General features: G+C 41.0%; 13 protein-coding genes and 1 pseudogene across 22 annotated transcripts; 12 read left to right on the top strand and 2 right to left on the bottom strand.

The window, feature by feature from the left end:
• The first annotated feature begins 30,663 nt into the window (after nucleotides 1–30,663).
• LOC137602982 (ras-GEF domain-containing family member 1C-like) lies at nucleotides 30,664–49,511 on the top strand. 3 transcript variants are annotated; one of them, XM_068326132.1, is made up of 14 exons: nucleotides 30,664–30,981; nucleotides 41,167–41,382; nucleotides 41,562–41,684; nucleotides 41,849–41,986; nucleotides 44,263–44,484; nucleotides 45,606–45,680; nucleotides 45,958–46,059; nucleotides 46,584–46,686; nucleotides 46,774–46,853; nucleotides 46,948–47,043; nucleotides 47,145–47,240; nucleotides 47,367–47,490; nucleotides 47,592–47,664; nucleotides 47,743–49,511. In XM_068326132.1, the coding sequence occupies exons 2-14, from the start codon at nucleotides 41,173–41,175 to the stop codon at nucleotides 47,765–47,767; spliced, it is 1,467 nt and encodes a 488-aa protein (XP_068182233.1). In that variant the 5' UTR covers nucleotides 30,664–30,981; nucleotides 41,167–41,172; the 3' UTR covers nucleotides 47,768–49,511. The 3 variants fall into 3 exon arrangements, with proteins under 3 accessions (XP_068182233.1, XP_068182234.1, XP_068182235.1); XM_068326133.1 differs by having other exon boundaries at nucleotides 41,171–41,382; XM_068326134.1 differs by lacking the exon at nucleotides 30,664–30,981 and adding an exon at nucleotides 39,434–40,370.
• Nucleotides 49,512–49,931: 420 nt separating this feature from the next.
• Nucleotides 49,932–50,874, bottom strand: tmem126a (transmembrane protein 126A). Its single transcript, XM_068326136.1, has one exon. It carries the CDS (start codon nucleotides 50,665–50,667, stop codon nucleotides 50,053–50,055), a length of 615 nt encoding a protein of 204 aa, XP_068182237.1. The 5' UTR covers nucleotides 50,668–50,874; the 3' UTR covers nucleotides 49,932–50,052.
• A 149-nt stretch (nucleotides 50,875–51,023) lies between these two features.
• On the top strand, nucleotides 51,024–51,130 carry LOC137603270 (U4 spliceosomal RNA; annotated as a pseudogene).
• A 599-nt stretch (nucleotides 51,131–51,729) lies between these two features.
• Nucleotides 51,730–57,475, top strand: LOC137602443 (dual specificity protein kinase CLK4-like). 2 transcript variants are annotated; one of them, XM_068325158.1, is made up of 13 exons: nucleotides 51,730–51,870; nucleotides 52,599–52,756; nucleotides 53,903–54,146; nucleotides 54,771–54,873; nucleotides 55,183–55,249; nucleotides 55,345–55,461; nucleotides 55,552–55,718; nucleotides 55,801–55,895; nucleotides 55,979–56,108; nucleotides 56,192–56,274; nucleotides 56,366–56,445; nucleotides 56,584–56,674; nucleotides 56,774–57,475. In XM_068325158.1, the coding sequence occupies exons 2-13, from the start codon at nucleotides 52,599–52,601 to the stop codon at nucleotides 56,957–56,959; spliced, it is 1,521 nt and encodes a 506-aa protein (XP_068181259.1). In that variant the 5' UTR covers nucleotides 51,730–51,870; the 3' UTR covers nucleotides 56,960–57,475. The 2 variants fall into 2 exon arrangements, with proteins under 2 accessions (XP_068181259.1, XP_068181260.1); XM_068325159.1 differs by having other exon boundaries at nucleotides 52,599–52,747.
• Nucleotides 57,476–58,164: 689 nt separating this feature from the next.
• Nucleotides 58,165–168,517, top strand: LOC137602950 (collagen alpha-1(XXIII) chain). Its single transcript, XM_068326086.1, is given in 31 exon segments — nucleotides 58,165–58,796; nucleotides 59,211–59,280; nucleotides 138,697–138,761; nucleotides 142,530–142,556; nucleotides 148,965–148,991; nucleotides 149,091–149,117; nucleotides 151,457–151,483; nucleotides 152,307–152,333; nucleotides 155,215–155,289; nucleotides 156,580–156,696; nucleotides 158,772–158,798; nucleotides 158,925–158,951; nucleotides 159,104–159,157; nucleotides 159,262–159,321; nucleotides 159,443–159,487; nucleotides 159,892–159,969; nucleotides 160,147–160,170; nucleotides 161,782–161,826; nucleotides 161,944–161,988; nucleotides 162,136–162,216; nucleotides 162,300–162,353; nucleotides 162,743–162,817; nucleotides 162,911–162,937; nucleotides 163,014–163,073; nucleotides 163,156–163,227; nucleotides 163,334–163,360; nucleotides 164,215–164,268; nucleotides 164,424–164,510; nucleotides 164,766–164,858; nucleotides 165,199–165,237; nucleotides 165,989–168,517. Coding segments are annotated over 31 exon segments (1,881 nt in total). The 5' UTR covers nucleotides 58,165–58,502; the 3' UTR covers nucleotides 166,040–168,517.
• Nucleotides 168,518–172,543: 4,026 nt separating this feature from the next.
• rack1 (receptor for activated C kinase 1) lies at nucleotides 172,544–175,972 on the top strand. Its single transcript, XM_068325210.1, has 8 exons — nucleotides 172,544–172,758; nucleotides 173,217–173,388; nucleotides 174,073–174,220; nucleotides 174,501–174,596; nucleotides 174,775–174,885; nucleotides 175,192–175,332; nucleotides 175,543–175,653; nucleotides 175,857–175,972. Exons 1-8 carry the CDS (start codon nucleotides 172,650–172,652, stop codon nucleotides 175,920–175,922), a joined length of 954 nt encoding a protein of 317 aa, XP_068181311.1. The 5' UTR covers nucleotides 172,544–172,649; the 3' UTR covers nucleotides 175,923–175,972.
• Nucleotides 175,973–178,010: 2,038 nt separating this feature from the next.
• On the top strand, nucleotides 178,011–180,263 carry nme5 (NME/NM23 family member 5). Its single transcript, XM_068326185.1, has 5 exons — nucleotides 178,011–178,136; nucleotides 178,434–178,639; nucleotides 178,795–178,895; nucleotides 179,331–179,440; nucleotides 179,573–180,263. The coding sequence occupies exons 1-5, from the start codon at nucleotides 178,011–178,013 to the stop codon at nucleotides 179,651–179,653; spliced, it is 624 nt and encodes a 207-aa protein (XP_068182286.1). The 3' UTR covers nucleotides 179,654–180,263.
• A 472-nt stretch (nucleotides 180,264–180,735) lies between these two features.
• hnrnpaba (heterogeneous nuclear ribonucleoprotein A/Ba) lies at nucleotides 180,736–184,302 on the top strand. Its single transcript, XM_068325696.1, has 9 exons — nucleotides 180,736–180,865; nucleotides 181,296–181,526; nucleotides 181,892–182,060; nucleotides 182,153–182,311; nucleotides 182,410–182,541; nucleotides 182,630–182,720; nucleotides 182,823–182,978; nucleotides 183,093–183,178; nucleotides 183,599–184,302. The coding sequence occupies exons 2-8, from the start codon at nucleotides 181,312–181,314 to the stop codon at nucleotides 183,161–183,163; spliced, it is 993 nt and encodes a 330-aa protein (XP_068181797.1). The 5' UTR covers nucleotides 180,736–180,865; nucleotides 181,296–181,311; the 3' UTR covers nucleotides 183,164–183,178; nucleotides 183,599–184,302.
• Nucleotides 184,303–184,439: 137 nt separating this feature from the next.
• Nucleotides 184,440–189,355, bottom strand: phykpl (5-phosphohydroxy-L-lysine phospho-lyase). 2 transcript variants are annotated; one of them, XM_068325693.1, is made up of 14 exons: nucleotides 189,318–189,355; nucleotides 189,088–189,160; nucleotides 188,878–188,996; nucleotides 188,019–188,178; nucleotides 187,848–187,922; nucleotides 187,674–187,761; nucleotides 187,472–187,588; nucleotides 187,246–187,328; nucleotides 186,944–187,169; nucleotides 186,531–186,685; nucleotides 185,366–185,455; nucleotides 185,130–185,260; nucleotides 184,981–185,025; nucleotides 184,440–184,846 (listed from the first exon to the last, which is right to left on the bottom strand). In XM_068325693.1, exons 2-13 carry the CDS (start codon nucleotides 189,144–189,146, stop codon nucleotides 185,003–185,005), a joined length of 1,326 nt encoding a protein of 441 aa, XP_068181794.1. In that variant the 5' UTR covers nucleotides 189,147–189,160; nucleotides 189,318–189,355; the 3' UTR covers nucleotides 184,440–184,846; nucleotides 184,981–185,002. The 2 variants fall into 2 exon arrangements, with proteins under 2 accessions (XP_068181794.1, XP_068181796.1); XM_068325695.1 differs by lacking the exons at nucleotides 189,088–189,160; nucleotides 189,318–189,355 and having other exon boundaries at nucleotides 188,873–188,993.
• Nucleotides 189,356–189,728: 373 nt separating this feature from the next.
• Nucleotides 189,729–193,874, top strand: LOC137602954 (protein FAM53C-like). The gene is made up of 5 exons (XM_068326092.1): nucleotides 189,729–189,759; nucleotides 191,333–191,566; nucleotides 191,675–191,735; nucleotides 191,816–192,582; nucleotides 193,041–193,874. The coding sequence occupies exons 2-5, from the start codon at nucleotides 191,483–191,485 to the stop codon at nucleotides 193,290–193,292; spliced, it is 1,164 nt and encodes a 387-aa protein (XP_068182193.1). The 5' UTR covers nucleotides 189,729–189,759; nucleotides 191,333–191,482; the 3' UTR covers nucleotides 193,293–193,874.
• Nucleotides 193,875–194,303: 429 nt separating this feature from the next.
• ctbp1 (C-terminal binding protein 1) lies at nucleotides 194,304–207,816 on the top strand. 3 transcript variants are annotated; one of them, XM_068326084.1, is made up of 12 exons: nucleotides 194,602–195,016; nucleotides 195,158–195,271; nucleotides 195,456–195,506; nucleotides 195,735–195,813; nucleotides 201,834–201,988; nucleotides 202,076–202,220; nucleotides 202,328–202,534; nucleotides 202,784–202,998; nucleotides 203,163–203,293; nucleotides 203,367–203,494; nucleotides 203,929–204,046; nucleotides 204,153–207,816. In XM_068326084.1, the coding sequence occupies exons 4-12, from the start codon at nucleotides 195,753–195,755 to the stop codon at nucleotides 204,325–204,327; spliced, it is 1,335 nt and encodes a 444-aa protein (XP_068182185.1). In that variant the 5' UTR covers nucleotides 194,602–195,016; nucleotides 195,158–195,271; nucleotides 195,456–195,506; nucleotides 195,735–195,752; the 3' UTR covers nucleotides 204,328–207,816. The 3 variants fall into 3 exon arrangements, with proteins under 3 accessions (XP_068182184.1, XP_068182185.1, XP_068182186.1); XM_068326083.1 differs by lacking the exons at nucleotides 194,602–195,016; nucleotides 195,158–195,271 and adding an exon at nucleotides 194,304–194,382; XM_068326085.1 differs by lacking the exons at nucleotides 194,602–195,016; nucleotides 195,158–195,271; nucleotides 195,456–195,506; nucleotides 195,735–195,813 and adding an exon at nucleotides 197,342–197,440.
• Nucleotides 207,817–212,511: 4,695 nt separating this feature from the next.
• On the top strand, nucleotides 212,512–224,201 carry spon2a (spondin 2a, extracellular matrix protein). The gene is made up of 6 exons (XM_068326353.1): nucleotides 212,512–212,694; nucleotides 216,422–216,650; nucleotides 219,164–219,384; nucleotides 222,364–222,555; nucleotides 222,896–223,067; nucleotides 223,284–224,201. The coding sequence occupies exons 2-6, from the start codon at nucleotides 216,422–216,424 to the stop codon at nucleotides 223,469–223,471; spliced, it is 1,002 nt and encodes a 333-aa protein (XP_068182454.1). The 5' UTR covers nucleotides 212,512–212,694; the 3' UTR covers nucleotides 223,472–224,201.
• Nucleotides 224,202–228,709: 4,508 nt separating this feature from the next.
• kdm3b (lysine (K)-specific demethylase 3B) lies at nucleotides 228,710–247,125 on the top strand. 4 transcript variants are annotated; one of them, XM_068325627.1, is made up of 25 exons: nucleotides 228,710–229,210; nucleotides 232,720–232,884; nucleotides 234,892–235,005; nucleotides 235,340–235,445; nucleotides 235,698–235,822; nucleotides 236,394–236,453; nucleotides 236,581–237,279; nucleotides 237,389–238,577; nucleotides 238,649–238,865; nucleotides 238,981–239,195; nucleotides 239,366–239,518; nucleotides 239,681–239,788; nucleotides 239,877–240,004; nucleotides 240,083–240,383; nucleotides 240,485–240,738; nucleotides 241,202–241,474; nucleotides 241,603–241,774; nucleotides 241,891–241,981; nucleotides 242,107–242,237; nucleotides 242,376–242,495; nucleotides 242,950–242,973; nucleotides 243,840–243,979; nucleotides 245,213–245,389; nucleotides 245,489–245,623; nucleotides 245,990–247,125. In XM_068325627.1, the coding sequence occupies exons 1-25, from the start codon at nucleotides 229,004–229,006 to the stop codon at nucleotides 246,068–246,070; spliced, it is 5,385 nt and encodes a 1,794-aa protein (XP_068181728.1). In that variant the 5' UTR covers nucleotides 228,710–229,003; the 3' UTR covers nucleotides 246,071–247,125. The 4 variants fall into 4 exon arrangements, with proteins under 4 accessions (XP_068181728.1, XP_068181729.1, XP_068181730.1 ...); XM_068325628.1 differs by having other exon boundaries at nucleotides 240,086–240,383; XM_068325629.1 differs by lacking the exon at nucleotides 242,950–242,973.
• A 3,559-nt stretch (nucleotides 247,126–250,684) lies between these two features.
• Nucleotides 250,685–262,067, top strand: reep2 (receptor accessory protein 2). The gene is made up of 8 exons (XM_068325747.1): nucleotides 250,685–250,857; nucleotides 255,196–255,268; nucleotides 256,701–256,777; nucleotides 257,318–257,438; nucleotides 257,565–257,678; nucleotides 258,401–258,581; nucleotides 260,440–260,606; nucleotides 260,784–262,067. The coding sequence occupies exons 1-8, from the start codon at nucleotides 250,826–250,828 to the stop codon at nucleotides 260,853–260,855; spliced, it is 837 nt and encodes a 278-aa protein (XP_068181848.1). The 5' UTR covers nucleotides 250,685–250,825; the 3' UTR covers nucleotides 260,856–262,067.
• Nucleotides 262,068–266,127: the final 4,060 nt, after the last annotated feature.

Raw genomic sequence — 266,127 nt, forward strand, 5'->3', positions numbered from 1 at the left:
CATGCCTTTTCCCAGTGGTTTCAGGACAGACGTTACACACATGCAGTTGTTGACAAAAAAAGCCCTATACATTTTATTCATTAGCTAAACTATGGGAATTTAGTTCATATAGAAAACATGTTTCAACATATTAATAGTGACATAAAGAGAGATAGCATTACAGTCTCTGTTTAGCACAGCTATCTGAGCCATTGATCAATCCACGGTGAGGCTCGGCTGGCTGGTGCCTCACCGCAGGTCTCTGCTCAGTATTTCAGCGGCAAATGTGAAAATTCAGCAATTTTGAGTAAAAATAATCTAAAATTGGTGGCGTTAAACGGAAAATAACTTTATAATACACATCACTGGATAAATATAACCATTTTCCTTTTTTTTTCTTTCATGATGGCCTGACCGCATGTCACTGCACTCAATGCATACATTCCTACTTCAGCTCAAATAATCCCATGTAGAATTATCCATAGATATGCAATGTTGGTATCCGTGCGTGGGTTATGCTGCTGCCATGCTGAATTTGATTATGCTGCTTTTTTTAAAACCATATCTTGCCATTTTCAATTAAAACAGTTGGCACTGTTTAGTTCCTGTCACTATTCCACTCCTCCACAGTGTCTACAGGCTCCACAGTCTCATTATAGCTCATATCATTAACAGTTTGATAGCTCGTTATATTTTATCTTCAGGCAGCTGAAAGATGTGATTATCCATCCTTTGATATGATACACACTTGTTTGCAGGATGTCCGTATTGTCGTGGAGCGTCACACACTTTGAAAGTGAAGAACTGACCTGGCAGAGTTACCATGGGAACGATTTCTTTTAGAGAAGATAGGAGCGACAGGTGAAACAATTAAACTGTCTCCGTGATTGACTGCAGCCCGCAGCAACTCATGCATGTGCAATATGTACATATGCAACCACCATTTTGCATCATACAACTGCCATCCCATAATAAGGTGAGGCAGATGTTGCACACTCAAGCTGAAAATGAATCCTTTTTGAGCCAAATGTCTTCATGTACTACTGTCAAGAGTCCTGGGGGAGCAGGGGAGGGGGGTGTAAAGTAAAACCTATTGTTACAGATATTTTGGATGGCTGCAGAGACAGAGAGAAGAGAAGTAAAATAGAAACAAAGCAAAGAGAATAAAAGTTAGACATGGAGCATCTGACACACAAAAACAGAGGATTTTTTTCACCTTCTAGGATGGGGAAGGTAAAAAAGGAAAACGGTACAGATTTGACGGCTTACTCAGCCGTTCTCCAGAGAGCATTCCTCTCTGACGGGATGTGTTTGAAGTGTCTGTGATAGTCTGTCTGTCAGCGGAACAGAGGGAGGCGAAACAGACAGAAATACAGAAACAGGGCGTCGGGAGGTGAGGTAGCGGGGGACGAGGCAGAGAGGAGGTGCTGTAAATAGGATGGGGTGTGAGGGAAGAAGACAACATCTGTGCTCTCTTCTGTCAGGTACAGACCTCAGATCAGAACATGAGAACAGGTGACTAATGAACTGAAAGCAATTCCTCATTCTTGATGAGGGCAGAAAAGAAAAGCTTTAAAAACACAGGAGAGGAAGGAGGACATCTCTCCCAGTGTGTGAGTGTGTCTGAGCACATATCTGAAACAAGTACACTTTACACAAAGGCTCATTGGCCAGCCTCCTGGTCACCATGGGAGACGGTGCTGGGATGTCTGATTGGGCCTGAGAATGCAAACAATGAGGATGATGGGAATAATGAATGCAGGGTTCAAAGGTCAGTCGGGTATCATGCATATCTTCCTCAGTGTACCCTGATATTTACACACACACACATCACACACACACACAGCAGAATGTACATGTTTGCGCTCAGAGTTAGACTTCCTTCAGACAGAGATGGATTTTTTCTAGTTTTAAAGGGTTCTCGTACCTGTGTGTGCGTGTTGGTGATCACGTTCTATATTCACCTGGGGTTTAAACACACACTCCACAGGTGATGGTTGTATTGTATTTGCGCTGCTGTGTGTCGGGTCTGGACCCGTCCCCCTGAGGACACTGCACTCAGGTTCTCACTCCTTTGTTGTGACAGACTCACAGCCACTGCAGGCCAGACTCACACATGGGCACACAGTCCATGTGAGATACAGTACAGGCAAACCTGGTTTATTTGTTGTGAGAAAATAACTGTAGTTAAACTTGATGTCTTCCTTTGTTTGATCATTATTGTGTCCGTCCTCACAATGAATGAATGCCACAAGGAGGACCAGGAAGATGTAGTAGTAGTAGTAGTAGTAGTAGTAGTAGTAGTAGTAGTAGTAGCAGCAGTAGTAGTAGTTTGACTTGATCATCTAGTCATCTATAAACAGGTGACAGATCCCTCTGTACAGTCAACTTTCTCTTTATTTTTTAAAATGTGTTATTTGTGTTACCCAGACACGATGGTAATGCCACCACACAAACACACACACACACACACACACACACACAGCAGGTGTAACCGCTGTGACATGACGTGCACACCTTCCATACAAATGCGACATTCTTTGCTCACTGAAGTGAGCAGCATATTTGAAAGCTAGGATGAGCCAAAAGCTTTGCACTGTTCCTTTATTCCCCAGCCCCATCTTCCTCAGTGGGAGGGCTGATGATCATCTTCTCGACTGTCTATTTCCATGTGAGACTCTGCACACCTACCACTCCTGCAGGCGCAGACATTTGCTCGCTATAGAAATACAGTTTGCTCTTTAATTCAGACTCAGTGGGCACTTTTGCTCCAGATGACAGTAATAAAAGACTTACTGGGCTCACATTTCTCTCAATAACTATCCACATTCTTGTGAGGCAGGTATTTTTCAAAGCACAATAAGAAGATCAATATTCCATCTGCCATGCGTATTTTCAGCCACTCCAAATTTCCAGGCCTAAATAGAGCCTTATCTGCTCAAAGATGTGTGCATGTGTGTGTGTTTGTACCATGATGACAGGATCTAATAGGCAGAGATTGTTCTTTTAATGTACCTGCTGCTGCTGAGGCACGCCTTAACCAGATACTTGTTGGGTAGAACCCCATTCAAGCTTGCAATATAAAATCTAATCATCAAACATAATTCTGTCCTCCATTTCCTGCTTTAGTCCATCATTTTGTTGCGTACAGCGCTTTCTCCTCCCTACTTCCTGTGAGGGTCTGTGGAAACGTTTGAGATCTGGCTCACGTCAAGAAACCTGATGAGCTGAACATATTTGTTATATTTTCGCATGAGAAAACAAAGATGGTTAGGATTAGAGTCAACAAATACAGGTGAACCTGTTTTTAATTTAAATGCAAGAATGAGGAGAGCAGACCCAGAAAGCGAGACATGCTTTACATTAAAATGAAAAAAAAAAAAAAAAAGCTACACATTTAATATACTGTAATGCTTAAATTTGAGCAATGACAGTGTAAAAATGAAATGGCGAATACGATATCCAGACCATGAAACTGAATTATCTAAATAGAGGTTAAAGGTTTCTGAAATGTTTCTGAAAGAAGTTAATTATTACTGACTTTATGTACTATTTATGTAACAGTTTTGGGGGGTTTTTTGTATCTAAACTGTTTTATTCCTTCACATTTATTTTAATGCAGCTGCATGTGGGTTGAGACATTTGAATCAGAATGGACGTTAACATCATAGTACAGGTTTAAAATTTGCAGCATTTTGTTTTCTCTTACAAATAGTTTGTCTCTTGGAAGTGAATGGTCATCATGAAAGACACAGGTGCTTTTAGTACCAAATGCTCAGGTTAAGTGGGGTTTCACAGAAATTCTTTTTGTCATGGCCAGACAGAGATGTGTTGCTCCCCGGGCGATGTGAATCCCTCACATTTATTTGTCCTCTAGCATCACAGACTGGAGAGTCTACTTGATCACTACTAGAAAAATTATTTCTAATCTGATTTTCATCTTCAGATCTTCACTCTTCAAAAAAAGTTCAAGGGGGTTGTTGTCTTTGCTCCCATGCTCTGTTCGTACTAAATGCGCCTTAAATACTGAACTATGAACAATTATTATTAATCACACATCACACTGAATGTTTGAGCCTTTTTCTGGTTCATCTAAATATTTGAGAGGATTATAAATTATTTGGAAACAGGAGCGTCTCATTATAGATGTTTCTTTATTTGTTACTGTTTTCACCATCATTGTTTCATGTCTGCTGTCTGTCTTAAAATGTTTTTAACCGTGTTTAATCAAATAAATAGTAGTGTTACTATTACTACTACTGAAATAATACTTTTTATTAGTATAGCATCATAACAGTCTGTTCATAAGAAGAACCTAAGCATTATTTTGTGTGTTGAATGCCTTATTCTTTCTTTCATAATACATTCCAGGCCTGTTTCATCACTATAGTGGTGAGGTGTACTCTTACCTTGGCTTGTGTAATTGCTCCCTCTGTTTCTTAACAGGCCTCATTAAAGGAAATACAACTCCCATCCTTATACAGTCGTAATGATGAGTTCCCTGAATCTTATTAAGCCTCATATTCAAGAAATCAATTAGGATCGTGAGGAAGATTACAGACTTCTGAGCCTGATCAGGCGGCGGTTACAGATGAAATGCGTAGTCATTATTTGCCCATTAAATCCCCTTTGAGGCAGGCAAGGAGTGGAAGACTCAACAAGCCGAAGCAGAGTAATGATGAGACCAGACAGGAAAGAGGGAGAAAGAGTACAGAGGCTTGTGCAGGAGAGAAACATTTCAATTGGTCATCTGAAGGGAGCTGAGATGATGCAGAGGAGGGGAGATGAGGAAGGACAGACTGGTAATGGAGTATGAGTCCCTCTGAAGGTGCATCTCATTTGAATGAGCTGTCATTCTAGACTGTTTGACTTCTAAAACCAAGATTCATAGCTTTCATTTCCAAGAAACCAAACTCAATAGAGCACATCTTAGTGTGTGTGTGTGTGTGTGTGTGTGTGTGTGTGTGTGTGTGTGTGTGTGCGTGCGTGCGTGTGTGCGTGCGTGCGTGTGTGTGTGTGTGTGTGTGCAGTATGCAAAATGTGTCCCAAGTTTCTCTAAAGGGCTGCGATGTGATTTGGCCCTGTCTCCCATCCATAGTATTTCACAGACAAAAGAGAAGCCCATATCAGCACTCCTCCTTCTTCCTCGACCCCCATCCTCCCTCCATCCCACCTCTGCTGGTAGTCATTTCTCAACTATCCATTAACTGTACCAAATAGATGCCTGGAGGAGGAGAGGGAAGGCCCACACTCTGTTAAAGGGATTTACTGAGATAGGGAAGGACATGAAAAGAGGCAGCGGGGGAGAGTGGGGGTAACAATGAATTGGTAGTGGTGTGGGAGGGAGAGACAGGGGGGAGGTAGAAACTGCTTTAAAAGTGGTAGATTGAGAGAAACATGTGGAGAAGACAAGGTAGAAAATATCCTGACCTACTTTACAACATGTCAGTCACTGCGTTCCTCGTGGCCGTTTCTCTGTCGCTGGCCATTCATTAACTCTGCAGCCTCCTGTTCAGCGTGCATGAGATGGAGAGATCGGCTTGAGCGAGATGTGATGCCGTTCCTCTACAACACACCATAATAGCGATATTATACTGGCCTCTGTGCCAGCAGCTTCATTCAATCCAAGATTTAAGAAGAGATATTCTTTAATTAGTCTTTTAAAAAGCTAGAACATTAAACCGGGGCATCTGCCCAAAAATTCAAGCTACATGGCTATCAGCTACTGTCCTGGAAATTAAATTCAGATGAATCATTTTAACTAAGATAAAGTAACAATTCTCTCCTTGGCATTCAACAACTGCACTTTGGATGAGGCTTGGCTCACACGTGTACAATTAAGGCCTCACACTCACACTGTTTACCAAATCACTTTCTGTCTTAGCTAGGTCGCCTCATAAGCTGATCAGAAAATTACTGGACACTTTAATTAATATATTTGCAGAATCATCAGTAATATTTTCATGAAAAAAAGATATTACTTCAACAGACAACCAAGACAGGAAGCTCCTAAAAGGACATATGAGGGTCAGCTGCTTATTCTTAGAGGTAATGTTCCAAATATTTCCTTGTAAATAAATTTCAACATCCAACTTTATACAGAGTTGAAATTAAGGTAAAGTAGCTTGTGTTAATACAGTATAGAAAGACGTCAGCATATATATGTCACGCTGTATGAATTTCTGTTCCATGGCTCGTTTTGCTGTCTCACCCTGTTAGAAGGTTGTCACGAGACAAAGCTGACATCTTATCTTTCTCTCTGTCACACAGTCACACACACACAAACACACACACACACACACACACACACACACACACACACACACACACAAACACAAAAAAAAAACCTAAAATAAGAAACCTTCCCTGAAGCACAGAGTGAATTTGTAGATCACTCATGCATCAGAAACTGGGCCGTCTGCACTCTACATCAGACCGTACAGCTCTGTGGGTAATCTTTTACAGCTCAGTCTGCTGTCACCCCTGGGTGGGCTTCAGCATCTAACACTGTTTAATAGGACACACACACACATGAATGTGTACGTGCAAAGGAGGTCAGGATTGAAACGATCACACTGTGCACCACCAGATTCCAATCACCACAACACAAAGTCTCAGTTTGATACTGTGGAATTAGAATGTCAGACTGATAATTAACCAGGAGGCCACTGCCTGCAGCATCTGAGTAGGACGGTAGGCCTTCTTGTTGGTGGACTGCCAGAGTCAAACGCTGGGAATAACCTGAATCTAGATGTAGAACTGGGTTCAGACCCCAGACACAGTCCGTCTGCCCCACGGTGATCACAGCCTCCTTGAAGTTCTCAGATTGAGGTAATGGACAAACTAAACTTATTTGTTAGATTTTAAAATAGTCTATACATCTATTTTTTGTTTTGGGGGGGTACAGGTGGGCTTCATAAATCACCATGTGCTGAGGAAAGAAGACCAACCTTAATCATAAGAAGGGCATGTGCAAGAAAGCAATACACCTGAAAATAAATCACCATGTGGTTATTTTCATATTCATAGCTGGTGAATTTCCATGATTATATTTTGTTGCCTTGTGTGCACACATGGTGGTATGACAGCCTAAATGTGTGCAGCTGTGTCTTTGTGTGCAACATGTATCCCACACATTGTTGAAATGTAATAAACATGAGGCCAAAGCTGAACAATATCGACCTGCACTGTAACAGGACCTTCCTGGCATAGACAAACATCTGTCCATCCTTCCTCTCCCTTCCCTCTGACACTAATTATTACACACCTCACCCTTTTTGACTTCCATATGCACACATTTGATTGAATTCCCATCTTTTCTACAGCTCGGCCTTCTCCATCAAACATCCTCCCAGCTACAGCAACCTTACAAATAGCTTTCCAGATGATGGAAAGCTATTTGTAATACCTTTAAATTGAACCTCGGGCTTCTCATCTATAAGAAAATAAATTTTTTATGGAAAATTATGCTTCATTTTTTTAAATTTATTGAATCCACAGGTAAAAGCAGTGTGATAAAGAAAGGGACTCATAACAATAGTTGAAATATTACAGGGCAAAGTGTACCTTTAGTTGATTAAATCAGGACGAACATTAAATGGTGAGGCAGGGATGCACTTGGCTTAATTTCAACATCGAAGTCAAACTGTAACAAAGTACAATAATAACACTGAAGGACACGCAATCAAGTATGACAAACTCATTTCAAGAAATGACATGCTACAGTTCTTCCTGTTTCTGTTTTTCTGTTAGACATCTGAAAACGTCCATAGTTTTTTCTTTATGATGATGATTTTTGATGATGATTTATGATGATGATTTTTCCTTTTCGCTTTTGAGGATCTTAATTCTCAAAGTTGATGAAACAAATAAAAACAATCATAACCTACAAGTTATTTGTAATATTTATTAAGAAATGTTTTTTATTCCAAACATGTCTCCACCTGTTCTCTCTTTCAGTTTCATATCTAAGCTGGTGCAGAGACCATATTTAATCAATTTAAAATGATTAAAATATCCTTTTTGTATGTGGATAGGAATAACCCTTCATATTTGTTGGGACATTTTTTGTATTTTATCAGGGAAAGCGATTTGGTTTCCACGATTTTTTTCAATATTCTATCATTCATTCATGCAGCTTCCGAACCGCTTAACCGCGTAGCAGGTCACGGGGAGCCTATCCCAGCTGGTGAGGTGGGGCAATATTTCAATATTGATAATAATATTTTACTTTCTTTTGTGTATGGCATCATTACATGTCCTTACAATGTATTTAAATTGATTTTATTGAAGTTTATTTTATTTTTAAACTTACGGGGTTCATGGAAAGTTTACTACTATAACACAACATTTAGAACTCAACATCATCAAATAGTAACTGAAGTTTTCTGATTCAGGCAGCTGGGAAATTTGATATATCTCAACACAAAAAAATACCATCAGCAAGGCATTTTTTTCTCTAATAACAATCAAAACGATGTTGATTTCAGAATGATTTCTGATGCTTGGGGTAGTTTTTCATAAGTCATGTATGAGTATCAATCTGTCAGTGGATTATTTATTATTGGTGACAGAGAGAAACTGACAGAATCTAATTGAGGTTTAAAATCTCCAAGTTCTGTGTTTAATTTTATGGCTACACTAAGGGCTGCAAATTATTAAACAAATGTATGGATGCTAGCAATTAAAGGCCTGCAACTTAATATTTATCATTCCTGTTGTTTCTTTCCAATTTGTTGCATTCCGTGATCTGCATGCTGTGTAACACACAGTCTTATTAGTAACAGCAGCTGTATTCTAAGTGTTGTATAATAAACATTGGTTGTGAATCATAAAAAGATTTTTAAGTAGTGCCACCTGACTGGAGTTCAGAACAACGTAAAAACATTCTCTCTCTGCTGAGGAGAGGACAGGAGGAGTAAACACTGTGGTTTGCATTATACAAGCCTCACAGGCATAATTTTGTAATTCAGCTTAAGCTCTTCTGCTCTTCTCTTCCTCCTCTTGTCTTCATTTCATATTCATTACAGTTTGTCAGGCATCCGGCTCCTGTATGAGTTGAAGATGATGGTTTTACTGTTAGAAAATCTAGTCAGTATTTAGACTGTTTATGAAATGCCCTGCAACGAAGGCTTAATATCTTGGGGCTATTTACAGCATTAGCTTGTGTGCTAATTCATCAAATGTCCCACTGGTGCTTCCATTGATTGCCCCGCGGTGATTAGCTATTATTATGCTGCTGTTAGATTGAGCTTTAATTGACATTTTATTTTAGTCTGCTCAAGCATCCCTATAATAATGTCGTAACAGAGAGATTATATTGCTGTGGCAGCTCAACTGAAAAGCTAAAACAGCATTGATGGAGGATAAATGGGGCGGATCCAAACTGCTTCTCATTTATGATAAGATGAAGACATCTCTCCCTGCAGGCAAAGCAGTTTTCACATCTCACTCTGCAGAAGGCTCCCTCACAAAAATACGCAGTGTGAAAAACACATTAGGCAAATTCAGAGAGAATGCAAAAATGTGTTGTACCTGTTTATCACCCTGACCATGTATTTTTGTTTGCACCTGTTTCTGACAAGCAATAACAATCCATAAATTAAAATATATTTCTAAGGGAACACTCTTTCTCTTTATTTGATCAAGTCATTGCATAAGACTGTAAGTGGGAGAGATGGGAGAGATTTAAAGATGACTATAATATAATCAGCAGATATTGAGATGTTTGGCTTATAAAATGGATTCTAACTTGCGGTGTGTAGATGTAAGTTTTCTGCTAATCTTTTTTAAATCTACCAGCCTCAGCTGACATAGCTTATATGTAATTGTGAAATTATGACATGTCATTAAATAACATTTGAAAACTACCCCAGAACTACAATGAAAGTGTACAGCTGTAACATATATTGCCTATGACAATTAAAATGACCTTAATGTGTAAAGGCCACCATCTTAACTGAATGTTAACACAGAGAAGCCTCACATAACATGGAAAACATTTCTACTGTAAGTGAAAATCCCTCTATCTTTATGGATCTAATTGTATAAATGTTCCTGACAGAAACAACAGAATAGCATAAGATAAATATTATATAAAGGAAGTCAATTATAATCAAGTCTAACAATGCTACAGATAGAAAAATAAAATAATTGATATAATTTGCTCAATTTCTTTTCATTCCACTGCAACGGTTATCATACTCATGATGGTATAATTTTTATGAGTGATTCTTGAGCCACAAGATTAGAGATTGTAGAATGTTTTATGCTTGAAAGATTCCTTACAAGCACAATAATATGTGTGATTGAGACCACATACCGGAAACATTAACATAATGAACTGCAGTGTAATGATGACAAACTGGATTGTAAAAACACACCCCTGTGCAAAATGAGATTACTGAAGGAGAGGTGATGTCAGTCCAGCAGATCACGAGGAAGTCATTATGTTATAATGATATAGATATGAAACATAATTCAAACTGATTCAGGTAAAATAGAATATAAACTTTTATTTAAAAAACGTTGTCACTTCATTTGTTTGTAGCTACAATTCTAAACTGTTCACCTCAAATACAACAACACACATACAGTATGTCTATATTGTCATTTGTAATGTTTGGTAAATGTTTCTTCTACAAATTTAAGCTGTAAACAGTCCCAGTCATAAAATATCAAAGTCTTCAGTCACTGCTTTGCAACATGCTTTAGGCAGATTAGTTCATATTGTGTGCAGAAGAAGTGAGGACAAAAGTTGTTGTTTTTCTCTTCCTTTCTCTTCAGCCATGATTTTCTTTCACTATTTTTACTCACTGACTCTCTGCACCCTGACTTATCTTTCTTTACCTGCCATGAGTAACACAAACCATGAATCTCTTCCTATCCCAAACACACACACATACACCTACACATAGTTGTTTTTGTATAGAGCAGTGGCAGCATGGAGGCTTTTTTCAAGTGTGTGAACAGCAAGTGTAGCTCCTGCTAAACATCGAGTAGAATCCCAGAGAACATCATGAACAGCCAACTGTTCTCACACTAAGTATGAAAGAGATCTGTGTGTATGCATTTTATGATTTGCGACTTTGCCTTTGCGTTTCTAAAATGAATCTCTTATTTCTGCATAAGATTGGAGTCTCTCTTTCCCTCTTTCCATAAATAATTGTACATGTATGCAAAGCCCATTTATGGGAATGGGTTCGTGATTGAGGGGGAGAGGGGCCGTTTAAAACCACTTGCTAACATGAGATGTCATGCAGGGAACAGCATGTGGTGATGCAGAGTGTTTACCAAGCCCCTGCAATAAAGACACAATATGACATGATGATGTTCAGTGGCTATGATCACTAACAGTAGGAATTAATTGCTAGTGTAAAAGTGAAAAATGAGTGATGAGCACAGTTTAAGCTCTTGTGTTGTCTCCTCTCAAGCAGAGACAGGAAGATGGAGTTAGAAAGTCATCATAGTCGGACTCAAATCTGAATGGAGCTTCACACAGAATATTTTAGGTAGGGCAAGCCAAAGTTACTGGCCCCTCACCCATGGGGTCTGGCCGAAACAGGGACATGGGTACCTCTTCCCATGGGCCCACCACCTACTGGAGGAGGTGCAGGGATTCTGGAGTCCTTGGGACAGTTACTGGAAAACGCCCCTTTAGGGGACTCCATTCTTCTGCTGGGGGAGTTCAATGCTCATGTGGGCAATGATAGCATAACCTGGAGGGGTGTGATTGGGAGGAACACTAGACCAACTCTATAATATACACAAGGGTGCTGGAGGGAGTTTGCCCAATCAGTTCAAATGTGCTTTCTGGACATGGAGAAGGCTTACGACTGTGTCCCCCAAGGCATCCTCTGGGGACTGCTTCAGGAGGATAAGTTGGATGGCTCATGGTTCAGAGTCTCCAGTCAGAGTCAGTCTGGTTCGCATTGCCGGCAGTAAGTCAGACTCGCTGCAAGTTGTCTGGATGCCTTCTTAGGGAGGTGTTCCAGGCATGTCCAACTGGGAGGAGACCTAAAGGCAGACTGACAACTTGCCGGATAGATTATAACTCTCAGATTTTATCTCTCAGTTGCCCTGAGGATGTCGTGGGATCGCCTCAGAGGAATTGGTGGAAGTGACTGTGGAAAGGAGTGTCTGGGCTTCCCTGCTAAAGCTGCTGTTACCGCGACACAGATAAGAGCTCAATACAAACAAACATAAAAAACACCATTATATCATAATAATTAGCTACATTTCCACATCGAATATTTTAAATCTTGTACCGAACACTTGAGTGCATAAATAATATTGAGGCATTCGTGGTTTGTTCTTCGACGATCAAGTCTAAAGTTAGACTAAACTGTAAGTACTGAATTGTATTAACAATTTGTGTTTTTAGGGGTGCCAGCAACATGGTTCCCAAATTATTCCTCTAAATAGATTTTCATAATTTTCTGACTGACATGCATGATGCTGAGAGTTAAGCTTATTGATGCCGTGACTTTGGCAACAGCAGCTATGCCGCTTCTTAATTTGATTGATTTGTATTTCATCATTCCTGGAGGGTGAGTCCTTTTAGCGATTCCCTGACTTTTCCTCAGTGTCACCAACAGGCTGACATTTTATTTAAGAGTGTACTGCTATGCTGTTTTCATGTTGACTACATTATGAATTGCAAAAACCATTTTTATTTTTTTGCATGGAAAACATCAAAAAATTGCTGCAGACCTTTCGCCTTGGTTTTTTTCCCCCCAGATTGAATTTAGCACAAGCTAATGTCAAACAATCATCATAATCCACAGTCTATATTAACAGCTGTAGCAAAGCATGAAATGTTAACCTTCTTAATATTTTCAGTCAACACACAACACAAACCAAATAGGATGGATTGGATTGCGTGGTTACTTTGGGGATGACATGATTCATGCTCACTGCTTCACACTCTGAAGAACTTTATAACTTATATCAGTCTGTCGCTTTGCATAGTAATCCAACTTTTAAATGAAATGTAATGTACATTGAGGAATCATAATGAGTCTGTGGCAGCACTCTAAGCTCTTTCATATAAGCAGCCTGAGGCCTTGGCAAAGATTCTCGTGGGCCATCTGGGTGCTTATGGAGTGCAGCTGATGCCATACTACCAGTCTCACTCTCTCATTAACAAAAATTCAATAACTGATTAGGTGTCAATAGGAATTCAAATAAGTTTAGTTAACATAACTGGTTCACAATGGCAAAATATAAGATAAGAACAGATGTGGTGAGAGATTAGCAGCTCATTGCTGGTCTCTTACTCACCCAAGGTAAAGTGACGGAACAGGAGGTTGGCAGTTATGCAATAAATGAATATGACTTTCTAAATCCCTCTCTGCTCTTTGCACCTGAGGGGCATTTCTGAAGCTGCGATCTGTTGACTCTGCATGCAAGCATGAGAATACTGCTAAATACACCCTCATGCAAGCAGCAACATATGCATGAGCATAGATGCATTTTCCAGAGAATAATCCAACAGAACTCTCTTTCCCAGCCTCAAATCAAATCGAGCAGCTGCCACAATGAACACCACAAAACAATTTGGCTCCCAGTTAGCTAGTGGAATCGGTTAAGCAATCATCAGATAACTGTGGCTAGAACATTTGTGGAGAATCTGACACCTCACTTCAATGCAAGCTCTCTGCTCTGGGAATAAACACTGAGAGATGAACTGCAGACAAAAAAACAACAACATGGGATAGAAACAACAGAAGCACTGACACACAGACAGAGATGTTTGCACACAAACACATTCACCGGTGCACAATTCTGCAGCAGCTTAAAAACACATGTACAGATAAACACAAAGATACAAATGCAGGGGATATTGCAAATACGCTGCTGAACATGCACAGAAAATGAATACCGTCTTATCACTCCATCACACAATAACACAGCTGATACATGCCAGCATGAGTGGATTTGAATAATATTTGGAAAAGCTGGCCTGACTGACTGGTGAGCGTTTGTGTGGAGGTTGTGCGTGCAGCATCTTCAAAGGCTCATTGTTAGCGACGGGGTAGGCATGAACACAAATCCCTCAGACGAGGAGTAGAGCCCTTTGTGCTCCATCCACAAGCATATAGGCTTTCTATAGAGCTATGACAGCTCTGCTGTTATATAACTAGCTGTGTATTGAAGGTGTCGGAGTCTTTAGCTAGCAGAAGACTCTCTATACATAGAAACCTCTGTCTGTTCCTTGGGCACCAGGCCTACACACTCTGACTCACCAAGGACCCCGCACTGGCTCTTCAAGAGCATGTCTCTTAAAAAACAGTGTCAGTTTTGAAAGTATGTTTAAAGAAAGTCAACTAGTGAGTGTTCTTGGCACAGTAATGAACTTGGCAAACACTGTTTCCAATCTCTTCACTATAGTAACTAATGTGGTCTCCACAGGAAGGCGGATCACAGCAAGAGAATGAGTGACCTCGCCACAAACATGTATTGAACTGGTAAAGAATTAAACATCCCTGTATGGACGTCCTTCCTCCTGCGTCTCCTGAGCCTGGATATGGTCTGAACATGTGAACTCCTCACAAACACAGAAGGTGAATCCTGATAATGAGCTACTGCAGCGTCTTTAGGGTCTCTTGGTGTTTAAATGGGAGTTCGATCAGGTTTGCATTGCACAGTGTGTTTGTTTTTTAGTGTATTTGTAGGGATGATTGATGCTTTACATCTGTGAGGGTTGTTCATTATGCTAACTTGTTTCTGTACATTCATTAGCTATGTTTTCCTCTGTTTATACCCTCGTGCACTGAATGCCCTTTGATTAGATGCTGTTAGCTGTGCAATTTGACTCCTGAAAAGGTGTTGGGTAGTCAGTAATTGCTTGTTGGTTGCATGTCTCATCTTTTTTCTTCAGTCTTGAACCTGTCTATACACCCCTGCCAAGATTTGGTTTCGACTTATCTATGATAGATGGTCTGTTCATGATTCGTTTTTTTTCCATTAGTACAGAGGCACACATGCACAAAGACGTCATCACTGATGGACTGAACTGTTTCAACGTTTTTACACACCTATTTTTGTGCAACATCATTTGAGATGAAAGATCTAAAGATCTAGACTCTGTATTTGGATCCTGTGAATTTTTTCTTCAACACCAGATAGCCTTGTGTCTGGATACCCTCACCCAATCATTGCCACAACCACAGATCCGGTCATGGATATTTTGTGTTATTTCTTTTTCTTGGTCTGTTTTCATGTGCATGTCAAGTTAGAGTATCCCAGAGTAGCCACCACACCTCTACCAAGGCCCAACAATCTGAATTTACGGCTAATCCAGTCATTAAATCCAGTCAACAAATTAAACCTTCAAGCCCTGTAAGCGTTATTATAAGGCCAATGGACGATTTTTAAATCAATATCTACGAATTATTCTTCGAGATTTCTGAACAAAAAGTCCAAGAAACCCAAATAAAACACCTCACAGGTTATCCAGACCTGTGTTATAATTGTTATCCACAATTAGCAAACAAACACTTAGCAACACACACACTTACGGACAATTACAGACTGGTAAGTGATCAGTTTGTGACGTGGCAGATCTACTCACTGCACCACCATGCTACCCATGACAAAACCCATGTGACAATATATATATAGCATATTCTATTGCAAATGAAGCAGTCAACATGTAATTAAAGTGAAATGAATACGGACTCTTTCTAAGTGATGTTCATTTTTTGTCCTTATTGTGTACGTGTATTCCAAAGAGCATCTTTTGCTGTACAACTTGTTCCAGAGTGCTCAACACTTCCACCCACGCAACACCGTGTGGGGTACATGCGTATGAACACAAATACATCCAATATGTACACACAGAAAAAGACATACATCCAAGCCAATCTCTCAAATTTAGAAATTTCCATTTCTTCATGGGAAGTCTTTGCACTTGGTAAAATATCATCATTTTTCATCTTCCTCGGCTCAAAGTGATTTCCTTTCGACCTCTGCCTCCTCTGCTTCAAATCCATCCTTCCTGCTCAGCTTATATCTCTCTTCTTCAGTTCAGACCCATGCTTCATAAACATAGCATGACAAGCCATATTAAGTATATGTACATAGCTTCTTGTGTTGCCACTATATTAAACATATGTGCACTTGGTTTAGGCACTGGCCATCATTAGACAATTATTATTGCACAACAACAGAATGCTTCTCATCCTTTTCTAATTAAAAATTCATGAAGTGTTATTACACTGTCAAAGGGTGCCATACATCAATTTCTTCATCTCAGATGTGTTTTAATTGGCTTAGTTAAATGACATATAGTATCACACCTGTAGCTCTACTTAGTAAACATCCAAGTTACCCCTAACCCCTAAAGAAGAAAATGCTACGTCATTTTTGTTGTATTCTATATATTAAAGTCCATTTTTCTTCCAGTTGAGAAAAAAGGTAAAAATTTACAATGAAAAGACAGCTTCTGTGTTTCATTTGTGTGTTGAATAAAGTCTGTTTGAAGATGTTTCATCAGTCATTCAAGAAGCAAACGTCTTCAATCTTTTCCTGTGAGTCCAGCTGACTGTATTCAAAGTGGAGATATGTCTTGACATGAATGACTGAGACTCTCCACACTCAACTCAGGGCTTTATGTTCACTTCCAAGCTGTAATAAACAATACAGCTTTATATCTTTATATATTCCTTCAGACTGTCAAACTTAAGTCACAAGCAAATACATACATACAATCAAATTCTTTTTATTAATTCTCCTGCATTGTGTGTTTTTAGATTGGAGGAAGCGCCCCTGTTGAAGTGGGGAGGACATGCGGTCTGAAAGTCTTCCGATGTGAAGTTGAACCTGATATGACAGGACTATACACCAGCTATGTCACCTAAGTCTGTGTAATAAAAAAAAAAAGAAGGAGCTGAAATACTGTAATGACCCCCACAGCCGTAAAATGGGGGTGGGTGCAGAGTAGATGGCTCATGGACGACCTCTTAGATAGCTGAAGACTGGTTGGGGGGGGGGGACTTCCATTAAAGTAATTAGTACTATTTGTGCCAGCCCTCACACAGACCTGTTGCTAGGAAACCCAACAGAGGGCCGAAGGAAAGACTATCAAGCACAAACCAGCCTTGTGCCTGATGAATTCCCTACACCACAGAACGACATGTAGTAGTGTGCTTGGAATGTATGCTTTTTTTTTTTTAAAGCTGCAAAAGGAAATTAAATGAAATATTCCTTTTGTATATGTGGAATTTTTTTAAAAATTGGAAAGGTTTTTATTTTGCACTTAAAGATGCTTCTGACAGTCACTTTACATCAGAATGGGATTGGACAGATGACTGAAGCTTCATTGTCATTGTGTGTGTGTGTGTGTGTGTGTGTGTGTGTGTGTGTGTGTGTGTGTGTGTGTGTGTGTGTGTGTGTGTGTGTGTGTGTGTGTGTGTGTTTGCATGTGTGTGTGTGCGTGTGTGTATATACGTACAGTATATATATATATATATATATATATATATATATATATATATATATATATATATATATATATATATGCTATATGCTATATGTTATATGTTAATGCTATGTTCTCTGAGTGAGTCCATCTCAATAATGATGGAGCAGGGCAAGACATGATATTTCTGCACCTTTTTTTCAGTCTCTCTCTCTCTCTCTCTCTCTCTCTCTCTCTCTCTCTCTTTCTCTCTCCCTCTCTCTCTCTTGCAATCTGACCATGTGCCTCCCTCTTGATCTACTGTCTCCCTCAGTTATTCACACTTATTACACTTGGTGTCTTTTCCAAATTGCTGAGCCCAATGTCTTATTGAATCCCTTCCAGTGAAGTGAAGTGAGATGTCCTGGAGGCCTGGATGATGATTTACTGTATTTTGAATGGAAGTGTGGAGCATGCAGGGGTAGATGGAGCACAGGAGGTGTGGCACCATGAGGGTGTGATAAAGTGAAGGCAGTCTCCCAGAAAAAAATGCAGAAATTGGTGTTTCCACCAGAGTAGGATTCAGTCAATCTGTGACAACACCAATGTTACTGCACATGAGGCCAAAACTGAGCTATGTTTAAGGTTGTGTGAAGTTTGTGTAAGATTGTTTAAAAAAAATGTCTTGGTGAATCACACGAGTCTCCATAGTTATAACAACTTTAAGGGTCTCAGCATGTGTTCCAGCTTGGCAAAGGTGACACATTGAAGACATTGACAAAGTAACCCTAAATCAGACTGCACCGTCCGTGAATCACAGCACTGCAGCGCTGTCAGCGCTCGTCTCTTTGCATAATGTATCACTCTTGCAGGATCATAGTGGCACACCCACTCGGTGCCCCTGAGGAGTCATCTGCAGCTGTTCATGACTTGGAGAGCTGCTGCAGTGATCCTCATGCTGCAGCACACACTTTAATCCATGGATCCTCAGCTAATGTAAAGCCTGACACGCTAACAGGCTTTACCAATGCATCATGTTGATTAAGTAATGACTTTTATGGACGGTCTTTTGCATGTGTGGACAGATAAAGTGACTCACTATAAATCAAAGTTGCATTTAGACTTCCACAGTCAGGCTGAATAAATTTTTCCCTCTGCAAACCTGCCTATGTATATGTATATAGGTGGAGCCTGGGTGGATCAGTCTGATCTTGTGGAACTGAGTCATTTCCTGTGCAGGGAGGACATTTTTTCCATTTTTTTCTTTCTCTAGCTGATGGGTGCTGACAAAATTGATGACACGTAGGTCTACACACACTACTGACTGACAACTACTGGTACAGTCACCAGGCTGTGCACAGCTATGACCCTGCTTTATTGGATGAATTGCATGTCACCCGCAGTCCCTCACCCTTCATACTGTGTTGTTACCTCATTATCACTCTAAAGCTGACAAACTGGTGTGTCAGAGTATTGTCACTTTTTTCTACATTTTAATTGCTATATTTTATTTTGTAAATTTCAACTAGTAGATGTAAGAGTATATTTTCTGTCTATATTTTGTGTGATCATTTTGAAGTTCCCACTAATAATGGTGAGAATTCAACACCTGGAATCAAAATCCCTCAACAAAGTCCTGTTGTGTATGTCATACAGCATGTGAACAGCTCATTTCTATTCCTGATAGCTGAGAAGCAATATGTATGCATATGTGGTGTGTGTGTGTGTGTGTGTGTGTGTGTGTGTGTGTGTGTGTGTGTGTGTGTGTGTGTGTGTGTGTGTGTGTGTGTGTGTGTGTGTGTGTGTGTGTGTGTGTGTGTGTGTGTGTGTGTGTGTGTGTGTGTGTGTGTGTCTGTTGTGTGTGCGTGTGTGTCCCTCTACGTGGGTCTTGTGGATCATAGGGTGTGTGTCGGGTGTAACCAGTGTAGCATCCTCCTCATGCTGTCACACCATTCATAATGTTTGAGCATCTGAAACGATGGTCATCATCCCCCTTAATTAAACATGTCACATACTTGGGAGAACTGCTGTCAAATATTCATCTGTGTGTGTGTGTGTGCGTGCGTGTGTGCGTGCGTGTGTGTGTGTGGTGGGGTATTGTTTTGTGTGCACTGCATTGAGCCCCTCATGACTAATCCAACAGTCACACTTGTCCACCTGCTTCTTCCCTCATTATCACGGCAGACGGCTCAGCGTCTCATCTTGTTCCCTCATTTGCTTCTTCTCTCACTTGTCTGGCTTCCAACAGGATGGTAATATACCCCCCCCCATTACCAACACACTGCAAGTATGACATGAAGAAAATTTTGGGGCAATGGACAAGAAATCATTGAGGGGTATAATAAGATCGTCTAGAAAACAATGAGGAAAAGAAGAAGAAGATTTTATACATTTGAAATGAAAAATTCAACATTTAAAGAAATATAAGAAGGTTAAATTAAAGCATCAGGGATATAAAGGGTCATAGAGGACACGACACATGTACCTACAATCCAGTTGACAGCATCCATTCTTCACAGCATCAGCGTCAGATAAGCTCCTTGGACAGTATAGTTATAACCACTTTGTTCAGCGGTGTCTCAGTGACCAATGAAACTGTTAAACATTCAGACAAGAAACTCTTATGTTATTTAATCAACAATTGTCTATACCAATTCTAGGCCTGCGTGTGTAGTAAGATTAATAAATGTGTAAAATAATCTTCAAGCAAGTACTGAGATTTTTGATTGTGTGGAGAAGTGACTGTGAACTCGTTCCGAATGCAAATGAATAGCTAAGAGCACTAGTTGAACTTATCTTTCCACCAACATACAACAATGTGTACTTTATTGTACTTTCTGTACACATGCAGGACCACTGGGTGATTAAAATGGCTCTTCACCCACTTTGATTACATTTTACTATGATTTTGTGTATTTGTGTTTGTGTGAACTCTAACGTAATGATGTCACTCTAATCTAACAGAAGAGAGCAGTGAGTGTCCATGTTTACATGTGTGTGAGTGGTCTCCAATGGTAACCAATCAAATTGAACCTGCAGCCAAGATCAAGTCATATCTTTCTGTGAAGGTCCCCGTCACATTAGGGAGGCTCCACTGTCTGCCTGTCATTTTCTATGAGAGACAACTCAAGCTTTGACTAATTCTGCCGCAGGTTACATGAGAAAAAACTTAGTCCACTGAGAGATGGGTTAGCACACATTAGTGTGCAACTGGATAGGAAGGGACAAAATAGGCTAAACTAGGCTAGGCTAGGCTAGACTAGACCAGGCCGGGCAGAGACAGTATGGGATTGGAGAGTATGGGACAGGATTGAACAGGAAAGGACAGCATAGGATAGGATAGGATAGGATAGGATAGGATAGGATAGGATAGGATAGGATAGGATAGGATAGGATTTATGTGATTCTTATGGCCCCCACCATGAGGCAAGTGAGGGAATATATGGGTACTGTATAAATTTTAATGTTTTACATTTTTTTTCTCAGATATGTATCTAAATTTGGTTCTATTTTCCTTTCTAAATTTTTTTTTTCAGTGTTAGGGGTGAGTGGGGTTGTTTCATCCTCTTGCTGCATCCTAGAGGAAATTTAATTTCCTTGCAGCCATGTGCGCAGGTCAGACATGCACTTATGACAACAAACACCAGCAATTAAATATCACTTCATAGGATCGGATTGGATTGGATTGGATCAAAAAGAATTTGCTATGGAGGATAGCAGGTGTGATTCCTGTATTACATACATTCACACATGTATGTGGTCCTTTGAATTTTTTCAAGTGGCACATGGATGAGGTATGAGTCATTCTCACACCTGGTTGAGAATGATAAATATATCAATTCTTTCAGGAGCAAACCAGGGGCTGTAATCATTGTGGTGAGGACACTAAAGCAGATTATTAGTCACCAGTAACTCCAATAATCGACTCAAAGATGATGTCAGTGCCTCCACAGGGAACCCGGCTGAGGGATGATGTCATGGGATCAATGCTAATCATGTCCAAGACTCCATATTGGTGTCTGGGAGCCTGATTGTGTTGGCCACAAGCAAAATAGATGATGTCACCCATCTCACTTGGCACCGACCCAGCCCTGCAATAGGCATTTCTTGTGTAAATGATGAACTGTGATAATAGCAATAATGTGAGCTGATGCTTCATGGCAGAGAAACAGTTGGACAGAAGAGCGGAAGCACAGAGCTCTAAATATTCACTTTCGCTAGAGAAGAAGACACCTCCGGGCTATTTTTCTACCTGTTCTAGTCAGTTGTGAGTCAAAGGCTCCTACCTTTCACAGCGCAGCAACTGGAATACTGCACTTATGAATATTATGAGAGTGAATCACAGGCACTCGCTCATAGGCGCTGGCCTGAAGAGTGTGCAGGACTGGTTTAGAGCAGTGTGATAGACAATGAGACAGTATCAAGCACTCTCTGTAAACTTTTCCTGTATTGCTGCCATTTGTCATGTGAAGTGTTGGACTGATGGAGTCTGAACTATCCCTTGTCTCTCCCGCTCACTCACCAATGTGAGGCGACAGAGTTGAGACGGAGTGCTTCAGCAGAGAAAACTCATTTGTCACCTTGGAAACGAGAAAGGTGGGAGGGATATTATCCTGCGGAGACACAGCGCAATCATGCTGCCTCCTGAAGCACATGTTTGGTCAGCGGGAGGATGGAGGGAGATCAATAATGAGGACAGACTGGGAAAGAAGTGTGAAGGGAAGAAATACGAACAAAAAATTGATGTGAAATTTTTTCTGATACATAGATGAAATTTTAGCCAGTGAATGAAAGTTTTGTTGTTGTTTTGTTGTTGTGTTGCATACATATTGTAGCATCTCTTTTCTCATGGCATCTATTAAACATCTGTCCGTTTTCAAAGAGGAATCCCTTCTGTGAGGCTCTTTCTGGTGTTTCTTCCTTTTTTCCCCGTCTTGGTTTGTTGAAGTTTTTCCCCACTTGAACGAAGCAAAGAGAGGATGGCCTATGTGCACAGGGCTATACAAATAGAAATTCATCATTTCACTCTGAGCAGTGTTCAGGGAAACTGAAGATAATTTCTTATATGGTACCTCATAGGAAAGCTGGCATGTCCAGAGAACAGTAAATTTTAAACATCCAGTTTTATAAGATTTGGTGGCAAAAATTACATATAGAACCAACAGAAATCAAATAGACTCAGTGTGAAATGAAATGAAATGAGTTTTATTGAAATACTTAAACTTTACTTGTGTGATTGTTTTCTGCAAGCAATATACACACACACAATTTAAATTTGGCAATTTAATTATATATTATTAATCGCAATATAAACAAATATACAGCATATACGTATATATAAACACAAGCACACACACACACACGAACAAAAGAGATTGTGTGTGTTACTGTCACTGTTACTAACATTTTCTTCTGCAGGTGCAGCGTCACCCTTCCACAACCTCAAACATAACTCCAAATCAAAAAAATTCAAAAACAACATGAACTTTCTAACTTTCCTTGAAAGTATTGTTTTCCATCTGAGCATCTGTCCCAGAAGGCCCTTCAATGTCAGCGATACTTGTACAAAGCAGCACATTGCTAATTATTCCCTTTAATTATGTTCTTCCTGTTTTGTTTTTTTATTTATTCTCATCTGTGGTGTTGTTTGTACATTTGGTGGGTGTGAGCAATGGGACTGTATATTATAATCAGTTAAATCCATCATTGTGTTCATTGTTATTTTGAGCATCTTCAACTAAATGAATTCTTCCTGCAATATATATATATATATATATATATATATATATATATATATATATATATATATATATATATATATATATATATATATATATATATATATATATATATATATATATATATATATAACAATAGCAATATATATATATATATATATATATATATATATATTGCTATCTCTTGCTAAAAGAATATTGTTTATGAATATTGTTTATGCCTTAAGCAATTATAATGCTAATAATATAATAGCAAAGAAAACAACTGTGACAGATGTATTGTTATAAAAAGCGGAGGCTTCTGCTGAGGAAAACTAGGAGAAGGAAAAACCTAGATTATCACCAGGTCTGTGATGAATAACTGGTTTATTCTCTATGCAAAGGTGATTTGGAGTTTAATATTTTAAGGGTTCAGAGATGGATGGTCATTTTTTACCCTTAGGACAAGTGGAGGACAGAATGTAGGTTGAATTTGAATGTATGATTCATGCAAAATTTGGCATCATTTGAAAACTGTGATTATTCTGCTCCCATAGCTCTTAAAACATTAAACTTGTGCAACATAAAAACAAAAACAGCTTATTTCCTGTGTTGTGAAATCTGAGGCAGCCTATAAGGCATCATGCACTATGTGTTATATTCTACATGAACCAGCATCACTTCAGTGAGTATGTAGCCTACAGTGTATGCTCTGACACCTCAGGAGATACATTATGTCATCATGGAGCTTAACAGTAACCTTCAATGAACCAATCAGCCCCATACTCTGTCTCAGTGTCAGTATTAGACAAGGCATTTGTCAAACCGTCAAGCGCAACCATGTCATTGCATTGCACAAAAAACCCACGTGTGCCTCGAAAACATTGTGTTCACAAGCAAGCACCAGAAAAAAGCCAGCTTGATAAACAAAGAGACACATTGTCCCTCATTACTGCTGTTAAATGTTACAGTTTACATTTATTTGGATCTTAAGGTTGAATACATTCATTCATTCATCTTCTAACCCGCTTAATCCGCTAACGCAGGTCACGGGGAGCCGGTGCCTATTCCGGCAGTCTCAGGGCGTGAGGCGGGGGACACTCCGGGCACGACGCCAGTGTACCGCGGAGCCACATAGAAACAAACAATCATTCACACACACTTACTCCAATACATTATTTCGGTTATCAGAATTTTGCTACTATAATCTGAGATATTTCAATCATGAGATCTGAAGCCTTTGCCCTCTAACAGTGTACATTCCCCTCTGTGTGTGCATGTAATCCTCGGCACCCTGACACTTCCTGGATCACAAAGAGGCATGTGGCCCATCACAGAAGCTCTATCTTGGGCACACTAAACAAGAACAGATACCTTCACCCCGGGAGTCCTGCAGCAAACATGAGAGGGATTATGACCCTTGTTTGAAAACTCAGTCTGGGATTGACATCCAGGCCTGCAGTGTGCAAGACAATAATGGCACTAATCACATCTTGTTTTCAGATGGGATAGCACTGCTGTTACTTGTGTTAATAGATGCTTGTCATCCCTCTCTCTTCAGGTTTCAGTGTGTGTAGGTGTAGAAGGAAAACTCAAGACATTACAGCTTTGTACAAGCCCATCAAACGAAAAACACATGTCTGCATTTATCAGAGGTAGAAAGACCTTCAATTGCATTGCAATTGTTGTGTTACAAACTGCATTGCCCTTTGTATGACAAACACTATCGATCTTTTGCATGGATACGATATAAGACACATCAGTTAATTATTAAATTATATCCCAAAAAAAAACATTGATAAAAAGTAATGTGGGGAAAAACATTTATTCCCAGACACCAAATATAACAAAAATTTGTAACATATTATCCAGTTTTGGTATGTCAAGTTTTACAGATTAAAACAACTGATTTTCTGAACCATCCTTCTCTGTCTGGTAGCTCATACCATCAGATAACAAGCTTGTGAACCGAACGCCTTCCAGCATCTCACTGAGCTAATGATTAGCTGGATAGCTAACTACTACTTCTAACATGGCTCATTGTTTCAAGACATTTGATAAATCTTCCACCCTTATTGCTGTAAACTGTGTCCTACGGGTATAATAACAGCAGCTACTAGAGGTGATTTTATTTTTCTTTCATCATCTTCCATCACTACATTCATAGTAAAATGTCCATATGGTGCTATGTTGGTATAAAGACCCATCTGCTTTTTCTCTGAGTACAAAGTATTGAACAGACAAAACTGCCTCCTCATTGCTTTTGTAACTCCACCTCATATTGTCCTAAACTTCATAAACCAAGGATGCAGTATTCTGACTTGTCTGTTGTCTGTAAATCCACTTTTCATATTTGCATTTCATACCATTTCCCCTTTCCTGCCCCTCCACCACAACAGAGTGCTATCATTTTATTACCTCTTTCTGGTCATGCCTCTTCTTCTGAGGGGGGGGGGGGGGCATTATTCACCCGAGGACACAGAGAGGTGCCTGGGGAAATGAGGCCTGAATGGTGAGACTTGGATCTGGCACCAACAACAGCTTGGACTCTTCACAAGTCTCAGTGGACCAACAAAAAACAGACAGAAAAGATCTTTCAACTCTTGAAATGACAAGCACAGCAAAGCTTTCAAGAATCCATCAATGAAGAAGAAAGCTCCCTTTTTTACGCTTAAATATTGCTATCTCTCACATGAATGGCTCTCCTATTTCTTCCTAGTCACTCACTGACAAGTTTCCTCTTTGTCTTGTTGTGCACTGGGGAAGTTTAGAAAAGCAACCTTTACCGGAACATCCACATGTTACATCATTTGTCCTGTTTCTTAAATGTCACTATAATTTCTTTTTTCTGTGTGTAGGAGTTTAACAGCGTCTAAACACGCAGTTCAACGTGTTTCAACCTGTAGACTAAAACCCATTTTTTATGAGAACATATACCCTAATTGAAAGTCATTAATATTTATGACAGCTGCAAAAGCAATTTCATGTTATTTTGGTACATTTTCAGCAATATAAATAATGTGTGCGCACCTGGAAAGGCAAGTTGGGCCATATAAGAGAGCTAATAGACAGAATTATTAGAAAAAAGACAAAGAAAAATTCAGCACTAGTCAGAAATGTAGCAGAGAACAAAGAGTCAAAATATCCCAACAGAAAATAACTTTTTACTTTTTGGAGATGGCATCGCAGGTGTTAGGGTCACTTAGTACCGATCCTGGAGATGTTGGTATTTAACAGCATCTTTATCGTGTGGCAGTTTTTGTGAAGACTGTAGTTGTGAACACGATATTCTCACCTTTATTGGCTGTTAGGGTTTGATTGGATCTGCAATTGTCAAGTTTATTAACAGCACTTCTCTGGGATGACGCTCCATGACACCAGGACCAAGCAACAGCTTTTGGTGAAGCTGCAATGAGGGTGTTATTCATTGTATGCATATAATTTTGCAAACAATCTTTGAGTTTGAAGGAGAAGCCCAGTAACCAGAATGAAAAGTTGTCTTTGCATGTTTCTGCAGAGTAATCATATTGTTTCTATGTTTGAATTGTATAATTCCAACATGACAATACATGAGCAGTCTTTCTCCTATGAGAGAAAATCAATCACATCAATTATTCGAGATATAATGCTTTTCTAATTCTGACCTAGACCTCACTAGACTGTAATCATCGTGTAATCAAAGTAAACTAAACAGCAGAGCAAAGGTTTGTTAGTTTAATCATAATATGAGTTTATGACCATTAAAGCCTAACCAAGAAGTTGGAAGAATGTTATCATTTCAGTTTAATTTTTAAAAAAAAAGATATTTCACTAATGTCAGTTTTCCTCAGGGTCTACACTCACAATCTAATCACAATTCATTTTCAGTTTGCCACCCGCCTCACATTGGTATTATTTTTGTCTTCTCACTGTACATGCTTTTCTGTGAGCAGATCTGGATAACTTTGGTGTGCAGTAGATATTATGAGGATGTTAGTCTGTATTTTTTGACAACACATTGTAACATTTTTCATGAAGAAGCAAAAATGTTATAATTGCCCCTGTGCCATACTGATAAAGATTCCAAAGATGATTGGCATCATAATCTGATATATCGTTCCTTAGGTTATATCCTACCTTTCTAGAGAATTTCATTAAAATTTGCTCATTTGCTTCTAGAAATCCTCTTAAAGGAGAAACATTTGTCTGTAAAAACAGGCTCTAGACAAATGTTAAAAATGAAAAATGAAACATCACGACATGTTAAGGTTTATACATGTGATGCCAATATTTATACTCCTCTGTTGCTGGCATGCCAGAGGCGAGTAGAGAGCAGAGTTGTGAAACATGTCTGCTTCCTCTGCTGTTCAAGAGAAGAATTTTGAAAACTACTATACTGAGCCCTTCTTACATGTGGAGGAACTATACATCACTCTGTTGTGTAATCATTCGCTGAGGCTTCAAAGGGCAACACAAACACACAAAACGAACTGAATCAAGAGACAGACACTAAGGGAGTAGAGTAAGTGAGAGAACAAAAGACTGTAATACAATCTTACAACCAAACTAACCTCAGCAGCTCAAGCAGATTCCACACGCTTCCTAATACAAAGGCTTAGTCACTATGTTTGTATATGTGTGTTATCGTGTGTACTTGTGTTATTTGTAGCTGTTCACACAGTCACACTGCTGAGGACTCATCCTTCCCTGTAGGGGAAAAACACTTGATCACTAGAATCACCAACGCTTTCAGCATTTGGTGAATTGTGAGAGTTAAACATCTAGCAAGTAGAGGGTTATAATTCTCTTCTTGTTGTCCGTTAGTCTTTTTTTTTTAATGCTTATTTACTGAACATCGAATTTCAGGAGTGCTCCCAGTTTATAACCTGACTTATCTCAGTTGTCTATTTGTCTGGATGGAGAAGGCCATGGTGAGGTGTTGGTATAGTTAGGTGACTGTTTAAGGTTAGGATGGCTAAGGACAAAAAAAATGGTCAACATAAGAGACGGCTTGATTAAACTTTGCAGTTTGGTGATCTTTTATTAGAGAATGGCAATTTGGGAACTGAAGCCACAGACTTTGGAAAACTTTCTGTAGGAAATTCTCTAAAATGCCTCTGTATCTCTGGCTGAAAACAGAGACAATACTGACTTCCTGTCGGTTACAGCTCCTGCCTTCTTCATGGACGCAGACAACAAACACCAACCATGTCCACAGCAGCATCAATAACACAATGTCAGACTGACTGTTTTGGTTCTACTACCGACTCCACCAAGTTTATTAAAGCTCCTCTAATGTGGATTTGCTAAAGCACCACTCTTTTTCCATTGACTTTGAAAGCTTCTGACTTTTCACATATATTACTGCGTTATCTGTGTTCTCTGTGGATCCATGTGTACAGAAATCATTTCAGCAACAAAGGTTCTGAAAGCACCAAGAAAAATTTCTCCATTTTCAGCAAAAACATTATTGTGCAAACAGACAGTTGTAAGCCATTGGCTCATTTTGCTTTGCGTATTGAGATGTTAATGTTGGATTTAACAGGTGAGAAGTTAAATTGTTCAGCAAGATGATGATACCAACTATGAAGATCTCGTGTGTGTGTGTGTGTGTGTGTGTGTGTGTGTGTGTGTGTGTGTGTGTGTGTGTGTGTGTGTGTGTGTGTGTGTGTGTGTGTGTGTGTGTGTGTGTGTGTGTGTTTTATCCCTGTTCTGTGCTGCAGTGTCAGACCTATCGTGTCCAGCAGCAGGCATCAAAGCTCCAGGGACAGTTCCTCACACAGAGATCCTTCAGTCCGGTAAGGACCTGTGCATCTCATCTACTTCATTATCCCTCTCTCCTTCTCGCTTCCCCTCTTTCCCTTCTCTTCATATTAATTACTCCCTCCCCTCCCCCCAACCGCCTGGGTAATATGAAACCACACCAAGCTCCAAGAGCCAATCTGTTCACCTTCTCATCCTGACTCAGCAGGGAGATGTTGGACATTTCTTCATCATCGTTTTTAAATTATCCATCCATCCATTTTCAACCACTTCATCCGCTGTGGCTGGTCGCGGGGCGCTGGAGCCTATCCCAGCTGGCTCAGGGTGTTAGGCGGGGGAAACTCCGTGCGTGACCCCAGTGCACCTCGGGTTTTTAAATTATGTTCATGTTAATAATCAATCAAGTGTTATAATGGAAACACATTATGGATCTGAATATCATATTCTCATTTAGATATTCAGAGATTGCCATTTCAATAAGAGGTCCCAGTTAGCAAGTGTCACTCCGAATAGAGGAGTTACAATTTAAAATTGTCCTTTATTCCCTGTTATCTACGAATGACAAGATGACCTTGTAAATCTGATGCTATGAAAGTGGAATGACATGTCAGCCAACCAAATAATAAGGTTGAATAATACATTCATATTTATTCTTTGCCTTCTGTACTGACTTTACCTTTATGTTGGGTCACAGACCCACTGATGAATATATCGACTGTATTTCCTCAAACCATGTATGTATATCCTATCATATACAGCCTATACGAGCAATATTTATAGTCTTACTTATAGCAGTACTTTAATAGTACACATAAATAACTTTTCATTGACTTGAAGGGTTTACCAGGTGAAACCAAGCCCACAGGAGAAGCGTGTCACTACCACTATTTTGAAGGAGCAGAATTATCTGTAGTGTTTGGGCAAACTAGTTTGCAGCTGAAGTCATATAAATAATGATTTTATTTAAAAATTACTTCCAAATATCTCCAACATCACCACTTCTGAAATGATATAATGAAATCTAGTTGTCTAACAGAGAACTCACTGACAAATATCACTGGCAAAGTTGTTCTTTTGAATATCAACTACCAGAAGAAGTGAGAGCGGCTCAGTGCTGACAGCAGCACGTCCGCAAGAATGGAGGATTCAGAAGCTTGACTTCCTTTCCTGCACTGCACAGAACACACAATGTCACTACATGACATTTAGGTGTCATGATATCATCGACATTAAGAGTTTTTTTTAATCACATTTTGTTGAATATATGCAATTGAGTAAAAAATAATTAAAATGAATACACACACACACACACACACACCAAAATAGATTTTGTGGTGGGACACACGACCTAACACCGTCCGACTTCAGCTGCAAGTGAAGAAACCGGAAATTAGTATTCACTTCAAAAGCACAGACACGATTTTGTGTGTCAAACCGAATGTCACTGAAATCACGACGAGTTAAAAGTCAGTTTGGATGAAACGCATGTATTCATTATACATAAAGCGTGGACAGCGGATCCGCGGGGAACTCAAGTTAATTGTATTAAACGGTAATTTGTTTGACCGACAAACGCAAAAAAAAAAAAAATCTGAATATTGTCTATCAAGTGTAGTTTTATAATTGAAAGCCGAGCGTCATAGAACGTCCTCTTGCTGTTTACGCGCAAAATTGATGTTAGTTAAATATTCTACCATCGCGGTTAATTATTATAATGAAGTGTCTTGTTTTGAAATTCAAAAGCGGAAGTTGAATTATGCCGACTTGATCGCTGCGTTAGTAGTTCCCTGTCCTCTCCTCCGTGTAATCACTTGCTCAGTGGACGTGTGGATGTTCATCCAGCACGGCGGTGTCTCCGTGGCGCAGGACGCTCGCCACGCCTTCAGACGCGCACCTCGTCACGGCGCACCGTGTCCGGCAGCCCCCGCTGGAAAACCCACGCAGAACGAGAGATTTTGACAAGTTGGCGTTCGGTCCACGGGTAACCTGTCAGGCTGCGCGTCCGGAGGAGCCCGGCTCTACTTTTGCAGCTGATACCAGTTGAACGGGCTGCTTAATCTGGGAATAACCGGAGCGACAGTTCTATTGATTTCACATCGAATCCACATCGAGACAAAAGATGGGGATTAAAGTGTAGTTTGGGTGAGTAGCTCATAAAACACACACTGCTGCCGTATTTGCGTGTTTGAGATTGCGCTCACGCCCGAGGAGCGCGCAACGAGTGCATTGCGAGCGCGTTTATAACGCTCCATCAACCTTCACCCACCTCATCTTCACTGTATCTCGAAACAGCGTGTCGTCACAGGTGGAACTTCATTAGCAACAGTGATGACATCATAATTCCTTCCAGCGTCTACATAACGCGGTGCCGCCCCGTATCAGCGGAGCGCCACGGTGCGTGGAGTGAGTCAGCTGCGCGCAGGTCTGGTTTAAAGGGCGTGTGAGGGGACTCACTGCGTCGTCTTTCCTCTGACCCATTCACGGGATATGTCACGGGATATTCTAGTGGATATGTCAGCGGATGACGTGGGAGCAGCCGATTGATTGATTGATTGATTGATTGATTGATTGATTGATTGATTGATTGATGGATTGAGGATAGGAGCCGCTGATAACTCGCATGAACGCGTCATGTTGTTGCTCTGTTGTTGTCAGGCGTTGGTCCTCCGGCTTCTTGTTTTGAAGCTTTTTGTGTGTGTGTGTGTGTGTGTGTGTGTGTGTGTGTGTGTGTGTGTGTGTGTGTGTGTGTGTGTGTGTGTGTGTGTGTGTGTAATTATGAACGTGTGTTAACGTGCGAGTAAATATTCCGTGGATGGATTTTCTCCAGTGTTCCCAGCTGTGTGTCCATCCTGCTCCTGCAACGAGTGAAAACAGAATCTTTTTTTTTTTTTTAAAAAGGACATGTTTTCTTCAGGCACAGAAGGAACAGGCGTGGCACCCTCATGACGTTTTACTGTATATTCATGGGATTGAAGGATATCTGCATAAATCAACACAGCAGCCTAAGGCTTGGTGAACCCAGCCTTCCACCTGAGGCAGTGCAACCTTAGCAGCGTGCACATCTTACAATTTTGCATACGCCTGATGCACTGAGCGTGACAGTAAGACCGGCTTTGTCAGAAACCAGTTGGGTGGGGAGACGTTCTGACCGGAGTTGTTGATATTACCAGTTAAGCCACTTCTAAAGCAACGCCAACCCTGAGCCGTGGGGCTGGAGCATCACATTACATGATCTTGCCCTCTCAGCACGGAGCTCCTCGGCAGCAGCGTCATCTCCCTCCTGTCTTCAAATGTGTCCTGCCTCATCAGTATTCAGCCCTGGGAAATAAGTATCTGCTCTCTTCAGCAGAGGGGTGACAAACAAATGAAAGGCTTGGCGAATAAAAGCTCCTCCTAAAATGGCGAAATGCATCCAAACAATTTGAAGGTAATCTCCAATTATATGTCTTGCATGGAATAATCCTGAAGGATGCAGATTATTTGCTGTTTGGTTTGCAGCCATCGACTTTCTCCTCCGGTGATACACATCCAGTGAAGCTCTTCGTACCAGTTTTCCAGCTGTGCCGTGCTTGTGTTCCTTTCCTCGCTGCCTTTGATGATAGAATTTAAAGGACAGCTTGCTACCAGTGCAGTAGGTGTGCTGTACAAGCGTGAGTCATGACGGGTCTGTCAGAAGTCACCGGTGAGAAGTCTGCAGGTACAGACAGACTAGAGCTCCAGTTCAGGCCGGGGCTGCAGGGCATAACAGGTGTGCTCTTAATGAAGGCATCAGTCAGACGTGAGATGGAGAGAAGTTGAGTTCCTGGAGCGAGGCGCTTTCGTTTCATGTGGATGTGCGTATTTTTGGAAAGAGAGGGAAGGCGGGATCTGTGGCTGGATGACAGGGAGGTAAACACAGTGGCTGTTAGTCTGGTAGCAATAACAGCTTTACCACCACCCCAAGGTTTATTGGTGTGTGTGTGTGTGTGGGGGGGGGGGGGTTTCAGACCACATACTTTTCTGCGCTACAGACATGACTGAATTCTATGACTGAATTCCAGTTTATTGCAAAGAAACTAATATACAGACTCAAAAAAATCTTACAGCAGAGAATAAAATTCTTTTTTTTGGGGGGGGGGGTATGATCCACAATTTAATGGTTTTTTTTATTTGTATTTGCCCAAACCACCCACCAAATTTCAGGAAACCATCTTGTGTGTTTCAGAATGTCAAAAAGAAATAATGTCAGGTTTCTTTTTGCACCACTTCGGTGTTCCCTCTAAATAAGAACATTCCTGAAATTGTGTTCTGTACATTTTCACCAGGGCCACCGGATTGTCAAGTACTGTAAGTTTGAATGTTCTCACGCCTCACACACAGCCCTTCTGCCTGGGGGGGGGGATGTGATTGAAAAGCTAGACAGAACATCGTGTTGATCTGTACTTGACAGGCTTTCAGATGTTCTTTGCCTACTAGGCAGCTTTACCACTCACAGGGCGATGGGAGGGGTCAGAGTAGTCAAAATGCACACGTGAAGTCACCCTGTCGTGAGCGTGGGATGGATGGGACGGTGTTTGGGATGGGGTTGATGAAATAAAAGAGACAAGAAGGCAGTAGTTGGAACTCAACAGGCATCTAATTATCCCCCAACAGGAGGTTTGACTCCATAGAAATGCCTTCTCTCCTGAGCTGTTCCTGTCTGCCACCTGCATGATGTGTGATGGGCAGCTATTGACGAGCCATGATTATGAACCGACCAAGTCAGAGAAAGTCATTGGGATATGATTGGATCCCTGCTGGTGTTCAATAAAAACAGTTTTATAAGCATAAAGATACATCAGTAAAATGTCACAGGGAATAAGAACGTTGTTTTCTCCTTCTTTTCTGAATGAATTTTGACCCTCGAGATTTAAGGTGTTGTCAAAATAGTCAAGCAGGCTTATGTTAGTTTAGTAACTACGTCATATGAGATGCTTTTGCTTCTAGGGTTTCATTCAGCTGCCTGTGGTGACATTTTTTCACAGACTTTGGGAAAATCTGAAGGATTTTCAGTTCAGTTTTACAGATGTACCTGAGATGAGGTTAACGTTTGACTAGCTGAGAATCTCTGAGTGTTATTCTGACCTCTATCTGTCACAGTATCCCAGCCGGCATGGCCGCTGCCTGTGGGTATAATGAGCCGGTAGGTGTGCTTTAACAGGAATGGGGGAGGCCATGATGAAATTTGAAATATCACGTTATTAGATTTGCATCTCTTCCTGCCATGGTCATTAGCCTGCAGCGGGTGTGTTTCAGGTTTGACTTGAAGTAATACAAAGCCCAGTGGGTGGATAGTTGAAATCTAACTTTAAGGGATTATCGAGCCTGCTGCACGTATGCATCGTTTCATTCAGCCTTCCTCTCCGGATGCTTTTAATCACTCCGCTCTGGCTTCCCTTCCCGTATTCTTGTGCTCACTTGGCGAGCTGGTAATACCTCCTGAGTGGCACTCGAAACAAAATTACAAAATTACACCTATTTAGAGACAAAATCACTTGTGTCCAATTCGCCTCCAGGGAGCATTGGCTGTTAATTGGAATATTATGAATAATACATGACTTTCAGAGCATTATGGCCATTCTGATTGACGGATTTAGGCCACTCAAGGTTCAGACACACGCTTCATTTCCCACTAAGAGTCAATCTGTGCTGAGGTCCAGTTATCTCAGAGCGATGTGATCGACAGCTCACACCCATCATCACACATCACAGGCATTCAGTTTATTTATTTCAACACTCAGAACCGGACAAACAGACTCATGTTTGAGAGACAAGTCAGTTAATAATAATAACGGATAATTCACATTCAAGTCAGAACCAAAAGCATCAATTTATCTCCAGCCAGTGACTTTATAATATGCTGATTCCAATTCCATCTAAGTATAAATGATCAATTCAGTTTGAGACGTTTAGCAATTCAAATTGTGAAATTTGTTCCTTTCAACAAAATTTATATCGTGTTTTTTTGGTTCAAAATGTGATAAAACAACTAGAGCCACTCCTTTTGGAGACCTTCAGGACAGATGGTTGCGTTCACAGCAAAGGGCTGACTTCATTTGGACTTAGATACATTTGTTCATCCAATTTTGCACGCATGCAAATGGAAACACATGCATGCACACAAGTGTGTCCAAACCCACTCCAACATCATGATGTCTGCAGGGCGTGTTCGTGAGCTTTCCCTCCAGGCTGCTGGAGCCGCTGGATGTGGAACAGGTGTCAGGAAGTTGTTGTGACCCCTCCCTCTAGAGACTGCAGGGGGGATTCCAACAACACATATTTGGGAAGTGTGTCTCTCTTGATCCCACAGTGTGATTCCCAACCTTTGTCAGGCACATGCCACAGGGAGCGACTGAAGAATGGGAGGGGAGCTGGAATGCCTGAACAGAAACTCAATCCTGTGTTTTACTACTGCGTGGGTGCAAGTGTGCATGCTCAAGACATAATCAGCTCATGTGTTTGCAGCTACGCTCCTCCCCAAACACACACACACGCCATTAATCGACGGTAGTGTGCTGCTTTGATTTTGGTTCAACGTGTGTGCTGAGACATATGTGTGGTATTTTGCGCTCTCTCTGTTGTCAAGCAGTGCCAGGAAATCACCATGCAGCTCAGGGGCCAGATTGGTTGGGCCTCTGAACCTCGGCATTCAGTGCTAATGCCAGTAGTCTTTTGGGCCTCCTGTTGAGACTTGGGATGACGGTGGGGCAGAAGGCCAAGAAGCCTCCCATGCCAGCAGCTCCCACTGGGAGAGCAGGCTGCTCAGGGCCATCTGTACAGGCGTCTTGACGGGGATCACCGCAAAGTAGAGCATAGAAATGGAGATGAAGGAGGAGGGGAAGGATGAAGAGGGGACATGTGGAAGGGAAAAGGAGCGACAGACTGGAGGACAATGAGGTGTTTACTTCTTTTAAACCGTTATTACGTCTTTGGTGGCATCGCTTCAGCTTTCAAAGAATCTGTTGAATATTTAAAGGCAGACCTTCAAGTGTGTGAAGAACACAAAATTATGTCACACCAAAAATACACGTGTCCCAAAATAGATGAAGCCGTAACGTGTTAAAGGAGCTTACACGTGAATCTTAAATTGGAAAAAGAAGTGTTGGGGTATGTAAATTAATCAGTGAGGAGTGAGCAGAGTCAAATGATGGAGTCTGAGGAGGAAAAGAGGAGTCTGGCAAATGTAATATTCAGAGCCGAGACTGTCTGCACATTACCCTGGGGGGATATGTTATCCTCTTCCTCCCCCTCCGCCATCCAGCTATATCACCTATCTTTGCCATCTTTTCCCCTCACCTCTCATTTTTCAGAGTAAGGAGTGGATGAAGCTTTTACCCGAGTTTCTTCAGCAGCAGCACTTTACTGCAGTGAAGACCGTTCTCTACACCTCCTGTTTCATTTGCATTGGAGAAATCCACAGTGCCACAATGCCACCCCAGTGCCTGATGTTAAAGAGCTTGGCAGGATTCTGAATGCAAAAGAAACATGACTGTTAACACATCGCCGATGCCATCCGGCACGACCTGTTTTATCTTCCCTGTCGTACGGTGGTTGGTCTCTGGAGATCCCGCCTAGTTTTGTCTCCCAAACAAAACACTTTCAGTTCATTTTCTGCCAACTGCTAACAGCTACTAGCTGTGTTTAAGCCTCCCATTGTTTGTCTTAAATGCCACACCCACGTTCAGTCCTGCCTCCTTTCCAGTTTGATGCTTCTCACACAGCTAAGAGGCGGAGCCACAGCGATCCTCCGCTCTACCTCCATTGCTGTTTAAACAACAGCAAACATGAACAGCTGCTCATCAAGATATGAACAGTACGAACCTTGCATCAGCGGAAGATCCTTTGGTTTAGGAACAGATCTGGCAAAAAGACTTGAAATGAACAACTACACTGTTAATGCGACTTCAAAGGGCCTGACCTGGCGTGGAGCCTCAAGGCTTCCCCTCCGACCCCAGAGGTCAGTCACTGCCTCTTCAGTCTTAATGGAGGGCTTGTCTCCCGTGGTGCTCACACTCATCCATTAACCTCTGACCGAAAGAACTGATTTGTCAGCAGTGTTATCACTGATCTCCTCAACAAACGCACACACGTACAAACACACAGGTAGGTAAATAGGTAGGTTAGTCGGTGGAATAATACTATTAGTGTGGACAAACTTGTTTTACAAGAGTTGAAAGTAGGTAGGAGTTAGCAGGTGTCAGGAAAATGTCGTTGTTTCATTCATCGATCATGATTGACTAAAAAAGGCCATTCCCTTAATGACAAAGGTAACAGCCTGATAGAATGAAGACTACACACACACACACACACACACACACACACACACACACACACACACACACACACACACACACACACACACACACACACACACACACACACACACACACACACACACACACAGTAAGAACCTGAACAGTGACACTACCCAGGCTGTCTAGACAAAGCACAGGGCTGCTGTTGGCTAGTAGCTGGAGCTCTCAGGAGGATTAGAGCACACAGTTCTACTCTCTTCTATTCTTAGCTGCTTGTTTCTCACTGAGTTTTTAATGCAGCGCTGATGAAGTGTGTCAGGGACGGGGTGATCAGGGTGTATCATGAGGTATGGAAACAACTCGTACATAGAGTACAGCTGTGAATGACTCCTGCTAACATTATAGCAAAGACCAGAGTTTAAGTGAGGTAATCATAAGTTGATGTGCAAATCTAGGAAATATAGGAATCCAAACATTCTTGGAAGCAGCTATTCTTTTCAGTTTTTAGTCATCATGTAATCATGAGACTCACTGGGTTGGTCATGAACAGTCTTGAGGATGCAAGAAATACTGAAAAACAACTGAAGGTAAAGTCATCAGTTCCAGCGTCTGGTGTTTGATTCCAAACTCACAGCAGTTCCACTGGTGATTCCTGAAGTCGTCCTTATAGCAGGAGCTTCTAGTTTACTACATAAAACAACAGCAGGAAAAGGTGGTAGCCAACATATGGCTTTCACCAAAGTTACACACACAGACAATAAAACTTACGCCCTGTGGATAAGATAAGAGGTTACAAAAAATTAATTAGTAAACCTTACATACAAAACAACAGGGAGCATAAAAGCTAATGTCTCGGTATCGCTCCAGTTCAGCCCTTCAGTTCAGTCCTTATCTTTTGTTTCTGTTCTTCAAATAACTGTTGCTACCACACATTTAAATCTGGGGCATGTTACACACCTGAAAACGGTTCTATGATGCCATGGTCGCTCTGACATACCGGCACACTCCGCTTGGTGCTGTTCTTTTTCTGCAGTTACGACATTGTGTTCAAACAGAATGGCGGGCAGAATAAAGGTCTGAGTGGGGTTTTATGAAAATGTTCACAAATTTGGTTCTCAAGTTCTTGGTACAGTTTGTTACCACATCTTCTGTATTTGAGCTAATGTGGTGTTGTGTTTTACTGACGTAGAATAGCTGCGTCAGGGTAACGACTTCTTGTTTAAGCATCCTTATGCTAGTAGCCACTAATGGAAGTGATGCACATATGAAGACTGGACTATAAAGATCTGGCGGGCTGACTCCCTTCTGCTTCCATGTGCCAACAGTTACTTTTCATCTCATAATTTGTAGCGTTCATCCCCAACTATTGCTGAGTCAAGGGATATCTGTTCAGTTTTTTTGGCAGGACAAGGCAAACTGCGTCATCCAGAGACATCGATGACTGGTCTATGATTAGATGCTCATGTCTGTAGAGGAGCTACCTGGCTGGAATCTGCTCACATGCTATAGACCACAGATATTTAAAGGTGATGAATCACAACCCAGGGAATGCTGAAGGGAGGAGGGCAGAGTGCCGAGGAGGAAGAAGTTGGTAGAAAAAAAAGGAGCGAAGATTAACCCTTAAGAAAGAGGAAGGTTTTAGTGATGTGGTCTTGCAGAATAACACTGTCAGTCACTCCCATAATGAATAACAACACACCTACAAAGGAGCATGTGTGTGTCTATGTGTGTGTGTGTGTGTGTCTGTCTGCACGAGATGACTCAGAGATTAACTCTACGTAGTCAAAGCACTCTTAGAGCTGAAGAGACTTTGTCTTCCTGTTGGTTCCACCGCAGAGGAAGTTCCTCAGTCTCCATTATTCTTCATCGCCGCTGTGTTGTCGTCGTCATAGAGGCTCCCTGGATTTGTCGGTTTTCTTTTTTGCTGCATGTTGTAATCCAATCTATATAAGGTCACTACAAGGACAACCCAGACATCCCTGACCAGGACCAGACAGCGACAATCACTTTAATAGTAGAAAAGAGCTGTGATCAGCATTTTAGATGCATCCTGTACTATCAAGCGGTTCTGTGCTACACATTCTAAATACACTGTTCCATAGCCTTACAATACCGGTAAACGAATCTCTTAATCCCATATTCACTGTTTGATGCTGTAATTATAACTCTTAGCAGCAGACAAACCAGACATCATGTGATGTGTCAGAAGGAAGGTTGTAAATGTGCCTCTCAGAAAGACTCCACATTCCCCATCTTTTGACCGGCTGTTTCCATGTGTTTGTCTGTAGGTGTGTACAAATGCACAAACAAGTGCTCACGAGTAATAGAAGAGGGAGGACAAAGGAAAGCCAAAGCCACCACACAGGAAATTTGAGACACGAGCTGCACCTTTGCATGCTAGAGTGGGCTTGACCTTTTACCCCAATGACCCGGGGGCACTGGGGACAGTCAGTGGAGATTGCTGATTGGAAAGAAAGGGGGTTGGGAACCTGAAGGTCAGCAGAGGGTGAAATGATCACAGTAAACCAGGACTTTTCCTTGTTTTTTTCCATTTAGATAGATAGATAATCAGGGGTTGCTAAACCATGCTACATGTTTAATCTGATTTTATTAGGAGTCTTTCTACTCTGGAAATGTATTATATATTTCATTCCACCTATTTATCTCCTCTAAGGAGTCTACGTTTCTGTGGGGTTTGTTGGTGTGACAGTCAGCAAGATTGCACAATAATTACTCAATGGATTTTCATGAAATGTGGTTGAGGGTTGAGCACATGGAGGAAGTTATTTGCATTTGGCCTCTTCAATTCATTCTCTAACACTGATGGGACTTTTTAAAACCATTTTACCATTTCACCTTTGGGGTGAAACAGGACGCTTTACCTTTTCCTGCTGTATTTCTGTCAGAATCTGTGTGTGTATTTGTGATCAGGCTTGTGCAGTAACTCGTATAATATACCGTGTCTAAATCAGAAATAACGTCCTGCATGTGTTAGCAGGTTCACTGTCTTTCTCGTGACTCTTGCAGGAAGAGAGGATTTGTGTTCCTGAAGGTGCCTTAAGGCATCCAAGCGCTGCCAACGTCTTTAGTGACAATGAGTGATTTGGAGACAGTCAAAGCAGATTAAAAATCTATGTACGCACTACTATGAGCAACATTTGATTGTGAATCATAGAATAATGGTGCAAAACACATTAGAATTGGTTCCCCATAACCCATCTTCTCTTCAATTTCGTCAACCTCCCAGGAAAAAATGAGGTGAATATCTTATACATCTGTCTTCATGTCTCCATTGTAGAGCAGATACATTCTCTGAATCAGGTTTATTTCCTGTTGATTGTAGAATTTGAGATTGAACCATATGCCAGCTGAGATAGGCTCCAGCTCCCTGTGACCCGCCACAGCGGATTCAGCAGCAGAAAATGAATGAATGAATGAATGAATGAATGAATGAATGAATGAACTTTATTCATCCCCAGTGGTGAAATTCTTTTTGCACTCGATTGTATAAACGCACATAAAGGAAGGAGCACATACACACACATACGCATGCATGGACTGAGCTACTACCAGTGGTGATACTTTGAGGACCCAAAGAAAGCAACCGTTTTGCCATATTATATCTACTTTAGCATGTTTGTCCTCTGAGGGAAGGAACATGTTAAATTTTTTAAACATGTAACCCAAAGCTTTCTTAATGACAAAGACTTTCAGGTCAGAGTAGCACCATTCTCCATTACAGCAGAGTGACCCACATGTCTTTTGGTTGTGGGTGACGTCAGGGTGTCCTCGGACTTCAGTAAGGTCATCTTCAATATCAGGCTGAATATAAAGCTTCACAGGGTAGAATGGACCAGTGGGGATAACAAACATGACCAGAAATATACTTGAAGAACCCAAACCTCGTCCCTCATTGTGTGTGTGTGTGTGTGTGTGTGTGTGTGTGTGTGTGTGTGTGTGTGTGTGTGTGTGTGTGTGTGTGTGTGTGTGTGTGTGTGTGTGTGTGTGTGTGTGTGTGTGTGTGTGTGTGTGTGTGTGTGTGTGTGTGTGTTAGACAGGAATGCCCCAGACTGTGTGCTCAGGCACCATGTTCACCACTCCCAGCGGCTTCAGCCCCCATCTGGCTGGCGCTGAGCCTGGGGAGGAGGAGGAGGCCCCACAGGAGGGCCCGGGGCCCGGAGCTTGCCTGAGCGAGGGGCCTCCAATCACCTCTGCCTCCCTCGACACCCTCATCCAGAACCTGGTGCCCACTGCCGACTACTACCCCGAGGTACGTGGATGTGTTCTACAGACTTCGTCCGTCATAAAGTCCGTTTCATTTAATGTTGGCAGTGATTTTGATGAGATGATTAAGTGCTTTCCTCCTTCCTTTACTTACATGAAGTCATTTTGTTTTCCATCGATGTAATGGTGGTAACTTAGCGAACATCTCCTTCTGTCCTTTGGCAGAAAGCCTACGTGTTTACCTTCTTGCTGAGCGCTCGTCTGTTCATCTCTCCTCCGGAGCTTTTGGCCAGGGTGTGTGAGCTGTGCATCAAACAACAGCAGCTGGACCAGAGCCCACTTGATACGGTCAGCACTGCACCACAAAAAAATACACAACTCCTCTGTTAGCATGCGTGAGCGAATGAACACGGGAGAAGAAGGAGTGGCTCTCGATTAGTGATTTCATGAGTGTTTAGGTTTTTTTTAATAACAAATGTAGGCTTAAACCTTTTTTGCTCCTACAACTTCAGGCTAAAGTGCGTAAATTTGGTCCGAAGATTCTGCAGCTGCTGACTGAGTGGACAGAGACGTTCCCGACTGACTTCAAGGATGAGAAGATGATTGGACGCCTTAAAGACTTCATCCACAGGATAGCTTCATGTGATGAGGTACATCAGTAACACTAGCCTTCGCCTAAAATGCTTTTCCATACTGTATGTAGACAAATGTAAGATCACTTTGAAAAAAAAACACAATATAAAGAGCCAGTCTTAAAATGAACAGTTTCTATAGAATTAAAATCTGAGCCAAGACTCCTGCTTCTGATCCATGGTGTAGATGTTGCAATTATTGCCATTATAAGCTACAGTGAGAAATATTCTGATGGGGAACGAAATTCAATTGAAGCTACTACCATTGTTCTCGGGTTATGGATGGAGTCAGAGTGTCAGTGCAGGGTAAGTAGCCACAGTTACTTACGTACAATTTCGCATTACAGGAAGCTAAAGCAGAGAAGGGAGGAAGGAGGGATATCATAGGAGTGGCTCTATCTGCAGCCTCGAGGGAAACCGAGGGAGGAAGATGGATATAAAAAAATGGGGGATGGGGTACAGGGGCATGGAGAGGATGGAGCTGATGGAGTCCGACTGGAAGGCTAGAAGAAATGGATGTAGGTAAAGAGGACAGAAAGAGGGGACGAGCAGGTGGTGATGGATTTGTTGCTATTTCCAGCTTGCTGTCTCCACGGCGGGGGGTTGTACATCCATGTGGGAGCTGTGACTGTAGGTCGTTTACGAGAAAGACTGACCGAGAAGCCTCTGTGACCGGTCATGAGGAGGGAGGGGCAGAGGAACACACATCATACACACAATCAACAGTAAAAAAAGATCTCTTTTGTTTAAACCTTGATGTTAAAGACTTACAGCTAACAGAAACAAACCACACAGGCCAAAACAACAACCACTTTATGCATATTTGTTTCTGCATATGTGGGAATTTCTTTTTTCATTATTTATAAATCAACAAGGAGAGCAAATCTAAGATAACTCCACAGATGCAATACATTTTACAAAATGAGGTGCATAAGTACTGCCAGACTTGAAGGGTAAATGTCCTCATTATGCAAAAGGATCCAATTCAGTGTTATTTTATTACTTAAAATCAAATTATTAGATCATTACAGATTCCTCGAGGTGTACGCAGCACACAGCTCATTTGAATATCCTATTCTAGAAAGCAGTTTATAAAATCCAAATCACACAATAACAATTGGAAATGTTCAATGCTGTCTTTTTTCCCCACATTCAGCACAAAAGACTACTTTAACGACTACAGCAGCCTCAGAATTGTTCAGCTACCTGAATAGCACGTTCATAACAGCACATATTTGTATTACAATATTTTTCTGAGCCAAAACTCCAAGCTGTTCACTGCTGCTGACATAAAAGCAGAAGGACTCTAGGCTGGAGTAGCTCAATGCCATCTAGAGAAGGCTCCAGGGATTGGGGGCTGGTCTTCTCTGACGCGAAGAAATAATACTATAACTTTTTTTGGTACAATGGACCAGCAGTTAGTCAAGGTGGAAGTGTATTCTGAAATTAACATCCTGTCTGCAGTGAAGCATAGCAGCATCTCAGTAATGCTGGTGCTGCTTTGCTTCCTCGGGCACTGGAAACCTGCAGGGTGTCAGCGGTGAGATTATTTTATTCTATATCAGGAAATGATGCAAGGAAACATCTCCATCTATGAGGTAACTGAAGTTTGGGGTGTCCGGGTGTTCCAAATGGACGATGATCCCCAGCTGACCTTACAGTCCTCCAAGGATTGCTGTCAGAAGAAGTCCTGGATCCTGAATGGGAAGGCAGCATGTAAACCTAGTGCTAAAGGGTGTTATTCATGAAGAACGGGAGATTCCTTAGGAACACTGGCAGAAGCTGGTGTTGGTCTACACGTGTCTGCTGTGTCTGAAGGACACAACATACTAGAGCTGATTTTCCTCGAGAGGTTGAATCATGTTGAAACAGCCGTCAGTAAACAGAACAGTTTGAGTTGTAAATCTGTTTTATTAAGCTGTTGCAGTATTTAGTGATTGCAAACAGTTGATCAGTAACATACTTTATCAATATATATAATCAACTATGGGGATTGAAAAATTTATGTCTCGTGTAAAATGTATAAAATCATCCTTTGAGCTGTAGCTCTGTGAAAGAAACTCCACATTAAATTATTAAGTATGTATGGATATATAATAAGACCATGGAGCAATAACTGTTTAATTATAACTGATATTAATAACTCTTAATGACTTATACGTTAAATTGATCACAACTCTAATCACAACCCAAAACCCGTAAGATCCTATGATTTATGTTTCAATGACTGATATATAAAGCGTTGATTAATTATTTATTCATGTATTTATTGACAGCTCTCCTCTCCCCCTCAGGCTTACTGGAAAACCCTGAACCAGGTGCTGCAGAAGCTCAGCCAGAAGCTGGCCCTGATGACCCAGGGGGAAGAGAGCATCGTCAAGGTCTCTATCACTGCCTCTTCCATCTCTGACAAGCTGATGGCCTTCAAAACCAAGCCTCCACCCATCCAGAAGGACATGCTCTCCATCTGCAACGACCCATACACACTGGCACAGCAGCTCACCCACGTAGAGCTGGTGAGGAGAGGGGAGGACGGGGGAGGGAAGAGTGAGGGTTAGTCAGAGGTCAGGGTAAGAGATGATATCAAGGATGGATGAGGATGGGGTTTGTGTGTGTTATATGGAGACAAGAGCTTCGGCCAATGAAGCATGGGTGGACGGCATGAATTATATAAGACCCAAATAAGGATATGAAACGGATGAAGAGATGTGATGGTGGTAGAAAATAACTGAAATAACAAAGGGGAAGCAGCTGGAGCGTAAAACTGCAAATTCATTTTTGTATTTTGAATTTTTTTCTGTAGTTTAACCTTGAACATTGCTGGCCAGCTCTCCCAGCTGAATGGTGTTGCCCAGAGTAATTAAAAAGATGATCATGCAATGAAACATACATGAACAGACATCCCTCACCTCACATTGTATGCCTGGTGTCTTCAGTCTATCCATGAGTGTCTTGTGTGTGTGTGTGTGTGTGTGTGTGTGTGTGTGTGTGTGTGTGTGTACGTGTGTGTGCGCGCGCGCAAGCGTAGGCATGCTTGTACCCTTGCCTGAATGGTGACATCACCCCAGAAGTCAGAGATTTGCTTGGGGCCTCGAACAAAAGGGATGAAACTGCTTTAGATAAATGTGACCTGACAGCTTCATACTCTGACATACACACATGCACACACCCATACCCAAAAGGATATGGAAAGAAAAGGACAGACAAACAAGCATGCACACATAAAGGGATTTATTTATTATATAATTTAACAAGGTTCTTATAGTCATTAAAAATAGATGCCGTTGAGCTTTCAGTCACTCTGTGTGTGTGTGTGTGTGTGTGTGTGTGTGTGTGTGTGTGTGTGTGTGTGTGTGTGTGTGTGCACATGTGCATGAGCAGCGCTGTCATCATGTGGGATATATCACTGAGTTGCTTTTAGCAGAGATGAATCATTGTGATTTGCACCTCACGATGGCACAGTTGTATTTTAATAGAGGTAAATATGGATGCTAATCTCACTTTAAAGAAATATGACTCTGATGATTCACACCAGTGAGTCATTACTTCTCTTTATTGATTGTCTACTGTCACTAAAATGAAAGAATTATAAATAGGACTTCCCCATCGGTGTGACTGTATGTGTTTTCTTTTCCAGGAACATCTGAGACAGATCGGACCGGAGGAGTTTGTCCAAGCCTTTGTTCAGAAAGACCCGCTGGACGGAACCCAGGTAAGGTTATATTTACTGTTCTGTGGAATTGTTACCCCATGTCAAACCTTATAATTCTTTCTCTTTTAAAAAGCTCTTATGTTTTTAAAAAAAACTCTCAAATCTGATCAAGGGTCATACAAAGGTCAACCAAAGTGCCTTGTCAGTTCTCTATATGTAACTATTATACATTTTACTTCTTCATCATCACTCATTCATTTACTCTCACTCACATCTGTCTTCTATGATTTTCCATTGTGCTCTTCATTTATTGCACTTCTTCTGTGTGTGTTATTAGGAGCCATGCTTCAGTGATCAGAAGAAGAAAACCTCCAACCTGGAAGCCTACGTCAGGTGGTTCAACAGACTGTGTTACCTGGTGGCTACTGAGATCTGCATGGTGAGTTCAATGCTCATACTAGAGGGACTGAAGAAGCAAAAATCAGACTCTAGGTATTTTATCATTGTATAAGATAACAACTAGAGTTATAATACAGAGTTACATAGAGTTATAATGTAGTAATTATATTACTGTATATATATTATTACGTTATGTTATATACCGTTGGTCTGTTAATAGTTATTTCGAAAGCATTGTGGTAAAATTTCAGCACCATCATTTTAATCAGTATTTTAGAATGTGTATATGTCTGGTCATTTATTAATTTTATTTATTATAATTCTATTTTCATTTTGTTTTTTACGTTTTCTACTTATTAACATGGCAGCCGTATTTCATTCCTTAACACAAATTCAGCAGAGTATTTAAGTGTTACAGTCGGACACTGCCTCCTCATGGTATATTAACGATATTACACACTCCATTGCAAGGACAATTAAACGTCTTGCAACTCAAGACAGAACACCATCAGTTTGAAAAATAAAATGAACATTAAACTGAAAATTTCTTTTCTTTGTTTTCAGCCAGCAAAGAAGAAGCAGAGGGCTCAGGTGATAGAGTTCTTCATCGATGTTGCAAGGGAGTGTTTCAACATTGGCAACTTCAACTCCCTTATGGCGATCATTTGTGAGTCTCATCTTGTGATGTCTGTGAATACGATTGCCGAGACTCTCCTGATTTGTATTAATGCCTAAAATCAATTACCTCCTGTAGCTGGCATGAACATGAGTCCTGTGTCACGACTGAAGAAAACTTGGGGCAAAGCCAAGACTGCAAAGTTCTTCATTCTGGAGGTAAATACAGTCCAACAAATCAGCCCCTGAGGAGTTCAGGAAGGTAATAACTGGAAGCTGATGGTTTGTGGCTTTTTGCCATTTGCTTTGACAGCATCAGATGGATCCTACGGGGAACTTTTACAACTACAGGACTGCCCTCAGGGGGGCAGCCCATCGCTCTCAGACCGCCAACAGCAACAGAGAAAGGGTGAGTCTTCAAGACAGATCAGTGCCTTTACTCTGAAAGAGTTCTGGCCTGGATTTATTTTTATATCATCTAATTCCTTTCTGTATGTTTTGTCTCCTCAGATTGTGATTCCCTTCTTCAGTTTACTGATCAAAGACATTTACTTCCTGAATGAAGGATGTGCAAACCGGCTGCCCAATGGTCATGTCAACTTTGAGGCGAGCCAGTCTATTTCTCTCATGGCCTTCCCTCTTTTCACCATCCTAAAGCATCTGAAAAGAAAATAAACTAAATAAATGAAATAAATAAAAATAAATTTTCTACTCATGTGTTTGGTTTCTTAGAAATTTATGGAGCTGGCACGGCAGGTTGGGGAGTTTATGACATGGAAACAGGTGGAGTGCCCATTTGAAGAGGATCGAACCATTCTACACTACCTCCAGACTGCCCCTATCTTCAGCGAGGACGGTTAGTTGATCTAATTCAAACTTTACTGCTCAGGTATTTGTGATCTTATGTTCTTCAATCCTCCTCAGTTGCCTCCAACTATTTCTTTCATTCTTGTCCAGGACTCTACCTTGCATCCTATGAGAGTGAGAGCCCAGAGAACCAGGTAGAGAAGGACAGATGGAAAGCACTCAGGTAAGGGCGATGACTTGTCAAATGAGAGATGCTATTTTGGGTAATTACCATAAAATAAACATATATTTTATTCTTCAGGTCCAACATTCTGGGAAAGACATGAGGCCCTCCCACCAGTGACCGAGCATTCATTCCCATTGCACTAAAATGAACTGTGAAGGAGCCTAGCTGGTACTTAGGTGTTTTTATATATTGAGCTGATTTAAATAATGACCACGATGAACAGGATTCATCAAGATGTGTGAACAAATAAAACATCAGTTTAAGCTAAGGAAGGTGGAGAACAGCTATCAGTGATGAGGTACAGTATGTCGGGAGGAGGGAGGGCCACAGCCTCTCCTGCCCCCTCCCTTAATGTGTTTACTCTGTGAAGACATGTTTACTACCATAGAAAGTACAGTTACAGGGAAAACCATTTTCTAGAATGAAATTCCTACCAATGCTATTGTCGTTTTTGTATTGCTCCGTTCCTCTTTTTTCTCCAGTCATTCAGTCCAAACTATTGTTGGTGTATTTAATTTCACTTTATTCCTTTACTCTTAACGTAATGTAATGAAACCTACAATAATGAAAAGGGCGCTGGCTAGCCCATATCAGCTGTCACATTTTATAGGTCACCTGAAGGAGTGGAAACTATATCTGAGAAGACAAGAGGACATGCCTTGAGCATTTTAACAGTACATCTCATTCCCTTTCTGTGCGTTTGAGAGTCCGATCCATTCTCGTCTGTTCTGATTGTCATCGTCTTGTTTTGCACAAGAACAACTGGATGAACCTGTTTATTGTTCATCTCTTGTATATTTATTTATTCTATTTAATTTAGGGAACTTATAAGATTGCAGTTATGAGCTGTTTCAAGAGTGTAAACTTCTTTTGAATTTATTGTGCCATCAACACAAGACAAGTATAGGTCAAGTCATGAGGCCAGGTGTAGATTGTGTACAGGTTATGTTTACCCTATCATCTTTCTGCTATCCAGGAAGTTTTCTCTGACTGATGTTCAGTTGTCTCTTATATTTAGGGAGATTTCTGTGCTGACAGATGCATAGTTTTTATTATTCCCTTCTTTAATGAATATGAAGTCCAACAGCATGCTATGACAGGTATTTTCAAAGGGGCATTAAGCGTATCCACCTTGTAAAAATTATTCCCACAACACAAACTTTTATTGTCACCAATTTTTGCTTATTTTGGAAGGATAATAACAAATCAGATGATTTTCTAAACAGAGGAGGAAACTTGTGCCATAAGAATCACTGCTTGTCAAGACAGTTCTGGTTCCTCTGACTTGAAATGTGTTGTTAATTGTTTTGTGGGAGTCATTGAGCTTTTGTTATTTTTGACCATTTTGTCGTGATTTGGGAGCCATTTCTGAAGGCTGGTGATGGGAAGAGAGGAGAGATATTGGGGAAATATTTAATCATAAGATTTTAGAAAAAAAACATTCATATTCTGTTTTCGAGTGATGTCAGTGTTTTTAAAAAGCAGCTTTTCTTCCAATAGACTAACTTTCTTTATCCCTCCCATGTGTCATCATTAAACGTGCTTTCCTGTAACACATTCCCCTGATGATTTAAGAGTATATAGCAGAGACTTGAAGTCAAACCTGTCCAAATTGGAGACATGTTTAATAAAGATATTGCCTGTGTTGAAAGTGTGTTTTCCATGGCAACCACGTACATAACATCAGTTCTCTTTTTAATGATGTCATCGCCCATCTTTAAAGTTTTGCTACAACAGCTGCTTAAAGGATGGAAATGCATTCAGTGTTTTTCATGGTTATCGAGGCTGAGCGGACACACATATTAGCTTAAACATCACTGCAAAAATGTGTGACTGGTTGTTGAAAGGCCTTTTAATAAAAGTTAACCATGCTCAATTGATCAGTTGCTGTTACTTTTTTTGCTGTGCACCACTGAATTCACAGTTTTCAAAATAGTGAACCATCTGTGACATTTCATTGATGTACAATCACTTTCTCTTGAATGTCAACAATTTCATTGGAGAGTTCACAAAAATGCCTTAAAGTCACTAATGATTTATTCATTGAGCTATGAAAAGACCAAGCCAACTAACATTTTATTTGGAGGATAAACTCCTTAAAATGAAGCTATATACTAAACTTAGAAGTAAAGAATTAACACTGAATAGTTATCCAACTGCATCTGACTGAGTTAGTTCTGTTCATTGTATTTTAGCAGCTGTTACAGACCCTTTATTAATATAGCTTAATTTCTTGAAAAACTTTTTTTTTGGGGGGGGGGGGGTATAAAAATCTTAGACAAGCACTCACTTTATTCTCCAAGAAATTCTTAGGCATTTAATAACAGTTAATATGATTAACATGTGACAACAGGTCTATGAACAGAAGTTTTAATTCAGAACATTTCAGTCATTGAGTTCTTCCCTGTCCGGGGCAAATGTGATATGGACCAGTTTTGTGTACGACTCAAAATTCATGTAGCCCAGGTAGGTGCCGAACAGAACCTGCATTAAAATAATTCCGCGCATTTTCTTCACGATCGGCATGGAGATGTCCACGCAGAACCGGAACGTGTTGCCCTTCTCCAGCTTTAATATGTTGTCGTACCTGAAGGCGAGGGCAAGATTCACAGGTAAGGCCAAGAGGATCGGGTACATCGCGCCGCTCGTCAAGCCAACAAGCGCCCCTCGCAGCAGGACGCAGGTCGGACAGTTGAGGTCGCCATGCAGGAGTGGGCCTGACACCACTCCAGTGTACAGAGTAGCTGTGGTCATGAAGGGCAACATCGCCATCGGCAGGCTGGAGGTGATGGCCGCCTGTGTGACGTTCAGGGCCCTGCGGTACAAGCTGTTAGCAATCAAACCCGCCAAACCGGCGGTTCCCCCCAGAAGAAAAGGTCCATACTGAAAGTGTTTCTGGTCTAAGTCAGGAAGTCTCTGAAGATTTTTCAACAACATTTCACCAATCATTTGTCTCGTCACACTTCCAGCGACCGTGCCCTGCGTCCTGTCCGACATCATGAGCGGGTTACCGAACTACCTCCACTGTTCACGGCGCCAGAATCGTCTTCTGTCCAGTTCAATGTATGGTGGACTCCTAGGTGAGGACAGGGCGCGGGCATGTTTTACCCACAATTCAATGCAATGAAGATGGGTGTTTTCACCCCGAGTAAGTTCTATCAGGCAATTCTGCCTTACGCCCCTAACGCGATTGAGTCTGTACATTAAAAAAAAAAAATTCTCCGCTGTCACACTTCTTTCTCGTTTGAGTTTCATTCATGTATTTTTCCCAGAGCGCACAATGTTTTTACGTCATCCGAAATACGAGAATATATTGAAGAAAAGTGCATTAAGAGAGAAACTTTACACAAGTTGGCTGCCTCAGTGGCAGTATCGTAGCCTATGAGGTTTATCCGAGGCGCGATTATTGCTAGTTGCTAGTTGAAACTTCACATACACAACAAATTAAATTCATTGATTAATGCATTGAGGGTGGCGCAGTGGGCAGTGCTGTCACCGCAGCAAGGCGGGTACGGGTTCGAGTCCCGTCTCTGTGCGCAGCATAGACTTGTGCGCTGAGACTGACAGCAGAGCGCAGTTGCGCAGGCGCGCAGTTTAGAGGGAACGCTGATAGGCGGTATTTCACAATCTAAAGGTTAGTAACGAACTCAATGTCCATTAAGCTATTCATCCAGGTCATGGTATCTTTCTGTGCTCAGTAAAGTCTAGTGGAGTTGTTGGAAAAGTAAACCATCCTGTCAAAGGGTTCTGGTTTTGACAGGATAGTCGTGAGTTCCTAGTGCAGTCTCTGTAGTTCTTAATTCACACTTTATAACATGTTTATTAAGGGAAATAACATTGCATCTGACGTAAAACTACTATCAACAATACAACATTTAGCCAATTCATCTTACCTTAGATGTGAGTGGCTAACTGGAACCATAAACCAGTTTAAGCGTCGCACTGTTTGGCAGCGTAGATCTGGATCGTGAACGGTGGTTCCTGACAGACTAACCCCGGGGCACAAGTACCCATTCAAACGAGTGGGCGTTGTTATTGTGTGCCTGGCTGTCGAATCTGTTTGAACAAGTCCACCCACTTCTCAGGAAGTTCGCCATCTTTGACGATTACTAGTCGACGGTATTTTCTGAGTTTATTGTTTACAAACGTCATCATACGCGTTAAAATTTTGTCGAAGGTCATAATTATATTGACACAAGACAGGTAAGACCAATTATTTCATATTTATTCTTTGTTTCCTATTGCTATTCGTGTTGTAGCGGCTAGCCATCGTTAGCAATTAGCTTTTCTGAGATTCGACGTCTCACCAACATGGCAAGTCTTTATCCGGTTTAGTAGCGTCGAATAGCCACGAAAAGGAATAAGCAATAATGGAAGACACATTTTCTTTGTCACATCACAACGCCGACCATGAATGTGCTACATAATGTTAACATATATATTTATATCGTACATATCGTCAGTATGGCTCATGTTAGTATACAGTAATTAGCTCACCAGATGCTAAACGGGCCTATAACGGGGCAAGGCCAGACTCATCTCAGGTACATTTAGGTTTTACTAAATTACTCAAGAACGGAGATGTTAATCTGTTTTTGTTTTGTTAACATTCAGTATGTTCAGATGTTCTTCAGTTCATTACTCTGCGTCTTAATGGCTTATCAAGGACGACCATAATGATCGTATCGAGTCTGTAGAGAAGAGCTTTGTAGTCACAGTGATCTCCAGGCCAAAATAAAGCTACTTGTGCACATAAATGTAGTTTTGCATTTGGGTACCCTTATGTCCGCATAAGTCTATTGCCTGTGAGGACAAAACATTTCAAAGATAAATAATAGTGTAATCTGATCACATTCTACTCTATATTTTAAAAAGGACTTGAAAGCTCTTTGTCATTGTTTTTATTTTTGTTGTTGTTGTTTTGATCTCAGATGCGCCAGTTAAAAAGAATCCACTCCCCAGGCATTTGGCTCGACGAGTACATCTGGGAGGAGAGAATGGAGTGTCGTAAGCGAAAGAGAGATTCTCACAGCAGTGAACGAGAGAATAAGTCCAGGAGAACTCATCGTCATCACAGAACGTATGAGGGGTAAAAATCTATTGCTTTCTGTTGTGTTTAGTACTTAGCCACATTCTGAGGCTTTTTCTAGTGTTTTCTTTCCAAGAAATGCATTTTAATCAGTCAGATATTTTATGACCGGCTAGATTATGTCATGAGAGGAACCACGGTTTGGCCCTTCCAGTAAGATTTCATTGTATTTGACTCACATCATGTAGAAAGCAGTTAATAAGCCAACCTGAAAATCAGGTTTAAAGTTAGTCCTTTCCAAATGAGCTAAGCCAAAGATGCTGATATCAGAAACGCCACTGGGGGGGGCTTCAGTAATTCTCACAATTATTCTTCTTTGAAGAATTGTGAGTCTACATGTTGTTAATCTGTATTGAAGTTAATTTGCATTATAGAACAGACCTCGTACATATTTTTGTGAGATTTTTTTTAACCGAGCAACGTGTTGTATTTCTAATTAATGAATCCACCTGTCCACAAAGTTTCAGTGTCACATGCTCGTGTTTGTGAGCATCTGTGATGGCCCCTGGGGTTACATTTGATGTTTCCAATTCAACTCTAATTTTAATTCTGTGGAGAGGAGGGATTCTTCCTGGAGGAAAACGGATATCACTCGGGTGCTATGGCCCTAGGGGTTTACTGGTTTTTTTTTAATTCTCAGGTACTAGCTTTGCCTTCTGGGTGGCTGTTCCAGATGTAATTCTCAACATTCTTTCAAAGTTTTGTGGGTATAGAATTGAGCCCCTTCGAATTGTACTTAAAAGCTTGTTATACATTTTAGTGGTTCACACCAAAAGCGTGTGGTCACATCAGGCTGTTTGTTGAAATTTTGATTTGGGTTGTCATGACAGCTGCTTCAGTGTTAAAATTGGCCCAAGGTTTTGCATTACATGTTGGTACAGTCTTTTAATAAAATGTCTCTGGATTGCAGCCTTCCAGTATTTGGGATCCTGGGTGTCTTGTAGATTTGAATCAGCGTGTTGCTAATTACAAATATTATATAAAAGGCTCGGGGATCGAGTTAGTAGCAAGAGGTGGACTATTAGCACCATCATGTACAGTCTTCATTTTATTTTAGAGTTTTGACAAGGAACTTTGGTGTTTCTGACCTAGCCTGTGTGCTCTGATCTGTTATTAATTTGTGTATCAACTTTTATTTTTTTGCAGGCAGTACCTGGAAACCCGCAATTTGAACCAAAGGCTGGAATCTCGGGAAAGACAGAGTTTGGACCAGTCCTGTGAGGCGGATAATCGTGATGGTACCTGCAAGGACAGAGACCGGGACCGGGACTGGCACCACTACAGCAAGTCTTCTGGGCGTAGTGGCCGGAGCGGACGCAGCAGGCGAAGCAGCCGCAGAAATAGAGACAGAAGGCGCAGGCGTAGCCATTCTCGACACAGGTCCTCCTCGGTACGAAAACATCCTTCTCCCCTCCACCCCCTGTCTTGTCTAAATCACCAAATCGAATGGTCCATTATCACTGGGGTTTAGTCATTGCTTAACACTTTTTATCTTTCTCTGTATCTTTCTATGTTCTCTGTTCCTGACTATTAAGCATGATTTTTAGTAATGAGTAGTAATAGGGGCGTAGGAGCTAAGGAAGTAAGTGATTGTGAGTGTGGACAGTATTTTTGCTGAAATCTTATTGGACAGTAATGGAACATAACAGTAAATAATGAAGTTTTATAGGTAGATTTAAAAAACATGTAGAAAGACTGTCATCAATCAAGTTCAGTTTTTTATGTACTACTCTGAGAAAGTCTCTCATCTGAAAATCTTGTTGCCATGTTTTTCTTCTGTAACACACACTATGTGGTGGCTGGCGCCCAATTTCTCTGACGGGGCTGAATTTGAATTTGCTGCTCCGTCCATTCGCCTGGCGGCGTAACTGAACGGCCTGAATCTATCCATCCCTACACCTCCCCCCCTTGGCCTGGTTGAATGAATGACGATGTCGCATTGTGATGGCCTGGTGCTGGCTGGCTGGCTGATGGGTTATTGATGTGATGGCGGATTGCGGCGGGTCCGGTGCAGAGGAGGAGCCATCGCCGCAGGAGCAGGAAAAGATCCAGGAGTGTTGAGGATGATGGCGAGGGTCACCTCATCTATCACAGTGGAGACATGCTGAGAGCGAGATGTATAGAATATATACTTTTTTTTTTCCTACTGTTGACACTTTGTCTCTCTCACTCTCTGTTGTCTGGTTTTTATTTCCAAACATTGAATAGAAACAGAAGCATTTGGGCCAATAAGCTTAACTTTTTTAGGTTAGATATTGCTTGTCTTTGTCACATAAATAGCATTGAGTTGTATTCAGTTTATTCATAAGTCAGTTCTATAGTACTGTTAAATAGAACAACATAACATCAGGCAGTGTACCATCCCAAGGACAATGTTTCACCTCGCCAGTGCTGTGATTCTAACTTCTTTTTTCTATTTCCTGTAGATGAGATTGTGTGTACTCTAGGAGAGGGTGCCTTTGGGAAGGTTGTCGAATGCATTGATCACAATAAGTATGAAACCAAACATATTCCATATAGCGCAGTATTTGTAATGATATGTCTTTCAGCCTCCTACGATGTCCAAAACTGCTGTTTTGTTTTTCCAGTGATGGAGCACGGGTAGCTCTGAAGATCATTAAAAATATCGACCGCTACCGTGAGGCAGCTATGTCTGAGGTAGAGGTGCTTGAACAATTGAAGTCCCTCGACTCTGAGCGGAAATTGTAAGTCTGTTTGTTGTAACTTTATGCCAGACAGTCGTTGCAGGGCAGTAAGTTCAGAATTTGCAACTTAACGGACTTTCTCCCCCTTAGTGCTTGTGTGCAGATGCTGGACTGGTTTGACTACCACGGCCACATTTGTATCTCTTTTGAGCTTCTTGGCCTCAGCACCTATGATTTCCTCAAGGAAAACAACTTCCAGCCTTTTCCTATTGACCACATAAGGCACATGGCTTATCAGATCATACAAGCTGTGCGATGTGAGTAATGGACTCGTACATGGACAGAAAATACAGTGTTTTAAACAAGTGCTGGGTTTGAAGTGTATGTGGTTTCTTTCAGTCCTGCATAACAACAAGCTGACACACACAGATTTGAAGCCTGAGAACATTCTCTTCATTGATTCAGACTACGATATGGTGTACAACCCTGAAATGGTAAATGTGTTAGTGAACAAAATCACATTGAATTCCCAATTTTGATGTTCATACCAGGAGTTACATGATTGATTAATCCCCAGAAACGAGATGAGCGCACACTGAGGAACCCGAATGTGAAAATTGTGGACTTTGGTAACGCAACATATGACCATGAGCACCACACGTCTGTGGTATCCACACGTCACTATCGTGCCCCTGAGGTCATTTTAGGTACGTTGCTTCTTTTCAGCGTTGGAATTTTGGAGGGATCATTTTGAGTTGACTTGTTATTTAGGAAACATTGTCTCTGTCAGATCTGGGCTGGGACCATTCGTGTGACGTCTGGAGTGTGGGTTGTATCCTTATTGAGTACTACCTTGGATCTACTCTCTTCCAGGTGAGTGACCTCAATCAACAGATTGAAGTGTTTCTACTCTTGATATATTTACAGTTGTAAGCAGGATGACTTACATTGTTTACTCCTTCAGACACATGATAGTAAAGAGCACCTTGCTATGATGGAGAGAGTCCTGGGTCCCATACCCACAAACCTCTTGCAGAAAACCAAGTAAGATGACCTTTAACACATCTGATGGCATTTCTGTTCATGATAACAAAAACATTGTAAATGAATGCAATATTTTTCAATCCTCAAAGACATGAAACCCATGTAGAGTTTAATAAAATATCATCGTGTGTTGTACAGGAAACGGCGGTTTGTTCACCGGTGCAAGCTTGACTGGGATGTACACAGTACTTTGGGAAGATATGTCAGGAAACACTGCAAACCCCTCAAAGTAAGGAATAATAATCTGAATAGTCCATTTTCAGGACTTGCTTAGAAAACTTTGTGTTCTTTTATATTAACAAAAATTGTTTTGTCTTTTTTTTGTCAGCATTACATGGTATCTAAGCATGAAGACCACCGGCAGTTGTTTGACCTGATCCAGAAGTTGATGGAGTACGACCCAAGTAAACGCCTTAGTCTGGAGCAGGCGCTGCAGCACCCCTTCTTCTCCTGCTTCTCTACGAACAGCAGTAGCAGAAGTGACAGAAGAAGCAGTAGCAGTAAAAAAGACTGACCTCCTGAGCCTGTAAACCTCTGAACTGTAACATTGGTTGACATTGATCACAGCGCTTAGTGCCAGCCTCTACTTCCTGACTCTCCAGGAGAGGTATACCTTATGACTGTATCAGTCCACTGCCCCATTCTGCTGTCCTTCTCAAATCTAGTGTTGTCTTACTCCAACTCAGTTAAGTTATTCAGCTTTATTGTTTCCATGCAATTAATTCTCAAAATGATTTGTATTTATTTGCTATTGTAATTTAATGTGTATCTTCTTAGAACAGGAAATGTTATTTTTTTGTTTTTTGTAAGTAGCCCTATTATGTCCATTTTCACTGAAAGATTTATCCTGGAATGAAGACCTGCATCTGGTAGCCTTGATTATTCAACAATGATTAATAAAAAAAATAAAGTGCTATTTTTCGGGCATTAGTCATTAAAAGTCATTAAAGTGATTTATTTTTCCCCATTTACTGATTATGTAACTTTACAGTTATGTGCATTTTGTCAATAAATGTGAATATACTACAAACCTGGAGTGACGTGAATGCGTGGATGAGACGTTCAGTCACGTGTAGTAGCAGCTTTTATCCACGGGGTGGCAGCAAACACTGCACAGTGCAGTTAAGGAACATCATTGAAGTTCTAAGAAATCGGACTTTATGGCCCCATGAATATGATATTGATTCATTCTGATCAGTAATATATATTTCAATGGAAGATTTTAGTGGGTGATTTTTAAAGTAAAATGAAAAATCTGCACCAGGGTTAAACGAATTAAAATGCATCCCGGTGAGACACGAACACGAGGAACAAAGTTTCTCTGGCTGTTTTTTTTCTCCTTTTTTTTTGACAATATGGTCATTATTGAGCAATATGTGTTTTCTGTTACAGTATTCCGTTTAGTTCATTAAGTTACGCAGTCTTTTTAAAGTGAGGTTCTGTTAGTAGTTATAACCTGAAATTGCCCGTCTCTAGATTTTTGACAACTTTTTATATTGATTCCGGACATTGTGGTAAATTCCAGTCATTCTGAAGAATTTCAATTTAGTAAATTGCTTTAGAATATTAAAATATATTTGGGACTACATCGCATTAACGGGGTCTAAAACGAAACCAGCGAACAACAGTCCTCACAGCTGTCAGTCGCCCACCTCTCACGTGGTGAGCAGGGCGGTCGCATCTCAACTAGTTGAACACATAATGAAAGGAGGAAAACAATTGGATCTGTCGGCAGTAGAAATTACACATCCACGCAGGATACACCCCGACATGAAACAAAGACCTACGAGTGAGTGAGCGCCTTTTTTTTTCTGATTGGCATCAGATCGCTCCCATCTGCGCCTGGCGCAAACCCGGTGCGCACTGCTGCCTCTTCTTGTTCCACTACTAAATAAAGACAACGCGTTGAACGGCGAGCCCAGTGGACCGGACCTGGCGTTTTGAATTTGTTACGTGGGCCACTATTTCGTCCACAGAACCTGCTCACGTTTTGTTTTGAGAGCAACACCAACATCAGTTATTTGCTTTTCATTGACAAGCTACTGAAGGAATTCAGCATGGATACAGCCAAGGACTCTGTCGGGGAAAGCAAGCCGGCGTGTCAGTGCGCACCCAAGTCTGTGGTCCAGCAGTGGCTCCCGGGCTCCGTCATCGCTCTGTGCCTGCTGATGTCGCTGAGCTCCCTCACCGTGTGTCTCCTGATGAGCTTCAGGACCCACCAGCTGGAGAACCGACTGCAGGTGGAGCTGACCAAAGCGGCCGTCTTTGACCCGCCGCACAGGGCTTTACTAAACGAGGATGGAAACCTGAGTCCAGAGTTGACCACCCCAATAGGGAGCCTCGTGGAAGAGGTATTTGGTGTAGAATGTGGACTTATTTAATCTGTCATTGATTAACTGTCTGTGAACTGCTGATAGTCGCACTGCTCGTTTGTGCGTAAAGTGTGCGTAAAAACAGGAAACATGTGTAGTTAGGGTGACAAACTCACACGCTTGTCAGTTTTTGAAAATTGCAGTCCAGTTACTATCCCTACATCCTTTTTAATGCGTGACTTTATGGATCAGCGATGCATGCAGCTGGTGAATTATCTGTTGAAGCTCTTTACAGGATGTCATAACCACCGATGATAGACATAAACTTAACAAGTCCTTTCATTCTACATCTATGTACTTTGACATTATTGATTATAACTTAGCTTGTTCCACTCGGAATTTTCACACGTGGGACTTTTTAATCTCACACTGGAATTATCTGTGTGTCTGCAGAAAATGATGGTACTGATGCCAAAACTGCGAACAGCGAGAGATGTTGGCCATGAGTGTGCCTGTCCTCCAGGTATCAGTCCCCGTTCTTTGTAGCGTTAGTTCCACATACACCATGCAAAGAAACACACACACACACACACACACACACACACACACACACACACACACACACACACACACACACACACACACACACACACACACACACACACACACACACACTCACACTCACACACACACACACACACACACACAAAAACCTGTATGGAGTGTTTTTGACAACACCTCCTGAATGTATGTGTGTGTGTGTGTTGTATTTTTTTCCTGTGTGGAGGAATGATGCTCCTAAGCCTCAGTAGGATCCAGACTGTGAAAACAGGGCTCAACACTCAACAGATCAGTGGAAGTTTGGGCCGTCCACCCGAAGCCCTGATGCCTCATGTCAGTAGAGATGCTCACTTTAATACATGGAGAAGCTGAGTGCCAAGATTGGCCACGCCTGGCCTCTGGGTTTCATTACAGGGCTTGTGATAGTTGCACAGGTGGGGGAACAGTGTGTGATCCACATCATGTTACACACAGACTCCCCTGTTATGCCTGGAAATTAAAGAAAGATTGTATTTCATTTCTGAGGTATGCGATCAGTTTGTACTCATGGTGTTGAAGCATGAACGACACTGGGTTTGATCACCCGATATTGGTTTTTAATGGTTCACAGCGGCTCTGTCAGCTCACTGGTGAAAAACTCTGTTGAGCATCATTGCCAGAGAAATTATGTGTCTGCAGCAAAAGAATTAATGTGTATTGCTTAAGCTGACATTTTATGATATTGCAGATTTGTGAGAATTTCCCATGAAATCTCACTATCAACACTCACGAAAGAAATTAGTGTCAGTTCAAATAGATATGGTTCAGGATTTTTAGTGTCCATGTTTCAGAGACTTCTTTCCCCTGCTTTTCTTTATTCTTCTTTCTTTGCTGTGGGTGTGAATAGCTCCGCAACAACAAGAACATGTGAAACCATTCACAAGTGGAATTTATGAGCCTTTGTCATCACATTATGTTTTTCAGTCTGCTGTGCCAGGATGGATCCTGGCTCAGGGGGCTGATCAGTGACATTTGTGCAAGCGTTTGTTGAATGCAGAGCCAAGTTGATCCAAGTTGTATTTTGTTGTTATAATACCTATTTTAACATAGTACTAAGTGTCACTCAGAAGAATCATAAGCAGAGCTGCATGCCCCTTGTAAATACTTTCTGGGTTAGAACCATCCTGTACTAAACTGTCAGCACAATGATTTTAACATATTTGCTCCTTTATCAAATCATTTCACCAGATACTTCATACCGTTTTTGTGTAATTCATGCAGATGTGCTGATTTTAAAACTGAAAAACAGTCCTATACTGCCACCAGAAATTTATTTAAAGGTCTGTCTTTCCAATTTCTGGTTTTTAAGTATAGTCTTTTGTTTTTCGGCGAAACAAAGGCTTGTTTTGTTTATTGGGGTTTCGGTGCAACACATGCCCGTGGACATGTACGTTGTCACGTTAAAACAAGTGGATTGCTCAATACAGGGTTGTTAACATTTCTCCATAAACTGTGTTTATTTCGATTGGGGTTTCTCCGCTGATAAACTTGGATTTGCAGACTTTGTTCAGGTGCTTTATGTTCAAGTACTCGCATGAGGATCTATCAGGGGGCTGAAAGTTTTTATGCCACATCCTTTACATGTGACTCATGTCCATAGATTTTTGTATACTTCTATCTGAGCTGTTTTGCATGTGCATAGGTGCATCCCATCTCTGTCTGTCACACATGTCTGCCATGTGGCCGTGTGTGTGTGATGTATGAGTCTAGTTTCTGTCCCTGAGCCTTTGAGGGGCCGACAGAGGCACCTCTCTCAACACGACACTGTAAGAAGAGACCCTCCTCTCCCTTTAGCACCAGTTCTACCCAACTGAAACTTGAATCTCTCACCACCAAGATCACAGGCCAAAGTATTTCTGCCTGTATGTGTGTGAGAAACACACTCCCACAGAGCATGATCGGCATTTCTACCACTGAAGCTGTGGCCCCCCTCCTCTGGGTGAGCACCTTTGCGCCTGCATGAAGATGGGTGCCCAACAGGGGGCAGCACTTCCAAGGCAGTGCTTATTAAGAGTTTGCCATTAACACTTCCTGAATTTTTTTCTCAAACATTATTGTATTTGGAAGGAAAAGGTCCTCTGGTTCCGTGGCAGACAGAGACTAGAAATAGTTTTTGACCCAGGCTTCGACCCGAGGGACATTTCCTGTTCTGTGTCAGCAGAAAAAGCCATATGACACTTTCATACCCACAGATTGGACGGATCCAGCAGTCATTAGGACTCAGACGGACTGTGTCACAGGGTTTAAGTCTGCTCACTTCAGGTGTTTGCAATTAACAGCCGCCTGTTCACTCAGACACACGCAACATATTCTCTTACACGCAAATGTAGACAAACTTTCATTACCTTCGCATAAACACAACACTTTTGGCTTGGCTAATTTGAACCATGTGAGGCCTTGTACACGTCTTCTCGTAAGGGGGAGTGTATTGTCATCTCCGCAATTTGCATTTTAAAGCGGTTTAACACGTCTGCAGCCAGCAAGTGGCCACAAAGTCTGCAAACACTTGGACCAAGACCCAAAATTAAACCCCAGCCTGAGATGCTGTTGACTCTCACTGAGCGACCGGTGGCTGCAGGCTGAGCTTCTGGGGGGGGGACGCTAAATTTATTGCCTCTATTGAAGGAGAGATTTTTATATTTGAACAAATTGAAGGCTTATACATTGGTCAGTACTGCAGTGTAGTAAGTTATGAGTCAGTTTTTAAAAATAAAATAATTTAAAAACTTTTTGATTGGCCTCCTTTTATTAAATATCCAAAATGTTAACCACAGATTCTCATCTGTCACATATTTGTTTTTCTATTCCTGATGCTTTCCAGCCTGAGAAACTGGATGATTGGGTCATAGGTGTTATATACTGTACTGTATCGGGGTTATTAAGTAGCAGTCATCCAACATTACCAACCATTTGTAAATAAACTCTTTCTTTCTTAAAAATACTATTGCATGACCTCAAGTGTAGATGTGTATCTTGAGTCATAATTTGGACTCGACTCCTTTGGTTGGTGTCGAGCATCCAAGTATTTTGTGTTAGTGTATACGAGGGCGAGAGGTCAGACCCCTGACTGCGTGGTGAGATCGATTTCCATCAGATAAGAGCTCATTAACACGCCGGGCAGGAACACACAACCTCATGAACATGTGTTCATGTGTATTTATATAATGGAGAAAGCCTGCTCTCAGCACGTCTCCTCGATGCATTTGACCTTCATACAAATAAATAAATATTTATTTCCTCTTGTAAATTCTTCTGTTCATTCTGTAAAAGCTGCTACTTGGGCAGATTACCATCCTTCAGTTGTCTGCAGCGGTGTGACGTCCAACAGAAAATACATTACCTGATCCTGTTTACCAACCCGTTGCTCTCTGGAGGAGACGGGGGAAAGTATGGTTTTAGGGACATGGACACCCCCCCATTCCCACACCCCCCAGGATTCATTTTATTTAAAATGTTTTTAAGCCATAATACATCAGACAGGAAGCTTGCAGCCACCTATACAATATATACCCTTGGGAAGAATACCACAGTCCCACATAAGCAGCATTAACAACGGCTCCCCAAAAAATTAAATGCAGGAAATTTGTTTCATTAGTAGTTTTTTATGTATTTTATGATTCATCTTTGAGCTGAAGACATTTCTCTAAGTATTAAAATGCATGTAAGTGTGTCCTTTGTGTGTGCGTGTGTGTGTTTGTGTGTGTGTGTGTTTATGGATATTTGTGTACTTATTCATTCATTTTGTACTTGTCTTGGTGTCTGCTTGCTTTGCTGCTGCTGCAAAAGTCAAATGTGTGTGCACAACGACAAGCACTCAAATGTTCTGCCAAGGTGATCTGAAGGATGTTTTTTTCTACTTCTTCACTCCTCTTCTGACCCGTTGCTCTAGACCTGCTTTACATGTATTTATCTCTATTTGACAGCAGATCTCCGTGACACAGCTCTAAAATCCCAGCATCCTCGGTTTGCTTCTAGCCTTTGGTTCATGTGCGTGTTATTCACTCCGGTCACCGTAAGATTAAAATAAAAAACTGACTCTTCCTGATGTGTTGTTCTCATTTGGAGGATGGTCTTGGAAGGCTCAAGTGTGCTCAGTTTATTTGTAGAAAGGAAGAGGAATACTCCCTCCAGGATTGTTGGAAATATTTAGTTTGGAGGTGGTTGTGCCTGAGGACATGGTGGTGCACTTGTTAGAACTGTAGCCTCACAGTAAGAAGGTTTGTTGTTGTTCTCCCCATGTCTGTGTGGGCTTCCTCTCACTGTCCAAAAACCAGTTAGGTCAACTGGTTGCCTGAATGTGTGTAAGTGTGAGCATGGGTACTTGTTTTCCTCTGGCCAGTAGGGTGTACCTGGATATTATATGTGCTCTCATCAGGTGTAATTGGCTACTCATCTCTCATTTATTTCAAATTATGGAAGATAATTTAACATTGAACTCTAGACTGAATCCTGCTGCATATTAGATTGCCTCAGGTGAGGTCACTCGAGCCACCGTGACTGTAGTTGAAGACTAGGATTTTAAAAAAGAACAGTGGAGGCGTAAAGTTAGAATGAAGTGATCTTCTCTAACCTTTTTAGTTCCTTCTTCATCTAGTGGAGTCTACGCTAAAGAGTTCATGAGCAGGACAAACACCTCACAATTTCAGGCTGAAATTGCAACAATCGAGTTGCATTATGGGTAATCTAGGCTGCCAAGTTTAACAGAATAACAGTGATAAAAACTACTGAGATTTTATTACATCTGCTTTGATTTGACACTGATTTTTAAACCGTTCATCTTGAGAATAACGACTTTATAGAAATGTAATGACTTGTATGTGTGAAGTGTTCATCTGAAACACGTGGAGCTGTTGGAGAGTTGTTTCTGAAACTTTTAGGAGGCCAAATGATTTGTTGCATTTACTGTTACATCTTTTTAAATGGGGAGTGCTTTGTGTTATTTATATAACTAAATGTAGAGAATTTTGTGTTAAAGGGTCATCAGGATTAATGCTATCAAATAAATGAATGAATGGGTGAATGAATGAATGAATGCATGAATAGGAAATGTTCCCCCTGGTGTATTCACTATTATAGTACTTTTATGTATTAAATTTACATGTGGTTATTTGTGTGGAACTTTATTTAAATAATTCTCATGTGCATGTGAACATTTAGATTGTGTTTCTTGGCCATCGGTTATGATACACACACACACACACACACACATACACACACACACACACACACACACACACACACAAACACACACACACACACACACACACACACCATACCCCTGCCCTATCCGTCTCTCATCAGCCTCCTTATTAAAGTTATTTTTCTGGAACCACAGTGTCGGACAGCAAAGCCAACATTCTTCCTTCAGAATAAAATAATAAAACAAATAAACAGCTGGATGCAGGATGGCCAGTTGGCAGCGGATAGACTCCCACAAGGACCTCAGGAACGCGCAGATGCCAGGCAGCGGGGGTCATGATGTGCCAAGAGGAAGTCCCCGAACAAACACATCCAGTAATAGGACACAGATTATCTGAAAACTCTAATAAATGATCCATCAACTAAATATCATCTTAGCTGTGAGATGATTAGAAGCAGAGCGTATTGAGGAGGAAACACTGAGTATAACCAATTTAAATAATTTTCCATCCATCCATGTGTTCATATTTAAACATCAGAATGTAGGTTGCCACTTCTTGATTAGCAGTGGACATTAAAAAAAAGTTTGCGATTGAGCAACAAGTTATGTAAGGGTCTGTTAATAATTGTATCAGTGTTTTGTTCCAGGCTAGTCACAGAAGTGAAGTGGAGCTGTTTATGAGGCCGAGGTTTCACTTTTTCTCTCCTGGCTCCATGTAACGCTGCAAGAAAAAAAAAAACATGAAGGCTTTTCACCTGCATAGGAAATATTAAATACATAAAACATTAGTGGGCAGAAATAAAATATAATGCCGGGTTTTTTAATATAAACTGCAGTTTGTTTGAAGTGTCAAGCTTCAGTTTTGCTGTTATGATAGCATGTCCACAATAATGTCAGCTTCACAATAATGTTAGACAACAGGTTAGTTAAAGGTTTTCCAGCAGGCCAGTGTGCATCTGAAGCAGCCAGCCGTGTGTAAAACCACACGAGCATCATTCATATCTTCACCCATGAACAGCTCACGTCTCTGGAACACAATCTGAATCTGTGATTACTCCTTGGTATATAGTTTTTGAAAGGCCAGGGATTATTACAGACAAGCAAACAAATATGATCATAAACTCTACTCTTTCTCTGAGGAACAATCCCTCTTTCTTCATGATGATCCAGATCATTATTTGATTGCTTCAAGTATTGCTTGAGCTTTCAGGGTCAGATGATTTTGTAACGAAGGGAGTCAGAGTAACATAAATAGAACTTAGTTCCTTTTACTTGAACATTAATACAATCAATGGATTCCCAGTGATGATGTTGGGAGTTTGGCAGTGAGAACAAGAACTCCAGTGATTCCTCATGACTTTACATCATCCAGTTATATCTTTAGTTTCCATTGTTACAATTAGAAGACTCTTGAAGCTTGAAATTACCCAATGTGTTTATAAGAAACAGGAATACAAACATATTTAACATCAATTACGCAACTCTGAAAAGTATATATAATAGTCTGAACATTCCCACATGTTTGAGACGTGTAAAATTAGTACCATCACATCAATTACAGGTTAATTAATTGCAGATTTGCTGCAAGTTTAATACGGAACACAACAAATGCTCGTAATGATGACGTATTTTTACTATTTTTAAAGCTTTCTTATTTTTTTTATTTCAACCATAACGACTCTTACATCAGGCATGATGAGACAATGGCTCTCCTATTTGTCTGGATCCGACTGAATTTAAATGTCCTAAGAAAACTTCCAACAGGATGCCATCTTAGCAACTGAGTCTGTATAAGAGTCTGAACAGACCTGGTTCCAAATGTGGAAACTATTCTAATGTTTTCTTTAATTACGGCAAGTGGTAGGTGACACGGTGAACAGTTCTCTGATGGAGGAGCAGAAAGAAAAATCTTTTACACCACCACATAGTCTCTGGCTGGCTGGAAACACTGGAGTCAAATGAGCCCTCTCTGTCCCTCTGCACACACCCAGATCTGGTCATCTCTTTGGGTTCATGTGAAACATGAAAGCGCTGATGGTGAACTCACTAAAACTGTGTGTCGGAAAACGAAATAATGGTGATTGTAAAATATATATGCAAATATATACACACACTTTTATTCCCAATCTCATTCTCTGTAAAGATTGGACTATGAGCCGCGGAAGTATTTTTCCAATATCAGCCTTTTCCTCCATATTTACATCCCAGCTAATGCATCAGGAATGCAGGAAGGCTGAATCCAGCTGTGCAGGATGGGAGTCACGCGAGCACACCTGGATTTATTGGACAGATAACATCTCTGGACGTGAACTCAGACAAACAGGGAGGCAGACGCGGAGCAGAGGTTATCGTTTATACGTTCCAGACACGGAGTGGAATGAGCAATCAAGGTATCCCCGTATGGGAGCCATGGGGGGGAGGGGTGGTGGTGGGATTGAGGTGTGGAGCGGGGGCATCAGTGATCCAGATGGTCTCGCTGGGTGGAACATGCTCCTGCTCAGTGTAAAGGTCCCCCGACAGGCTCGTCACTCTGCTGCCACTTCTTTAATGAGAGCGGTTCTTGTAAAAGAGGTCCTGAAACCTTTGAACGAGCCTTCTGCATCGCTGCTCCACGTTATTCTGTCATAACAGGGAGGTGAGGATCATTCTGGGCTGGAACGCAGAATGGCTTTCAACAACTTAACACCCCCTGCAATGGAAGGTTTTATTTATGTGCACAAGGCATGCTTTTTCTCTCAGTTCGACCAGTGCAAATGTGTCTCTGTCTTTTTCTTCAAACTTTTCTGTGCTTTACAAATGATACACTTCGTTTCCTTTATTTCCTCTTCCATTTCTGTCTGTATTTACAAAATGAGGAGTGTCTATTCAATGCAAGCTCTGGGACCTGGAGGCAGCTGCATCTCCACAGTAGGTCAGTGTGTTCACCCTATACATGAACCTGAAGGTCAGCCGGGACTGAGGAGGGAGGATGTAGAAAGCCATCACACTGAGCGTAAACAGAGGGACGTTATAGGGTCCTCTCTCAGGTGTGTCCATCCCACAAGCTCATTTCCTTAATATACAGAAGTCTGTGTGTCACAGAAAAGACACTAACATACCACAGATCCCTTAAATATAGCTTATTAAACACGAAGCAGTAACAAGCAGATAATCATGAATATATAGATAATCAAACAATCTATATCAGTTTTGACGGCATGAAAATGAAGCAGACACCTGAAACGATGGGTGTGAATGAATCAAGTCAAGCTGCGCCCTTACAAAGCTGAACAATAAACGTTCTTCTAAAAATGTTTTGATCCGATCATCACCGAAGCCCCACTTTGGGAAGAAATGTGTAAAAGAATAAATTCATGTTCATGTTCAGTCTGTCAGCAGTGATTTGTGTTTACCAGCTGGTATGTAGCTGATGGTGCTGTAATGAGAGCTAATGGCTGCTAAATAAGTGTTAATGAGCACACAGCGGTGGACACACACAGTGATTCTGTCACCACTGCTCGCCGCCTCTCCTGATGGAGAACGCAGCATCGAGAGAGAAGGAGATGGAGAACATGGGATATTCACCACATGTTGGAACTGTTTCATCACTGTTCCATCTGTTTTTAGCATACGGAGAAAATCTTGGGATGCATCTGCATTCGTGTTGCAGCATGTGTGTGTGTGTGTGTGTGTGTGTGTGTGTGTGTGTGTGTGTGTGGGCCTGCGTGATAGCTCACCTGGCATGCACATTATAACGCTCATATGTGAGCGTGTGTTTTTACGTTTCTGCATCAGCATCCATCTCTTCTGTCAGACTCTACTGGGATGGCTTATCGTCATATTTGCTGTACTAGTCAAAAATCATAATAAAATGAGCCCTGGGTGTATTTTTGGAGCCAGGAGAGTATATCATATATGTCCACTCAGCTCTGGTTACACGTGGAATATCTGTGTTGAACATGTGGACAAACTATCAGGTCCACCATCTCTCTTTCCTCTCAGTGTCACACTTTCTCTCTTGCCGCATTCCAGTTCGTTTGCTCCACTTTTTTCCCCCCTTACTTTCTTTCCTTATCTTTCCTCACACATCTGATCTCTCCAGACGATCAGCGAACAAATACAGTAATTTTTGCACACATTTAGGGTTTAGATGAGTTGACATCAGATGTTTATGTGTTCTTGAATCTGCTACAAGATAATCATCACGGTTCAGGAACATCATACTTGATGCAAATCAGGAATAACAGGGGCGGATCTGGTTTAACAAGACACCAGGGAAAACGACTGTTTTCACGCACGCACAAACAAACAGGCAAACACACACACGCACACACACTCACACAGCTGTTTGCATTTAAATGAATTGACCTAAATGTTCTTTTTTTTCAGGCCTTAAACAACACAAACAACCATTGGGAGAAGGATGGCTGATAATGTTTGAAACGGTTTTGTCATAATTTAAAGCAACCAGTGATTGAATGAACAAGAACTCAATTTAGTCAATTATTAAATTCAAGTACAATTTGGAGGTAAATATTACTCTTTTTACTCCACCACACTTACTTTAATTCCTGGTGACGTTGCAGATTCAGATTATTCAGTGTTTAGGGACTATTACTAAATTACAGCATATCCCAAAACCAGGGATGCACTTACTGAACAGAGCAGGTCCTTTTTTGGACTTGTTCATTTACTTGGAGTGTTTTCCCACATCCATGCTGTTTTGATTGTGTGGTTTGTAACAAACGGATGACTAGGGTGTGTAGAGATAGGAGGAAGAGTCAGATAGAGACAGACGAGGCAGATTTTTTAAGAATCGAAATGGAAATTGCCAACCAATAAAATCTAATATGATAATTCAATCAATGCTATATTGAACTGTGCTGCACAAGTCATGTCTGTGCATTCTATTATAGCTGCTCCATCTGCTTCCCTTTAAGTTCTAATCAGTGTTAAGCCAAAAATGTATGTAAACACATCCAATAAGGAACTCTGCTGCAGCACACAACAGACTAATAAGGAAACTTGACACAGTTTTAGCTGCTCATCAGACATGTGGAGCAAACAGCCCGTCCACTTGTTTGAAGCGCTTTCCTAATGTGGTTGTAAGTGAGAGAATTGGCTCCGGCTTAGAAGCCGACACCGCGGCCAAAGTGAGAAACATACTACTGATTAAATTTGTGAGCGTTTTGCTTTGCCAGAGGTGTCAGAGGAGTGTGAGGTCAGATTTCTGCCAAAGGGATTAACGTTTGTCAGGATCTGTCTATTTTATGGAAGCCTTCAATAACAGATCATATAGATTTATTAGTTTATTACACGTGTTTAATATGAATGTAATGAATGATCCAAGCTCAACCGCTGCTGACTGACAGGTTGGGCTCTGCATTGATGTGCCTTATACACTGTTCAGCCTCGGCATAATATTTTATTTTAACTTGACTCATTGATCTGTGATTTAACTGTGAGCAAACTGTCACTGCAGAGTCCTGGTTGTTCTATCCTGATTTATTATGTCTCACTGGTAGAAAAAATTGCAAGAAACATGTTTTTAATTATTTAATCATTATTTTTTATGGGAAAACGGCATCAATAAAGTCCCTCATCTACATCATGGACTTGTCCTCTGAAGAGGCGGACGGCTTAAGTCACATCTAATTCTTCATAACATGCTCCTGTTTTAGTTTTTCAGCTGTGCAGACCTGAACTTCTAGGGGGCATTTAGCTCCTTAGGAAAGGGTAATCCTTCTGAGCCGTTTTTAACCAGCAGATGTCTAGACAGATGTGACAATTTGTCTGTCTGGCTCACCAATTAATGTGCTCAGCACAGATCAGCTAAATTTATTTGGTCTAATTATATATGAACTTTTAAACTCCATGCTTTAACATAAGCTCTATGTGTCCCTGTTTCTTCCTCCACTGGGAAGACAGACAAAAGTAAATGGGGTGTAAACACCCAGATGTTTATCTTTCCTGTCCAGGACTTTTGGTTTCTGCTGAGAATGAGAATCCATGACTGTGTTTGTAGCTAACAAATAAAACAGAAGCTTTACATTGACTCCTTTGCTTGTTGAAGGTATAGTGGGGTGACTGCAGCAGAACCGGGGGGCTACGAGGGGTGTGGTCACGTTGTACGAACCCCAAAGCAAGTCAGATAAGATCAGAGTGGATGGAACACGACTAGAAGCCTTCCTGAACTTATCCCCGTCTCTGCCTGTTGCATTCCTGCTCTCCTTCTCCTTGTTCTCTCTGCATCTTCTTCCAGCGTTTCCTCCAGACTTCTATTTTCTGCCTCATCTCATCCTTTGTGCTCCCTATGCACCATCCCAAGTCTGTTGTTGAATCCATTCATCCTCGTTTCTTCAACAGTATTCTAATGTTTGGGTTTTTTCCTTACTTCGTCATTTTTTTGACTGGACTTCCATTTCTGCATCCCCCCTCTCCTCTTCCTCCTCCTCCTCCTCCCACAGCTCTCAGCAGGACCTCTGTAAAGTGGGGTCAACCGTTAGAATGTAGTTCTGTGTCATTCCTCTGTTTCTGCCTTGCTCTTTGACCACCTTCATTAATACTAGCCTCTCTAAACTGACCGATTGCCTTTCATGTTTCCCCCTGGGTCATGTTCCAGACTTGACAGTAGACCTAACAATTCAGGGTAGGGTCTCTCCTCTGGGTCATCTATGCTGTTTGCATGAATTTATATTTGTGTGTCTCGCAGTTTAATAGGTTCAAGACAAAGCAAAATTACTACAAGCAGGTGTGTTTGTTTTCTTCTGTTACCTAATTTAATGCTGTGGAAGCTTTTACTGATCATGGACTTTTTTAGGTGCGACTAGGTCACAAAGACCTCTAAATAAGAACATTTAAAGCATAGGAGGGGAAGAAAAGCAAGGAATGTGATAGAAATTTAATATCCTTGCAGTCTGCCATGTCTTGGAATGATTGTCATATATATTTAGCTCTCTGAATGGTCAAACAAAGACAGCTGTTGTTGCCAGCTCATTTTCATTTTAGCCCAGCGTTGGTTCCTCCTGTTGCTTTAACCAGACTCTTATCTGTAAATAGTCTGTTCCAGTGACAGACTGTTGAGACGTGATGCAGAGCTGAGATTTTATCTTCAGATATTTGTACAACCTGGGGATTTAAACTCCAACAACACATTTTAAGTGATCTCAATTTCAGGTTCACTGTTAGGTGTTTACAGCCGGCCACACAAACATCACTGGAGCTGTTTGTTCAGCCTCTTGTGTCCCGTAACAATCCTCAGCCCGTAACCTCACAACCTCTTGACCTCTGAGCAATAATGGATGCTCATAGTCTCTCCTTCAGTAAGCTGTAAACTCTAAATATATCCTATTTAATGTGTCCCACACAGAACCCACTAAATAGGACACACAGCTCCCACCTCCAGCCACACACAGCCTCAGATTCCTCCCCTCTTTGCTCTGGGGACTGGAACTCCATCAGCACCCTGGCACCGCTCTCACACCAGGAGGGGAGGGGGGAGTGGAGGATGGATGGGGTGCAGGGACACCTTAATAAGCACAGGAAAGCACATCTGAGACAAGTTAGAAAAGTTTAAAGTATTTCAAAAATATATACAGTACATATATATATGAAAATATCATCAGGAAGTGCATTGAAAATGTTGTCTTACAGAGCTTTAAAATTTAAAATCTGCTTTCTTAGCGTGATTTAAACATCTTTTGTTGACAGTTTGCCCAGTGGGAATCAGTACCAAACTACCAAAATACTGTGTGGTATTTCAGCCCCATTTGTTCGTAACTTTTTATCTCGAGGACAGTTGGAGTCAAAAGTCCTCCACGTTAGTGTTTATCCTGTGTAGGGGTTATATTGTAAGAGAAGGACAAAAACCAATCAACACAAGCACAGTAGTGTTTTTAAGGAGGAGCAGAGAGAGCAGCAGGAGAACTGGAGGCTGGGGGTGTTGGTGGGGTGTTGAGGGTTCTACCACAGGCCTGATCCGTTTGCTCAAGGGGTCAAATGGCCTTTCACCAGAAAAAGGATTGAATTACTTAGCTTTAATGGTTCCAAAGTTGTCCATCTGTCTACTTGTCAGTCTTTAAATCTGTTGGTCTGTTTACAGGCCTGCCAACCGTCAATCATCAGTTACTTAGTCTCTCACATGTTAACGCACACACACTTTGCCCCGAACCAGCATTTGACCTTAGGCGCTGATACCGGACTCGACTGTGGTGATGTTGAAGTTGGAGACGGAGCTGAATCGAGTTAAACTCTGCTTGACTCCGTGGAGCAAGAAACTAAAAGAACCCGAGTCGGACATCTAACCTGGTTACAGACAGGAAACAGATACTGTACGTTTGGAAACGACAGTGAGTTTAAACAGGTTTATGAATATGTATACAGATGCAAACCTCGCATGTCAAAAATACATGCGAGGTTTGCACACACACCATGAATGTGACAGAAACACATTATAGTGCAGCTCAACACACCTGTCAGGACACTGAATGTAGACCAGGTTGTCCAGCCAGTAGAGAACAACAGGAACAAAAAGACAAATGCTGCATCTTTCAATAATCAATTTTACTCTTCATCTCTAGAGGACACATATTGACCTTATTGTTGAATGCCTTCATTGTTTCAGCCACCATTTGTCCTTCTTGTCTTCATTCTACACATCCGTGATCAATGTCGAGTGAATAAAAGACGTCCTTCCTGGAACTTCAGACCCAACGCTCGATCTCTCCTGCTGGTTGTGATTGTGCATGTGAGCTCTTTTGTCCTGCGTAATGTGGGTTGATTCGTATTTTATGTGGTGCGGTTGGAACACTGAGGGGGAGGATCATGGATATTCTAAGTATGAGTCCTTTCTGAAATGAATAGAAAGTCTTCAGTGTGAGCGTAGCCCTGGTTTTCATTCAACCGCCTTTGAGACTCTCATAACATCTAACATGAGGATCCTGTGACCAGTTAGATGTTTTCATGTGTGCATGTGAGTGTGATCCTGCTGATTTTCTGATCTAACATTCTGTTTAGTCACATTAATCAACATAATTACATAGAACTTCTTGAAACAATGACTAATGTCCTTTTTGTCCTGCTGTTCTTCATATTCATAAAAGTCTATTCATTTAGAAGCTTTGCACAGATTTCAGTTTGTTTGCATTATTCGTTTTATTTTACTTCTTTGTTTCTTTAGTTTCTGGGTTCTTAAGTCTTTTGTGTGGCTGTGGTAGGCGGAGCTGGACTCAGAAACACACCCCAGTGATTTCTCTCTCCCAATCAAGATGTTTCCATTGTGGAAAGGCGTAATGTTATATCATCATCATGACACTGCCACATTATTTGACACACACCTGTAAACCAGTCAGATGGCTGCGATTCTCATTAGTGGGATGAGAGGTCTGTCGTTCTACGTTTTCACTTCCAATCAACCCTCTCTTGGGTTACGTATCTTCTCTGAGTCAGAGTACAGATGTCAAAGTCATTTGTTGACAGATTAAATGGGAACAGTAAAAATCTGAGACTACTGTGGTGACTGGAGCGAACATGATCCTCAATGTGTGTCCAACAACCACCTTTTCCTACTTATCTCATGGTCTCTCTTCCATCTGTTTTCATCTGAATTAAACATTTTCTTTCGTTTTTGATGCTAAAATACCTTTCAGCATCTTCGTTTTGTGTTGTTTGTTACAGTACAGAATAAGACAGCTTTTTTTCTTTTGCAGAACAAACACACCGACTAAATTAAAACCAAATGCTAAGCTTCACAGAATGCTTGCACACTCACTTACTCATCTCTCAACCTGTGCTGGTCTTAACATCTTTTTTCGAAACATTTTCTCCACGGATCTGATTATGTTTTTTTTTTTCCAGAGACACGTGTTTGTCTATTAGCACACTAAGTAGCACCAGCCAAATTCCCCTGATAGTTTTTAATGAATCCACATGCTGAGGGGATCAGAGCATCAGTGGTAAATTTAGGCTTTCATTAACCTCTTCACGTCTCAGGTTGCTGCTATTGTCAGACAACAGGCACAAGTGTGGAAAATGGTCAAGCCATCAAGGATGTGTGTGTGTGTCTGTGTGTGTGTCTGTGTGTGTGTGTGTGTGTGTGTGTGTGCGTGCGTGCGCGTGCGTGCATGCGTGTGTGTGTGGATGCAAACACAGGGTCCTGATGATCCAGAGCAGAGATGAGCAGGAGGATCATCACCTCCACTGACTGACAGTCAACAACAGATGCATCAATTGATAGTGCAGCGGGATTTATAGATAGTTGGGAGGTGTGAAATGACAACTCCCGGTCTAGCGAGTGAGGAGGTCCAGCCCTGGGAGGGATCACAGGGTCACGACCTCTGACAAGTGTGGAGGCTTGATTCCATTGCAGCAACATCCAAGAGGAACAGATGAAGACGGCAGCGGCTCACAACAAGAGGGAGGGAGCTGCAGGAGCAGATTTCTGCTCAACACTTCATTGGTCCTGCCTCCTGTGTGTTTGTGTTTGTGTGTGTGTGTGCGTGCGTGCGTGCGTGTGCGTGCGTGTGTGTGTGTGTGCGTGTGTGTGTGTGTGTGTGTGTGTACACGCTTACACACAAAAGTTCTATAGGTACCAACTTTTTAAAAAGAGCCTCTTTCAATTCAATTTGGAGGAAGATTTTTTGCAGAAATCCAACACATCGGTAATGAATATAACATATCCAGTGTTTGCCATGTCCATATACAATGTAATTGATTATAAACCGGAGGAGAATAAATATAGTCAGTCTCACAATGAGTCTAACAGGCTCTTGTTTTGAGCTGAATTAAATTGACGCTGGCATTTTTACTTCTACAAGGTCTTACTCAAAAAAAATATCCAGTGTTTGGGAAACAAGACTACAGCCAAACTCGAATAAAAGTGATTAGTTATTTAACAAGTGGAAATAAAACACATTCCCTGGTCGCAGCTTTTCAATTTTACACAGATGTTCTTGTTCATTGTTAAAAGAGAAACTGACAAAATTAGCAATTGGACTTTATTTAATTTATAAACCAATTTTATAGTTGAATTAAGTCATCTAAATAATAGTAATGAATCTAAAGAAGGGAAAAAGTGCAAGATGTAATACACACACACACACACACATCATAGAGGCCGGAGTAACATGAGTCATAATTTTGTTTTTAGTCATGATGAATTAAATGTTTTTGTAATGTCCTCACAAGTGATGGAAACAAGGATGTGTGTAAGTGTGTGTATGAAAGAGAGATAAGTGAGAGACGTAAAGGAGTGAGCAGTGGCCTTGAAGAGTTTGCAAGGTCATGTAAACACAGAGACCCTTCAGCGATTCTCTGTATCTACAAACATCTGAACTAAATACACTAATGCGTTTTCCATGTCTGCCATTGAAAATAGTCTCCCGTTATATGGAGCTTGTTTCATTTTAAAAGCACGTAACCTCCCGGATTTAGAATTTTACCCATAGCTATTTTCAGTTTTCATTAAAATTCTCACTGTAGTGGACTGTTTTGTCTGTGAACTGCTTAATTAAAAAATACCTCAGGAAATCAAAATCAGCTTTGGACACTAAATGTTCAGCATGGAGAGGAGAGCAGATGTTTTGTGGCTAATTAAACCCAAAATTTATTCCACTGACCTTGTTCACGTCTGTTCTGGTGTTTTGCAAACCTTTAAGATTTTAAATCAAACTCTAAACCAGTCAGATGAAGCTGTCTTGTTGAAAATGGGATCTCTGTGCTTTTTCAGTGTTGTTGTCCTTTTCATTCTTTTCATATCTGTTATTTATGGTCTTTTGCACAGGGAATCCAACCTTGTGTTTAGCATCCGTCACGCTCTTATCAGAACTGTTGGGGGGGTTGAGGCTTCCTGATCGATAGGTTGCCCCCGCTAAGTGGGTGCCCCCAATTTGTTAAACAGACAAGCCCAAAAAAAAAACCTTCAAACCAAAGAGAAGAACACAAAGGAGTAAATGTTTGCCGTGACATCACTTTTAGAAACACTAACGTTGAGGAGTGTCTTGCACCAGAGGAGTGAAGGCCATGTTTGGAGGGGAGTGGAATGGTTTGGCCCGTTGTCGTCCCTCTGGTCCAGTGATGGTGGTGTCAGGTTTACTGTGATCCCAAGTTACTTACATTCCCATCTTCCCCTCCCTAAAAACACCAACCGGTCCAGTACTGGAGCTGGATCAACCCAGCAGCAATTATTGTCTCACGTACTTCTTGTTTGTCACAACGAGAGAGGCATGCTAATCCCTCTGTCCACGGAAACACATCAAATGACAGAGGGGTAACACAGGAAGGACACAGTCACCTTGTCCAAATGGGACCTGGCATTTCCAAACAAATGGAATAACAGTCAGGCCGACAGCCAGACAGCCAGAAATTGTAATGAGTTACAGCCAAGACCCTTAAAAAGCAAGGCTGAATGAGTTTCATACATTTAACATTTACTGACACACTTATGCAGAAGCATTTTGAGAGACCAATGCTTTACACAGTCATGCATATACATACAGTATATATATATATATATATATATATATATATATATATATATATATATATATATATATATATATATATATATATATATATATATATATATATATATGTGAGCATTTACACACAGGCTATTCTTGTCTAACCAGTCATCTGAAGAAATGCCAAGCTGGTTATGTTACATTTGGGAGTGCCATAGAGGAATCAGACGAGGATTTTCAAGCTGGATAAACGCTTCTGGACTTTAATGTCACTGTTTATAGCTCTGTGCTCCTGACTGCACACCTCCTAATAAAGGAATCTCACTCGTTATGGGAATAATTGTTCTTGTTTGGTGAAATTTGGACTGAGTCTGTGTGTGGCCAGACATCACATCCCTGCAATGTGGCAATGTCTAAATGCTTAGCTTCCCTCGGGGGCGTTTGCTGCCATGCTTCACTTTGCTTGTACACACACACAAATACACACACACACACACACACACACACACACACACACACACACACACACACACACACACACACACACACACACACACACACACACACACACACCCACACACACACACACAGACCCCTGAGGCCACTTGCTCAATGCCAGAGATTCAATTTCAATGACTTATCAAATTGCTGAGAAGAAAAATAATGAACAGTAATGCAGAGTGTATAGAATCATTTTCAAATTTAAGTTAACAGCTGAAACACACACACACACACACACACACACACACACACACACACTCACGCACACACATACAAATCACCATCTTGCTGAAAGGTCTGTGTCCACTCTTATTATTCAGGCACACAGCCAGTGGAAAAACCATTGAATTACCAGCCAGTGTGGTTTGTACTCCTAACGCTATAAAGTCCTATGTCAACACATCTCCCTTCCCAAATTCCACTCAAAAGCCCCAGGAATCCTCCCCACCGTATTGCCTTTTGCCTGTGACAGAGGCGTCAGGCCCATGAAGCCTAGAGCTTTCTGCAGAGGGCAAATGTGGTTCATGATATACAGGGACTGGATGGAAATGAAGCTTGTCTTTTATGTTATGTTATCTAAAGATTGTATTGCTTTTGGAGGTGGAAAAAGAAAATATATTCTTTTGTTGCAATGGCTAACTTTAATGATGTGTTGATATAAGAAAATTTTGACAGACCAACACCAACATGTATTGCTTCTCATGACAGTATTATCTGTAAAGCTTCAATGTTTATCTCTTTGGCCTATGCTGCCTTCAGGACTCGTTGGAAAACTGGACAGTCAAAATATTCAGAAACTCATTTGGAAATTCCCCGACTAAGCAAATTTGACATCCTAATCATGGCATTTTTCACAATGAATGCTTATAAAAATAATAATACAAAGTTATTTAATTTTTGGATTGTAATGTCTACATTCTTAATATATCACTAGGGTTATAGTGTTTGCAAAGATTCTGGAATAATTGACATTAGCCTTTATTTGATCCAAACTTCATTAGTAAGAATATAAATTACTATTGATGTGACCAAAATCTTAAATTACTGAGAGGTAATTCTTCATTACAGATGAAAATAGTCTCCTCTCGATGCATCATTGCTAATTGTTTTCTGACCAGTTATCAATGAACCATAAAACTAACGAACCTTTTTTTGAAACTCTTTTGATTCTAAATTTTCAGTAGGAATAAAGTGACTTTATCAGTTCTGCATACAGACAAACAAATTAAGAAATATTTGAGATACAAATAGTGTGTTCTATCACAGAAAATATAGACTATCAGGCCAGCCATTTAATCAATATCTTTTTGCTTGACTTTAACAAAATGACTTGCAGGGTGCTGATTTATAGACTGCAGCATAAATTCTAAGTCTTTTCTCAAACCATTATCACAGTTTGACCTGGCATGTTGCAGTAAATTGTGTAGACGATGTTTGGCTTGCAGTCTCTCTCTGATGCCTCTCACTGCGATTAGAAGTATCATTAGTTCCAGCAAAGCCTGAAAAAGCATGTTTGTCTGTAGACACACGACATTTGAGTACACATTCAGACAGACGGACAGGGAAACGTCGGACTCTGTATTTGTTGTTCTGTGTGTGTGTGTGTGTGTGTGTGTGTGTGTGTGTGTGTGTGTGTGTGTGTGTTACCATGTGTTTATAATTAATGATGATATCATACAACACATTGATTTAAGGAGGTCACAACTCTCCATGATTTGCCATAGAAAACACAGTTTACATTTGTCTTTATTAATGTACATATCATGTATATATACAGTATAAGTACTTGGCTCTGGGTGTGGAATCGTTGCCAGGTTTAATATGTGTACCTTTCATGGGATAAACAGATGTTTGTGTGTAAACACTCCCTCATCTCCAGATGGGCCATCAAATGGACATCGCAATAACCGAAGAAGAAAATGTGTCCTTGAGTGGCTTTTAATAGATGATTATGGATGCAGACTATATGACATCTTTCCTGGCTCAGAGGATCTTCCCACACTTTGTGACCATCCTCTTACATCAGTGTATCTATATTCAGGCCTTAAATGGATTATTATTGACATCCCATTTAATTGTCTCAAACTGGTTCATACACTATTTATCTCAGACTTGGTTTGGAGTAGATTCCTTTTTGACCCGTCAGAGGATATTCTTGTACTGTTTGCATCAGCCTCTGTAAACTCAGAACGTAATGTCTCTGCATTTCAAAGAATGTGTTTGAAGAGTTGGTAGGAGTACGCCGCCCTCTGTTCCTCTCACTGCTTCACACCGTCTGAAGTATATGCCCCTCCTGTTCTGGACCTCCTTTCATCCCCTCTTCTCCCCGCTCTCTCAATCTTTACCCCATTCTCTCCTATAGTGCATCCTTTTTTTAATCATCCCAGTCCTCTCAGCCTCCCCTAAGACCCTGTTTGTCTTCCATCAGCCCTCGTTCACGTTCTCAATGAGATGGCCTAGTTTTGTTCGGGCTTCTTGGATTTAAACTCTCACCTATCCTTTGCACATAATTCGGTGCCTGAAGCTGAAGTAGAGAATGTGTTCATGAGGAGAGATCCACTCTGTGAGCAACGGTTAAACAAACATGCATACCTCTCAGTGTGAAGGAAACAGCAATATTATGGTGTGAGGACAGATGCCTGCCAGTTCTCATCAGCTTCTCAAAAACTTGACCTCACATCAGGCCCGGTGGAGCCGCTACAGAGCAAGGTGAATGAATGCAAGAGGTGAGCATGTGAGTGCAGACAAAATCGTCATCCACATGTCTGCATTTGTGGCCATGTGTTGAGCTATAATTGGTCCGTGATGTTGATCTGGTAGAACTTGGATGACCTTTGTGCTCGGGCCCTGCGAGAAAGTTCAATACCAGGAATGGAAATGTTACCCTTCTGCTGCACCACACAAACAGCCCCATAGAAAAACATGGAAAAGCAGCCACACCAAATCAAAACAACAAAGAACATAAGACTTTGGTTCATTGAATAGTTTGAGACAAGGAGGCAGAAGAAGCTATAAGATGTCAACGGAGATAGAATTTTAAAGACATCTTTTAATAGTTTTCGATAGAGTAAGATGTTCCCCCTCATCTTGCCAGATGTCGCCCTTGTGATAAAGTCTATAGAAGAGCGTGACAGTAGTTATGAGCATCATCCAAGATGAAGTCAAATGTACATGTTTTTTATTACTCTATCATAAGCAAATGAGAAGGAGCTCATGTGTAAGCAGCTCACACCACAAGTACAGCTTTGCTTTACTTATTCAGAAGAAAAAAACCTTTTAGTCAGTTCTTCTGGCGAGATGAACCATGGCTCAATGTTCAAATTTACAAACTTTGGCTTTGCTCCTAGCAGACAGCAAGACGAGAAACCCCTAGCGCTGATGGATCAATCTCATACTGAGTGGAACTTTTGATATCTTCCTCTTCTTCTTCAACCCTTCAATCATCATTTTCCCCAGAGAGAGAAGCCAGAGCAGGCCGGGCAAAAGCTGCTGGGTGTCACACAATCAGGGCTTCCTGGCGGGTGATAAGTGATGGAGCGGGGCCTGCATGGGTAGAGTCTGCAGGGGACAACCCCGGAGAGGTCTAGATGGGTCAGAGGGCATTTCAGAGGTCATGTGTGAGGAAGATGAAGAGAGACTGGATGTAGCTTCTTGTGGTGCCACAACACAGATGGTGATGAGGGGTAATGGGAGAGCGACCTGGTGATGCGGTGCAGGCCAAGGCATGGGAACCTCTCCTACTGTGATGTTCTGAGTGTAAGTGACACCGTTTAACTAACCCTCCCTCTAATAAATGACTCTATGGGCTCAAACACCTCATTCAAACATAATAATCAAAGGGTAAAGCTGTCTGACTGGGGCAATTAAGAGGTTTGTTTTCTGAATGCCTGTTTGAAGCAACTGACAAGCTGCCCATTAATCTTTCATGGAGCTCAAGGCAGAAAATCCAAACGGTGTTACAAATAGGTGCACATATTTGGGCAGACTATTTATTTACCATGAAATTCAAACTACAAGGTCTTTAGCTCATGTTATAATTTGTGTCATACATGTTTGTCTGTTATGCATTAAGAGTCCATCAGTTCTGGGCTGCAGCATAAGGTAGCATGGCTAATTAGGATGTGTAGATATCCCTGTAAAGAGAGAGCGATGTCTTGATGCGTGTTAGTGTTCATGACTGATTGTGCAGGGCTTTTAGTGTGTGTGTGTGTGTGTGTGTGTGTGTGTGTGTGTGTGTGTGTGTGTGTGTGTGTGTGTGTGTGTGTGTGTGTGTGTTTGCAGAAGATCACAGGCACAGACCTGGTGAGATCCCCCCCCAGCTGACATCCTGCAGGCCCTCAGACGCCAACTGCCAAAGTGGGTGCCTGCTCCCTCAGTGGGTGTTCTGTCTTAAAGTTCCCTGTTAGCTCACACTAACTCTGTTGGGTGCAATAATGTCAAAGGGTGTTATAGAAGCGTGATTTTAAATACATTAAATGTTTGAATTAAAGTCAAGAAGGAGCACAAAATAAGGAGCAATAAATGTCTTTCAGTCTCTCACTTTTCAGCACGTCTGACTAACATCCTAATGTCCTGTCTGAATTGTCTGTGCAATAAAAATCAAATCTCTCAGACAAGCATTTCCTGTTTGGAAGGAAACAGGCTTTAGAGATAAGACCTATTTGTATAGAGATGGAAGAGAGATGAGCAAAATGTGTGATTATTTCCCGGGAGAAGAAGGGTCGGGTCAGCAAGTCGTTGTCTGGATAGGAGATTGATAATTGTTGCATTCAGTTGATGTTCACAGATGTTGGCCTGAGAACTGTTCCGATCTACTTGGCATTGCATGGGAGTTGTTATTCTGTCCAAATGTGCAGATTTATTGGGTCGCTATCATGCATGTAATGCCTGGTTTTTAAATGCTATAGACAGAAAATTGACCACAACAAGCAGAGTGTTAGGGACAATGATTCTAGTGTGCTACAGATTTGACAAATAGTTGGCAGTCCGACTGGAAGTCTTGGCAAATGTACTTAGAAAACAGTTATGCTGGTTTTGGTCAAACATAATATATACATATGCCTACTGCCACATCTTTGAGTACTGTTTTCCCTTGAGTCTGGGATTCATTCAAGCCTAAGCCAACTGACTGTCTGCTTATTTATTGCACAAGCATTGGAAGGGTTATATCAAGCCTCTAGGCTAGAACATTAATAAACATATTTTCCAATTCTTTCAGTAAAGAAATATAGGCAATTTGATTCGGTTGGATGGAGTGCCTTCTCATGACCCCATGATCTTTTTGAGTTGTTTCTTAGTCATAGAGATAAGTGTGTTTGATAGGTTTTAGTCGTAACACGCCACTTACGGTACGAGGAGCTGAAATGTAGTGCTGCCTTCTCATCCAGTGAGAAAGAAGATGAGAAAACCATCAACATTGGGGAGCCAGAGCAGAGAGCCTTAGCATGTTGAGAGCAGATCATTCACCTCATGAGAATGTTAGGATTTCATTCAGAATTTGTCTTTTAAACTGAGCTTCATATCCAGACAGGCTGCAGGCTCCGGTGAGAGTGGGTGAACTGTTGGGGGAGGGTCGATATATTGACGTTACAGTTGATCTCATTTGTCCAGGGTTAGCACTGATGATGAATCTATTGGCCTCAAAATTCACCACTTCTGTTTGACCAACCAAAGAAGCACACTCTTGTAACTGCAGGCTCAGAAGTGATGTGATTGGCTGAGAGAAGCTTTTTGGCAATGCTTCTTCTTCTGTGGTGTTCTTAACTTGTACTGTTGTTGTGAGAATGGTGCTGGGAGTGGAGTGATGTCTTTAAACTGTGTACAGATCCTGTTCGTCCTAATTCAAACAGAGTGGATGTTATAAATGTTTGTGTCTCCTCTGTTTTTAGTGGCAGATTTGCATTATACAGTCTGGCTTAACACACACACATTTTATTTCCTACAGGCACTGTTGCACAAACATATACAAACAGTCAGTGGTCTTTCTGGAGAACATGGCATGACTCAGTCTTTTTTCCTGTCATTGCGTGGGTGTGTACTCCTCACAGTTTATGGAAATGCAGTGCAGGTGAGGACATAGAAGAAGGTTTTCCTGTTTGTGGCGGCTGGCCTGTTGAACATGTCAAGAGTAATCCAGAGCTTTGATTCATAAAACAGAAATAAAACAAGATTACTGAAACTGCAAATCACATTTGAGTATTCTGTGAAGGCACACCATTCATTTTAAACAGTGTGCTTAAATCAATAACTTCACTGGAGGTAATCTATCACAGGGGTCACTTCATTGCCTCTGTTTCATTGACAAAGCATCATTGTCATCATGAGGAAATCTGGCTTCTCAAAAAGAGACTTTTTTAAAGGACATAGCCTAGACAGCAGAAAATCTCAAATTTGATTTGCTTTGATCACTCACTAACAGCTGTATAAGTTCTGTGTGATTTGATGGTCTAATACACACAAAGCCACAAAAAGTGCCTTTCGCGGCACGTGGGCTCGTTACTTCCGCCACTGGGTAGTTCCCCCACTGCAGCTGGGACAAACTATCTTGCTCAAGACCAATGATGTAGAAGCTACTGAGTGTGGGCAGAACACTTTGATCAACCTTAGTAATTATGAGGTAAACAGTTGTATTTTAATTTGGCAAAGAGATAACCAGGTCTTTTGAGCTGAACCAGACTTCACAGATGGGACGAGTGAATAGTCCACCTGAACCTCAAATCCCGTTCTAATCGCCTTTATTGAGCTCTTCTAATGTTGAGTGCTCATCTTCCTATGTCATTTTTTTTTGTCATCCTATCTCCATCTCTTTTTTGCCTATTTGGGTGTTAATTTGCAAGATGTACAGAATTTATGGACACTGGCCAATGCCTAGCTGTTTAAACTTAAGCAGAAATTTGACCTGTCTCTTTGTGTGATGATCTTGGGAGGCCCTTGAGCCCTTGACTGTAAAACATGCTGAACAGTGCTGCAGCCGTTGGTGCTGTAAACCTGACGTCTGTACCAAGGTATGTTTGGTGATCTGACAGGTGTGGATCCATCAAAACTGTACCTCAAGTTCTCTTTATGACCCCGAATATCAACTTCTGATAACATGTTTCATTGTTTTCTTTCTCTTTGGTTGCACAAAGAGCATAGGAATGTCCACACATGCCATACATGTATATTTGTTTCCTCAACACATGGGGTTCGGACTCGTTCTTGTGAGACTGAAGCTAAAATAAGACATAACTTTGTGAATACTACACAGCCAAACAGCTGCCAGTGACTCTGCCTTTTAATTCTTGGATTGCCATGCTGATCCTCTTTCCACTCCTCTCACCGTGACTTTCACACTTGCACTTGTGACCCACATTCTGTTTGTTGCAGTTATCAGTGTTGGCTTAACATAACATTTTGAAAAAGACAGGATGCTTGACTTTAAAGCTGCTATTTCTTTTTTTGGCAATACATCACATTTTTTCCTCCAAAGAAATTCCTATACAGCAGAACACACTTGTTTCTCAGTTCTTTCTGGTACATGAGGGACCCAAATGTTGTTTTTACATCTGATTCTTCTGAAATGCATATTTTTGTAAAAATACTATGAAAAATATTAGGATGGGAAACACATTACGTTGGGCCAGAATCCAGAAAGAAGAGTGCATAAAGTAAACATGGCAGAAAAAACTGAAGTAAAGGTTAAAGCTGAAAACAGCATCAGAAATAATCAGGTGTGCAGATTTCACCTGCAGAAGTGAACATATCGTTGTAGAAGGCTCTGATAACTGCTGATGAGGCCCTATGGAGATGACCATGACTTCATTACAATAAGTCAGGGTGAGCCAGAGGGGCTTATGGGTGTCTGAGGGATCTTGGGGGGTTAAGCTGTACTTTGGAGGGACATTCACTTGTCTGAAAACCAGAGTCTTACAGTCTTCCTGCCCCATGTGGTCTCATTCCTGTGCTGTCGATCTGAAGCCATGTGTCGTACAAGCACAAGCACAGACGATGTTCACTCACACTTTCTAGCTGAATGACTATGAACCTGGGCTCATTGTTATCTGGATGCTCATTTCCTGCTTCTCACACCTCGCTGCCATGCCAGTAAACACAAACGACACTCCCAGCAGGCTCACTGTTTGGAGGGAAAGAGATTAAGGAGCTAGTTGTAGAGGTGAAAGGTTACTGAGCTCCTACCTCCCAATAATTTTGGGTCAGTGTAGTGTGCGAGTGTGTGCGGCGTGGCGTATGTTGCTGTGTGAGCAACTGTGTTAAGGGTTGACAAAGCCAGAATTGTGTGCAATAGCGTACAGCTGTGAGGGCCACGTTGTGTTGATGAGGTCTTAATCAGTGCGCTTACAGCTGAGGTTAGGAGGTCGACGGGTGGCTCTAGGTTTTGATTGGGCCCCTGGGAACCTGACAGAGCCTGAAGGCATGAAGACAGGGTGGCAGCGTGGGGACACAGCACCGCTACAAGAATAAATCCTGTCGGTCTGTGCACCCAGAATGTTTTTTTTTTTGCCAATGGACAATACAAATACACTCCAACACACATTTAATTGCCCACTAGACCCAGACAACAGGCTGACATTTGTTATGATAAGGCAGGAAAGACTACTGTGTGATAAAGCATCTCCTGCTCTCCAGCTACAACCTCTTGAACCTCAAAACCTTTCAACCACCAGACCCGACTCTTATCTCACTCCCCTCCTCACCCTGAGGGTCACGTCACCTTGAGAAGAGGGATGGCTATCAATCAGCTATACAGGCGTTATAAGTAAAATAGTACAGACAGAAATGTTTCATCGAGGTTTTATAGGGAGTCCCTCTCTTGACTGAGCATTGTTTTATCTCATGCCAAGCATCTGAGGATAGAATGGAGAAGATCTATGTGCCTGTTTTGATTATTTTCCACTGTCGGAACAGATTTTAAAATACAGCTGAATTTTCAAAAAAAAATGCCTGAACATAAAATGAATCTAAAACTGCCTCTGGAAATTTGGATCACAGCTTTCCCACATTTATTTAGTTAGTGTTAAAAAGGACAAGAACTTTCCCCCACAGGCCACTGAAGGTGATTTGTGACTTCAGCCTTTTTCCAGTGTATTCTGGGAAAGAAAAATGAGGTGGTTTTGACCAGACCAGACTACTGTATGTACGTTGCCTTAAGCAGTAGAAATAACTGGCATGAGGCACTAGAAGAGGACGAAAATAGACCACATTCAATTCATTTCACCGGTAGATCTACAAACCACTGTGATAGAAGAACATCCAGGGATAAAAGTGTGAGAAGAATATAAACAAAATACAATATTGATAATTATGTCAAATAGCATATATAAGGTCAGTGAGTAGCATCTCAATAGGACTTAATACTTTATTAACTTGTCAATTTTGTAAACAGTTCTCACATTTGTACTTTTATTATCCTGTCTGGCTTCAAAGCAGACATCCCCATCCTGTAACTTTGCTAACCTCTGTAAGGTTAGCAAAGATGACTGTAAACAGGAATATGACAGAAGCAAAGGTGAATCAGAGGTCATGACAGAATGTTCCCTCTGCAGCAACTGGCTTTCCTCCAATCAGTTGACTTCTGTGGGAGGGGGAGATGAAGGAAAAGCCCATTTTCGAACCCAGTCGAAGACAGAATATGTACTGTATATATAACATTATGCAGTATATAGTATATAACATATATAAAAGTATGTGTGTTTGCACAATTAGCTAGTAAACAAAAAAAAGTGCGTGCGTGCGTGTGTGTGTGTGTGTTTTATATATATATGTGTGTGTATATATATATATATATATATATATATATATATATATATATATATATATATATATATATATATATATATATATATATATATATATATATATATATATATATACTGTATATCGTAGACAGAAAGACGGATGGACTTTGTGATGTTCATAAAAATGGACAGATGAAACTAGAGCTCAATGAGGGTGTCATTCATCAACCATTGGAATGCAGGGATACTCACACCATCTCACATCAGTAGTGAACACACACTTTTGTGTTGATGAACAGAAACAAGTACTGTAATCAAAGCCACGTTGTTTCATTTCATACTGACATCATGCTTTGTTTCCATGGGAAAATGATAAATATAAATAGAATACTGTATCATATTTATCATGATAAATATAATATTGCATATGCTTTCTTAATTTCCCTTTGGGGATCAAATCAATATATAAAATTTAAAAAAATTAAAAATTAAATTAAAATTTTGTAATTAAGATATATACTTTTAGAAATTGTTAGAAAATATAGCATCCAGCTGTTGGATTAATACAAAGTAATATCAGTAGAACTACATTAAATAAAAGTACACATGCCTCTGTAAGTTCATGCCACTCAACTCATGTGCTTCAGCCAGCCTATGTTAAAGCCCCAGTGTGGGGCGTCCTGTGTTACCAGTGGGATGCTTTGGACTGCAGGGTGTAACTATGGGTAGATTAGTGGCCTTCCGCTTGCTCAGTGGGCTCAGTTAGTTTTAGGATTTAGCTTTGTCACGGAAAGCGAGCAAACTGCTTTCCAAACAGCTATTTCATTCAGCTTCAGCGACTGGGTGATCTCTGGCCTGAGGGGACGGGAAGAGAGGAAGAACAGAGGAAAGAAAGTCCATGTGAGGAAAAAAGGATTCTGTTGCCACATAAACATCCAGATGAGTGTATTAAAGAAAAGCACCAGAGGATGATCGGAGATTAGAAGGCTTATAGCAGATAATTAATCTCTGATGATAAATTGATAAATGCTGTGTTGCAGTTTAGTTTTGAAAAGCTCTTGAACAAGAGCATGTGTAACCTCTGCTCCACCACGAGATGGAAGACAGACCTTCTTCAAATGCTTGGGTTTTTATCGATTTTGTTGTTTCATGAAGTGTGAAAGCCAACAAAAGTGTTTCAGTCAGCTTCATCAAAGGGTTTCGGGAGGGGGGGGGGTGACCTGGAGGAAAGGACAATGTGTGACCTGGTTCATCGGCCTGTGATAAGCAGCACAGCCGACACTCATTCAGATGCATGGGGGGACCCACCCAGATGCATCCCGTCTGCAAGGGAAGGAATACAGGAGAGAATGATCGACGAGATCTGAAGGACGGGAGATAAAGTGACACATAAATTAGAAAGAAAGGGATGAGAAAAAGGCTTTGACAGAAACCCCTGTTACTCATCTGCAGCTCACATCTGCTGTCCTGTTTCACCACCAGAGTGCCTCCTCAAGGCATCCACGACCATCCGCTGACTCGGTTTTATCCCTCTTTCCACCGCTAACGGGCTGCGCAATGAAACCAGTGTGTTTCACAGAGTCAAACTTCCAATTATTAGATTTTCTCATTCACTCCCTCGACAACATCCCACTCTAATTATCTTGCCAACACTGAGTCAGGCGATGCAGGTTCAGCAATTTGTACAGAGCTAACAGTGAACAGGAAAAGGCGATAGCGATTTATTAGCCAAGTTTGTGTTGTAATAGACTGCAGACTCGGCAGGACGTGGATGTTCAATCCAATTGGTAGAGACCTTATTTTCTCAGGCCTTGATTGGCTTGTTGAAAGATGCCATCAGCGAGCTAATGGCATGGTATCTCACCGATCTGCTCGGCATTAGACCCCCCCCTGTGGTGCAGAGAGCTTGGATGCTGCAGAATAAAAACAGGCCACATGTTGATCCATGTTATTTTAGCCCTCCGGGGAGAGGGAAGAGAGATGATTAAGATCTCTGCAGTTTGGGCCAATCCCCATTGTTCCACAAAATGTGTGTGTGTGTGTGTGTGTGTGTGTGTGTGTGTGTGTGTGTGTGTGTGTGTGTGTGTGTGTGTGTGTGTGTGTGTGTGTGTGTGTGTGTGTGTGTGTGTGTGTGTGTGTGAGAGAGAGAGAGAGAGAGAGAGAGAGAGAGAGAGAGAGAGAGAGCGAGAGAGAGAGATCCCTCACTTCCTCACCTCACTCCATGAAAAGTGCAATTATTCTTGATGTCTGGGTATTCAATAGTTTTTAATATGATGATGATGATGATGATGATGATGATGATGATGATGATGATGATGATGATGATGGTAAAAGATTTCATTATATCTATGAATTAGTAGACGGACATTCATGCCAGCTGAGCCGCCACAACCGCAGGGCTCCTGTGCAGAATTGTACTTTCATCCTTCCTCCCATGAAAGTTGTTCTCTCTTCCCCAGGATCTCCAACAAAAATGTATCCAACTGCAGCAAAACAAACATTTATAAATCACATTAAACAGGTTTGACTCCTGCTCCCCAGACTGAGGAGTACATCATAACACACATCTTCAGTTACACTTGTGATGGATGGAAAGACTCACTGTCTCTCTCTCTCTCTCTCTCTCTCTCTCTCTCTCTCTCTCTCTGTCTCTCTCTCTCTCTCTCTCTCTCTCTCTCTCTCCTGTAATGCTGTAATGAGAACAGCATGGGTTCGGGTTTGGGTTTGGGCTGCAGAGAGTTGGACAATAAGACTTTAGCCGAATGTTTCCCATCGAGACTAAACAATCAATCAATCACAGATCAGTTGAATCAAGAGAGATATAATAAATTGTTCTCATATAACAACGTTTTCCAGGCAGTATCGATTCGATGTCCAATCACTCCTCCAATAATTATTGGTGAGATACACCTGAAAGTATTTAGTTAATATAATAATTACAGTATATGTAATAACCTGGCAAGGCTAACTAAAATTATTTCACACAATATGTTACTTGTGCTCTTAAGACAGGATGAGAAAGGAGGGCTCTGGTGACGAAGGTGAAATCACCAATTTCTTTGAAAAATCAGAATCAATCAATCAATCAGCTTTTATTTATATAGCGCTTAATCACATCTGGAGATGTTTCAAAGCGCTTAACAGACAGAAAGCCAACAACAATTTTGTAAAATTATGTTGAAAGTTCTGAAAAGGTAAAAGATTGAAATTAAGTGTTTGCCACTCATTCAGACACATTCACACATACAGTAGATGGCAGCAAGCAGCAATGAGAAGTTCAGTATCTACTGGGGGTGCCGGGGTTCAAACTACCAACCCTGGGATTAATAGACAACCCATTACTAACAGTCACCAGGCCTCCACCAATCACAGCTGATCAGATTATATCTACACCATCCTGATAGAGCGGATTAGATTGTGTTGAAGGCATTGGATATCAGTCCATGAGGCACAGAGCAGTCAGGATCCAGATAAAGCTACCTGCAGTCAGACTAACGTTTATTCACATAATGGCAACAGTTAATGTGTTACTGGGTATATCTAATCTGAGCCCAGTTATTTTCATCAATAATGGTTGAAAACACACTAAAAGAGAGAGAGAGAGAGAGAGAGAGAGAGAGAGAGAGAGAGAGAGAGAGAGAGAGTGTGTGTGTGTGTGTGTGTGTGTGTGTGTGTGTGTGTGTGTGTGTGTGTGTGTGTGTGTGTGGGTGTGTAGGCGTGTGCGTGTGCGTGTGCGTGCTTGGTGTGAATAAGCTGGTCTCTGTGGCAGAGACAGAGAGAGATGTTAATGGTGTTTATTTTAGTAATAATAATAATGATCTAATAATTTTAATGATTACATGCTCTGATTGGGTGAAGTAATGTCATTAAAATCTACATTACACAAATTGCAATATAATAGCTAAATAAACGTGAATCCATTATAATAACATTACATTAATGCATTAATGAGGAGCAAAACCAGACCACAGCCCATCAGGGAGGGAGCAGAGATCAGTTGGAACACAACCACAACCATGACTTTTGTTGATTTGGTTTTTTTTACTTTTTTCACTTTCATTTTTACACTCCTTCTTTTTTCAGATGTTAATCTTCTGTTTTTGTCTTCTTGTTGCTTTAGTTGTTGGGAAATATTTTTAATGAGATTTTTTATGAGCTAAGACTAGGTCTGGACGCTTGTCTATAGCAGGTCCAAGACTGTTGGGGGGGGGCCGGTGCTCCTAACGTGAGGCCAATGCACCCCAGAGGCTAAGAGAGACCAGCATGTAGTTTGTTTGACACTGTAAAAGTGTCCACACGGGTTACAACCAGTTTAACTGACTTGTTTAAATGGCATGACTATATCCACATGCAGCAGTTTAGTGTGATGATCATGTCAACATGCGGCGCTCATTCCTTCTTCTCTTCTTCTTTTTTTATTCATTTATTGGTGTATTACGAGCCAAATTTAAAGGTGCGTAAGGCTGCCTGCTGTGGTGGACAATATATAATGGATGCTGCAACTGTTAAGTAGATGAAAGCGATATGGCTCAATATTGTCTGCTCTTTTTACAGCTCATGTTTTGCAATTATCACAGGATAAAAGACTTAAGACTTTTACTGGATCATGGGATAGGCCAGTAAAACTAGATTCATGCACCAGATGATGAAATGCCAGCCAGCGTTTTTATTATTCTGACAAAATTTCAAAGAGAAAGTGAAGGATTTTTTATGGTTGATGACCATATTCTCATGCATGGATACATAGAGTGCATTAATGGGTGCATGTCGACATATTTTTCTCAATAATACTCTTGTTTTTTTACTTTTTGTAATGATCTTTTTTTCTTTATGTATTCCTCCTTTATCAGTATGATTCCTTGGAAACCCATTTTGTTCCAATCAAATCGTGTGATCTCAACACCTTTTGGCAAAACTGTCGACATGCATGAAGATGGAAATACACTTGAATATTGTAGAAGTCCTTCTTCCGTGATTATTGTGAAGGATATACTGGCTTTGGAAAACTTCCTCAATATGCTCTGTCAGAAACAAGTAAGCTCCCCAAGGACAGTCCCCCCAGGGATAGACCCCTGCCCTGGCCTTGAATCGGTCTGTGCAACAGCTTCAGTATCGTGGGTCTGGTGAATTTTGAAGCACTAAACAAATATAGAAACAGCCCCGCCCACTCCTCTGTGACACCTGAGCACTTGGGGCGAACACCTAACCGCCTCAGGAACCGGGCTGGACTGTTACCACCGGAGCCAACATGGCTGCATTCTATCGAGGCAGTCGCTGGACTGGATCTGATTGGAGAACTGTTGTCGTTGCTCCTGTTATTTATGCAAATCTTTTCCTTGTCTGTGCTGCTGCTCTACCGATTTTATGGTGGGCATGTAGCTCCATCAGTAAAGCACAGACAAGTCTTGTTATACCTGCTAGCATGAATGATATGATTCTATGGTGAACGGAGACCCTCAGGAATGATATTATTTCACTAGACATCAAGATAAAATCTTCTGCCTACACAACCACATTACCGGGTGGGCCTACTGCTTTTCTACATCCATAGCAGTGAAACCTTCAGTCGCCTGTTTTCTCTCAACGGCTGGCTCAGACATCACAGTATTAACTGCATGGTATAGATTTAATTGATGGCTTGGACCATTTCTGGGTGAGGTTGACAAGATCCTAGACAAGCTTTTATGAGTTATGATAATTACTGACGTCACTTGTCAGTAATTGATTGTTGTTTGATTATCAAAAATGTGTTTTCTTTGTCTTTGGTATTGTTGGCAGGTGTAACAAACAGGTGTAACAATGCTCAGTTGCAGCCAGTCGAACAGTCTGCACTCTGCAGAGTATCATTCTAGTTTTTAAGGCTGCACAATATATCACTTATTCAGTTACATGGTAGTATGTCACATTGCAGGACATGCAATATCAAGTTTGGAAAATTTTATGAAGCAATGTGGGTGTTTTCTTTTTGTTTTGGAGGAGAGATTTTAATATATGAATGGTTATGAAGGAACATACCAATAAAATGAGATCAATGCAACAGATGATGAGTTCAAGGTCAAATATCAGAACCAGAAGTTTCAATGTGTAGTTGCAGCATTTTGCTGTGAGTCTTATGAAGGCTTATGAACATAGTCTGCTCTTTGTCTTTCACATGTCCCCCATGTGCCCTATTCAGATACATGTTGTACATAGATCACATCTGTTGTTTTTGCATGACTGCGTCTTGTTGTGGTTCAGTGTAGCCCACAGCTCAGGTATTGTATTAAAACAAAGCGTCTGTTCTTGAATATGCTTATCAGGTTGTTTCAAACTGTGAGATGTCTTTGATCATTGCATCTGCTGTTACTAAGCAGCTTTTTAACCCTCCTGTCATTTTTAGTTGAGGAGTGAATGCTTCAGACTTTGGGCGTCTTTATAACTTTTAACGTCTAAACAGACAGGCAGATCTCAGTTAATCCAGCAGAAAGATGCACTGAAATAATCTGACATTGATGACTGCCAGAGGCCCTCTGCTGCTGTTCATTTAACACAAGACAGACAGGAGCATTAGAAGTGAGGTAGGGAGAAGAATGAATGTGGATTATGAAATTGAGGGATAAAAGAGAACTGAAATAACAGTCTGGATGCAAAGATTTACGGAGTGTAAAGGAGGATAAGAATAGAAAAAGTGGTGGAACCAGCTTAAGATAAAATGTAAAATGATGTTTATAGACATGTTGTTATTAGTGACAGATGGAGATGTCAAGGTCCCCATCTTGTCATTTGGGTGTCCTCTCATATTCTATGGGTTCTCAAACTTTTTTATATCAGAAATACACATTTTTTACATGTTCATGAAAACTACTTCAGACTCCAGTTGGTTGGATTTGTGAGGATAGGGGTATGAAGTGATACAGCAAGCCATGGTCTTGATCAACCTCAGATCCTGCAACAAAACGTTGCTGGTAGGCACCTGGTTTACATCCAGAACTCAAGGTTCCAGACCTGAGTTGAATCTAAAAAGTAAAATTCACCTTACTTCCTTTAAATCTCTGGCAAAAGCATAAAAGGTTCTGCATGAATTTATGAATGAGCCTCGGTCTAACTTCTTTTTTACATTTTCTATTATTTTATTATTGTAGCATGTTTGAATTTAGCTTTTTTTTTGTTGCATCTATTCTCCTGTGAATCATTTTCCTAACAAGGCTCTCAGTTCATATCTGTGTCTGCGTGAGGGTGATGCATTGGTAAAGATTAAAGGTTGAGGTTAAAGGTTGGTTTGCTGCATGTGTCTATGATGGATGATTTAGTAGCTGGAAAATGTATCACATGAATGATGATCTCTCCAACTCTACAAGTCCAAGTGTGTGTGTGCAATGTGTGGTTTGCAGAAGGTTTACTTTGACTGGACAACTTAGACTTTTAAAGACAGTTGGGTATGTTGCTGAAGGCTTAGAACACACACACATCATCACACTTCAGCCTCATGCATCACATGGAGACACAGTTATGCATGCTCACAGATATATACTACTCAGTCTTGTATTCAATTGAAATGCTTTACCCTTAACTATTGTTGTTTTTCCCCTGTCTGTCTCTTATTTCCTCACAACGACGTCTCCCTGTGGTCTGACTTTCTTCATGTCAGGTATGTGGTACAAGTTTGTCCTCTGACTTTCTCTATCTCTCCCCATCTGTCTTTTTATCATGCAACCACACACATCATGCACATATTCTCAGTGTTCCAGTCACTGCCTCTCTGCTTCTTACTTACTGATATGTAAAACCACCACACTTAACACATCAGTGAAAGGCCTCCATGTGTCAAGGCAGCACTGCTACATATAGCTCTGGAACATATATTGTGTGCGTATTGGAAGCATGCCAGTAAATATCATTAATCAAAGTCTTGTTTTGACTCAACTGAGTCAGACATGTGGAAGTGATTTCTGTGCGTACAACGCTCTGGGTCCTGTAATTAATTCTACTCATTCAGCATGTCTTTTATTTTCTGTTCTCGTCAGACATGCTCACACAGTGACGCTGCAGTTATTCATCGATTCTAAAAATAGAAGAAAAAAAAGGCTGGCGACATCATTAAGTGGAATTTATATATATTTCGTGTGAGCATGTCTCTGAAGCACAAGCGTTTGTGGGTGATTGTCCTGATGGGGACTCGGTGGGTCTGGCTGCTGCATGCATACCAAAAGAGTCAAGGAAACCCCCTCTCTTCCAGCCAGCTCCCTGACTTGATAGGAAAGGCTCCAGTAGTGAGGGGTTGGTGCTGTCCAGAGATCAGAGCATTTGCCGGAGGGTTCCAGGGAAAAAGCAAAGAGGAGTCTCCGTGTTTGGTGTGCAATGAGTCACCAGGACACAGCCTCGTTACCTCTTGTATTCACAGAGACACACACTAGGACAGCCTGGAGACATCTGTGTATAGACTGTGTGTAAGCCTTACTTACAATCTGATGTTGGTGACAAATATAAAACCGTCTGATTTTAATGAGTCACATCCTCCAGATATCCTGACTATAGAGACATCAGAGAGACAAACTCCCCCAACTTTTACAACTAAAGAATGAAAAGAGAAAGATATTCAAGAAACAGACGGCAAACAATCCAGCATGCAGCAATGTTTTCTCAACATTTTTTTCCGTTCCAAACACCATGGAGAGCTACAGTCACTCCCAGCTGTAGCTGATGTACATTACACAAACATTCAGACATAAGTAACTGTACATATGTTATTTCACAATTTTAACTTGACATATGGGATCAGGACATCCTGTGTGTTCAGGCATGTGAATCATGTGCTGGACAGCAGTCACTCGGACTAAAAGTGGGATTTATGGAAGGATGGGAAGTACTTAAACATGCAGTGGAATAACACTAGGAGAGCCTTCAGGTCTGTAAAATGGGCTCAGATATGTGTTACACAGCGACATCTAATATAGGTTTACCAGTCAGGTGTAAAGTGTTGAACTTTATGCTTGTACTTTATAGTCTTAAGTACCTTTAGTGTTGAATATAGAAAAAGGAAACATGTGTCCACCTCTCAGATGTTATTTTTTAAATTTTAATGTTATATACTGATTATAATCCCCGCAGGGAAATTAGTGGCACACTCTAGTTAGTTCAAATCATGCATATATATGTGTGTACAGGCCCTGAACACACAAACACACACATTTGGGGCCTGTACACATGCAGAGGAGGTAGAGTGGCAGGCATCTCCTTTGTGGTGTGCCCCAAATGAGCAACTTGTAAGGGGGACGGCGCCTTGCTCAAGGGCGCTTTGGCAGTGCTCCGGAGGGGAGCTGACACCTCCCACTGTCAGGTCACCTCCGGGTGTTCTTTTTTTGGGCGGGAGCGGGAATCGAACCGCCGATCTTTGAAACATTGGACGACCCGCTCTACCGCTAAGCCACTGCCGCCCCATAACCTCATAGTTCAGTTCCTGAAGAGAATTTTAGCACAAAGAAAAACACCCTTACATCTGCAAAATTAACTAACAATATGTCAGTGTTTGGATTTTTGTACCATTTCTTTCTGCAACAGTATTTCATAATTGAAGATTGACAATTTAATTTGCGCTCCTCTTCTATTATTTATTTAAAATGAATCCACACTTTGGGACTTATACATGCATATTCTCATTCACACAAAAGGTGATGTACAACCATGACAATATTTGTTAAAATAGGATATGAAGAGAATGGAGGTCAAATCAAGAGTTGCAGCAGGTAAATTCCCAGGGAACAAACAGTATATGCTTTCCAGTATTGTGACAACACACACTGAAACACAATGATCAGGTTTTTCGTGTCTGCCACTCAAAAATACTCAAAAACATATTTCAGTGTAATATTTAGCTGTAATATGAGAATGGTTGTTACCAGCTGGAACCCATGCTGCTGATGAAGCAACTGTCAGTGTGTTTCCCCACACCAGTGTATTTGTGGTTATCATAGATTTTTTTTTTTTTTTTTAAAGAAAAAATTACAACCTTAACCATTTTCTAATATCCAATATAATATCCAAAGATCATATCACATTTTTCTATAATGAAATATTTCCTTCATGACGCCTTACAACCTTCCATATTGTAGTTGCTGCTCTTGGGATTGGTTACATAAACAAGCTTCTGGGATGCTCGGAGTGCTCTAATGACTACTGAGGCAGGAAAAGTGTTTCTTTACTCCCAATGTAACAGAGAGGTTATGGTCCGTTTTAGAACTAGTGAGCAGTAAAGCCTTTGCTGGAGTGATGATGATGATGTAGAACAAAGTCTAGCGATGCTGTCCCTCAATGGAGGCTGGCCTGGATTCCTGGCACATCAAAAGGACATTCTCAGTACAACAACAAACTCAGTGCTCAGAGCTGGCAACGTCTAGTGGATACAGACTGTAGAATCAAAACAAGAGTGATTAAACAAATAGGACCCCCTCCTCTGGTCCGACGGATGCTTGCTGGGGGGGCACAGCTTGGCCTGTTTGGGGGGGGGCCTTTAATGTGCTGGGTAAGCGTCAGGCTGGAATGTTCTGCACAAACAAGCCTCGGCTCACGTGTCAATGGCTGATGTATGTGTGGCAAGGGGAGAAATGTCAGAATAAGTTTGGTTTGTGGAATATCCGTCTGTGAGTTCTGCCTTCGGATGGAGACGATATCAACCTCAAAGCCACAAAGGGGTTGTCAATGAAAAAATGTCAGCAGAAGTGCTAGACACTGAAGTCTGGTTGACTTTTCTCAGGTTTTCTGAAACCACAGCCTCTGCCAGAGCACTTTTTCTACTTTTAATTTCTTGTTTGTCACATAACTTCTATTTATAATGTATTAAAACTACAATAAATACATATAAAGCATTGTTTATGTATGTACAGTCATACCTTGAGATACGAGCCGTTGCTCGAAAATCCAAGATACGAGCCACGCCTCGGAACACCACCGCTTGTTAGCGGATGGATAAAACATCAGCTCAGACCAAATCATGTTCCCATTCGCAGAGTAATGATGTAGCTCGCATGTTGTTGTGTCTTTACTTATCTTCTTATGCTTTTTCATTGTTTACATAACATATAATTAATTAGCGGTATGTACAGGTAAAGTATGTATGTCTATTGGTTGATAAAAATATGTTCTTTTTTCATAATTTAGGGGGTTTGAGGCTTTTCATGATAGAACAGTTTAAAATGATTTTAGTTATTTTTAATGGGGAAAATTTCTTTGAGGTACGACTTGTTTGACTTAGGGTTAGGCATTTTAGAAATGCTGGGTGGTTGAGTAACTGTTAAAAAAATTTTATTTGAACTGCTGAATAAACAAATTCCATTTCACACCACAATTGGAACATGACTGTGCCTAAAACTGATAACCAAATGTAAGTAGGCAATGTCCTTCTTCTTACAGCCTCACTATAATTAACCAGAAAACTACAAAACCTTTGAGGGTTAAACATCAACATAAATAAAAGAACAGAGCGACGGATACCTCGGAAACACACAACAATTAACAGAAAGTCATTGTGACTTTTGTACACATGAAATCCATGCGCTGCTCTATGTTCGCTCTTGTATTTGATCTTTCTCATTGGAAAATTTTAACCAGCCCTTTGAGGCTGTCTGCCCAAATGCAGCCAGTCCATTTAGCTGCTAAACCAGCGGACTTCTCAAACCTTTCAAACATTTTAAGCTGAACGAGGTTCTGTTATAACTGGCAAAAATAAGAAACAGAACGACCTCACACGGCTTAAATAAGTAACATGTGGAAATCCTCCATGGAGTGTCCACCATTAGCATTTATGCATTTATCCAATAAATTATATTGGTCTTTTTCCAAATTTCCCAGCTTCCTGAAGTCCAAATGTTGTAAAAATGTGAAGGAAAATTGGGGCATACAAGTTCAGTTTTTGCATGACCTTGGATGACGTGTATGTTTGTGCTTGTTTTGATTTTCTGTTCCCGTCATACTATGAGTGCTACCATTTTTTGGTGGAGGACTTTGAATTCTTCAGGGTCATCTATGATCTTTGTCACCTTTGTTTGTTTGCATTTGTAAACATGTCATAAATACTGGAAAATCAAACCATGTTTAGAGTCAGAGGGAGAGGAGAAAACCAACGGTAATTTTCTTTTATATATATAAAAAGAAAGAAATGCATGTGAATTATTTTTATTTGAAATCTTGACCATCTGTCTTTTCATGCCTGATGACAAGTATATTCATGAGTTTTTGTTTATTATTCAAGGACTTCTTGGCAAGACTCTCCGAGTCTTAGGGAAAGAATCCCTAGAATGAATTAAAGGGATGAAAATGAGTTTTCATTTAAAATGAAAGTTTTATTGATGTTTCCATTTTCTTTGTAAACTAAAGTTGATATTTCTTGATGATTTAATGAACCAGAGGTAAACACAACCACAGGGTGAATAGAAAAAGAAAACCAATGTGTAAACCTTTGTCAGTCCTCTTCTGATTCCCATTTTTCTAAGAAAAAAATCCTAAAACCAGCAAACCAAGCTCATGATAAAACAGCGATAGTGGATTCCAACAAAGGACCAACCTTTTGGGTCCCGTGAAAATATGCATGATTTAAAAAAGAAAATGTGCAAACATTGTGACATACTTCTCCAAATGTTAACAAACATCAAAACAAACCACTATGTATATTTATTTTAATCAGGAGAGACAAAACAGTAAAATAAGGATATTTATTTATTACAACAGATATGTAATAACTTGTCTGTCAAAAAATCATTGGTGTTGAGTCTCTTCAGGGAGATTGTGACTAAAGGTTATCTCTCCTGTGATGCAGTCACTGGTGGTGGTGGCTGATGACTCTGCTGAGACAGACGATGCTGAATGAGGAGCTGGAGAGTTCATAAAAAAGCAGTATATCTGCTTAAGATGTTAGCATGCAAGCGTGTTAACATGCATACACTAGCAATAATCTCAGTGGGCAGACCTCACTGATCTGCCAACACGTCTGTAGATTCTCAAGAAGCCTATTCTTGTTGCTGTTTCCCCAGAACAACTGAACCATGATAGTAAAAAATAAAGCAGATGTTTTCTGCTGCCTCCATGATAGAAATTCATAAAATCTACAGGATTAAAACATAGCTACCAAGGGAAACATATAAAAAGAAAGTCAAAGCAAGCATCAGTTGGGACAGTGTTTAAATTAGACTTGTGGAGAGATATTTTCTCCATGTATTCTGTCTTCTAGCGTAGGAACAGACTTTAGCCATGATGGATGTGGTGTAAAACACCCAAACACTCAGCTAGGTTTACATGGACCTGCTGCAGAGGTTGTAACTGCCTTATTGTCAGGGGCTCCATAAATCTCAGTCCACTATCTAAATGAGAAACTCTTATTGTCACTCAGGGACTTTTGCCTTTTTAAACGTATTCTTCATTATGTCATCGAGTTATTCATTGTTGTATTTATTCACTCAATGTCCTGTTCTGAATTTTTACTCTCAGCCATATAAAATTATCATATGATGATGCTTTATTGTCAAAGACATATTTGAAAACAATAAGACAATTGTATGGAAGGTAAGAGTGGATCCGTCATGTGATATATTGTGTGATTGTGTGCATATTGTATTCAGGGATGAGGTAACGCATGTTAGTTCTGGTCTTTGACTCCTCAGGCAGAGGAAAAGCTTTAGATCAAAATGAACCTCTGTCCCAACTAGTCAATTGAGAATCTGAAGACAAGAATGGGGCTTCATGTGTCCACATATGGTGTGTTCAGGACCAGTAGGAGACCAGGGACTTCTTTATGGGTAGTAGCATTTACATGTTTGTATAGATGAGTATAGACAACAAACTGGATGACTCGTGTCCCAACATCAGCAAACTGCTGGTCAATGATGCTGATTTCATAATTCATGCACCACAGTAAGTTAACTATGATACTGTAAAAGAATAGTGTACAGTATACCTTTTCTGGATCGACTACTATGCCTGTAAACTAACCGGGCTGGAGCGCAGCACACTCTGTCTTCCACATGCACCAATAGATAAGTAAACATACATACAGGCAATCATTCAACACTGATTAAGAGTCATGGTCCCCATTCATCTAACACTAAAATTATAACTGATGACATATTACTTCCAGTAACTACAAAGGGAGCAGCGGCCCGCTTAAAAAGGGGGTCAAACAGTGATATATTGTCTTTATTTACCAGGGACAGACTGCCCATTACTGCTCATTACAGGACATTCCTTTACTTACAGCACAATTTGTTTCCAGTTAATTGTGCAGTAACTATCATAACTTCCCATAAGCACAGGCAGATATACACACACCTCAAGCATCCGTTCATGTGGATGAACGGTTTACTGTGATTTATATGGTGTTATTTGTTTGTCGCTGAGGTTCAGGTGCCAGATGGCGAAACAATGTTGGTGAGGTTATAGAATGGAGCTGAATGGTAAGATAGAGGAAAAGTTGGAAAATGAGGATAAAAAGTATATTCTTTGGTTTTATATGGTTTATGTCATTCACAGTGTTTTCTTTATCTGTGTTTGTTTTGATATAGTACCTTTGAAAAATTACTTATGTTAATAATGTTTTATATCAGAAACACAACCACGTATTTAGTATTAATATGTATTAAAATATCCAATATTTTGTATGAAAATATCGGATACATTTTTTTAAATTAATAAAATATGTAGAATGTTGCCAAACCTAATATGTACTGTATTATGATTCCCACATAATTAATTTAATAATTTTATTTATTTAATGCTGCTAAGCCAAGAGCGAGACGACATGACATCATCTTTGTCCAGATGTTTTCATTTTAGAAACCCGTCCACAACAAAGACACTGCAGAGCATCACACTCCATTCATCACTCACCACGCTTTCATTTTTATTCCCAGTCGCTTGTCAAGAGCATTAATTGATGAATTGGATCAAACTCACCATCAATTGTGCCAGAACCTGTCATGGTGATGGATGAATTTTATTCCAGTAATAGTCCACATGCATCTTGACAAATGCTAGTTGGGATCTAATGAAGCAGGTGATGTAGACGCAGAACAGAGATTAGTGGCCAGCGAGGGAACTTATTTATATAAGCCTCACATACAGTAAATAGATATATAAAAACAGGCAAATAATTATGTTAATTTTATTTCTCTCCAAGATGATGGATCAGGAACTGCTTGACAGTTGGACAAAGTCAAATCACGGTTGATCATTTTCAACCTGAGCAACGACTTCTGTGCGTTCTCAGACAGATGTGAGTCGTGAGGCTGATCTCTGTCAGGACACTCGAGTTCAGACGGCAGAGCACCTCAGCCCAGTCTCCTTCCCACTGGGGGCAGTGGGACACCTGATCTCAGCTCCTGTCAAGCATGGTTAACTACTTCCACACGCACAGGGTGGAGGGAGGGGTCGCCGATGTGGAGAGAGAATTTGGACTCACTAAAAAGTGATTTCATTTTACAGAAAATAAAAGTATTTCACTTATGCTTACAGAGTCAAGCGCTCACTGCAGCGGATACTTTTAACCTGTAACAACCACATGAAAGTGAAAGCGGTGTCACAGTAAAAGAACTCCCCACTCCCCTGTTCCCACTTAGATGTCCTCCTCCAGGGGGGGAACCTAATTGCCTGTCATGCCTTTCCAGTCTAAATGATGATGTTACCTGAATGAGTCAGATCACTTAACTTGTCCTGGGGACTCATTTTATGGGTCGCTGACTTTGACAGTTAAAATCCGCTTTGCTCTGTGATTGGCTGTAGACCTCAGAGAACTCTAGGGGGGGAAACACCAAGGCAGTACATTAGATAAATGAGCTATATGTTTTCCTTTTTGAGTTTTTCGTCATTAGGTAGTTACCACAGGCTGTACAGGGTCTGCTCCGGCAGCATAATGACACAAACACTGGTCCTAGTCAGCAGATGCAGCCATACAAGCTGAGAGTTTTCAACGTTTTCCACCGTAAACACTTCTTCTGTGGGGAACCATGACTAAACAGACGTCAGGACAAGCAATGACCACAGTGTGATGTGGTTACCATTCAACAATGAAAGATTATTATTTTCTGTGATGAAAACTTGGTGCAGCTTCCATTGCCTTCTTTTTATTAAACCTTGTCTGTTTCCCGTAAAACTTGGGCAGATTTTTGGATTAAAATTCAGTTTAAAAAATGAATGGGGTGTTGGGGGGAAAATCATACAGAATGTTTGGCCTTTCTCAGAGCTTTTTTGTTAGCCCTTAGAAAACAGGGGGAGGGAGAAGGAGACAGGAAATTATTGGCTGTGTCATTTAAAATTTGAATTATCCTTTACTACCCTGTGATTTTCCGTGCTTCCTAACAAATTTTACAAATTTACTATTTTCTTGACAGCCTTTGTCACAAGACCTTTTTTTTGCTGGTAACTTTACAAAGGAATTCCATATAAAACTAGAACCAAGGCAGTCAGAGACTGCAACATCCCTGACCTACTTTCATAGGTGAAAGATCAAAGCTAGTGCTATGACCCACTGTCATTGATCAAAGCACTAGCTTTGATCTATGGTCTTACTCACACTGGTCTTCTCCCTCGTCTTTCTATCTTATCCGGATCCTGAGTGTACAAAAGTTGAAATTTGACCTTGACCTAGTTTTCTCAAGGTCAAGATCATCATCTCATTTTCTTCTCCTTTGCCGCCCGAGTAATGTGCTCTTTGTGTCATCTTTCTATCTGCAACGGTTGTGAAGATATTTGGTGGACTAATGGACGAACAAATGGACGAACGAACGGACAAACGAACGAACACACAAATATTGACAATTATAATCCTTAGCAGGATGTAATTATTCACCTTTGGAAGTAGGTGTCATCTTTGAAAGCTGAACTTGAAATAGAAACAATACAAAATAAGGAGATTACAAAAACTGAAACATGGAAAGCAGACGTGACAATACTCCTTTCAATGAGCACTTATGGACCTGTAACTGACAATAAACCTTTTCCTAACTACAGTAGATCAAAAATCCCTACAAAGTGAGAAATGAAAAAAAAACATAACAATTAAGCCTGTCAGTGTTAGACATGTGGTTTTTGAGGTAGAAGCAGAGAGCCATTAGAGTCATTAGCCCAATGCTTTCATCATATGACTGGAATGAGAAACACAGTTTCTGTCCTCCTGTCAGATCGATCTTGTTTCTTCTCTTCTGTCTGTCTCGTCCTCAGATATTGCGATGAAAGGCATCTGCCACTGGCTAATGTAATTGTGTGGTTGACAGCTGGCCAGCTGTTTGTTTTTACGACGTCTCTTTGGCACCCCGAGCTGAGACATACTTGGCCACTCACAAGATCTACAGGTCATTGTGAAAGGGGAGGAACGGATGGACAGATGTGTGAACACTGATACGTGTTTCACATCAAAGATTTGTTTATTGGATTGTTGGATTTGACACATCTGGACTTCATGGAGTGATCAGGCAGCATAAGGACTATAATACATGAACACCTCCAACTGTGTGAGGAAACACTTCATCATCCAAGTCTTCATCCAAGTTTATTTTGAGTTAATGCTAAGCCCTGAGTTGTTCTATTGTTCTACAAGTAAACTGTCTTACTCGACTCAAGCTCGTCTTCATACTTTCAAGACTTTTAATGCAGGAATAGGAAACTTCTCTGTCTCCTTATTTCGGAGCACTGTCTCAAATTGAAGCCTCACAGCTAAATAATATGTGTAGATAGATGTTTCTGAAACCATGAGCTCCTTTGCTAGCTCAAGCAAACAGCAACATGATACTAAGATGTTGATACCAGGCGTGAGCTGGTATCAACATCCATCCCTAGGAATCTGGTCCCAAATTTGCCACTTCACACATGCCGTTAGCATCTGGAGTGAGGATTTCTGATTGGATCTCAATTCAAATAACTATCTTTGTCACTGGGACAAATGAGTACACAGTCTCTATACTCAAAGAAAGAAAAAAAGGTTTATCCCGATGTTTAATTAATTTTCAGAGAAATGATTCAAAATTAACATTTTGTTTTTTAGAGGGTTTGAGTATTTTCCCCATGAGTGATGCAGAAGTTGCCTACAGATCATACTCCTACCTTAATGTAGATTCTCAAATAGTGGGGTTCATTATCTGGTGTTTCTTGGGGAGGCAAGAAGAAAGCCCAAAAACTACTGTTTGCTTTTTCATTCAATTATGACAGTAAAGGGTATTTGCACATCCACTACAGTAGGTGGCAGCGGCGCTTTCATGTCTACATGTAGTGTGCCATTAACTGTAATTAATAGAGTGTGTGCCGGGACGGACTTGCTCCTCTGTTATAGTGGAGGGTGTTTGTGTCATTGTGTGCACTCACACACACACACACACACACACACACACACACACACACACACACACACACACACACACACACACACACACACACACACACACACACACACACACACACACACACACACGCACCAAAGAGTGTGCGTAACAGAGGGTGGGGGGCAAAAATGTTGTCTTCTTTCTAGGGGGTTTCACAAAATACAGTTGGGAAGCACTACGTTAGTCTGTCCTTTAGTGATCACTCTAGATGGTTAATGTTTGGATTGACCGGGATCCACAGTCAGGTTTAGGATTAAAGATTAAATCAATTTAATTAATCCCCAAAGGGAAATTATTTTTCCACTCTAGTGTTAGTCTATGTTTTTAATCACATGCCTCACACACACACACACACACACACACACACACACACACACACACACACACACACACACACACACACACACACACACACGCAGTCATGCATGTGTGCTCTTTAATGGTGCGCCCCCAATGAGCAACTTATAAAGAGGACGGTGCCTTGCTCAAGTGTACTTCAGCAGTTCTCAGGAGGTGAACTGACACCTCCCACTACCAGTTCACATTCCAAGCTTTTTGCCCAACACGGGGCAAAATTAGCTACTACTGGACCGAGCTACTGCTGCCTCAGTGTTAGCAGGTGTGTGAAGATGTAGTCTCACATCAGCAAGCTGTTCATTGTGCTTTATTCAGTTAGCATGCTAATTAGCATGTAGTTTATTTTAGGCTGATAGGAAGGATGTTTGTGGGCTTTTGGTGACAAATCAAAGTTTGAGGCTCATAGACAGTTTGAGTTGATGATGCTGGAAAAAAAAGATTAGGAATGAAGCTTTCAATCATCCATTAGTCACCATGACTGTGTCTAATAGATTTCATGACAGTCATCAAGATATTTCAATAAAGGCCATGAATTTCAAGTTTAATCAACGCAAAAGGCAAAGTGAGAGTCATTAGACTTCATCAGCATGTTGTCAGGAATATGCATGTAAAGCTTTGTCTGACCTAATGCACTGACATCATTAAATCAATCATAGGGTCCTTCCATGTAATGGCATTATCCTATCAATATATTTCACTTTGAACAGGAACTATTGTTATCAAATATTGCAAGAGGAAAAGTGGAAGCGACATCAGATTTATCTTTTGTGCATGAGAGTCTACACAACATTTATTTTCAACAAATGTAGGTGAATTTATGTCCGGATCACCATTCTGACAACCTCATCTTCAGAATCAAGCTGCTACCCATACGAAAACTGTTAATGCATAAAGAGAAAACCTGAACCAATTGAAAACACCAATCTTTAATGTCACCTCCCTCAGGGTAGCATACCAAAAAAAACCTTGTAAAAGTGGAATCACTCCTGCACTAGTGCACATGTGTAGCATAGCGGGGAACTCCTTCCTGCCTAGAATAGCATGTTTCATGCCTGTTCGTCCTCAGGCTTTGGAGCAGGTTTGTTCCACCAACTGAATCTGAGAAGAAGGGCAGGTGAGGTCACGGACCCCTGACCTCTCTGCCTTTGCTGTGTTAACTTCTTGCACCAGCTCCATCTCCTTCAGCTGTTAACCGGAAGCTGCATTTGCCCTGAGAGGTGGCTGATTGCTCAGTCCATCTGTGCAGATGCTTTGACCCTGACCGGACATTCCCAGACCATTCCGATACCTCTGACCCTTCCTCCTTTGCCCATTACTCATGCTTCTTCACCTCTTCATTCACCATAACTCTCTGTGGCTACTTTTCTCCCTAACTGAATTACATTGTCGCTGCAGGGGGGAAAGAAGAGCCATCCATGAGGAAGAACAATCAATGACAGGCAGCATCATCAAAGAGAGGCCCGTCTCTTCTTTCAGTTTGTTGTTAACATTGTGTTCTCGAGGGTTGCGGCTGCTGCTGATGACTGTAGTGTGATGATGACATGACTTCAGTCAAATGTGAGCACAAGAACAGGACGCCCCGTTAGCAAACTCTGTTCTGATGATTAAAGCCACTAATGAGCTCCAGTCAATTGTTCTATTTACTCATTTGTCAGAGCAAGCTAGGTACGTCTCTGTTTCTAAATATATGGCCGATATCTAGGCTGTGGGCATTCGCATTCCTTTGTTGAATTGCACATAATCATAAAAGCACAACGGAACCTGAACCAATCGTCTGCAGCCCCTTTAGTCCACATGATCGTATCTGGGTTTGTTTAGTGCCAAGGAGATAAAATCTGAATTGCTCTCCTCTCTGTTAGTTTCTCAGGGGAAGCCTGAAGAAGAGCGAGTGCTGTCCAGAAGTACAGTCAGTTCGCTCTGTATGGCACTCAGCTGTTGGTGGGTCCTGCAAAACAAGCCTCCATAGCACAGTAAAACCAACCAAACTCCTCAACAGGGTAGCCGTGCCATTAATCACATCCAGATAAAAACCAGACTCTTTCTTCCGCGAATAAAACAATTACTTGACTGTAAAAGGACTTCCGTGTTCTTTTATACTGAAGTGTGATGGTTGTTTTTATGTGGTATTCAGATATTTTACCTCAGTGTCTGGAGACCTGAGGTCAGACAGAATTGGTCAGAGGACTCATCATTTCGTCTTGTGTGCTTTGTATTCGGTGGCTTTTTGTTGGTGTTAGAGGTCCCTCTTTCAGCACATTAGTTCACGCTTTACTGTTTTGAATTAGTTCGACTTCACACGGATTCACAGCAATGATACACAGAAAAGTCTGTGGCAGCTGGAGCTGTGTTTAACTCCCTTTATGTTATTTTCTCTAGTCAAGACATGAAAGTGTTCATGTATTTTGCTGTAGTAATTGCTTAAATATGCTTTGATTCAAAATGTATTATTACAATTTTATTACAAATGTATGTGTATGCATTTCTTATATCTACTCTCATAAATACATGACAGTCTCTGACATGCAGCGCCTTCCGGTGATGCTGTTCATTTTCAGTGCAGGTTGAGTCGACATCATGATGAAACCCATTTTCACTTTGAATGGATGGATAATTGACCCTGTAGTTTGGTTTCAGAATGACATTGGTCAGCTGTTAGTCTGAGGATACTCCTTATTACTAATTAATATAGTCCTGGCAGAAGTTTAGCAGGGGTGGAATTCCAACCAGGAAATCATGGTCATCTAAGGAAAACAAGGAGTTAAAATAAAAGTCACCTAAAATCACACCTTTGATTTACTTTGTGAACTTTTTCTTTTTCTGAATTCCTCACTGCCATGCAACGAATCACAGGAATGCAATAAATCCTCGCATTTGATTGACTGGAATTGAAAAACGTTGTGGCAATGACAGTACAAAACTGCTAACATGATTGAACAGTTATCTAAGCAGTTATCTGTTCATTATTTACTGATGATCAGGTAATAGGTTAATCAGCTGAATCTTAAGCACCAATACAGTCAGATAAATGAAGCGTCTCTTTATTTGTGTGGAAACTATTACCAGTAAGGTTATTTGATCTAAACATGACAAACGAAAGCAGACGAGGACCAGTGGAAATCACTTGTATTAAAAACAATCTTCATCCATATCTGGAAGTTGGAGTGAGAGCTTCTTCTCTGTGCAGGATGTATGGAGATGAATTCAGTGCAGCAGGTTCTTCCTTTAGGACAGAAGCTAACCAGAGACATGTGGCAAGAGGTGATGCGATCAGCTTGGCATGTATTTACTCCATAATGCTGCAACAGTCAACCGTGAGAACAAGAGCTGATTGGCTGAACATCACAGGACAGTCTTACCATCTTCTCTCCCATTATTCTGAAAAAAAAAGAAGAGACAATGGCTCTGGTTTGCTCAGATTCATCCATAACATCTTAACACACCTCCCTGCTCTTGAAATTCTTTGTCCAAATTCATGAAAGGCTGCCTTCGATGAGACCCAGACTAAAATGTTCATGTGATCAGATCTGCAGCAGTAATTGTCTCTGCTGACACTTGTTGCCGTTATTCTTGTTTACGGCCTCCATAATTTTCTCCTCTCATCTGTTAACCACATAGCCTTTTGTTTTATAGAAAACAGAAGAGGAAAAAAATGCATCTTGCTTTTCCTTTCTGAGTCCAAGAACAACAAGTATATTGCTGGAAAGCTGGCCTTTCAAACCATCCTAACTTCTACACATGGTTTAAAGATGAGGAAACCCCAATATCTGAAAGAAATAAATGCTGAACAGATGGTGTATTCTTTTATTCTAAGAAGGTCAGGTAAAAGCCCTTACAAGAAAAATACATTATCATGTGAAATTGATGCCTAAAAGAAGTGTGCTTCAAGCTTCCTCTCCTTTCCTCTCATATCTTTATTTTTTTCCTTATGATTTGCTGTTATCAAACATGAAAGCATTTGAGGACAGCTGCTAGGACCTGATGGTCTAGATGGTCATGGTCAGCATCCACAGAAAACAGACCAAGAAGATATACTGAAGATAATATAGCACATTCTGCAGGAAAGATAATCTAATCCCACCAAAATGTCTGGAAATGCCTTGAGAGTTTTCTGTTCATTTAGACTCAGGCATGCAACGTCAAACTCTAAATAGAGTTAAAATGTATGTTTTTCCTCAAAGGCACATTTTCCTCTGCAGGCCAGAAAGAGCTGTGATTCCCCCACTTTCTTTTTGTGACGTATTCTGATGCTCACATGGACCAAGTGCATCACATAAATCCTGATATTGTCTTTCCTATATTTGAAACAAATTTATGCAAACAAGTGAACAAGAGCAACAGTCGAGATTGTGTTTTCTTCCTCCGTGACAACTCCTCCAGTTTTAGCTGTTCAGCCCATTTTGCTAAAAGGGGCGTGGAGGCAACAGTTTCAGGAATTTGTTTATGTATCTACACACACACACACACACACACACACACACACACACACACACACACACACACACACACACACACACACACACACACACACACACACACACACACACACACACACACACACACACACACACACACACACAGATGTGTGAAAAACAGTATGACATGTGGAAGTTCATTCTTCTTGAATAAGAAATCATTCTCTAACCTGCCGCAACATCATACATTAAATTTTAAAAAAAAATTTGGATGAACTCAGATTGGGTTGTCAGGTTTTTGTTTCTCACTTTTCTAAGGTTTTTTGAACATGATCTTCATGTTGTACAGTACCACTAACAGAAGTACCAGAGGCAGTTTGCGTGCTGTAGACATCTGTCTGTCGACTTTGCCAAACCTGACTTCTCCAAACACATCTGATGGTGCTTTGATTTCAAAAACTGTCAATTTCCTTAAACACTTACATCATTCAATTCTTCCCCATCCAAACACATGTGCCCTCCTCCGCTTTGCCGGAAAATCATCTCTGTTTTTCCTGTGACCTTTAGAAGGTTATGCAATCCCATGAGGCCGATTACCTCTCAGGTTAAACTCTTAAAAGTTAAAGAGTTGCTTAAAGTCATTGTAAGTGGTGTGTAATCTCAGGTCATTATTGTCATTTTACTTATATTAGATTACATCATACATTTTTGTTCATCTTCTTGTCTAATAAAGACATAAATGACTTCACTTTTTGCTACTCGACTGTGTCATTGCTCATTACAATGATGACTAAATGGCATTATTCTTATGAAATATGAGCCTCGTACATCTGCAGCAGACAGTTTACCTGGTCAGTCAAAGAGAATAGCTATAAGTGACTGCTGGGGCCTCTAGATCTATACCTCATGTTTCTGAAATATTCAGGTGGATTTATCAGCAAAGAGCAGGAAATGCCTTGGCAGGTGGTAAAGATAAAGGCCGATCTCTACAAAGACCATGTCCAAAATTTGGAGGCTTGCAGGTGGAGAAAATGTTTCTCTCTGTACGCTCTGGGTAAATGATGATAGACTTGCGGGGTATGCCTCTCCAGTGCTTTTTAGCTCCCTGCGTACACCATGTGGGGTGCTGCAGACCAGAGCAGCATGTCATGCATGTTAGCTGCAGGCCAAAAGTGATCAGTCTCAAACACACTACAAGACAGAGAAAAGAGGAAGGAAAGGCCTGGAAGAAATCACAACAGAACAGAATGAGCAAAGGTAGGAGTTCATGTGTGAGGTTAACCTGTGAAGAAAAGATGGAAGGATGAAGGATGGAAAAAATGGAAGAGTACAATCAAATGAGGAAAAGTAATGAAGAAAATCATCAGTAAATATATTGCCCTGGCTGTGACTCATTATGGTCTTGTTTGCTGTGTTTGTGAACAACCTCTTGAGTATCATATTTTGGATCTATCTTCTTTACCACACATCTTGTTCCAGCTGGGGAAGTTAACGTAGAACAAAACGTCAAGCTGTTGCTGGTGTTCATTTAGCATCTGGCTAACAGAGACTTAGCCTTTCAGCACAGGTTTAGATGCTTTTATACTAATTTACTGGGCATAAGCTAATACTTTAGTCGCATTTTCTGTATCTTCAATTGTTTGTCCTCCTGCTGTAGGTTTTTGAGTTCTTAAAGAGTCAGTGTATAGTATTACATTAATCTAAACACTTAATCCTCCGAACATTCACATGCTTGATATCTGTGCTTGCTGTCGCCTCTGTGCAGAAGTTCCTAGAGACTCCCCTGACATTGTATTACCTTTATCTCTTTTTTCATAAAGAATAGGGCCCTGGGTGTAAGATGGCTGAATAGAGTCCATTTTTTATTTCTGCAGACATAATATCACCAATGGGCCTCCCTTAGTGTTACAGTCTATCATACTCTCTTTAAGTTTTATGTGCTTCTCTGTTTCCCTCCTTCCCCCTTCATGTCTTTTATGTGTCGGCGCTCCACCATGACCACTGTGCATACATGCATTCCTGCCCTACGGCTCTCATCTCAGGTAGAATAATATTATCTCAGTCGATTGTCATAGATTCATATGACCAATAGCGTGAGAGTGTAACTAACCATGTCCAGACTGAACGGCCACATAACGGCTTGTGTCTTCATTACTCAACCTGTACTGCAGGTCATAGTTATTCTGGGATAAAGCACTAATAGACGGAAACACTACACCCTCTCATCCTTGCTCACAGTTTGGCCCAATACATTGTGATGAGGATGAAAATGGAGTGGTTCAGCAGATCAATTCTGACCTGAGGCAAAGAGGGTGATTTCCATGGAAATATGTATGTTTCAACAGCTGTTAGGAAATAACCATGTAACTGAAAAGGAATTACTTCTATATTACATCAAACGCTGTCCCCAAAACCCAGAATGAAGTATATGAATTTATCCTGCACTCACCGATGTGATGGTGTTTAAACTGCAGCTGTAGTTGTTAAATTATTTGAAATGAATTGAGAGTGACAGCACCTCAAGACAAATGTCTGGTCAGTTTTCTGTGGACCGACGTAAAAGTTTGTAGACACTTTGGGCATTCTATGTACCTGAGTGCTAAAATAGGCTTTTCAGTTCACCTAAAGACATTTTACAAAACTAATTAAACAGTTAATACACAACAGAAGTATGAGACCAAGGACTTATAAAGAACACAACAAAATATGTACCAGTACATATGAAGTATACGGAAAATCTGAGGTGAGATTTCAGGTGTAGCTGAAACGAATCGATGGATTTGAACTGGTGTAAACCTGGAGAGAGAGGATTCCACAGGTCAGGGCCAAACACATTCAAGGCTCTGTCACCCTGGGTGTTGGGTGTGGAGAAGGGAGCAAAGGGAAGACAGGCATCTAAGGAACGCAGTAAGCAAGAAGATATAAGGATGGAGCAGACGGGATAGGTGTGGAGGCGCCAAGTCATTGTGAGATTTATGAAAAGAGACTTTGAAACAGATGCACAATTTCTGAGGTGTAGGTGTGATGTGTTCACAAGACCATGTGTGGCATTTGCAGCTGGATTCTAACCCTTTCTAGCCCCCATACCACGCAGAAGGGCATTTTCAGCGCTTCAGCCTAGAACTGATAGAGGTATGGATTCAGGTTTCTGCAACTGAATGAGAGAGAGATGAGTCACATGATGTTCACTCAGAAAAAAGAATGCTCCTTTTGTTTTTTTTGTGTATTCCAATGCAAAGGGGTGCCATTTAAAATCACCAAAGTGTTCACCAACAGGACAAGGTGTACTGAGCTGAAAGCTGAAATCTTTATGGGGAACAACTTGAGCAGAATGGGTGACCTATAGCTTTTAATAGAGACAAACTCTTGCCTGTCAGTGAGGGAGGAGTTGAACGTTGGTAATGCAATAACACTTACACTCGCAAGTAGTGTGTCTGACAGATGGTCTTAAAGGCAGCAGTAAGATCCAAGAGAATGAGTGTGTTGAGACAACCAGAGTCAGTAGCTAAAAGCCGTTCTCTGGGAACCGTGGTTAATATGGTCAGTGCTGTGGATCATTAGACATATGAGCCTGGAGCAGACTGGCAGTGGTTTGTGTTCAAGACGTTTGGCAAGAAATGAAAGATTGGAGAATGTTTTCTTGTATTGTTAAAGACTTTGAGTGCAGCTCCAGGTTTTTTAGGATAAGGGTTACAGTGTCCAATATGCAACTGAAGAGAAAAGAGCCAGACAGAAAATATACATTAATGATATGTGTCAGCAGGGGTCGGAGTACTGGCAGACATGATTTAATCTGAAGAGAGGTTCTTTAGTTTGTGACTACATCAGAATCTCTTCAGGAAGAGGGAAAGAAGGAATAGATAGCATCAAGGTGAGTTAAAATATTATAGGACTGTTGGGATATGGAACTTATTTTACTTACAAAAAGGTCCATATTGTCAAAGGACAGTTTAGAAGAGGCAGAGGGTTTTTTTCCCTTTTGCAGAAACTTATCACCAGTTTTTCAAGGTGTGGAAATTGCTTTGGGTTACTTGCTATCTTTGCGATGATGGTAGAGTAGTAACTGTTGTGAGCTCTTTTCAGACTGAAGCATGTGTGGTAAACAGGTTTTCTTGATCCAGTTGCTGACCAGTGCCTTGAGCTTTGCAATGTTCTCCTGTAAAATGGAGCAGAAGGGCATGAGATCACACAGTGGGGCGGAGGATTCATTGTGTTTCATTGTGCAAATAATGACCGCAATCTCACAAATTTTTTTGATTTTTTTTTTGGATAAAGTGAGTGTAAGAGGTTTTAAATCTCTACAGCAAGTAAACTTTGTTGAGAATCCCTGAATATTCAGGTCACCACATAGCAGAACATCCATCCTTTTCTTCAGCTGCTCATTCGCCCTGAGGGTCAGGGATTTGCTAGAGCTATCTCAACTGGCTACTGGTAAGATGTGGGGTACACCCCGGATGAGACGCCAGCTCTTCATGGGTCCACGATAGGGGCTCACATTCACACTTGCATGTTTCTGGAGGTGGGAGGAAGCCGGAGAACTCAGAGAGAACCCAGAGAGAACCCAGAGAGAACCCACTCAGACATGGGACATGGGGAGGACACACAAACTCCACACAGAATGGAATCAAACCCAGAACCTTGCTGTGGCAACAGCGCTACCCACTGCACCACAATTCTCTCATGAACGCAGGGAGGATAAATGAAGCTGTAACGTCCTGAAACAGGCAGGAGACACAAATTTGCATCATGTCGTTTGTAGTTGTTTAAGGACACTCATGATCCCTCATGTTGAGTGATAGAATGTAGCTAGAGCACCTCCACACCTGGATGTATATGGATTGTCATTGTGTACAAAGCCAGATGGGGAAGCTTGGTTTAGGTATCAATAGTGCTAGACAGCTGCCAAAGTTCAGTCAGACTCACTGAATCAATGCTATTAAGGATTGTTATTTAGCAGAGCTAATTTCTTGTCAGTGATATAACTGATGAAGTTACACTGATTACTTTTTTTTGTATCTCTGCAGATACAGATACCATTTGGATTTGAAAATTATTGACCAATTTCTCTAAACGATAGCTGGAATGAGATTATCATTATCAGCAGAAGTGGTTGGCCTATGATTTAAACAAACAAAAAAGAAATTATATGCAGCCTAAGAATGTAGAGTTACTACTCCAACACGCCTTTGAAAAGAGCACTAAAATCACAGGATGACCTAATGTGTCTATGATGGCCAACTTTTGAGTCCTGCAGGCAAAATGGATTCAAGTGAAGCCTGAGATGTGCACCGAAACAGCCAGCCACGCGATCAGGAGTGGGAATGGAGCCCGACATAAAAGCATACTTCCCAGAAAATCCTTTATGAAGCCAGTAATGTTCCCTTGGTAATGTATGAGTTGACTTCTGATTTATTCTCATGGTCATTGTAAGGCCAAAGTGAGTAATACTGTTGTATTTGATTATATTTTATAAGATATATCTGCCACCATCTGTATTTTATGTAAATGGGGAGGGTCGGCAACACCTTAACTTTTCTCATCTCATCTATTTCATGATCAAAGTTTGTTCCAAATCTTATGTCAAGTGAAAAGCTTTGATAACAGGTTAGAAATGCGTATACAGCAAAATCACCACCTTTAAAGCAGTTTGGTAACAAAACATCAGGTCCCTTGGTAGTTACAGAGAAATAACACGTCACATAGATGTGTAAAAGTGTGAGTGCACACACACAGACACACACACACACACACACACACACACACACACACAACACACACACATACGTGACCCATTGACTTATAAACATATAATACTATATATGAATGTGCTGTATCTTATCAGCTGAAGGGGACAATGCCCAACCAATCTCTCATATTTAGAGGCACCACTAGTTATTTTAGTGATGCCACTTCGATTGTCATACAGTTTCTCATCTTGTCCTGTTACTGCTGTTCTTCACAGTTTGTCTGTGTTTTGTCTACTCAGTCTGGCTAGACTGTTAACTCATAAAGGAGATACACCTGCTGCTTAGAAACAACACTCCTGTACCTGCAGGCATCGTGACATATTTGGCTCACACAACCACAGTATAATGGAGCAGAAACATAGAAGCAATATGTTGAATCTTAAACAATTGCTGCGAGGTCCATTTGATCTGTTGTATCCATACGGTCTCTACAACAACGTCCTGTCATCCCTCATTCCCGTCCTCAACTAATTGCAACAGCAAACACACACAGACGCTCCCCACAGCTTTAACCGTGCATGTACCACAAGTATGTTAACTGGGCCTGGTTTTGGTCTCTGTGCATTAGCTGCACATTCCAGTGGTGTGGATAATGGGAAGTTCTATTAAGAGTTATTTGTGGCTGCGTTGTGGTGTGTTTCACCAGAATCCAACATGAGCTGGGGTTTTAACCTTGTCGGAATAAGGATCCAAAGGGAATGAGACGCTGATGCTTCGTCTAAACATTCCTGTTTGTCGCTTCCTCCCGGTGCATTTGCTCTGCGTTTGCTGCAGACTGTCAAATGGGAGCATGCTGATATATCCCTCTGTTCACGTTCATGTTTGAGTTATGCATTTTACACATTTACTACTGTGTGGTCTTTGTGCTCTTATACATGTACAGTATATAACATACATGCATGTGTACCCTGTGACTCTGCGTGGGACTGTTGGAGACCTCGTAGCCAGAGCACCAAGAGGAGGCCTGTTGACACGGAGTCATGGCAGGGGAGCTTCCTTCTCCCCAGGTTATAGAAAGCAAACAAGCTAATCAGAGCCAGCACTCTGACCCCATTTTCACTCTGCAGCCAGTCAGCTGGACAGAGGACAGTCATCTTGCTGCAGAGCCGTTACAGTTAAAGCGAGAGTAGTTTGAGTTGTTTATGTATTTGTGGAGGTGGTGTCTGAGAACAGATGTGGCCTCAACGACCTTCTACAAACGTGGGTTTTCGAAGTTTTAATGCCTCACATCCTGAATAGCAGTTGTCACTCTAATTGAAATAGCCAGATTTCTTCAAAATAACACAATGGTTTCAACTGGTTTTTACTTATCGAGAAAACTGCTTCACGTCAGTGTTAATTTAGCAGTTGTTAGAGATCTCTCCATCACACCAGAGGAGCTGGGAGAGTTTTCCTGTTCTAATGGAGGCATTGCTTTTTCCTCGAGGATTAGAAGGACCGTGGTGGTTTGGCTTTTGTCACTGTAGTTTACAGTGACTGACTTTTGGATGAAATACTATTGTTTACAGAAAATGACAGGAAAAAAATGCACAAAAAAGTTTCCAGCAGTTTGCTGAAGCACCAGTTTCACTCCTATTAAATCAAGAATTAAATGAAGCATCACAGTTCAATACACAGTACGAAATCCAATAAACTTTTGCGATTTTGGACCAAATAGTTGAGAAACACAATCCCAACTACAGGGTTTCCCCTCCCATGTGTCTTTCTTTTCATTCCCAGAGTAAATAATAAAATTAAAAAAAAAAAACATGTTTATAAAAGCTGATATTTCTGCAGTTTCCCTCTGCAGTTTATTCAGGTGTGTAGATGTTTCCTAAACGTTCCCCGCCATCAACCTGCTTCTCTCAACATTTTCTGGCTACTTCATATATTTGTTTGCTTTTACTGACCTTTTAAAGTAAACAAATATTAATTTCCATTCCATTACTCCGCTGCTTGTGTTTAGATTGTACAAGTAAAGTTTTAAAAAGGTTGTGTTGTTGTTTAAAAGGTCAACAACATATTTGCAAACATACAGAAGCTGAGAGGCTTAGAAGAACTAAATGATGTAATCACGTGTTTTTTAGTGAAAATACTTCAATCACACCTACCTCATTGAAGCCTCTCCATATATTAGAGTTTAAGTTCCAATGCAGATCTGAACTCCTCTGTAAACCTTCGTAATTATTATTTGCCTTTGCCTGTCGCTTCCCCTTGAAGACCACAAACAAATAAATCTTTGGCTTCAAATTAGCATCAATCTATACTTCACAGCATGCACAACTTGACAAGGGGCGACCTTCGTAATCACCTCCTGAGTGCAGTAAAGAAGCTGCTTTTAGACAGGTTCACGATCACCCATGATCCTCGTTGGATATCCTTGACCCGATAAAGGCTAACAGGAGCAAGCTAGGAATAATTTATGTGAACTTTGCATTCGTCCCTTGAACCCTTTGCATGGTTCAAACTGTGTCCATGAATTTTGGTCGTGGTCGTATCTTCTTCTGTCAGCACTCTCACACTCCACATCCTGACAGCATTCCACCAGGGGAGAGGAGAGAGAGATGGAGTTAGAAATGTGCACACAGCAGCTCTCTGTGTGTCTCATGACAAAAGCAATTTGGCATCTTTGTTATCTATTTCTGCTCTTCTTCACACATGCTCTGGCCTCCACCCAGGAGCAAGACAACGCACGCACCCTAAGCATGAAGATGCACCAGGATCATTTATCATAGGATTTCCCCCAGCAAGACTGATATTTCTGGAGTGCAGGCCAACAAAGTGAGTTTGAGGAGATACAGGGTTTTTCAGAGAAAAAAAAATATGGCTGACATTTGTAGCTCACAAAATCTTAAAAAGATGAAAGTAAAGGGAGAAATTTGATTATGCACACTGTATAAACCGCAAAGTCTCTGTATTGCAAAAATTGAGTATTATGAAAATATATTTTGTATCCAGAGTTTGTGAGTTTTAATGGATCCTACATATTAAAAGCGAGAGTAAAATCATCTAAAAAGAAAGCAGGCACATCTAGTTTACTGAGGTGATCAGTTCCATATTTTTCATAGTGAAAAGTGAGAAGCAACTACTACAGTGTCTTGATATTATGAGGTGTTCCTTTGTTATTTAAAAAACTTAATGTGCCCATAATCTGACATTTTTTTATGCAAGAATAATATTTGTATCTTGAGCCAAGCAGGAATGGAATCGAAAGGATGTCAAAACGAAACACATACAACATTTCAATGTAGATGTAACTATAACAGAGATGCATATCAGTCACAGCCCTAAGTGGAAAAAGGTGAGCTTCCCTATGATATAAAAGTTCTGCTCCATTACCGTGAAAATGAAAGTTCCCAAAGATGGTTACATGTGGGAAACATGCTGGTTATCAAATCAACGGCTGCCTCATTCTGCTTCATTGTCTGTGGCATTCAGAGCAATACTGAATAAAGGGAAATACGCCTTATTCATGGCAGTGCAGTGTGTTGGTGTCAGATGGATTACTGAAGCATACATAAAACACAACATCACACACATATGGTCCCTGAACTCCCTTCAGGGACGGGTGCACAGTGGCCCAATCTGCAGCTTCACTCAAACTAACATTAAAGAAAATGTAAGATGAGACAGTTTGATAGTCTGTGTGCTACTTTATAGAACTCCACTCTGTTGACCTGAAACGTACACAACCCGGCTTCTACACGCAAACTTTCCTGCCTCATTGATATATTGCAGGTTTGACACACCTCACTGGGATTAGCGGACATGTTCCTGTGGTGTGAGTCTGCACAAGCTGGATGATTGCACTCCCAGAACTGAAAGTTTAGGGACTGTGAATGTGGTGTGGGCCTCTGCGATACAGACCCTGTGGAATGTTTCTGTTTCAGTGTGTCCTTTGTCAGGGTTTTTTGTGCATGACAAGCAGCAAAGCTCCAGGAGTTGTAGCGGGTACTCTTGTCGTTGTGGTGAGGCATGCTGCAGGACCCAGGGGATACTAGAAGACCTTCAAAGGGAGTTTGTTTCAGTTGAGGTGAAATGAGCTGAGAAGATCTGGAAAGAAGCAGAGACAGAGGCATAGGCTGTGGTTTGGTTTGGTTGGTAGTCTGCATGGATCTGATTGGAGGAGATCCAGAGACAAAAAGAAGCATCTGTCTAACAGCTAGAGTGACCTCAGGCACACAAGACTACGAGACCTGCAGAAAAGCATGAAATGTTAAGACAAAGACGTAAAATAAGTACATAAAAAAGACAGAAATCATAGAACGCAAACCTCAGCCGACGATTGTGTTACCATGTTATAGCTTTGCACCTTTAACTAATAGACCCTTGATAGGTTGACGCTCACATTATGATTTCTTGACCATGGATTCCTGATATTAGACTGGTATCACCATTAGTCAGCGAGCGATTGAACAATCAGAACAAATCAGCACACTTTGAGCAACAAACAAGGTCTTAGTCAGAAATTTTCTGAAAGTCTTGTAAATTTAAACATTCTGAATTACCGAACCCAGTATACATGAATCCATATCATATGGTAGATTGTATGGGGAGGACTTTGTGTAATTTATTGTCCGAGCACAGCAGTCATCCATAAGGCAGAACGATAATGATGTAGATGAAGAAAGAGCCTCTGGATCCAGATGATAATCTGGATCACAACCAAAATCTAATGGATTGTTTATTCCTGCCTTTCCAAAAGTTTAATGAAAGTCTGTTCCAAATTTGTTGAGCGGACAAAAGAAACAAAACAACAAACAAGCAGAAAGCAGAAACATTATGATCAAGAAAATCATTTAAAGAACAGAAAATACATGGAATGTAGAAAACTATCATATGTCACAATGGTTGATTTTACTTAATCATTCTTCATTTACAACATCAGGAAACATTCATTCAACATGTAACTTAGAAAACGTAGAAGCATGACCGAAGACAAATCAGGAAGTTTCTTTGCAGTGAAAATGATGTTTGTGTGGCAACAGGAACACAGCCTCAACAGATTAGTGTACAGTGGCATATTTAGGGTATATATATATATATATATGTATATACAGCAGTACACAGTATACTTGTATCATGAGGTGTTTACTGTGAATCAAGGATAAGATCCCAAATGTTTTAGTGGCCACCTGGCTGACTGTGCAGCTGCACTGCGTGACTTCAGCCTTGAGTGCAACTGCGTGACTGCAAAGCCTGCAGAGCGGGAATGAGGGAATCCATCAACAAGAGGCAAAGTGTCAGCGCAGGAAGAAGCAGGTGCAACTGTATACTAGACATTAAAAAAAAACAAAAACGAATGCTCTTGAAAATGTGTAGACCAACCTAAATACAATGAAAAGGGAAGAACTATAATGAATTAAAATTATTCTTCAAGGCCAATATGTTTGTTGGAAATCCTTGAAGCATAACGTATGTGAGAAGTTGACAAATTCTCAGGCTACATGATGAATAGAAAGACCTCCGGCACAAAATCTAAATTATTTCCTTAATTTTGCACTCTTAATTTCCTCCTGTTTGTAACTATGGCAGTAACAAATTATGGGGACCCCCTGTCTTCTCATGACATGGATTCTGTCTTTAGTTGAGCTCCATAATGTGTGTATGTGTGTGTGTGTTTCCTAACAACTGGGCCGTTCCACTGAACCAAAGCACCATGGATGGCTGCTAATAACCCAACCTAATAATCCCCACATTACCTACGTCTCTGCACTCGGTGCCATTAAATACCCATTTATTATTGCCAACACAGTCCTATTGTGTCCCAGAGGTGGGATGTAACACCAGACCGTTGCTGGCTGCCTCTGCAGTGCTACAGTGGGCTGGCTCACACCCTTGTGTGGTTATGCTTGGTGATTACCCAGGGTTCCACAGAGGTAAAGCCCAGGAGCTCCCTCAGCAGGGCATTGGGATAATGAGAACTGGGAGTGCTGCTGCAGCCGCAGATCGGAATGATAGGAAATACAAACAAGCTGGATACTGTGCCCAAACACACACACACACACACACACACACAGACACACACACACACACACACACACACACACACACACACACACACACACGCACACACACACACACACACACACACACACGCAGTCTTAGTGTTCATTTGATTTGTGGTTTCTTCTTCATGGTGGAGATCTTGTGAAAACGGCTGTCAGGACAAGTAGCTAAACATCAAACATGCATTTAATAGATTATATTTTGGTCTTATTTGTTGAACCTAGTAGATCTCACTCTGACAGCATTCACATGCAGATGTAGTGATGTACACAAGGAATTGAACACATCCCTCTGTGTTTTAAACCTGCTGACATCAGGATTCCACTATTTAGCCTTTTGATGGAGTCTACATGAAGCTTTGCGTTACATGTCTTGATTACAGCGCTCTAAATGTAGGCTCTAATAGAGTGCACAAAGGAGACTCCCCTGGAGGATGGCTGGATATATACTCTGGGGACTCTGAGAGCTTTACTGGAAGCCATTAAGGAAACTAGACATTTCCGACCACAGGGAGCAAGAAAAATGATGAGAATGGGAGAGAAAACTGGACGCTCCAGGGCTGAATTTTTTGAACATGATCTTGCAGTGGGTACGCATGTGTTTAGAAAAGGGGTGGTGGTCTCGGTACGTATGTGAGGCCTCTTTGTCCCGGTCGCGTGCCAAATTAAAGGTTGGCATGGCAACAGTATGTGGCACGGACCTGTGTTGGCTTTTGCCTGTTTTTTCATTACTGTAACTCAAACAAAGGAACTAGAAAGAAATAGGTACATATCTACACGTTCACATCATACATGCCAACAAGTTTGACTAACCGTAATATCTTCATTTGGCGTCAGCAGGTTGCAATTTTCATCTTCAAATGAATAAATACAATAAAATAATTAATTAAGAGCGAGTTTAAAAAGGATTCCAGCGCAATTTTGTGATTTGACAGTTTGAACTCCAGCTGGGAAACTGACCCCTGGCTGCGGTTGAAACCTTACATGAAGCACGGGTTTGGGTGTACTTAGCAGCATCTGAACATCATCTGTAATGACACCTGGAAATAATTACATTTTGTTTCTTGGAATATTGTATATGTATGTAAATTATTCTAAGCATGTTCCCGGTGTTTATTTCTACAGTGATATCTGCCTGCGTGGCAGAACAACCATGCAGACAATCTGTCAACTCTCAAAGTGAAGGAATTAAAGTAACAACAGCTGTGGCCTGTGTGTGTGAGCTATGAGCATCCATTGATGGTGCAGCAGTAACAGGAGTCGCACTATTCCTCCACAGGCTTCTCTCTCTACATGCACCGCCATATTCAAACACTGTTAAACACTCAACATAATATTTTGATATTTGCCATCTTGTGCAGTTATAAAGGGGCTAAAGAGAGAGGAAGTAACTTTGTTTGTGCAATTCATTTCCTTCATAATACACTAACTCCACTTTCTCATGGATGTTTTTGTGGTAATTTTTTTGTGACACCGGTGTAAAAGAGTAGTAAACACAAGGTCATTTTTTGATCCCTTATCATATCATTGGATCAAAAATTTGATTTCCAAATTTCCAAATAATCTTGCTGATTAGTCATTTTAAACACCCCAGCATGCTAAATAAAATAGTGAACAAATGGTAAACATTATAGCCTCCCAGAATCAGAACAATCATGGTGAGCATGTTATCACGCTAACGTAAAGCGCTGCCAAGGCCAAGCACAAGTCCTGCTTCCCTTTAGATGGACTTGTGCCTTTGAATCCTTTGTGTCACCGGTGCAAATTGGTGTCTGACTTTGAATTATTTTTTTTACTTTAATGAAACATTGTGAAACATTTGCTTGACATTTCAGAACCCTGCTGAAATGTGAGTTATGCACACAGGTTAGGCTATCTAGAACGTCCACATCCAGAATATTGGTGCAAGAATGGACGTTAAGCTTTAAGTCGTTCTCTCCTATCCTTTGCTATGCATTGCACATTTTCTAAAATTTCTACACAAATTTTTTTTATTTGTTTATATATGTGAATAAGAAAAGGAAGACTTTTCAGTCAGTGTTCACAAATCCTGGCTCTGCTCCTTTGTACAGATCCACTCTCCAGTTGACGCTTTCCTTTCCTCTCAACAGGTTTCATGAAAATATGTTGAGTGGTTTTTGTGTAATCCTGCTTACAGACAAACAATCAAATGAACCAAATCGATCATTTAACCTCCTCCGCAAAGGTAAGAAGTTGCTAGTGTGGTTTTATGTTGGTGCAAAATCCAGTGAGAAAGTTGGAAAAATGTACATCACTACTTTTTAATAAACCAATGAGAATAACGTAAAGATCTGATGTAGAGTCCGTCAGATGAAATGCATGTTGAAATGCATCAGGATGAATGGTTAAGCACTGAACTGATGATCCTGCAGGTTTTGATTTCACAACCACACCACAGGAGATAAAAGTCCTCTCTGACAGCAGAAGGGAGGGAGATAAAAAATGAATCAAGTAAGGAAAAGAGGGCCAGCGCTCTGACCCCCAGAAACTGCTCTCTTTTTTCTTCTTAGCCTCTCATTCATCCTTGTCTGGTTGTTTGAGCTTCTTCTTGCTTCTGATAGATATTAATAATATGGAGCAACATGATCCGGCCGTGCTCTTTCATCAGTGGCCAGAGCTTGTTTCTCTACTGATCATGTCCTGCGTCTTCCATCTTAATCAGACGTGAGATGGTCTTTGCCCCTGAGGCCCGATGGGAATCTTATACACTCAGCACTTAGACACACACACTTAAGCCTCATTCCCTGCTTTTTCTTTTCCTTGAACCTCGACAGAACGACCCATCATCAGTAGGCTGGTATTCACTGTGTACTACCACTTACCACTCTCTCTTACTCTCTCTCTCTCTCTCTCTCTCTCTCTCTCTCTCTCTCTCTCTCTCTCTCTCACTATGTGTGTGTGTGTGTGTGTGTGTGTGTGTGTGTGTGTGTGTGTGTGTGTGTGTGTGTGTGTGTGTGTGTGTGTGTGTGTGTGTGTGTGTGAGCGTTGGTTGAAGCGTGTAACAAAGTCAGCATGTGACCTCCAGCCTTCAGGATGGTGGAGCCTATAAATCGGCTCTTGTTCTCCGACACAGGTCACCTCTGACCCCCACACATACCCATTCACATTTTCTTTGCAGAGCCACACCTGCCTGACACTCATTCAGCCAATGGAAGACGGGCAGGAGTCTATCAGCTTTGGCTATAAAATTAATTTGCAAACACACAGTGCAGCTTGCAAAATGGCTGCCAAGTATTTCCTAGAACCCCCCTGCAGTTGTCTCAAAGTAGAGTCTACTCTCTCTCTGACCTCCAGGTTAAAATTTGTTGTTATTCTGAGAACAACACTGTCACGTCTTCCTGCCTGCATTTTGACTCGTGTTTCTGACTTTCATTCACGTCTCCGTCTCGGTCACCCTCCTTCTCCGTTCCCTCTTTCCAGCTCATATTCAAGGCGGCTCACAGTTTTACTTTGGTATTCTCCACTGTAATAAACACCACTTGTTGCCCCACCATCTGGTACCACCCTCACCAGTCAGCGTACGGTGCATATTTAACCCCGACAGATATACACTATCATCTCCATGACAGTCGCAAAGGCAAGAATGAAGTCAAAGTCAGTTAACAAAAATCATGACTATCATTATATTCCATAATCCCAATCAGAAAACATATAAACATAATAAATCCAACTGGTAGTTAACCTTATTAAATCAAATGGTCCTGTTTGTCCTTTCTCACATAAATCAATAAAATACAAGAATACACTCCAAGACATATAAACCCACCCTTCAGAGTATGAATAATAACATATTAAACAACTTGACACCATGAAACCAGGTAGAGAGACAGTCAGGCATTTTCCCCAAAGGAGGAACCATTGAATTTTTGAAGTAAATCCAGATAAAAGGGTGGATCCATAATTTTTTCATGCTGAAAGAATTTAATACAGGTGCTCCTTATAAATAGGAATGTAGCTCAAGGGGAGAAGGAACCCTTTGACTGATCTTCCTTTGTGAAGGTTTGTGGTCTCTTGATGCTCGTATTTAATGACAGCAGCTTGAAAACGTCTCAGCTCCTTACATCCAGTTTGGGTTAGGTAGAATTAATTTAACTTTATAATTATACATGTGTAATTTAGTTTCTAATACACTTTGCCTAACACCACCTGTAACACCCAATAATTAATGCTGTTTTATCTTTTCATCCATGCAAAATTGATGTGATGACACCAAAACGTATGCAGCATTACTGTTTTACTGCAGGAGGAGTTGTAAGGTTCATTAGGCAGACTAAATGTCTTGAAATCACTGCAGGTCACTCACACCTTTGCCAGGCGTGCACGAGTTTACATGTCTGGCATTCATCTAACTCCTCTGTCATAAACAGGTGCTTTAGATTTAACCTGCTGCTCCTCCTCCTCTGACAGTCAGAACAGATAATTATGTCCTCTTACGTGCTCCCTGCCAAAACCCAAGTCTTGGTCTCAAATATTGAAACAAGGAGAGTGCATTTGAAATTTACCATTTGCTGCACTTTAATGTCCAACATCGTTTGATTGGGAGGAGAGTTCTGTTAGAGTTTAAAGCCCTTTTGGCTGCAGTGCAGTCAGGTGCACGCAGACAAAGAACCCTTTATTGTAAAATCCAAATAGTTGATTTTACCGTAAAACTCCTTGGACCAATTTATGAGACAGCACCCATTAAGTGAATAAAAATATGAAACCTATTGAAAGCACTGTTGCTTGGTGCCCATATTCAGGTTCTAAATCGTCATTGACATGACCGCAAAATATGCTTCTTGTACTGATGTATCATCTTACCCACAACACCCGTTGATCAGGGAATCCAGCTCGGTCCGGGAGCCTGTCTGGATGGAGGGGCGTTAGAATCACAAATGTTTTTTGTTCAAATGGCCTGGAAGGAAGCACTGAAACCTGAAGCCATCCTGAATTTGTTTCCTTGTGCAACATTAAGGTGGCTCCAAACCTGGATTGGTTTTTGGGTTGGCCTTTGGATGGGTCAGTACCTCATTTCTTGACTTTTGTTTGGGGAGGCAGGTTTCTAATGATGTTTATTCTGATATCTTATCCAAACAAGTGCTTCTAGTGCTGAAACGTATTTCTGGTATTTTGTCACTATTGTTGCTGATTTACCTTAGTTGCAACCAGGTGCACCAAGAGAGCTCAGGGTGCTCATATTCAGTGCAAAGAATAAATCCCGTTAGGCCAAATAGTAAACATGCCTGTGGAGCAAATGGAGGTGGCAGGATTGGCTTTGGATGAGGTGTCAGATGAACATGTGATGAGTGACACCAGCTAAATGACGGTCCGTGCATCGTTCTTTCTCTCTCTCTCTCTCTCTCTCTCTCTCTCTCTCTCTCTCTCTCTCTCTCTCTCTCTCTCTCTCTCTCTCTCCCCCCCCTCTCTCCCTGCAGCTGTGTCCACTATCTTTTAAGTATGTCACCTTGACCTTTATGCAAGGTGACTACATTATGAACACCGATACAGATATTGGTCAAACTGAAATGCACATGCCTCTGTCATATGGTCCCAGCTGTGTTTAACTTTCATTACTGCATATGAAGCTTATCACACATATCAGCACTGTCAGCCATCTATCATAGTCACAGCTGCTGTAAGGCACATAAACCAACCACACATGCGTCGACTCACAACTGTAAATACCTTGAAACACACATGCATGCAGCACAGGTCTCTCATGCAAGGCTATCTGCCCAGAAGAATCCAAGCCACAAATACCTCAGCGCATATTTATTGCAGACGACGTTAAATATTGCTGGTACATGAATGTTTGAATGTAAACTCACAACAGGCTGTAACGTAATACTGATCCCAGTCTATCATTGACTGGGTTAAAAGCTCGATAGCCATCCCAGTCATGTACTGAACCCAGGAACCCAAGCAGCTGATCGGACCAAATATGGAAGCCACCAATCGGATAAAGTGACGCGTGACCTCCTCCAGTAAAGTTCACACTGGGGCAAGTCTGCACCTGCCACCGGAGCAGCTTCCCACCAGGACACACACAAAGACACACTGCACTATCCTGAATGATGCGGTATTGAAATCGGGGGTGGGTTATGTTACATCAGTAACATCACAGCGGGGGGAAAGCATGTCACATTCAAAGGACGTGTAGGGATGACATTGTATCTGGAGGCGCTGTGAAATGATATCCTCCTTACGCACACCTGCATGTGTGAGTCTTTGGAAAAAAAAACCACTTGATCATCTGTAAAAGACTGTAGTTGATAACCCTCGTTTTAAAATACCAATGAGGTTATGGAGCAGCATCACTGACGTAAGTCACACACTGAGTTCACGTCCCGCCGCTCAGATGACATGATGCTGTTATCTGTCGTTTGATATATGGTGGAGTCAAGGTTCAGTCATAATGTTATATTTTAGCTGTTTGATGAAGGGTGCTGAAAGCCGAAGCTGTGATGACATATTTATTGAGAAATATAACTCTCCATCATGTCTGCTTTTGTTGTTAATAGGATTACATGAAAACTACTGAACAGAGTTCTATGACAGCTGCTGTGAGAATAGATCGCATTAATGTGTGGTGCAGGTCTTGATAAAGCAGCCGATCCATGAATTTTCTTTCCCTTATTTCCTTTTCTTTTTAATAGGTTATGGAATTCAATTCAAATTGAATTGGATCCAATATGGAACCAATGGATTTATTATATCCTTTCTTACCAAAAATTGACAAATCATTATGACATAAAAGGATTTTACAAGGCTGATTATCTACATCCTGCACTCATATTGTGCTGCCAGCTTATATTGCAGGAATTGTTGTTTGCTGTTCTAAATATACTATTCCAACATCAGGTGAGGAGAAAAAAGTTGACTGTAAAGCCTCATTCACAGGCTGTCCGTATATACGATCAAATCTTTCTCTAGAATCATTCAAACCCAGAAACATGTTGAACACAGTAAAATAATGTTTTTAAAAAACCCAACAGGCTCAGAGCAGGTCTCTGCTTATACAGACACTTACGAACATAGTGCATTACAAGTGAAGACTGACCTGTTACATTTGATTCTAAACTAATTTAGTCGGCTGGGGTCTGTACTGATTCCACATTAAGCCATTGAGTGTTCATCCACATGGATCACATGACATTGTTGGTATTTGGTTAAGCCGGTGTAGTTTGGCAGAGCAGAGGAACACGCACTGGGATACGATATGACTGGGCAAATGGACTGGGTGGCTCCCATTAGGTATGTAGGACTGGTGGTATAATCGTAAGAATGTCTATTTGAATGGAGCGCATACAACAGAACTGAGGAATAAATAAGGGGGTAATCAATTCTAATGTTGTGATTTCCTGTCAGTATTTTCTCACTTTCTGTCCATTTTCCGTTGCACCTACCTGGTCCTATGGTTTCAATCTCACTGCACCACTGTGTTCGCTGTCTTCTTAGGTCTTTCAAAGTTGACTTGGTTGGCAATTTTGCCTGTCCATCCTGTTTTGGATTTGATGCCTTGATCATTTAATATATATAATTTTTTTTCAAAATGAAGCAATATCTGGATTGATCAGGCTATATTGGTCTCGGTACAGTATAAGTTCTTACCTTTCACAGAGACCTAAAATGTGTCTGACTGACTGACTGAATCTGTATTATTGGTGGCTAAGCAATGTGTACCTCGCCTCCCCGACCACATTGTTACCATACTGTGTCACACACACATATTTCTATCTCCAAAATCAGGATTTTGATCTGGATCCAACTGCATCATGACTTGTCAATGACTGATCGTTATTGTCTGACCTGGTAATATTTTATAACAATACAATAAAATACTAATATTTGAGTTTTGAACTGCCAGGCAGGAGGCCTAGAGGAAGACCAAAGAGGAGGTGTAGTGAATGCAGTGAAAGAGGACATGAAGGTAGTTGGTGTGAGAGAAGAGGATGCAGAGGACAGGGTTAGATGGAGGTAATTGATTTGCTGTGGCAACCCCTGAAAGGAAAAGCCGAAAGGAAAAGAAGAAGACAATAAAATACTATTAAAAGGTCCTACAGTGTCTCACTGTGTTCAATAAAGTGGAAAAAGGGATCCATAATGGTATCAGTACCCGGATTTGCAATAAAATATAATCAACTCTTCCTTTCCCTGTGATCTTCCACTGTACCTCTGCTGACAGCGGTACTAACTCACAGCATAGGACGAGATTTATTTATATTTTAAGGTTCTGCTCTTCATGACTGTGTGATCAGCCTCTGGACCCCCTCCAACATGGTGCCCATTACTCATAAACAGCCGGTCTGTGACTGGCAGCTCTGAGATGGTCTGCTTTCACCCCGGCTTCCACAGAGGCTGCAATTAGCCTGTCTGTTTCAGGTGGGGTGGAAGAAGAGAAAGAAGCCAGAACAAGGAGCAAGCTTATCTCAAAAGCTCAGGGCACGAGGGGTGAGACATTTGTGAAAAAGTAGAGGACTACAAATGATTCTTGAGATTTTAATTTGAATTCTATTGGCAGAAAAAGGGCCCAAAAAATTAGAGCGTCGCGGTGAGTTCCCTCCAGAAGATCTGTCAAGGTTAAAGAACAAACTAGCTGGGAAAATGTCTCTCTTTTGAACATGAACACCATGTTTCCCCAACCGTAGCCCACATTCTGTCCACCCCAAACACACACACACACACACACACACACACACACATACATTATGACAGACACACACACACTCACTACCACTGCAGTTTTCAGTTAAAGTCCGTGTACTTCTCTTTTGTTCCTTAACACTCAAACACCCACTCCATCCCAGATCCTTGGTTTTGTACTAACGTATTCCAGAGCATCAAACCAGAACCACATTTTATGAATGAATGGGGGATCCAAAGATAAAAGGCCATTTTATCCCATTATGGACCACCATTCAGCACAGACTGGCAGTGGACGAAACCAACACTTCACAATATAATTGTCAAATTATCCACTGCACGATTGATGCTGCAGATGTTCATCCCAGTGAAGAATCTTATACGTTGTGGTAACACTTGTAGGAAATCTGGACACTTGCATGTTCAAGACGTAACCCAACCAAGTTCAGGCCGCTTCTCCTTCAGGTGACCTGTTACCTCTTTCCCTGAATGCATTAACCCTTGTGTTTATTCACCCTGAGTTGGATTTTGCACCTCCAGACTCTAGAAATTTGTGCAGCACCTGAGGCCCCAATCTGATCTGATCTAAAAACATTACCCTAATTCTTACCTCAACATCACACCACTGGCTGCAGTCCACTGCACTCAGGCACGGAAGCCATTTGACACAGAGCTTTTTAAATTAGAGGGTTGCAAATGGTGACAGGGGGCTTTTCAATAATTAATTATTGAGTGTGACTTGTCATGCATAGTTGAACTGTTCCTAAGAGAGTCACCCAAAAAGATATGCGTGCATTTCAAAGCTAAAGCCATCTAGGGCAGATGTTTGTGTGGAGTTATTTGGATTGCTCTTTTGCGTGCAAGTATGTTTGTACACTCAAAATCCGCTTGAGCAACCAAATTCCAGCGTCTGTGGTTACAGGCCCTACTGATGGAGGTACCACCCAGGAGCCTGCATGAATAGTGGCAAATAACCAAGTTTCTCCCGTGCACACCAACATGCTCGGCACGGACAATGTGCAATTTTCTTGCATTTCAAAGAGACTTTGTTTATTTGGAATCAGATCATTAAAGGCAGCATCACGCAAGGACCGTCTTTCCCAAAAAAGAATGCAGACACACTTTTGCTAATGTGCTCCTAACACACTCAATATTTTAAGTGTTTATGTCAATGTGTCCCAAAACAAATACCTGAATGGGTGTAGCCTTATAGATGCATCAGCTACTGTAGTTAACTAAAAATTACAATGGACATCACACTCAGTTTGGTAACTTTAATTGTTCTGTCTTTTGTGTTTCTTATGGTTTTAATGGTTGTTAATAGTGATGTTGCCTGTAATCCCTCACGACACATGTCTTATGTATGTTTGCTCTGGCTTGCTTTATTGTGATCTGACTTTTTTGCTGTGCTCAGCTCATGCTAGCTCTGTTCAGGCCATGCTCTTTGTTTTAACTGTGCCTGCCTTTGTGTGGGGCTAGCCTTTCCCTGCCTTCACCTCCCATTAGCTGCGACACACGGTGACTATCCAGGCAGCCCTTCAGGACCAGCCTGCCACCCAATTCAAACCACCTGTTGGACAACACAACAATGGTTTGGATGCAGGATGCCAAGATGTCCTTCCCCAAACCTGTGAATAGTCACTAACAAATATAAAAATTTACACATGTTTAAGGCAGCTTTGTTCATTTCTTTCAGCCTTAGTAAAGCGTGTCAAGAAAGTTAGACGTTTATCACAGTCGCATGAGCGTGAAGTAGGCATCCATACCCTCCAGCAAACACACTCTCAGGTAGCTTCACGCTCAGACAATCTCTTTCAGATCAGAAAAGTACATTCAGCAATCTGACATTAAAAATAAAACAGGAAGGTCAGCCTGGTGCTATATCATGCTCTCAGCTTCTTATTTCGCAATCACATTCATCTTTTACATGACTGATTTTGACTGCATGGCATTCTCCAACGACGTTTACTAATCAGAGAATCACACACCATCACAGAGGATGGAATGTAGTCAATGCTGTGTGATGTAAATGGTGCTTTTTCATGATTGCTCCTAAAGACTTATAAATACCGTTTCATTCGTCACCCTCCAGTAATACCATCACTAATGTTAAACTTGCTTCCAATTTTTTTTAGTCAAAAGTCACATTTTTGTTGGTTTGAGGAACTTAATCCTGAGGTATCCTGTGCTTGAGTTCACATCAGCTCCTTGAAACATTCTCAACAGTGTTTTATAAAGTACTTATTTTAGGATTATTGTTAAAAACCTGATTCTGCACTGATGACGTGTTTCAGAAGAAGAAAACAAACCATTATAGAGCAGTAAAACGTGGCTGCAGTGCATAGGAGCCTTTCATTAATTTAATGCCTGTTGCTGCAGTCAGCATGGGTTTAATTTTGATATAAACATGTCTAACCATTTATTGCGCTATATTGGTTGCAGACAGATTGAATCAGTTTTATTTATAGTTTTGGTGAGTGTGCTGATGAGATGAGTCAGAGAAAAAGTCATCCTATACCCACTTACCTTATTAAAGCTGCACCAGGAACAAAGGAAATTTTTGTATAAAAAAGCTAATGATTTTAAACACGTGTAAAATATGAAATTTCTATATTAGGGATTATGTAATATAAGGACCATTTCCAAAACATGCTGTGCAGTTCTGTTTTTAATGATTGCTTCTGGTGCAACATGAGGAATAAGACAAACACGGGTGTTTGGTTGGACGATGTAAATACCCTTCATGAGTGGGGTACATATCTTTATTAGCTCAGCAGTGCAGATGAAAAAACATTTAATGGGATAAGGTAGGATTATAGTGTTACAGACAACAGACTACAAGTTCTAAACCCTTTCCGAGCCTCTAAACCTGGGCTGACCCGGGCAGGAGAGACACGGGGCAGCTGGAGAATGAATCACCACCATGTGAATCCTGTCTGTTGTCTTTTTCTCTTTCTGTCGCTGTTTACATTTCAGCATGTGTCCCCCATCCTTTTGCAATGAACATTGGACAAACACAAGGAAAGACTGACAAACTAGGAGATGTTATGTTGTGTTTCAGACAAAGAGAAGGAACAACTGTCCCCCTTTGTGAAAAGAAGACGCTGAACCAGTAGAGGGAAATTCTCCCAATATCAACAGATCATTGAACATTTATAATGAGTAAATTCATTATTAGTGATGAGCATCAAGACCCTGACAAATAAAATGACTTAATTTGCGACTTTTGAAAAATGTTGTTGCTTCAGCATCTTTGAAATTATAAAACAAAATGCATTTTTAGTCAAACTTTTTTTTAATACTTTTTGGGGGGGGGTTTACAGGTATGTATGTGCATCAATTTAATTACTAATTTATTTCAGTTTCTGTCCTTTTCATTTTTGATGCTTTGTCAGAAAGAAGTTTGTTCTTGTTCGAAAAAAGAATTTACAGAAGAAACGGTTCCCTCCAGCTAATATGGAAGCAAGAAGTTGACCTTTGCTACTTGCATGCTTCCTTTCCATACTGTTACCCCACGCACTCTTCCTTTACACTTAAATTTAATTTTCAGGAGGTGTATTAGGTATATGCAACACTAGAGGAATGGTGGGGTTAGGAGGTGGATGGATAGATGGATGTGAGTCCTGCGGTCGTACATGCAGAGTATCACATTCTGCTAGCTCTTTATTGCTCCCAGTTGTTGTCTTAAACAAAATGGAGTCTAAGAGGAGAGGGAGGGGGGGTCAGTCCAGCAAAAACCTTTGTGTTCACTGGGAGATTGCTAGCGAGAAATGTCACAGTGGCTGAATCAATGTGAAACAGAAAGAGCAGCTGGGGAATGGAAGAGTGTGTGTCGGTAAATGAAACTAAAAGTGATGCAGGAGTTTCTCGGGATGGATTTTGCTCATTTTTGCTCTGAATGTGAAACAGGGCAGCAAGAGACAAAAGGAGGAACGTGGTTCATGTGTGATTTTTAACACGCAGAAACACTTGCAGCCGTTAAAAGTGTTGATGGAGAAATTGCTTCTAACTCGGTGAGGGTCAATCATGCTTGTCAGCTAAAATGCTGAATTTGCTTCAGTGTATCCATGTTAGGTTTTATGAGGTTGTGCTCATGTGCGTGCCTTTCTTAATGTGTGTTTGTGAGCTTATATACTAAATTCCCTCGAGTGAAAATCAAATTCTTAACCCTGTAAATGTGTCCATATGGTGGTTGTATTCTCAAACACATTAGCAAACTATGCAATGAATGTCATAACTCAGCATTTCCTACATAGAAACACAGTGCTAATGACAGAAACACAGCATCACACTCTCAGGTCTTAATATATAACCTAGCTAAGGACACAATCCAAGCAACAGGTATCAGAAGCAAAGTTAGGTTTAGCTGCTTATGTGTTTTTACAACATAAATTTCACTGTTTTCAGTTGCAAACCTGCAAAAGGAGGAAAAGAACTTAAGAACCCTCATTTATTCCAAAGATCCTACTTCTAAAACACTGATTTGCGATGGCTTTTCTCCAGAGCACATAAAAATGTTTCCACAAAAGCAAAAGTTTTTGCCACAAAGCTTACTTTGAAGCCAACCTCTAATTCGTCCATTTCTCCTGTGGAAATGATGAATACGTGTTGACATGTTGGTCAACCAGTGCTTCAGTCTGTCTTGTGTATGTTTGTTGATGGCACTCAAACAAGCGTTTGATAGTATCAGCCAGTATTGGCCTGCTAACATCGAAGTTATGAATGTCAGATGCTGAAATGAGGTTTTAAATTACTTGGGGGTTAGGAAAGTTAAAACAGTTTACCATAGAGCAATGCCACTGACCTATGTCAAATAATGTGTGTTGTTTTATTGTTTTATTGTTATCATTCATACAGAAGGTGCTGAGTTTGTTGTGCTTCAGAGTCATTTTCAGACACGTGACTGAATAACTCTATATTACACATTGATATTGTGGAGCTCAGCGTTAGGGTTAGGGTTAATGTTAGGGTCAGGGTTACATTTATGGTAGGCAGCAAAATATTACGTCCATCAGAAGGCTGTGTGTTTGATGATCATTTGAAGGTAAGCAGGTATGCTTAGGCTGCAGACGAGCACTGGATCAGTGGATCTGGTTCCATCAGTGCTGCCAACTCTCCCAGGACAGGGGCCAGTGATGCAATGATGGTTAAGGTGACCCGCTCTAAAGCCAGCAAACCAACTCTGTCACTATATATCTAAGCCAGGATTAGATTAGAAAAGAATGGGGGAAACCTGGGGAAAATCTTCTAAACATTTGCAATTGATGTGCAGATATGAGATATGACTTCTTAGGGGTTCATCAGCGTCAGGGCCGGATGGTATTATGTGTGAAAGTGTCCCATGACGTGTCTCTCGGTATTACTCCACACCTGTGGCAGTGACAGATGACCGCCTTCAGCACTTCCTCCCATCTTCACACTGCACTGTATCTTCGCTTGCCTCCTTGAACATCCTCACATCTAGTTTAGATTGTATGAACTTTCAAGAACTGAATTGTCTTCAAGCAGCATAACCTTCATTTGATGTTGATCACTGTCAGCCTAGCAATTAAAATGATCACAGTACATCCATGGAGTAAAACATGGTCTCTTTTTCATTTCTTGTCATTTTCACATCGATCATCAAATTCCTGCTACAGAGACTCTTCACTTTGCTGCCTTTGATTATGTAGAGAGTGACCGATCAGTTACTTTGCTTCCTACCCAACTTGAAGGTATTTTAGTTGATATTGTGGGCTAAATGCTTCTAGCTCTATTCTAGCATGAGCTTGTGACATTTTCTGACTGACAATCCCATAAAGACACAGTAAATTAAGATTAACATCTAAACCAAATCACTATGTCTCATGCTCATTTCCCTATATTTCATTATTCAATACTATCTTATGAAATATGAACAGAAATAAGAAAGTACTTCCATACTTACATGTGTGTGTCCACACACACACACACACACACACACACACACACACACACACACACACACACACACACACACACACACACACACTGCTCCTCTGTGATGCTGTCATTAATTCCTCCAGGCAATATCCTCTACATCAGCCCGTCATCACCTTCACTTCCCTTCAACTCTGCCACTCCAAACCAATCTCAATCATGCGCCTCAGTCACTATGACGCCCGCTCCTCCAGCATTTGGCGACCAACCTGTCAACATGCCGACGGTCAGCTTTCATGTCTCACATAAAGGCAGTAGGCATGGCCCCTGGCGATCCATATCCTATAATGAATATCCCCTCCAGAAGCACTTTACACGGCCGTTGACCATGTTGTACAAGGAGTTTTACAGGACTGTAAAGGCATCCATCCATCCCTCCTGGCTCCCATATTTTTAATGTGTTTTGTTATATTTAAACCTCCTGCCAACATCAAGTGTATTATTTCCTTTGCTTTGTCTCTGCCAAGTCATTTTTCCACTGCCACTATGTTTCCTTCCATCCTGCCACTCCCAGGAACTTTAACCTGTTGTTTATTGCAGTGTAGGCTTCAGCAGAGGAAGTAGGGCCCACGATGGAATATGGAGACTATTAATATTACTGCTGGCGAATTAGTGGCTGTATTAATTCTCCATTTTTACATTTTAATTTACCTGAAGAATTTATGGCTGCTAAAAATGTCAAACTGCATCAGATTAAGAGCTAAAAAGGGTGCTGAAAAATGCAGTCCTGCGGTTCATGCTAGACTCAAAAGTAGAGCACAGGCAAAGAAACTAATAGTGTATTGCTGCTGCGCAAAGGAGTAAAAGAAGGATGAAAGCAGGAGAGGTAGACATGAGGAGGAGGTTTAGGAGCATGACTGAGCTCCATTTGAAGGGGTGGGCGAAGTAAGGAAGTGATTATGCCACTACAATAACCTCAATAATGACAATAGGGAAAACATGTCTGCAGCCACAACCACTTAGCATCAGGAACAGCACACAGTATGGCTCCTATTTCATTACATGGGCAGGACTGAGTGTGGGAGGATGGGCGGATGGAAACAAGAGAAAGAAATAAGGTGTTACGCGCAGGAGGGTTTCTGCCCACAGAGAAGCAAGATTTAGTTAAGTCATAAAGTGGCTGTCAAACTTTCTTTCCTCCTATGGAGTTTATGTCAAACTTAGCTGGCTAACACGAAGGTCCAGTGTGAAAGCTCAGATCAGTATACACAATGATCACGTTGAACGCTTTCTGTTTGGTTGATGAAAGTAACCAAATAATGCACAGAATGAGTGAGCGTTTTCAAATCTGATTATTTATATTGAATGTGCATAAGAAGAAGAAAATACAAGTGAAAAATACCAGTGTCTTGTTTTAATGAACCTCAGAGACCACCGCCAAGTCCATCAGTACCTCCACTTGTGCTGCCTTGTGTTTACTAGGGATATTTTTATGTCCTCCTTATCCGACTGTCGCCAAGACTTTTGTGTGTTTCGTCAATTTTTTTCTCAAGATCAAACAAGACATGACTGTCCAAACTCCAATCAACAGTATAGCAGCTAGTAAAATACTATTTTCTAACAGTTGCTTAGGCAGAATAAATTGTCCACCTCTTAAACGACACCTCTGTAATTAGTAGGAAACCCCTCACACAAATCAAGCGGGGGAGGGTTATCACTCAGATTCTCCACAGCCCTCCTGCTATTTTTCATTGTTTTACCAACATGTCCATCGCCACATGAAATGGTTTTACTAGAACAGAGCTGCTACACTGCGTGGTCACAGGAAGATGGCATGATATTTATGAACTTGATTTTTATCCAGTGTGAGAAGAGATCCCAAGGTCCAGTTCGTTCAGTCTGAGGTGAAATCATAGGGTACATTTGGTTCTGGGTGTCACAGCTTTGTTTTTATTTTCTAGCATCTTCAATAGCTCCTTGCATCATTTTTAGATGGACATTTTCGTACTGTGCCAGCTCATGCGGGCTTCATGCCAGACACAACACACGACCCACCAGCAGTTAAACAGCAAGTTCTGCTCAGTTGTTTTCTGCTCGTCCATGCAGTGCTGATTTGGGGGTATTTATAGTTCTGTCTGTGTGTTTTCACAGGGCCTCCGGGGAAACGTGGAAGGATGGGAAGAAGAGGGGAACCCGGTAAGTGATGCTCCCCACCTGCTTTGTTTGTTTATTTGTCCTTTCTGACTTTTCCTGGAAGTCTCACTCTTTTATTTGCTCCTTTTTTTTTTCCCTGGGTGACTACATAGGTTTCAGGGCTTGTAAAGGCAGTGACCCATGAGTCAGGCCAGTGGATGATGGGCCGCAGTTGGCCTTACTCCCTGTCCTTTGCTATTTGCACTGAATCAGCCTTAACCTTGGCCATGTGGTTGCACTAACTTTACACAGATGTCGGTCGTTCTCGCTGAGCGGTAGCAGCTGCAGTTGTACACGTCTAATAAGACTTTCCCATGCCAACATCAATACCCACCATTATTGTAATGCAGACCACAAAATGGTCATTGAGGGGAAAAAATAGTGCAGAAACATAACTCCAACTGCACAAAAGGTCCTCCTGACAGGCTAAACGTTAGACTCGAGGTTTCAGTCACATTCATTAAATTGGTGGTTGAGTCCGGTAGCATGACACTATTGTGATTTTATGCGCGGACTGCAATTGTTCTGCAGGATATGTGTCAGATGCTAATACATTTAATGTGGTTCTGAGTCACTTGTTGTAGATGTTTAGGAGACCACTTCCTAGAAAGATGCTTACAAATCACTGTTAAACATTAATTCTTCTTCTTTGTTTTACCAAGAAACGTCAAATTATCAAAGCAAAATAGCATAACTCAAATGAATAATTGCAAACTCTTGTTGTTTTTGTAATTAGGTTTTTAATGCAGAATAATAAATTAGGGGAAACCAAACTAAAGCATCATACCCTTTAGTGTCATATTAACCTAATGTTTTCATATTTCATTTTTGTTTCCCCTTCATGCTAAAGCAATGAAATTTTAAAAACAAATCGTAAATATATCGTTCTATTTTCTTAAAGGCTCCATCATGTCCTACAACAGCTGAGCACTGTTATTCAGACAGAGTTAAAATTGTATCTGCTGGCTTTAATTATTGGTTGTGATTATTTACAGCTGCATGACAGTGGATGTGGGACTGACCCCGTACAACGCTGTGGCTTCCTGATGTGATTTTAATAGTTTCTGGACAACAATGGTAGCTGGGTTTTGGTGTTTCCATGGGATTTATTGACAATAAGACAAATATAGATTGTAACCACTTGTCCTTTATAATTACCTCCATCCTCCCATCGTCCAACGATCAACATAGATTACACAAATCTTCTGCAGTTCCATCAGGCGATTACTAAAACGAGTAAATGACTGCTGGTCATCAAGGTGGTATGTATTTCCAGCCGCTTGGACTTTTGGAGGATTATCATTACAGAATGGTTTGCTGCTAAAGTTTCATCTCATTGGCTGCTCTATTTTAGGTTCAGAATGGTCTGTTTTGAAACAGGGAGATGTGGTCCTGTTTACTTTGTCTCTCATCTTGTTTCCGTTCGCGTCCTCACATTTCAGCATGTGCTGCAGCGGTTGAGGAGGGCTGTTACGCCATCTTCTAGGACAATGTTTTACAAGAGCAGGTTTCTGTCAAAGAAATAAATGAGAGTAGAGAGAAGAAACAGAAATGCAAACCTAAATAACAGGAAAGGGTTCAGACAGAGTAACTGTCACCCTGTCTCCTTTATAAATCTTTCCTCTTCCTTTGACATTTTTCTCTTTTATTTTCAGTCTCTTTCTTTCTGGTCTCCACAATCTCACCTGTCTCAAGTTCAGTGGTTAAATCTGGCGTCTGAAGCCTGTGTTATTTACCCAACTGTCTAACCCAGGAGGTCCATGTCCTGGGGTCTAGACACAGCTAGGCTTGATTGACTTTGTCTTCATGCCTCATAAACCCAGACACCTCTGTCTTCTTCCTCCTCTTACATCTCTCCTCCTCAACCACCTTCATTTTTCGTTCCTCTTTCTACTCACCCCAAAAATGTCCTGCCTTTTTGAATCAAACGGCCAACTTCAAGGCTCATGTAGATTCTGGTCACATTAGCATTTTTTTTTTGTGTGTGTGTTTAAATAGTTACAGAACACCACAAATGTCCTGCTTCTCTCCAGAGGGATTCTGTTTTCAATCTTGAATCGTATGATGTTTAGTTTTGCATCTGACGAACTCAGAAACAGAACTGCATTGGTGGCGTAACTCCAAATTGGGCCGTGTAATGTAATTCTGTTAACCACATACAGGCACAATGATTGGTTTTTTAGTTTAAATAAGATCAATTTAAAACAATTACTAATATAAAAGTTTTCATGGCAAAATGATATGTTCACTTTGTACAGGTCTGAGTGGGTTATTAGTGCACAGCCTTGGACTTTTAAAAGAACATTCCTTTAAGACCAAGACAGAGAGAAGTCTTTGATCACTACTCTTGTTTTTGCTTCGTATGAAAAGCAGAGTGTACTTTCTGCTGCCGAGACTCAACATCAGAGCATTTCAATCAGATCTGAGAGACTGCCCTGGAGAGATACCTAAGACATCTTTTTCATGATTTAAATGGGTGAATAGTTTGCAGCAAACTCTAATGTTTTCCCCAACTGTTTGTTCCCGATCTTATACACCCATATCTTCTTCGGAAACAAAGTCTGGACATGACTTCATGTCCTAATGCAAAACATGACCCATTATCCAGAAGTCTGTTTATCATAACAGGGTCACCGCAAACTCCAAATGCAGTGGTTCTAATGAGCTTTTTCTGTACCATATTTACGGGGTTAATTGCAGTCATCATCTAACAAACCACATTGCATATGCAGTTTTTTTGTTGTTTACCACTGTTCAGAGGAATTGATTGCTGTACAAACCAGATGTTAGAGTAGCACACTCGTGCTGTGCTGTATGTCACTGTAAATGTATGTAATGTACTTCTTTATTCATGCTTGATCTCTCTTTTTCTCTTGCAGGATCTCCTGTAAGTATGACTTTGTCTTGGTCCTGTAATATTAACACCAATATTTAGCTTTTCTTGTGGAAATCAACATGCAAACACAAACAAACACGCATGCTTTTCTTTTATTTTCCACTCAAACTCTGATATTCTCCTGCTGCTGTAACACACAGACATACTAATGTGTGTGTGTGTGTGTGTGTGTGTGTGTGTGTGTGTGTGTGTGTGTGTGTGTGTGTGTGTGTGTGTGTGTGTGTGTGTGTGTGTGTGTGTGTGTGCGTGCGTGCGTACGTGCGTGCGTGCATGTGTGTGTGTTTCATATGGATGGTGAAGGAATGTTGAGATTGGCAGCGTGTCATCCTCTTCTGGGGGACCATTACTCCTGCTGACACACCCATGCACACATCAGATCAAACACACACATGAAAAAACTTGTCCTGACATGGAATTAATGATGCCCGCAGCTTTTTTCCCATTTGAATTTAAATGTTGCAACCCTCCTAAAAAAAAAAATAGATCCATTATTGATTTTCTTTCTTTAATTTAAGATATTTTGGTCGCATGTGGCACAGATCAGACATGCAGGAGGGCAAATTCTCCTGAACACACCATAAACCTTTCCTGACTGTGCACCTGGTTTACACTGAGGGGGCATGAAACAACATATAATTTGTTTTCCTGAACACATCCAAAGAGCAGCTTCCATCTCTTGGAGCTGGATGCAAGATGTGCTTTTTCAGTCACTGTCACAGTCTGGCCTGTCAGCTGTAGTAGTTTAATTCATTTAAAACATTTATCATGTGTATCATTTCATGTTTGTCTTCTTTAAAAGATTTTTATAATAATAAACGCAGCATGTTGTGTGCAGTTGTGGGTTCCTGTGCTAACCCATCTAAATGCTTCATGCATTAATCTCTAACCTCAACAGGGCAAATCTGGACGGGATGGATACCCGGTAAATCTGATTTATTTGTTATTGCTCCACTGTTTATTTCAACCAATCACAATCTCTAATGTTCTCTGTATTTATTCCACTCTTCCAGCTTGGAAATGCGTTTTTCTGTTTCCTTTCACTGTCTCTTTGTCATTAGGGAAATTGTTTTCTCCTTGCTTTTTTATGCAGCCCTCACCAGTTGCTGTTCACCAGTGATATATCCTGCCCCATAAAGTAAAAATAACACAAATACGAAGGACATGTGCATTTAAACACATTCATACATCAGCATTCTGAGCTGGGAAGTCATGTGTAAAAATAAGTACACAGAAAGACAATAAAACTGAAGCTGTCAGTTAGCCTCAGAATACCAATGAAAATATGAAGCATTCACCCACGTGGTGCGAATCATGGTCACCATGGGGATTACTGATGTTAATAAAGTAACTGTGTCCATCCAGAGCTACTGAATGCAAATCAGACACCTGATTTCTACCAGAGGCGAACCACGACAGGACCGGTTCCTGTGTTACCCAGAGAAGCAGTGGCCTCTTGTGGAGAAAGTCTGTTATCTGCCGGACGCCAGCGCTGAGATGAAACCACTCACAGCTCTGTTGCTGATTTGTGGTTCAGGCATGGCCAAAGTCTTACCACCTAAAACAGACACGCACCCGTACTGTTCATGTCATATATAGCAGATGGATTCAATGTGGATGGTGAGCAGTTCTCATGAAGCATTAGAATGAGCTGAGTCGATATACAGGCGTGTTATGTGTTCCGAATGATTCCTTCTGTCTGGTCGCCATGGTGACTCAAAATGTACGGCTGGTGTTGTGCTCCACACAGCATCTTGTTGACTATTTTTGTTTCTCTTTGGGGTTTCATTGTGCTTTGGTTTGTTGTGTGTTTTTGGTAAGTTCATTACCCAGTTAGAATCCCAGTCTGCCAGGCAGTGCTCAGCTTTCCATGACTGGAAATGTCTGCTGCTAATTACACACAGGTGGACTCGGAGAAGAGTGTGAACATTTTCGTTGGTTTGCCTGTGACTCTATTCATCCTTGCCACTGTCTTCATTAGAAAGCCCAAAGTCGTGGCACATGGTAGCTTTCGAAGCATTTAAGCAAATCATGTATTGCGTTACTTTAAAACTGCATAATCTGTGCACTCCCAGTCTAATTAGGATGAAAATCCCTCCTTACAGATCTATAATCATACAGATGCAAAAAATCTGAAAACGTTTGCTAAGTCCAAGTGGGTAACTCGCTCTGCATGACGCATGAGTGTAGAAAGGATGACAAAGCAAGCTGTGTGTATGAAGTTACAGTTGATTAATCACACTGGCAATTAACAGGGACAGAACATTATTTCATAAAGCAGCAACAGTGGTTATCAGGTTTCAAAAGCTGTGGCTTAAATAGATCCATTCTTCCTGTTTGGTAGAAGTGTTTGTGTGTCTGTGTCCATATGTGCACATGTGTGTGTGTGAAATCCATCCAACAGCCCAAAGTTTATCTGTAACAGAGGCCAGAGCTGTGGCCAGACAGTCTGTGTGTGTGTGTGTGTGTGCGTGCGTGTGTGTGTGTGTGTGTGTGTGTGTGTGTGTGCGTGTGTGTGTGTGTGTGTGTGTGCGTGCGTTCGTGCGTGTGTGTGTTTAAATTGTGCCGCTCATGTGGAGGGGGCATGCTCACATCAACACAAATGAGTTAAGTCAGGTCCTGAGCGCTGCGGTGCTAACTCTGTCGTGCCAACACGTGTTCTCTCTCTGTTTTCAACTTTCCAACACTTTCTATCTCACCTCTTTCACCCTTTAACCTAATCTTAACTTTAATCTTCTGTGGAGTTTTCATGTTCTTGTGTTGGCAAGGGTTCACTTCTGGTGCACTGCTGTCCTCCCACAGTCCAAAAATGTACAATCCTGTCTGTTGTGCCCCCCCCCACCCCCCACCTGCAAGTGGTTATAGATACTAGATGCACTTTTACAAGAAGCAGTATCATGTTAGTATTTATATGTGGCGTGAGTTATTTTACCTCAGTGAAGGAATCAGAATACTTCTTCCAGCACTGAGTATTGTGTCGGCTCTGTCTTAACTGTGTGTATGTGTGTGTGTGTGTGTGTGTGTGTGTGTGTGTGTGTGTGTGTGTGTGTGTGTGTGTGTGTGTGTGTGTGTTCATGTGTTGTACTTTATTCAGGTGGCATACACATGTCTAACGGTTCTACATCTTCATTTGACTAATGCATGCAGCTTCATCTTCTACCGAAGCATTACTAAGATGATAAACAGTGTTAATGACATGTGGTTTGTGTGTAGGATCGGCGTGCGTGTGTGTGTGTGTGTGTGTGTGTGTGTGTGTGTGTGTGTGTGTGTGTGTGTGTGTGTGTGTGTGTGTGTGTGTGTGTGTGTGTGTGTGTGTGTGTGTGTGTGTGTGTTTTCTCTCCTGGCGTAACCTCTGTCACGTCTTCCTCCCATAAATCACAGGAGAGGGAGTTGAGTTTCAGAAGTGAGTTTTCCTACTGTCAAACAATTAAAGTCAGACAGACTGGTAGACCTGTGTGGAGGGGTAAACTCATGCCCACACACGCGCATACACACAGACCAGTTGATTATTCATATGCACAGTCACCAGCATAGCAGCCACTAGTGTGTTTATTCTGAACTGCCATTGTGTGACAGGCAGAGGATCTCGCTCAGCATAAACTATCCAAGGCCTCCATTGTTCAGCCTCCCAGGCCTGAGAGCGTAGATTAAAGCCAGACAGTCACCCGACAACATGTCGGTAATTTTCTGTCTCAAAACACACAGTTCTCTGGTTCAGGATGTACATGCTACTTTCTTGAAATGTAATTCATCACAAGCTACATCTATGTGTCCTTAACATATTTGTCCCTGATGTGAAATAAATGCAACCAGAGATGAGGAGAGAAAAATATTGTTTAAAAGGCAGATGAATCACCGCGAGAGAATTTCATCAAAGACTTGAGAAGTGAGGAAAGTAGAACCAGGAGAGAGGAAGAGGTTCATAATCTCTCATCGTGATTAATCTCATTGAGTCGAACGTGTGCGATACGTTACTGCAGCATATGTGTGAGACGTCTGCTCTGATGTGCAGACATTGAGTTTTCACAATGCATCAACAATCACACCCCACTGTATAATTACCAGTCTGCACTGTAGGGAGTACAATAAAGATGGCATAGACACCTCTCACTCTGTTTCACTGGGATTAAAACCTGCACATATGCATGCATGAGCATGCACGCACACACTCACAGACATAGACACAGACACGAGGCCTCCCGCAAGCCAAACTATTTTCCAGAAATTTGTTTAAAAGCCGTCTAATTGGTGGGAATGCTGAGTCAAGGCTTTTTTTTTTCTTTTTTTTTTAATCTGCCAGAGGATGCTGCAGGACAAAACAGCAGTGTAGACATGAAATACACACATAAAACGTATCGCTTATTTTCCTCACCAGGTTGGCTTTTTCACCACCATTTCTTGACATGAATCTGTTTTCTTTTGTGCTCCTCTATCTATCCTCATTTCTTATTCAGTGTTTGACACACCTTGCACACCGTTGTGTATTCTGTATGTCCATACCACACCAGAGGTGCAGTATGACCAAGCAGCTATCCAGAAAGACAATATGAAAGTCTAACCTCCCTCCCATGTTCCTGTTGTTGCTCTTTATCACATGAACCTGACTGGCCCCTGTTTCCCTTGGCTTCTCTTTCTTCTAACCTCTGTTGCTTTTTTAAGTAAAGCTTATCCTAACCTTACTTTTTAAGTAAAGGTTATCCTGTCAGACAGGCGGACTATTTTTGTTAATTTAGTTTTTCCTCAAGGCGCTACACGGTGGTTTATCTGTTCCAATATATTGATATTCTGCGTCTTAAAGAAGAGGCACATTTTAATTACTTTTTGCAAAGGAGGTAAAGTTTTTTGGTGGGTTTTGTTTACCTGACTGTAGGTAGATAAATCAAAACACTATGAATGGATTTTGCTTAAATCTTTTGGAGAGTTACATCACGGCCAACGAAAAATCCATTAGATTTGTGGTGATGTGGCTCATTATCCACAATTATTTAAAGGGTTTACAAACCCTTTGCTTTTACCTTCATGGATAACGCCTGGAATGCTTGGAGAGAAATTCCATGGTGATGTCCTTATATGATCCAGCGCACATCAAATATAATTATCTACTCTATGTAGATTTTGAAGTGACATAAGAGAGAGCTTTGCAGTTCTCTTTCTGTTTGCTGAGGAGTTTTATGTACATCCCATCAGCCACTGGTTTCTTTGCAGCAATAAATCAGTGTGTTTGCGCTTCAGGTTTGCAGCAGTCAATGACCTCATCGTTTGCATCTGATGCACTCATCATGATGAGTCCTAAAGAAGCCAGACCCTGATAAACACTGCCAGATGCAAAGATATCACTGCTCACACACATGCACAAATGCATAGATCAAGAGATACGGACTCACATAGGAGAAAAAAGTCACTGCTGTATTTGTCGGCTTGTTCCAATTTTCACACTTGCCATGCGTGACATGACAGCTGAGACGTGCTGCGTTTAATAGAGTGATGAAATTACAACTCAGCCTGACCTCTGTCGATCTATTGAAGGGAATACAGAACATTTCATCCTTCATCTTCACACTCCTCTCAACTTTAGACAGTCTGGTGTTAAGTTATTGCTGTCTGATTGGTCCCAGTCATTTGTTCCACCCTGGTCTCAGTTACCTACTGCTCATTTCTCAATGCCTCTTAAACAAAAAGACATTAAGAATCTCAAAGGCTTTTTGCAGGTCTTTTGTTTAAATTCCTTTTATAGAGACTAACTGCTTTAGTTTCTGAGGAGAATTTATAGCCATACTTCCTCATTAGAAGACTGAAGAGGGCAACGGATCAAATAAACTATTGAAGTGAGAAGCCTTCCCTCTGTCCTGCTTCTCCTTTTCACGCCATACCTAAATGGCTTCTTCCATTCATCAGAGCAGGCGGGGATGACACTGCGGTAGGTTTGGGCAACAGTACGCAGCCTGGATAGCACCCATGGGGCTGGTAGAGCGAGGAGATGAAGAGCAAAGCTCATCTTATGTAAGACCTACAAATCCAGAAAGGACAGTTGTTTATGATGGTTTCCAGTCGGCAGATCCAACAACTCTGTGAACGGGCAAGCAACTCAAGGGACGTAGTAAAAACTGTTAACTTAAGATCAAGTACAGTCGTTCGAGAGAAAGTCAACATTGGTTTTACATCACATTTAATTGTTTTGTTGGAAAGTTTGAACCAAGAGCCAACAACTCGTCTTTTCTAAAGTGGGGGTTCTAAATGCCTGTGTCACAACCGAGTGTTGCTTTTCCGAGGAGGTCCAACGAATGCTTCCCTGTTTTTATTGAGGTAAACAAAGTGGAAGACTTCAGCTGCTGCTTCAGCACAGGGGAAGGTTAGACAGAAACTTTAAACTGCCTGTCCGAATATCTCATCACCACAAACACAGACATGGTGGATGTGGGGTTGTGGGGAGGATTTATCCAGCTGGATCAAATCCACTCACAGTCTCTGGTGCTGGACACAGCTCTTTAAATCTTGGAATAATTATAAACTGCAAACACCAAGAAACATATTTAATCCTGAGTTCTATGACTGTACACAAACAGAGCGAAATGGGGCAGGATATACAAAGAACCTTTATATCAATGAAAGCTCATTTGCCATTTTCCACTTCTGTGTCTTATACTTTCCAGACTCTCTGGGCTTTCTCTGTGATTTAAAAGCTCACTTTTTACTCTTCTCACTTTGACACTTTGTCTCGTCAAATCCACTTAACTGTTTTTCCTAAGCTGAGATAATTTACATTGTTGCCTTGGAGATAAACAGACAAGACTCAAATAATGTAAAATAATAATAATGTAAATAATGTAAAATACAAATACATGTTTTAAGAGAATCTATAATTAAAGAAGCTTTTTCAATGGATTGCAAACAAATAGGGCATTGACAGCAGAATTACAGTCACTATCCAATCTTTTAGGAATACATTTACACCTTTGGAGATATTCTTATTCACTAATGTGTTGAGATGTATGTAAGAATATTGATTCCACCACACCAGCTCAGAGGAGAGAGAGAGACAGCAGGCATTCCTTAGCAGAAAAACTGGAAACCGGGGAAATGGCTACCCTGCTTAAAGGTTGTACGATTAACACCAGCAAAGTTTACTCAACACAAATGCTGAAGTAACAGAGATCAAATTGTGACATATTTAGATGCCAGATTGTTTTGTCGCCAGTCACAATGATAGTATAAGTTTGTGGCTTTTGTTGACAGATTGCAACAGAAATAACATTTGTCAAAAGTCTCAAATTGTTGGTTTTTTTATTTTGTGTGTGATTTTGTCATAATTTCTCTTTGTCTGCCTTTCACACAGGGTCCACTGGGACTTGATGGGAAACCAGTGAGTATTCCCATAATATGTAAAAACACTTGGCTCCTGTAACAGCTTCAAGTTACTGATTTAGTTTGGTTTTAACTCTTGTCCTGCTTATCCTCTCAGGGTTTACCGGGTCCCAAGGGAAGCCAGGTACACCTTCACACACGTTTGTCTTGTTTGTCAAATAGCAAACTGAATTCATGCTCAGTGATTTTCTAAATATGAATCCAGATGGGTATTTGACCCCGTCAGTTTTGGGGTTTTTTTGTTACTGTTACCACGGGAACCTGACAAGCCCATGGTAGCCATGGTCTCTTGTTCCACCTCTTAAGTCATCATGGCGCTCACAGCTGCAGGCAAATCATGGTTCAATTGAATCAAGTGCCAAAATCCCTTTCGCACTTCACCTCTGAGACCCATCCATCACCCTTCCTGAAAACTCCAGACTCATCCAGGTGCAGCATGAAAACAGATAAAGCAGAGAAGAGATGAGGAAGCTTTGAAACTCATTACTGTACCCTCTATCACCCCCACTCCTCCCTTCATCTCTCTGTCCCTTCAACTATGACAAGGATTCGTCTCCTGAAATGTAAACCCCTTGCAGCATGATGAGGGCTGTTTGAACGGCTCCTTTCCAAACACCATTACAATGTTTTTTTCCTGCAAAAGGAGAACTCAAGCTGGGTCGGTTGTTTAAGAGGACTCTCCCCATTACAGAGGTTCTGTCGTAAAACCCCAGCAGGTGTGGCGTAGACCTCAGAGTCACTTAAGTACAGAAGGGATGTTGTGGGGAGATGAAAACAAGGAGAATAAAGGATTGAAGTGGCAGGAAAAATCTAGTGGTTTGTCAAAAGTAAGATCAAGGACATAACAATAATTTCAAAATGAAGATGAGCTCACGAATAAAGGTTAGTCATCTATAAACAAAGGAAGGAGTGAGACGAAAAGCTCTTTCACAAGGAAAGAAACTTTAAGACCAATGGTACACCATCATGTTGAACTGTTCAGGGTTTAACTCTTTTAACCACTTTAATTATGGTTATGAATGATACAAATAACATCCTACTCTTTGTTTAGTTGATCAAAACATGAACAGCTTACTGTAATGTAACATTAATGAGTGTTATTATATTTTAAACCTAATGCAAAAAAAAAAGAATGCCAGCCAAAAACACGTCCACTAAAATTAAAACAAGGTGAGAAAAACTAAATGTTCAAGATAAAATAATGTCCTGCATATAAAATTAAAAAGCAACCTTTCAAATTACTGAGTTTTCCAATATTGAATCAAAACATCCAGTTTAAGGCTATCTAATGCTATCACGCATGTTTTCCTTTATCATCTCAGTCCAGTCACACGTTAGTCAGTTTATGCACATTTTAGAATCCTGACTAGAGTCAAATGTTTTTCAGTTTTGAGTCGTGTTTGGCCAGACAGCATGAGTCTGTTCTGATTATCCTGTCAGGAAAATAAGATTAGAGTGAATAAACTGAAAGTATGATATGAAAGTCTAGAATCATAATGACACACTTATAGTGAGTGTGTTTGTTGGCATTGAATTAAACCTCCGTCTCTTCTTTTCTTGAACTGGAGAGATCAGTGTGCACAAGCTGCCTGTCATCACACGACTAGTCACAGGTCAAACACTTTCTTCAGGTCTATACTCATAGTGTCAGCTCCAGTCCAGAGAAAATGCCTGCCAGACAGACACACGAGATACAGAAGGAGGTTTCATGGCAGATTTAACAAAAAGGGAGCAGACTGAAGGAACCAGTGAGATACAGCTTTGCATGAGTGAAACAAGTCAAGACATGAAAATCTTAATTATTAAGTGGTCAGGCTGTGAGAGGTAAGATCTCCACACTGTGGTCCCTTTTGGACAGATACAGGGCTGAGAACAGACCCTTGATGGAAAGTCTCCATGTTGTCTCTGCCTGTCTCCGTCACAATTACAGGCTTGATTGTTAGTCAGTCTGCGGTTTGCGGTTCCGTCCCTGGGACAGACGGAGAGATGGACGAAGGCTGAGCACATGCGGATTGGCAGGGATTAGATCATTGGTCGGCCGGGTGTTCATAAAACAATGTCAAACCGTCCCACACCACTGTGTATCAGTGTCTTACATACCGCGGGTGGATTGGCCGGTTTTTTTCAAGCATTCCATGTCAGAAGCATCTTAGGAGTTCTTCTCTGAGTGAGGGCTGGTGGAGGAGCAAAGGGATACTCTACTCCTTTTGTTTTATCTCTTAGCGAAACAGTTTTTATCTCTCAAAGATATTTCCAAGGGGATTCTTACTGCAAGCTCACATCACATGCTCTTATTTTGAAATTTGCTAAGACATCACCCCATGCTGCATTAAGTGATATTACTGCCTTAACGTTTGATTTAGGGCTTCCTGTTTTAGGCCTGTTGAGAAAGATGTAATGCATTGTGATGTATATTATTCATATGATAATCGTTCTTGACCAACTTTCTCCTCCTTCTCACAGGGGCCAGCCGGACCCAAGGGAGACAAGGTACGATTCGAATTGGGTTTTAGCAGCTGCGAAAATGCATTTCTCTCATTAATTTACATGCAGATCACTTCAGAATGACACAAATGTGAGTGCACACACTTTAACACAACCTCACAATTGCTCCCTTCACTCACCCCTCTCACAACCATAGATTACATGTAGTTATGTAGGAGCTCGTATGTCTCCGCACATTCCCACGTCAAGACACTAAACAAGTTTACAGGCCTTCCGCAGGGCTCGATGATAGCCAGATGTTTTCCCGCTCTGTGAACCTCTGCTCAAACTGTAATTGTAGTGATCATGAGAGCTGCGAGAGCTGGCGAGAGCTCCGTGTTGTTTGTGCTCTGTGTTTGTGTTTTTTTGATGTTGGATTTACACCAAGCAAATAGTGTCCAATAAACCCAATTACAAGAGCAACACCAGTGCTAACAGCATCTGACAGAGCAGGCTGTGGCTAACCAATGAACGGTACAGCGTTTGGAACACTAGTTCCCCTCATGTGTGAATACTAGCAGCACAGCGATGAAAACATGAGCAGATCATCAACATAGAAACATCAACCCCAACATGTGCATCCTCAGTTGTACTTCACCCACTGCACCACATCAGATGATTCCAATTGCGGTGCGTGTAATGATTCAGGGAGTAAATACCGACACGCTGAGATGGTTTGGGGACCAGTGACCTATGACTTGCTTCCTTCTTATACACAAGTATTAATTTTCCAATGTGATCGTCAAACATGCTCAACAGTATAGTCATCCGATGTCCTAGTGTGCAGTAATTGCTGACCATTGTTTTCTTGTTTGTTTGTTTTTCTCAGGGTGACCAAGGAGACATTGGGCCAAGGGTAAGTCGTGTATTCATTCTTTTCCGGAGAAGGTAAAACAAGATAATTTTGAATGTTCTATACAATTTTAAACTGACCAGACTGAATAGATTTTTCCGTTAATTGTCTTTTGTTCCTCAGCAGATCTTTTTGATTTGATTATGAGCTTCCTCTTAACCCTTCTTATCCACTCTCTGTCCTGTTCCACATGCTTTGTTATTTTCCGCCTCTGCCTCTTATTTGATATTTGCTGTCTTTCAGGGTCAAGAGCTGTGCTTTTTGTCCTCCCATCATATTAAGAAGTTAATTTCCTTTCAAATTTGAAAAACAATCGTGCCATGAAAAAAATGTGTTTTCACTTTGCTTTTGCCTTTCCATTGACAGAACAGACAGTATCGTAAATCTCGTGCCACAAAGCTGAATAAACATACTACTTGATATTTGGGAAGTGTTCTGTTGAACCCATAAAATTCTCCTTCATCGCCAAAGCAAGGAGGAAAAATATGACACTAAATAATGATAGAAACATTTAAACCTCAACATTCAAACGTAACGATTGGGGCAATGCACCAAAGCTGTCATCTAGACAGAACCACACAGTTTATCTTATTCATGTTGTCACTGTTGTCTTTTTAGTGACATCATTCCACCCACCATGGGTTCTATGTAATTATATCTCTTTTTATTCACTGTGGTTTGACTTCCCAAACAAACCTAAAAAGACCCTCTCAATACCCAGTACCCAGCCAGTAAAGAAGCATTGCAGACTTTGTTGATGTTGACCCACCTTTGTTCATATGAAAGGAACAGCTATTCTTAATTTGCTTGATGACAGCATCTTAATTTATTGAGCTATTTATTTTTCAAAATACTCACACTGGTGTTCTCATTAGAATGCATAGACCTCCTGGGTAGTCACTTCCTTTTCTGTCGTCATTAATTTTAAAATTATTTAGTTAGTATCCAGCAAATGTGTTTTGAATAGATGTGAAGTTCTATCTAAAAATGTTTCTGCTTGGCAATATTGTGATAACAGTGCATTAAGATTCATGAGATAAGACTGGATTGAGCACAAATGAAATTTGACAGAGCTGCTCGGTGGAATAATTTTTGATGTGATTCAGAACATTACAGAAATTCCTGATTTCTATTAAGGCTTGAGTCATTTGATTTCCCAGACTACCCCCTAGGATTTCAAGGCAGTAGTTTGTGAAAGAATCTTATATTTTGGCATTCTGCATTAAACACATATTCCAAATGGTAAATATTGCACTTGGACGAGGCCCCTGGAGCTTCAGTGTCCTTGGCTAACTGCAGCTGAAAACCTCAGTGGATTGTCCAGAGATCTCGGCTTGGGTGAAAACAAACCCTTGCACCTCTGGAGGTACTGGAGCTATGAATTAGGTTTGGTCCCGGTGATTAATTTCACAGATATGTTTACAGGGTTTAGCAAAAGTGAAAGCATTGATCTGAATGTTTAAGCCCAGTGAAAGTATAACCTCAGTGTGGGCACTAGTTATCCCCTCTGTCTAATATCAACACTGAACGCTGATTCCCCTCTGAATTTTGCAGAAAGATGAGAGAATAGATGTTGAAAAAAACAGGAAGTGGCTATGAATCTTTGTCAACTCCTGACTTCCTGTCAATCCATCAATTTCTGTGCCTTTGTCAGGCTGAACCTGAAGCACAGGATAACAAGTTGTTAAAACACAATCAGATGTTATAGACCCACCAAAAACAATGTGGAAAAAGGTCAAGAATAGTGTTGCATCCTTCTCCCAGGCAGCGTTCACTGAAAAGCATGAAGCTGGTAGCCATTTTTTCAAGCCTCTAAATGTGGGAGATGTTGTGTTGAAAGGCAGGCCATTCACGGCAGTTTCATCCCATGCCAAAGCCTCCTGTTGCCTCCTCCAGAGCAGTTACAAAAAGGACATGGTTAGACGGGTCTCTGAGGGTGAATAGCTGTGTGTCTTAGTATCAGCTGAAGGTCTGATGAGCACGTGGTTAAGGGGAATCCCACTGTGAAAAAGACTATTCTCTAATGTTTAACGAGCATATGTCTATATGTCTCCATGGTGGGAACAGTGTGAATGAGTGAATATGACAGTTGGGAGAGAAGAGCGTAAAGGCAAATAGAGGAAGAGTAGGGGTCTGTGGTGTCAGGGAAAACGCAGCTATAGAACGGGAATTCAACCATAGAAGCATTACTGTACTCCGATCTCTAGACAAACGCCTGAAAGACAATCACTGTTCCTGCCAGTCTGTTGGAAACAGCCAAGCTACCTATATCTGGATAGGGAATCATTAAATGGAACATGCTTAGACAAATCAATAATTAAATGTTTGACAGAGAGAAAAATTATTATTTAATTTGTACGATCTAGTATATGCAGATTATTTGTTTTTTGTTCTTTTGCAATTCTTTAGACATTTTCATAAATAATGTCATGGTACAATAACTTGTTCACCTTTCCCTTTCTGACTTCCTCTCTTCAGGGGCCTCCTAACTACAGTACATATGCAGGTCTGCATAGTAATCAGATTCTCACCGTCAAGGTTTGTTCCTTCAAGTAAACCCATTCTTAGTCTCCTCCTTCAGGCTGCTGACCTGACCATCCCTGCAGATAGAAGGGCAAAACATCCATGTTGAACTTTCTCTTACAGCTTCAGAAACTGATGATGTCTCATCTGTGGTTTTACTGTATTTCCCTCTTTATTGATTAATCACTCTCTCTCTTCATGTTAATGATGGATTTCTGATCCTTTTACTCTTTTTTTTCTCTTCCACCTCTCTTTTACAGTTAACCTCCCTCAACATACTCTACTTTTCTGTTTATGAATCTTTTTAATTTAGACTTGCTTTTATGCTTTCTTTCTACCTTGTGTCTCATCTGTATCTCAGATGGTCTTTCCAAGGTATGACCATGGCTTTCTCTCTGGAGAGCAGTCCAACAGCTTTCAGAGACGCTTTCTGAAGGTAGACTATGTCTAAGGCATGCATGCATGTTTCGCTCATTAACCAGGTGTTTTCACTGTGATCAGCTCCCTTCTTTCACACTTCTTCACCTTCCTATATATGTTTAATGGTTGGTTATTGGCTCAAAAACTGTCTCTGTTTGTTGACTTGCATGACTGCCATGAAGTAAAAATTTAAATTTAGAGGAAAGTTCTAAAGGAACCACAAATAAGATAAACCTCTCAAAAAATGTCCGGCAGGCTCAAAAGAATGTGTGCTTTTTACTACAAAAAGAACGAAGAGCTTTGTTGTTCACTGCTCACTTCAAGCCTGACCTCAATAAAGACACGATTATCAGTGCAAGGAAGTATACTTCTACTTTTGTATTTTTCCATGAAAGGACTTGGTGTACGATGTCTCCACAACAAAGCAAACCATAATGTACCACATGTCTGTAGAGATAGCAGGAACAGAGAAGTGTCACCATGTGACTTTAAAGACATCCCTTGGTCTAGAAGAGGAAGGAATTCAAGTTCTGTTTTGTATAAAATGAGTGTAAAAGTCTTCAGAAAGGGATGTGTTTCCACTTAGATGTAAATGCAGTGATGAAAGAATGTTTAATAGTTGGTGACGGCTCTTTTTTTTATTGCAGCGGACAAACAGACAAGAAACACATTATTCATTGTAAATACCTCATATTCAATTAACAAGTCAACATGAATGTGTTCCTCTCTTGAACTTATTGACAATTTACCTCCCTGGGTGAGGATTGCTTTCATTGTTCACTCTCCCTCAGGAAAAATACATATTTTATCCTAATTGAACTTGCGTGCAGAGACCTACATTGTTGAGTCATATGTGTTTGAAAGCTAAACAAAAGAAGCCGACTGCAGTTTATCTCAGCTCATTTTTTAATTTTTAACCTATTGTTAACATTTTTACATTTTAGACCCCCAAACTCATCTCTTTGCATTGGTCCACATTTTGGTATTTTTAGCTTTTTTCAGCTATTTTCATTAAAATAAATATAATATCAGCATTATTCAACTTAAAAGCTGACAAAATTTCCAAGTTGTACTTAAATAATTTTTCTTGCTGCCCCAAGTGTCCAAAAAAGGTCTATACTACTCGGCACCTTATCTTAAATATAGATCTACCCTTAGAGGCAAAAATTGATTAAAGAATTGAAAGAAATGGAACGAATTGTTCATTGTCGATTTAACATGGGGTATATACAGTATGTGTATAAGTGTGTGCATTCAAATGAAAACATTTCCTGTTGCCTTTCCTAAATCTTCTATTTCTCATTAGGGTGACCAAGGTCAGGCTGGACCAGCTGGCCCTCCTGGTCCTCCAGGTCCGCCTGGTCCCCGAGGGCCCCCAGGGAACACGGGAAAAGATGGCCCACGTGGCCCTTCTGGAGAACCAGTAAGAGCTTCTCATCATGCAGACTGCTAAATGTGCACCCACTGCACAAAAAATGCATCCTTAGACACCCACACACTCCATCTAGTTGTTATTTTTCTCTCCCATCATTCTCCACCAATTGGTCATTTTCTAAATAAGGTTACACCGCAAGAACGCAGTCACTTAAGACAACGCAGTCTTCAGGGACTGCCAATTGTTACCCCAATTGTGTTATCATAGGGTTCAGTTGCATTGTTCTCCATTTGCCAGTGAGCTGTGGCTTACCTAAAAGCTCCCAGAATAGCAACTCTTCTCCTAGTTTCATCTGTTTTGTGTAAGAAACCAGCCACAAAGTTTGTGAGCACTTCCCACTCTCCCACCCTCCTACTACGATTGTGTCACCCCTCAAAGAGATATGGCGTTGTGGCAAGTTCATAGACAGTTTTCCGGCCACACTGAACAATTGGTGCTTTCTTTGCATGAGGCATTTGCTCAAAATTAATTTTCTGCTTCACAGTATTTAGTTTGCATGCAGTGACTGCTTGAAGATGCGGTTACAAAATGGAAGAGAGAGAAAGGGTTCATAGGGTAATTTTTTTTTATTTCATTCAAGCAAATAAATTAATGCTCTGCTATCCTCAACTGGCACAAGATAGAAAAGTTGAAAATGTTGAAAAATGACGAAAAATGTTGCTTTCATTGTGGGTGACCTGAGAGTTCATGCAGAAGCGCCAAAAGAGAAAGCCAGTACAGCTCAGGAAATTACTAGAAACAGATGGGTTCAAAGATGAGGCCCATCCTGTAACATAGTCAATTTAAAATGTATTTGCCAAGTACATTAAAAGCTGTTACAAAACCCAAATGAGCAAAACAAGACAGAGTGGTGTAAAAAGCTACTCCATGTTGTGAGCAGATGTCTTAGTAGTTTTAGCAAAGAGAGAAATTTAGCAAGCCTGCCAGCCAGCCAGGGCTTCACATGATATTTGTATATGATAGTTATATCAAATGTCTTAGTTGTGCGTGAACATAAATAATATTTGATCGTTCAACATCTAAGTTTGTGAGGACATCATGTCATCTAAATTCACCATGGTTTATATTTGAAAATGCATTACACATCTGAACGGATCTTCATCGTCTTCTTCAGTCAGGATAAAAGAAGTGCCAAAAATTATTTGCAACGGTGATTTGCTTCCCACCACTTTGTGGGGGGAGATCAAAAGATGAGGAGCAGGTAAGGAGTGTGAGAAAGGATGTTAAAAGACCACTGGAGCAACTGAGGATGGCGATAAAAGAGGACCCCATAGCAGTGTAGAAGATCTGGGTGACAGTTTGTACGTGTTGGTATAGAGTGGGAAGATGTAAAACATCTGGGGAACATCTAAGTAGCTTCTTCACATTGTTGTAAAATGTGAGGAAAGCATGGAAGGTTAGCAACCTCCAATTTAAAGCAAGCATTTATTATTGTGCACCAAGTGATTGAGTAGACACAACTACTTCATAGCCAAATGTGTTTGTGTCTGTGCTGTGAGAAGAAGGGAGACAGACAGATGTTGGGCTCTTGCATAATAGCCCAAGAATTCTGCCATCATGGATGACTTCATACAGATGAAGACATGTATTTGGAGTGGCAGAACCTTCATCCGGCACTCACAAACTTCAGCAGTGCATCTGTATACCTCCATTTGCCAAATCACAAATAGACTGATGTAGAAAGTGGACATAACAATCTGTCGTTGTTTGTGTTTGTAGGGGGTTGGGTTTGCGTGGGAGTCATCTCTTATTAACCGAAACAAGCCAACAGGTTGTCTTGTGTTGATGAAGGCAGTGGGGTCTAACAGTTTAATACCTGATTTTCCACAGATGTCGACTGAGATCTCACCACATTTTCACTCAAACTTAAGCCGTCAGTAAACCTTCAAGTCAAGCAAACTTTATCAAGTCATTTCCCCGCTAACTGGATGGTTCATTAACAGCCCATTCACTGGTCATGTCTTGAGCGGCTCTGACATCTAGTGGCCAAAGTGCTAAAATATTTCTTACAAATTTGACTGAAGTCAAAATAAGTGTGTTTGTTTTTTTATTGTCCATTTTAGGGTTTTCCCGGTCGAGACGGTGCCGAGGTGAGGGTTCTACTAAATCAGCAAACATCTCAAGCAATGTTATCACTGATAAACTTCTATAAGTCTGATGCAATGGTTTGTTTTCTGTGGATTATTTTGGTATAACCACGTATATTTGTACTTTAGGGTCCACAGGGAATGCCTGGGAAGCCGGTAAGACCATCATTAGAATACTGACCTTGACTCACATAAATCATCCTACCTCTGTCTTATTCAAACACCTAAATCCTCATGTTCAATGCTGCTGCAGAAATAACATTCAACCAAAGGTTTGTACTTTTCATCATTTTGCCATCAAACAACAGGGAGAAGATGGCGAGTCTGGCCAACCAGGACCACAAGGCCCTCCAGGAGTCAAGGTACAAAGAAGCTTTTTTATCAGTTACCATATCTTGTATTTTGGTTATTTTTATGTCTATCTGTGAAAGCATTGATCTTAAATATTAATTGTGTTTTGAAACAGGGTGAGACAGGTAGAGGAGAAAAAGGAGAGAGTGGCATGGATGGACTTCCAGGATTGAAGGTAGGAGGGCTTTAAAAATATAAATATTAACACATAAATGAATGTTGTTCATGTAGTTACATTATAAATGCACCCTAAATATATTATCTATATTCTCTCTGATAATATTTTAATCACACAGGGAGACAAAGGTGACATAGGAGAGCAAGGACCCCAAGGACCCATGGTATGGATATTACTCTGAACGGTGACACTATGAAATCCTTCTGTTGTCATATTTAAAATTAGTACAAATAGTCCTCAAACTGCGAACATAATTGGGTCCAAGAGGCTGTATGTAAGCTGAATTGTTCATCATACTGGTAGTGGCCACGATCAGGGGGATCGTGGCCAGTATCATCACTTGCCTCGTGCTTTTTGCCAATAGCTCAAGCACTAGGTTTTCTTTATCAGCCATAGTAAACAGTAGCCTATCCAAGTGGAGTACAAAGCCTGACACGCTGACATTACTCGCAGAGACTATGAATGTCCATAAGCCTGACGTTTGTATCTTGAGGACTACCTGTATTGTGTTCACCATTAGCTGTTGTAGTTCATGCATCTCAAATATTCCGTCTGTCTCTTCTTTAGGGTTATTCTGGTGAAAAAGGTGCCACAGGCTCCTCAGACATCATTGATTTCAATGGGAAGCTTCTCGACGCTTTCCAGGTGACTGATAATAAATTATCACGGAGGCCAGATTTATCATGCAGCACATAATCTATCAGACATCTGTCAATGAATTTAGACCTAGGCAACGGGGGGAAAACGAAATAACAGTGTGATAAGAAACCCATCTGAATGGTCCGTTTGAAAACTGAACATGTTGCTGTTTCTTCTTGACAGGCCATCAACACCATCAGTGTTTCGGTAATCTGTGGTCATTTCTGCATGGTTTTCATAAAGTGATCAGTAACTAACACATATTAATGTGTAGACTCACATAAGCACATACCTTTTATGTGCCCACATCTTAGCCCACCTGCTTCAGCCATTAGATTCAGCCAGTGTGTTTCTGTAGATGTCCTCTAGCCACAACTGCATACTTCACATACTGTATATCGGATGTCATTGTAGAAGCCACATCAAAAGAGACTTATTTTACTGGACTATCAGGATCCCTTATGCATTCATTTGGGATAAAACACGCCACCAAATATGATACAGCTGTCCTGTTCTATCAGATAACATGTAGCCTAAAAGGCATGCTTAATCACGCAGAAAAATCAACGGCCTTTGTTTCATTGTTACGAGTGTGCTTTTGTGTATCCAATGAGCCTCATGAGATACATTGCTATAACTTACTACAACGTAGCATGGTGTTATTTGTGTTGCTCCATTTCCAGTGTCAAGGGTAGACACTGGAAATGATGGGAACCCCTCAGAGATGCAACCATCTCAATTTCAAATCCCTTTGACTTTGATTCTACCATGTGCTGAGCTACATGCTAATAGCAGATGGCTGTCAACACCAAGCTGTGTATTTGATTAAAAGCCACTGTGCACAAGACCCCCTTGGACCTGATCTAAAATGAGCTCCTGCATGCAATACCATATGATGACTACAAAAGAGATGGTGTAAACATGAACTTGAGATCTTATCTTGAGCCTCCTGCCAATGTGGAACAATTGGTACCAAATCACACGCAATTTCTCAGTGAAAATTATACCTGCTGATCATTGACCACCCAATTGGTGTCATGATGTATTCATGTGTTTATATGAAAACCCATATTGTTTTAATTTGGGATGAAAGCTTAGACAGTGATAATTTGATCAAAAACAGTGACGCACGGTATCATTCTGTTCTTTGTTGAAGTCTTTTATTTTACTGATTTTTTCTGTAATTATTTGTATGAGAATGAATATATGTAAACATTTATTGGCTTCATAAATTTAAATAAGAGATTCGTAAAAAGTTAAAAACACATTAAAGTGAGAGAAGCAGCATGCAAACCTTCTAGGATGTTTACGATTTGGGCAGTCAATCATCAACCAGCAAGAAAGACTGTCTAACATCAACACGAGCATCGCTGTTAGTATCACATGCATTTTCATTTGTCTCATACTGTATTAAAACAATCAACAGATATGAGCAACACTTTAAAATCTTTCTTAAGAAGAGTGAACAAAGGAAGATAATAGCCGAGGGTTTGTAGTCAAATTCATCAGATTCATTATACTGTTTTCATGTTTTCAACCACTACAGACAGATAATTCTCAAAGCAAAGGATAACCTAAAGGGTAGAATTGAAGTTGTGCTCCCATTCATCAAAGACAGAAACCTGACTAAAACGTCAAGCTGTTTTGCATCTCATAGAATGTACCCGAGTTTGATAACAATATGTTTTTTGCAAATTTGTTTCCATGACCCCCAAGTGGCCAAAATGAGATACTGCAGGAATAATATTGATAAATTGTAGTTAAGTGCATTTTAGTACAGTGTGTGCATCACTCACACAATTTCTGAATTTTCTCCAGGGTCCACCCGGACCACCTGGACCCCCAGGCCCTCCAGGGGAAAAGGTAAGGGATTGCCAGTCTACTGCCATCAGTCAAAGGGTGAAGGGGAAACGGTGTTGTGATAAAATGTTTGTGTAGCACTGTTCAACAAGTGAACCTAAGACGCCTGTCTTCTACCAGGGCGAACTTGGATTACCTGGACCAGCAGGATATGATGGAGAGATGGTATGGTTGCAAACAGGCAGAAAGTACATGCTGGCTGTTTGGATGTCTTTGTGGATATTGATGTTGATTTGAGCAATCAGGTTTTTTTTTCACTTCTCCTTGTGAAATTTGACCATAATATGCGTGTTTATGACTATTTCCATCCAGGGACATAAAGGTGATGTGGGTGAGACAGGTCCACCTGGTGAGAGAGGAGAGAAGGGAGAGATGGGGCTGTCTGGGCCTACTGTAAGTAGTGAGCATGTTTTATGCAAACAAAAAAACAAAAGACTGAATAATCTGGAAGATTATCTTTCTCTTTTTTGGATTAGGGCATAGATGGACAGAAAGGAGAGAAAGGTGACTGTAGAATGGATGACAACCTGGTGAGTCTTGCACACAGTTCTTCACATGAGTGTCACTCAAACAGAATACACACAGATCAGAGCAGACAACACCTTGCTAGGTCTTGCAGACATAAGATGTCTTGAATCTGCATTAAGCGGTCATGAAGCAATTTAAAAAATGAGAGAGAACTAAAATCAAAAATCCTTATATTTTTGAATCTTAAAGATAAAATCAAAATCTACATCTCTACAACGTTATCAAAAAAAGATCATCTGTGATATAAATATGCTTGATTGGTTGTGCTTGAGCCAAAACATGGTAAAACTCTGGTGCAGGTTTTTAAACAGGTGATTATACATAAATATGACTTGCAGTAAATGTTAACTCTATGCTCCTGCATGACTCCTGTCATTTCAATGTTGCTCAGGTTCAGATGATATCCCAGCCTGGCCCGCCCGGCCCACCTGGCCCACCAGGGGTTCCTGGGTCTCCTGGAGCAACAGTGAGTACTTATATCTCTGTCCAGATCCATACTGAATAAAATCAGCTTGTTATTTCCGGTTGTGGATTTTAAATCTTGTTGCGTGTTTTTTAGGGGCTTCATGGAATGCCAGGTCCAAAGGTAAGACAACTGGTTTCTAGTATGTGGTTAAGGTCATGACCTGTTCTGTTCTCAGAGTTTCTGTGGTCTCCTTTAGGGTGAGCCTGGATTTGGGATGAGGGGAGAAAAGGGTGACACTGGTGCTCCTGGACAGCAAGTAAGTGACACTGAGCCATGATTATTACTATATACATTATATGTGACATGATAATCATGATAATGTTGTATTCTTACTGCAGGGGTCACAAGGCCTCCAGGGCCCACCAGGCCCTGCAGGGTTAGTGGGTCTTCCTGGTGCAAAGGGTGAAAAAGTAAGCAGCCGATTTCCTACTTGAGTGTTTTACTCTTCTGTTATTGTTATATTGGATTGTCGAATAAATAAACATTGTGATTTATGTTTGTGAATGTGTGTTCCAGGGCAGACTAGGAGAGCCTGGACTAGATGTGAGTTACTCAATCCAGAAAACAAACTCCTGGATACAGTAGTACCTTGAGATAGGAGTTTAATTTGCTCCATGACGGAGCTTGTAACAAGTTTTTCCCATTTATATTAATATTTAAATAACTAAAATCCTTTTAATCCATTCCAGTCTTGTAAAAAAAAGCATCAAATCAACTAAATTATGAAAAAAAACAAATTTTTATCAACCAATAGGCATGCATACTCTTCCTGTGCATAATTAATTATGCAAAGCTATGTAAACAATGATAAAGTATGAAAAGAAAAGCAAAAGTCGCAAGCACACATAAGCTTTATTCTGTAGAAAACATGTGGGAAAGTATGAGATGCTTGTAACTCGGATATGTCAAACAAAAATGTGGACAATGCGATGGATCGTAACTCAAAAAGCATGTATGTCGAGTAGCCCATATGTCAACATACCACTGTATTTGAAGTGACTTTATTTGATTTTTTAAAAAAATATTTTTTTAGTTTTTTCAGAACAAACAAACATCAAACAAAAAGAGAAAAATAAACATTGACATAACAGGACAAGACAAAAAAAAAATCCAAAACAAAACAAAACAAGAGGTGTTATATAAAGAATAGTAACAACAGAATAGTAATAGGAAGTGTATATATTTATATATATATATATTTATATATATATATAATGTCATTAAAAATATATAAAATTTTATATAAAATTTTATATATTTTATATAATTTTATATAAAATTATATAAAATTTTATATATTTTATATAATTTTATATAAAATTATATAAAATTTTATATAAAATATATAATTTTTTTTTTTTTTTAATCATCTGACCTGTCTGTACTTCTATGTCCAGGGTTTCCCAGGTATGATGGGAGAGAAAGGTGAACGAGGGGAAAGAGGAGATAAGGTTAGAACAGAACTCAGAAAGAAATGTTAAATTATCTTAAACCAATAAAATGCATTTCTAGAAACTATTGTATTTTGCATGACATCTTGACATTTTGTAATGGCTTTTTATGATCTGCATGGTAAGTCTATGTGTATCTTTTTTTAACGTCATAGGGAGACAGGGGAACAGTGGGGAAGAGAGGTCTAAAGGGCCAGAAGGGGGAGCAGGGTCCTCCGGGCCTGGACCAGCCTTGTCCTGTGGTATGCTACCTCCACACACACACGCACACGCGCACGCACACGCACACACACACACATACACATACACACACTCGCACACACTCACACACACACACATACACACTTGAAAAGATGTACTCTTCTTCCTCTTTCCTGTCATCTTGTAGAAACAGTGTATTTCTCTGCTTTGTTCCCTCAGTGCTTTCTGACATTTCTGTATTTTCCTCTAAGTTCCTTCCTCACTGTTTTGATAGTTTAACTGCCTCTTGCTGACAGGGTTGTCATGAGTCTAAAGGTCAGTCTGAAGAGGCAGGGCTTTCTTCCTCTCCCCCTGTTCCTCCTCCCGGCCCCGGGGCCCCCTGTCCTGTGGTAGAGTATCTCTGCATCTTTCCACCCTCTTCCTTATACATCTACTTTTGATGTTGTATTCATTTCTTTTTCGCATGCCTGTATTTTTTCTATATCTTTGTTCTATATCTTCTGTTTAAGTAAGAGTCTAGTAACACACGTTGTGTTTGTTTAACAGTTTCCAGTATGTATCTCAAGCTAAGCAAACGAGCTACGAGCTATAGCCTATGAGACTGTTAGTGGTACTTTCATCGAAAGAAAACAAATTGGAGCAAAGGAACACCAGATTACAAGCATGCATCACTTGATATGTTCTGTTTTTGTATACTTCTTTTTACACTTGTGCTGTTCTTTCCTGCAGGGGCAGGACGGGCTACCCATACCAGGCTGCTGGCACAAGGTGAGTGACGTTAAGTTGAACACTTTCTTCTACAGAGCATGAAATGGAATGGTTGGTATTTTATTGTCAGCCAGCTGCTGACAACCAGTTAACACTAACATTATGTGCAATCAAAGAAAATGACATTATTACTAATTATTATTACTGTACTTTACACTCAGTAATTGACTCTAATATGAAACTTAATATTTTTGACTTTAATTATGATTTGGTCCTTATTTAGAGCTTGTGCTTGGATTTCATTTGACGTCAACTAAATAATTAATCCTTACTGTTCTTCTGTTGCAGTGATAACTAACCAGCAGCATGGAATCTGTACATATTGATATGGTATATATTGGAATCGAATACTACATCAACAACCCACTCTTTTTTTTCATAAAACATTTTACATAATATATTGAGATTTTATTTTTAACAAGAACATCTCTGGATTGACAGTATTATGAAGCCCTTTTCAGAACTCTGAGAAGAGTCCATTTGACTGCAGCTTGAAGAGGAGAAACTGAACTGGCAGTACGACTCTTCCCCTGAAGGACAGTCCAGATGACTGCTGGAGTGCCTTAACAGTCGAGCTGCCTTACTAACTGACTCACTGCCTGTAATCATGAATGCTGTATGGACATGATGGTGTGTACTCACCCAGTCTTGGATGAATGGATGCTTTGATGGATGGACAGATCTCCTGGCTGTGGCAGATGTGGGAGGATGTGGCTCTGTACTCTCCTCTTTTCTCTCTGTTTTCTAAAAGGAGGATATGGTGAGGCAGAAGCTAAAACGCAAGCGCCTCTCACAGCCCTGAAAGGGCGGAAGGCCACATGGATGGGCGGAGAGCACACGGGGAAGCAGAGTGAGCATTTAGGGAACACTCAGAGCCTCCATTTATACGGAAACCCTCCAGGAGCACCAGAGAGTGCATCACAGTTAATGATCTCCACATTCATCTGAACACACACGTGTGGCTGGCGGAGATGTGGGAGTTTCTGACGTCACTGACACATAAGGAAGGATTTACTGCATGTAGAATTCAACATGTTGATCTCTTTTATGGTTCTTTTGTTGAAGTTTTCAGTGATTAAATGCATGATTTTTGTAAGGCACTGGGCTGTTTAGCATCCTGATAGCTTAAAAACGTGTGGTTCCCTTAACGAAATCACTGTAGATTCAAATTCTTTGGCAAAAAGCAGACTCTATTGTTTTGAAGAAGGCACCTTTCTATGGCTTATGCTGACGGTGGTGACTTGTGTGACGTTTTGTTTATTTGCTTTATTGTTCCTTATTTTTGCCTGGTTACATTTAGCATTCCTGTGCATTGCCATGCTAGTGGAATACACCAGTAGTGACGTTTCAATGTTAGATCTGAAGGAACCACTCACAGTATTGCTGAAAAACAGTATTTCAGTTGCCTTCACCATACAGTGCCAGTCAAAGTATTTCCTTAAGAGTTTTCAGTGTAAAAGGTTTTTGACTGATCATTATCCTGTAATCACTGATAACGTGTTTGATCAATGTTGTCGATTTCTCTGGACAAAGGTGTAAGTTGTTGCTGCTGACTTCTTTTATATTTTTAAATCAATATTAATCATTTGTACTGAAGGACGTTGAGACTTTAGCATAGAATATGAATCAAGTGTATACACAACTAGTCATTTTTGGATATTATTCATTTTTATCCAGCAATGTATTTCTGTTACTCAGTAAGTGTAAATTTGTGCGTGAGTGTGTGTGGTGCGTGTGTGCGTGCGTGTGTTTGTGTGTGTGTGTGTGTGTGTGTGTGTAGTTTGATTTTCAGTTTTTCACCTGTCACAAAAGTAAGTCTTTGCGATGAGAAGACTTTTATTGCTGTGTTTTCTCAGATGAAATAATTTCCTGGTGCTTAAAGTTATTATATGTTTAGAGCTCTATCCAGCATATTCATATGTAAAAGTACACACATGTCCTCAACTACTCATGCCTTATTCTTAAACACAGGAAAAAAACCCAATTTACTTTAGATTGTACTTTTATACATTAACATATTTTGTTACAGCTCAGATATTTCATGGATTGCTATCTGGTTCTGTTTGCACTTTTTATTTCAAGGAGTAATATTCAGGAGTATTATTGAAACATGATTTTGTAAAAATCAGATTACATATTCAGATTAATCAGCATTGACAATGTTCTCATTTTCAGCTTGAATATGAACAAATATCAATTTGTTGTTTGGTTACTTTCAGTTTATTATTTCTAGGATACAATGGAAGCTGCTACACATTTACGACCATAATTCTTCAGTGCTGTGGTGGTAACATTTGCAAAAAAATGGTTTTGATATTAGAATTTTGTGAAGTGTATTTTTGAAGCATTATTTCTGACAAGATCTTCAAATCAGTCTGAGGAACACAAGTAGATATAGATGATGTTATTGATGAAGCATTGTGAAAATGAAATGTGTTATTAGAATTATATGATCTGTTCAAAGTAAAATGTTTCTGTTCGGTTTCATAATCACATAATGAATCACATAATGATAATGCCAAAAACTTCCTTATACAGTAATTGAACATAGCAACTAGCTGACCTGCAGATTGGAATGTGTTGTGTTGCAGTTTTCATGATGTAAGCGAGATATTGCTGCAGCGTTAGTTGGTTTCTAGGCCTGAAATGACAATTTGTAAAATAACCTCTTACCAGCTTTATTTTTGCTGAGCTCATGTCAAGATGAATTGCTGGTACAAAAAAAGTGGGATGTGTGTCATGTGAGGTCTCATGATGTGTCTTGACAGGAATCTGTTTGTCACTGCACCGCTCATTTTGGAAGTTAGGATAAACAAAAATGTCTCTGAGCTGCATATCATTAAACTTAGAATGAATAACTGAAGTACAGACATTTAGATGTATTTCAAAATGTCTGTTGAATGAAAAGTTAATTGAGTACAAGTATCATTTCACTGTGAATGCAACACTTAGCTTTATTTCACTGGAAACTGATGGTTTTCTGTTACATCATTTTGTGTTTATTTCTTTTGCAGATTCAATCAGTTTCCGTTTTAAGGCTGCATGGATTCAGTGAATGGTACAATGTCTGAGTATAGTTTGGGGTGTTGGCAACTCTTAAATCAAAGTATTAGTCTGTCATTGAATGCTTTTGGTTATGTATTTGGTTGTAAAAGAATTAAGCTATTTTTTTAATTATCTCAAATGTATAACATCCGGTCAACTAAAATTGCAGACTGAAATAAACATTGGTGTTATGTTTTGTTTTTCCTTTGGCCATTAAACCATAATATCTTGATTATATTGTTTCATTTATTTTTATATCACATGAATGTTAAGCTATGTGTCAACAATGTGGATGTACACACACACACACACACACACACACACACACACAAACACACATACACACATATAGGGTGTAGAGGATGGAGCTGCCAGGCAAAAGACAAGAGGAAGACCAAGGGGAAGATGGATGGATGTAGTGAGGAAGACATGAGGGCAGTTGGTGTTAGAGAGGATGCAGAAGATCAGATGACATTTAAGAGGACGGGACGCTGTGGTGATGCCAAAAGGAACAGGCTGTAAGGAATTGAAGAAAAAGATATACAGTATTTGTCAAAAAAACTGGGGCCCACTGTCACTCGTCCTCAGGACCCCCGATAATCACACTGATCCACAAGTATTCATCAACAGCGGACATAGATAGATAGATAGATAGATAGATAGATAGATAGATAGATAGATAGATAGATAGATAGATAGATAGATAGATAGATAGATAGATAGATAGATAGATAGATAGATAGATAGATAGATAGATAGATAGATAGATAGATAGATAGATAGATAGATAGATAGATAGATAGATAGATAGATAGATAGATAGATACTTTATTAATCCCGGAGGAAATTGCATATATCCACTGCTCAGGCATTACATAACAAATAATACTGGATAAACACCAGGAGAAAAGGAAACACTGACATCACAGGACATACCACAAGACATACATTACACTAACAGACAGACACATGCAGCACTAACAGGACTTATATACTAAACTATAACTAAAATATAAACAGTATAAAATTTAAAAATATTACAGTATTAAAATATAAACAGTATAAAATAAAATCTAAACAGTATAAAAAATAAATAAATTATATATATATATATATATATATATATATATATATATATATAACAGTATAAAATTAAATTTAAATTAAATTAATTAAATCCATTTTCAACCCCGTGCTGACCTCGCCACCTCCCCCCCGCTCCTCCTGAGAGAGTCATTGTACCCCCTGATGGCATCGGGCACGAAGGAGGACCTCAGCCTCTCTGTGGAGGCGCTGTGTGACAGCAGTCTGCTGCTGAAGGTGCTTCTCTGCTGGGAGAAGGTGGTGTGTAGGGGGTGCCTGGTGTTGTTCATGATGGCCTTAATTTTAGACATGGTCCTGCTCTCCAGAAGCATATCCACAGAGTCCAGGCTCAGCCCGACCACTGAGCCCGCTCTGCGGATGAGTCTGTTCAGACGGTCCATATCTCTTTCATATCTTATATGACATATCTGCAAAGCCAGTTAGAGAATTATGTTACTATTAAAATACATGGAGACACAATGAAAATCAGTTTACATAAAATAGTTATTGGACAAAGAAGCCTGTGTGAAATAAGGAAACCACTCCCTGGTATGTATCTCTGGTATATTTAAATGTAATTTGGCACCTCTTCCTTTCTACCATTAACCCACTTCTTCTAACCTTGCAATTATGTTTTAAGACAAACCAATGCATTTTTCCAACACTAACCACCATCAATCGTACCTAGATCTTTAAATGCAACTACAATTATCAAGTAACTAGTCTACACAGCTACACAGCTAAAGTTTATTTAAATTTTCTCAGATCAAATCGAAGTTCTCTGCTCTGATCTGAACAGACTTCCAATAGCTCTTTGAAGGCACCAAGATATCCCATCATCATTTCAGCAAATCAGTTAGTTAGTTAGTTAGTTAGTTAGTTAGTTAGTTAGTTAGTTAGTTAGTTAGTTAGTTAGTTAGTTAGTTAGTTAGTTAGTTAGTTAGGAGCACTCAGAGTAACCCTTTCCTAAATGTTAGTTATGCCTCCACACAGCAAGGCGGTTCGAGTTTGCATGTTCTCCCCGTGTCTGCGTGGGTTCTCTCCGGGTTCTCTGGCTTCCTCCCACCTCCAAAAACATGCACTTCAGTTGAACTGGCCGGTTTCAAATTGTCCATAAGTGTGAGGGTGTGTGCAAGTGTGTTTGTCTACCCTTCATGCCTCGGTGGTGCACCGGCATCATGCCCGGAGTGTCATACGCCTCACTACCCAAGTTCACAGGCATAAGCTCCGGCAACTCTGCGACCCACGACAGCAGACAGAGTGGGTACTGAAGATGAATGAATGAATGAATGAATGAATAAATATGAATGTTCAACTGTTCTTTGTTTAGGCTCATAGGGCCTAAAATTAACCTAAAAAGAATTAGACCTGTTGATTGTTTATTTATGATTTTTTTTAAAAACACCCCCGTTTTTTTTTGACCAATTTTTGACCTACAGCACCCTGTAAATACAGAACATGTAATACAGTACATTCTTTCTCTCCTGTGTGTGTGTGTGTGTGTGTGTGTGTGTGTGTGTGTGTGTGTGTGTGTGTGTGTGTGTGTGTGTGTGTGTGTGTGTGTGTGTGTGTGTGTGTGTGTGTGTGTGTGTGTACTAGTGTGTGTACTAGTGTGTGCTGTTTCTTTTTCCAAGTTTCAGATATGTCATAAGTGTGCTCTTTTATATTTTGTATCAAACAAATACAGTAATATTTTACAAAATTGTTCTCATATTTCTCCCATTGTTACAGATGAATGAGCTCATTTTCTCTAAGACTAAACAATAGGTGACATGATTAATTCCAGCTGTCTCATGTGGAGGTGAACATTAACATCTGCTTAACCGTTTACAGCAACTCTTACTTTATATGTTTTGAATATAATCATTTTCAAATTATCTTATGTTTGTAATTTAGTATGTGACTATTTAATAGACGCAGAATTTGTTATGTTATCAACAATGTGATCAGTGTGTCACATACCAGAAAACATATTACAACCTGAGGTATCAGCTATACAGTGGTGGGGCAGACAATGCTTCAGCTGATTTCCTTCAAAGAATTAAAGTGATATAAACATAGAAGGCAGAATCTGTGCAGAGTTTGTATGTTCTCCCCTTGTCTATGTGGATTCTGTCTGGGTTCTCCAGTTTCCTCCCACTTCCAAAAATATACAAATTAGGTGAATTGGTTGATCCAGAATTGTGTGTGAGTGGGTGTCTGCCCCTGTGTGTGGCCCTGCATTGAGCTGGCATCTCATCAGGGTTGTACCCCGCAAAATGAATGAATGAGGGAATGAATGAGCACACAGGAGTATGTAGTAACGGACTGACTCCAGAGGATGACGGTAATGGGACAAGTTTAATGCAAGACACTGTTAAAATACACAAAAGGAGAGTACATTTCATCTGGACTGGAGCAAGTGACGCTTCTACATCAAGATCATACTCTAGTCCACATTCCAAATGTTTGCTTTACAATGTAAATACATGAACCACACATAAATACGAACGTGCAGGGAGTAAGGAAGCTTCAAAGGAAAGGCTGGTGAAGGTTGTCAAAAGTGAAGATTTTTAATAACTAATTACATTCAACAAAGATTGTAAGCATTTTATACTTGCAACAGATATGTTATTTTGTGAAAACAGAGAAATTCTGTGGGGATATGCATTGGTCAAGAAGCTGAGAGTGTTTGAGGTTGTGTTTGTTAGTACACATACTGTATTTACATGCATTTATATGTGTGACAAAAGGTTATATTTTAATTCATTTATGAAGTAAAATACAATTTTGTGTTCTGTTTATATTAAAATGTGGCATATATCCATAATAAGATTTTTTTTTAGATTGCATTTCTAAATCAACCAGAACCTGAGATGTATGTACCTCAGATGTTGAGTTAGTTTTAGCAATTGTGCAAGAACTGTAAAAACTATAACGAACGGTTGATATCGGTGAAGAAATCCGTGAGTTGTTTAATCTGGAAAGTTTATATACATTATCTTTTAATGATATATTCTTAATTCATTAAGTGCACAATTTATCAATTACTGTATTTACAAAAATATTTATTCTTAAAATGTAACTTAAACTGTGATTACTTTATGACAATAACGTGACTGCACACGTTTGTCCGGCATTTCCCAGAATCCTTTGCGGGTGTGCGATGCGCTGCTCATAGCTTTCGCATCCGGGTCGCGACTTCCTTTTCCTCTGTGCCTAGATGCGATGAGGACTTAGGTGATTCGGAACCTCTGAAAAATCCGACTCCATCCGCGGTAAAGGCACCACCGAACGTCGCGAACATGACCGAGCAGATGACAGTGAGGGGTACCCTGAAGGGTCACAGTGGATGGGTCACCCAGATTGCCACTACGCCCCAGTATCCCGACATGATTCTGTCCGCATCCCGAGGTGAGGTTCTCCTAGCCGGCTAAGCCAACATGGCTACTCGGTAGCCTACGTCAGCTAGGTGTTGGTCTGCTGTAGCATAAATTTAGCGACGATGTTGGCGTTAGTGCCATAATAAAGTGGTCAATATAAGGTGACGCCACGAATCCAGAAGTTCTACCGGTGTTTTTTGTCGACACAAGTAGCTTCCACTGGAAAGAGGCCGGTTAGCTATGCTAGCTAACACTGAATTCAAATGGAGTGAAACTAGATAGCCACATTATTCCTCTAGCAAGATGGCAAAAATCAAGCGTAATTAAATATGTGGAATTCGCAATAACACACCTTTATGGTGTTCAAGATCCTTGTGCCGGATTGTATATGTTTCTTTTTTAGGTGTATTTCACAACGTTTGCATTACACGTGAATGCCCATAGCAATGAATGAAATAATTGGGTCTAATAAACGTGTTTGTTTTTCAGACAAGTCTATCATTATGTGGAAGCTGACCCGCGATGACACAAACTATGGGTGTCCCCAGCGCTCTCTGAAGGGTCACTCTCACTTTGTTAGTGATGTTGTCATTTCCTCCGATGGACAGTTTGCTCTGTCTGGTGCCTGGGATTCAACCCTCCGCCTGTGGGACCTCAGCTCGTAAGTTCAAAGGATCGGAGATGAACTCCAGGTGGTCTGATGTTTAGGGTTGGTTGTCTCTCCCAGTGGCCTGTTGGCAACGTGTCTTGGTTTTAATCTTTGCTAGGAATTCTGAATGCATGGACTACAGTATAAGTCTGTCGTGGGAAAATGAGGTGAACTATCTCTGCATAGGTTTGGTCAAGGTTTAACTCTTATCAACCCGCAGTAACTTGACTAAAAATTACATTTTCTCAAACTGTAACAGTAAGTTGACTTACTGTAAGTTTATCTTTAGATATTGACCATTAGTCGAGCTACACCTGATAAATGTCGGTCTTTAAGAGACAGTAACACACACTTTGCTATACCTTTTGTTTCTTTGCACTAAATATATCTTGCATAGAACGAGTCATCAGACATTCAAATGAATTGTATAACTTTGCTTGTATTACTTGTACTTCACTAATTTGCTGGAAATATGTTAATTTTAGTTGGCTTTTTATTCTACATAATCCAAACAAAATATAAGCTCTATATGTCTTATTTAAAAGGTTTTGCAGTGTAAACACAAACACAATTTTTTGTGACATGTTGTCTCTGGTGTTACTGTCTGTAATTACATTAATATCAGACTTGTTCATACTTGGTACACTTCAGTTATTTGACAGATTTGGTCTCCTGAACTGTTTTGTGTTTCCACAGTGGCATGACCACCCGGCGGTTTGTTGGACACACCAAGGATGTTTTGAGTGTGGCCTTTTCTGCTGATAACCGCCAGATTGTGTCTGGCTCCAGGGATAAGACCATCAAGCTATGGAACACTCTTGGTGTCTGCAAGTACACCATCCAGGTGAGTAGTCAAAGTATGACATATTATGAATAGCTGTCTCACATAAACTACATTCTAGCAACATTCTCTCCCAAGTACAAATTGTTATGAAAGGAAACGTGCGTCTTAAAACAAGCTTTTGACATCAGGCCTTAGGGTCCTTTCCTCCAGTGATACAGAAATCTGAACTGGCTTTCAGATTTTTAACCTCTTGATCAAAGAAACTGTACCAATCCTTTGACTGTTAAGACAAACACACAAATTTGATTTGAACATGACTGTATGCCTCTTCCATGTGCAGGATGAAGGCCATACAGAGTGGACATCTTGTGTGCGCTTTTCTCCCAACAGCAGCAACCCCATCATTGTTTCCTGCGGCTGGGATAAACTTGTCAAGGTACTCCACTGTGGTTAAAAAAAAAGGCAGTGCCGATTGTTTTATCAAATTTAAGAAAGTATGTACTTTTTATTCTCAGTGATGTTTTTAGTTAATGGTATGTTGTACATGGTCTAATGGAATCTTCATAGTTAAACATCCTAAGGTGAATGCAACCTACCTGTCCTTCACTCCCCAGGTGTGGAATTTGACCAACTGCAGACTGAAGACCAACCACATTGGTCACTCTGGTTTCCTGAACACAGTGACTGTTTCTCCTGATGGCTCCCTGTGTGCATCTGGTGGAAGGGTATGAAATAACTGTTGTTATTGTAAACCGCACCAGAATGTCTGATTGTTCTTCATCAACTATGAACTCTACTGAAGCACTGATATTAAGTCAAGCAAGCAGGTTTCAGCAATGATGAAATCTTAAAACATCTGTTCAACAGTGATGATAAAGAGGCTGTTTCTGAGTATGACCTGCAGTTTAAAAGAGCTTTGTGTTGTGGTGAAAAATTATAAAAGTAGTGGAGCACAAACTATATTAAGACTCACTTGTGTCTTAGAAAGGTATTAATGACAAACATGGTTAATAGTTTCTTCTTTATTCCAGGACGGCCAGGCTATGCTGTGGGACCTGAATGAGGGCAAGCATCTATACACCTTGGACAGTGGTGATACCATCACTGCTCTCTGCTTCAGCCCCAACCGTTACTGGTTGTGTGCCGCCACTGGACCCAGCATCAAGATCTGGGTAAGAGAAGCCGTGTTTTGATATTTATGTGGCATTTAATTACAAGTGGCAGTGATGAAACCTTGAATGCCATCTGTATGCCGTGATGATAAAGAGGCTGTTTCTGAGTTCAAACCTAGACCAGTTTGCTTTGAATATGTAGACATTCAACATGGATACCTTGCCGCATCTAACCATTTGCATTGCCTATGGTGTTTTTTTAACATGTAGGATCTTGAGGGCAAGATTATTGTGGATGAGCTGAGACAGGAAGTGATCAGCACAAACAGCAAGGCTGAACCCCCACAGTGCACCTCCCTGGCATGGTCTGCTGATGGACAGGTAACGACACACAACTTTTCAGGACATTTAACTGCACGTCTGGCTATCCCCCCGGTGATTATTCCCATTCACTTTTAACTCTGATGCCCACTGGTGACAGTCCTGCAAATATGAGGGGTATTAGAATAAGTTAATATTAGTGGCCTGTCAGAATATACATTGATTGAATTGGAGTAATGTGTGTTCTTGTGTCCTCTTTTCAGACCCTGTTTGCTGGTTACACTGATGCCCTGATCAGAGTGTGGCAGGTGACCATTGGAACTCGATAAGAGATGGTCCTCAAAGCAACTTTAAATAAAAGACTTGTTTGGGAAAAAAACATTTATACTGTCTTCATTTTAACACTGTCATTGTTGATGTAATTTGACACAAACATCAAAAGTGAGTTCCCAAATATTTAAGTGAAAATCCAGAAGTATTTTGCTCAATAAAGGCATCTTGCCTATAAAAATTGGTTGAGAGAACTGAAACGTTTTGGTTCACTTGTCTATTTTATTCATTACGAACAGGGACCTGTATTTTTTCACAGGACCCTCTAGTACATTAATATACAGGTAGCTGTACTGTTAAGTCACAAATTATTCACACAATAGTTTTGAATCAATCAGTTTACACACAGCTTTTGCTCCTTTATTGAGAATATGACACGAAAAAACTTGTCCAAGTGATTGTATTGGTGAATTTAAAATAAAATGAGTTTTGGTTGCTATCAATGATAAAAGGTGAGGTAGACCTGGACAGTAGTACTGTATTATAAATTACTTAAGAAAGAAGGAGGGAGGAGTTGGTGACAGAGGCACAGTTGCCATCAGATCGATGATAGTGGCACTTTCATCAATTGCCTTGTGCTTTTTGCCAATATCAATAGCACTAGCCTTTGTTATCCATGATCAGCAGTACAGTATTCAAGAGATAGATAGATACTTTAATAATCCCGGAGGAAATTGCATAGGTTATGAAGCCTGAGCGGTGCTACTCAGTGGGGGTTGCAAAAGAAAGGGCAACTGCAGTTTTACAGTACATACACACACACCTATATATATATATATATATATATATAGGTATATATGTATACATATATGTGTGTGTGTACCTTATATGTGTGAACTATATGTACACATTTTAATATATTCTTATTTTACAGTAACGTGCTTATAAAAGTTTTAGAGTGATTTTGCGATTCCAATATTTGCGGTGGAAACACATGATGCCGAGTAAAATGACATAAATCTGATTTTTATTCTTGTACTTTTTTGAAAACCAATGTAAAATCTTGAATGACTTAAAACAAATTTTCAACGGACAATAATTTTGATACCCAGATACAAAATAATTTCACCGGTCTTAATGATGAACTGGTAGTAATTAAGTCAAACGTCAAGTGTGGATTTAGTTTTTCTCCCTTTTCTCATTGTTTCTTTGATTCCTTTGATAAGTCATTGTAACCTTGGCCTTAATGTCACTATCATCAAAGCTGCATGTTGTCTATAAAACAGGTACTTGTTGACCCAAGTGATTACACCAGTGTTGTATACCCTAACCCTAACCATGGCCAGGTGAGTCCGAACTTTTGCTCCAAAAAAAAGTATAAATTACTTGTGTTGTGCTTCATGATTGTTCATCAATGAGCTGACCTGAGTTAATTAGCAGTATTAAATAGGGATCTGTTGGAATCGCATACTTTTTAAGTGCAAGGAGGTGACTGTTAAATACAGACTGCCTGTCCAGCTCTCATTTGGTTAAACTGCTAAGAGTTTAAATGTGACCTCGTGAACGTGCAGACATTGACGTAATATTAGGCAGAAACCACGTTGGCTGCTTATGCAGTCTTTTTCATTTCGTTTGACGTCATTCGAAGGGGTCCAGAAAACGCATGTAAATAAACAGGCGCTGATAAACATATTTGGATCGTCAATCTTTACAAATATTCTTCCAGAGTGGATTCTGTAGGGGAGTTTTGTGCGTGAAATTAAACGATCCGCCTGCTGGTTACGGACTCGACCTTTTGCAATATTGATTGCAGTTATACCAGTGGAAATAAGGCTATTTATTACACTTGACCCATGCAGATTGACCCCTTCGCTTTGCCGTAGACTATTAATGGTATCCTAGCAACCTGAACAAACTTTAGCACAGTGAAGCGGTAGTTAAGGCTTGCGCGGACAATTTAGTTCCTTTCGTGTTGACGGTCCTTATTAAATAATGTAAGACGGTGTAGCTTATTAAACGTTTGTATTTGCATTATTTCCATTACTGTGTAAAATACTTCAGGTTCGTGGAAGGTCTGGAAGTGTTTTTTGAAGTATCTTAGCTCCAGGCTGACGTCACACTTTTTCTTTTGAAGCGTCGCAGAAGAGATGGAGCAGCAACCAATTCGTCACATTTATGTGGAACGAACTTTGGCCATTATTAAACCTGATGCTGTCCCCAAGGCTGAGGAGATTGAGGACTTTATCCTTAAATCTGGATTCATTATCCTTCAGGTTGGTTGAATTGTCCTTAGCAAAAATATAACGTGGACTGGCATCTTATTCATGTATCATATATCATATATCATGGGAAAGTTGCCTGAACATAATGGTCAGTCATTGAAATTCATAAGAACTCGATGAAAGCGAGGTCTTTCTTCGTTGATTTTCATCTTTAGTGAAAAATCCTCACAGGATTTTTACAAAATTTTGTTACTAAAGAAGTAAAAGATGGAATTTTCTGTCAGTATCTCTAAAATACAGCATTAATTCATGTTTCATTGATTTGTCTCCTGTTATTTCCTGTGGCAGAAGCGAACCATGCAGCTGAGTCCAGAGCAATGTAGTGACTTCTATGAAGACCATTATGGTAAAGTCTCCTTTCCCAGACTGACTGCCTTCATGAGCTCTGGTCCCATCATAGCCATGACCCTGGCTCGTCACAATGCTATCGCCCACTGGAAGTCCATCATGGGGCCTCAAAACAGCAAAGAGGCCAGACAAATTCACCCACAGAGGTCAGTCAGAGATCGTTTAAATAGCTGATTGAGTTAGAATTGATAGTGAGAATGATTGAGACTTCTGTAATGTTGCATGATCTTTCTGTAATACATGTATGTCAAAATTCAAATAGTAGACATGTTTATGTGAATGTTGTGTGTTTATTACTCAGCCTCAGAGCAAAATATGGCACCAATGAGCTGAAAAATGCTCTCCATGGCAGTGAAACCATGTATGATGCTGTAAGAGAGATCAAATTCATGTTTCCAAACAGTAAGTCATGCTCATGCCTCTTCAGGTGTTAGTGTAAAAAATTTAAGAGTAACCATTTAAGATTAGAGCTGCACAATATGTAGTTTCAGCGCTGACACTGCTATGCGTTTATAAAAAGTAACAGAAGTGTGAGGCTTAAACAACTTAAGTCAAACGTAAAATGTAAAATTGTTCTTGCTGTGTGAGAAAAAAGACAAAAAGTAGGGTTCTCTTTGGCCATGACTGTCCTCCAAAACAGTCTCACCTTATTGAACATACTTTATTTTGATTTAAATGTCTCTGATGTGACAGTGCTTTACAGTCTTTTATTTATTATTTTATAAGTGGCAGCTCTCTAAAAATGTTCTGACTCAGTCTTTACAAATTACATTTTTCAAGTTAAAATTTCTCAATTTTGTGATATGACAATATTTACTGCATGCTTTCTTCCTGTAGCTGTAATCGAGCCCTTAGAGGAACCCAAAATATACCTGATCAAGTATGTAAATCCCACTCTGTTACGAGGACTCATAGAACTCTGCAAGAACAAGCCACTCAGTCCTTATGTAAGTGTTCACAGCTCAACATTTAAAGCTATTTAACTGGATGGATTTATTCAATGGCAATCTATTTGTGATGAATATTACTGTTGGTTGCCAGTGTTGAACTTTTGTTCCCTACACTTTTATTTTCAATAGATTTGGCTTGCTGAGTGGCTGGCCAACAACAACCCAAATACGCCAAGAATAAGCGAACCCCTTGTGTCAGAAGCAAAATGAATTGAGGGAAACAAGAGATATTTTAATATGTCAAACAATGTTATATATTAAACTAATTCAATGATATGAACATGTAGCATTTGAGTACATCTTTGTTTCCCTACCAATACAAATAAAAGGTAGGTTGAGTGTGTCACAAGCTGATATAAACAGGCGATTAATAAAAATTTGATTATTGCCAGACATGAGAAATCCCTCCTCGAGCAACAATCTGCTGGCTCCAGTCACTTTTTGCTGTTGTAGGCAGAAGTGGGGGCTATTTTTTCTTTTAAAATGTTATGGTGATCCCTGGGAAATTATTTTTCTACTCATATATTCCATACCCATATATGCAGATCATAAAACAAATCGGCTGGAGTAATATCAGAGCCAGACTGCAGCCTGAGGTCCATGTCTGTGAGGTTTAATGAGAGATTCTTCCCAGCCCCCATCCGATTGTTATACAGTATAGCACATAGCTGTCGCCACTTGAACTGTTTGTGATTCAATAAGCATTCAAACATTTTCTTTTTACATTTTACTAATTGCACATTTGTTGTCGTGTGTACTGCACCTTTTTGAAGATTCTTTTCTCTTTTTTTGTGTAATTCTGTTTTAATCAGATATTTTCTGTTAACGGCTTGTGCAACTAATAAAATAATGAAGCTAAGTAGTCCATCCTTGAGCATTATCTGAAAGGAATCCTAATTTTGGACAATAACATGTATTAAACGTATCCATCTAGTTAGTACTATGATTAAACTCTATTTTGAGGAATATTTCTTTGATGTTTTTCTGACCTATTTGGAAACTACATCCAGTATCTCTCTGCAGATCGATGCACACACAAAACGGGTACAATGACTTCATGTTGTCATCATAAGTAATGTTCATACACCCGTGTGTAAAACACATTCTTCTAGTCCTTCATTTGATCCTCACCACACTGACCCGCTGCTCCACAGTAACTAAAGCGGCACCAAAGAATGACGCTTTAATGACTTAACGGAACGGTTGCACATTCTGATTGGACAGCCCCCTGAGTGGCAGCATTGATCATCCAATCAGAAGGCAGGTCCGCAGACATATCTCTTTTCCTGCCGGTTCTCGAAAACCAACCACGAGTGGACGCCGTGTGGGAGAATCCATCTTGAGGAGTGAAGAGACCTCTCCGGTTTAGCGATCAGTCAGGAGGTTTCTCACTCACTGCTACGTTTTTCATTGGAATAACACGTAAGTTCCGCTCCTGTTGTTGTCTTTTTCACCGTGTTTGTGCTGTAAATGTTGCCTAACGGCGGTGTGTGTGTGTGTGTGTGTGTGTGTGAACGGAACACAGGCCTCTTTCATGGCGTCTCATTACGTAACTGCAAATTAGAGTTGTGTTATCAGTCTGCTGCAGACGGCCATGCGTTTTAATCCCTGCGCGAACAGCAAAAAGAATGTACGTTTAATCAGTAAATGTCGTTAATGCATGTTAATCTATTGAGGTTTGTCGGCTTCCGGTAACAATTGTGGGAAACACGAAACACGACGGCCAAAATGGTGGTGAATCCACGCATTGGCACCGCGTAAATGGCGAAGCGTTCCTGGCACGACTTGATTGTTCCACCGTCGAGGTCCTCCTTTTTAATAACGCGGTTGTCTTTTTTTCCTCGCATCTCAGGTATTATAGCGCAAAAATGTCCGAGATAGAGCAACAGTACATGGAAACATCAGAGAACGGCCACGAAGTGGAGGATGACTATAACGGAGCCGGCCACGCAGAAGAGGGACTCGACCAGATCGCTGCGAACGAATGCGGAGAGGGCGAAGGGCCCGCCGACGACGACGCTTCCCAGAACAGCGGCACGGAGGGCGGACAGATCGACGCCAGCAAAGGCGAGGAAGATGCGGGGTGAGTAGGAATGTTTTCACCGCCAACACCGGCGTGATCCGCGCCGGTTGATGGCAGCGTTCGCGGTTCTTTGTTCATCCGGTCTTTGTTGGCGCCGTAAGAGGGGGGGATGGGCGCAGGCCAGTATGAAGCGTTATAACGTGCGGGAGACAGGTGCGTGATGCCGTCTCCAGCGGCATCACGCGCAGATTGAGTGGATGTGAAGTCTTGATGTTAGCATAGTCTTCCCAGCCGTGCTCCATGTGTCGTATGTGAACGGAACAGTATGTACATTTGCCCTCCTGCCCCACTCCCACCCCCCGCACGTCACGTACACGCAAAGTTAGAGATGTAATGCGCATTATGTCGATTTTTTTCTCATTCAGAAAAATGTTTGTTGGTGGTCTGAGCTGGGACACGAGCAAGAAAGATCTGAAGGATTATTTCTCTAAATTCGGAGAGGTGACCGACTGCACCATCAAGATGGACCAGCAGACCGGACGCTCAAGAGGCTTCGGCTTCATTCTCTTCAAAGATTCAGCCAGTGTAGACAAGGTTAGTGCCTCATTAACATAGGTGAAGTGTAACACGTTGAAAAAGAGCATTTATACAGATTTATATAATTGTGGTTTTATTTCTTTTTAAAGGTCCTTCTACAAAAGGAACACAAACTGGATGGCAGAGTGATCGACCCCAAGAAGGCCATGGCCATGAAGAAGGATCCGGTAAAGAAGATCTTTGTGGGAGGCCTGAACCCAGACACAGCGAAGGAAGTCATTCAGGAGTACTTTGGGATCTATGGAGAGGTATATATTGACCCCCCCCCCCCCCCCATTTTATAAAGAAACACATGTCCGTGACATTGTTTGGATGAAATATAATCTTTATTTTTTTTGTTGTTCAGATCGAGACCATTGAGCTTCCACAAGATCCAAAGACAGAGAAGAGGAGGGGTTTCGTATTTATCACATATAAAGAAGAAGCTCCTGTCAAGAAGGTGATGGAGAAGAAGTACCACAACGTTGGTGGAAGCAAGGTAAAGTCCTATCCCAGAGTCTTCATACACTTTGAATTTTATGGGTAATTTCACCCAGGAGTAATGTCATGTTCTCTGGTGGTTTCAGTGTGAAATAAAAATCGCCCAGCCCAAAGAGGTCTACCAGCAGCAGCAGCATGGTGCCCGTGGGTATGGAGGACGTGGAAGGGGTCGTGGAGGTGAGCATGTTCTCTCAACAGGGACAAAAAAAAAATGTAGATTGAAATTGTGTTTCCATACTTTGCATTAGTTATGACATAGAGCTCGCTCATTGTTTCTAGGCCAGGGCCAGAACTGGAACCAAGGTTACAACAACAACTACTGGAACCAAGGATACAACCAGAACTATGGCTATGGACAAGGCTACGGATATGGCAACTATGGCAGCTATGACTACTCTGCTGGTTATTACGGACATGGGGGTAGCTACGATTACAGTAAGCGATAAGTGCCCCCCCCAGGGAAGAAAAAAAAAGAATGCGAGAAACTTTATTTTCTTGGTCCTCCTTGTTGTACAGAAGAACTCAGTCCCTTTTTCTCTTGTCCTCCAGACCAGGGCAATACAAGCTATGGGAAAACTCCAAGACGTGGAGGCCACCAGAATGGCTTCAAGCCATACTGATCACACGTAGTGCAGGTATGCATTTTTGCATCATCTGTGGTAGTATGAAAACATAGATGTAACCATTGGTGCCTTTCTGACCCCAAAGAATTTCCATCTACTCTTAAGTCCATTCAAGTCTTGTGGTGGGGGTTAGGGAAGTCCTTGCTGTTGGGGGGTCTGTGATCATTATTAAAGATGGATTCATTCCACCTGTCCGCCCATCTTGAGATGCATCTCTAGAAACACTACTTGATCAATAAGGGTTGAGTCGGTGGTCGATAACAACAGGAATTGGACCATTTTCCGCTTTCATGGAGGTGCTGGTGTCGTGCCCCTTCCTTCCATTCACACTGACCTGTCCAACTCATCCATGCACCTGTCTGTCTCTGTGTAACTGCATGCCGTATTTCGTTAATTCTCAGTAACGTTAAGCACCGTGTTTTTTTTCTTAAGGTCTAAAGTAAATAAGAAAAAGAGATCCATGGTCTGACCACAGCGAACATGGGCTCTGGCTTTTCCTTTGGAGTTGGCAGAAATTTGGACTCATGCTCCATTTGTACAGATCAAGTGAGGAACTGGGGAAGCAAATGTCACTTTTCCACTTTTTATTTTGTATTGTTTTGTGTCCATTTACATTTCCAGCAATGGAAGTGTTATTTTTACTGTACTTTTTGGTACCTTTTTGAATCTAATGTATTGTATGGTTGTATTTTTACATGTCTACTGGATTAACAAACAAACAGGAGCAAGAGCTTTTAAAGCTCGCAAATAAAACTTTTTTTTTTTTTTCAGTTTGGTGTTTCTAGATCTTTAGTTATTTGGTCCCATGCTGAGTGTAAGATGCGAGTTGCATGGCTTCAGTTGTGGGGTATGAGGCTCAACGAGGGATTTAAAACTGATCAAATGATTCATTGTGTGTCAAGTGAATGTTTGCAGATGGACTAGTAGAAGACAACCAGCATCTTTAATTTTTTTTTTTTTTTGGCTTTTAAGGAGTTTCTTCCCCCTTCATGTTTGCAATTTTAAGTGGCTTTACTAGTGTTACTCAACTGAACGCAAGCCTGTTAATGTACGAGGGTACTCCCTCTCTCACTGGATACTCATTCCTCTAGTGTCTTGGGCAAATTGGTAGAAATAAACTTTTGGTTTATATTACACATGGATCTTTTTGTTATTATTGTTAATGTTTTGTACTGCTATGTGGCTTGCTTGTTTTACCAAAATTAGCATTAACATCTCTACGGATGCCTGTTATGGAGAATATCGGAGAGTACCTCCCCATCTGCAGGATAACTGGCTGAGTGTTAAAACCCCCCCACTAGATGTAAAACTGTCATGTTTGAGCTTTTCTGTGAATGTCCAGGGGGTAAAGCTAGGGCTCTGGTAAGTGTTAAACAGTATTGTGCATTCAGAACATGTGGATATGTTCATATTTGTCATTACAGTATCAATAATGCCGCAGGGAGTAGAAAACAAGTCTACTTCAGTTTTTCTTTTATTACAGTCCAGATTTAAATCTCCCAAAAAATATTTAGTTCCTTTCTAGTATTTTGTGTACCTCTCAACTTCGAGACAGTGAAGATGTGGCTTTCAGCACTTCTAATATGTACACATTTAGTGACTATTGATTGTATTAATATACAGTTGATGCGTCTACTTCACAACAAAGTGATGGTCCACGATGGGGAGCTCCATGGTGTTCTGAGGAGTGAAGAGAACAAGCTGTTTTTCATCTGCTGGAACATTATATATTCATATCTCTACCTCTGAACTAAGAATGTGACCATTTAACGATGTCTGATGCAATTAAACATTTTTCTACAGGTTTAACAAACCTTAAATGTCTTCCTTTTCCAGTTAACTGTGACTGGCTTCCATATCTGTTAGAACAAAAAGCAAGCAGAGGAGTTACTCTACATTTGTGATATGATGTGTAAAATCATCTGCATCACATTAAGTGTCAAGTGAATACATTACTACTGACCTGTGAGGAGGCGATCAATGCATTGCACCACCAGATCCACATCCTCCATACTGAAGCACATGGGAGGTTTGAACTTCAGTACGTTTTCCCAAGGGCCATCTGTACTGACCACGATTTTATCCTCCTTCAACCTAACATAAATGGAGTTGCATTACGACAGTGACTGGCAAAGTGCACAAAGGCATCACATGATGACTTTAATATAATGAGTAATGTATAGCATTCCAGTCCTGTACCTCTTCACCAAAAATGCTGCCGTTTCTGTAGCGGGAGTCCTTGTCTCCCTGTCAGTAACCAGCTCAAGTCCTACAAACAGGCCCAGTCCTCTGCAAGAAAAACCATCTTGTGTTGGTTCTTGTTTGAAACTTTGAGTTGATGTATGAACCCGTGATTTGTGTTCATGCAACATTCTTAAGGGACACCCGTGTGTGGCCTGCTGAATAACCACAAATGGAACTACCGATGCACTGAGGACTTATTATTTGTGTAAAATAAATGTCAAATCCTTTGAGTTAATAAATAAAAGAATGAGGGTAGCAACTTTAAGAACTTAAATTATGCTTATTCTGCCAAAAATGATTGCAATTCTGGACTAAAACTACTCAGGGTCTTGTGTTAAACACCTTGTGTATCCAACACAAGTGTGCCAGAGTAAATCTCATGGTGTGAATGTTCATGAATATGTTAATGGTAATACAACTAAAATGTAGATGACAGCCATGATAAAAGATCCTTGACTGTGCTTCAACACAGAATTACACATGACGATGCATTGTTAAAAGATGAGGTCATCCCACAGTTCATTCTAACCACACTATTATTATGTGAGAGTTCCTGTCTTGCAACCTAATTTTACATAACAAGAGACTGATAGTAACTGAGTAAAAGAACAGGCTTTATTTGAAAAACTGATGTTAACTACATATTCATTCATCACACTGTCAGCTGATAGTTGTCACAATTGTTGATTTCAGGAGGTGCAGAGCAAACCTTTATCTTCCTGCAGTTCACATACTGTAATTAATGGCAAACCTAGGTCAGAACTCACTGTCTGTGATCCTCCACCTCTTTCCAAGGTGTCAAGATGTTTTCCATTAAAATTAAGGGGAAAAATGCCAGAATTTTGTTACGTTTTTTGGGGGGCGTGGCGGGGTCCCCTTTGGGCGTTCATAGCTAAACAGGTGTTTTAATCACTAAAAATAAATTCGTTTCTATTTTGTTTGTAAACTGTAAACACAATAGATAATAGATGACAATAGAACTGAAAATGATATTGACATCAATTACGTCTTACCCATATCTATCTGGTATCTAATTAATAGCGTTGGTGACAGCTCATGGCTTTTTATGGTATTTAAAATCTGTCTCATGCCATGATTGTTGAATAAAATAGATCCTTACCTTACATCGCCAATCATATGATGTCGTGTTTGGAGCTGTGTCAGCAAGTCTTTTAGGTAAGCTCCCACTCTCTTGGCATTTCCTCTCAGGTCCTCTTTCTCTATAACATCAAGAACAGCCAGGCCGATTGCACAGGACACAGGGTTCCCTCCAAACTGCATTAGATATACAAGCTTACTATAAAATTCATAGAGCTGATTTTCACAGTCACTTTTTTGGAATTTTATACATGGAACTAATAATATTTGTGTCGTGATGTGGCGATAAAGAGTAGGCATAAAACGATCAAAATATTTGCAATGACACGGGAGCCAGTTTCACCTAAGAAAGCAGTCATTCAACATTTTTAACTTGATAATTTTTTCTTTGCTATAAACATAAGGCATGCTGCATTCAGACTAGTGCATAGTCACCGTGTTGAAGTATTCTACTCCATTGGCCGTAAACGCTCCAGCTATCTCTGCAGTGGTTACCACACATGACAGGGGATGGCCGTTGCCCATCGGTTTGCCCATGGTCACTATGTCAGGACAGAAGTCTGGCCCTTGCTGCTGGAAACCCCAGAAGTGACTCCCTAAACGACCAAAACCTGTCTGCACCTCGTCTGCTACAAACACTCCACCAGCAGAATGCACATATCTGTGGAGAATGTGACAGACTTAACTATTTTAACAAGTAGTGGATATAACAGAACCTGAAATTAGTTACTACTTACTCTGCAACTTTGGCTGAGTATCCGTGGGGCAAGATGATCTGACCTCCGACACTTGGTAGTGATTCAGCAAAGAAGGCAGAGATCTATTATAAAAGATATTTGATGTAAGTATTACATACTGAAGACGTTTACCGCAGTGACCTTTGAGTGTCTCTATAGTGGTTAGAGTGGTAATACATGCTGTGTAAGTGCACTACTGGTTTGATTCCAATCTGGTTACCCTTACCTTACGCCCTTTCCTGTGCACCTCTTCTATTAGATCTTTTACAGTATCTGCATAGGCTTGACCTGGGTTGGGATGATTCTCTCGATATATGCCTCTATAGGTGTCTGGTAAGGGTGCCTAGGAGGACGAAACGCACTCACATAGGCAAACGTCCAGTGATGTTCCTCAGTTTATGTAATCATGGTTGCAATTATTTACACACCACGTGGACCCATTCTTTTTGTCCTGTCAGTTTCCGAAACTTGTAAGGACTAATGTCGATGAGAGACTTAAGATGTCCGTGGTATGCACTAGTGCAAAGGAGAGTCCATTGTAATTGAAAACAAGTCCATCCATAGTCACAGGGGGATATGTCACACAAGGACAAAATACTTACTGGTCAAGCACAACCACATCCTCATTTTGGGTGTACTGCTGAGCCAAGCGAAGAGCAAGATCATTGGCCTCTGATCTGTCAGAAAAACACATGCAAAAACATTTGTAAGGAAGGTTCATTAGGAATAGTATATTACGATTTTATTTTGTTATATTTAGCAGTATTACTTACCCAGAGTTAACAAAGTAGAAAACACAGAGTTTCTGTGGCAGGGTGTGAGCCAGGCGATCTGCATACAGGACTATGTTGTCATGCAGGAACCGTGTATTTGTGTTCAAAAGATCCATTTGCTCTGCTGCAGCCTTTGTAAGGCTGGGATGACAGTGGCCCACTATAATAAACAAAAGCATAACATTTATTAACACAATGTCACACAGAGTGTGTGCTTTATGTAACGTCCAAGCAAAATCTTACTAATTTATTAACAAAACCTAGCACAACATTAAAAACGCAGTAATATCTGCTCGTTACTTGGATTCAGCTGAAAAAGGAATTCTAATAAAATCTGAAAAGTATCTAAGCTGTAAAACAAATTTTGCAAAGTAAAAAAAAAAGAAGATCTGCTCTGAGATGCAGTGAATTAGTGGTAGTCATGCTTGTTATTATGGATAATTATTTCTAATTTGCACCAGTGAGGCACTCACCATGAAGTTATTCAATGTTCTTGAGCCATGCTCGTTGTGCTCTGAGAATGTTTGGACTCAGAAATATTGATAGTATTGTGGATTGGATAGTGAGTTCTGCACCTTGCAGTTGTGCACTGATAGATGATTTTAAACCGTTTTTCCATATTATCACTCACACTCTTCCTTCTAATTTGTTACTGATTTGCTGTGAAAATTGTATCATATTTATAATACACTTATATTTACCAAAAAAAAAAATCAAATAAACATCTAAAATAAACTATTTGTCTGTTTTCAATTGCATATATGCCATAAAGGATTGTTCTGAAGTTTTTTTTATTGCGTTTTACCCAACATGTTGGATTGACGATCACATGTTACGCACTGTGTGACACACACTTTACCATGCTGTACATTACTGACGCAGTCCAGATAGCGTTGGCCAGTCTCGTCGAACAGATACTGCCCTCTGGCTCTCACTATTTTCACGGGGTCCTCCGCGTAAAACAGTCGACATGATTGCCTGTAATGAAGCCAGTGCGTGTCAGTCACTCCGGTTCACACGTGAATGGTAGCAAATTGGAAAGCATAATTATTATTTTTTTCTTCCTTACCCTATAAGTCGCGTCCTCATTTTGTAAGTTTCTTCTTTATTGAGCGTAACTCCAGACATATTTGCTTATTTGTCTGCCGATACAGCGAAAGGTCGCAGTTAGTAAGAGTACGACACAGTTTGAAACATATGCTTTCATACAAGTCTTGAAATTAAGTAACGATCTTCTTTTGTTTCAAGTTTCGACATGTTATAACACTTCTGCAAAAATCTGATAACGTACAAAGGTACCTCTAGGTAACCGTAGAATTATGCCGCTGGTGTTAAACTCGACTATATATTTTTTAAAAATCATTATATTATTAAGTTATTTTGTCATTGAATCAGTTTCGTGAAAAACACCTAGTCCACTTTGTAGTCGACCCGGTGTGGGTAATCTTCCGTTTTAGTTAGTAGAGGCTAACTGCGGGGACGTGGGGAATTTACCTCAAACATTACCCTCAATACAAGTGTAACATAAAATATTAAAACATATTTATTGATATAGGTGAATAAAAATATTGTAGGACACGTATTCTCTGTATGCGTAGCGTTAAATGCCAAGAAATGTCCCCGTACTGTAGTCTATAGACAAACGCAGTGGTATCGCCCAGAAGCTATATATACCGCACTGACTTCCCACGAGCCGGATGAGCGCGTGCAGCTTTGGTTGCCAAGAGACCACTGAGTGCAGGTAATATATAGGACATCTGTAGCGTGTTAGCTAGCAGACGTACGGCGTAGCTTCTCTTGACAGTTAATTCATCTCCCGATAAAATGTCGAGGCGGGTTGTAAATGCATTTAATACGATCAAAGCAACGCTGGCAATGTAAATACGCCTGTTAGACAGTCAGATTTATTGAAATAACAAAACAGGTCATGGCTTCATTTGGTTTTGCTAAGCTTACCTACTAAGACAGTTCGCTATTTTTTGTTTTTAGTCTTGCCCGCTTGTTTAAAATTACATGGTCGCTGACATCCAGCCAGCTGGTTGTAGCTGTCTTTTTCACTGGTTTATATAAACGTTCTCGATTTTGCAAATATAATTATTTGGTAGTTCGAACGTAATAAAGAGGTGACGTCTCACACCGGGCCTTGCACCAGACCTACTCAGTTATCCTAACAAATAGTCCCAATTAATGTCGGTCGGTTTATTCTACCAGAGGTTTTATTCAGATAAAAATTAAAATATCCTAAGATAGAAATTAGCGAGTTGTCGCAGCTCTACATGCAGTGGCCACCCCGGATGAGTTCATCCGTACTCTGGATAGGTGAAATGGCCTGGCTTCCCTGGCATGCGGACCTTGGCTTCTCCACCAGGAGGAGGGCTCAGGATCGACCGAATGGCTACAACAATGTTAAGGACTAGATCCTCTATGAACACCACTTCAAGGCTCAAGTGTTTTGATTCTGATTTAGATATGAAATGTGATGTAGGAATTCCTGCAGTAACGTCTGGGTTGTCGGAAGTGTAAAATACACTGAAGCATTTTATTTCTCTGCACATAAGAAAGGCGATTGTGAGGCTATATATATATATATATATGAATTGAATGGCGTTTGTATCATCTGTTTCAGTTCTCATCCTGTGTTAAAGTTTTGTGATTCTTTGTTATGTGTTTCTTGGGTAAATCTTAATTAAATATGTAGGTGGAATGATCACCTTAAGCATAATAATTTTGGCTGTGCTTTGGTAATCAAAGCCTTTGAGACATGTTGAGAGTTTTTCAGTCCCCATGCAGAGATATGCTGCATGCTGCAACCCCTACCCCTATTCACCTGTGACATATACCACCCCTTCCCCATTCAACCCACAGCTCTTCTTATGTGTGGTTATATGAACTTTATTACCATATAGACTTGTGAATATTTTCGCATGTTACATTTTATTTAAAATTTCACTGGACTATTTATGTAGTTGCAAGAAGAAAATGCCATGTGCATGATGGAATGTGAAGCGTTCCTTTGTTCTTGGCCTACCGATGTCCATGTATGCCCCTTTCCTTTGTGAACATGAGCTTCTTCCATTCATGTGTGAATAAGACTGCATGTGCATCCAGGCCTGGATGCGATGCACTCATATTTGGTCAGTTAGTGGATTATACACTATGTGTTCTTATTAGAACATGTTTTAAACTATAATCCATGGCTTGGTGGATTCCTCTAACTATTTACATATAATTGTTTCAATCACATGCTTTCTCTGTAGTGTGTGAGGTCAGCTTTTCTTAATTACTGATGTGGATTCCCATTTTTCCCTCTATAGATGGCATAAAGATGGCATAGAGGGGAAACTGGTCGCTTTGGCAGGTTGAGGTGTGGAGGAGACACCACAGACCACACCAGGATTTAGACTAATACATTTACACTGCCCTCAGTCTCTTCATCTCCATATTTATCCCTGGATTGTAAAACTATGGTGACTCTTATCACAGAGCAGCTCCGTAAGCAGAGTTTAGAAGAGCCCTATTGCAAGGCTGTTTCTTTTGATGTGACTGTGGTGAGTTGGATACAAAACTATATCTTATCCTTGAAATGATAGATTTCATGCTTTGATTCTCATAGTCTTGTGGCTCCTATTGAATTCAAGTTCATATATTTGTTTCAGTCATTACCTACAGCAGGCTGCAATCCTAGAGTTTCGTGGAGTGCTTGTGGATCAACACAAGGCAAGTTAATTTGAGTATGAAGCATCTGCAAACTTTTAGTCAGGAAATGTGTCTTATGTCTGTTTTTTTGGCGTTTTCAGAGACGAGCTCAGCTACATCTCAACCATCAGAACCTATCCAGAAACCAGACGTTACCCTCACAAACCAGGCTCTCCAGAGTTCACCCCCGTTACCACCACCAAAGCGGCACTGCCGGTCCCTATCTGTTCCAGAAGACCTGTCTCGGTGCCAGACTGCCTGGTATCCGAGTGCATCCAAGATTTGGATCCCAGTCAAGCGAAGTAGTCAAAGTGGAGAAGCATCTACTTCAGGCTCTGGGGCCAGTCCTTTGCCCCGTTGTGGTCCCAGCTCCTCCTTCACCTCTTCATCATTATACTCATCTTCTAGCCCCACATTTTTTAGCTTGGCGCTGTCTTCTGACTCCCCACTACCATGGACATTCTCATGGGACCCCTGTGACAAAATGAAAGGAGCCTGTTCTGCTCCTTTTGTGACTCCTTCCTCCTGCTCCTCTTCACCAGCCCCCCAGGTTTCTCACTCAGTGCTGCAGCGACATTTCTCCCTGTCTCCTGTGTACATGCAGGAAGCCTCTATGGTGCTAACTTCACCCCACCCCTCCCCTGCTGTGGCCTATTGCTGTTCTGGTAGCATGCAACACCCAGCTCTATCTCCATCTCCCACTTCAGCCTGCAGCACACCTTCTTCCTCTAGACGCAATGTCCACCCAGCACTGCCCCGATGCCATTCACAGCCCTGTGACATGCGCAGACCTCGTTTAAAGAGGCGCCATGACCCAGATGTTTTGGCCTGCCCAAGACCAGGTCTTGATTTCAGTAAGATGACACAGGTAAGCTCGAGTTCAGTGCACTGTAAGGTTTGATCATTTCTCGCAGTCTCCTCATATTGGTCCCTATAGGTTAGCGGTATTTGTGATGGGATAGCTAACTTGTGCCCGTTTTTTATGTCTCAGGCTCCTGGCAACACTCCATCTTTCTAAATTCTGGCTAAGCATAACTATTCTTGTTCCCTATGTGCTCAAGTCTACTCTCTTTAGTATAGTTACAACGTTATCATTCGTGAATGCATTCTATTTCAGATCTGTTTCCAAAGTGTTTATGGTTCAGGCATAATCACTACACTCAAGGAGCATTTATTATATTTGTTATAACTTTAATATGCACTCCCTAATTTCTTAGCTTTTATGTTCTACTGAATCCAATTTCAGTCAGATGATATGTCACATTTAAATGCCAGAATTGTCATGTGATAACATTATTGTTATGGGACCTTTTATTTTTTGTGCAGATTGGTGACCACGAGCAGCAAGTGTCTAGCGTAGGGCGCAGCCTGGACCAAGTGTCTCCAAACATGGAGCGGTGCTCCATGTTTTCTCCTGCTGAGTTCCCAGGACAAGTCAGCATTGGTCCACTTAGTGAAAGTGAAGAAGAAGAAGAGGAAGAACATGAAAGAAAAAGGACTGTAATGGACGGAGTACAAAAGATTGTTTTAAAACGAGACTATACAGAACTGGACTTAAACCTTATAGAAGAGAACTGACCTCTCCCTGGTGCTTTCAGTGTGATTACTGCATTCAGGGACATTTTAAGCACATTGTCTTTATACAATCCTCTGATGGTATGTCCAGAGTTCATGCTGACACATCAAGCATTGTATTTTAAGAGGGAAATGTGCATGGGATTTTGGCAAATGTCACCAAATGGCACATATCTGGATGTGATTATATATCTTCTCAGTGCACCATACAGGAGTGAACATAATGTGCTCAATATTTCCTCGTAAGTGATCTGAAGACATACAAAAAAGCTTATTGGTAAAAATCCTTCATCGGGTGCTGATGTCTTTGTATTAAGCTCTTTGAATTTGAAAGAGCTAGCTACACACTAATGTTGTGTACAGCAGAAAGTCTAAGAATTGTGACCTGTTGGTAAATGTTTCCTGTATTTTAAACAGGGTATTTTATGGGATAATAGTCAGTTGAATGAATGCCACAGCTGGATTCCTTGTGAACAGTGTAATGTACTGTACAGTGGTTTCAGGAGTATACGAGTTGAGTCAGTTTGAAAAAAGGCAGTAGTGATGCAGTCGACCTGGTGGCCTTTCTTCATTTTTCACCCCATGTTAGATAGAAACACACTTGTTGCACAATTTGTGAACAACAAATAGTTTAATAGAGAATATTTTTCCAAAACGTGTCTTGTCATCTCTCGAAAATCAAATCTTTTCCAATGTGTATTTAATTGTTGTGACAGCTTTGATTGAATGCCAGCGTAGAAATATTGGAAGAGATATAGCATTAAAAAAAAAACACAAAAACATGAATGACAACGTGTTTAAACTATCAAGTTACTCATCCGGAGATAGAAAGTTTCGATAATAGACAAAATCAAAGAAAAGTAAGAAAGTTTTCCAAGTTGTATAACTGAGGTAGCACCGAGGGGTTCTTTGTGAGCTCTCCGCTCCGCCGTGGAAGGTGAGGGCGCTCCTTCCAGTCCGGCGATGCAGGCTGGCTGACACCACCCCCCACCAACAAGCCACTTCCTCTTTTGTCTAATTTCATGGCGATCAGGAGAGAGGGAACCACCGACGCACGCACAGTGTTCAGCACTCCTGAAAGAGTTTATCTGGGGTAAATAATTGACGATTTTTTTTGCGAGAATTTCTCACAGGGTTAAAAAGTAGTCATGCTTGAATTCAGTCATGCGAATTCAAGCATATATTCCAGGTCGTTTGAATATTTTTTAGCCTCTGGGTCAGATATTACACATCGGATCGCCACTCGCTGATAACGAATCGGACGTAATGGGCTCCGGTTCGCTCCCATCTCCGCTGCACACAGCGGCACGCTACTTAACGGAGCTAGCTAGCTAGCTAAATTAGCCAAACTGCTAACGCTCCCTTTAAGTTTTCTTATAACAACGCTTCGTAACTCAGTGATCGTTACGCAAAACCAAATGTCCCGAGTGTGCTGTGGAGAGAGGACGTAGTTTTAATCAAAAAAAGTTTTCCGCTTGAAAGCTCTGAACGCGTCTGTTTGGGAGAGTTAGCAAACACCGAGCAGCTAACTCGTCGTGTTGGTTAGCGTTAGCTTCGATCCCGTTTCACAAGTTAATTAAAGCCTTACTGTTAATAGAAATTAGCTGGATTTTATATATTTGCCACAGAACGCGAGTGCAATAACTTAAGTATGTGCATTGTGTGATACATGTGTGTGTGTTATTCATCATTTGGTGAGCCGGCCATCCTCGAAAGCTTAGAAACGGGTAAGCTAGCAGCGTTAGCTAGTTAGCTACATAACGGTAACTCTGCTGCTAACGAGGAGGTTTGGGACCTTTGTTAGCATTAAGTTAAGATCAGCTTTACAATTAAATTCTCATTTTTCTGACTTCAATCGACTTGTTTAGGTGTAGGTGCGGTGTGGCGAACGTATTGACCATGTGGGCGTAAATAAAGTTGAACACATCCTCTCAAACAATGATCAACAGTTTCAAGGAAAGTGATTGAGCCTGAGCGTGTTGGTAAAAGAGAGCATTGAGCAAATGTTACCTTACATTGATATTGTATAAATAATTTATTATGTTTTATTGATTACTCTGTATACAATCCCACAAATATGGATTATATTGAGTTTATTGTCGTCACCATGATCAGAAATTTCAACTACAAGATTTGTAATAATTCACTCCTCTTATAAATTTGCAGTGTAAACTAAGTTGTCAACCTGACTGACTGCCAGTGGGCATCGTTCTCTTGGTGAGTGTATCTCATTACAAGTAATACAACACCCGATGTATCCTAGTTTGATTTAGTGATCATCTTTGTCACTCTGAGGTGTTACATGTGACTGTACTGCAATTACACAACAGAATTATGACCCTTTTACCATCTTTAAAAATTCCTATTCATTTTACTGTTTGTGTTTGTGCTGGTCATTCATTGTGAAAAGGTCCACTAAACCCTTATAACCGTTCTCTGTCTCAGATTCGAATTGCTTGGGCTATGGCTCTGATGGACAAACACAAACAGGTCAAGCGACAGAGACTTGACCGCATTTGTGAGGGTAAGTTCTAATAAATACACCGAGTTGTGATGAATATGTTGAAAATGGTGTCCAATGATAACCTGTCAATAGAAACCTGAAAAAAAATTAAGAGTCCATTTGAAATGTGTTTTCATGTTGGATATGGTTCTCAGGTCTTATTCCTTCTCTTCTACTAACATCAATTATTCAATCACATGTGAGCTGCATGGTGGTGCACAGGGTAGCGCTGTAGCCTCACAGCAAGAAGGTTCCACGTTTGATCCCTGTTTGTACAGAGTTTGTATGTCCTCCCCGTGTATTTGTGGGTTCTTTCTGGGCGCTCTGGCTTCTTCTCATCTCCAAATACTTTCTATTTTGGTGACGTGATTACTCTAAATTGTCCATAGTTGTGACAGTGTGCATGACTGGCTGTCTTTCTGTGTGGTCCCATTAAGCACTTGCGACGTCTCCAGGGTGTACCCTGCCTTTCGCCCATAGTCAGCTGGAATAGGCTCCAGCGTAACCAATGACCCACAGGGTTGATAAGCGGCTGAGGTAGAGATGATTACAATCATCTCATCTTCAAGAAGATGAATGAACAATGTTTTCAGAACCTCACCTCTTTATTACCTGTGAATATGTTAGTCTTTTAAGGCCCGATTCAACGATACCGTCACCCGTGACTTTCTGACTTCAAATTTTTGGCATATGTGAAAATAAGTTAAAACATCGGAAAGTCATGTCGTTAAAAAACAATGACTATTAGAAAACATGTTTAGTGTGAGCTGTTAAAAGTTGTATTTATTATGTACGTTTTTCTCCTGTGTACATGTTGACTACACCACCCATTTCAGTTGCCTTTTGTGTTGTAAATTTGTTGAAACCAGACGCTGACAGTTTACTGCATTTTTTAAATAATAACATTTCATAACTATTGATGAATAATTGTGCTACTCTTGAAATAGTATGGTTTTGTTGGCACTCTTTTCAATGGTTATTTAAAGGCTAAAGCTTGTGTCATTGTGTTTGGAATTTGTTTATTTGAACTTGTTGGTTGAAATGCTAACCCATCATCTATTTCTTACTTCATATACATTTTACAGTGGAGGATTACTATTTAAAAAATATATACTGTATATATATGTTTCTCATTCACACATATGGTATCTCTGCATTTATTTAAATTATAATAACAGTTGAGAATTTACATGTAGTTAACCATGTTTCTTCAAGCAGTCAGGAGTTGTATGTAGGTTTCCAGAGGTGATGGCGTCAGTAATGGGGATCAGACATACTGGAGTGTTAAAACTTAGGGAACAAAGTTGGTGATTCTCTGGAGACGGTGAGAGGGAGAGGAAAGGTGATGGGTCTGGCTGCAACTTAGGGAAACAGGCCAGCTGTCTCTTTAAAAAACAACAGTCCAAACCGCCTTTGGCCTCATCCACGGCTATGCTAATGAGGTTAGTGCTGGTTAGCTGGCCCTCAATGGAGCCGTCTGTGATTGGTGGATGGCGGTGGAGGAGGGACTGAGCGAGTATGACAGCTGGGAACCAGCCAGCCAAGAGCAGGCTGACAGAGAGAGGAACAAAAAAAAAAGAGCGATAGAGGGCAGAGTAAGGCAAGAGAGGGAGTGAGGAAGACTGGCTCACAGACTTCACAATGCAAGGTTAGGCCCGGTGTCTATGTGTTTTTATGTTTGGAATCTGTTTCTGAAATGTGTGAGCTGTGTGGGGAGAGATCTAACGTTTGGGCGTGTGCAGCTTTCTTTTTACATTCAGGGCGTATTGGTGTTGACGCAGCCAGGAACTGAATAGCCATGTGTGTGTGTGTCTAGCTGTGTCTGGGTGGAGTACTGCTGCTTGCTGCATTATCATCGCTGGCTGCCCCTCCCCCCTCACCTCTTACTACTCTAACTGCAGACGGAGCAGAGAAAGGAGGAGGGGAGGGAGAGAGGGGAAAGAAAGGGAGAGGGAGGGAGAATGAATGAATCACTGAATGAATTGTATTGTGTGTGCGACCACGCTTGTGAGTAGTAGTTCTTTGGTATATCAGTATATTTTGACTAAGGCTAGTCAATGTACAGTCCTGCTTGTATATTTCCAGAACTCCCTTTTCAGAAAGAGTCTTTGTGATGAAAAGCTGTGGGGTTTTCTCCATAGTCAGTCTCTTTGTGCTTTCAGCTTCTGCCTGTAGGCTTTTAAATATTCTTGAGCTGTCTGCTTTATATGTGAATCCCACAGCTGAAATTAAATACAGTAGATGGGATAATCTTATATTGGTAAAAGACTGTGTGTGTGTGTGTGTGTATTTTTCCTAAACCTATGTGTTTCATGCATGCATTGGGAAATGCTCGGGCCTCAGAGGAAGTGTTTGCAAATATTTGTTTTCCACCTTTGGCTACCCTCTCACTTCCCTCCTCTTTAGTCTGACCATTACCTCCTGCTTTCTGAGAAAAGAAATATTTCAGAGACACGCTTCAGTGCTGGGACACACACCTGTCACACTGAAGGGACAAAGTAGTGTGTGCTGGTGCTCATCAGTGCATATCCAAGTTGAAAAAAAATGGAGAAAGAGGAAGAGCAAGAGGTGTAAATAAATGTTATAAGTTTGACTCGCTGCATGTGTCCACCATCAATGCATGTGGTGTGTCGGATGTGTAACATTTAGCATTACGTGCAGATGTTAGCTAGCAGAAGTGTGTGTATCTTCATGTGAAAGGAGAGAACCAGAAAAAATCAGGAGGGGGCACTCTTCCAGGCAGGAGAATTTAGGTCATGACTCAGACCCCCTCATGAACTCCCACTGTCTCTTTTCCAAGACCCCACACTTTTCTCCACCCCTCCCCCCTGACGCCACACTCCCATCACCCCTATCCCACCCCCTTCTCTCTGCATGCGCTCTTCTAATACATTGGCAAACCATGTCTGCAACTTTAACACTTAATCAAAATCTCCCAGCTTCATTAACCAGAATCTGATCTTTTATTAACGATGAGTCCCGGGCAGAAGAGACGGCTGACGGAAGCTGAGCGCTGTATATTTGTTCTGTATTTCCTTATTAGAGAGCTGGAATCAATACTAAATGACTCAGATTCTGAAGTTGTTGGGCTTTGTCACAGATTTAGTTACGTCACTTTTGTAACACTGAGCAAATCATCCTGGTTGATTCCTGCAGGTGATGCTGGCAGATGATGTTTCAGAAAAGAAGCATAGTAGTCTCAGATATTATTGTCTTTAGGGTTGGGTGTTTTGTGTCTATTGAGACATACTATGTGTTCTTGTAAATGTGTCTCATAGTGCAGACTTGTGAAAACAGACATGTCCAACATTTTTAACTATTAAGAATGTAATAATCTAATTTTGCGCCGACATTTTTAAAAATTTCTCATTGAACTGAAACCAAATCTACAAACATACCACATGGTCATTGTTTCGGTCATTAGCTGTTAACCTAATATCTCCTGTCAGTGAAAATGTTAGACAGACTCCTGCCATCGTTGATGGGCCAGTCGTGCTTTCCCAATGAGACAATGGCAAGAGAACCTCTCAACAGATGACAAGATAAAGATCCGTTTGTAGAGCTGGTGTGTGGCAGTAGTTCTGTTGGACACCAGTGAAATGAAACTGAAAATGCAACATTGTTCACAAATATGGCTGAAGGGTGAGAGGTGCTTTCATTGTTCCACTCTAGACACATTAAGTTGTCACAGCTGAAGTAGAGTAAAACAGTGATAGGAAGATAAATAAAATGACACAACTTGTACTTTTTGGCGAAGTAGATGGTAAATGATAATTCAGTATCTGGAGAAAGAGGATGATAAGAGCAGCATGTGTAGTCTATTACGTGTGTATAATGTTCAGGTCCTGAAATACAGACATTTTTGGTGTACTGTTTGCCCTTACATGTGTAATGTGCTCTTTTTCCAACATCTGCCTCATTGGCGTGCTTCATGGTTGAGTCTTTATCAAGTCGAGTGGAAGCTACTGGGTGATGTGGGGCGGTACTGACTGATGGTCTGACTGAGAGTCTCTTTCTGAACCTGCTTCTGAGCCTCCTTAGCTCAACATAGAGGGATTGGCCATAATGGTTTTCAGCTCTGCTCTCACCATCTTCTCTTCCACTTAATCCATACCAGTCAGCTCCATCCCCACCACAGAGCTGGACTTTCTCTCCTCATTCTGTTTGCTTACACCACTGGTCCTGATACCTCCATCCCCCACACACCACAACACAGACCCTAACATTGGCCACCACAGAATACTTGAACATCCATGGCAGTCTGATCCATACATTTAAGCATTTGAAGCCAAAATGTTGCAGATGTAATAATAATAATAATAATAGATTAGATTTATATAGCGCTTTTCTGGACACTCAATCACTTTTTACATTGTATCCATTATTCTTTCACTCTTCATTCATACTTGTTGATGGTAAGCTAAGTATGTAGCCACAGCTGCCCTGAGGCAGACTGACGGCCCCTCCGACCACTACCGGAACAGTCACACACATTCACACACCAGCGAGTGCCTCACTGGAGGCAAGGAGGGTAAAGTGTCTTGCCCAAGGACACAACGACAAATGACTCGGCGGGAGCGGGAATCCAACCACAGATCTTGACTCATTGGACGACCTGCTCTACCACTGAGCCAGTTAAAGACTGTTCTGTCCAGATGAGACTTTATTCATACACCGCTGTCATCTCTGTACCAGGAAACCCAGTGAATGAAAGAATCCCGTACATCTCAATAACCACCAATGGTTGGACTTAACATGATGTTCAGAGTTGCTTTACAGTTATAGCTCAGGAAGTGACCAATGATTAGGAGATAAAAAGGTTAGTCCTGCAGATGAGGTGTCTTTTTTTTTTGTAAAACAAACTGTAGTCAACATAACATGTGCTGTTTTGGAATGGGGGCACCACATTACTAAATACAAACATTTAGTCATAGCCTTTGTTACAGAGGCAGAAATGTTTTCTGCCTCTAATAGTTTTTTGAGTTGAATATTTGATTGTTGAGTCTGATCAGGCTTTGACTTCCTTGTTTGAGATACAGCAGCATTAAGAATTTTGTGTGAGGTGATGGTATGTCAAGAAAACACTGGATATTCCTGTTCCAGTGACTGACGGTCTGACTGACTTGTTTTTAGCACAAAAGCTTGCCTAGAATACTTGTGGGTCGAAGCATAGTATAAACACTGGGTGTTCTTGTTCCCACGTGTGACTGACTGACTTGTTTCTGGCACAAATATCCAGCCAAGCCTTCACGTTGGTAGTAACACAGGGATAGCTGAAAACACTCGTATTCAACGGTGATTAAAGTTACAAGATCCAACTTGATGATTAGCCACAATACTTATTTTATTAAATGCAAAACACTGAGTCAATCAATTGCTTTTATTGCACATGACAACTCTTGACTTCAAAAGGACTTACATCGAATTATAGCAATTGTTTAACTGAGGTTACCTCAGGAATAACTTTAAAACTTTATAAATATATTTGTACATTTTTAGCAATAATAACTTTGAAGTTAAATATTGTACGAAATTATCACACCGTATAATACAGTACATTCGTATGTTCACAGCACACACTCATGAACACATAATACATGTCTCTTTGCTGCAAAAGATCAAATTTAACTTGGAGAAAAAATTTCAAAAAATTTGTTGACTTTTAAAAACAATAAAGCAAAGAAGCTTCCAAAGACAAGTCTTTATTTTCAAAAGAATTTATATGTAAAATCTGGTACGAGCAAAAATATCTTTTTGGACTGTTGTCTGCTTGGCGGAGGTTCTTGGTGGCCTGGTAGCACGCTTGTCCCATACCATAGTATTGTAAATACTGCTATAAAAAATAAAAGTGTATATTATACTTATATAAATGATAAAAACTGTATTGATATTGTTTTTTCTTTCTATAATATTTTGGTAATCATGCTATCATGTATGACTATTTTATTACATTATTACATTTTATGTACATTACTTGTACATCCCTACTATTGGTCAGTATACTGTATATTTGATCTCATTTCTTACATGTGTGCTATCAGGTATCCGACCTCCCATCCTAAACGGGCCCATGCACCCGCGTCCCCTGGTGGCTCTGTTGGACGGGCGTGACTGTACTGTGGAAATGCCTATCCTCAAAGACGTGGCCACAGTGGCGTTCTGTGATGCCCAGTCCACACAGGAGATTCATGAGAAGGTAACACACACATCCTGCTGAACGGTGTCCTCCACGCGGCCTGAGAGGTGAAGCGTTCTATCATTAACCTGTCCTCTTCTCTTACAGGTGCTAAATGAGGCTGTGGCTGCTCTGCTGTACCACACCATCACTCTGTCTAGAGATGATTTGGAAAAGTTTAAAGGCCTCCGTGTAATCGTCAGGATTGGCTCCGGCTTTGACAACGTCGACATAAAAGCAGCTGCTGAGCTAGGTGAGGGTTGGAGCTGAAGGGTATTTTCATGGTCCTCTGTAAGCCTGTGTGTGAAATTACATTCAGGGTGGCTAACAACTGTTCCTCCTTGTCGTCCGGTCATCCAGGCATCGCTGTCTGTAACGTGCCAGCAGCCTCTGTGGAGGAGACGGCTGACACCTCGCTATGTCTGATCCTCAACCTGTACAGGCGAGTTACATGGATGCACCAGGCCCTCAGGGAGGGAACCCGTGCCTCTAGTGTGGAGCAGATCAGAGAGGTAGCCGGTGGTGCAGCTCGTATCCGGGGTGAGACTCTGGGCATTATCGGGCTAGGTGAGTACAGGATATAGATGGTACTCTAGATTCAATAACGGGCATAATAGCCAAGTATCCTAACATCTATCAGAGATTTCATTTGTCTTAGCTTGTATTTGGCCAAAACAATTTAACTGGTGATTACTGTTGAACCCTGCTGGTTAAGCTGTGCATGTGATGGGATTAATGTCTGGAGGCAGGTTCTCTAGTTTTTGTAGTTTTTGTATTAATGCCAGCACAGGTACCCTTAACACTTCTGTCGTCTAGGGCGTGTCGGCCAAGCAGTGGCTCTGCGAGCGAAGGCCTTCGGTTTCGGGGTGATCTTCTATGATCCCTACCTGCCTGATGGCGTGGAACGATCTCTAGGCCTGCAGCGTATGGCCACCCTGCAGGACTTGCTCATCCACTCTGACTGCGTGTCCCTGCACTGCAGCCTCAACGAGCACAACCACCACCTCATAAATGACTTCACCATTAAACAGGTGTGTGGAAGCCCTGAATGTGCAAAACCCACTTTTTGTTTCATTTTAGTAAGTACAGCTACAGCCTCTGTAGATGCTCGTTGATTTATAAGGAGCGACATCTTGGATGATGAGTTCTGTTGGCGTAGAACAACAGTTAACTCACTGTCGTTTGTCTGGCACAGATGCGTCAGGGAGCCTTCCTGGTGAACACGTCAAGAGGCGGCCTGGTGGACGAGAAAGCCTTGGCTCAGGCTCTGAAAGAGGGCCGGATACGAGGGGCTGCCCTGGACGTCCATGAGGCAGAACCTTTCAGGTAAGTGACACCAGTAACTGTCTTTGACGTATGTCCTCATTCCTGTCTCTAACAGTCTCAACTTTCTGAACAGTTTCACATCAGGGCCTCTAAAAGATGCCCCCAACCTGATCTGTACCCCACACACATCCTGGTACAGCGAGCAGGCCTCTGTGGAGGCCCGGGAGGAGGCAGCCAGGGAGGTTCGCCGCGCCATCACCGGTAAGACACTCAAGAGACGAAGCCAGGACACGAAGATGTGTATAGTTCCAGACAAGAACTATACACATCTACCTCCACCAAAAAATATAAACATTCATTTTACAATACAAGATTTGTATGGTGGTTGATTTTTACTTTGTCAATTCATTTTTATGTCTGTCTGTTCTAGAGTTATAAGAGACTACATGAGTTTTTAAGTAATACAATTATCCATAACAACCCCAGTTATTGCTCTGTTTCTAGAAATAAAAATTAAAAAGTCTTGCGGAACATCTGAGGGATGATGTGTGGTAACTTCATTAGCTAAACGTGCTAGCCTGTAGAGTCATTTGCCAGCTGGTGTAAATAGAAATAAACAAGGTGTCGTCGCAGCAACGGGATGATTTCCAGTGGAGATCATGCATGAAAAGATGACGGGTGTGTTTTCTTTCTAGGGCGTATCCCTGACAGCCTAAAGAACTGTGTTAATAAGGAATATTTGATGGCAGCCTCTCAATGGCCCAGCATGGAGGCAGCCACTGTTCACCCAGAACTTAATGGAGCCACTTACAGGTGAGAGAACGCAGACGAGGAACGAGCTTAAAGGAGTCGACTTAGACGTATTCCATTAAAGTACTTTTACCGTAGCAGCTGTCACATTGGTCCGTGTGTGTTTCAGATTTCCTCCAGGCCTGATCAATGTGGCAGCGGCAGGGGGGCTCCCTGGAGCTGGCGGAGGGGTTGAAAGCCTTGTTACAGGAACCCTGGCCCACGCCATCGCCCCTGTGTCCCACCCACCTCACGCTCCCTCTCCTAAGGCCGAAGCTGACAGAGACATCCCCTCTGACCAATAGCCAACACCACCACCACCAGCACATTCCTTCACCTCTGGAAACTAACCCCCACCTTCCAACATCAGACACAGCCCCACCCCTTCTCCAAGCTCCACCCCAGTACATCGGCAGTGCCAGTTTGACCTGATGTGGATCTACAGTCTTGTTCCTCAGATCAAATAACCAGCCCAGGAGTGACTTATCCTCAGCAAGTCTCATCCCACCCCCAGCCCCACGGACACACACATCCCACCCGCACCCCATAGACAAACACATCCCACATCTTCAGCCTCATCTCACCCACTCACTCACTCACCATCATCTCCCCCTTTCACCCCCCCCCCCACAACGTCAGCAATAACTGATCTCAAGGATTCATTGATTGGTTTCTATCCTTATTTGGCTGTTGTTTTAATGGAACATTGGTCTGTTGTTGTCCTAGGTGTCAATGTTTGTTTATATATTAAAAAAACCCCAACCCTAGCATTTTTGACATTAGGCTTTACAGTCTGCCGCCTCCTGCTGTCGCCCTCTGACCAGCAGAGGCAGAAACGTTAAAGCCCCCCTTTGTACATTAATGGTTCATGTTACTGCTCTCTTCTTCTTCTTCTTCCTTACTTTTCCTCCCTTTCACCTTTTCTTATGTGGGAAACTGTGCGCTAAAGAGAAACCGGACAGATTTACAAGCAGCGCATCCTCGTTTCACCAGGCGTTTAGCTCCCATTCAGCTGGCGCTGTCTCAGCGATGCTCAGCGGGCGCCTATGTAATGTTTTTGTCTCAGTTGTGTTGTGCTGTCACCTTTTTTTTTGTTTTTTTTGTTTTTGCTCGACTCATCCTACAGATAGTGATTTGTCACTTCTTACGGTGTGATGGTCTGGTTCTTAGGGCAGTCCTCCCTCTATTTACACATGCTTTGCCTGTCATGAATTGCTTCGTCGTGAGATACATGAGTAGATCGTAGTGACATATCAGAAGCATAAAACTCCACCTTACGCCAGTGTGCTATGTGTGAGATTTTTACTCTCGTTGCCCACGTAATCAAATGCAGAAAACTTTTTATCAGTGGAAAAAAATGGTGTGGCAGAGATGCCGCCAGTAGAGGGCATCATCTGACTGCAGCTCAGTTCAGTCAGAGGGATAAGCTGACATCAAGAACCCCGTTTGGGTCACCAGGGATGGACGACTGACCTTTAGGTAAATAAGATTTCACTGCACCCCACCCCCCCACCACCACCATCACCCCCACCACCCTCTGCTCCTTCCCCACTCTCATGGTCCATCAAACACCTCGTCATGAACCAGTATGCACCCGAGAGTTCCTTTAGGCATTAGGGGATAGTAGAAAAGAGACTCCCTGTAGGAGCAAGGGGACAGTGTTCTTGCATGCTGGCTTTGTTAGCGATAGTGGTATGTGTGTGTGTGTGTGTGTGTGTGTGTGTGTGTGTGTGTGTGTGCGTGCGTGCGCAAGTGTGTGCTAGTGTGAATGTGGGTATTCCCTCACCCTGTGATGATAACAAGCTATTGTCTTTCCAAAGGAATAGTCCCTCGGAGTAACTCCTTAAAGCTGTTGCCCTGGTGTCAAGGGAACACCTTTCTAGTACCTCAGTAACAGATATTGAATGTACCGTGCATACCCTTTTATTTTTTGTACAGATTTTTCTAGATACTCTACTATTCTTTACCGGAAGGGTTGTAAAATTGTAGCAGTAATGATACAATAAAGAGATGAATAACCCCATTAAATAAATTGAGTCAGTAAATACTCAGGCTTCAAAACCAATGCGTTTCTCCTTGCCTTTACCTTGTATTTCCTTATGGTGGAAAATTCAGCACAACACTCTCCCATTTCAGACTGTCGCATTTCGACTTACTCATCTTACTGGCTGATTAAAAATAAAGTTTGGTCGCCGTTGTCTGCTAGATTTCTTTCATGAGGACAGTAGTAGTAGATGCTGTTTTCTTTTAACCCTCTACTTTGTAAGGCTGCCCTGTCTATAGTGCATGTGAGGTAATGTTTTAGGGGAAATACTATTGGCTTAAAGAATTTGTGTCATATTGCTGTTTCTGACTATTCCCAAGCCTTTTCCCCCCTCAGAGTGTCCCCCCCCCAGTTGCCATTTTGTCGTGGTCAGTTTCCAGTGATGTACAGTTTTCCCCTCAGAGTCTATGAGAGACATGGAGCTTGTCTGTGTCCTGAGATGCTAGGCTCCTCGTGTCATGTGATGAGTATATATTTTTTAAAAATAACCCCCATAGTTTGGATTATGAGCATAATGGTAATCTTAAATTTTGCTGTTGATGATATTGATTATATATATATATTCAGTTCAGCAGTGCACTGTTTTGAAAACCATTCTGTTATATTGTTGGATTTCATTTCTATGGATATGCTTTGTGTTTTACATGTTGTACTGAAACATTTCAGAGAAAACGAGATCCCTCCCCTGATGTTTCTTTTTTTATTTTTTTTTATTTTTATTTTTGTCTCATCCCTGCGGTCCTTTCCAGCTGTTCTCCTCTGGGCCTTACTTATTCTCTCCCTGTAAAAGTAGCTATTCTAGAAAGCCGCCATGGAACCACTCACTGCCTTAATACAGTTGACCACAGCAGGTGAAGTCAGGAGACACACCCGGTTAAGAAGTGCAAACCACAGTTGGCGCCGCTTGCAAACTGCTCCTCACTCCCCATCGGGTCTCTGCATGTCTGTCAGTTAAACTACAGCTAACCTTGTGTACACAGTTTGTTTTTGGCTCCAGAGTGAATTTTTACTGTGAATGAATTTGGAAGATTTAAAAAAGAAAAAGAAAAAAAAAAGCTAAATTGGCTGAGCAATGTGGATGTGTGTACTTCCACTAAGCCTCAGCTGATATTTCCCTCGTGGGTGTGAGAATGCCCCTGTCGTCATGGTGGGGGGCTCGAAGCATCTTTTCCCGGAGGGTCGGGGGGGGAGGAGGGGGCAAGCAGATGCTGGTGTGGTCTGTCAATAAAAAAAAGAAAAGCAGAAACTTAAGAATCGGTCACTTTTTCTCTCTCTCAGGGTTCAAATGCACACATATCCTCCAGCAGTCACCTCTGTTTCACGTCCCTCGTCCCAAATGTTTCCACCCTGAAAATGTAGATCCGCCTCCTGCGTTTTTAGAAACAGCTGTCCCCTCGTTTCCACCCTTGTGCACAGATCGGAACTTCTTTCTGTTTTGCTTTGTTTTGGCACTGACATCTAACCATCTAACAAGGAATGAATGAATGTTTGAAAGTGACTGCGTGTAATGTTTAAATTGGGAAATGTATTTTTACAACATGTGAACGTGTTTTTTTTTTCCACTCACTGTCATTGTGAATTTTTTTTTTTTTCCTTTCACCAGACTGCAAAAACAAAAAAAATCCTGTAACTAGGCTCTTAAGCTTTATTTTTGTTTTGTTTACTTTTTTATTAGAAACAATCATGTTTGTGATGGTAACTTCCAATGGTAAACTCCACACCGTATTTTAATAAAATCCTGAAAAATTGATATTTGCCGTCTCTTTTGGCTTTTGACCATGAAAGTGAATTCCTTGTTGGTGAGTGCTGAAGCTTCAATTCTGCTGATGGTGATTTTATGTTTTGTGTCGGTGATCTCTAATTGGTCACAATGAACTACCAGTGTGTTCCCAGTGATTACGCTGAGCAGCCTCAGGACACACAGCGGTGCTTACAGGGATTATGACATTCAAAAAATGTTTACTACCACAGTTTGTAAGTGGGTTTTATAGCTACTAGTGGTTAAACTGCACCAGTACAGACAGTTTTACAATTGAGCAGGCGAGGTGGGGTGTGTACGGGAAAGGGGGCTTCTGTATCCACCCACTGGGCAGACAAGGGCGGGGGATTATCAGACCCAAAATTGCAACCACATGCACATAAAGGGACGCTGAAGTCCGCTGACTGCCTGGAACCCTCACGGGTCATGGAAAATAAGAGCTGGATGATGCTTGTGGCCTCCATGATGGTGTTAAGTGGGGTTTTTTTCAGCATGATGACATTCAGTAAGCATCTTGTTGCTAGCAGCATCCTGGAAAAATACACTCAAATTTTCAGATGACTGATTTAGTTTTACATTCCTTTACATTGTCAGACATGATTGTGATTTTAATTAAGATTAAAATCAACAGCACAGAATCAAGAAGTTATCACATGACTGAATATCTTTTCACAATTCCCCCTAATGAGTTATTAATTTGTACTAAATTTCTTAACATTCCATCCTACAGAGCAGTGGTTTCAAACTCCTTTTCATCAGCATAACAGCTGTCCTCAAAGGACCAGATGTAACTTATAAATGTAACTAAATGTAACTCATTGTAATGTAAAACAAATGTAACTACTCCTTAATGTTAAATAATTCTGAATTTACTACTTAATAAAGTTACAGACATTACAGTAGTACAGAAAAAAAAAGTTTGCTTCTTGCTATGTTATAACAGGTTATGAAGCCCACATAACTCCATCAATCAAGGATCAAATAGTGACAAATAGCATCAAACACAAGTTAGGAAATTAACTTTGTTCAGAATATTTGTGTCAAAGTTAAAATGGGTTTTATTACTGAATTATGGGAAATGTAAATTTTGGTCAAAGCACACTTTTGACCTATATTTGTAGACACTGATCTTTTATGCTCTCGTGGCCCACACATAAAATGATGTGGCGGGCCACATTCGGCCCGCGGGCCTTGAGTTTGACACGTGCTATAGAAAGTAAAACTCGTGCACTAAATCACTAATTCTATCCTCATGGTGGTGCCAACATCATAAAACTTAGTTGACAAAGCAATCAATCTAAAAGTCATTGAGTTGAGACGAATACAACACAGAAATTATGTCTTCATCATCAATGCAATTATATTTTTATTTTGTGTTTTTTGGTTTTAAGGACACTTTGATGTGGAGGTCAGTCGACTGTTAAATCCTGTGCTGGTTAGAGTGTGTCATCGGGAGGGACGCACTTGTTGCATAACAGCGCGCGTAAACCAGTAGTTGATGGAGGCACAGGATACAAACAGCGATTTAACAGACCTCTTTCTCACACACATCAAGCAGACTGTCATGTTACTTCATGTCAGTTTCACTTGAGCCTGTGCAGCGGGGTGCAGCGGGGCATCGTCCAGCTCACCCGGGGTCATGCCTTACCCCTGTCAGCTGCCACGCTGTGCAGCTGGATTCTTTTATTTGTTTGTTTAGCTCAGAAGGAGGAGGAGGAGGAGGATGAAGGGAGGAGGATTTCACCAGTTCCTGAAACACACTATTGAAACCAGCATAATGGGGGTTACTGGTTTTGGGTTGCTGTTTTCAGTACCTTCAGTAAACTGGTCTGTAAGACCAGTTTACTGAAGGACCAGTCTGACTTTGACATTCCTCGACTGATTCTAGTAAGTGGGTCACAAAAAGAATAAAGCAAGTCAAAGTGGGTCAGAGGTCAGCAGGATAATGCGCTGAAGTCCTGAGAACATTGCAAAAGTTGTGTGCTCTATTTTTTTGTGTCTTGATGGGGAGACGCGTAGCTTGACAGATGAGGATGTGCGTTAAAGACAGCTAGTTGATGTGCATGCTTGTGCATTAATGTCTGTGTGATGAATTAGTCTCCAGACAGAGGAGCTAGCCCGCTTGGAGGGATTCGTCTAAAACCCCCAAAAGCCGAGTGGATAAATATTTGCCTTTGGTTGTCTTTGGAATGATGACATATTATTTCAGCCACTGAATGGCTCAGATGTTGAGTCAGTTTGCAGAAGCTTTTCTTCCCTTTTCAAACGGGATTGAAATGCATCTTCTATTTGATCAGCGCAAACCACGTACTGACGTCAAACGCAAGGGCGATTATGTTCTTTCTTTTTCTTACTATCATCAAATCTCATAAAATGATGGAAACCAACAGTGACTTAAGAACGTATTCATCTGTGCCAGCCAACGCATTTGACCTGAAGCCGTTGAAAGAATATCAATAAGCTTTTGTGTGTCCCTGAATGCTGCTGCATATTTTAAGTTAAGTCGGTTAAGCCCAGCTGGTGATTTATGATCAGCCATCTGCAAAACTAATATTCCCATCAGCCTCAAGTGTCCTGTCAAGGGCTATTAGCTACTTAGCAAATGTTAGCATATGGCACACTAAGTCGATGAACATCAGCATAACTTCTATGTTTTAGCGAGCACATTTAGCTGAAATCAGCATTCAGACTGTGCCCTGTGAGGTACATCCTCCAGAGTCTAAGTTGAACATGTGTTAGCATCGCATTATCATTTGAACTGTCATCTTTATCACTTGGTAAATTTATAATATGTAATATTTTAATGTTAAGTCAAGACACGTTGCATTACAACACTGATTGTCCAAAGATATTTGTCTCATTTTAATGTGAAACCTTTCAGGATGTGATGTAAAAGCATTGTTTTAACAAAAATGTTGAAAGTTTTATGACGTTTATTGTGGGATAGAGGAACCAAAGCCTCACATAGAATATAATTAGAATTATTATACTACATCTTATAAACCATCTTCAAGTCAACAAAAAGGTGAAAGATAAGTTATTATTCAAGCTTTATGTAGGTTATTTCATGGGCACGTTTTTAAAAAAAATATATTAACACTGCACAGGAAAAATGATCCATCTTCCACGTCTGTCTCCCTGTCTGTCTATCTGTCTGTCTGTCTGATAGGTCTGACGGTTCTGCAGCGGTGACACGGAGCCGCTGAGGCTGCTGTGGCCTCAGCCCAGGCCTCTGTGATTAGCTCATAGTTTTCCTCTCATTGCTTCACTCACTTGGCTCGGAGAACGCCGACACCATCATGTGACTGACAGGAGGAAAACTTTCAGCAATGGTGGAGATTTGCGTCAGAATGACAACCTGTTGTACGACTGGGTCTGGTGTGTGTGTGTGAGTGTGTGTGTGTGTGTGTGTGTGTGTGTGGTTTAACCTTCAGCTCTGAACGTCTGCTTTCGAGTAATCAAAACAATCATCAGTTCCCTCAATTTGCCAAAATACGAGCTGAAAGTGTCAGTGTCAGTTCAGGATCTGAATCCTTTGAATTATGATTTGGTGCTTTTGTGCCGTGTGTGTTTAAACATGAGAACACCTGTGGATCTGTGTGTTGACGTTCGTGATGACGTTCCACCTAACGTGGGTCTATCGAATCTCTGAGCTCACCGTCATTAATCAAAGGCAGCGGCAGGAAAATCTGGGTTTTTCCCCTAACCTACTTTCAGCTGCAGACAGAAAGACAGACAGAAAGACAGACAGACAGACAGGTACTCACACTCAACCTTCTTTAATCTGATACGTTTGTACGAGGGGCATCTGGTCAGAAAAACCTCCCTGGTCGCCCATGTGCAAACCAGCTGTAGCAACTGGTGACACACACACACACACACACACACACACACACACACACACACACACACACACACACACACACACACACGCACACGCACACGCACACACACGTTGACCTGAAGAAAAGGGGCTAACTCGGCTGAGATCACAGCTGGATCCTTCTTACAACAATTTGAAGAGGAAAAGAGCGTTTAAAACCCTTTGATTCTCTGTGATGTCCAATCAGTAAATGAACTGAAAAGTGAAAGCCTGTGTTTCTGTCCAGATGTCTGTAATCCAGGCTGCATGTCTGTTTGTCAGACCTATTGCTTATTTCTGTCCCTGTGCTTTACTGCTATCATTCATCAACCTACACCTCTCATATCTGCCCCAAAAAACAGGGTTAGAAACAGTAGAATGATTGAGGTGTGTGTGGGCGTGCGTGCGTGCATGCGTGCGTGTGTGTGTGTGTGTGTGTGTGTGTGTGTGTGTGTGTGTGTGTGTGTGAGAGAGAGAGAGAGAGAGAGAGAGAGAGAGAGAGAGAGAGAGAGAGAATAGAAGCCAATTTAGTGTTGATTAACTTGTTAGAAAAGAATTTGCTGAATTTACTCTACCAATGAATGAGAAGAGAGAGAGAAAGACTGGAGGGAGAGAAAAGAAGGACAGTAAAGGAGAGGGGCGAGACTGTTAACTGCCTTCCCATACAAGGAGAGGATAGGGGGAGAAAAGAGGAGGAGGGGGGAAGAGAAACCAAAAGGCAGCAAGAAAAAAGAGAGAGAGAGAGAGAGAGAGAGAGAGAGAGAGAGAGAGAAAGAGAAAGAGAGAGAGAGAGGAGGGTAATATGAGGAGATACAATCAGAGAGAGAAGGGAGGAGGAGAGAAATTTGGAAAGAGAGATAAAGACGAGGGGTTAAAGGCTGATAAGGCTCCACCATACTGAGGAGAGGAAGAGGAGAAGAAGTGAGAATAAGTGGAGCTGTATCCTCTCTGAGATCCAAGTGTGATTCTGCTGAAGCCTCAGCTCCAGAGTGATTGATCCATTCCAGGTAAGACAGACGGACTTCATTCATTTATGCGGTCTGACTGGATGGAGCAGCCATCTTTTAACCAAATGTGATGCAGCTAGTGGGTTCTTTATAGTATTTTAAATGTAGTATGTTTGGGTGAATACATATATTAGTTTGCAGTAAAAGTGTGTTTATTTTTTTTATAACAGGGTTTTATAGAGTAGCCAGCTAAACATGAAGCGTATGGAAGTTGCTCGTTATCATTACACTCTATTCACACTGATTCACGAACATGTAAGCAACATTTTAAAGCAGCAGTTCCCACAAGAGCTGACCTAACATCACACATGTTTATTAGATAGATTTATACTTTGCTTTGACAAGTATTCATGGTTTGTGCAGAATCGCATTCTGCAAATTAACTGATTAATGTAAGCGTTGGGTGTGAAAGTACATAATTTAAATTTGACATAAAGTGGATCAGAAACAAATGTGACAAAATAGTTAATCACACAAGAATGAACATATAAAAAGGAGTTTATAACTTTTATTTGGTTTTATGCATGAATAATCTGTTCTTTTACATGCATTTGCAGCTTTCATTTTATATATGTATATGTGTGTGTATACACACACACACACACACACACACACACACACACACACACACACACACATACATATATATATACATATATATCCAAATATATTTACATGTATATATATATGTGTGTGTGTGTATATACTGTATATATATATACTGTGTATATATACACTGTGTATATATATATGTATATATATATATGTGTATATATATATGTGTATATATATATATATATATATATATATATATATATATATATATATATATATATACACCTTTTTTTTCTGATGTGGTTTGGAACTAGCCTCGACCTGTCTCCCTCCCTTTTCCCTGTGAACTGCTCTTACACCGTCATGAATTACCCGTCTACTTGCTTGACAAAAGTCAAGGTTCTGACCCCCTGTTGTGACGACTGTTTAACTGGTTTGCGTTGTGTCTGTGTTTACATGCATGAGCTTGTCGGTGAAATTGAGTGTGTGGCTTGTATTTTACATGTGTGCGTCACAAAAAGGATAATTGAAGACTGTGATGCTTCTCATAATTTCCTGAATTCACTGCTGACCCAAAACACGATACGTATAAGGAAAAAAATTACCTCTCTGCCGTCCTCTATTTAAAATGGACATACCTCCCACTGGGTTGATGAATATGTCCTTATGTCTTTACCTGCATACCTGTGAATATGAGCAAGTCTGGGTGTGGACATTATCTCTGCGTGAGTGTGCTGTAATTACACAGTGAAGCTGCCCATGGGGAGCACGCTCTACAGTTGGCTCCACGCCACAGCCCCATTTGTTTTATTGGGTCTCGTGACTGACAGAAAAACTGCTGTGTTTGTCTGTGTCGAGTCTGTGGTCTGAGCCCATACATGAGTGTAGACCTTACTCTAATGAAATAAGTGTGCACCTCCTTATGCATCAGTCAACACCACTCCATCCTGTCATTTAGACTTATGTGCTTTGAGGAGCAGCTGTGAAAATCAGCTGATGGCAGGATGGTGTGTATGTGTGTGTGCTGTCTGAGGAAGTTCATTGTGTCAGTGTGGGAATTCAGAACATTTCTCTTTTGTGTGTTATAGTGTCAGTGTCACAAGTTCACGGAGGGTAGGTGGGTTTGAGGGCAGAACAAGGTCCTAAAGGATAAATGACTATTGTAGCAGCAAATATCACACGACAACCACAAACAAACTTCCTTGACATTAAACGAGAAAGCCTTTCAGCAAAGATCATGTTCTGTGTTTGCACCAGAACATTTGTGACTTTCAGGTGAAGAATGCAGGCCGTCCTTGCATGGAATTTGTTTGTAAAAGACAAAAACAGGTCAGTCTTTGCTGCAGCCCCTGACAGTGGTTACCTGCTTTCCTCTACTAAACACAGTGGATGGAGCAGAAAGGTAGCAGTGAAGATCACATGCTGACGTGAAGAGCCTTCAGCTCCTAGTGCTGATCCTCCTTTGACCCAAGCACACAAAGTTTGATCACAGATGTCTAAAACAACTTGCAGTCAGTCATAAAATCAATTCTAATATCATTTTCTTAAAAGAAATGAATGTTTTTGAGGTAGCTGAATATTTAAGTAACTTAACTAGTTACCTGCATTCTGTAGATGAGCAAAGTTTCAGCACATGAGATGATCACATAACCAAGCAGTCACATCAAAGCTGGGCTCTGTGTCTCCATACCATAAGTATGTTTATGGCAGACAATGCAGTGTCTAATAGACATGGGACTGGGAGTTGATTCAGCGACACACTGTGGCTGTGGTCACAAAAGTGTCAGAGTTGGATTTCTGTTGCTATATTGACAGAGTAACACTATCTGACTGCTGGAAATAAACTTCAGGGACAATGCGCAGTGGGACATGACAGTTATGTATGCTGGTCAGTGTGTTTGTATGTGGGGGGGGGGGGACTGACTTGCTCTTAATATTTAAGTGTCTGCATTCTGAAACTACATGGAGATTTAGTTTTGCTATAATCACCCCTAGATGCCATGCAAGACTGCAGCCGCAGATATAATCATGTCATGAAGTCAGAAAATACATTTCCTGTGTAACTGTAAGTATACGCATAGGAAACTAGTGAGGAAAAAAAGTTTTTTTCTTGTGTATTCTCACCAAAATAATAAATTTAAGTTGTCTTTTTTTTGCCAAGTATGAATTTCCTGATTTTGTTATGAATGCTGAAATGCTTCGCCCCAGTGCCACACCTATCCTGGAATATTTTGAAACTCACATCTTGATTGCAGCCTCTGATGTAAATTAAATCAATGTTCAGACATTGTGTTCAGATTCCCACACAGTGCGATATAACATTGTGTAAATGTTTATCTGAGCTGCCATTAGTGACAGGATAACTGGGTAGGGGAGCAGAGATGGGAGGAGAATATACTGCAAGTGTAAAAGGTCGCAAGGAGGATATGAGCTCAGCAGTGAGGAGGGAGATGGCTGCTGGAGAGAGAGCACAGGCAAAGTGGTTTTGATTTTCTTGTAATCATGTCAAGCATAAACTCAATTCTCCAATGTGATGTCAGGCCAAAATGTTTTTTTTTGTGTGTGTGCAATTATCATGCACGTGTCCTCCCCCTCACTGCAAATAGTTTGAGTCAGCGGCTGGTGGTCTGTGGATGCTCAGTCGCTGAGGTCAGTAGAGCAGCACAGCAGACAGGATCTGTCCTCAAAGATGTCATTCGATGTTGTTTTATTTTAGCTTAGCCTCTCCTGCAGACGTTATTCTGACAGCAGTGACTGTTAACCATTTTGCCATGTAACCACAGCTTGGCATTGGACCAGCACACATTAGGCCCAGCCCAGACAGATGGGTGGGTTTCTGTTAGTCGGAGTCTCCAGGGTCACCGGGTTCAGTCAGCTTTGTTCTTAGATAAACTATGTGTGTTGTGATAATAGGGCAGGGATGCAAAATTTCCCTCCTTTTACTGATTTTCCAGAATTGTCTGGGATTGGTTTCCTATATCTGACAGCTGACGTACTTTCATTTGCTTACTTATGAATGATATGTGCCAAAGTACTTCTGAGAGAGACTGGCTTTAATAAAAGTATAAGAGTGAATGTTTTATATAAAATCATCACTGATGGTGTTTGTGCATGGAACACAAACTTGATGTGATTCCAAACAACTCATTTCTCATTTTTTCATTTCTTCCAGATGATGTCATCAGAGCACCTGACCTGCCGTTGGCTGCTCCAGCTGCTAGCTGTGCTCCTGAAGCTTTGCCTCACTTCCTCTGGGCCGTTGCGACCACTCAATGGGACAGATTGCACAGCTAAAAGCCCTGCTTCCTATATCCTGGTCTTCACAGGTCACTGGAGCCCACAGTCCTTCCCCAAACAGTATCCACTATTCAGGCCCCCTGCACAGTGGTCAAAACTCATAGGTGAGTTTTGACCACTCTATCGAAATGGACAAAGAAATGGGTTGTTTGAAATCTATTTGATTCTGGTGGGAAACTGACTGCTGGCGCACAATGTTGCATAGACCTGAGATTATTATTCCAGATTCAGAAGAGGAGTTAGAAGAAAGTAGTTCATGTCCCTTTGTTAAAATGATGATAAAGTTGAAGGGACGCATCAGATTAAGGTCTGATTTTTTTCACATACAAAGAGGAAATAAAAGTTTATCAGTGAAGCTAAGAGATGGAAAATTTACATAAAGACACAAAGTGTCTATGTACAAAGCTACTATGTGTATTTTTTCTCTATCTTCTGTCCAGTTATGTCTTTAACTTTTCTTTTTTTCTTGAACTCTATCCTACTCTACTTTCCACATGGTGACTTGTTTACTGCAGTGTTGGTGGCAACCCTGAAAGAATAATTTCAAGGCTGGAGGAGTTGAATCATGATAGCTGGGGTGTGTTGAGGTTACACCACTTACATCAGAACAAGGAGGAGGATCAATTGTAATTCTGGTCCCTCTGTATTGCTCTGAATTGTGAGCCATGGAGTTTGGAATGCATGGCCAATGTTTTTACATCTGGGTTTTGGACTTTGAGAACAATAGATGAGCAACTTGGACAATTCTGTCGTATGCAGACCATTTGTGCCATGACTCGAATCTGTCACATGGTTGGTCGCACCCTGATGGGATGAGAATTCATACAGAGAAATTTATTTGTCCACAAGGTTTACACTATGGTATTAAATATGCTATAGTACCAAATTCATGCTGGAAATGTTTAGGGAATACTACCTGAAATGGTGCATCATCGTCTAAGTCTGTTATTGCATGAGAAGGTGGGGATGAGACAACTGGGAGAAGGGGTAGCTCTGGTGCGGCTCTAGTGGATGGTGACATTAGTGCAGTAGCTACGACACCATTCGTTGTACAGCCACATTCTAAAGTTTTAAAAATAATCAATACAGGCAAAGTGGTCATTTGGTGACACGTCTGGTGTGTCACCAAATGACCACAAAGCTACCAATGCTAACGCAACGGAACTGCAGACGTCTGGTTTGGGCCAAGCTTCCTGAACACCCAATCACAAGTCAGAAATGGTGCCTAAATATTCCATACAATTTTTCCATTGGCTAAAAAAATAAAACAAAATCGACATATTGGTGTTGATAACAGGCTGAGCACAACCAAGCCTGAAGCTATGACCCTCATTGCACGTGGGTATGCACGTGTGTGTGTGTATGTGTGTGTGTGTGTGTGTGTGTTATATACCATAGTACACCATTATGTGGCCTCCAGTACACTCAGTGACGCAATGCTGCCCTGACAAAAGTTGACGGGCTATTTACACCACAGAGACAGGTACTGGAGATGCTAGCACACCCATAATGGATTTAATTTATCTGGGCATAGGTGAACAGGAGGAGGCAAGGAATGGACTTTGTCATGACGGAACGATCTGCCTAATGGTGGGGGACAAAAATGTTGGAAATTACGTTTGTCACAGTTAACCTGTCAGGCAGTTTGGGGGCCTGTGATGTTTTTATGACATGAGAAAAGACCAAGGACACTGCCTGAGAGAAGAGGAAATAGAGTTTGTCTTGACCAAATTAAAAACACCAGCAACTGAGCTGGAATTGATCTTTAATGTGTTTGTAGGGTTGAAACGTGACATGTTTAAAGTTTCAAGGTCTTGACGCTTGTGGGGAAATTGTTAGGATGGAAATGCAATTAAGTGTATAAGCAATAGCAGTTTTGAATGAAATGGGATAGTGTGTGAAGTGTGCTGGGTATGCTGATTGTGTGTTGCTCGGTGTAACGAGTGTATTAATACATATGTCAAGAATGTTTAAGTATAAATCCACGATTGTGTATGTATGTGCCCAGTTCTGAGGGGTGAGGTAAGGCAGAAACATCAGAGCATTTGTCAGCGTGTTCCTGGCTAACCTTTCTCTGCCCTTAAAACCACTGGCCCAGGCCAGTGGCTCTGTGGGTTCCAATACGCAGCTCCAGAATCCGCAATACAAACACTTAAACTTAAATCAGTCTCTTATTCTCCACAGATTTCTTAGATAGCAAGAAGTACTTGTGGGAATCTGAATAAAATGGTTCAGTTGGCCCAAGGAATATGAATAAAGATTTTCCAAACTGTCAAAGATTTTTTTTTGTCACTTGGCTGCTGAGTCTAATATCCTGACCTTTCTGCTGGCAGCTCCAGCCTGTGCTGTGGTTAGATCAGAGATAGATTGAAAAAAGATGTAGCAATAACCAAATTGTCATGCCAGAGTCATGCATGTGGGCAATTCTTTCAGAATTATCTTTTTAAATGCAGGAAGTAGGAGGCAGCCATTGAAGTATATACAGGCTCCACGGTGGAATGATCTCACTGTCTGGCTGAGGCTCTGTGGTGTTTTGCTGACATTGATGCACATTCCAAGCAAATAAAAGTATCTTACTCCTGTCTTCTCGCTCTTGTATTTCTTTTCTCATTTTTAGCGGTCAGCCATAATCGTCATTTTCATCTGTGGGAGGAGGGTGCTCCCGCCGGCACAGGGGTACAGAGCTTTGCTGAAATTGGGGTGACGGTAGAGCTGATGAAGGCAGCCAAGGAGGCCAGGAAGAGACGCCATGTTGGTGCTATGTATCGGACAGCCGGCATCCCTAACGGCATCGGGCACAGTTCCACAGAGTTGCTCATGCTGCCCCGGAGCTCATTGGTAGGCACGAATAAAAATTAAGTAGAAGCAATACTCACTCATAAAGTCAAACACATGCTCAGACACGGTAAGTCACACAAACCATCTGGTTGACTAAATGTACTCAGGCATATGGTGACCCAGGCCTACACATAATGGTGTCGGTCTGCTCCGAGCAAACACTTCACCACTTATTTCCACTATCCAACCAGACTATGTTTAGCCCAAGTGACAAAGCCAAATGGCCACAAGTGCTAACAGCCATCAGGCTCGATTCTGCATTCTGCCTGCTGTCTGTCCCACTGAACTCTGTGACCACAGGGTGAAAGGTCAAGGAAGACGTTTAGTAAAAGGGGTGATCTGACAATGTGACACCATGTCTTTTAGGGATTGTAGTTAAACACAGGTGAAAGGGGAACTAAAGCATTAATGAGTAAATTAATGCTGGTTTTAGAGATACATCGGAGTATCATCTGCATATAAGTGATAAGCGATATTTTGTTTTTAAAATATAAATCCCAAAGGCAGCATGTACATGGATCTCTCCAAAACAGTCAGACACAAAAATAGGTTATAATTTCATCAGGTCACCAATAAATTATTCTCTCAGCCTCTGACTTACTCCAAGAGAATATTGGCGGTTGTAAACATTCTTGCTGACAGTGCTGGATGTTAGCGATCATTTCCTTGCTAGAAAAATAGCATTATAATGTTCAGCTAAAGCAGTCAGTTAGCCAAATCTGGTGGATATTTTGTAAGAATATTTATAGTGCAACATTTCCTCTTTGTAGTACTTTGTCTTTCGACATATCTTTATGGCACTACAAAAGCTAATTGTACGATATTTCACATTTTTAAACGTTTATTTTATGAGGTTTTAAACAAAGGCAAAGGATTTGATGAAGGAAAGAGGTATGGCACTGTGAAAAACCGAGTCGTATCATTCCAGTTAATTTATAGGAATAGAATTTTTTTTTTTTTTTTGTGAAAATGTATCAGATGACTGGGAGAGAACAATGGCAAAAGGAACGAAAAACATTTACCTCTATTTTTAGAAATAGGTGCGCGTCTGGGTTGGAATCTGGTGACTAACGTTTGTATATTGGCTATTCCACAGCCTGAACTCAAAGGCCCTCAAATATATAACGAACCCTGCTGCAGGGCGTCTCTGGTAACTTCTCATTTGACAGCGGCTTAGTAGTTTTTCATCAATATCCACGATGATTGATTTGTAAGTGGGTCCATCTGTTTTCAGATCAGTGGACAACCAACACCAAGCATAGTTTGAGTGTTGTGTGTTTGTGCTGAAAATAACAAAGACAGACTGAATGCCGTGAACCTGTTGACAGCTGAGTCACTCACACACAAACACAAATCTAGTTCCTTTTCTCTTCCTGACTAAACCCAAACAGTCATACGTAATGCCATGAAATTCTGAAAACGTGATTTTGATCTCATGAGCCTTCTGCTTTTGCTTTTTATTGCTTTTATATGTAATTCAAAACACAAAGATAAACACAAATGAGCACCAATCAGGACTTACTGGAATCATTCTTTAAAATTCAGTATCATCTAAGACTATGGTAGCTGCTGAATGTGGAAAAAAAACCCTCTGGGCATTAAGATAGTAATGGTACTGGACTGAGTTGTATGATTTCTTGGATGACTTGTTCTCTCCTGTGCTTCGTGGAAGATTTGATTTGATGGAGAAAAGGTGCGAGGAACCCTGGGAGCATTGAGAAACTCTCTGCTTAGCCTGTGTATCACAAATCGCCTCAGACTGATCAAGCCTTGTGTACATCCTTGCGGAGCGGCCCAATGGAAATAACAGGATAGACTTTCTTGGAAAGTGTGGTTTTGAGAAGACACTGAAAAGGACAAGAGGAGGGCTGCATGTGAGCAGAGGATGGAGGGAGGGAATGAAGGAGAAGATAAGTGGAGGATTATGGAAAGCAACAGAGCTGCTTTTAATTTAGGGACTCCGTTCCTTGCTGTGCGTCACAGGCAAGAAAACAGACCCCCGTGTGTCATGCTGACACAACCCCCCTCCCGTCCATGTGATCCATTGTGCCTACTGAACAAGTCTGATGTATTTTCCAGTACCCGCTCAGACTCCAGGTGATCCTTTCATATTCATCCAAAACCTGCCCACTCACCCTTCCCCAAGCTTTAGGGGCTCAGCCACAGTCCTCCAATATCAGGTCACCAATGAGGAAGCACTTTCAAATGCAGTGGTTTTTGGACGCCTTCCACCTCAGAGTGTGCTGACCCCCAGGCCACTTCCTGTATGAAGTCATCAGCTCTCAGGAAACATCTATCACACCGGAGACAGTCCAACGCTGCACAGGAAACTAGTTCCTAGTCCATGCATTCATAAGTTTAAATGTTTAATTATGTGTGTATGTGTGTGTGTGTGTGTGTGTGTGTGTGTGTGTGTGTGTGTGTGTGTGTGTGTGTGTGTGTGTGCATGTGTGTGCGTGTGTGTGTGTCCTACTTTAACTTAATCTACAAGCAACAATTATATTTTAAAATTACAATTGATGACACATGTATTTAATTTATTTGTAATTAAATTATCAAAAAACTTTGGTTTCATTTATAATAATTGTTAACAGTGAAATTAAGCGAGGGGACATAGGAGTGGGTTCTTACAATTGAGGAGTTTTCTAGAAACTTTCCACACATAGTGTACAGAAATGATCCCTCATTTTTTTTTTTTTTTTACTTTCCATGGTTACAAAGCGAAGTAGGACAGTGGCAGAATGGAATTTGTCTCTGATGATGCCTCACTTGAAATATTTTCACAAGAGTTTGTGTACACACCTCAAATGTACTGGAGAGATGCCATGTGATACTTCAGTAATTTTAAAGATTTTATTTTTATTTTAAAAATCTTTATCTCAAATAAATGAAATACAACCATGTCGACGTCCTCCTGTCTGCATTTTAATTTACCGCCATAATTTGTCTTAATAATTTCTTCTCTGTCTCTCATCCCAGCTGTCCCTGATGGTGAAGATGATCCCCAGTCCTGACTGGTTTGTTGGTGTGGACGGTCTAAACCTTTGCGAGGGCAACAAATGGAAACAGGAAGTGACAATAGACCTCCACCCCTTTGATGCAGGGACAGACAGTGGATTCACCTTCTCTTCTCCCAACTTCCCCACCAGCCCCCCAGAAAACATCACAAAGGTGAGCTTTGAGAACAGTGATTACAAGGACAAAACCCTTCTGACCACACATTGACCCAGTTAGCCACCAGTACATTCCAAAGGCATCTATTTTCGCCTTTATCCCTAAAATAGCTTAACGAAACAGGTAAAAGGTATTATTCTGAGCTGTCTCTCTTTAAATAGTTGCTAGGCATCACTCATGCCTGACCTGAAATGATTTGAAAAAAGGGCCCCCTTACATAATAGATCACCTATTGTTCCCCGGCATGTGTTTAAATTGGACTATTGTGCATTTGTACTTCTGCTGACAATCTGTTGGCGCTCTTTAATGAATTATGACTGTTCTTTGTGGATTTCAGATCACGTCTCAGATGCCAAACCATCCAGCCAACTCCTTCTACTATCCACGCCTGGAGGAGCTTCCACCCATTGCCAGCATAAAGATCACTCAACAAAGCCGATCGCCTGGCCGTCACACACCGATGTCAAATCATATCCTGCCAAACTCCATCACTCCCTATCGTTTCTCAGGTAAAGTGGGTCAAACAAAAACAACGCTATTACACTGATTTGTTACGTATAAAAATCACAATGTGGTGCAAGTCCCAGAAGTTGATATGAAATGTTCTCCAGATGCTACAATCAAGTAAAAAAAAAGGAAAAAGAAGTGTGATCAGATTATTACTGATCACGTCTTTTTGTTCTCACACATTCTGCATTACTGATATATCTTTCCTCTCCATGCAGCGACACCACTGGACTGTGAAGTGTCCTTTTGGTCATCCTGGGGTTTGTGTCTGGGTCCCTGCTCCAGAGGTGGCGTCCGCCACCGCACACGTTACATCCTCTTGCGGCCAGCAAACGCTGGCACGCCCTGTCCCGAGCTGGAGGAACAGGCCGAGTGCGTCCCTCACAGCTGTATGAGACGCCAGTAACCCCCACAGATACTACCAGTTTTCAACACTGAGACTCTCATGTTATTACTGCTGGACTGAGTTATCAAAACTCTCAATCAAAACTGGACTTGATGCTGCACATAATTTTTGTGTTTGCCACAGTCAACTCCTCTGAATATGTTTTAATGACAAGACAGGGAAGTTGAAGTATTGTATGGATATTAATGTTTAAGATTCTACTTTACTTGTCAATCTAATAAAGTGCTTTTTTGTTAACTCATGTGGATGCAGAATAGAAACCCTGCAAGGAAGATGCACAACAAATGTCTCCCCAATAACTGCAGAATGAGACTTGAAAAGGTTCAATCTGTAAGCTGATAACAGCACTAATCTTCAACACATGCACACACTCTTACATGTATGTACATAAATGTCCTTGTACATGCTGCATACTTTTACAGGCATGGTGGTATCAGTTTACTTAAGCAACCTATACATCCTTGGCACATGCAGCTGTGTCCAAAATAACCCCACGTCCATTTATAAATATCCCCTTTCACGAGGAACACCTAATAACTGACTTGGGGCACACAGCTTTTTGAAATGAGCAGCTGTATTTCATATTAAGGTGCAAGTTTTTATAGAAAATATATTTTTATTATTTTTCTTTTGATATTTTTGTATATACTGTGTGATGCATCTTATCTTGTATAACTGATCAATAAATATGGAGGTGTGTTTTTCAATTAGAAATGCTCTGTTTTACTGTTTCCTTATTTGACTTAGTGTTTTGGAAGTCTTACTATGTAAATTTTATGAGCCATTTTTAAAAAAATGTAGAATGACGTTTCACCCTAAGAACTCACAGCCCAAATTCAAAGCTCCACATCCATCAATATCATCTAAAGAAACGGTTATAATAAGTTATATTACCATTAAAGCAGAATTTTAAGCATTCATAAATGAAAATGCAGTTTGTTACATATCATCATACAATTATATTTTGTCACAAAGCTTCATGTTCCTGAGATTTGTTGTGGTAACTGTATGGTTAATGATTAAATGTATAGACAGAAGCAAAATAATTCATCTATACAAGGTCATATGCCATTATCAATGACAACAATCTAATCAAGCATTACCATTATAAGTAAATCAATACACAAGCCATTACCAGTATTTCACCCATAAATAACAAATGTTTCTAATACTTTGTAGAGACCCTTTTGCTGCTATGACATGACATATACAATTCATAACCGAACACCAGCTGTGAGGAATCTTGGCCTATTCCTCCACCAGTTCTGCAATATTATATATCATAATAATCTATTTCAAGCCCCACCACAGTTTTCTTCTACAGGATTCATGTCAGGTGATTGATGGTCATTCTGGAATAATCCAGGATTTCTTCTTAAATCAAACCTCGGAGAATTTAAGGTCTACTGGGGATCATTGTCTTTTTGGAACATCCAGTGATGACAAAACTTCAGATGAAGAAACATTTTCTTCTAGGCTTTCCTCATGATTAATGGAACCCATCTTACACTGCAAATCAGCGGTACCCAAACTAAGGCCCAGGGGCCAGATGTGGCCCCTTCTCTACATTTGGCACGGCCCCCTAAACAGTACCAGAAAAATGACACCCCACCAATCACCAACAAAACGGTCCCTGAGCTGATCTATCCAGAATGGAAATGGCACCTTGCAGTTTTAACAGACGTGACAGAAATGCAATCGTCAGTTTCTCTGTTACAAACTGACCTCGGCCCCCCATCAGAGAAAGGACAAGTTATGTAGCTCTTACAGGAAAAAGTTTGGAGACCCCTGCTGTAAATGTTGCAGGCTTCTAGTAACTGGGGAAGCAAAGCAGCTCCAGAGCATCACTGCGCCACCACCGGCCACCATCAACGTATACCTCATTTCTCCTCCTCCAGACGTACCACTGGTCCATGAGTCACAAGTTTAATTTCATGCCTCTGCAGCACAGCCTCTCAAGACTTCTGTGGCCTACAAGTTTTGAACTTCCATCTGGTTCTGGTGTTGGTTTTGGGACAGCAAATAGTGTATGTTCTAGAGTTCAGGCATGAAGCTTTTATGAAAAATCAGGCCCAAAGAGAGAAAAAACTTTCGAGCTCCACTGTTGAAGTTCAACTGTAAAGTTGGAAGAAATATAATCAACTGAACTAGAACAGCATTTTGCTTGTGTTCATGTCCAACTTACTGTTTTACTACTTTTACTTATTTTACTCAATGTTATTTGGGATTCTATTCAATAATTTTGGTGCTATAAGGTGAAAAATAAACATTTTGGAGACAAAAGCTCTTGCATTGCTCTGTTTAAATGTATCATGGGTGGTGGTTATTGCAGCAATTACATGCACACTACAATAATTACTCGACATTCATTCTCGTCTAATGCAAGGAATTTGTGGCATCATAGCGCCTCCTAGTGGTTACAACAAACATAATTACTGATAATTAAAAAGTATTCATTCAAATCTGTCCTGTGCCGGAACTTATGTCAGCTGACATTGAATGAAGTATTGGTTACCTGGAAACACAAAGATGCTCTTCATCATTCAAACATTCCTGATGCCTGACCATCATGCTGTCCCACCTGGGCCTCCTCACACTGTCCCACACCTGGATTAAGGACTTCCTACACTCCACCTCTCTTCCATCACTGTCCTCCACTCATCTCCTTCTGCCCATTTGGCTGTATGTTGACTCCAGTACGTCACTCATTATACTGTACACCCATGACTGTACACTGACTCTGTTATTAAATTTCCAGATGACAGCGCAGCGGTCGGACTGGTTTTAGGAGATAAGCCTGCCTACAGAGGTGAGCTCTACTAACCTTTAAACACGGTGACGCTGAATATCAGACACACGGTCTCCTCTCATTTTCATAAAGGGAGACTGTGTGGAAAGAGTTTCACAGCGTTGAATTCCTGGGGACTCACATATCAGACAGCCTCTCTCCGTCTGCCAACACCACAGCTGCCATCAGAGCGGAGCAGCAGTGTCTGCACTTTCTGAGTGATCAGAGGTAAAACAACCTGAGTGGAAATCTGCTGGTGGTGGTTTATAGCTCCACAGTACAGAACACCTGACAAACAGCATCACAAGTAAACTCTTCAGCGAGTTATAAACACTGCACAAAAAAATATCGTTGCACACCCTCTCCCACCACTCCAAAACATTGAAGTCAGTCACTCAGCCCTGACCCAACCTGTAAATCCTGTGATGATGTTTATATAATATTCAGGCTGTTGAATTTGGTGCAGTATTTTTATTGTACTGCTTATTCTTGTGCATCAAGAGGAGTGGCACTCGACTTAACTGTGTAATGCGCACAGGATGACAAGTCTTTGATAGTGGGAAGAAGCCAGAACACTTGGAGGTAACTAACACAGACGTGAGGAGAACATGCAAACTACAAATAATGAAGGCCTAACGTTTGAAGTTAAAGCCAGAACTTCCTTTCTGCATGAGGCGTCAGTGCTAACCACTGCACCATCATACAACCCAGACGTTAATAAAATGTTTAAGAAATAAATGTTTTAATTGCAGCCACCGTGTGCTTCCTGTCAACCTGGAGAAACCTGTCATGCATCAATCCTCAAACATTCTGAATCAGCTGTTAATGGCACTTCCTTTGAACAAAGATTATATTTATGTGTGTGTGTGTGTGTGTGTGTGTGTGTGTGTGTGTGTGTGTGTGTGTGTGTGTGTGTGTGTGTGTGTGTGTGTGGGTGTGTGTGTGGGTGGGTGTGTGGGTGGATGGGTGGGTGGGTGTTTGTCATATATTGAACTAAATAAAACCACATTGTGCTGCATGCATGTTTGTCTGAAATAAATTCAAGTAAATTTCCACTGGTAATAAATTTTACATGTTATATACTGCAGTTCTGGTTGTTGTGACATGACTATACTTTGGTTTAGTTTTTGCAGTGTTAATTTTTGTGCATTTTTAAAAACGTCTATTGAAATGAGAGTGAATTTTGACCATCATACTATAATGTCTGTCACATCTGATCTTTTCCAAAAGCTAATATTAAATACTATGTGATGGAATTTTGAGGAATCTTTTGGCATTTTAAGGAAAAATGGTGACCGGAGACTTAATTTAGTAAGAAAATAGCTATACATCAGTTTTACAAGGGCCACAGTCAACAACAACAACAACAACAACAACAACATTAATAATAATAATAATCACAGTCATAGTCAACTTGATTGTCAAATGTATCATATATGCACGACATACAGCACAGATGAAATTATAGTCCTCTCAGACCCACAGGCAGTTAAAAAACACACGAAAGAACTGCTGTAGTGGGAGAGGAGCTGCTGTGTGTGCACGCACTGCCATCCTATCCTATCCTATCCCAAATAGGTTTGTCATAGTGAAACCCAACATAACCCAACAGAACTCTCCAGAGCAAGCATAAGCAACAGTGGTGGGGAAAAACTCCCTCATTGAGGAAGAAACTCCGAGTAGAACCTAGACTCCTGGAGGGCGATCATCCGCCTTGACCTTTATGGTGAGAAAAGAAATATACTGGGGATAGAGACAGGGCAAGGGAAAGAGAGAGAGACAGACAGAGTGGCAGATAGGTTAGATAGAATTTTCAGTCCAAATTGTGCTTTGGTTGCTGAAGTGGGGGAGGGATTTCCAGGCCTTTAGATTTCCTGTCTTCCAGAATTGTTCCCCACCTGTTGAGCAGAAGCACAAAGACAGTGGCAGTATATTGCGTGGAAAAAGCCTCCCACCCCCCAATAAATGTTCAATTGCGTTTTGTCTCAGACCCACAACTATCAAAATAGAGCTGAGAAATACTCACTAATTGTATTGTAAACTATTTACAGCTGATTGTAGTTTCATTGAGTATACTGTACATTATAACTACAATCATCTGTGTTAATTATTGCGACTTAATCTGCACTGTTACTTGCCCTATAAGCATGTCCATACCACATTTCAAGACTTCTCTCTAATCAGAAAAATGTTGAAGAATTATTTTTATCAACATTTTTTGGACACAGATCAAAAGAAACGCTACTACTAAGACTAAGAATAAAAATCAAAATAAGAATGAATATAATGGTCTTTGTTGTTTTTGTTGAAGATTTGGTTGTTTATTTCTTTACTTCATGTCGTGGTGTCCAGCTGTTCCACTGCGGACAACCCTGAGCTGCAGCCACGCTGCGGCCACTAGGTGTCGCTGTTTCCACGCGCTCCCCTCTGCCTCCGCAGTGCTGCCTGTCTACGAGGAGTGCGTTTGGTTGTTGCAGGACTCAATGGCGGACAGAGGGAGATAGTCGCTCAAGCATCGAGGACAATAACATCTCGACTGAGTAAATACCTGGCGAGACGAGGTCCGCCGCTGCGTGCCTCGGTTGTTCCAGTCGCAGCGGGTTATCTACTGCACTAACGCCAAACATCAAGTCGCTGCAGCAATTTTCTGTTTGTCGTTTTGCTTTCTTCGAGTTCCCCTTCCGAGCGGACAAGTTCCACTGTTCATGGTGGCTCACTGAAAGCTGTTAGCTCACCAGCAAACCATGGGAGACTCTCTTGAATTGATAGGGAAGCGTTTGCTTTTGCTCCTGGACGACAGCGGTACCGCGAATGAATCGGACAAGCAGAAGGCTCCCTGGTCCCGGGACTGGCTCCGGGGAACGGTCCAGGCAGTGAGCGTCATCGGCCTGACGGCCCCGGAGGTTAGCGGAGGAGAGGCTACGACAACATCCACCGCTGCAGGGCTGACGGTCAGTGTTTACAAGTACTGCGCAGCTACCCGTCAGCAGCTGCACACAATTCATTCAAGCTATTGAATATATTTTCTTTATCACACTAAACTCCATTTAAACCTTATTAGCGAAATGTTTGCTGACGGTTAACGTCAGCTCATGTACTTAGATATTAGCAAAGCTATGAACAACAGGCAACCGATGCGGAGCCAAACTCAAGGCCGGGGATTTTCCGGCCTTTGCTTTGTTCCCGTTTTAGCTTTATAACGGAAGACATTAAGTAACGCAAATATAAATAACAGGCTCGTAGCTATTATTTGCAAAACAACGATGTGTTACAGACAACATAACGATCAGGATATTGAATGAAATGGCTTCTGAGCAGCATTGAATAACAGCTTTAGCCTGTCAGTGGTCTGTCGTTAGCTAACGTTCAGGCCTCAGAGTAAAGCAGGAATATCCTCATTTAAGACCTTTAAGTGTTCAGTCTAACGCATTTAAATGTGTTGGATAGACGGTTCATTTTCCTTTGCAGTGTTTGAAGTAGTTCAAACTGTACTCGGTTGAAAATTACACAAACCTTTGTAAAAGAGATTTGTGAAGAGGAAGAGGGGGGAAGAAAGGGTGTTGGTGAGTGACCTACATTGGTTAGACGTTTATTAGCTAAAATTTAGGCCTTCGTAATAGTGAGAAACTGTCAATTATAATTTAAGGAATAATTATTTAGTCAATAAAATATAAAAATTTGAACATATGTTTCCCAGAGCCCAAGGTGACGTCTTTTAAATTGATTGTCTGGTGTAACCAAAAGCCTAAACTTCAGTCATGTACTAAATCATTAATAAAACCATTTTACTACGAAATTTACTCTGTTAGGGTCATTTACTTTTTTTTTTTTTTTTTTTTAAATTTTAATTGAAATTTTTGAAATAAATATGGACTAATTCTGAAAGATGTTGGGACAGGGACCCCAGAATTATGAAATGATAAAATCACCAGATTGGATCATTCCCCTGATACAGAGGTTAATAACTGTTTTATGATGGGGTATTCCTCCAAAGGACTGAGCTCGTCTGAGATTCACTGATGCCAAGTGAAGAAATGTCCTTTGGTCTGAAGAATCCACTTTTCAAATAGATTTTGGACATCACACTTTGAGGAGTTACCATAACGATGGAAATCACGCACTGCATTCAAAATAACATATCCTTCCGTCGAGGAGATGTCTTTGTTAGGGAAGTTCTTATTCCAACATAGTGGAGTCAAGTGTCATTCTGCTATTTTCCAACAGCGTGCTTTTGTAGTAAAGGAGTGCAAACCTGACCCCAATGGAAATGGGTGGCCCAATATGGAACATCGAAATTAGGAGACCTCAGTTTGTTGATCAGATTAGATCATATCTCAATCAGCAATTTACACTATCAGAAGATCTTTGAGTGTCTTCTCTTTATAAATACTAGATATTAAAAAAAGTGATGGAACACAATGAGAATAATATGTTTTTTCTTTGAACATTGAGTTTTTCTTGTCTTTTTGCTGTGCTTGATTGCATTTAAGTTTAGAAGGATCTGGAAATCCTTTCATTCTGTTTTTTATATTCCTGCATGTACAATATTTTTACATGTTAAATTTTTTTATTGAAGCTTACTTATAAATGTAAAAGTTAACTAAACCCTTGCATGTAAAAAGCTGGAACCATCCAGTTTGCCTGACAATTGAACGATAATCATCTCAGCTGTTTAAAGTTAATTTGGAAAAATATGGGGTTGTTTTTCCTGAAGCTTGTGTTGACTTACTAAAGTATACAAAATTAAAAAATTAAATTGAATTAAAATTAAATTCATATGTAATATAAATTTAGCACCACAATGACATGTAGACTCATATTAAACATTCAAGAAAACAATAGTTTTCCTGAATGTTTAATTTTATATAACTTGTAATATAAGTTAATATAAGTCACTGAAGTTTGTGAGTAACCAGCATGACCCCCGACCTTTAAATAAGAAGTACAAAACATTCGGTGATAAAGCTTTTAAAGATGTTCTATTTCTGGCATATTGTGGGGGGCATACAGTGGATCCTGCTGTCCAATGAAGTTTAATATTGCCTGTCTCTTTGTTGAGTAATTTTAATAATAGGCTTCTTTTTTCACCATTATGTCAACATGCTTCTCCATCTGGATGGAAGTCTCTTGTGGTCCAGATGGCCACTGGTTGACCCCGGTGCTGCTAGGAGCCTTGATTCAGCTGTCTGTGTGCATGATCGTACAAATTCGTAGGAGAAAGGTTATTTTTAGCGTGGTGATAATTCAGATCTCTCAGTGTGGGATTGAGAGTCTAGAAGTCACACAAAGTGTACTTACTATTATGTTTAATGAACTCCAAGCACGTTTCACCAACAATACATTTTGCAACTGTTTTCATTCTGCTGAAACTAACATTATTTGTGGCTTTCAATGAACCTTTTGTGGTGTATATACACAACAGTATGTGATGGTTCTGCACACAGTTAGGCCTAGGCAACTCTTTTGAAAAGTCTTTTGCAGTAAAATGTTACAAAAGACTGAAGTGTTTGTAATTGGGCTCGGCAATATCAGAGGATTCGGAAGCATGGGGACAGAGAGACCTTTAACTGTAGTTTTGTTGTTTTAACCTTTTGATGCGTACTGGCAGTCACATAAATTTTGAGTTACCTTCTCTTCCATTCATGCTAGTTTCACAATGGAGCCCAGTCAGGAATAAAAGGAGTAGGATTTTTAAGCAGATATGATCTTTGTAAAGTGAGACTTAAATTGAGTTGGAGCTCGTTTAATGGATGGACAACTGTAGAAGAGTAAAATGATTTAGATATCATTTTATTATCAACAGTTTGACATAAACTCAGAAAACTACTTGTTTCCATTACTTACAGACTAGTTTTTATGACTGGCCACAAGAACAGGATCCAACAGAAATAGATTTGTGTCTGTCTTTCTCAGTTCATGGCATTTTAGAAGATAAAAGAACTATTTTGACAGTTATAGTTCCACTACCTTCCTGAATGCTTATTGTACATATTTCCTAGTTTGGGATTACTGTCATGAATCAATCTCGTATGTCTACACACACGGATGATTTTCCTCAAAATGATTGAAGTTGTTGGTTTTTAATTTTTTTCTGCTAGAAGGTAATCTGACTAAAAGGGTTTATCGCTGTATTGGTGGCTTTTTTGACTCTTCTACAAGACAGGAACACAGTTGAATGGAGAGTAATTGATATTGAAAGTGCAAATGATAGAAATCTCCTGCCACTCTAAAGTGTTCTGTGGTTGCTTGTTTAGCTGTCTCTTGAGTCCAACATTTAGGAGGCTGATTTTCATCTTTCTCTAACCGGTTAGATCTGAGGTCTACTTCTACCTTCTGCTGCTCTTAAAATTGAACTCATTATATTTAAATTTTAGATCTGATAAAGGATAAACATCCAGCGCCTTAGATGTAGCTGTCAGTCAATGAACCATCCTTTGAATCTGTGTTCCTGTGACTGCAGGTATTTGTTGAGTTCGAGAATGCTGCGCAGAGGTGTTCTTGGGTGCAGGTGTATGATGACGGCGTGAAAGCTGTATTGGTGGAAGACTCCATTGTTTGGGCCAGTCGGAGCGATGATACTGGGAGTGGTGGAACGTCAGCATCAACCACAGCTTGGCCTGCTCTGGTGAGTGCCCAGTTGGAGAGTGTTAGTAAGTGGCAGCACTTGTATCGTGCATACAAGTCAAGCCTTTACTCAGATTTTGTCTGGTTATTGAATTTGGGAACGGGCATTGGTGTAAGGATGACCATACCTACTGAATAGGCTTAAACCTGGGGGGGGGGGTAGGTTTAATTCACTACCATATGTAAGTTTGATAAACTTTCATAAAAATTGGGCTTTGATCATTATGAATTTGAAGAAAAATGTTCTGAGAACTACATAAATGTTCCTATTGTAATATATCTGTCTAGTGCCTGGGTCAAACAGACATGTTTTGCATTGACTTTTACACAAGTGGAATGAGGTATACATGTAAAATATTCAGAAAGTGTTTTTGTTTCATCCTACATTCTAAGACACGGCATTTTATATGGGAGTACAGTAATCCCTCGCGTATTTGCGCTTCAATATGCATGGTTTCACTACATTACGTATTTTTAGTAAGTAGTCACGTGATACCGTACGCGCTTGTTATTTGCTGACAGCATCCATATGTGCACTGCGTTTCGAGACTCACGGAACGCAGTTTGACAGTTTGAAGGTGTGTGCTGGTCTCTCTTATGCATCTAATCAGTTCAAACAGTTACCATTCATACTGATTTCGAGTGGGGGCTGGAATAACTTCTTAAAGAGCAAGTGACTGGTCTGTGAGGGACAGAAGAGTTGTTTGTTTTCTAGCTGCCCAATACTTATTGGCCATCCATTTTCACAAATAAATTGTTAAAAATCATACAATGTGATTTCCTGGATTTTTTGTTACATTCTGTCTCTCACGCTTGATGTATACTTGTGATGAAAATTACAAACCTCTCTTATCTTTTTAAATGGCTGAACTTGCAAATTTTTTAGGTTACCCAATACTAATACAATGCCCCCAATGAGATACTTGTGAGGGGGACGGTGCCTTGCTCAAGGGCACCTCAACAGTGCTCAGGAGGTGAACTGGCACCTCCTACTACCAGTTCACATTCCAAATCATGTGGGTTTTGAACCGGCCACCCTCCGGTCCCCAGCCCATGACCTGGTGGATGCCCCAATAGCTTAGTCCAGTTTTAGAGTGAAGGGAGAGGAGGAGGAGAGGGTGGAGTTATATTTGAGAAAGAAGCAGAGTTGTCATTGGAGGTTGTTGTTACTACCACTGTCTTAACCACCCTTTTCTTTATCAGCCATGATAAAAAGTAAAGTATCCAGGGGGGTTCAAAGATTGACACACTGAGATGCTCAGAGACAAGAACATGCAGTTGTTTGTATCTCCGAATGTTAGGAAGTGGAATGTTTGTATCTTGAATACTACTTGTACTGCAGATCAGCTTGTACAACAAAGTGGATATGCACCAAATTATTATTTTTTATCAAGTTAATAAAGATAAGATAAGATAGTTTTGGATTTTTGGATTTAAAAAAGAAACTCAGAGTGCAGAGTTTGCACATGCAAAGTTAAAACAAATTACTAGCAAAGATTGATGACCTAAAGTTCCAGAACTTGAATTTTGAGGATTTGTAAAGACTCAACAAACAAATTTTCACTTGTCTCTGAATCCTTGCAGAACATATATTGCAAATTGCAATCAAGATGACTTTGTTGGTGTAGTTTCCTATTCATCCAGGTCATGGTGATCCTTGAAGGGTGAATCTGAATTCAGATTCACCCTTTAAGGATCATGTTGTCTTTCTCTGAAACAAAGTAAACATCCACTCTGACGTGACCTCGACCCAGCTGCAGCAGTGTGAGTTTGTGGTGCAACAGTGGTTGCTTGCTTGTGTTCTTCACACATCAATGCATTGTAAACCAATTTCAAAGGTGCATCCTGTCGCCTAGTCTTTTGGAGTGTATATGTAGCACTTTTGAGGAATGAAATGTTTGAGCATAAAGAGCTTAAATGTTGATAAATCCAAAATGCTTATGTTACATTTCAAAAGTCCAGCTATTATACTATTTCTATTCAATTTTTTTTCTTCCTTTTTCCACAGGCTTTCCGCCCCCTGGTGGACAGAGTGGGTTTAGGATCAATGGTTCCTGTGGAGTATTTTGAAAATAAGAATTTTGAGTTCCTGCCCGACAACAAAACTGCTAAGAGGTTTGAGGTGTGTGCATTTATTGATCATTCACTGATTGCTGAAAGGGATAACTTCTTCAATCACCTTATTTTAAATGTATTCAGCTCTTTGTTTGGTTCCTTGATATTTTTGACTGCATAATATTGTGAAATAAGTAGAACGGTACACATTTATTAAACTAAATGAATAGTATTTGAACAAGGTATTTTGTTACCTTTTTATTTTATTAATTTAAGTTTCATGAACCAGTGCAACACAAACCGCTGCAGACATTAGTTGCATCACTTGCGCTCTTCCTGTTGTTGCTTTAGTGGTTTGGGCTGTAGTGTCAACACTCAGCACTGTGTTTTATGTCCTGCAGATTGATAAAGATATGAGACACCCTTTGCTATTGGAGCAGCCCTCCCTGCAGACTGCCATCTCCACCTGGCATACTGACTTTGAACTGCAGGAGATCTTCAGGAAGGGTAAGATTAAAGCTACACTGGTTTTTTCTTCAGACTGTTTTCCTCACTGCCTCTGTGTTATCACAGAAAGACAGCCTGTATCACCTGACATAAAGATGAGGTGATTTACTCTGTATTTCTGAGATAATTTGTTTCACTATTTTTTTAAGGGTATACAGAGCAACAATAGATGAATGGAAGCATTTGTTCCCTGAGTGTGTTTTTAGTTTACGTCTTCCTCATTAATTTTTTTCTTTTTTTTTCTGTCCACAGGCTCATATACTATTCAAGGGCGCAGGGTTCGTGTCTACCAGCCAGAGTTTGAAGAGTGCTGGGCTTCAGGATTGGTCTCACAGCATGATCCTATATCCCACATTATGGAGATTACCTTAGATAAGGTAAAATAAAACATCATTAGAAGTAGACTTGGTGGCTGATGAAAATACATGCAGCATTTTGAAACAAATGATAAAGAAATCAGATGATTGTGATAATATTTTCTGTCTTTGGTTCAACTGGGTAAACTACAATCAACTATCAGTATTACATAAGCTCTTATTTTTTGCTTCAGACAATATATATTCACATTAGGTCCTCAAATTTATTTTATTTCAGACTTAACTTTATTAAGGGATGTTGAACAATCATTTTTGAACATGCTTTTAAGCAGCAGATGTACATTTGTAACAGAAAGTGGCAATGTTTGACAGTGTTACAAGATCATGAATGAACACATTGGGGAAAATATTAATCAGATTACATGACATGAGTAACGTTACATCGGGGAGATGTTTTATGTGTGTCTCTTGTGTCAAATGCTCTGCACAGCTGTATTTTTTGACGTGTGTTACATTTTTAAATATCCCATTAAGGTAAAATGGTACATGCAGATGATTTTGAACATGTGTTATGACAAACGTAATTCATATCTTCTAGCCATTATGTAAAGTGTTTTAATTTTTTTTGCAGGAAGATGAAAATCAGATAGTAGATCCTCGTGTGATACATGTTATGCTGGCAGAAGAAGAGGTAAGAATGTAATTAATTTAAGTTTGTGGTGGATGCTCTGTTGAAGTGGTTTAAATATTTGTACCTGAAGATTTGCTTTTTTAAGAAAAGTAATAAAAAGATCACCTCACATTTTCTCCTCTCCCAGTTAAGTAAGAATGGACGGCGGAGGAAGGACAGTGAAACAATGAAAGGTGACAATGGACGCAGACGCAGGACTACCTCTGAAGGTGAGGATGACTTGAACTTAAAGCGCTTTAAAGGAGCAGGAATTGCGGGAGCTGATGGCCAAAACGACGATTCCATCAAAACTCCAGTGGAAGGGATGGGGATCTGGGGTGGAGACTCTGGTGAAAGAGTCAGCAGCACAACTAAAAACGGAAGCTCTTCAGAAGGAACTTTTCCTCAGGGTAGAGTGTCATCCCCCAACACCAAGTCTCCACTACAAATGGACCAGTCGAGCATTGCTCATCCTCGTTACGCTGCTCATATCAAAGAAAATGGTCGATCACTTTCTACACAAGGGGCAGCAGACTCAACCACCACCGTGACCCATACTCCCACCCCTCCTCCCCTCAAACCAGCCCCTTCTCCCTTCTCCACTACGTCTTTCCCATCACTAGGCCAGATGCCTAGCCTGGTCGCTGGAGCGCCAGCCCCCAAAGCATCTCCATCCCCCCAACCAGAGCGAGAGGAGGCCTCCCAGTCTTCTTATTCCAAAACAGCTGCTCTTGTTTCTCCTGGCCCTGTCACCATTTCTTGGTCACATGATAGCGGACCAAGCGTGGCCCTTTCGGCATCTGTTGGTTTTTGTCCTAAAGCCCCCACCTGGGGAAACCAAGCAGAGGTAAGATGATCAAAATGATAAGTACCATCACTACCTTCAGATAATGCCTACCAAAGTAATCACTTTGTTGCTTTTATTTTATTTAACGACATTGTGGTTTTTTTTACAGGGCTCTAAAACAGCATCGGGTTTTCGTTTATCCCAGAACATGCCCTCTGCCTCGATATTTGGAGATGTTACCTCACAGACAAACGGAGCTCCTGCTGCTGCCACAACATCCCAGGACACTTTGAGGCCCTTTGGCTTCGGCTTTGGTGGAGCAAAGTCAGAGACTCAATCCCAGCAAGACCAAAACTTGTTTTTCCAGTGCATGTCCCAGAATTCTAGCTCCACCCCAAGCCTAGCTGCTGGTCAGACTCAATCCAAGGACATCAATTACTTCACAGCAGTGTCTGAGAGTCTGAGTAAAGAGCCCCCCAGCCTTTTCAAGCCTGCGACCTCAAGTGAGGGGCTGAAAAAACCAGAGCAGCCTAAAGTGCCTGAGACCCATCCAACAGGAAATGGTGTGCTCAACAAATTACCATCAGCCTTCCAGGGCATGGGTGGCCCTGCAGGAGGAAGAGGGTCTGGTCTAAGTAGTGGTCTGGCTGCAGCCTCTGGGTCTCCAAGTACTTCTATGGTGGGAAGTAAGAATGGGACTTCTGTGGGGGGCTTAGGGCTACAGTCTGGTTTTAATAGTTCAGATAACCACCAGAATCTTTTTCTGCAGGGCTCCAAGGAGCCTGCTAAATCATTTCTTGCATATGGGGACAAAACTTTGCATACCTCCTTTGCTGGCCTCACTGGGGCTGAGCAACAGACTCTTGTTTCCACCTCAGACAACCGGCCAAACCTTTTCCCTATGGCAGAGCCACCAAAAGGAATTCTTTCATCTCCTTTCCCAGCACTTTCAGCAGCTGTTTCACCGAGCTTGGCCTCTTCTTCATCACAAGCCTCATCACAGAGGTCTCAGAGCGAAGAGACTGTGACAAAGGAGGAGCAAGAAGACGGGGAGATGCCTTCATCCACCTCAAGCTGCCCCATGTTTGCAAGCACTGGCGCTGGTGGAATGGAAGAGGGTCCTGGGTCCTTTGACCAGTCCCAGAACTTTACCCTGGAGGACAGGGGCCAATCATCCAAACATGACTCTGACTCCAGCAGTAATAGCGACTTGTCAGACCTGAGTGAGAACGAGGATGGCCCAGAGAAAGGCCAGATTCCAGGAGGACCACAGCAGCCTAACAAGGATGCGGCCATGTTACAGAAATCCAAAGTGCAAGGGCCATCTAAGAGTCGTCCACGTAATAAGCCTTTCAAAGGTAAGTCGTACACCCCAGGATTATTTGTTTAAAAACCAAACAATGAAGTAACACTGAGTCGTCTCCTCCAGTGGGCCAGTCTGTACTAAAAGACCAGAGCAAAGTCCGTCGTCTTAAGCAGTCTGGCGAGTCTTTTCTCCAGGACGGATCCTGCATCAATGTGGCTCCTCACTTACACAAGTGTCGTGAGTGCCGTCTGGAGCGTTACCGAAAATGTCGATCTACAGATGAAGACAGTGATGATGATGATGACCCAAATGTGGCTTGTCGTTTCTTCCACTTCAGAAGGTGAATATACACGTGCTTGTGATATTCAGTCTCTCGCTCTCAGAAAACAAAGGTATTATATATGAAAGCTGTCTGATGTTTTACACTATTAACTTTGTTTCTAACCTGTGACCAGACTGGCTTTCACTCGTAAAGGCGTACTGCGGGTTGAAGGCTTCTTGAGTCCTCAGCAGAGTGATTCGATGGCCATGGGTCTCTGGCTGCCTGCACCAGCTGTCCAAGAGGGCCTGGACCTCGACACATCAAAGTACATCCTGGCTAATGTGGGAGACCAGTTCTGCCAGTTGGTCATGTCTGAAAAAGAGGCCATGATGATGGTGGAGCCTCATCGTGAGTAGAACAACATCTCACAGTCCCCACCCAAACCCATGTCATCCTTACTTAGTGGTTTATTTGGTGTTATCCAGTTGTACTATATTTTTCTTCAGCATTTGAGCTGTCACAAGTGTCAAAACTGTGGACGATATAATTACATTTTTTTGTATTGATGTCTTTTTCAGAGAAAGTTGCGTGGAAACGTGCTGTACGAGGTGTCCGAGAAATGTGTGATGTGTGCGAGACTACCTTGTTCAACATCCACTGGGTGTGTCGTAAATGTGGCTTTGGGGTCTGTCTGGATTGCTATCGTCTTCGCAGGAACACTCCGAGGGAGGGTGAGTATTTTTTTGGAAATTAAAGCCTTAACCTGATTTTGTATTATTTTTATGATATCTTCCTATTTCAGTCATAGAAACATGTGTTGACTAGGTTATTACTGTGGTCTTTTTAAATTAGATGTATTTGAATCATTGAGGCCGATGTTTCTGTTCTCTCAGATTTAGATGAAGGTCCAGAAGACGATGTTTTCTCTTGGTTGAAGTGTGCCAAAGGCCAACCCCATGAGCCACAGAACCTCATGCCAACACAGATTATACCTGGGGCAGGTAAATTGTAGGCTTCTCATCAGCATTGACTATTAAATAAGAGGTAAAAGAGAGGTAGTGCTAATTTTAAATTACCTTTCTATTTAAGCTCTTTACAACATTGGTGACATGGTTCACTCAGCAAGAGGAAAATGGGGAATTAAGGCCAACTGTCCTTGTGCAAGTCGACACACAAAGCATCAAGTGCGTCCGAGCGCCCCCAATGGGATCTCACAGGTAGTATTGTCATATTTTCCTCTTTATCTATGCACTTTGAAAAGTGTTTAACTTCACTGCTGCTGATGCTTACCTCAGCAGTCTACAACAAGCACCAGCGGTGTCCTCGCAGCTGCAGCTTCTGGTATTTGCTCAGCTGTAAAATCAGAGGGAGAAACATCAGCAATCAAAACAGAAGTCACACAAACGACAGTACCATCAGACAGCGGAGGAGGAGAAACTGTGGGAAGTACCAGTAAAGACACCAGTGGTACGGCCTCCCCAAGTAACCTCAGTCAGTCCTCTGCCAGGGACTCACGGTCATCGGGAGAGGGCAACAGCTCTGCTCTTCACTGGCTGGCAGACCTGGCCACACAGAAAGCTAAGGATGACACCAAGGGTGTGTAAAAAAGACCGCAAACTTCTGTCATCTGAGTGCAGGAAAATTGCACATCAGTATTGAAGTTGAGACTTATTGCTGTTTTTGCAATTTCCTCACAGAATCCGGTTCACTTCGCTCAATGATGAGTCGAGACAATCGGCCTCCCTTTGGCCTAGACTCCCTCAGTGCCCTGTCAAAGCCGTCTGCATCCAGTCCGAAACTATTCAACAGCCTTTTACTGGGCTCCACCATGGCCCAGTCCAAACCCGAGGGGTCCAGTCTACGGGACCTGCTAAACTCCGGACCAGGCAGACTTCCCCAGGGCCCTGGAGAGAGTGGGGTACCATTCCCCTCTGTCTTCACCTCAGCAGGCGTATGTATAAAGCTGACATTAATCTTCGTAGTTGTAGTATAAAATACTACTTGTGTACAGGTCTACACAAAAAAACCTGAGAAATCACTTTGTCCAAAAAGCGATATTGAATACAGTGACAAGAAAAAAAGTGTTTCTGAAAAAAGCGATCTCCTCGACCAGCTCGGCTAGTAGCACCCAGCACGCTGGTGGCTTTATAACATCAAGATTGCACGCACACAGCAGCGCAAGTGGACTGATTGATTAATTACAAATAAGAAAGGAGAGATGAAAAAATTCATCGAATTCAGTTAAGGCTCCATCTGCCACTACAACCTCTACTGTTGTAGAGGTTGTAGAAGTAATTACTCTCAATAAAGAGCAGAAAACAACTGAGAAGCACCGAATGGTGCCGTTACTTTATATTAGTGGAAGTGCAACTACTTGATAGCTGGGTAAACAAAATTCCTCTTTTATCTATCAGAGTGACAAGCTGAAGAGCAGTCTTCCGAATTTCCTGGATCACATTATTGCCTCGGTTGTGGAGACCAAGAAGGCAGAAGGCCGTCGCACCGGGACCTCTGAGGGTGGAGAACTCAGTGTGCTGGGAGGGCGCAAAGATGGAGTCATGGGCCTTAGCGTTTTGGAACCACATACCTCACACTCCTGGCTTTGTGATGGACGACTACTCTGCCTACAGGATCCCAGCAACAGTAACAACTGGAAGATCTTCAGAGAGTGCTGGAAGCAGGGTCAAGTAAGAGCTTTATTTTGAATTGTCACTTGTGGGGCGTCTGTGGCAAAACGAGAACTGTTGCTGCTTGTGAAGCAGATTGAAAGTTAATGGCACTGATTTCTATCTATTGTCTTCTGCTCTGGTTGCAGCCTGTGTTGGTGTCGGGAATAGATAAACGCCTGAAAAGTAATTTGTGGCAGCCCAATGCATTTAGTCAGGAGTTTGGAGACCAGGATGTAGACCTAGTCAATTGTAGAAACTGCGCTATCATTTCTGATGTGAAGGTGCGAGACTTCTGGGATGGATTCCAGGTCCTCTCCAGTGAGTACCCAAAGTAATTTTATTAAATGTTGATTGATTGATTTGCGTGTCTGGTATTTTATTCAGTGTTTCCCTCAGAGGTCAGAAATGTAAAATGTCTTTGATTGTGAATTTAGAGCGACTGCAAGACGCTGACGGCAATCCCATGGTGCTGAAATTGAAGGATTGGCCTCCAGGTGAGGACTTCAGGGACATGATGCCAACAAGGTGAGGAAATATTATTTTTCTTATATGCTTACCAATCACAAACCAATTGATTGTTTATAATGTACTACATAAATCTGCAAATTTTTCATGTGTTACTCTTCATTGTTGTCTCTGAATGATCCTAGATTTGATGATCTGATGGAGAATCTCCCCCTGCCCGAGTACACAAAAAGAGATGGTCGTCTAAATCTGGCTGCCCGTCTGCCCAACTTCTTTGTGCGGCCTGACCTTGGACCTAAGATGTATAATGCCTATGGTGAGAAGGCTTAGCTGAGTGTGACGGAAATATTTCATCCCTAGACTACTTGTTTGTGTGCTCTCTTTCTCTCCCTTGTCTGAGAAATAGTGCAGTCAACATGTCCCCCCCTCTCCTTACTATCTTACTTTCCCTCAGGCTTAACTTCATCTGAAGATAGGAAGGTGGGAACCACTAACCTTCACCTCGATGTGTCTGATGCTGTCAACGTCATGGTCTATGTTGGCATCCCAGAAGCTGAAGGAGACGAGGGCAAAGGTCAGCAGATACAAATATGCTCTGTAATTTCTGAGTTCTTAAACTTTTAATTTCATGAATAGTGATATCTTTTAAATAGTTTAAATAACTTTTTAAAGAAAAAGTTAAAGCTGGGTAAATTTATCTTGCTTTACAAAGGTATCTTAATTTCAAAAAAATCTGAAACTTGCGTGAATGCAGGGTAATAATAATGACTTAAATCCATATTGATGCTCTCTTATTTTTTCACACAACAAATAAAATGTCATTGGTTAAAAACAAGTCAAATGATCGTTAGAATTATCATTTACAGTTTGTTTCAGCTGAAGTAAAGCTTTATGCGGTGATACATTCAGCCGCTCCTCAGCTAATCATGCCCTCCGATAATACTTTTAAAGCTGTTCCCCAAGCACCCTGAAAAGACTCCTCAGTGGGTCTCAGTCATTTATGCTTTGGCAAAATGTCTCATTCACAGAAGCAGACATCTCTGGACGCAAAGGTCTGTAGACTTTGTATCACTTCAGTAGCATGCCCTCTTCTTGACTAACATCCTTTCTTCATCCCCACCCTTCATCCCCACCCTTTTGTCATCTGAAGTGGATGCCAGAGCACGTGTACCCATGTGTTAGTTTGTACTGTTGGCATGTTTTGTACATTTCTCAGTCAATGCAACCTTTATTAATGCTTTAAATGTTTAATGCCTAGCAGAGAAATGTCTGTTCTTGCCCCTCAAGAAGGGGCAAGAACTTTGTTACCCTTTGTTACCCTTCTTTATAGTGTGATCCTTGATTGATGGAGTTCTGTGGGTTTCATAACCTCACAAGTTAAATGGATTTATGTTATAACGGAGAAACAGGCAAACATTTTTTTTTCTGTGCAACTGTAGTGTTAATAACTTGAATAATTAATAAATTTGAGTTATTTAACATTAAGGAGTAGTTATATTTGTTTTATATTACATTGGGTTACACATTTAGATAAACATAAGTTACATCTGCGCTTTGAGGACAGCCATTGTGCTGATGTGGCCCTGGGTGAAAATGAGTTCGACACTCCTGCTCTACTGGGTTCAAGTGGCACCAGTTGAGAACTGCAGCTCTGTACCATTTCTGTCAGTGTAATTGACACACTTTGAATCAGTTTTTAAGAATGTCACAAACAATAACAAATGCAGCTCTTATACCACCAGCACTGTCCCAGAATTGAGTCGCGGTACCTTTAGCCAGTCATCGACCTGGAATAAGGACGATTTAAATAACATTGAAGTATCAACAAGCACAACTCAAACTGCAACTGTAGAGGCATTGTTGTTGACTCTGTGGTGTCTTGTATGTGTGTGCTTTTTGTTTATGTTTGGTCCTCCAGAGGTTATGACCACCATTGAGGAGGGCGATGTCGATGAAATGACAAAGAGGAGAGTATATGACGGAAAGGAGAAACCCGGAGCTCTGTGGCACATCTATGCCGCCAAAGACGCTGAGAAGATCCGAGAACTCCTCCGTAAGGTGAGCAGGCGCCAGATGTACCTGTGAGATCTCGAGCTGCAGTATCTTTAGATTTAAACTACTTTCAGTCACAGGTTGCTTTACAGAGACTGTTAGAAACTAATGAAAGGTGCTGAAGCTGTGATATAATGGTAGCCAGTTATCAAAGTCAGATGTTTGTCTGTATTTCTTGTCGTCTTTGGAGGGCTGGAAGGTAACCAGGCTGACAAAGCTTGATGTTAGGATGGAGGACATCAATATCAAAATCATAAAATGCCAGTATTCTTAGAAGAATGCTGAGTCACACACTTAACATAACACCTAGACACAAATCTTATTTTTTGGGATCTTTTGCCCGGCCAAAAAAAAAAAAACAGTCACACACTAATGTTTCTTTGGACGGCCTTTACCCTTCGATTACGCCACACATTCGCGGTGGCATTGTTTCGATAAACTTCTGCAATGTCACAAGATTTATTTCCATCCAGTGTTATTTTAATTTTCTAGAAAGTTCTTGCATTGATGATGGTAGAGTCTGACCGCCTCGCAAAGGCTTCTCCAGAACATCCCAAAGATTCTCAGTGGGGTTAAGATCTGGACTGTGTGATGGCCAATCCATGTGTGAAAATGATGTCTCAATTCAGATTCAAATCTCATGCTCCCTGAACCAGTCCTTTACAATTTGAGCCCCATGAATCCTGTCATTGTCATGGAATATGGAATATGCCCGTGTCACCGGGGGAGAAATAATCCATTTATGGAATAACCTGGTCATTCAGGATATTCAGGTAGTCAGCTGATCCCGTTCTTTGAATGCATAATGGAGTCCAATCGCCGATCACGACCATTCAGGATTTTTTTCCAGCCACAATTCTCCCATGAAGACTTTGGTTCCCACAATCCTTCCAGTTTTTACTAATGTGTTGGACAGTTCTTAAATCAATTTCAGTAGTTTCTGCAATCTCCTTAGATGTTTTCTCTGCTGGATGCATGCCAACGATTTGGCCCTTTTCAAACAGACTAGCATATTTTCCACAACCTCAGGATGTGTGTTTCTACATGGTTGTTTAAGAAATGAGAAGCAACTCATAGCACCAGTTGGCGTTAAATAAGTTGTTGCCAACAGGAAGACAATTGCCTATGCAGCAATTATCCAATAGGAGGCTCATACCTATTTGCTTAGGTAAATCCAGGGGGGGGGGGTCTTTTTTTTGGTTGGCATTGTATATCATGCTCTGTGCATATCTGTGACAGGTGGGAGAGGAACAGGGTCAAGAAAATCCTCCAGACCATGATCCCATTCACGACCAGAGCTGGTACCTGGACCAGGTGCTCCGCCGCAGGCTATATGAAGAGTACGGCGTCCAGGGTTGGGCCATTGTACAGTTCCTTGGAGATGCTGTGTTTATTCCTGCTGGGGCGCCACACCAGGTCAGACCCATTTTAATTAAAGAAAACCTGCTTTATTAGTAGCCTGCTATAAAAAAAAAATCCATGTGTCTTTTCTAAATGCCATAAATTTTTTTACAGGTGCACAACCTCTATAGCTGCATCAAGGTTGCAGAGGACTTTGTGTCTCCTGAGCATGTGAGACACTGTTTCAGACTGACCCAGGAGTTCAGACATCTGTCCACCACCCACACAAACCATGAAGACAAGCTACAGGTCGGTGTGCTGCTGTGACACCAGTACTGCTTATTGTTTTTTTGTATTTTTTAAATACAACATTTTTTCCTTGAGTTCTTTAGGTCAGTCTGAGAATTAATTTTTCCCAGATGAGGTCTTCTGTTGCAAATCTAAAATTGTTCCATATTTTTTCTCAAAGCTTAATGTGAACGTCTTCTTTATACTGAAGTGGTGCCATTTGATATTTTAAAAAATAAAGCATTTTGCTTTGGTTCCTATTTAATGTTGAAAGTTCTTGCAATAATGAGGGCGATGGATCTGGAGTATTTCATGCGTGTTGTGTAATCATTGGAGCTTGTTTCCATGTCTGTCATCGTTCAGCGGTCTGTTCCTGTTTTTTCTCAGGTGAAGAACATCATCTATCACGCCGTCAAGGATGCCGTTGGGACACTGAAGGCTCACGAACCTAAACTGGCACGCCCTTAGTTCCTTTCACTTAACACTGTCTCAAATCTACCAGCCTCTGACAACCACTCCACTACGCACACACAGAATGCATTACATACTTACATACACAACACAAGCTGCAGAGTACAAAGATAGAGCATAGGTTTTTTGGGCAGTGAACGTCTGGGTTTTGGGGGAGGGATTAGATAGTGATGGGCTACTCAGTGCTTGGATGAAGGAAACCCTTTATTGCTGTCAAACAGTATGCTCAAATTTGTCTAGTTTTCCAATTTGTTTTTGTTTTTGGATTAACTCTGTATTTAAGGTCAATGTGTTTGTTCTGTTTTCATTGTGTATGTAAGACATGAGTAAGGGAGGTAAAAGCTGACGTGCCTTTCGAGCAGAGGTTCAGCTACTATATAAGTGACTGACGAAATGTGAGAACTGGGCTAACTTTCCTGTTTTGATTATAATGATATTTTTCTCTAATAAGAGCGAGGTTAACCTGTTTTTGTAGATTTTTTTGTTGTTGGAGATTTTTTGTTGTTTTCCAACAACGTATTGCTTCCGCTCTCTGTGGCTAAAAAATTTGTGAAGCAGCCAGCGAGGGGAAGCAGACCAAAGTTTTGTATTTTACGTTTTCTTATTTCAATTTTAGAACAAGATCTTTTTTTTATACACCACAAGGCTATGACATCAGAGGGTGTTTTTTTTTTTTTTCTTTCTTTCTTTTTTTTTTTTTTTGGTCATCAATCTTTGTCCATTGAGCTGATTGAAATGGATACTTCCAACGGCATTGTTCCAGAATCACAATTGCAGCTGAACACAACTACTGGCCATTAACATTGTATCAATATATATATTGATCTTAGCAGTCTGTTTGATTTTTCACAATAAAGTTTACAAAAACTACCTGTTTGCTGAATTGTATCTTGTTACCCACAAAATCTTTGCAAGCACGACTGGGATGCCCTGTAACATGGAACTTTACATTACTAACCATTAAAACAATGTGAACTTGAATGATACCAACATGCTATCCTACTATCTCTGTATGAAACTAGTTATCACCAACAAACAACCACATTTTGTACATTAGCTGGCAAGCTGCAAGTCTAATGATTCCAGGAAGGAGTCTGGTGAATGAAAAAAGTTAGAGAAAGTAGAAAACATCAAAGCATATATTTAAAACAAATGATATTTTCAAATTTTTTTTCCCTTCAGGGGTCGCAACTGCGAATCAATTTCCTCCATCTAGCCCTGTCCTTTGCATCCTCTTCTCTCACACCAACTACCTTCATGTCCTCCCTCATTACATCCATAAACCTCCTCTTTGGTCTTCCTCTAGGCCTCCTGCCTGGCAGTTCAAAACTCAGCATCCTTCTACCAATATATTCACTCTCTCTCCTCTGGACATGTCCAAACCATCTCAGTCTGGCTTCTCTGACTTTATCTCCAACAGCTCTAACATGTGCTGTCCCTCTGATGTACTCATTCCTGATCCTATCCTTCCTGGTCACTCCCAGAGAGAACCTCAGCATCTTCATCTCTGCTACCTTCAGCTCTGTCTCCTGTCTTTTCCTCAGTGACACTGTCTCTAGACCAAACAACATCGCTGGTCTCACCACAGTTTTGTACACCTTTCCTTTCATTTTAGCTGAAACTCTTCTATCACACATCACACCTGTTTCTTCACCTCTTTTCTACACTTTCCATTGCTCTGGACTGTTGAGCCTAAGTACTTAAAATCCTCCACCTTCTTGATCTCTTCTCCCTGTAACCTCACTCTTCCACTTGGGTCCCTCTCATTCACACACATGTACTCTGTCTTACTGTGGCTAACCTTCATTCCTCTCCTTTCCAGGAAAAACCTCCACCTCTCTAGCCTCTCTTCCACCTCTTCCCTGCTCTCACTGCAGATCACGATGTCATCTGCAAACATCATAGTCCATGGAGATTCTTGCCTAACCTCGTCTGTCAGCCTGTCCATCACCATAGAGAACAAGAAGGGGCTCAGAGCTGATCCCTGATGCAGTCCCACCTCCACCTTGAACTCCTCTGTCACACCTACAGCACACCTCACCACTGTCTTACAGTCCTCATACATGTCCTGCACCGCTCTAACATACTTCTCTGCCACTCCAGACTTCCTCATACAATACCACAGTTCCTCTCTGGGCACCCTGTCATGAGCTTTCTCCAGATCTACAAAAACACAATGCAGCTCCGTTTGGCCTTCTTCTGTACTTCTCTATCAACATCCTCAAAGCAAATACTGCATCTGTAGTACTCCTTTTTGGCATGAAACCATACTGCTGCTCACAAATGTTCACTTCTGCCCTTAGTCTAGCTTCCACTACTCTTTCCCATAACTTCATTGTATGGCTCATCAGCTTTATTCCTCTGTAGTTGCCACAACTCTGCACATCTCCCTTGTTCTTAAAAATGTGCACCAGCACACTTCTCTATTCCTAAGGCATCTTCTTACTATCGAAGATCCTGTTGAACAACCCAGTCAGAAACTCTACTGCCACCTCTCCTAGACACTTCCAAACCTCTACAGGTATATCATCAGGACCGACTGCCTTTCCACTCTTCATCCTCTTCAGTGCCCTCCTCACTTCATCCTGACTAATCTTTGCTACATCCTGGTCCACAACAGTCACCTCTTCTAGTCTTTGTTCTCTTTCATTTTCCACGTTCATCAACTCTTCAAAGTACTCTTTCCATCTTCCCATCACACTACTGACACCTGTCAATAGACTTCCATCCCTATCCTTAATCACCCTAACCTGCTGCACGTCCTTCCCATCTTTGTCTCTCTGTCTTGCCAACCGGTATAGATCAGTCTCTCCCTCCTTACTGTCCAACCTAACATACAAGTCATCATAAGCCCCTTGTTTGTCCTTTGCTACCTCTACCTTCACCTTATGCTGCATCTCCCTGTACTCCTGTCTACTCTCCTCAGTCCTCTCAGTGTCCCACTTCCTCTTAGCTAACCTCTTTCTCTGTACATTCCTGTACCTCCTCATTCCACCACCAAGTCTCCTTATCTACTTTCCTTCCAGATGACACACCAAGTACTCTCCTACCTGTCTCCCTGATCACATTAGCTGTAGTTGTCCAGTCATCTGGAGGCACCTCCTTGCCACCCAGAGCCTGTGCCCTTCCTAAAAGTCATGCAACACTCTTCCTTTTTCAGCTTCCACCAGTTCCTCTTCTGCTCTGTTTTTGTCCTCTTCACCTTCCTCACCACCAGAGTCATCCTGCACACCACCATCCTATGCTGTTTGGCTACACTCTCACCGACCACTACTTTGCAGTCACTGATCTCCTTCAGGTTACACCGTCTACACAAGATGTAGTCTACCTGTGTGCTCCTACCACCACTCTTATAGGTCACGCTATGTTCCTGCCTCTTCTGGAAGAAAGTATTCACTACAGCCATTTCCATCCTTTTTGCAAAGTCAACTACCATCTGTCCTTCTGCGTTCCTCTCCTTGATACCAAACCTGTCCATCACTTCCTCATCACCTCTGTTTCCTGCACCAACATGTCCATTGAAGTCTGCACCAATGACAACTCTCTCACTTGTAGGCATGCTCTGCATCACTTCATCAAAATCCAACCAGAATTTCTCCTTCTCCAGCTCACATCCTACCTGTGGAGCATACCCACTAACAACATTGAAAATCACACCTTTAATTTCTAGCTTCAGACTCATCACTCTATCCAACACTCTTTTTACCTCCAGGACATTCCTAACAAACTCCTCCTTTAAGATAACTCCTACTCCATTTCTCTTCCCATCTACACCATGATAGAACAACTTGAACCCTGCTCCTAAACTTCTAGCCTTGCTACCTTTCCACCAGGTCTCCTGGACACACAGTATGTCTACCTTCCTCTTCTGCATCATGTCAACCAACTCTCTACCTTTTCCTGTCATAGCTCCAACATTCAACTTCCCTACTCTTAGTCCTATACTGTTGGCGCTCCTCTTCTCTTTCTTTGTGCGAACGCACTTTCCTCCTCTCCTTCTTCAACCAACAGTAATCCAATTTCCACCGGCGCTCTGTAGGTCAACAGAGCCGACGGTGGTCGTTGTTAACCCGGGCTTCGACCGATCTGGTATGGAAGTCATAGGTTTGAGTCGCATCTTTGATTTGGCAAAAGTTTTATGCCGGATGCCCTTCCTGACGCAACCTTCTGTATTTATCCGGGCTTGGGACCAGCACAATAAGACACTGGCTTGTGCCGTCTTGCGGCTACATTATATTTTCAAATGTCAATATGTAAAAAAAGTAGTTTTAATAAACATGCAAGGTTAGTTTGTATAGCATGATTTATACATAGAAGAACCAATTTTAGATTGATTAATACTCCACAAAAGCAAAAGTAAACAAATCACTTTGTTTATTATTTCCATACTATTAATTGTTTTTGATTGTAAATTTCACGTGAATGTGATTAATTTGTAATTAGTTTTTTGTGAATAAACGTGTTTGCTGTTAATGTGGCCGTGAGGCACTCCGTGCTGGACACCATCTGAACGTGGACGTATTGGGGGCCGTGGCCCTTTAAGAGCTGACCCCCCGGCAGCCTGACGGGGCAGAGCGGAGCAGCTGGAGCCGGAGACCGCAGCGCCTCCTCGGATGCTGCTGAACTGACCCACCTGACTCCACGGTCACATCACAACAAACCACCTCCAGGAGGGGAATGGGGGGCACCTAGCCCGCTAGCTCACCGACTACATTTCACGGGGTGGCGAAGAAAGGCTGACGCTCCACAGAGATGGTATCGTGGATGATTTCTCGGGTGGTGGTGTGAGTATTATGGGATGGGCTGTTAGTCTTTAACCGTTATGCTAATCGGCTCCTCCGAACATCAGCTGATGCTAGCTCCGTGTTTCTGTCATTCATCTGATGTTACACGTCACGTTTCATGAGCGTTATTTAGCCGCCGAGCTCACTAGGCGTTTAGAGCTCACCAGGCTATTGGAGCTCACCAGGCTTTTAGAGCTCACCAGGCTTTTAGAGCTCACCATTTACTGCTTTTCCTTCAGGATGTAACGTCACAATAATGCAGTACAGTATTCATGTAGCATCTGTTAGCCGCTGATAGCTAATGTATGATGGCCAGCTAGTGCCCCCGCTTCACAGGTGACATGTAGGCATTATTGACATACTGAACATCCCGCATCACTGCAGACGTGAGAGGACCCCAGTGTGTTTGCAATGGCTGGATACGGTCTGCTTGATTATGGGATGCATCTCATTTCTATATGGCAGCATGCATTGGGAAAATTAGCGGGCCAGTTCCTGTCCATTTGTCTAGATTTAGATCTAAACCCAGTTCTTGAGTTCTGGACTGGTCCAGACAACAGGCTCAGGTGTTAGATGACACGTTCAAAACTGCATACCCACTGCATGTTTATTTCTTGTTTGATCATACATCATGTGTGCATTACAGCAGATCAGGCCTCAGCTTCCAGCTGCATTCACCACATCATTGTGGATGACTTAACTAAACCAGCAGCTTCCGTCATCCTGGACACTAAAGCAGACACTGTTGTCTTACTGCACTAGTGGAGTTTCATCTGACCTGTCACCAGTGGACACACTGATCTGTCGCTGATGCTGGCCATTTGTCATAGATTTAACAAGGCAGTGCTGAGGCTTGGTGGTGACTTTGTACATTTGCACAAATCGCATCAAAAAGGTTTTCTCCATTCACATAGTACAAGTTATCCTTAAAACACACCAGATATGTGAATGTGTGCACCTGTATGTAGTCTGTGACCAGTGGAAGAGCTTTCCTGAGATGGGAAGCTCTGCATTGAGGCAGTGAATCAAGCTAGATTTTCTGATGATTCCTCACACACATTTAAATTTACTTAATATCAACCAATTTTTAAAGGCACACATTTCCATATATCTTCAAACCAGCAGTCTTGATTTACATTTGCCAACTAGAGTTTGAGGAAATATAGCAAAAAAAGTATATGTTTTACATTTCTTCGTTTGTTTCATTAAGGTTCGGGTCTGGATCATAATTTGAATTTTTTTTACATCCTGCTTCATAGTGGTGATGTATTGTAATTGTCAGTGTTTGTGTGTTCGTTTGTCTGTCCGTCCCTTCGTCTGTTAGTCCACCAACTATCTTCGCAACCGTTGCAGATAGAAAGATGAAACAAAAAGCACATTACTTGGGCGGCTAAGGGGATGAAAATGAGATGATGACCTTGACCTTGAGAAAACTAGATCAAGGTCAAATTTCAACTTTTGTTCACTCAGGAACCGGATCAGATAGAAAGACGAAAGAGGCCAGTGTGAGTAAACCATAGATCAAAGCAGCAGCTTTGAGCTATGATCTATGAAAGTAGGTCAGAGCACCAGCTGTGATCTTTGACCTATGCAAGTAGGTCAGGGTAAAATTTTGATTTCAGGGTTGTCGCAGGATGTTGCAGTCTGTGACTGCCTTGTTTGATCTTGGAGGTTCTTTGAGATTGACATCAGTGTGTGTTGGGTAACTATACAGTAAAATAGAGGGGAAGAGACAAAGCACTGCTATCAATATGCATCTGAAAGATAGTGTATTCAGGGTCATTTAAATGGATTTTGTGTGTTTCTGAAAGTTATATCAATGACGTAGATCTAGAAATAGAAGCTAAAGCTGTTGTTATCGAAAATCAGATTTTTTTTCATCTTAAACTTTATAACTCGTATCTAAATCACGATTCTAAATCCTAAAAGTAGGTTTACGTTGCATTATTTAATTTGGCACAAAACCGATCAGAGAAATGCAATGTCATCATGGTGACATTACCAGTTTGTCTGCTCTGACAAAGTTATGGTGGTTCAGGAATGAATTGCTCTCTGGTTTGTTCTTAAGCTTGTTGTGATTTAAAGCAGCTCATTCTGTCTGCTCAGACTGTGCTGTCTCCCCATCTCCACCCCCACAGTGCAGAGAAGCGAAAAACTGATGAAATTATCAACAGTTGAGTGATCCAAAATATCATCAGATAGACACAAAAGATAACTGTAGGACAGAGATATCATAACCAAGGTTTATTCATGGATTTTTGTGTGCAGTAAGCTTCACCGTCATCTGACCTAGCATCACTATTGTCTACCATAAAAGCCAGGGACAGCTCTTACAGTAAATACACTCCACGATATTATCTTTAGTCTGAACTAAATCTCGCCAAATAAATCGATTGTTTGCAATGATTGCCTTTTGTTTTTGTAACGATATCCCAGGATGGTGGATCAGTCTGTAAAGTTAGCCGGACTTTTGTAATCATTTTAATACTGTGGTGATTGTTGTGATCCTTTTATGAATGTTATATGGACAGTCATGGTCTCACAATCTGTTAAAATTAAGATTAAAAGAATTAATACAAAGTCCCTTCTAGCTACCTTTTAATAAGTTTTGTAAGGGAAATGTAATATTATGTATCTGTCTGTCTGTCTGTCTGTCTGTCTGTCTGTCTGTCTGTCTGTCTGTCTCTGTCTCTCTCTCATATATATATACTCATATATATATATATATATGTGTGTGTGTGTGTGTGTGTGTGTGTGTGTGTGTGTGTGTATATGTATATTATATATACGTATATCAGTGTGTACAGGTCCCGAACACACAAACACACACAGGGGTCCTGTACACATGCAGGGGGAGGTAGAGTGGTGGGCAGCTCCTGCTTTGGTGCACCCAAATGAGCAGCTTGTAAGAGGGACGGCGGCTCGCTCAAGGGTGCCTCGGCAGTGCTCCGGAGGGGAGCTGACACCTCCCAATGTCAGCTCACACTCCAGGTGTTTTTTGGGTGGGAGCAGGAATCAAACCGCCGATCTTAGAACATCGGACGATCCGCTCTACCACTCCTTCTTTTCTGGTGCTTATTAGTTATTAGCTGCTGGTAATCACTCTTCTGTTTAAGTGTGTCAACCCCACAATGATGAGTTCTTCAGCTCTGCTTTTACAAAACATATCTGAGCTGTGGGGGAGGGTGAAGGCAGAAAAGACTGAGTCATGGTATAAATATAAGACTTGTTGGAATCACAAGACATCCTGAACAGTAGAATGCTGTGTGGATGGATGTTTGGAGATGAATATAAAGTAACATTAAATGGAATACCCAAAGAAAATGAATGTGTCAGTGGGAAAGCCTGGTTGATTACATTTTAGCTCGATCAGCTTTTGATTTTTGAATGACTGCTGTGTTCCTAAGGTGTCTTGAATGACAGGTGATCTCCAGGTTTAGCTGTGATGGACTGGATGAAACCTTTCACACAACCAATGGAAATGTCAGCTTTTCTCCAAAAGCTCTTGTCATATATACATCAAACTGCCTCTTTTTGGACAGTGTTTTTATGAAAGAATAATTATCTGTCAGTACTTTCTAGAATTAGAACATGTGAATCTGTAATTTAACTACGCAGTGTGTTCAGTGGGTTTCTCAGCTGGAGGATGGGATGCCCTGGAGCCCAGGAGGTGAGCGTGTGCAGAAAGAGGCTTGGTGTATCTGCAGTGAGGTCTGCCACGACTCTCCTTGGTTATCCGTTCAAAGATGAGGGATGCTGCTTGGATGACAGAGCACTTCAGACTCCGTGGCAGAAGAATTACTGAAATGATGATGTAATAGAAGATGCAGCTGGGAATGCAGGCCTCACTGTTAGACATTCAGTTTAGATCAGTGTCAGCTGCTGACTTTCCAAACTCTTTTCCCCTCACTCGGCTTTAAACATCTTGTTACATCAGCACAAATCACCTACAGTTGTCCAGGATGCCACATCAGAGACGCCGCCCTGTGAGCACAGTGTTCGCTCTGCTCTGACCAACACACACAGTGACTCGCCTCGGAAAACCTTTGTGTGTTTTTCCACTTTGTATCCCGGCGGTTTTTCTGGTTCCTGGCACTTCCTTACGTATTTCTGTAGTGATTACTTGCCCAGTGTGTTTTGACAGGATGCTGTCTATCAGCTCAACATGGCATCATCATTCACATCAATAACAGACAGGCTGACTTTACTTTATTATTAAGTAGCCCGATAGTTCCTGAGGTTGTATTCTGAACAGGGACTTATTTGTTAGCTGTCTGGTCTTCTGGCTCCATCCCATTCCTCTGACCTTGGCTTCTCTGTTCCTCTCCTTTTTTGCAGCCTTGCCTTTGGGACGCTCTATCCAGCCTACTCTTCATACAAGGCTGTCAAAACGAAGAACGTGAAGGAATATGTGAGTACCACCTCTGGTTACAACCGTCACAGCCGAATGGAGTTGACCCGTCAGCTATGTTTGGATTTTAGGATTTTTTTTTTTCTGAGTGGTTTTTTTAAGGCTATTTTCTACACCAGTGCTTTAAATAGATTTGGGATATACAGTAGGTCAAACATGCTTGTGGCTTTATTGAATTGAATTTGGAGGGTAAATAAAAAATAACCCTAATTACCCTGCTTTATGCTAGAGTATTCAAACTAGCTCTTGACTGATGTTGGGTTCTTTTTGGCTAAATCTAAAAGTTTAGATGAGAACATAAGAAAACAAAGGGCAGGTTTAATTATGTCTTTTATTCTGCCTTATTCCGCACTCTTCTATTCTTTTTATTGCCAATAGTGAATTTTACATCAGATTTTCTGTAATCCAATCTTACTGACATTCATTGACAATTAGAAAATACAAACTTGACTTTGTGCATACATTTGCCTAGAATTCCAATCAACCTCAAATCAACCTTGTATTCTGTAGAATTTAAGATTGATTTTAAACCTGGATTAAAAAAGATTAGGTTTGATATAATGGAACTCTGGTTTACTGGTATTGTTCTATTTAATAAGGGCAAAGAGCCACTAAAAACAGTTTTGAACACATTTACCAGTGACTACTTTGCAACATAACACTGAAGATGAGCTTTGCTGGCATTATAAAATCACAGAATACTTTATTGAACACATCAAATAAGGTGTTAATGAATGGAAAATGAAATAACAACTGTTATTAGTGGAAGAATCAGTAAATTAATTGGGGTCCTCCCCAAGCAGCAGGAGATGGCAGATTTGTCTCACTCTTCCTGACGGGTTGCTATGACAACACCACCCCCACCACAGTTACTCCACAGCCAATGTAGTGAAAAGAGGGAGGGAGGGAGGAAGAGGAGGAGAGAGGAAAACATTTTTAGAACCAATGTTTTTATTCCTCTTTCCTTTTGTTTGATGTTTTTCAAATTGTTTCAGCTTCATGTGTTCAAGTCTCTGAAATACAATCTCTGCGGCGCTGTTCTCCTTGATAAACACTCAATATGTTTGATTATTGATGGTGAAACAGGGCTTGTTTCATGAACTAATGAGAACAATGATCTAAACGCCTGGTTTTGATCATATTATTGAATTTGGACGACATCCCACGTTTCCTTTGTCTCAGAGGTTAGCCATGCATCCTGATGAGGTCTGACAGCACAGAAACATATGTTGTTTCTGCACGGCCACGTCTGCTGAGCCCCACGTGTCTCAGCACGTGCACACTGGATGCTGTGGGTTTCATGTCCTCTATTTCATTTCATTCATTGTGTGTGTGTGTGTGTGTGTGTGTGTGTGTGTGTGTGTGTGTGTGTGTGTGTTTGTGTGTGTGTGTGTGTGTGTGTGTGTGTGTGTGTGTTTGTGTGTCCGTCCAGGTGAAGTGGATGATGTACTGGATTGTATTCGCACTGTTCACCACAGCAGAGACGGCCACAGACTTGTTCCTCTCCTGGTGAGTCATGGTTACCCGTAGCTAGATCACAATAAAGACTTAATGTAATAAAAGGTTGACAACTGTTTTTGTGTAGCATCATGAAGTACAACTCACACAGTTGTTGTCATTACTGAATGTCATTATGAAGATAAATTAGCGCTGTAGTAGCAGCGCTTGTTTAGGTTGGTTTTTCATCTACCAACAAATAGACGAACGACAAGTGCAACATTCTGTTGTCATGAAATACAGGAGGGGAAAGTCTAAAGTATAGAACCATCTTTTCTAGAGCTCTGTGATGTGAAATCAAACATCCCAGCCTTTGTCCCCCTCAGGCTGGTTAAACTATATTCATCAACTTTTGATGTGATCTTTCTGGTTCTGACCGTGTGAAACGGGTAATAATTGGTTTTCTGTATTGGCAGAAAGAAGAAACCCGTGCCCATCCCTGATAAGAACAATGTATTACACTCGCTCAAACTGTGCTTTCAAACTCAGTTTACTCTGTCATCTCTTCCACTTTGCACTTTATCGATGGTCTAACTGTGGTTCATCACACAGGTTTCCATTTTACTTTGAGCTGAAGATTGCCTTTGTGATCTGGCTCCTGTCTCCATACACCAAGGGCTCCAGTGTTCTCTACCGCAAGTTTGTTCACCCCACCCTTTCCAACAAAGAGAAGGTAGGGGTGTCCCTTTTAAAAAGTCAGTAAGTCACTCTCACAAATGTAAGCTGGTTTACAATTCTTTTCTTCTGTTCTCCAACTTCTTCCATCACTCTTTCCTTTGACCATCATTCCATTAATCAGGAGATAGATGAGTACATTACACAGGCCAAAGACAGGAGTTACGAGACCATGATGAGGTTTGGAAAGAGGGGTCTGAACTTGGCAGCTAACGCTGCAGTCACTGCAGCATCCAAGGTGAGCGGTGTCCTCTAATGAATGTAATCTAATTCAGATTTGAAAAAAGTTGAGTTTGTATCCAGTGAGATTCTCCACCGATCAAACGACGATGAAACGACGAAGCGTGTCCTTGCACTTGTGATTGTTAATCAGTGCAGCATGTAAGCGTAAGTGGTTTCACAGCAGCCTAGTTGTAAAAACAAACTGGAAGGAGGTTTAAAAAGGGTTTAAATCTGGGTACGTTTATATTAGCCTACATTGTAGCTTGCTTTTTAGTTGAACATCTGAACCTCTTCTTCTTCTTGTGGTTGTTGCTGCCTTAGCATCGTGTCTTCACATGCATGGTGCCCTAAGGTCGAGAAAAAGTCAGATGTCATGTGATTGGCTTCCCCGTATGTCCATCAAGTGACGGAATGTATGACTGGCTGATGTCAGTTATTTTAAGGTCGTGCATGCTACTAGAACTACCGTCGTGATCGATCACAATCGGCCTATCCTGTTTTAGATGATACAAAATGAGCTCCGTACCGATTCGTGGGTTTTAAAAAGCTTAAATGCTCAGTAACACAACTTGTGGTGTAACAAATTGATGTAATCATGGCCGCCTAAAGTTCAGCCACTGTTTCATCAAATGTGACAGCAGGTAATTCTAAGTGGTGTGTGGATAGATTGTTCCTGTAAGATGGGCGTGTTGCAGAAGTATGATCTTTGGTCTTTGTGGTCTTGCCTGTCATACTCAGGGACAGGGTGTGTTGTCAGACAAGCTGCGGAGTTTCAGTATGCAGGACCTGACTCTGATCAGCGCTGACGATGAACTGGTTCTGCACACCACAGACGCTCGCACCAGACGGGATACTATGGACGAGATGGGCTCGGGGGCCAGCACGCTGCCCCGGGCCAAAAGCACCACCGCAAGGCAAAGTAAGACCAGGACAAACACACGTCCCACCCTAGTTCATCAGCATTACGATGACATCTGTGTAAGCACATGCACACAGGGTCAGTCATCCAAGTGGAGTCATGCTCTAAAGCACATGTGTCAAACACAAGGCCCAGGGGCCAGATGTGGCCCGCGAGAGCATAAAAGGTCAGTGTCTCAAAATAAAGAGGCCAAAAGTACGCTTTGAGGAAAAACTACGTTTCCCACAATGCAGTAATTAAGCCCATTTTAACACTGACAAAAATGTTTTGAACAAAGTTAATGTCCTAACTTGTCCATCCATCCATACATTCATCCATCGTCTAATCAGTGCTTTATCCGCCTTAGCGGGTCACAGGGAGCTGGAGCCTATCCCAGCTGATTTAGGGTGTGAGGCGGGGGAAACTCTGGGCGCAACGCCAGTCAGCCACACACAAAGACAGACAACCATGCAAGCTCCCAGTCTTAGAGAATAATTGGAACGGCCAATTAACCTGAAGCACATGTTTTTGGAGGTGGGAGGAAGCCACACAGATACGTTGTGTTTGATGTTATTTTTCTTTATTCTCTTGAATAGTTTGATCCTTGATGGAGTTCTATGGGTTTAATAACCTGACAACAGAAAACAAGCAAACATGTTTGTAATGTTTGTAACTTGAATAAGTAATAAATTCACGAGTTAATTAACATTAAAGAGTAGTTACATTTATGTTACATTTATTTTACATTACATTAAGCCACATTTAGTTACATTTATAAGTTATATCTGGCCCTTTGAGGACAGAAATTATGCTCATGTGACCCTCAGTGAAAATGAGTTTGACACCCCTGCTCTGAAGCATGGCAGGATGGCATGAAAGAGGAGGAAAGTTGTTTATTTGGGGGTAAAGCATGTGATTCCTGTGGGTTGGGGGTCTGGGAAGGAGAATTCTTTGTCTCACTAAACTGCTGGCTGTGTGGGATCTGCAAGCTGTGAACTGAATACAGAGAGGCAGAGCCAAACAATGAGCAACAGGCAACTTGACCCTTCTTCAGTTTTATGACAAAGAAACCATTGGCGACAAAGTACAAACTGTATATCGTCTAACTTCTGATTCAGAGCATTCCATAGTTTCCAGTCTACATTCAATGATTAGACCAGTCTGATTATAAGTCGCCACACTCAGTTAAAGAAAGGAATAGTTGTATTGTAATTATAAATGAAAGACTTTTCAATAGAGCAAATTTTTTCGAAAACTTTAGAAATTATAATTTTCAATGATTTCAATGAATTAAAATTTAGTGATCACCCCTTGATCTGAATTATTGTGATTTGTATTTTGGCATTATTTCATCGGCCACATTAATAGGAAAAAGATCGGCTTTAACAAATTTGCAACTTTTCTATTCTGAAAGTCCTATTTTTATATTTTCTGCACCGTTCTGACCCTCGTCTATGCGTTTAATTCATCTTGTAACTCCTGTACAACAAAGTTTGAATGGAGTAACAGCAACTCTTGAGAAAGTTGCTTGGTTTTTTTTTTTGTTTTTCTCATTTTTAATATTATTACTGCTGCACCAGAATCCCTTTTGGATCCAGATTGCTGATGGCAGCAAATAGTGATCACATGATTACAAAGCCCTGCTGCTGGTGGTGTGGGTGTTCTGAAAAATACACCCTTTGGATTTTATATTGTTCCTGCATTCCAGTAGCCTTCATCCAGATATTTTAATAGTGACTGGTAATGTAGCGATAGTGTTGTCATTTACTCTCACTCAAATAAATGCTTTCTTTTGTGCTTTAAAGTGTCACGGAGGGTTCAGCCTGTTGCAGAATGACTGCCATATTCATGTTTGTTTTTTGTTTTTTGTCCAATCCAGCGCGCTCGTCAGCAACCGCATCCCTTTCTGATGATGTGTCATCCCAACATAGTTCTGACCAATCAGATACAAGGACTGAACAATCTGATGAAGATGTGGCAGAAAAAGCTCCTAAACGCACCACCAGTATAAAGGCAACCAAGAAACCTGCTGCTGCAAAGACAGAGGTCACTACACACACACACACACACACACACACACACACACACACACACACACACACACACACACATACATGCATTTTGTAATACAGTTATTTTGTGTCCTGGGCTAAAACATTTTTGGTTGAGGTCTGATCTGCCGTTCTGTCTCTCTTCTCCCCTTTGTCACCCCCCCCCCTTAAGACTCAAACAAAGACAGTGAAGAAGGCCACAAAGAAGAAGACCACCACCAACAATGCAGAGACACCACCATGAAGCCTGCTGTCCACGTCCGCCACCTGCTCCAGTCACAGCCTGCAGACCCTTCTTCCTGTTTGGTCGTCATAAACACACACACCCACACACACAGACACTGTATATACATCCTGTGCTGCATTTGTGTCACTCTAGCTGGTATTTAGAGCAAAGCACGGGTTTGGTTTTTAGCAGTATGTGGCCCCCTTTAGGTTGTGGACACTTCTTTAATGTTTACCGGGTTGTGTTTGTCCCATTGTTTACTTTCTGTGAACTCATGTCTGATTTTTGGTCGTTCCTAAAATATTATTTTATCTAAAGGTTAGTGATATATTGATAAATGCTCCTCTAGGCTTGACATCTTCAGATATTGGCTCCAGAGTCTTTTCTGACTGAAGAATGAGGGGCTGGATATCTGCTTAATGGCCTGCAGCGACTGATCGCTATCACCACAGCCCATATCACGTCTCAGTTTACACGACTGTTTGTGTTGCTTCTTGATTTTTTTCTTAACTATATTTTTAATAGTATTTTAGGTTCCTGGAGGAGTTTGTCTTCCTCTCATTAAGATGACTTCTTAGTGAGTGTGGCTTTGGGTTCAGGGCTCTTATTGCATCTCTCTGTTGTCTCACAGCATTTAAATGCGACTTTAAAGTTCCATACAGTCCTGAAGGAGCAGCATGTTTAGCTTTAGGTTAGTTATCCTTTGTCTAAACTCCACTGGCTCCTTGTTTGAATTCAACTGTGATCATTTATTTCCTAACCTTTCTCTTTGCTAGCTTTAGTTATAGGATACATTTATGCATATCCAGCCCCCATGTGGTAATAATACAGCGTTAGAGGCACTATGAATACAGGTTGTTGGTCTTTCTGTAGAACCATTCCTGCTTTCACCACAGTGATGTCGTCTATGGTTTTGTTCAACATTAGAACATCGTGTCACAGCTCTATACTGTTCCTTTTATCCACCTGCGAGTCCAATCTGTCCTAAAGGCTATGATAATGTGAGACAATATAGAAATAAACCTAAACCAGCAGCAGGAGAGTGTGAGGAATCCATCCATCACCCCTGTGCTGTCGCGCCAGAGACGAGTTTGTGTCAGGCCAGGATGGATGTTTGTGAACACGAGACGTTTGTCCTGAGATGCTCTGGTCGCCAGCTGCTGCTTTGGACCTGGGTTCTTCTGAAACATGAGGTTTTAAAGCATGAGACCACTGGTACTGCTGTTTATAATGACACCAGTGTGAATCAGTGGGGGGGCGGGGGGGTCAAACCTTGTCTCAAACACTGGCAAACGTAATAATATGTAAACACAGTGTAAATAGGAACCCTGACTGTACATGCAGTAGGAGCTTTCTTGCCTTATTCATTCTCTGGGCTTCAATACATTTACCCTTTGGAATTAGTTTTTGTGATTTCTTTTCATTGTTTTTAAATGCCTATGATTGACAGACTCCAACACTATAAAATTCTATGGGTAGAAGTGATTTTAGTGTTTACTTCTTAGTACTCTAAGAGTTTAGGTTGTCTCAAACACAAAGGCTTTGTTCTTACACATCCTGTATCTTATCAGACTAGTTAATAAATATTTTGGGTCCAAAAAAACATCTTTTTTTCTCCTTGGTTTAATGTTTGCACTGAATTTTAAAAAAATGGCACATAACTAAGACAGTTTCTTGTAAAGATACAAGCCTATGTTTCTGTCATGTTAATGTCATTTTTGGATATTTATTGTTATTTTCTCTGTTCAATCTCAGTATTGTATACGAGGATGTTCATCTGTATGTTTGTGCCAATTCTCAAAGCTCAAAGGATTACTGTGTGTGTGCTGGGACAATGGTATCTAACATGGTCATATATAAGAAATAAAACTACTAATAAATGAAACCAAACCAGAATGTTGCTGTCTGCTTTACATTTGAAGGAAGGAGGGACGTCTACCTAACCCCACCCAACCGAAAGACTTCATGACATCAGCCCAATGATTTTAGAAAACCATATAATGTTTTCTAATTTTCTCAAAGTTTCTCAAAAATAAGAAACCACACTTTGTTCATTTATTGTATTAATGATTTCAATGTGGTTTTATTGCACCACATACACATGAATAACAGTGTAATGCTTGGCATGGATGATAGACTTTTAGTAGCAATGGTAGCAAACCTGTGCTGGTTTAAAGGGCAACCAACAAGTAGTATGGTGCCAAATCACACATTTATACAACTTTTGACTCCACTGTTATCACTCAGTAAACACACCCAGTGGACTTTGGATTTGTCTAAGAGTGAATTTCTAATCTGATGACATGGTAATGCCAGCCGCCCATCTTGTGCACACTTGTATAACCGCATAATCATACAGTTACACATCTGACGGATGGATATAGTTAAAGAACAGCACACAGTGTTTATAGACTCGACATTGGCTCCTAATCGGGGTCAGTTTGACATCATCCCATTAAGTCAAATACATCCATGAACATAAGCATGTATCTGGTGTGCATTTTTAACCTTTGCAGAGCATGTAAGGAAAAACCCAAAACCTAACTGGCTAAGTCAGGGAAGGATGTTCAGCTGAGACAGCTGAGGCATTCAACAGCAGGGCTTTATTATTACCGGCCAGTTCAGAGCTAGAATGAAACTCCATCACCTCCATCTAAACCAGTATGAGGTCTTTGAACTTAGTCAATAATTTCTTAGATAAGTTCTTACAGTTTTCTATCTTCTTACCTTCTCTCAGATCAAACTGAAACTCATTTTGATCTCACTCCTCTTAAACAGTGGCTCAACCATGGACTACAAGGATTAAAGTCCATTTGATGTTTTCTTACGTGTGTTGTTTTATGACCCATCATATCGCATTGGTTACACAAATGTTTCGCTCATAATAAATAAATCACATAGCGAAACATATTTCAATTGTGTCCATTTCTGTTATTGTAACACATTGTCCACCTTGAAAAATTCCACATGTGAAATTACTTAGAAGAATAACCTTTAACTGGACCAATAAACACGACGAACAGTTACATGTGTGTTGTTAGATCCTAAAGATTTCTTCATCTGTAAATATCAGGAGCTGCGCTGGAAAACGTGGTTCAATACAGGCTCTTAACACGTGGTGGCGCTGTCCGCCCAGTAAAGAGGAAGACAGGACAGACTTGGTGCAAGTGGCAACACGACGCCCGACTCAGCTCCGGCCTGACGGGGGCAGCCTCACTCCGTGGGCTCATCGGATGTCAACTGACACCTGTTTCAATTAAAAAGGCCGGAAAAATAACCTGAGGTTTGCTGGAAATTGAAAATTTACTTTAACTAAATACTCTTTTTCATTAGAAGCGGAGCATTTATTTCCAACTACAGTTGAATTTAGAGTCCATTGCCCTATGCCAGCTAAGGTAGGCCCCAGCTCCCCGTGACCCACTACTGCGGATATAGTGGCAGAAAATGAATGAATGAATGAATGAATGAATGACTTCTTGAAGCTTGACTCTTCTCCCAGCTTTTAACCCAAACATTAAATCCATGAACCCACCCGTGTCACGCTGCCTGACCACATCATTCTGCAGGAGGCTGCTGCTCTTTCCACACGCCAAATGTGAGGAACACACCTCTGGACTGCTGATGTAACACATCACCTACACAGGAGAAATGCTTCCTGTGTGTGTGTGTGTGTGTGTGTGTGTGTGTGTGTGTGTGTGTGTGTGTGTGTGTGTGTGTGTGTGTGTGTGTGTGTGTGTGTGTGTGTGTGTGTGTGTGTGTGTGTGTGTGTGTGTGTGTGTGTGTGTGTGTGTCTTTCAGGACATACAATATCAGTTTATTTTAGAGGGCTGGAGGTGCTGGCAGGGGTAAGGACTCAGGTCACAGTGTCAGGACTCCTCTGTCCTGCCTGTCTGTGGTTGACGTGGTGTTGTCAGTGCATGTGTGTGTACACTTGTTCATGGATTTGCTGTGTGTGTATGCATGTTCGTGTATGTGCCGCATGTGTGTATGTGTATGCATGTCCGTGGATGTTCTGCATGTGCATCTTTGAGGTGTTGCGGAAGGGGCCAGTGTGCCACATCCTCCTTCATTGGATTGGACCTCCAGGAGTGAGAAACGTCCCTCTAGACTATCTAACAGGTCAAACAGTTGATATTGGTGCTGCTTTTCTTTCCAACTCTCCTTCCTAGACAGAGCGAGTGTGTAGCTGACATGTGGCCGACGCACAGAGAACTGAACACCGCTCCTGCCTCGTTTGGCTCTGCAGACCTCTTGCTTGCTTTATCGCTGCTTCTTGTATCCTGTCCTGTTATTTCCTCCCATCTCTTTTATCTATTTCTAGCGTCTTTTCCTCTGGTTAGCCAGTACCGTGCTAGAAAGGATTGCAGGTATCCATAGCAACATGTTTGCAAGTATGTGCGTGTCTGAGTGATCTGCCTGTGTAGACAGAATGTGGTGATGACCAGCACTTACCTCGGCACTAGTTAAGCATAGCTTTGGTAACTGAAGGGTCAAGTGAACAGAACCATTAGCTCACGTTTCCGCGTCGTCCTCCATCATCACTTTGTCTATCCCTCCTCTTCTCTTTCTCCTCTTCTCCTTGTCACACTCTTTTCTGACACTTTAACACCACAATGACCTCTACTCTGCACCCATGTTGTTGTTTGGAGTGTTATACCCAGATCTTTGGCGACCATCCCAGAACAGTCCTACATCTTGTCCCTCTCCTCCCTCCCTCGATGGGACCAGCTGCCAGCCAGAGGTGGAGTTTTTGACCTTCATGGTCTCCAGGAATCCACATCAGCATTTGATTAACTTCCCTCAAAATGTTTGGACGCCCGTTCTTGTGCCCTAAAGTGTCTGTAATTAACATTCACACATTGAAGACTGTCTCATGTTGGGCTTTATTGATATCTTTATTCAATTGTGTTGCACATTTGTTCATCAGTTACTGAGGAAGTGTAAAGTATTTCAACAAGTGCTTTACTCCTAAAGCTTTGAAACTGAATTGACTAACCAAAAATGGTTAAAATGATCATGAGGTGATTGATGTGTGTGTGAATAAGGTGATGTTGTAAAAGCAGTTGTCGACTGTGGTTGTTTTAAAAGTGCTTAACAAATAAAGTTGCACCAGGTTGCACCAAAGTTGCACAAACTGCACCAGATTCAGTTTGTGGAGCTCAATGCTGAGCTTCAGTTGTAACTTTATTCTTTTACGTCGCTCAGTTCTCTCTCCTGGAGTCATCTCCAGCTGCAGCCGGCGCCTGAACCAGCTGTGGATCCTTCAGAATTACAGAGGTGCCAAAGCTAT

Source organism: Antennarius striatus, chromosome 10, assembly GCF_040054535.1.
Source record: "Antennarius striatus isolate MH-2024 chromosome 10, ASM4005453v1, whole genome shotgun sequence".
Taxonomy (NCBI): Eukaryota; Metazoa; Chordata; class Actinopteri; order Lophiiformes; family Antennariidae; genus Antennarius; species Antennarius striatus.

Coding starts and splice junctions, on each gene's coding strand:
- reep2 (XM_068325747.1), top strand. CDS start 250,826: ATGGTATCGTGGATGATTTCTCGGGTGGTGGT. Junction 250,858..255,195: donor ATGATTTCTCGGGTGGTGGT/GTGAGTATTATG, acceptor CCTTTTTTGCAG/CCTTGCCTTTGGGACGCTCT. Junction 258,582..260,439: donor AAGCACCACCGCAAGGCAAA/GTAAGACCAGGA, acceptor TGTCCAATCCAG/CGCGCTCGTCAGCAACCGCA.
- tmem126a (XM_068326136.1), bottom strand. CDS start 50,667: ATGATGTCGGACAGGACGCAGGGCACGGTCGCTGGAAGTGTGACGAGA.
- LOC137602982 (XM_068326132.1), top strand. CDS start 41,173: ATGCCCCAGACTGTGTGCTCAGGCACCATGTTCACCACTCCCAGCGGC. Junction 45,681..45,957: donor ACCCGCTGGACGGAACCCAG/GTAAGGTTATAT, acceptor GTGTGTTATTAG/GAGCCATGCTTCAGTGATCA. Junction 47,665..47,742: donor GACAGATGGAAAGCACTCAG/GTAAGGGCGATG, acceptor TTTATTCTTCAG/GTCCAACATTCTGGGAAAGA.
- nme5 (XM_068326185.1), top strand. CDS start 178,011: ATGGAGCAGCAACCAATTCGTCACATTTATGTGGAACGAACTTTGGCC. Junction 178,896..179,330: donor CAAATTCATGTTTCCAAACA/GTAAGTCATGCT, acceptor TTCTTCCTGTAG/CTGTAATCGAGCCCTTAGAG. Junction 179,441..179,572: donor ACAAGCCACTCAGTCCTTAT/GTAAGTGTTCAC, acceptor TATTTTCAATAG/ATTTGGCTTGCTGAGTGGCT.
- rack1 (XM_068325210.1), top strand. CDS start 172,650: ATGACCGAGCAGATGACAGTGAGGGGTACCCTGAAGGGTCACAGTGGA. Junction 172,759..173,216: donor GATTCTGTCCGCATCCCGAG/GTGAGGTTCTCC, acceptor TTTGTTTTTCAG/ACAAGTCTATCATTATGTGG. Junction 175,333..175,542: donor GACCCAGCATCAAGATCTGG/GTAAGAGAAGCC, acceptor TTTAACATGTAG/GATCTTGAGGGCAAGATTAT.
- kdm3b (XM_068325627.1), top strand. CDS start 229,004: ATGGGAGACTCTCTTGAATTGATAGGGAAGCGTTTGCTTTTGCTCCTG. Junction 232,885..234,891: donor CCACAGCTTGGCCTGCTCTG/GTGAGTGCCCAG, acceptor CTTTTTCCACAG/GCTTTCCGCCCCCTGGTGGA. Junction 237,280..237,388: donor CCTGGGGAAACCAAGCAGAG/GTAAGATGATCA, acceptor TTTTTTTTACAG/GGCTCTAAAACAGCATCGGG.
- ctbp1 (XM_068326083.1), top strand. CDS start 195,753: ATGGCTCTGATGGACAAACACAAACAGGTCAAGCGACAGAGACTTGAC. Junction 195,814..201,833: donor ACTTGACCGCATTTGTGAGG/GTAAGTTCTAAT, acceptor GTGTGCTATCAG/GTATCCGACCTCCCATCCTA. Junction 202,221..202,327: donor AAAAGCAGCTGCTGAGCTAG/GTGAGGGTTGGA, acceptor CCGGTCATCCAG/GCATCGCTGTCTGTAACGTG.
- spon2a (XM_068326353.1), top strand. CDS start 216,422: ATGATGTCATCAGAGCACCTGACCTGCCGTTGGCTGCTCCAGCTGCTA. Junction 219,385..222,363: donor TGCTGCCCCGGAGCTCATTG/GTAGGCACGAAT, acceptor CTCTCATCCCAG/CTGTCCCTGATGGTGAAGAT. Junction 223,068..223,283: donor CACTCCCTATCGTTTCTCAG/GTAAAGTGGGTC, acceptor CTCTCCATGCAG/CGACACCACTGGACTGTGAA.
- hnrnpaba (XM_068325696.1), top strand. CDS start 181,312: ATGTCCGAGATAGAGCAACAGTACATGGAAACATCAGAGAACGGCCAC. Junction 182,061..182,152: donor ATTCAGCCAGTGTAGACAAG/GTTAGTGCCTCA, acceptor TTCTTTTTAAAG/GTCCTTCTACAAAAGGAACA. Junction 182,312..182,409: donor ACTTTGGGATCTATGGAGAG/GTATATATTGAC, acceptor TTTGTTGTTCAG/ATCGAGACCATTGAGCTTCC.
- LOC137602954 (XM_068326092.1), top strand. CDS start 191,483: ATGGTGACTCTTATCACAGAGCAGCTCCGTAAGCAGAGTTTAGAAGAG. Junction 191,567..191,674: donor TTTCTTTTGATGTGACTGTG/GTGAGTTGGATA, acceptor TATTTGTTTCAG/TCATTACCTACAGCAGGCTG. Junction 191,736..191,815: donor TGCTTGTGGATCAACACAAG/GCAAGTTAATTT, acceptor TGGCGTTTTCAG/AGACGAGCTCAGCTACATCT.
- phykpl (XM_068325693.1), bottom strand. CDS start 189,146: ATGTCTGGAGTTACGCTCAATAAAGAAGAAACTTACAAAATGAGGACG. Junction 188,179..188,877: donor CGTCAGTAATGTACAGCATG/GTAAAGTGTGTG, acceptor TGTTTATTATAG/TGGGCCACTGTCATCCCAGC. Junction 187,923..188,018: donor TTCTACTTTGTTAACTCTGG/GTAAGTAATACT, acceptor TTTTTCTGACAG/ATCAGAGGCCAATGATCTTG.
- LOC137602443 (XM_068325158.1), top strand. CDS start 52,599: ATGCGCCAGTTAAAAAGAATCCACTCCCCAGGCATTTGGCTCGACGAG. Junction 56,275..56,365: donor TTGGATCTACTCTCTTCCAG/GTGAGTGACCTC, acceptor TTACTCCTTCAG/ACACATGATAGTAAAGAGCA. Junction 56,446..56,583: donor AACCTCTTGCAGAAAACCAA/GTAAGATGACCT, acceptor TGTGTTGTACAG/GAAACGGCGGTTTGTTCACC.